Source organism: Eleginops maclovinus, chromosome 7, assembly GCF_036324505.1.
Source record: "Eleginops maclovinus isolate JMC-PN-2008 ecotype Puerto Natales chromosome 7, JC_Emac_rtc_rv5, whole genome shotgun sequence".
NCBI classification, from domain to species: domain Eukaryota; kingdom Metazoa; phylum Chordata; class Actinopteri; order Perciformes; family Eleginopidae; genus Eleginops; species Eleginops maclovinus.
The window spans coordinates 8079133-8367490 of NC_086355.1; the positions used below are offsets into that span (position 1 = coordinate 8079133).

Genomic DNA, 288358 nt, shown 5'->3' on the forward strand with positions numbered 1-288358 from the left:
ACCCGTACAACAAAAGCCTGCGTCTGCGCTCCAGTGAGTCTAGATCCCTTGGTCTCCATTACTCCTTACCACTGTCTTATATACAGTATGTACTAAGTTAGTAAACTTACACAACATTCTGTTGATCCTACAATTGTGGTATTGTCTGTGTTTGTGCCCACAGAGGCTGACTCCCTGTGGAGCCACATCAGTAATGATGAATTGTGTGGAGACTGGAGAGGCCGGTTTCTAGGAGTGCTGAGGACTGTACTGTAACTTCATCCACAACGATCGGGTCAATCCCAACAAACCATTCGATGCTCCACTTACTGTTTGTTTGTAAAATACTGAATAAGTCAACTACTAAATGTATGGCTGCATCACGCTATTATCTAGAAAAAGTGGGGTGTTAAGGTGTACTTTGATCATTTAAATTAGGTAACCAATTAAAACAGATGTTTCCGAAAAAATATTGTGACCAGACACTAAGGTGTTCTTGGCAAGTCCTGTCCCCTGTGAGAAATTAATTGCTGTGAAGTTGTCATGCCAAATATCAAAATGTTATTTTGAAACCAGATCTACACTGTCTTACAAAATCAGAACTGTGCCAAGAAAAGCAGAAAGTAATCAGTAACATCACACAATCCATGAAAGACACTGATTTTCACTTTGATACCGTTTGATGTCGTTTGATTTTGTTTGTTTGCTTTTTAGTACATGTACCCACGTGTGAGCCTGTGTGATGGTTCGGGCCTGCATGCACATACACAGCACACGAGTTAGAATTTCTGGAATCTGACAAAATGGAGTGTGACTGCAGAGCAGGGAAAGGTTATGTTTGGAAAAACAAACTATATGACAACAGCGTTCTCTTTTGATACTGTGATTGGCAATCATCAAATGCAGCCAAACAAAGAGGAATAAAAAGAGAAAAACAAAGGAAAGGCAAAATTGAAGTTGTCAGTTTGTACCTGAGTTGTCCCAAACTATCCCATTCTGCAGCCAGTGGGGGTTTCTGTCAGTCGGCATCAGACTTTACATTTCTCTGACTCTGTCACCGCCATTCCATTTCTCTGTCTGGGCTTTTATACATCTCTGGGTCTGGAGCTTGAAAGGACCAGGTTGGACACGGAGAAAGGAGGGGGCAGATGACAAATACATATATTAAAATCATTGACAATTTCGAGAAGAAGGGGGGGTGGGCAGGTGCGGGCTGAGTGAAATTAAAGGCATTCTTTGATCTCAGTAGAGTAAGAGACTACGTATGGATGCTTATTGAGCTGAGGAAGGAGCACGTTGTTCTTTTGTGTGAATGCACAATGTTTCAGCACACAAGGATAGAGTCTGAGAGCCATTCTTGTTCAGCTTGATCTATCTGTAGCATTTGATGCCAGCTTCTATTTGTTTGTTTGCTTGGAAGACTTTACTGGTTGGATAAAAAAAATCACCAGAAATACAAAAGAAGATGTTCGGGCATTTTCGTTCAGAGTTGGAGAAAAATTGTTAAAGTGCAGACAGACAGAATTAGTTTCAAGAACATGGAGTTTTCCTTGTTCTTCTCTTTACAATGCTGCTTTTTCTGTCATTGTTAGTACATTACTTTGGATTTCGTAATTTAAATGGCAGTGGGAATGCTTTGCTTCCTCATAATGTCATCTCCATTTTCTGCTCCATGCTCGCAAACACCATATGCATGCACAATTTGACATAATGGCAGAGTTAAAAACATGAAATTATAAGGTAATGTCTCACCGAGGGCTATAATCACATTAAACAATGCTTTCCCAGTGATCTGTAAGATTGCTCGCTGCAGTGAAATTTAATAGTTGGAGCATAGCACCCCCTGCAGGTAGGCATTATTTCTTGTTAATAATACCCTCAATGTTCGGACTGAAGTGGAGGCTCTTACCCTTTCACTGCAATTACAGGCCTTTCTACTTTGATTGGTGGGTAATTGAATTGGTTTGAGCCCGTATGATTTCCTTCCGAATTTGCCACTCATATTCCTATCTTGGCTCCAGATCAGACAAAGCCTGTCTCCCAGTAATTAAAGACGCCAAAGCCAGGTGTAGAACTGGGTAACTAGGGAAGCATAGTCAGATGAATGGGACTGATTAGGTGTTTAGTGAAAATGAGATTTTCTGGCTCAAAGACAAAGTGCAGCCTCTCACTTGGTGCTCGGTGATCGGTGGGGTGGCAATTGACTGCTGTTGATGAGGTACATGAGGTAAAGGCCTGAAAAATGACTTTCTGCATTCATCACATTTACAAAGGAGCCACAGTGTCATAGTCTAAATCTGAGCGATACAATCCAAGCATGAAACAGGCTTTATAACAGAACTTATATGGAAATATAGAAGATGTTTGTTGTAATTAGGCAGAAAACAGCGTGTCCCAGATCAGATGTGGAGATTATGAAGCGCAGAGGAAACAATAAAATAACAGATTTAAAATGTTTGTGGGATGGTGAGACTGAAGTTGAATATGAGTTTGAGCAGAGGCTGTTTCATCTCACCCTAATGCTTTAATGGGAATAACATACCATCCTTCTAGACAGTTAAACCAATACTTTTTTGAACATATGGTGTACAAGTTCAAGGACAAAGAGCCAGATATTTTTTGGGGTTTTGCTTTTGTTATATAGGTAGGATAGATAGACAGGACTCACAGGAGGGTGTTATAACAAGTGGGACTTTTTTCTGCATATTCAATATCAAGTGTATGAGGTCAAACAACTTTTCGTGGGTGCTGAGTGAACAACAGCTGTGGCCAGGTCAAGGTCAGCATACTTTAAGCGATGGACGTTCGCCAAATGACTGAGTGGAAAATTTGAGTTTTTTTCTCCCATCATTGAGACCGAAATGGATTTTAATCAACACATTATGCCAGTTGTTAATTGCTTTTGCCGCCTGCTGCTAAAATAATTTGCTACTTTTTTATTGTAATAGTAGCCATCTGTTTCAAAACACAGGGACAGAATCAGGCCTAAACCCGGGGTGGATGTTGACATAAGATACAGGCGGCTAATTTGCACTGCCACCACTTTTATTATGAGGCTAAGAATGTGTGGAAAAGGAGGGAAAGACTCACAACAAGGATCTAAAATGGAGACCAGGACTCCGATAGAATATTTATCTGTAGAAAAACACATAAAAAAGGGGCCTCCAAATTCACACTTCATTATTTAACTAAACTAAAACCATAAATGACTAGTCACTTCGGTATAACTGTACGAGCCAGATAATCCTGTGTTGCTTTTGAAATAGGTGTCATTTTGGCCTTGAAGAACAATGGCTTCCTTATGAGGCTCACCCTCTTTCAACCCCTGTCCGTGTCCCTTAATTGCTCTTAGCTGCAGACAGAAAGTGTCAATAGTGTCTCGAATGGACAATAGCCATGAGGAGCACAGTGAGAGAAAGCTTTCACCCTGCTTCACCTCATATTTACTGTAATCAGTCTTACTGTTAAGGCAACCATCAATGCTTGCAACTCCTCTACCCTTCTATTTGGTCTGGTCGCAGGTTTTCCACAATTTTATGATTTAAAGGCAAGTTGTATTAGAGTGGAGGGGTGGGGTAGAGTTTGCTTTATAAGTCTTTCTCTACCGCCGTGCTTTCATACCAAGACAAAGTAACATCAAGATGGATAGTAGCTTCAGCTGGGATGGTAAAATAATTAAGCATATATGACTATAGTTTTCGCTTTCAGGAAAGTTATTGCAATTGGTCAGCTAAAAGTTAACCATATCATGAGAAATTAACCACTTACATCTCTGCCATTCGAAACAGCAAGCACTTTCACATTCGAGAGCATCACACCTCACTTCTAATTAATAATCACATAACGTGGTCAAAATGTCTCTGTGTGACGTCTCTCAAAGGGATAGATTCAGACTTTCTGGGAGGGGATGACAAGTGGGCTCTCAATTACGACTACTTTTCAAAACTTCTTCCTCCAGAACTAGCTTTTAATCAGCTGCGTTGAGAGCCATTAACAAATGTGCTGGGTTTGTACATTATGTGAAGTGTGTGTGTCTTTGCGAAAGAGCTTCTGATCAGTGTCTCATGCATACAGCATTTGTATCCAGGTGTGTGTATGAGTGTGGTGCTCTGGTACTGCACTATAGGTACAGAAAGTGCTTTATATGTCTATGTGATGCTGCGGGTGCCGCCGTGATTTGAAGGCGACATCTCAACAGGAGGGGACCAGGCCATCAGAGCCATCATGTACTTTAATTACAGGTAATCTCGACTCACAGACACTCTTCTACTCCCTTCGCTCTTAAGAACTTCCTCCTCAATTACCAAAGTGCCTCAATTAGGCCCTAAATAAGCAGTGAACACGCACACGGGGGAGAGGGCAAATTACAATAGGGAGGGTAAAAACAACAGGTCCTGTAGGAGCTAGTGTGATGCAGAGGCTATTTCAAGACAAAAAAAGTGTTCTACCACGCAGGGTGAAAATGAAAGAAAGAAAAAAAGCCCTTTGATCAGCTAGTTCTGAGCTAAGTGGAGCTTAAGAGGCGATAGTTGAGGAGAAAAAAAGGAGGAGAAAAGAGAATTAAAGACAGTTGATTGGCAAGAGGGCTGATGTCACACTGTTTCCCTACAGGACCTTGTGTCAGGGGGGGCCACTCAGTCATCGAGGGACCGGAATGTGTGAGTAAGTCATGATTTCTATAGAGCAAGTTGGCATCCCACAGGCTGCCGATTCTCTACACTCTCTCTGCTTTCCCTCACATTCATTATCCAGCCAAACCCCATACACACTCCATCAACTGTGAAACTTAGTGGGCTTTTGAATGGACAAATGAAGACCCTGTCTCTTTTAATGGGCTAATTTTGTGTCTAACAAGGGTCCTTGTTAAGGAAAAATGCTTTAGGTGCAGCCGCCAGTTGAGTGCATTAGTCAACTAGCTCAGATCCAGCCCGGAGGGATTGTGTGATGAATTAACAACAAAGAAATACATCATCAAGGAACACAGGAGATAAGTGAGAGGCTAATACACACACACACCTCTGTTTATGTGTTTGTTTGTGTGCGTGGTGGCGAGTACTCACATTGCTTCTCCACTGGATCCACTACATTTCATTCTGAGGGCGGCAGATTCACGCTGACCTTGGCGCCTGCTTTCAAACTGAGCTCATCTAGGTTTGCAGAAAGCAGCTCAGCAGATGACAGGACTGTCATCAGGTCATCGCTGGGAAGTAGAGGAAGTACTGGGCGAAGGATGAGCAATGACTTTGCAGTAGGAACAGGCTGTCAATACATTGCAGTCAGAAGGAAAAGCCAAGCAGCACAGCCTCAGATTTGATCCAATTCTCCTTTGGTTATATTTTTAGCATAAATGAAGTTGGGACAATACAAAAAAAACATGTTTAACAGCTCTCAGGGCAGCTCAGCATGTATCCAGGAGAGGGCAGTGTTATCCAGCGAAGGTATGAGGACTGCACTCAGTGTTTGATCTGAGCAGATGTGTGCGAGGAGAATCATTAAACAGCATCTGTCCACTCAATTACCCCCTTCGTTAGTCTAATCCCAGGTTTTTTTTTTTGTTTACTCATAGAGGGGTAATTAAATTCCCCATAAATTGAATCAGTGTAAAACAAGTCATGGTGAAGGGGGAAACGTGAGTTGGTAAAAGATTTACCGGTGACCAAAAGAGCAGTTTTTAATAAAACGCAGGATGCACAGAATGATGTATTATCTATATTCCGCATGTGTAGGGAGTTTAAAATCTGGGCAACGATTTTTGTTTTGTACTTCTGCCGGAATTTCCTCAGGATAATTGTTTAACCATATATTTCAATAATTGGGATATAGAAAGTTTTGTCTCATATTAAACAGCACCAGTTTGAATTAAACACCAACAGTTTGTATAATGAAGTGTGGATGGTGAAGGAAATCTGACAACTATTTAGCTCATAAATGCCTGTATTGGCCTTTATTAGAATATTTGTATATTAGATTTATAATAATTTACAAAATATTTAATGTTTTGACCTTCACAAATACATAGAAGATAGATTTGACTTTTAATTACATTCACAGTCATATATCTAAAAGTTGCTTTAATGTGTGTGGTCTACGAACAAGTATAAAGTGACTGTAAGAAAAGTGATATTTATAAGAGTAATACTGAAGACCAGAGGAGACAATATCAGAAACATGGACTAAAACAGAAAGACAGAGACAAAGCATTGACATTGAAAGGACAACACATTATTGTAGCTGCACCAACGTGATTACCGGTTTTAAGAGTTTACATGAAACAGCAGAACAGTTGAAAACGTTTAGAGCAGCAGCTTCTTGGTTTGTTTCATGAATGCAACATGTCCCTTCATGTCTCAGTCTGCCATAACACCATGTGTCCCTGCATAGAAAAACCCAGCCATCATAATGAGTGGAACTCACAGAGGAAAAGGAATACCTAACGTGGAGGTATAAAATCTTCACTGCATGTCAAAAAGGCTGCTCAACGACAGTATCTGCACGCACAGACTACCATACTTCCTGGAGAGTTCTGAACCTGGATAAAAAGACATTAGAAAAAGTGTTGTTATTAGGGGAGAGCATGAGGAGATGAAACGACTTGAGTCAGCCAGCAAGCTTCCAGGCTCATCTGAAAAAAGCCCCAGGATGCGCTGCGCCTCGTTCTCTAAATGTCGATGAGGTCGTCGCCGCTCTCGTCGCTCTCCACAGTCAGCTGACGCGTCCACCACTTCTTCACCTCTGACCCTGAAGAGGCCTCATCGTTGACAGGATTCATCTTACACACTATGGACTTGACACTTGTGCGACCTGACACAACAAACACAAATGAAAGAGATTCAAATCCTGAATTTTCATGAAAACCTGATGTTTTTTCTTCATTTTCAAAGGTTCATTGTCAGAATTAGAATACTTAATTTAACCCGGGGTCAATTGGGTTTTGTGACAGTTGCTCCACTTATTAATTAAATATATGAAAGTAAAATTAAAAATGAATTAAAAAAAAGAACACAGGAAGTTAGAGTGAGAATGAAAATGAAATACAAACATAAAACAAAACAAAATATATTTATGTAAACACAAGAAGTTAAAGTAAAATCAAGAGGGCCCCAGCCTCTTGCCATTATTGTATCTAAGAGTTTGTTTTTAAGGGACCATAAATCCCCTTTCTTTGATATAAAGTCACATAAAGCTTAGTTCCAGTTCCAAGTCCCTTTAACCAAACATTCTCTATTGAACTGAGATGCTTGCAATAGACAGTATGAAGATCCATACACACCTGCAGGCAATCGCCACTGTCCCAACTTCCTCTGAGGTCTCCCCAGGTCTGAAGAGTCCTGCCTGTATCCTCCTCTGTCTGACAACGTGGGGCTGAGCAGCTGCTGGAGACCACTCATCTAAACAAAGCAGAGATATCCTTTGTTACACCACTGCAAGCGCACACCTGCAGGTTATATGATGCGCTTGCTGTACATCAAGCTGTGAGCATGTGTGAGTGTGTATATGGGGCTGATATGCATGTGGGGCTTTACCTCAGGCTGCGAGGGGTTGTCCGGGTTGTTAGTATTGTGGTCTTCACTCGGCAAGGTGGTCTCTATGCTGGGGGGGTTGAGGAAGCGGCTCAGCTCCTGCTGCTGGCTCTCTCTCAGGCTGTGGATGATGCTACACGACTGCTGCTGCTTCTGCAAGGGCACACAGACAGATGTGGTCAGTGTGTGATGCTGTACTGTGTACTGCACATGTGTTTTCTGGGGAAATTCCCCTGGGAACGAGTTCATATTTGTGTGATTTCTGTGGAGAGACTAACCGCCCGGATGCGTTTCAGGCATTTCTTGAGCCACATGCGTATGGTCTGCTTGGCAACCTCTTCTTCAATGGTGTACTCCAACTGTTCCCTGGCCAACAGCTCCTCCAGCTGGAGAGACTTTCTAATGTCCACTGAGCGATAAGACAACATGCTGTACACACAAACAACACACCCCACACACACAGACATACAGCCAAAAGAGGGACATATTTAGTGGAATTATTTAAGCTTTTCTAAAATCAAAGATTATCAGCGCCTTAAAGCGTAAAGGCTTACACATGTAAAGCTGTGGAAATCAACAGTGAACAGAAGCAGCACAGATCCATCAAGAATACTTCTAAAGCCTAAAATGATGGGATTTTAGATGACTAACTCTACACTTTAACAGCCTTAATTGTTTGTCTTTTGAAGCAGGTTTTTAAAAAAATTTGAGGCAAAAGTTTTTCCCTGAACATAATTTTAATTTGGATAGAAATGGCAAATATCTCTGATGCCAACTTCACTTACAGATTTGGAATATTTTAAATGGAGGAAATAGGTATAAATGAACATAAAAAAGATTTACTGTAACTGTCATTAAAAACATTCTGTCAATGAGGGTGAGTGTTTTCTTTTTTTGGCAAACAGAATTGACTAACAGGTAGAGTTGAGGTAGAGTGAAAGCACTTTAAAGCATATGCTGCTTTAGTGTGTATTTTACTCAAAGAATCCCAAAGGTGCTCAATGAACATGAATGAATCAATAAGCAACATGTTTTTTGAAGTAGTAAATCAATTGACTTCTCTGGAACCAGACTTCTTTAAGTAATGAATGGATTTGACTCCTGCTTCATATTACAAAGAATACAATGTTAAGAAACTTTAAAATTCCGCATAGGTTTCACTATGTACAAGAGTGCCTGGTTTTGTCGTTACATTGGGTTAGCTTAGTGTGTTGGCCTTAAACACTTTCACACTGTGTCTACGTGAGGTGGTTGCGGTGTTGCATTGTCACCTGAGCACATCATGGAAGGTCACATCCCCTCCACTGTGCAGGCGCTCCATCTCATAGCACATGTGTTTAAACAACAGCTTGTCTTTGTCCAGGTCCACTTCCAGCCGGCCTCGGAGCAGTCGAAGCAGGAACTTTACCCTGGACGTGGGGATCAAACCCTGGGGAAACATTCATAGAAATAATGGGGTAATTCAAGGTGGTGGTCTGGTTCAAGTCGATAATGCGGCACATTTTTATTTACCAAAATGATATTACATTACATTTCTAAATAGCTTTTTGATTTATGTTAAACTTAGTTTTCAATCAGTTCCTGTTTTATTGTGTCTTTGAGGTTTAATTATTTTCATGCGTTGGATAGGGGATGTCAGACCATAGTTACAGCTTGTGACTCAGATACATATTGCCCTGTATGTTATAAGTGTACATGTAGCCAGAAATAATTAATAAGAAAAGCCTAGGGTTCTTCCGGATGACATTATGGATGAATGACAGGGGGCCTACATTTTTAATCCAGCACCCACTGTTATAATTACTTTTACTCCTATCACTCAATGCCACACTTCATTCCCTTCAGCCTTACTCATTAGCAATCATCCTGCATTTATTTTCTCTATATTATCCTTTGCTCAGAGCCATATGATCACCACCCCTTGCTCCTCTGCTGTGTCCCCATCTTTCCTATAGCTAATTTCTCACCTCCCGTTTGTCATCCACCATGTTCCAGATGATTTGGAAGTGCCTCAGGTCATTATAGCTCAGCAGCTGGTCCTCCTCAGTGGAGTAGAACAGAGAGAAGTTCTCCACGATGATGGCTGCAGCAAAAGTGAAAGAAATGGATGCTCACAAAAGCAAGTATTAAATATCGCATTTAATTTTAAACTGCATAACCTGCATTTGTATAACAATGAATGAAAAATATTCTGTTGCGCTTTAAAGCTTAAATGTCAAAATATCTTTATGATGCCTTGAGTCAGAGTCTATTTATCCAGTATTTTAAAAGCAAAAGGATAATTCATTTGACGAGCTTTGTTCCCACTCCATTCTCCAGTCCAGTGTTATTCTTACAACAATCACTCTAGCTCTTCTTGCTTTTATCATCCTTTGCTTCTTTTGTGTGTTTGACCTTAAGGAATTTTTGTGTAAAGAGAGAGATCTTTGTTAAAGGTCAGTGGTGGTGTTTTCTTATTGTAATACGTGTCTGAGGGTTATGTGTCACCATCTGAGTCTTTCAATTGAAGATTTCCCCCCATACAAAAGAATGATATACAGACAGGGTCCACAAAACCAAATGATAGACTCTGTAGATTACATTCAAAAAGATGGTTCCTATCTGATTCTTCTAACGCCTTCCTTTGTAACTCCATTCCTGTTTTCTGCCATGTCATTCTGCCTCTTTCCCTATTCCTATGGTGGCCTCTGACTTTAGAAGGATATAAAAATTTGGATCATTGCAGGAATAATAAGCAGCAAAATGCTACATTATATTGTCTGGAGAAACTTTTTATTGTGTCTTTGGAGAGATGACAAAACCCCACAACTGTGTTTTATGAGCTGCAATCTTGCGCAATAAAAAGCAATATGAAATAGATCCCTCGCTGGTTGTTTGCTTGCACAAGCTCGTCATCCTTTTGAATTGCCTTTAGGCAAACACATAGTTTTGTTCCCAAGCTGAATGCAAGGCCCTAGAATATGGGGGTGTGAATAGATTTGATATTAATACAAGTATATCTAAATACTGACCTACGAGTAGGTTGAGCATTATGTAGGCTATAATGACGTAGAAAGAGCAGAAGTAGATAAGCGCTCCAGCGTAGTTTCCACAGTCAGTCTCCCAGTAGCGATGTTTATCCGGGGTGCAGAATGGGGCCTGCACCTGGGGACAGGAAAATAAAACATAAATAATAAATCATAGCAAATGCTCCCTGAAATGTCACAGGAAATGGTTTGGTTCACCCAACAGAAACATAAGAGTGATATCGCGCCATGCAGACAGCCATGTCAGCAGTTTTGGGTTATTACTTTGCTAAAGAGTGGTTATGAGGAGAACTGCTGACAGTGTGGTCTGTGGAGTATCTCACATTAAATGTTCAACTGGGAGTACCTAGAGCAACTTTTTGCTCTGAGCACTATACAAAAACACATTAGCCTCAATTGTATTGGGGTAGCTGCGGAAAATTGAGGTGAAGAGACCCTTGCATCACAAAATATAATGTCAACAATGTTATTTTCATTATTGGGAATTAACGGTTTGCTCCTTTGTGAGTGAGGTTGTGTGCTAGACCTGCAGCTTATCTTACCATACAGTCGTGCATGATTTTGTTCCAATCTTCCCCTGTGACAATACGGAAGAGCACGGTGATAGCCTTCCCGGCTGTGGAGAAGTTGGCATGCCTGCAATGAGAGAAGACAGACAGAATCAGATAACTCTATAAGGATTAGTTTTATGTCATCTATTGCATACAGCAAGCAGTGCTCTGCAGGGGGAACAAGCAGAATGACTTAAGGTCTGGTCGATAAACAGAAGATCTGTCTTTACCGGTTGATGTTCTCTCCATATTTGACGGTGCCAAAGAGCACAACGCCGGCAAATGCGTAGCAGAGGAGGAGCAGGAACATGCCCACGATGATGAAGAAGCTCTTGTACATGCTGACTACCACCGTCAACAGCAGCATCTTCAGAGTCACCTTTATTCATCACACACAAGCACACACACACAAATGTAAAAAACACAACATTTTTGGGCAAAACAAACAGAATTGCATTTGCTTGAATACTTACATGCTTCCCACATATTGTAAAGAATCTGAAGACGATCACACATGTGCCCATCATGTAGGTGTATGCATTCTAGAGGGGGAAATTATTAGTTATTTGTGTGATATTTGCTGAAATACTCAAAATTGACTCATTTAGAATGGTTCAATGTTCCGTTTATGTGACAGCAATTTGTCTAACCAGTAAGGAAAAAGTGCAGGACTATCCAGATGACACCTAAGGATGTGACCAGCAGGTCATAGCGATTCCTTCTGCTCTGCCAGTAACCCGCTGGAGACATGGCTATCAGCTTCATGGTCACCTGGGCAACAATTACAACATAAAGTCATCAAACAGACGTCCATACCCAGAGGAGGCAAATAAAGTAAAACATTAATACTGATGTTTGAGTAGAGAAAAGAGCTCACCTCCAGTACAAAAATAAAGGTGAAGACTACTGACATGGTGGCAAGAGGAAATGTTACGTCACCTTTAACATCCCACTGTAAAAAAAGAAGCAGATTAGACATGTCGATATGTCAGTTCACATTATATTTGTTTGGCAGCTTGAAACTATACTTGTCAAGAAAAATAAATCATAGTTATAGGAAATAAGTGACTGAATAATAAACACACATACATACATTGACATGATGCTTTACCTTGACTGAGAGAAGCACTGACTGTGCCAGCACCAGCACAGCAATACCTCGTTTAAAGAAGGGGTGTTGAGTAATGTCATACATCTTGGCCCGAAAACCCCCGTTTTCTGTCAAGCAGATAAAAGACCAGAACATTTTTAGCATTAACATTCAGTCAGCATCAGGCTCTTTGACAGTGTCAGTGATCAAATATGTATATCTAAAGAAAACAGTCTTAAAACAAAATCAGCTGATGCTTTATTCTGTGGTGCTACCCCTCACTGTCCTGCAGATGGCACTAATGGACTGCTTGTGTGTTCCTCTTACATGCCATTGTGTTGCAGGGTTCACCTACATTTATGTATGTAGATGGTTTGTGTCAAGAAAAAGGTAAAATACCTGACACTAACAGTGAAAATGTACCTTTATTCTTTTAGAGGTTAATGAAACATCACTGGCCTTATTTCAGATCGTAAAACAAAAGTGTAGCTTCAACAGGAGATGGGCGCATTAGGAAACTGAAACTTATTTTAAAAAGGAATGAGAGGAACTAATGTGATTGGCTATTTCCGAAGGCCGACCTTACTTTACCTAATGATATTGTGTTCTATTTACCTCATGAGGATATGACTGCTCTACAGCTTTCTAAAATTGCTTTTCCGCTTTCAAATACACTTGCCTAATTTAATGCGTACTTCATGTGTCAGCATTATAGCTTTGAATTTGGAAAATCTAGTAGTTTTACGTTTGTCACAACAAATATTTGTTAGAACTGTCCCTTGTGTCCGCTTCAAAGCAGAGATTTGAATATCTAACGGACATGAAGTACACATTTAAGAATGTGACATCCAGTGGCAACCTCCATGATTGAATATGACTGCAGAGCATACAGACCATTTCTGCAAGTACTTTGATTAGAACCGTGTGAGTAAAGGCCGCCTTTAGTGCTGTAATGATCTGCCAGTAGTGAGTGAGTGGAGCCAGAGCCGAGGGCCTCTGGATGTGGATCAAAGTCAACTGGATACTGCTGGTGTCAGCAGCACTGCTACTAGAACTAAAGCCATTGATTTTCTGTTAGTTCTCAGACTCAACTGTACTAACAAGCCATTTCCCACACTGCCTCCAGGGCACTGCAACTATTCTTATGACTCTATTCACAGGAGGAAAAACAATACTGTAACTGGTCATTATTCCTGTGTTCAAATTTATTGAGAGCCACATAGAGTCTGTCTGTCTAAGTCTGTGGCAAATATGAGTTATAGTGTTTGTAGCTCCTGAACTGTAACTTCAAGTGTCTTCAACTTTCATGCTCGTCTGTACATGTATATTTAGTGTGGATAAAATTGGTAGTTTGTTCTGACATTTAAAATGGTGATACATTCAGTAAAAAACCTCCCTGACGAGGGCTGTGAAATGTATGATTCAATGTCTGAGATATCCATGTTATCAGTCTTCCTGTTCCTTTTTTTTTTTACTGCTGCTAGTCATCATTTGGGTGCCGTGATTAATCCTCCAAGGCATCAATCGTCGATGAAAAACAAGGACTATTAAATATGGATTAATCAAGAAAGTGCTGCTAAACAATGCACAGGCACACCCCACGATCAATCAGGGGCGGGGCAAAGATGTGACTTTCATACTTTGGCTTACATTATACTCTGTCACTGATTTGTTTTACAGAATTTAAACCACTTGGTGTTTATCTTTGTGTGTGAGCACCTGGGCGGGGGGGCAGGTGGAGAGGTTGGGCAATTTTCAGTCGGCTCTTCAGATCCTCCCATCTCCTTTGGTCCACTGTTAGGAGAGCAGTGCCCTGGTGGTGGGGGACACACATTTTGAATACCTGTAACAGGTGTTTTTGCTTAGCTCTAAAACTAATAAAAACGGAACTGCAGCATCGACGTTTCCCTTTCCTGTCTGGTTCTTTAGTCTTTTCACCGCAAGATAAAGAAATAAAACACCTGCAAAGTAATCTTAAAACGTAGGAAGCTGAATCTTTCCACCCGCCTCTCACCTTATTCTCGTTGAAGTTTGCAATGACGACACCCACAAACAGAGTGAGTCCAATCATGCATCCCAGAAACACAAAGACATGGATGTAGATGCCATGGATCTGCAGAAACATAGGTATTATAACAGTCACACACTAATAAAGTCGAAGTCAGAGGTAAAAATAGCTCTTTGATGGCGGTGATATAAAAAAGGTAAAGTAACAAGAAGTTCAGTACCGGTCCGACGCGGTGAATTATGACATCTCGGACCTCCACCCAGCCTTTGAGGGACAGCACTTCAAACAAAGCCAACATGGCATTTCCCACATTGTCAAAGTTAAAGTTACGAGGGTTGGCCCTGGGGAAGGACAGAAAGGGTACATCAAACATTGGCTGAAGAAAAACAACCATAAATCCTGCAGCAATAAAAAAAAGGAAGCAATAAGTCATACCAGACTCTTGGTACCCAGAAACCGGGCTTCTTCTCTCCAGGCCTAAGCTTCAAGTTGAGGTTCTTGGAAACACTGACATTTATCCGGAATATACCGTGGCAATCGTCCTATAATCAACAGCACAGTTTACCGAAAAACAAACAAACAAAGTAAAAGAGGTGGCTGTTAGTGAACAACAAACCATCTGATGATATAACTACAAAACTGGCTTTAATAAGAACACCTCATCTTAAATAATTGAAAAGTAATAACATTTTAAAGGTTATATGTTTCTCTATTGATATATAATTTAATGGATCAAATACCATTTCTCATGAAGAACCTTAGTGAGTACAATGATGTAATTATTAGAACAATAGCCAAAATATAAAAAAATAACATGTAAAAACTGGTTTGAGCATTTTACTGTCAAACATCTTTAAGTAGTTTTCTATATATATCTATTATGGCACATGCTAAAAGAAGTATAAAAGGAACCACTGGATTATTGATTTGACTAAGAAATCCCTTGTATTTACTTGTGTAAAATGAGAGCGGGGTTTAGTGAGGAGATTATTTTTATTGCCATACCCGAACATGGATATGGGGGTCGTTGCACTTAGCAAGCTTTCCAGCGAACAGTTGAACTCCAAAGCTTGCGAACACCAGCATCAGTGTGAGGAGCAGAATGGAAACCTGCAGGAGAATCGATCAAGAGTTTAAGGCAGACAGTTCGACATCATTCAAGCCTGGGAGATTAGAGGGCAGGATAAAGATGTCAGACAGCAACATGTAGAGACTTCTGATGTGAAAATCCAAGTCAGACCCAGGGAGAATCGGTAACTACTGGAAGCTTCTGATAATATAATCACATCGCCGGTAGGCAAAGCAAAAGGTAAGCATCACCCAGAAATGGCCGTGAATGTGATAACAACAAGAGCAGAATCCAATAAAGTGGAATAAGATGCTAGTGTTCAAATTCTGGTTCTATTTTTACATGTACTACAAATCATAAATCCTTTGCTGCCAAACATTTTCCAAAATATATCTATATTTTTACACATACCAAAGCTTTTAAGTTTAAGTTTAATAAAATACTTAACTGAATTACAAAAAAAGTAACTATCTGCTTGATCAGGGATTCCCAAAGTGTGGTGCCGCCAGGGGGTGCGCGAGATGAAACATGTAATGGTGGTCTGGTGTAAAAATATTACACAGTGTTGTTTTTTAAGTGGGATTTTTCCATAGGCTACAATAAAAAACAGGAACAATAAACATTTCCTTTGTAATCCCTTTTATTTTAAATCAAAAAACTATAATTTATTAGTTTTCACTGTAGGCTAGGATATATGCGCGCCAACTCGTTTCATTCATTCTTTCAAATATGATTAACTGGCTGAAATCAGGGGAACTGTCAAGTGGAACGTCTCATGACAAAGTTATTTATATGGCGATAAAACAGAGCTTTGTTGCGTTTTCTTTTTTGTTGCGTTTTTTTGGGGGGTGCGTCAACCCGGTTGGGACGTAGAAGGGGGTGCGCCGCAAAAAAAAGTTTGGGAACCGCTGTGCTAGATAATGGAAACACAGGCAGGTTTAAAAACAGAAACAGTTTTTCTTCATTAAGGGTCAGAAGTTAGCTAAAGGTTGACAAGATTTTTTTATTAACATCAATCTTTTTTTCTGCTTCTAAGATTGAAATATTGTAATGCAAAGTTCACCTCTGATTTAAAAGCTTGTTGATTTTTAAAAATATGTGCACTTTTTCGCCACACACAAGCAGAAAGCGTACATTGCTAACCACTAACCAGTAGAATCTCCTTGAATCCTTTGAGGACCTCCCGTACCACCTTCCTCATCTGGGGTACCAGCTTGAAGATCCTGAGCGGACGCAGGCTGCGCAGCATCATCAGCAGCTGAGCCCCAGACTCAGGAGGGACGTCAGTCGGCAGCCAGCACAGAAAGATCAGACTCACCTACAGAGGATACACACAGCAAGGGCAGACATGAGGGTGAGTGGAAACATATCGTGCAGTGTGTTCATGTCACAAGCTCATCAGTTGATATACATCAGTGATGGTTCTAGACAAAATGTACCTGGGGTCGGGGGAGGTTGTGCTGGGGCCAGTCATTTTATGAGTTGGGCATATTTGAGGAGGACATTTGAGACCAAGGCGGTGTTCAAGATTTCTATCAATTTAAGCAAAACACATGTGCTAAAGACATAGTGCAGTCTTTGCTGTAACACCCAAATGGTATTATCATAGACTCTTTTTTCAGAGGGCAGCTACACTGTCCCTTCCCCCCGCCTACAGATCCAGTCATGATTTATGTCAAAACTTTAGACTGTCCCATTCCCTTATCAGAGCCAACCATGACACATGTTCTCCTGCGACCCCACTGAATAATAAACTCAAACTATCTTTTGGATAAACCACATGAAAATTAGAGACATTTCAGAAATCCAAGAAAATGTTGAGACAGTGAGACCACAAAACTGTGGTTATTTACATAATAATAGTTCTCTGCTATTTAAATAGTAGAAACGATTTGTGATTGAGAGCTTTTCTGAGGGTTTGGATTGGGCGAGTCTTCTCACAAGATAGATGAAGATGTCCATGACCCCTCCGAAGTCTCTGATGACGGCTGTGGGGGTGAAGAACAGACCGTCGGCCATGATCTTCAGGTTAAGCTCGATGCTCATGAAGATCACAAACACGTACTCCCCGATCTGAAACAGAGGGCATGGATGTATTAACAATCTGTCCAATTATGAATCTGCTCACTTGCTCCTGCAGCCATTGATCCATCTGCTATTATTACCTGCAGTGAAGGGGCATGCATGACCCTGGTGAAGGGTGATTCAAACATCATGGAGATGCAGGAGCAGATGGTGACAACAATCATTACCCAGTCCAAATAGGTGACGAGGCCCAGGAGATCGCTGCAGGGACACACACATTAACATTTAGAGAAATAGTATTCACTGTAAATAGGTCAAGAAAGCTATTTGATTTGCAAACCAGCAAATACTGAGGAATAATTCAGAAAGACGAGAGGCTGGCAGACAAAGACAAGACAGAGTGAGGATATGTGAGGAGAGGATCAGAAAGTGAGTGTGTGTGTGTGTGTGTGTGTGTGTGTGTGTGTGTGTGTGTGTGTGTGTGTGTGTGTGTGTGTGTGTGTGTGTGTGTGTGTGTGTGTGTGTGTGTGTGTGTGTGAGCAGCCCATCTCTCCTACAAAAAGATGTCAGTGAAAATCCCCCGGCATCAACAGTATCTGATACAAAGGACTGCCTCTCACTTTCAGAACCTGCGCTCGGTTGGATTACGATCAGGTTGCATAATGGGTAAAAATCTATTTCACAGCGCTTTACTTCACAAATTTCATTCCTTACCAACAGTTTTTGGCAAGCACAACAGGCAGGTAATAAGGTGTAGAATTAATAAGTATTCCACTGTTGTAGAATGAACAGATCAATAAAGAGTGAAGGAATCAATAAGTCATCACACTTACTACAGCTGGTGGTATTTGGTGTTCTTCACTGCTCCTGTTATGGGGTCTGTTTTGGATCTAGATATGAATTCATACAAATGAAATAAAATGTCAACATTTTGACAGAAACAAGACATTGGCAATTTTTGCCAGTATACTGCACATTAAACAAAACAACAATTGGTACAACAGAGAGTTTACAGATGTTTTACTGATTGGAAATACTGAAAAAGTCCAATTTGCTACCAGTTTTGGGACACGAAACGTTATCAATATAACCTTTTAAAAAAACGTATTTGGTCCATATAAAGATACAATTCTGATCTTACGCATTGAAGCGAGCTCGGACAATCATCCTGCAAAAGTTCCTGAAGCGGTGCTCCCGCCCCACGATGAAGAGAGGCTTATCAAAGTAAGGATGATTTTCCCTCAATTCCTCCTCCTGGACTTTTCTACAGAGATGAGATAAACACCAGTTATGTAGGTTTCAACGATTAAACCAAGAGTGAATGCACAACATACTTTCCTTTTATCAGAACCTTCCCTTAGAGGTTGACAGTGTTCAATGTGTGTGAGAATACCTTTTCATCTCTGCTTGTTCTTTCTTTTCTTGGATCATCTTGATCTCACTGTCTTCTCTCTGTGCGTTGCGATAGCGTACTGTACTAGAATGCTGGAGAAATAAAAGAGACAACGCAGAGATTTTTGTTTTATTTAGGATGAATATTTGTAGATTCAAGAAACAGAAAAAGAAATGATGAAGAAACGCTATTCTGAGAACATACTGTACAAGCACACAGTACAATGTGTAAGGATGTATGTGTGTGTGTGTGTGTGTGTGTGTGTGTGTGTGTGTGTGTGTGTGTGTGTGTGTGTGCGCGCTCACATCCTGGGTGAGTGTCTCCAACGACTTCCCTCGGCTGATCCTCTGACTAGTGGAACCATGTCTCAGAGATCTGCAGATACAAAGAGCATACAGGTGTAACAAAGGACTGGGCAGGAGTGTAAGATTGCAGTTGTATGCATTTCTGTGTGTGTGCATGTGTGTGTATGTGTATGTGTGTTCAGACCTGCGCTCCTGCCGTATGTGATGCTGGACGCTGAGTATGGAGCGTTCTTTAGCTGGCTGGCCTTCAAAGGATCCACTTAGCATACGCTGTGTGGTACAAGCACTGTGAAACACAAACATGATTTTACTCTCCTCATGATCAATAAAGTGAAGATTAAAATAAATTCAGTTTGTGAGGTCACCAGCTGGCAACCAAAACACAGCTGGATCTGCTCCATCCTCCCTCCTCAGGAGCCATCTTCAACCTTCGTCATTCCGGGCCCATGTGAGCGGCCATCCAGACTGTTATTTTGAAACAGTTTCCAATGATTATATTAGTCACTGTGTTTGTCTCTGTGTGTCCATGAGCTCTCCAGTCATGTACCAGAACAAATCTAATGACACTGTGGGCACTGGCAGCGCTTGTACTTTAATCATTTACGAAGACTCTGAGAGATTACGTGTGTATTGGCAGTAAGTATGCATGAGTGCCTGCGTATGTTGGGCTGCGTGTGTGTTTGCCTATATTGGTGCAGCTCTGAGCCTAACTGTGTGTTTGTGTGGAAGATGGCAGGCCAGACAGAACGTGTTATGACTACTGATATGGTGTCTATCTTTCAGACTGACTGGATAAAGGAGGGGGAGAGAGTGAGCCAGATTGGACACGGTGCCGGCAAGCTAATCTACACTTAGTGCCAGCTCTGCCATGCTGAACAGCAAATTATCCATTTACCTCATCAGGACAGTAAATGAGTCTGAAGAGGGTCTGTGTGTCTCTTCTTATACAGTGGGGCAAAAAAGTATTTAGTCAGCCACCAATTGTGCAAGTTCTCCCATTTAAAAAGATGAGAGAGGCCTGTAATTTTTATCATAGGTATACCTCAACTATGAGAGACAAAATGAGAAAAAAAAATCCAGGAAATCACATTGTAGGATTTTTAATGAATTAATTGGTAAATTCCTCGGTAAAATAAGTATTTGGTCACCTACAAACAAGCAAGATTTCTGGCTCTCACAGACCTGTAACTTCTTCTTTAAGAGGCTCCTCTGTCCTCCACTCGTTACCTGTATTAATGGCACCTTTTTGAACTCGTTATCAGTATAAAAGACACCTGTCCACAACCTCAAACAGTCATACTCCAAACTCCACTATGGCCAAGACCAAAGAGCTGTCAAAGGAGACCAGAGACAAAATTGTAGACCTGCACCAGGCTGGGAAAACTGAATCTGCAATAGGTAAGCAGCTTGGTGTGAAGAAATCAACTGTGGGAGCAATTATTAGAAAATGGAAGACATACAAGACCACTGCTAATCTCCCTCGATCTGGGGCTCCACGCAAGATCTCACCCCGTGGGGTCAAAATGATCACAAGAACGGTGAGCAAAAATCCCAGAACCACACGGGGGACCTAGTGAATGACCTGCAGAGAGCTGGGACCAAAGTAACAGAGGCTACCATCAGTAACACACTACGCCGCCAGGGACTTAAATCCTGCAGTTCCAGACGTGTCCCCCTGCTTAAGCCAGTACATGTCCAGGCCCGTCTGAAGTTTGCTAGAGGGCATTTGGATGATCCAGAAGAGGATTGGGAGAATGTCATATGGTCAGATGAAACCAAAATAGAACTTTTTGGTAAAAACTCAACTCGTCGTGTTTGGAGGAGAAAGAATGCAGAGTTGCATCCAAAGAACACCATACCTACTATGAAGCATGGGGGTGGAAACATCATGCTTTGGGGCTGTTTTTCTGCAAAGGGACCAGGACGACTGATCCGTGTAAAGGAAAGAATGAATGGGGCCATGTATACTGAGATTTTGAGTGAAAACCTCCTTCCATCAGCAAGGGCACTGAAGATGAAGCGTGGCTGGGTCTTTCAGCATGACAATGATCCCAAACACACCGCCACGGCAACGAAGGAGTGGCTTTGTAAGAAGCATTTCAAGGTCCTGGAGTGGCCTAGCCAGTCTCCAGATCTCAACCCCATAGAACATTTTTGGAGGGAGTTGAAAGTCCGTGTTGCCCAGCGACAGCCCCAAAACATCACTGCTTTAGAGGAGATCTGCATGGAGGAATGGGCCAAAATACCAGCAACAGTGTGTGAAAACCTTGTGAAGACTTACAGAAAACGTTTGACCTCTGTCATTGCCAACAAAGGGTATATAACAAAGTATTGAGATGAACTTTTGTTATTGACCAAATACTTATTTTCCACAATAATTTGAAAATAAATTCATTAAAAATCAGACAATGTGATTTCCTGGATTTTATTTTCTCATTCTGTCTCTCATAGTTGAGGTCTACCTATGATAAAAATGACCTCTCTCATCTTTTTAAATGGGAGAACTTGCACAATTGGTGGCTGCCTAAATACTTTTTTGCCCCACTGTATGTGTGTGTGTGTGTGTGTGTGTGTGTGTGTGTGTGTGTGTGTGTGTGTGTGTGTGTGTGTGTGTGTGTGTGTGTGTGTGTGAGAAACAGAGGGTGGAATTAACAAAGCCTGAGTGCTGTTACAACATTCTATAGCTACATAAAATAAAATGCATGCATTTAATTTGTTTCACCCTCAATAGGATTAGGAACTATTATATGATAGGGATGATGCATACACATCTAGCTGGGGTTTTCAAGGAAGGTGTCAATCCTAAATCTGACCACATTGAAAGGTGGAGCAGGAAAATGTATTAAAATGCTGCCCTGAATACGCTTTGGAAAAAAACCCATTAAATGCAGCTAATTTCTAAGCTGTTTGACCTGCAAATCACTATAACAATGCTTGCTGGGGGGTATAAACGTGTCTTACCGTAGGATTTTATTTATTGTATTTTCTTTTTCCAGCAGGTTACGAGCTCGGATACTAAATATTGACCTGCGAAGCTGAAAGAGCACATAGTGAAAGTCCATCAGTTGATAGTTTGTTACTGTAGTGTACCATCTAAAAACACCACATACACAAAACGGTTTCAAGTTTCTTAAAAGTTATTGTTGTGTTTGTGTGTGTAGGTTAGAGAACAAGCATGTTGAAGTACCTTTTGGTCGATATACTTGTTGTCTTCAATGGCTGAGCGTTTGGAGTGGTCACAAGAGGAGGATGATGCAGAGGGGAGACGCCGGAACAAACAACTGTTGTCCTGCTGTTGACGATCAATGAACTGCTTCATAAAACTCTCCCTAAGGTACACAAAAAACAGCACACACACAGACACTATGAATAGTAAGGCATAGTTTCCTACTGAGGAGCTCCATATGTTAAAACATTGCAGAATGATCCCAATTGTATAATAAAACCAAACTATAATGGTGCACAATGATATAAAATATTGGAGAAGAAGCTTTCTGAAGAAGGTCGGCAGAAAGGCTACAGAGGGGATTTCTACATGTAGGGAAGTTAGGTCCCAGCGTTGCTCTAATCAGCAAATACATGATACAATTGGTAACGGGGTTGCCTATGTTGGACACAGTTCTGATCTCCAGCTAAACCATGGCAGAAAATAGGGTGCAAAAATACTTAATAATACTATAATTGGTTATTAATTTTTAGGTGCAAATCTGAAATATTTGATATGGTTCTTCCCAAACATCATGTCAGTATGTTAAATATTGCTGGAAAATGGTGGCCACATTTAAAATGTTAAACATTTAAAGTCTTGTTTGTTACAGTCTCGCAACACAATATTGTTTTTCCCTTAAATTTGTATTGCTTTTGGGTATGTTCGATAGTTCGGTTTAATTTAATAACCAAGTTTTTATTATCTTTAGGCCAAAACTTGAATTTTGTTGGGGCTTGTACAATGGTTAGTACACGGGTGCCAAACTTTTTCTTTCTTGTTTTTGTTTGTCAGGATTTTTACAGAGCAGTAATCCAACTTTTTTTTTTAAACTGGTGCTCATACTGCTGTGTCATATTTCAACTTAACTCATCCCAAAAATATGTCCTGTAACATTGACTTCTCTGGCTGTGACCGTGTACCTTATCCTGGGCACGGTGAAATCAGACGGGAGCTTGGAGATCTTCACCATCTGAGGTCTGTTGGGGAACTTCTCAAAGATCCTGAGGCGTAGAGGGAGCTTCTCTTTGGTGTCAGCATTGGCTTCACTTTGCTTGAGCTGAAGAAGGGGGTGAGAGAGTCAGTACAGGCACATAACAGAACAGCAAGACAAGATACTGTTGAAAGGGAAAGTCAGCCACTTGATGGGAATGAAGAAGAGATTACAACAGGATACAAAAGGAAATAAGGACACTCACTGTAGTTTGGGTTTGGGAAGTTAGGGATTTTGGAGAACTGCATGAGGTAACCATTGGTATTTATGGAGAAATATACTTGAGTCTAAGCCTGGTAATGCATGAGAGAACTGTGAAATGCAGATTTGATTCGAGGATGTAGGAGTGTAGCTTTATGTTTCTGCCTGATGGTGGCAGCAACACACTTAGCTACAACACACACACCAAATACAGTAAAGACAACCACATTTAGGGTGAGATCCCACTTACTTTTAGAAAAGAATGGAGAAGGCGACAAAAGAAAAAGGAAAGATTACTTTGGAGTGGTTATTGGAGAAAATGTAGTGACAGTTGGAATAATGTGCATGGGTGCAGGCCTATCACTGCGGCACAGGCTGGCGATATAAAAAGATGACAAAAGAAATTAAACCAATTATTTCCTTTTAATTACATATGGGGGAGGCTGATTGAAATCCCCTGCAGGTATTCTCTGTCTGGGTGCCAAGAGATAACCCCTGATGCAAAACAGATTAGGCTTGGAAATAAAATGCATTTGGGGCAACGGTGAGTGGCATCTTATCATTCAGAGCAGGAGACCGCTGTGAAACATATTGACTGGGCTCGGTGGTAAATATTTCTCTGTCAGTCATGTCGTTTGTCTGCCTGTCTACCAATGCAAGCGTCCCTCCACGCTGTTCTTGTGTATTGGTATTTCTGTCGGCGCTTCTCTGACTGTGAGCAGCGGAATGACTGGAACAGCCCCTTGTATCTGCGGGATAACAGCCGGTGGGAAGGAGAGACCTGACAAAGAAGGGAATGGAAATCTGTCTATCCATTTTCTAGCAGACTAAAATGTGGGAGCTGCTTTTTCATCCTGGGTGGATGAGAAGTGAGTGGCATACTGTGAAGATGGAATTATGTACCAGCATTTGCTTGCCTAGCTTTTCTGTCTATATTATGTCTCCGAAGATAGACAGGAAAGAAAAAGGCAGAAGCAAAGACAGACTGAGCATGAGGCTAAAAAAAAGTAAAAGGTAAATGCAACCGGAAATAAGTACGAGACCAAACTTAAAGGATGATTACATATAGACACTTGAATCGTGGATTTAATGGGACTTAAAGCAGTGAACAACATGCCATCTTATATCTGCTTCAGCAGTGTGGGATTGAATATAGGGAGCTTCTTTCCAGTGCTGCAGTTCTCTGGCTGAAATTTGCAGAAAATGCTGCAGTCATCTCAAAATAGTACCTGCACATTATGAATTCCCAGCAAGCAGAACACACACAAACAAGAATGCACACATACACATACAGCGCAGAATTGATATGGACCATACTATTCCCAAAGGTCCTAATCAATAGGGCCAACTCAGCGAAATGTTCAGTTTAGCCAAGTCTGTACACCCTTATCTGCAGCAGTATCCCATTACAGCAAAACTTTTCATGTATTGTCTTTTGTTGCTCTATGTGTTCATCTCCAACTCTCAGAATATGTTGTTCTTCCCAACCACAGTAAGCATCTTTCCACATCTCTTTATGTAAGTCTGCCCCAGTCTCAGAAGGTTTCAACTTCTGATTGTGTTCAAAACAGTCTTCCCTCACTGATCTGCCATCCATTCTATGTTCCCAAAAGAGGAGAAAGAGGATCTGCGGGGAGAGGAATAAACTAAACATTTAAAAAAGTATTGCTATTCAAATATAAACAGAGGTGTGTCGCACACTGTAAGTCAATGTATTTGTTTATTTGTATACTGCATCTGGGGACCAACCAACTACCATGCAGTCAATTTAATTCCAGTTTACCCTGGGAAACAAATTTTAATCCACTGTTCCGTGGACAATTTAGAATATGTTTTGAGGTGGGATGTTATGGCACTTTATACCAAAAATATTTAGGATGCTAATTCCATAAGTGTTTGTCTGCTACAATACCCAAAGTTTAGTTTCCTTTAGTATTGACGCAGTGTAAACCTGTAAAATATTTACTTGAGAAAATGCACTGATAAGCTACAATAGATCACCATTAACTGCTCATGCTAACACATTGGGCCTCTGTCTGGTCAATACATAGGATCAATAGCGCACACATGGACATGCAAGAGCTCAGGAACAGAGCACTTTCCAGAAAAATCTATTCTCTATTGACTTTTGGTTTGAGGTGTTGCTGTATCATAGAAGACAACTAGCTTTCTCCTTTATTTGCGCACACGACAATATTTTACATTATGTAAATGCACATCTATTTAATTAAATGCCCCCAGCATATTTCTATTTGTCACTGTAATGAAAGTGGCTGTAATCAATATGTTTGTAGGAGCAAAGGATCACTAATTATTGAATATGTGAAAGGTATTACTTGTGATAATGAACCCACTAAGAGAGTGTATTGGACTTTCAAGAGCCGGGGGACACAAGGCTCCAATGAATGCTAAAGTTGCTCTGTATTTGATAGACAAGGGAACTTTGCTAAAGAGGTTGCCATCATCAATGTGTGGCAAAAAAAAAAGGTGCCACATTTTAGTGTTTCGGGATAAGGTCTTTTCCTGAGTGTGGGTCTGCCAGTGTGTGTGTTTGTGTATTTGAGAGAAAATGCCGGTGTTTCTCTATATGTCACAGTGAATGGTTGATAAATCAAAACTACTGCTTGGCTTGCCACAGATGAGATTTAGTGTATATTGGTGTAACAACAGAGCCAAGACTAATGTGTTTTGCCTTGAGACCCATTCAGGTGACCTGCCTCTGCTTCCCCCTTCCATTCAAGCCAATTTCAGGCTCGGCTAAGCTAGAGAGCTTTCCATCTGGGATTCCCACAGCTTTCCTGAACCAACGGTGAGCGAGTGAGAAAAGCTAATGGTGACCATTAGCATTAGACCAAATCCAGTCATGGCAATAGTTCAGTGGGAGCATGGGGAGAAGATAAAACAGTCAGCATCAAAATGGCCTCAGACAAGCGGCTGGAGAGTCTAATACGATGGGGAGTGAAAACTAGCAGGGAGGAAACACGTGTCAAACACCCTGCATGGTGGCACTACCCACTTAAGCTCTAAGTATCTATACCTCCATGTAATACGTTTGATAACATACAACATACTCTCTTTGTATTTGACAGCTTTGGTAGCAACTACACTGAGCTGAACTTACCCATATGGAGGTTGTACCCTTTTCTGTTTGATTGTCAATCTTAACTACTTTTTCTTTTTCAATATGCCATTAAACTTAGCAAGCGGAAAACATGATCCAATTGTAAATGGCAGCAAAAGATTGAATTATAACCCTTTACAACTGATCCACCAACTGCATTGAATACATACATCCTGACATGTCAGTACAAAACATTACAGGCAAGAAACGTATCTCTCTTTATAAGCATTTTGTTAATCTGACTATTTAAAAAAGAAAAACACAAGCCACAGTTGTAACTACTTGTTTTCCCGCTGTGTAATTCATCTGAAGCCTCCGCCCGGTCCTGTGAAAGTGCCTCGGAGAAATGCAAGCATAGAGCACAAGTGTATTCGAGGCTAGCCAATGGAACAATAGAAAACTGATGAACAACCGCCCACAAAACTGCTGCCCACACACCAACACTCTCCAAGTGCCTGTGGGAGGATGTACATACAGTCATCTGCATTTTACCATTCAGACATCAGAGCCTGCCATTCAGCTACAACACCAGACAACAGCTGTGTATGTGTGAGAAAGTGTGTATGTGTGATCATAGACTACACATTTTAGAATTAACACAATACAGGCTTACTCTCTGAGTAATCGCTCATTCAGCATTGTAGATCGAGAAACACAGTGAGTATTAATCTGTGTATTTGTCTGTGTTCCCTTGACAGTATTGGTATTTGTAATCTATACAAATACCAAAATGTATAAACAGTACACGTAAAAATCTCAAAGCATGTGTGCTTTCTGTCATGTATACTAACCTATTTACACCCCACATTCCCTTACAGTCTTGGTTGGGTTACCCCGGCCTTGGGCCAGTCCAGTTGTGATACCCAGGGGTGGAAGCACTGAGAGAGAGTTAGCAGGGTCACCCTCTCTTCTCATTAGCTGGGTAATGAGCCATGTTATGGAGCTGCTGTAAAGCCACACAGCCTGTAAATGTTTAATAGCTACCACAAACCAACACCCAAAACAACTGTGGATCCCATTAAAAAATAAATTCCTGGCTGGTATAACATTTGTTTGACGTCATTTCACATCTTCAATGTTCTCTGATATATTCTTCTAAAACACTGCGATTATGAATTGGTATCCAGTAGTTTTTGTCCATCTGCTTTGTAAATATGCCAGATCTGTCTGGATATTTATTATAATACAAAGCAAGTCAACAAGATTTAACTTTGCCTGCTTGTACTAAGTTGAACACAAATAGAGAACAACGTCTTAGAAGAGAATTAAGTCCACTTCAAAACATGTACTACCATTTCAGCCTGCCTTACATTTCTTTGTTTTTCCATTTTTGTTCACATAATTGCTATATTCAATGGGCAAATTGACCTAAAGCATATAGTTATTTTTCCCAGCAAAATGAATGTGAGATTGTGTGTGTGTGTGTGTGTGTGTGTGTGTGTGTGTGTGTGTGTGTGTGTGTGTGTGTGTGTGTGTGTGTGTGTGTGTGTGTGTGTGTGTGTGTGTGTGTGTGTTCTTGCTAGGTTAGGCACATGGCAGAGACATGGCACAGGGTCTGGAGTGTCTCGAATAGGAAACTGAAATGACATTCAAAAGATAAGAACACATTGTATTGGGATTCTCAAGGGGTACGCTTTTCTGTTCTCTGCTCCCTCTGTCTTCCTCGCCTTTCTTCTCCTCCACTTAATCCCCAAATAAGTCCTTGGTCCATTAAATCACACAAATGGAGGACAGGCTTTTAGTTTAACTCATAAATAATGAAATCCTTGGTGGGCTGCCATAGAACAATCCCTCCATAACGCATTTGATCAAACTAAATTCTCTGTAACAAAATGGATGTATATTCAAAGCTGAGTGCCTTCTGCAGTACTCGCAGAGCAGACAGAATGCATAAACAAGCCATCCCACATGCGCACACATGCCCACATCGATATTCAGAAGAATCAGGTGTGATTTGGAGGGGAAAAGCCCTGATTGTGTAACTGTTGCCACGGTGACACTGTATGTTCCTGTCACAGCAGTGGAACAGTGACTACTCATCCTAAACCTCATTTGTACCCAAAGCAAACATCCATCTTCCCTCTCCTTCTGTTCTGCTTTCTCTCCCTCCCCCTCCCCATGTGTTAATCTCTTCCTCCACCCTTATCGCTCACTCCATCTCCCTCCTCCCGTTTGATCTCTCACAGTCAATGCCAGATCATAGGATACTCTGTCCCACTGACAAATATGGAATGAGAGGATAGACGCATCGTAGCAGACAACCACACACTGTCTCTGCCATGCTCCTCTCCATGCTAGCTTTGACAGGCCTGACACACGGGGGGGCAGCAAACTAATGCAGCATCACACCCTCCATCTGTGGCCTGGGGAACACCACACAGTATTTCTCTAAGGATGTTCATCTGGTAGTGAGCCCTTGCTCACAATAATGCCTGTTAAACTGATAATATATTATGAATCTGAGAGGGTAGTCATCCATCATGCCAAAACTGATGCGCACATAGACCTCCATGGCACCCAACTACAAACAGTTGTCTTCTCCGGTCATAAATCTTTGAGCAACAACAAATCATTATTCAAGTGTTGCATGTGTGGTCTTTGCACTAGGTGGCAGTGTGGTAAAATGGTAAGACCTATGAAATACACCCAGCTACTTTATCAGTTCTGCAGCTTTTAACTGAGCCTCACACGGTCACATAATCTGGGGATCTAATATTTACAGCAACAATTATCCTTGAGTGTGTGCAGAGGAAATCCTTTCCCAAGGCCATATGGGTCTAAAATAACAAGGCCAGAGGCTACTGGGACGCACATGAATGGTCCAACGGATCTATGGCAACACCTTGACACATTTTAATGGGGTATGACCAGGGCCAGGAAATGATATGTATTTGTATGAGCATGTCCTCTTATCCTTTGATTTCATCTTTCCTTCCATAAAAGCCGCCAATAATAGAGCAGAAATTGGTGCTGTACTTAAAATAATTTATTGGGGATTTCAGACAGAAAAACAATGTCTTTTGTTTTACTGCTCAACATTCGACCAATGCTGATATCTGCAATAATCATCCAAGCTCTTAAAAATATTCGGAACAAATCTGCTCAAATCATCAGTGTTTTAATCAGGATTTAAAATCAATTCTGTCAGAACATAAAACTCACAAAGTCATTGCCTGAGTAAAATGCAGTACGTGACTCCAGGTATTTGTACCCAGGGTTCCTGCTCAAGATGTAGGTCATTTTGTTGTTGCTATTTTTTGTGTATTCTAATTCCATTCTAATTATATAAGTAGGTAAGTCAGTAAACAAAAATCAACTGAGCCAGTACAACTGTCCAATGAAGGCTGAGCACTGTCACAAATAGATCCTCTCCATTTTTCCTCACAGAGTCTAGTAGACTTAAAACATACACATATCAAAGGACAGTGAGTGAGAGGTCTCAGATCTCAATGTGCAAAGGATTCAAATGTCAGTTTGTCTTCAAACAGTTTGTCAACAGACTGTAGATGAAGGCAACGATCTTCGCTTTTTTCTGCCTAGCTATCTATTTTCTTATTTTGAGCATTTTCCCCAATGTGTTCCTCATGACTCATCCACCTGGCCCGAGGACCTGCTTGATTGCCAGGCATAACCACTTTAACACAAACAAAAATGCAAAAATGATTGTGTATGCAGAATAACACACACATAGATTTATCACCGCTGACAATTCATGCCCATAAAAAACCCAGGGATACACACAACCACATTATCATGATCATCACTGCCCTTAGGGGTAAACACCTCTTTCTATTTGGTTGATGTCTAGCGGCACAGGTTAAACGTCTTCCCCTCTCCCTGCCTTCCCCCTTGGTCTTATAGACATTGCTCTGTAGGCAGAAATGATTTGTGAGATGGAAATGGACCATCAGTCTCTTCCATCACAAAGCCCATCAAACTGTGACATGGCAGGTGAAGGAGGAGCAAAAATGGGCAGCAACAACGTTCATTAGTCAAGCTTGTTTTCCAAAATCACGTGCCGCTACGCTATTGGTCCCTTTTATGCTGGTAGACCAAGGGTAATTATAGGTGGCCAAAGCAAAGGAGAAGAAATAAATGTAGCAATGAACATAGCATTGTAATGAACCGCTTTACTTAAAAGGGTTTCATGACCAGTTTCTTAACACTCATGTGTGATGTGTGTGTTTGCATTGAGGAGGGCGGGGTCTTTACTTCCTGTCTTCACTTCTGATTTCCTCTGCTGTCTACCTTTCTCGTGTCGCAGGCTTCCTTTCATTAAAAAGCCTAGCAAACCTAATTTCACGCAATAAATGCATTATCCTAATCAACATTGATGAGTCGACCATGCACTGGTGCACACATGCATATATCTGTGAGTGTGTGTGTGTGTGTGTCTGTATGTGTGTGTTAGTGATTTTGCCATCAAGGAATTCCTATCTCTGCTTGCTCCCGGCTCATGAGTATGTTGGAATAAACTGGTTCTACACCACTGCATGCTACCACTTGCTAATTATTAATGACCACTCTTTACGTGTACAGTATGTATCCATGTAAGTGTGTATGCACATGCAGCTGTGTGTTTATGAGTGTGTGTGTGTGTGTGTGTATGTGTGTGTGTGTGTGTGTGTGTGTGTGTGTGTGTGTGTGTGTGTGTGTGTGTGTGTGTGTGTGTTTGGAAAGTCCTATTCTTGGGCTGTAGGCCTACATATTACTGCATGGGTTCAGAGCTGTTTCACTTGCCAACACACACTTGCCAGATATTAAAGCACAGCGAGCTAGCACTGATCTGCTTGATCGCAGTGTGGATACCCAGTAGCCTCAGTGCTTTTCCTGACGTTTCAAGCTTTGACTCTTAGATGAAAAAAACAAATCAAGACGAATGGCACGTCGAGGCTGACAGATGCGAGTCATTCCCCCGAAAAGTGGGGCCGCAATCATACATACAAACGATGACGGATGATGTTAGTTATATGCCTATTGTTGATGTCATTATCAAATAAGCAGACCTAGACAAACAGTACACACACACACACACACACACACACACACACACACACACACACACACACACACACACACACACACACACACACACACACACACACACACACACACACACACACACACACACACACACACACACACACACACACACACACACACACACACACGTTTGAGTGTGGGTTGGAGTTAATATGTTCGCCTTAACGTTACCAATTTTATGAAGTTTAAACTTTCATTTCCTGGCTTGAGTACAGCCTGAAACGACATATATAAATGATATGTCTGTCTCAGTTGCTACACTCTAACAGAGTTGTTAACAACATAGGCTCTATTTTCAGCTCTGACTCATAAGGCTATTCTGTTATAACAGCAGCCAAACAGACTTGTTGGCCTTTAAAATGTGTAGTTCTTTAAAAGTCAGGGATTTTTCTTTCAGTATCAATCCCTTGACACTTTTGTGATATACTCACAGGATTGTTTTGAACAGGATCCTGGTGTGGAGGGCAGCAGTCAAACTTTGGGCTAAATTACTGTTAAAGGGGACTATTATGCTCGTTTTCAGGTTCATATTTGTATGTTGTTCTCTTACTGCAACATTTTCACATTAGTAAAAGTTGTCATACTGCCTGTGCTGCAGCAGAGCCCAGTCTGCTCGGATTAGTTAGCTGGCCGGCTCTGTTGTGATCTGTCTACCGCTTAGAAATGTCCTGCTACTTAGTCACCTACAATGTGTTGGAGTCGCGAGCAAATAAAAGCGCGAGTCTTACATAGTGATGTCATTATGTCTCTGTGGGAGAGAAACTTTAGGATTTAAGCCTTCGGAGACCATTTACATGCACAAAAACCTATACAAACACACTACAGTAAAGGGAACCCCCAAAAAAGCATAAAAGGGCTCCTTTAATTAAAACAGGGAATGGTGTAAAAGTGAAAGCTAGTGCACCCTAGAGTCAAAGATCAGGAGAACGCCTAAGTTACTACTGTGAGTACATACATTAATCATCAGCTCGCACTCTCAGGTCAAACATGCAAAATCTACTGTCTGTGCTACTACTGTAGGCTGATGATGATTACTTTATATAAAGTGAGAAGGGACTTTGTAACAAAAGTAAAAACGGATGTCAGAAAGAACATGACATTGGCAGTGACTTACCGACATATATTGGATTCACTAGCATCATGCAAGTAATTGTGCTGTGCAGGTGGGCCTTGTCACTCAAAGCTTGGCTGCACAGTTTAATTTTATTGTGACACCCGCACACCAAACACACACATAAAAACACTGCTGGCACACCTGCAACCTCACACGTCTCCTACGCTGGAAGTGTTTCATGGGTAGAAGCAAAATACAATAGTGTATAAGGGGAGCTGACATGTTTGACTAGTTTTCCTACTGATATGTCTGACGCAGATGGAGCATGACGGAGAGAAGGATGTAAAGCATGATAAATTGTCACCAACTACCTACAGTAACATTTGCTCCACAGCAGCTACAATATAAACGTTCAGTATGAAGATGAATGTAACTGAGATAAGCTCCCTTTGCAAACCAATGCCAACAATGTTATCATAACTAGTGTAACTCTGTACATAATTTCTTGAACCGTAGCGTAGACTGCATAGCACTCCCCACTTTCTACTAAAAACGTACACACATCATCCCTAATTTCACTTCAAATAATGCCAGGAGAGAATGCTATGATAAGCATGAACTCGCTCTGTGAATAGGTTATTCGGCTTCAATTTGTTGTTTCATTCCTCCCAATTAAATGGAACACCGCAACTGTCTGTGTTCGACCAACTGTGAAGAAGAAAGAATTAAAAGTGTCTCGAGGGGGGGGACACCCATTTATGCGTTTGTGTGTCAAATTCACAAGGTAATGGTATAAGAAACACAATAGGACATACTATGTTCTGTATATGCTAATTTCTTTTCTTTTTTAAAGAGCTTGCCATGTTCACATTAAGGACAAATACCAAACATCCCGTTTAACGGAGTCATTCATCAAACAGCAGACAAAACTGATTCATCACATACGGAGTAATTTGTTTCTCATCCCTCACAGCCCACGTGTATATTTCATTATAAAAACGTAGTCCATGTCATTGGGCTTTTGCCAAATGTTTGCAGAAGCTTTCTCTTGTGGGAGGGCGATCACAATCTCTGGTCTATTTATAGTCAGTCTCCGTATCCGTGATTGAAGCACCTGTAAAATAGGCAATTTTACAGTCACTGCTCCTAATCACTCAGCTGTGGGTGGGAAATAACCTGCCCAGGCAGGCTGAGACCTGCCAGCCAGCTGTGAGTGCACGTCGGAGATCTGAGCGTGTGTGTGTGTGTGTGTGTGTGTGTGTGTAAGAACCATCCTGTGAGTGACCTTACCGATCGATAAATTAACAAAAGTAAAAGTATTGTATAGTTGACCAAGGACTTTAAAAATGGATCTGTCTATGTAACTATTAGAACAACTAAACAAGTTCCTTTTAAAAGTTAATCTGCAATTGCAATTGCTTTGTGTATTTCAGTGTGCAAAGAGCAAGCTTTTTCACTCAACAGGGGTTTACTTTATTGTAGTTAATTGTCCATTTAATCAAACCCTCTAGTGAAAAAAAAAATGACAGCACACCTTGTAAACTCTGTCATTCTTCCCAGGGTGGTCAAAGAAAGTGCTCTGCTTTAAAAAGAAAAGCAGTAGCAAACAACAAGGGGAAAAGGCAGGCAGCAGACCAAGCAGTTTGCACAAGATATGATGAGAGAAAATGTCCTTAGAATGTCTTTCATATGTCCTTCACTGTTATTCTTACTGGTAATAAGTCTACAAAAAAACAGGGTCAACTTTTTTAGTAAGCAAATAAAGAAAAATGGTGCGTCATTTAAATAAATCACTTAAATGCACCAACAGAAAGGACCAAAGTGGAATATTAATATTTTGTTCAACCAGACAGGGCAGCTGAGCCTGGCTATGCCTTTTCATTATTTTGGCTTTGCTCAAGAGATGATTGACAGTCATCTTCCTTCTCATGCATAAAGAAATAACTAACTGTCCAAGACTCCACTGAAAGCCTTCACACCGCTTGTGAATAATCATTTCTGACTTTCAATCCAGAAAAAAATGAGACACTTCTAGAAACCTTGTTTAATCCATCCAAGACTTTCCACCAAAGTGAGTTTCTGAGGTGAAAATTAGTCCTTGTAGGAGGAGAATCAGGTTTTATGTTATATCAGCGACACCTCATTTAAATAGGTGATAATAGTTAGCAAGGCTTGTGGGCTGGGTGAGCTGCTGAGTCACAGTATCGTCTGTGTGCCAACTCAGGGACAGAGGCTTATTATTTAGAAGCTACTTTACTTTATTTGGAATCTCAATACTGTTACGCAAGAACATGAACTGTAACTGGACCCAGATTCTTGGCACTGATAGATCTGAGCATAATCTTGTTTTTCTACGGACCTAATTCACATATTGCTTCTTACCTGTTTGAGCTTCTTCAAGTCTTCATCCAACTCCAGATTGTCCAAGATGACAGCCACAAAAAGACTCAGCAGAATCTAAAATGCAACAAGAGGAAATGAATGAGAACGTATGCCGAGTTTGAACACATTACACTATGTCAATGTCATTATCCCTGTTACCATGAATCTAGACTTTTTCAAAAATACAAAGCTAAGTTATTGCATGTTTTGCTTGCTCTGTTTTGGAAGACATCCCGCCTGTCTGGGGGAAGTGTGAGTCTTCCAGAGACATTCTGCATGCTCCCTATACAAGAAGGCCAAACACTGAAATGTCGGCACTTCTTCCGCCTCCAAGTCTGATTAACTGTGATTAGATGTACCACTTGAGGGAACACTGAAGGGGTGATGGCACTAATTGAAAGCATTAAGAAAACAATTAATGTATGCTTTTGCCAATTATTTTCAACAACTGGCTTCTATCGACTATAGAAATGGACCAACCAAAATGCTGAAAAACTAATTCAACAATCTCTTCAACTTGTTTGTCTTGTACATTTTAATACGCAAAATAAGTTTCTCACCAGGGTAGCAAACAGATGGTAGAGGATGAAGTAAATGGCCACTACCGGAGCCCACATATGACCTACAGCCACCAGAGTCTGGTCCATGACATCCACCCAGCCCTCTTGGGTTAGGATCTGGAACATGGACATGAATGCCTACAGTGGGTAGAGCACAGGAATAGCAACAAGTAAGAGAGGCAAAAGGAAAGAGGGCAACTAAGTAACAAGGAGAAACAATGAAACAATGAAGAAAGAGGAAGACATAGAGTCAGAGATGAAACTACAGAGAAACAGACAGATCTAACATTTGAAACACGCTTTTCACAGGAGAGCAAATATCACACAACTGATGCACATATCCCCCTTCTGACCATCCTTCTCTAGCTGGTGATTGTGATATTTTGAAATACAAGCCAGAAAATCAACAGAAGACAGCATCTTTTTTTTACTGTCTTGCTGCTTTCTCATCTACTTGGTAGAGGTCAGATTAAAGTGTAGGGAACAGCTAGCTGCAACACTGTGGCCCCTGGAGTCAAATGACATGGCTGCGCCTCCTCCTTAGCATCTCTCCTCCACACAGCGGCCGCAGCCACACCTCCCCCCCCCCCCCCCCTCGCCCGCTCCCTGCCACCCCGCCCCTTGCACCTGCTCCCACATCCCTGTCACTGCAGATAAAGATAAACCCAGCAACAGGTCTGCCCGTTGGAGAGACAGCCAAACATCATTAACTATGATGGGATGTGTGTCTGTGTGCATACTGTACATGTTGGTGTGTGAAGCACAAGCAATAACAAAAACGAGAGAAAGAAAATGAGAGCGAGGAGGGTAACATGGCATACAAGTGGCATCTGTTTACGAGCAACCCCTCATCTCCCGCTGTGCTGGGGATCAGCGGAATGTTGGAGAGGAGAAAAAAAAATCTGTAAGTTCGAAAGATGTGGCTAATGAGAGAGAAAGAAGCTCATGAGCACTTAGAAATCAAAGGATGTACCACATCTGTCGACCAACCATGCATCTCATCATCAACATCTGCAGCCCTCGACATCGCTTGTCTGAGGTGCCCCTCTAGACCTGCCCATAGGAATTTCTTAATGTGTTTGCAGTGCATTCCATTTTCTACCCGTGTGTCCTGATTTGATCTTCATTTCCGGTTTCCAAAAAGCAGATGGCACTTACTTTAATACAGCTGATATTGCTGGCTAAATAAAATAAGACCTTACAATCTCTAAATGCAGCATGTGTGGATATAAAAGGCAATACATTGGTATCTGATAACAATCATTTCCAGGAAGCCCCATTAGACAAAGAAAGTGGATTAAAAAGTGCCAGCATTGTTGTAGTCGTACATGCTCTGAAAACAGACAAGGTAATTATAGAAAAGAGTAAAGTCCATTGTGCATAACAATAGGTTGGAACAGTAATTATTTAGACTCCTGATGACAGATTTCCAGATATCTTTTCAGCAAATCAACCATTTGTAATAATATTGTGTGTATACTTTGATATACTTTAAATAGATCACCTGCACTAGTTTTTCTATCTACCCTAGTGAGTGCGAGTTGTGTCTTACCCTGGGGAAAGTGGTGAAACGGTCCAGCTCCTCCACAAAGCAAAACATCTGCAGGCTGATGGCCGACATGACGATGAGGAGGCTGGCTGTGAATACCACCAGGCTGCCCAGTTTTTTACCTGGACCAAATATCTTATACACAAAGTCCTCTAGGGCCGGGGAAATCTTAATCAAACGCACCACACGGAGCACCTGCGTGGAGGAAAAACATACATGTACACTGTTGAATTGTGTATTTTAAAGAAAGTTTAGAAAAAAGCATCAGAATTATAAAACAAAAACACAGTGGCACATTGATAACATATTGATTTTTAAAACACAAAGCATTGATCTTGACCCAGTGATGAAGGAGCAGTGATAGTGTGATCTGTCAACAGGCTTAATCCCTAAATTGGCTGCGGTGACAACAACGAGCCCCAAAAGGTAATGCATATTGGTCAGGCTTTGATCAGACATCCACCGAGTAGCTATCGATCGAGCTCAGAACTGATGCCTCTGGCCAGAGATTTGTCTTTAGAATGCAGCTCAAAGCCAAATAAATGGCTTTCTCCCGTTCCCGAGATACACAAGAAATAAGGAGACAAATGGAGGATAATAGTTTAAAAGGGAACCTTTAGAAAACAAATACAGTTATAATATTCACAGTGAAATAAGTTGGGATGGAAATAAAGTTGACCTTATTGTCCGGACAGACAATGATGACCACTATCCATTTACAACTGATGCTGGCATTATATAACAAGGTGGGATCACAGAGGATATAAGGCCATAACATTATAACTGGTTACTTGCTTATCTTTTTTTTTCTTCACAGCCTTCCTAACACGGTTTTGGAATAATCATCGGTTTAATATTTATCTGAAATGGGTTCGTTCAGTGTCCCCCAGTTAAAGTTGTTGGTGGTGGTAAGGTTTAGACAGTTCTTTAAATGTAGTTTTGTTAGATTGAGATGAGTCTGGAGATTTGGAAAAATATTAAACAAAGTCTAATATGCAAATATGTAACCAATATGATGCTTTGAAGGCAGAAGAAAAAGAATATTATGTTGGAAAATACAACATGTACTGTATGTATAAACAACGCCCACTTCCAGTCTTCTAACCAAATACAGATAGTTTTGTTAGTTCATATAAATACAGATAAGGAAGTCTCTAGTAATCTAGCATCTAGTTGCATATCTCTAATCGAATAAATAAATGTAACTGAGGAAAACACATTTCAGCAATACTAAAATGAACAATGAATACTCTTGAGTGAAATGACTTTGATGTGCAAAACTAATTACATTTACAAGGGATTATCCCACCTACAGTGCAGGCTCAGGGCCAGATCTGGAGATAGAAACAAAATAAGTAACAGAATATTATTTCACGGCTTCATTTAAAACCTTGTTTTTGCACAAAGAGCATTGTGTGTCTGCTACCAATGATTAACTATAAATGAAACTCAGTGAATAGCTCTCCAGCTGTGTTGCTGTGTGCGCTTCTGGCTCAAACCTCTTGCAAGACAAAGCTTAACGGAAAATTGAATTGCCTATTGTGTCTCATTGTTCACCGACACAGATAGTCCATCCAGAATGTAAAACATGTTGGCCAAATACCAACAACTAGAACCGGATCAGTGCATCCCTACTAGAAATGAGAACACTCGTTTGCATTTCTGCCTTTCTAAATAAATTCTGAACTGTTAAATTGTGCTGCTACTGAACTCATTGCAATTCCAACAGAAACAAAGTGTTGGGTTCCCATTGGTTCATTAAAAATGATTCTGCCAAAGTGGACTGTATGTGTGTGTGTGTGTATGTATGAGCTTTAGAGCATGTGACATTTGGTCAAGAATAGAAGACGACTGGTACGGCTAACCTTTAGCCTAATCATTTGTGAGCAAATGTCACCTGTTAAAACCTGGACCTACTTGGAAAGAATCACTATGAGAGTTAGAGAGAAATGTTCTCCAAAGAGAGGGGAGACAAGAAGCTATTCCAGTTGCTCTTTAAAAACTTCTCATTAGCCCAATGCAAACAACTGCTATGAGAGAGGACTCATTTTTTGCTACATATAAAGGATTGAATGACATTTCACTCCAAAAAGCTCATAATATCTGTGCATGACTTAAAGTAGTTGTTATTACTCTGAGCTTGTCCCTTGTGTTTGTTTGTACTTGAAAGCCTGTTGTGTTAATACTTCATAAAGATAAATAGCCATAATTATATCTATTACCAAAAATGAACTGGAAAACTTGTTTTTCCTTTTCCAACATTAAAATAAGTCTTAGAGCAGTGCAGTGGAGCTGAGCACTTTTAAGTGCAACTGTTAGATCTGCAGCACATCAAGATTTAATAAGTAAAATATTTAGAGTGTATGTAATGTAAACCACAGCACAGATCTGAAGTGTAATTTACAGAAAATAATTATATATTATTAATAATTAAATATTGGTTATAAAAGTGTTTTTCTTCCTCAATGATATGCATAGCTTATGAATGGAATACTGTTCTCTAACCAATGCTTGGATCGTAGAATAATGGAAAAACTTAAATGGACCATAATTGAGAAACACATAAAACTTTAAAGTCTGCATTACCATGAAAAAATAAGTAAGTCTAATTTAGGGGGGAAATAAAACAAGGTGTATTTTCCCCTGAAATGGATGGCCAAGCTAAAGCAAGTTGTTGCAGGTTAATTTTCCTCTTGTACTGACATTACTGCCTGGAAGAAAATGTAATTTAACACAAAAAACAGTAAGGCTTGTTTTGGTGCAGTAATATCCAGAACATAATTTACTCAAAGAACAATGTCAACACCAATTTTTTATGGAATACAGATTTACCTGTATACCAAAGTATACCAGATATACAGTGGATATTTGTTAGCTTGAGTGTATGCGTTGTGTAGAAGACAGCTGTTGAGTGAGTCAGACAGGACTGGGGCAGTTTGTGTGGTAAAGGCTTATTAAAGACCTACCAAGAAGCTCTTTCCCATCAGATCCTCCAAAGAGCTTTTCATCGACTGCATTACGCAACAGCAAGGTCACAGGGTTACTTGTGAGTTAAACGCTCTGGATAGATGATAATGCTACGTGGGTCATCATATGAAGAGTTGATGTTTCTGCTTTGATATTTGGAAAAACTGACAACTATTTACACTTTGGAGGATGTTACATTACACACAAATGTATAGGCAAACACAAAATGTATAGAAAGAATCCTGCCAAGCTTCACTTCTAGATTTTTTGAGAGGGCAAAGGCATCACACTTTATTTATTCTACCTACAGAATGATAAGGACTTTCCCATTTTATTAAAACACATATAATAATTTAGGTTTTCTCTTTTCAGACCTAGTTTAATGCTTTGACTCTTTTTACTTAATACATCCAATGGGCTCTAACAATGTCATCACTGGAAATGCTACACTTGCTCAGAAATCACTTAACTGAATCTCTGTGAGACACTTGTGGTGACAGTGCATTTAAAGCATTTTAAATGAAAAGAGGAATGATTCTAACACTGCAGAGGAATATGATCGATTTGTACTTATTAATGCATAGTCACAGGAAAGAGATGTCACTAAATGATTCACAGCTTCTGTTCTTCACTGAGATTTTATCTCGAGTGGTGATGATTCAGCTTCATATTTAGGATATATTGGGGTTTTATGAATATTTATACAGGCTGTGTGTGTGTGTGTGTGTGTGTGTGTGTGTGTGTGTGTGTGTGTGTGTGTGTGTGTGTGTGTGCGTGCGTGCGTGCGTGCGTGCGTGCGTGCGTGTGTGCGTGTGCGTGCGTGCGTGCGTGTTACATACCTGAAAGTAGGTGAACTGAGAGTGGTAGAGGTCAGGGTAGATGTGCAGTGTGGTGCCCACCACCAACAGAGATTCAAACTTGTGCAGGGAGGAGCTGATGTAGCCGGTGAAGCCCAGGCACCAGATTTTCAGAAGAGCTTCCAGGTCAAACAACACAGTAAAGGCAACCTGGGATGAAGGAAATAGCAATCAGGGTGAGCATTTACTCCCTTGCCACCAGATTGTAGGTTACATACTCCTTTATTGCAGAGTATAATACTCAGTGATGAACGCTGCTTGATTAGGATCTGAGTTTTCTAAATGTCAGAGACGAGCTGTGCATTTATTTATTCAGGTGCTACAAGGCATGGTCTAAATGGTGTTACTTACGTAGAAGGACTATATTTGGGTACATTTTCAATTGCTGCGCCTTTATACCGTTATACCGTCTTGCCAGCTATAGTTCCTTGTTACTTTGCAGATTCATATTTCAGAAACTATTTATAACATGTCTCGTTACAGATCAATATTTTAAAGAAGCTTAGCCTCCACCAGCTACATCACCAAAATGCAGTTTAAATGTTAATGATTTCAGAACTTTAGGGTTCTAGCTTTAGCCCCTACCAAGTAGGATTTTGTGTTTTTGTACATCATCAGGATTTCTTTGGTTATTTTTATCGATTTTTACCATTCTTTTTTTTTTAAACTGTCTTTTGTGAGTCTTCTACTTTTTGTGCAGTTCATAATCCTTGGAGGACTTCTTTTAGTAAGCCACCACTGTCTTCAGCAGGGGGAAATACAGTATGGAGATGATAAACTTGGCACCTCAGAAATAAAACTGGAATATCTCCATTGCACTCTAAACTCAGTGCCTCCATTTCCTATTTTCCCTTCATAGTCTCCACACAGATAGGAACAAATCTGCAGATCGATGGCTGTATGATATGGATGGAGAGAATGAGAGAACGTAATATTGAGACGGTTTTTTTCCTCCCTTTTCTTATCTCCTTCATTCAGCTGTGTGAGAGAGAGGAATGTTCCTCACTGTCATGTCGGTAGTTTACGACCTGCATACTGATGAGATCAAACTAACCTGTGTGACACACATACATAAATGGCAGATATCCGGAAAAAAGTATTTTGTGTGATGCATCATGTAAGGGGGGGGTGGGGGGGGGGTGGTGGTCATCAGCCACTCAGATTAGGAAGGATTAAATTCCTATTAATTACAGACCATGATATAACCATGAAGGGCGATTCAAAAAAGGACCTCTACTATAGAGAAAAAACACACCGTGTCATTTAAGGGACAAAAGATGATCTCACACCGTTTATTTACCGTTCTAATAAAACAAATAGAAAACGAAGCTCTAAATAAAAGCCCTGGTCAAAGGGTGTTATTGTGTCACAAAAAGGGGTTTCAAGGGGACTTTGAAGAACAAAAAACAGGAAATGAAAAATATAAAACATCTCACCTCTGCCAGGTAAAACTCATCATAGTGCCTGCGGTAGTTCTCGCCTTTATAATAGTTGCTAGCAGCAACAATGACGTCCACAGCGACCATGCTCAAGATGAACATGTGGAACACAGAGGACCGCATCAGTTGCTGTGGAAACAGAGCAGTGTTCAATTGCAATCAATGAAAATTGCACATGCACAGGAGCAAACAGGAAAGAATAAATGCGTAAAAAATCAACGGCCATTTTCATTTGTTTCCCATTCAACTTGATCAATCTGGTTTGGATATTAGCCAACAATACGATGATAATCAAGTAGAGCATTGAATGAGATAAATAATTATTCAAATATATTTATAACTTCAGGGAGCACGTGATATAAGATAAATGAAGGAGGTTCAAATATGTATGGATAGACAGAATGTATGTGGGTGGATTTATTTTATGAGGTTCTGACTATATCCTAAACTTAAATTAAGAGGTGGAAACATACTTGTAGATAAGGGACAGAAACTAAACTGCAGGAAATTCAAAGCAATCAGGAGCCTTTCATTGGTTGCTGGGAGAAACATCCAGACAGCAGAATCAGTGTATATTCAGAGAGCCGGAAGCAAGAAAGGAAAGGGGCAATAAATGTATGTTATTTCCTGTGGGAGCAGCAGATGCATTGAACGCCTACAGCACCATCACATAATAGAAACAATCATGACTTTAAAGAATGCGAGGGAAACTACCCTGCAAAAATTCTGACAAAACATGCACCCCTCATTTAGACAAACCCTGTTACTGTGCGTTCATTTGGAGACAATATGACAGATGTGATCACAGCCTTGAGCTGCACGTATGTGGCATAATGAACAGATTGTGAGTGGGTAGAATAGCGCACCCTAAAAAAAGATTTGCATGTGAGACTGGTTTTGGGAAGGATTGAAAAAGTGAAAAAATGCGAGGAAGACTTTAAGACAGATGAAGAGTGTTTCTCAGCATTGCTTGAAAGATCAAATTCACCCCAGGAAAATGGGACCACTGCCATCCACCCTCCTACACACAAACAAACTTACAGCAGAAATGATTTCAACTCTAGAAAGCCTGATATGCAATTGGTGTATTAAAAAAAAGTGATTGTATTGAAATTACTAGATCAATTACGTAAGTTTTTATGATTTATTGCTGTTTTAAAACTGCACTTGGTGGCTTGTGTCATATTTGTTAAAACTGTCACAATATAACAGTAGAGCATGAGACTTCATCATGCAGAGGTTTACATGTCAAAAATAATCGAGCTAAATCCAACTAGCTGGAAAAAAACCTTCTCATTTGAAAACTGAAAAGTGCATCCTGATTTCTTTCTGAAATAAGTGAGGTAAAGAAAAAGGCAATACAGTTGCAGAATCCTGATTTATATTTGATTAGCATGGCCCAGTTTAAGAGTTTGATCCGAGTTCACAAGCAGATTGACACTGCGTTAGAGACTCGTTAGAGACTGTGATTGGATGTTCTCATTTAGGCGTGCTTGAATTTTGCGAATGCAATAAATATCACTTTACTTTCGACTTACTGAAAATATAAGTCGCTCTTTAAGAGAATGCAGCTGAGAAAAAACCCCTGCATGAGCTTCAAAAGTTAGGCAACTCTGCAGCATGTTACAACAATACTAAATACCCGGCACGATTGTATATAGTCGTTTTTGGACTGAACTATTGTTTTGTCAGCCCTTTTAATGTCTTGTCTTGTTGTCTCATTATCTTAGTTCCAGTCACTTGTATTTAATGTGGATTATTGGCATCTTAAACTCTGCCTGTACACACGCAGTGGTAGGGCTCCCTGACTTAGATTGGACGTGACAAAGCAGTTTGACATTTCCAGCAACCAGACTCTCTCCCCCATGGGTGTTTTGGCTGAACAGAGTTGTGTGATAGTGTGTGTGTATGTGTGTGTGAGGCAGGGAGTGAGAGTGAGAGAGAGAGAGAGAGAGAGAGAGGCAAACTGACAGAGAACAGAAAGTACATGTTTGTGCGTATGAAACGGTGGATTTTCTCAAGGTCCTGACATTGCCCATATTCTCTGTCAGTTCTCGGGAATCGCACTGCTAAGAAAAGCCGGAGTGCTAGTTGGAGAGCAGAGTGCATCGCTACCCTCTGACAGATGGAGATACAGGCTGCCTATCCAGCTCTGCCACAGAATCACATTTTAATCTTTCTCTCACATTCCCTTTTTTTCCCAAATTGGTCTAACATGGGCCACCCTATCACTCTAAAGGCAAAAGGGCCTGTTTTGCCCAATTCAGTTGATGGTACTGGCACTCAATATATGGCCTCTAGATGACAGAATCAATTTACCAGCATCAATGTGGGACAAGATGGCTGTCCCCTGCCGTTTGATGTTTCTTCGCTTGTGTGTCTCTGAGATTTTTTCACACGTGTTTGATGGATGCTATTTATTTGTGTGGCCCCTGGCTGGGTCTTTGAAACACCAGGTGCTCACTGTGCAGAGGCAGAAGCATACACACAAAAACACACACAGAGACTCGTTGAAGGCAAGTTTTGCAAATAGAAGCCCCACTTAGGTTGCGGCTTTGGCATTTAGCCAGAAAACACTCACATCTTTCATCAGGTAGCAAAGCAATGCTTAATTTCTAATGCAAGACACAGTACATTCGGCAAAATATAGCATGTACTTAGCTGTAATTTTCTTGACTGCAACATTATGTACATGAAAGAAACTAAGTATGCAAATAGTGTTGTACATAAAAACACATTTCAAGCGGCATGTAAATTAGAATTTGGAGGAGTCTTTGCATGCTGGGTATGCTTTCATCCAGTGAAAAACATAATTAAAATGAAAAAAAAACCCACATTTTTTTCCTTTTCATCAAGCCTTCTGGCCTTTTTATCACCCAATTTATGCCCAGTCAATTTAAACAGTGCTGTCTCTCTAAAGGCTGTCTGATCAGTGTCATATAAACTGCAATCTCCCACAAGAGGTGAGACAACTTTCAACAGCGCTCTTAAGAGCTGTTCCAACATGATTCCTGTCAATAAGCCTGACAATCATCAGGGGGGCGATGGATAAATCCATCATACCTGAAGCATTTCCAGTGGCTGCAACTGTAACACGACCAAGACAGAGACATACTGACAGACCTAATGGCTGCTTCCTTGTGCTCCTTCTGTTCACTCCGACTGCCAAGGAGGACAAATGCTCTTTCTGCTGGTACATGAGACGAGTGTAGCACATGTGCACATAGTTGGCAGGATAGAGCGGCGTTCACACAGGAATTGTCACCAACAGACTGAGCCATGTTCTGGCACCAACTCCTGCTACAGTTTTTCCTCTCCTGTTTACAGAGATTAAGAAGAAACTGAGTGGGATTACAGACTGCTTCACTTGAATTATCTCTTCAGTCTCTCCGCTGAAGGACTTGTTTACAATGAACAAAACAAGTTATGATAATCAGAGTTCTATCAAGGGTCTTGGAAAGATGTAGAACAGGTATTTTAATTCAGAAGACTTGGGTCCTACTAGTGAACAGCACAGAACAGTGACACAGTTATTTAAATCTAAAACACTGAAGGAGTGAGTGTGTACAATTTTTGCTGGGTTTGGGATGTGGCCAGGTGGGAGTCCTTTTGCTTATAGCGATCCTGACAAGAGCAGGCTGACCCATGTCTCTGGCTAGAAATCAGGTCTTAATAAAACATGATGGTGTGCATGTCTGCACCCTGCAACTTGCTGTGCTTTTCCACCTCTGTGTCCATTGCCAGTCTTGATAATCCTTATAGAGTTATGGTATATTTCATTTCAAAATGTATCGGTATGTATCTTGCTGAATGCATTCTAGTCAAAAAAATTATCCGATTCAGTCGCCATGTTCTGACTCAGATTGTTAATCTCACAGGACTGGTCACGTCTTGTTCCCTCACCTCTTGCAGATCTTGTTTTTTATCCAATATACACATATTCTATATTGCTGTGCCCCAAAGCCTTTTTTCAATATACCATCCAAAGCAATATTCTCACTGAGATTACTCTCCTCGTCCCCTTATTTTTTTCTCTCCAGCCATTTTCTCTTTTCTATGTGCCCTCCCTATCATTCCATACAGAAACATACTGACCTTAACCTTGACACGCTGAGAGAATGTATGTGCTAAAAATGATACAAGTGGTGTCATTGAAAAGTTTCAGAGTGCAAAGATCCATGCCAGGTGGACAAGGATGGTTTTCTAGAGATCAATAACCTCTGTCTTTGAAAGTCAAAAAAGATCTTGTTTCTTCATACCTCAGTATTCCCTGGCGTGTTACTGGGCTATCTATTTTCCCCTTATTGTATTTAGGTCTTTGGACACAGAGCTAAGACAGGGGGAAGTGAGTAGCATTAGCTGGGCATAGGCAAAGAGGAAATGCTTAATTAATCCCGTGATCCGCCTGAATTACTTGAAGATGGTAGTATTTTTCTTACTTTCATACCCTTCCTCAGCGATTAATGGAAAGCAGTATTAATTATTCAACTACAGAAATATCTTAGCTCCTTTCTATAAAGGGGTTATTCTACATTGCATTTCAGAACCACTTGCAGGTACACCTGCATACAGTGTCGCTCTAGATTTTTGCTCCTAAATCTGCATTGTAATTATTGTATGGTGGAGCACTAGAGGCTAATTAGTAAACCAGGTCTGCAGGGAAAGGAACATGATGCTTCATTAACCTACACTGGTCTATACTGCAAGCACAAGAGCAAATGTGACAGACTCAGGAAAACTCTAAAGAGTCTTAGAAATAATGTCAGTTGCATATAAAGAGAATGTGGTAAATAGAGCATTACACAAGGTACACAAGAAGCGTTCTGCCAAGAGAACCTCTGTGTAGGCCAAATGGCGCTATTCCAACCTATATGGATCCATAAAGGACATTGGGAATATTGAAGTAGCACCTATTTCCTATGCGAAGATATACCGGTGTTATGTTGACCTGAGCTGATGTTCAGACCTAGAAGCATTATACTGATTTGTGCTAAGCTCTTGTGCGAGTGCTCCGATAATATTCTTGATTTCGAAACAGTATGATGCCTACTGCTCAGTTCCAACAGATTTGGATAGTGCAATGTTGTCTCTATTGTCAAGGACAATAGGGAGATTGGTTAAATGCTATTCAATGTAAAACAGACATTCCAAATCCACATTTTAGCCCTTACAAAAGATTGCATTAGCACCCATTGCCACCATTACAGCAACAATAACAATTAAAGAGCATCAGCTACAGCATATACAGTTTGTCAGAAGAAAAAGTACAAGGGGAGTTGTAACACCAACACTCACAACAAACATGGCTTACAATGACAACTAAGACTTTGCTAAGGTTATCACTTTCATAAAAACATTGGAAAAACAACCGTCTGAGCGGGAGAGGAACGCTCCCTGTTTTGAGGGCTATTTTGGTTTGAAACCCCTCAGGAGGGGAAGCTGCCATTTCCTCTCTGTCTCCAAGTAGAGCAGGTGGTTAATCAATTACGTGTTATCTCCAACTGCTGAAGCCCGTCGGACCCAGACAGACCAGACTGACACCCACACACATGCCCAAACGGACGGACATCAACAGGCAGGTCGACAGGTCTGACAGTGAGAAAAACAGAGGTGTGACCGTATACGTACAGGTGGTTTAGAGGACAGTGGACAGGTATGGGTGAAGCAGCAGCGTACAGACAAATAGGAAGACGCAAGCAGGCCACCTGTCTGTAGATAGCGCCCGCCTGCCCTGGAACATTTTAATCATTTGACGGCCAATTACTCTGGAGCCAGGCAGAGCAGAACAGAAACTCACACTTCAGTTCCCAGGCTCTCGCAGAAGCCCTGCAGGCTGGATCTGCACTGCCTGTCTTCACTCTACCCGTCTACCCAGCTAGCAATCCTCCCTTCTGATATGGGTGAAAAAGCAATGAAATAAGGTGCTTGGTGAGGATTTGGAGGAAAAGCACCAGGGATATCCATCATTTATTAAAAAATTATACACATGTAATATAACGTGCCATTCCGCTCCCTCAATTAAAACATCAAAGACCAGAAATAAAAATAAGATTGTAGTACCTTCAACTTCCATTTTTAAAAAAAATGTAATTTGTTTTAAACTTGTCTTCCTTGTTGTGTATGTGTGACCAAACTTTTTTGCATACAAACGGCCTCAGTGTTGGGTTTGAACAGCTGTGATAGCTCATCATCATCAGACAATCAGAAAATCTAAACATTTTCAGAGAGGTTTTGATGGCTCGACATGCTTCAAAATGCTGTCAGTGTATGAGTGTCACTGAAAGTACTTTTGAAATGAAGCACTGCATGATGCATGTCAAAGTCACACACAGTTCTATTCAACTTTTACACTTACGATTATTATTTGCCTCACACTTGACACTTTGAATGCTCAATGAGGCAGTCATTTAAATAACACAAGTATTTTAAGTGACACTTTCAAAAAAATAAAGTTTTTATTAATCCAAATATTCCTAATAATGTAAAAATATAGCAGTTATTGTGAGGAACTTAATCCTTAACAGAGTCTAGTTCTTTTGCTCAACTTAAATGAACAGTATGAATTTCAATCAAATTCAGTGTCGAAACATATGAATACATTCATCAAAACTTTTGCTGGAAAATCTGGTACTCTCTGTCCATCCATCCATCTGTTTTTTCATTCGGTTCCAAGTACTCACATTTCTATCAGATTTCTCAGATATATAGCTATGGTCAGAAAGGGTTGGGTTCAAACACTAGCTGCAGTTGTAGAGTAGCACTGCATAGAGGAGAAGAGGTAAGTACAGTACATTATGCCATCCCTAAAGGCATAATGCTTGTCCTTTAGATGATACCATAATATATTATATTCATTTATATCATCACTATTAATGTTGACTTCTGTTGAGGACAACAAAGAAATGTCACTAATAATCTACAGTATTGATTTATCAAGCATGAACAAAATCTGAAAAATATTAGGAAGAAATAATCCTTAAAGATTTGTTGGTTTTTGGAACTTTCCATTATAAGTAGAGCATTGCTTTGAATTTCTTCATGTAGGTAGCGTTAACAGGATGTCTGGGTGCTCGACTGCAAATGACAAATACAGTCTCTGCAAGACCAATGCTAAATGAAAGTCGAATAAAAAGACCTACTGCTTCCCTCTAACACAGAGCAATCCATAAACCACTCAGCCTCATTCCTCTCTGTTTCTTCCATTCACATATGAAATATACTCCACTGAAAATGATATGAAGAAGGTATGATAAGATCATTATCCCCCTCTATGGTTTTCTCTTCCTACGATGCTTTTTATACGTCAGGCTTTCTTTGACAGGAGACATTTATCACAATTTCTGGGTTACTGCACAGGGCTGAAACACTACATGCGATGGAGGTGCGAGTTGTTCTGCACCATGACCCACTGAAACACTGCAAGTTGGAGCATCAGCGTGAGTCCCACAAAGTTTTCCTCTTGAGGTATTGTTAAGACTTAAAATACCTTTGTTTTTAATACAATTCTAGTTTCTGCACCAGTGAGAAGTGTGGTTTCAAATATATTCCCTTAGTTCAAAGCACCAAAACACTGCACAATGTTCTTGTCTAGCAGAGTTTTCTCTAGAAAATGAACACAGTCGTTTCTCCTACTTCACTGTTGCAAGAACAAGAGAATTATGTCATTTAGATTACAACGTATTCCACTACGAATGTTCTATTGAGCGTACATGGAAAGTAATACACGCTAAATGCTTTCCTATTGCTAAGTTAGGTTCAAGTGTTTGCCAGAAAGCCCTGCATTGACCTTCTAAGTTAGGGAAACCAACTTTGCCAAAGAAGTATTGTCATAGCATTGTAAGCGGAGTATTTTGACACCGTGCTATTGTGGGTCTGAACATGGCTTAATAACCTGCTCTGCCAATCAGTTAACCCCTTCAAATTGTCAGAAGTGGTCTTCCTGTTGGGGCGGGATGACAGTAATAGCTATTTTGGTTTGAGTGAAAAAGACAGATGAAGCAGCCTTTGGGCGTTCCTCGTAACGGAGCACAGGGCTCAGAGGGAAGTCAGTCGTGTTTATCCCTGTGGGTTATCTAAATCTTTCCTCCTACTGATGATGAGGCTCTGGGGTGCATGCTGCTTTAATGGGAATACTGCTCATTTCACTTTCTTAATCTCCCATTTCATCTCTTCTTCTTTACCAAAGTTCTCTATTTGTATTTGTCCTCTCTTCCTTCCTCTCTGTGCCTCCTTCAAGCCTAGATCTGGAACAGTATTTCCACAGTGAGGGTTTGTTGACAGCTAACCTCCCTCTTTTAGCCTTGATGCTATTGGCAGTATCTCACAGCGAGTGCCAAGGCTTTTACACCGTACTGCTATCAACAGTGGCCCAGCTGCAAGCAGTACCCGCAGCTTTCAGCTTATCTTTAAAGCCCAACCATTCGGATCACACCGACCACAAGGCAACGGTGGCGTCCATCATGTAGACGTCATTTAAAACCCATCTATCACTACAGCAACATCATTAGTGAAGCTCTACACATCAAACATGAGCCTCCCCTCATTGAAAATCCCATCATGTAGTCGACTGACACGGCCATTGAAGACACTGACAAATGGGAAAACAATGGAGTGATAATGCGTAGGACTTATTATATGGATGAGGTTGACTGATTCTCTATAAATATAAAGCAGTTCAACATCGACAAAGACATTAAAACAAAAATAAAATGGTATTTAAAAACAGAAGTATATACATATGCACCGCTAAGCTTTGATAGTTCAGGTAAGGTTAAAAGATGTATATTCAAGTGGGACTTTTCATGTTAAATTAATGAAGAATTTAGGTGTGAGAGAGCGAAAGAGTTTACACAAGCAGCATATTAATTATGTGGTGTGTTTACCTGGAGGCAGGCAGGCGCTCGGCCATGTGGTTTGTTGACGTCCACAGCTACAAGCTGCCACCCCCCAGCAGCGTCTTCATGGAACATCTGTGGCACAAGGACAGCACATGAGGGGCAGAACACACACACACACACACACACACACACACACACACACACAAACCCTGCACACAATTCGAAATATTGGACAAAACTCATCTACCCTTTGGCTACATTTTCATAAAACATCTGAGGCCACAAAAGAAGCTGAAGGCATCATACGCACTGATTTTACCCACACAAAAACAGCATGATAGATACTAAACACAGTTTGTAGGCCTAAGGACCTAACACCAGAATTATAAACAAACCAATTCCGCAGCAGAGACTTTCACACTCATGCAACAGCTGTTCCATGAATCAATCATTCTTTTTAAACATGAACTTAGAAATAGCACCAGCTTGCCTGGTAGTAGGTGTTGTTGGTGTACCACAGTGTTTTTGACATGATGATGAGCTGAATGCTAACGTTTGCACAAAGTCAGTAGGATGTATTATGTATTTCTCTGGGGACTATGAATGTACAAAAACACATGGCATTTCATCCAAAATCATTTGAGATTCTGGACTAAAACTGGAGGACTGACCAACCACCAGCCATTCGTCGGGCCAACATTTAGATAACAAATCAAAGAGATCATAGAACAAAAAAAGAACTAAATCGTCTTTCTTCTCTTCAATATCAATTTGTGACTTTCTCCCACTTTGTTTCTGTTTTTTAATATATAGTACCTGTCATATCGGCTTCACATTTGTGCCCGATCTATAGCTTCTATTATATTTCCATTAATATTAGATGACAAAGGGAAGAATTACATCTTACGCCATAAACAAACAGGGTTGATATCATTCAACACTTGAAGTGAAGAATAATTCAATTCAACTTCCTGATAAGCTCTTAATTACAACTCCACTCGCAAAAATATGGAACAAAAAGCTTGAATCTATGAAACAAAAGTGGATTTATCCATTGTCCTTTTATCAACACAGTTTGGATTTACCCACCTTTATTAAAAGCCTCGATAATCTGGAGTATATAGCAAAGTCGAGGAATTGGGAGAGTGTCATGTGTTGTGCCTTTCAGGGCCACCATATACCAGCCTTCCTCTCCAGGCAGGGTATGTGATGAAGGGAGCATATTGTTTCAGCCTTTGTTATTGACAGTAAAGTGTTACACCACAGCTAATTAGTTTTTCCGCCTCTAAGATAAAGATTAGGGCATGACAACGTGATAACAATTAATTTTGATAATGGAAAGAAAGGCTAATTGTTTTCAAGGTCATAGCATTCTGTACATGCCAGTGGCACAACCATGTTACCCTCCATGACAGAAAAACTGAAGTTTTACTTTGACTTTCCAGGTTTACTTTTTAAAATAAACAATACTCAATATGCAAGGGAATGTAAAGGGGAATTAAAAACAAACAAAAAAACATGTCAACTTATTATCATTAAGAATGCCAATTGAAGATGCAAGAATTTGTCAAATAAAATCAATCAACATCACTAAAGATATGCTTCACTTTAATCAAATGATCTGCGAAAAAAAGTGCATCAACTCAACACATGATTTATGTGTGTTTGAATTGGCTGCTGCTATAAACAACACCATATGCTGTATTCTCCATTTTCTTCGATTAGTCTACTGTAAGCGTGGATAGGCAACTCTCTTTTCACCTACGACTGCATACCTGTACATGGTTCTAATACCATCATCAAGTTTGCAGATGACACTACGGTGATTGGCCTCATCAGCAACAACGATGAGTCGGCCTACAGGGATGAGGTCCAGCGCCTGGCTGAGTGGTGCGCCAACAGCAACCTGGCTCTCAACACAAAGAAGACCAAGGAGCTCATTGTGGACTTCAGGAGAACCAAAGGTGGCACACACACCCCCATCCATATCAACGGGACGGAGGTTGAGCGTGTCGCCAGCTTTGAGTTCCTGGGTGTCCACATCTCCGAGGACCTCTCTTGGACACTCAACACCTCAACTCTAGTCAAGAAGGCTCACCAGCGCCTCTTCTTCCTGAGGAGACTGAAGAAGGCTCATCTGTCCCCTCAGATCCTGGAGAACTTCTACCGCTGCACCATCGAGAGCATCCTCACCAACTGCATCTCTGTGTGGTATGGCAGTTGCTCTTCTGCGGACCGAAAATCGCTTCAGAGGGTGGTGAATACTGCCCAGCGCATCACTGCTTCTTCACTTCCCACCATTGAGACTGTACAGCACAAGAGGTGTCTGCGGAGGGCACGCAGTGTTGTCAAGGACATCTCTCACCCCAACCACAGACTGTTTGCCCTCCTCCCCTCTGGGAGGCGCTACAGGGCCCTCCGATCCCGGACCAGCAGGTTCAGGAACAGCTTCTTCCCTTCGGCTGTCATCCTGCTGAACTCCGCACCACGGTGATGGCCCCCCTGGTTACCCCACCCTGGCCTGTACGGCCATGCACCTTCCCCCAGCCACTGAACTTTTTGCACTAATTACAAATGTTACTGTACATACTTTATATTTATTCCGTTTATACACTGTACCTACCTCAGCACCTCATTACCTACCTCATTCTGCAATTTCTACCTCTACCATCACTTGAATTCAACTGCACTTTACATACATTATGCCATTTGCACTACCTTGCTGCTGTTTACTCATACATACCTTAAACTCATCTCTGTTTACTTTTTACCATTCTACTGCACATACCTTATTCGAGCTGTTCATATCCTTTATTATTTATATTTCACTACCTTCATATGTATATACATTCTCTGCACTTTTACTGCTTTACTTGCACTTCTGGTTGGATACTAAACTGCATTTCGTTGTCCTAGTACTTGTACTCTGTGCAATGACAATAAAGTTGAATCTAATCTAATCTAATCTAAAAATGTTCGGCAAGTAAAAAAAAAAACGCATTTTATAAGTACCAGAGACACAACCATTACTATTCCCGAAAACACATTTAAAGACAGATGTGCCATTGCCAATGCTAATCAGTAACATTAGTGAAGGCAGTGTAGTCTGAACAAGGTGAGAAATCTTTGAGATAAGCCCTACAAAAACTGTCAAACTGTTTTATTGTCATTGCTTTCCCCTCACCCAAATCACTTCTTTGTGACACTGAATGTATTTTCAGTCTATAAAGTCTGACAGTATTCCTTATTATCTCCCTCTAGTGTATATCTGTCTACAGCCTTATCTCATGACAATTTATAAGCAGGAATAAAAAAGAACACAAAGCACCTAATACTAATGTAATTAGCTTTTAAACATTTATATTGCACAAAATTAAGCCTTTAAAAAAATTGATTATCAAAAATAATAAACTCTTTACAGTATAAGATCAACACCTTCATTAGAAAGCAACAGGAAACGATGGAGAGATGCAACAAAGATCCCTAGACAGATTAAGGAGGTTGCAGATCATGGTCAGCATCTTACAAGTATGCAGACAAACTAATCTAAAGCCTTTTAGAGAAAATAAACCTGCAATGCTTCAGAGGTGGATCACATAATGCTACATAAGGCTGTGCAAAATAGGGATAAGCTCATGTGTCATTGTGCCCTGTTACACACTAGCATGTTCTGGGTTATTTCAGGTGGACCAACCCAGAATACCTCCAAAGAGATCTTACTTGAAAGCGTCCTGATCTGATGTTATTACTACCTGAATGTGTTTAGTTAAACACTGAGGGGAATCTATTTTTTCTAAGGTCTTTGAAGAGTTCCAACCTCCTTTACATGCCCCACAGGGTGACCCCACACATCCCGACACATAATGTAATTGCAGCCACTTCCATCGTCAATCAAATGAATTCAGTTGCTGCCCAGAGCTCATGACCTTTAGAGCATTGACTGATTGGTAAATCAAGAGCGTACCCTTCAGGCTCAGCTTGCTCTTTACCATAACAGTCTGGGGCTGTTGGTAATATACTAATCTGCCCGTAAGTCTTTTCACTTTATTTACTTACTTGTGAATAAAACCCTGTGATACCTGAACTTCTTCAACCAAGTATAAACGTTTAACCACGGAAGGATTTCAACCATTTACTGTACAAGAGGAATTTCATGGCCTAATAATTAGAGGAACTGACTATCATCTCATTCCCTGCTGTTTCAAACTCAGCTGTTTGTAACGGTTTGATTAAAAAAAACAAACAGCAGAAAGACGCGATCCTGCATTCACCAAAGCAGACATTCTCCACCACTTCCAGCAAAGCAGACATCTGCAGCACCCTAACGCTACCCATTTTGATAAAAGTGAAGGCTTTTATTGATGACTATGCACTCTTAAAAAAGCCATTCCTGTCAAAATGTGTGTGTGTTCATCCCTGTGATTCTTCTGAATTCATGCAACTTTGATGAGCTGAACTCTGATGAATGGACACATTTTTTGCACTCTGTCTTTTCCAAGATGACCCGCTTTAAAGAAAGCTTATGTTAAATAAATGGTCCGATCAAAGCACCACATACGCTTTGTCCCTGTGTGTGTGTGTGTGTGTGTGTGTGTGTGTGTGTGTGTGTGTGTGTGTGTGTGTGTGTGTGTGTGTGTGTGTGTGTGTGTGTGTGTGTGTGTGTGTGTGTTTGTGTGTACCTGTGTTGTAGCAGTCGAGGTTGTACTGCTCCTTGACCCCCACATCTGCTGAAATTGCACTCTTATCTCAGCAAATGTCTCTATGATGACTGCAATGAACACATTCTGAAAAGGAGGAATACAGAGAGAGAGTGAATCATAGCAGTGAGAGAGACAGAGTGTTGTGACATAAAAACAAATGACAAAGTCTGTTTCCTCACTTCCTTTCACTATCTGGGACCTGATATTCATTCTCTCATTAGCCAGAGAACATTCTACTAACAAGGGGAACTCATTATAGCAGTGGGTGTAAGATTATGTTATGTCAATTAGCTAAAACCATTTGCTGTTTAACTTTCCCCTGTTGCCAGTTCATGGGAGCTGAACGCATCATGAAAAGTGCATTAGAGAGAGAATAGTTCAAACCTTGACAAGCCATGCCAGGAAGAAAATGAGCGTTATAAAGTAGAAGTAGGAGCGCCAGCGTGGGAAACTGTCAATGGCTCTGTACATGAGGAACACCCAGCCCTCCTGTGATGCAGCCTCATACACAGTGAAGATACTCGTACCTAAACAAAGACAGACAGAGCAGTCAGAGAGATGTACAGAAATATTGTAATTGAAACAAGTGTCAGTGTCAGTTTTTTTGCTTATAGCGATGATGTCTTTGATCTTCACAACAATTATTATGGCAACCCTCAAACTAAGCCTTACAAAAAGACAATACTTTCAGTTTATACTTTTATCAGGGAAGAACTGTTACAAAAAAAGTACAGTAAAGAAGCCCCTTGGACAAAGCTTGAGAAAAGGCTTTTTCTTCACACCCCTTTAGTAGAAACTCAAATATGAAGATAGCCTGATATTGACGTTTTGACATAGCTTCAGACTACAGGCATCAATTAAGTTTCTGAATCTGGACTAACTACAGAAATGTAGGCTATGCTATGCATTCTTCTTTTGAAAACTATAGTAATTGTAATATTTGTTTTACTTCCAGTCATTAAGCTTCCCCTTTAACGGTTTGTAGGCCCACTGTGTTGGCCAGCCTCATTCTGTGAAACCCTCTGCAGTGAAGTAACCAGCTGCTGATAGCAGCTGTCAAGGGTAACTGACAGACAGCTGGCGCATCATTAACAGTGTACAAAATTACCTAATTCAACTATTAAGCAGCTCATGCCATTGTTTTAAACATATAATTTCAACGGTTCTGAATAACGGCCTCTGAGACTCTGGGACTCAGGGATACTCATAAAGTATAGTTAGGGTATTTATAGGAATGACTGTATTATCCCTGTGTGGATGTAAATACATATATTACATCTGACTGCTTAATAAACCATTCCAATAAATGATCTTAAATCGTTCGGAATTAATAATAAAATGTAGCTCTTTTCTTCCTGAAATGCACTCAAGCTTCAAACTTAAAGCTACATTTTAAAGCTTGTATGATGGTTTTGAAATGCATTTAATGTGTCTTGAACTGCCTCGCATTGAAATGTGCCATATAAATAAAATTGCCCTGCTTCGCCTTACATTGACATTTATAAAGTGTGTTGATAAATACATTTAGGCTATAAATTGACGTCTATAATGTCTAAGTTAGGGACTATTTACTGTGAAGCTCTCACTCTCCTTCACGGCTATCTAAAGATTAGGGGGTATGCACTGTGCACTGATGCTGGATTTGAGCTCCATTCAGTTGATAAGAATGCAGGACACTGCTGAAAGCTAAAGATTTACTCCAGAGAGTTTCGTGTATGCGTTTGAAAGCATTACATGTGTGGGTGTATAGCCTATACCTAGTTCATTGAAGCCACTATAACCCAGTTCCTGTCGGCTGAGGCCCAGCTTCTCCAGGTCTTTGCATTCGAAGCCATGAGGACACTGGTAGCCCTCTCCATCGGGGGAACAATGGGTGTCTGGGATGGCCAAGCTGTTCCATGTCACATTACTGACCAAAAGAGGGGAAAAAAATGTTCAAAAGATGAAATGAAAACACAGATGTAATGCAGTGGTTCTCAACCATCATTGAGGGACGCCCCCCCCCCAAACCGGAATACTCAGTAATGCTTCCCACCAATGCAAACACGTTGATTGTTCATAAGCTGTCGGCATGCTTTAGCCCCACATATAGCAGTGGATGCTCTTTGAGAGAGAGAGAGAGAGAGAGAGAGAGAGAGAGAGAGAGAGAGAGAGACAGAGAGAGACAGAGAGAGACAGAGAGAGACAGAGATAGAGTGTGCTGTAAACTGGCATGAACAGCTGTTTTTATCATCTACTTAAGCTTATTTTGAGTGATTGTTGTTAATGCTCCGATTAAAAAATGTAAATATACCAAGCGTTGTTAGTGATGACACTTTTGATTTGTTTCAACTGGTAGTACAGAAGTGCTATCCAATGTGCTGCAGGCACTGTACATTTCTGATGTATTCAATGATTTCTTCTCTCCCCCTGACCTGCTGTAAATCCTGTGGAGACACACTTTGACTCTAACAAATACACTTATTAAAATCTATTCTAGGGCCGATTATATCACGGGTACAGGCAATATAATGTAAAAACCATTCCCTAATGTGAAATATGTTAGTTTTAGTATGTCATTTTTTTGTTTTTCCCACCACCACCATCTGGTGACTTGCAGAAATAATCTCATAGAGAATCACTGCTGTAATGTGTGAATACTAATAGAGATTGTGACAGCAAAATGTTACTTATAAAGTATCATTCATGAGGTGTGACAGTATTATCAGATTTTAGGATGATGATATTACACTCTATTAAAAAAAATCTGGGATTTTATGGTAAAGGTTAAACATTTATGGCTGGTTACAAGAAATGTATGCGTAATGTGCAAGAGAAACACATATACCACACACACAAACACAGATACATTTTGCCTGTGCAAACAAACGCACACTGCCCTTCTCCCTCCTTCCCTGTCTCCCTGTCTTCTAGCCTCAGGTGTTATTCCAGGAGCTGCATGATTTCTCTAATGAAAATTAATGTCTTCAAATTGGCTGCCCAGACATTCATCCAAATTGTTTATTAAGGGGTAACGGATCAGAAGGGATAATTTATTGCACATCACAAAGGGCAATCCGAGGGATAGTAATAAATCAGATAAAGCTTGTTATGCTGGGCTGTATAATATAACTGTATCTTATCAAATAAATCACTTTTCTTGATGACAAAGAGGAGATAAATGAGGCATCAAATGAGAGACCAAATGTCCAGTCATAACGTGATATTAATAATTTGGTGAGTCAAATGAAAAACAAAGCTTATTTGTTATAAGGCATTATTTATAATTGGTTTTTCTGAATCTGTTATTTGATCAAACTAAATTGCATGGGCAATGCTTTGCATAATTAAAGTTTGGGTTGATGTCGACAACCTCTGCCCACCTTGGCTTAAAACACCTCTGGCTCTACTGCCTCAGTAGGTTTAGCATATGAAGCAATATATATCATTCCCATCATCCTTTTCCTAAATTCTCCATCCAGTTTAAAAAGAAATAAGCAGAAATAAACATGTTTTTTATGTCACATTACTTTTCATAAAATGCTTATACTTTCTAAAGTGTCACTACATTAAATGGCTCAAAATATCTAATCAAGACCTTTCTTTTTAGAATAATCCTTAAGCACAAAAACTACAATGTAGCTTTAAAGAAATCTAATCAACACAACCGTATGGTCCAGTAACACTTATTCATACTGCAAATAACTTGGTGTATTATCTGTTCCATGCAGTTCATTCATTCAGAGGAAGAGATCATACTTATTAACAAATAGAAAACCCTTGTCAACCAACACCAATATCAGAAAAATGTCTCTGCTATTTTTCCCCAATTTCCATTATAAAAACCCTTTATGTGAAAAGCTAGTGAGCTTTGACTTTGTGCCAGGGGCATATGGCAGAGAGAGATTAGGCACATCAGTCCTTGTGTGACATATTTCTAAAATAGCCCATTAGAACATGTGTATGTGAGGGGTTTAAGGAAAGCAGGACAGCAGCAAACAAATGGTATACGCAGTTGCCAGGCCACTTATGGAATGTTAAATAGCTATACATGTAACAATGCCGTGTGTGTATATGTGATGTCCCTTAGGCACACTTTGGGTAAGGAGAAATAGATGGGTAACTATTGAGCAGAAATGGGCTGAATAAGGAACAAAGGCTGGATATTGACAATGTAGGAAATTGTAATTATCTAAATGAGTTTAAGCTCTACCTCCAGCTGGAGGCATTAACCATGATGGTGGCTTTTCATATATTTTGTCTCCAAAGGGAGGCCTGTTTTCCTTATCATATCATCATTTTCAACTGAATGGTTAAAGTCAAATCCTTCACAGATGTGTTTAAATACTACTGACTTTGTGGAATGGTTATTTTGTCACACCTCCCCAGTCCCACATCTAACTTGGTGCGGTTTCTACAGAAACATGGCCTTGTGCAGGGGTAGGGTCCAATTATGACACAGTTGCATTCCTGTTCATGTCTGGTCTACAAAAGACACCTAACATATTCAGCATAAAGTCTTGTGTGTTTTTAGGAAAATTAACACTTAACAGGAATTGCTGTCCACTGCATGATAAACAATGCAACTGTTTGAAGTGCAAAAGAGCTGATAGGCCAATACAAGCAAATGACTGTACACTTTGTATTTAGGCTGACTCAAACATACAGTTGTGTGATAGGACAGGAAAAGCGAAGTCATGGAGAAAAAGAGCCTGTAGGTATGTATGAAATATTTCATTTTATATGGAATCAGTCAACTGGGTAAAAGGCACTAAATATAAAGTTTTTCCTACAAAAGTTTCAGATCATTTAGAGTCTATAATGTGCAGACCATGTTTCACATAGTAAAACAAGCTACCACCTCTGCAAACCAATTTCAGCAACTCACAAGTGACATAAACTTGCAAAAAGCCTGCGGTGGGAAATCCTTAACACTGATGAGTGAGCCTAAAGTATATTTAGTGGCTTTTCAGTAGCTGTAGTCATAGGCCATTTATGGTATGATCAAATATGCTTGCCTGTGAATATTTTTAAGGATATTTTGTAGCGTGATTACCAGAAGCATACTCGTTAATGTATTTCAGAAAGTTATGGTACCTTAACAATGGTGTTGTGCTTGGATATTTTGCAGTTATAACGGCCCTAGTCGATAAACTGTTATAAGAAAGACAATCAATGTATAGTATGTAGCTTTTAACTTCTTAAAACTATTGTATTAACTATTATTGGAGCTGGCAGCCTCCATCTATTTCGTATTTAAAGGTGTTCAATAAAAATCTAAAGGATGACAGTAAGGTATAATTACTCAGCTGAAACAATTAATAACAAAGGAATCAAAAGTTTAACTTCTTTATAGTTGGCTCTTACCCTTCTCCTGTTCCATTAATGACACAATGGAAGTTGAATGTTCCAAACATTTGAACACCCAGAATTCCATAGAGCAGGAGAAAGAACAGCAGGAAGATGGAGACACTCCAGATCTGTTCCCCAGATCGCCTGCAAAGCAAAAGAATGGAGGATGTAATATTTTCACATGTACAATTATCCATTAATTATAACGACTATAGAGAAAATAAATGTTTATGTTTTTTTTTACTTGAGTATGTTGGTGATGCGGGAGCGAGGAAGCTCGAAGCGAAAGTAGATCCTGAAGGCCCGGATCATAATGAGCGCTCTGGGGATCCTCAACATTCCCCATGGAGACATCTGATCCACAAGGTCTGCTATTTCAAACACCTTAAACAAATAGAAACACATTTTTAAGAAGACAATACCAGCTACAACAATTAAATTCCTGATGTCAAACCATTCAAACACTTGGAAGAAAAAAAGGAAAACATACAGAATAACCTCTAATTGCAAATGTTGCAATATACCTGCAGGACCAGGGAGACCCAGATGAAAAACACCATGAATCCATCAAACATACACCAGCGATCCTTCACATAGGAGTTATCCCCCTGTGCAGAAAGTAACAGATAACAAAGAGACATTAACACAAAGCCAACAACGAGAGAACCACTGCAAGAGAAGAACAAAAGCAAGGAATAAGAGCATTTACTATCACTATCAAAGGGCCTAGTATTCAAGAAAGCTGATGTATTCTAACAATTAACAACATTCTGTGATGTTTTAAGACTTTAACAATGCTAGCCTTCATGGTTTTGAAAATTCTTCTTCTAAAAATCTAAGAGAAAGCCTTTGTTGTGGTAGAAATCACATACATTTATATCAACGTAAGTGGAATTAAATGTGCCCATTTTGACAAACTGACCACTTTATTCTAACAACCTTTGTTTCAACAGAACACAAAAAAATTATGAAGTGTAAACAAACTGAAATGTCATAGGAACAACCAAATTGGACATACTTAATCACCACTTACAGAAGGAGAGGGAGAGAGAGAGAGAGAGGGAGAGAGGGAGAGAGAGATTCTGTACGCTTTTAAGGCTCACAAAGAAAGGCTGCAAATAGGACGGTGTTTTCTGCGACACTCTACAGATGCTACCCTGTTTGATTACAGACTAACAAGAACAAAAGCATCCAATTACCCTACCACCATGTGGATCATTTGTTTTGTGCAACAACTAGCTGTAACAAAACCTCCAAGTTTCAATCAATAAGGTTACAAACATCCACACAGTGAGAAATTCAAATCTGTGATGAAGTAAACATCCTTCACACAAGTTAAATTATACTTGACATAAAGTGGTCAGAAAATCACTTCCCCATTTAATGACAAAGATGTTTTTTTATTTTCTTTCAAGAACTAAAAGGAACTATAAAAGAAGAAAATGAAACGTTCCAGTTTTCATGCTGTTTTGCTGCACTGCTGATTCTAATTCTGTGTCCTCCAGTGCCTCCCTGCTTGTTATCCTTGATTTGCCAATTAAGCTGTCCACACTTTTTTATGGCAGTAATTATGGGCCTTTCATCTGCCAGCTGTCTGTTCCTTGATGCTTGTATAAAACATCTACCTCAAATTTGAATTGTGTTGATTTATCAGAATTTACAGCTCAAAACAACAACTAATACGGTTTAATATAAAGTGTCTCTTAAATCTGATGCACCAACATGGGCTCTATCAGGTCCCAAATTGTAGAGTGGTATCATACCTTCATCAGCTTACTACATTTTGCAAAAAATGGCTGATCAGTTATGTCTAAATTGAAAATGAGCTCTTAGTGTCCCCAAATTGTCTTCTGGTGACTTGCACAAATACTACGACAGTGATATATGACTTAGTTTAGCGTGTCATGCCAGTTCCCTTATCTCATTTTGGCAGTAACACTTTAGCTCATCAGTTTAATGTCCCATAACTTTTACATAAAGTTTCAGTCCTAATCCATACCTTTTCTTTATTATCTTTTTAACACGCAGATACAAGGACAGAATGTACGAAACATCTTTCCTCTAGATTGATGTTCTTTGTTTAGTTTTTAGCTAATTATTTCTAATTCAGAATGAAAGAAAGTTTATCTTGTTGATTTTATGTTGGAAATGTGCTTCCTGTGAACATGTGACTCTGACAGTAGCTACCTTGATGATTCCTCTGATGTGCATCTTGGCAATCATCTCTGAAGTGTAGAGGAACATGAGCAGAGTGTCCAGCGTGAAGGTCACATACTGCAGCGGAGGGTAATGTTCGAACGTCTTTGGGGTGTTCATACACACAGAGATGACGCTGATGATGGCACAGGCCCGCAGCAGTGAGTGCACCCACTGTGGAAAGAGAAAAACAATGCTTTATTTTTTTGTTATATTCCCTTCCTGTCCAGCCATTAGGATAAGCTTGCAATACATTGTAAGGGAAGTAAATCAACAAGTTTGTGTGCGGCGAAACAGAGAGACGCTGGAGAGCAGGAACTTCATGGCAAAACACTGTTGGATTTATTCGGAGTTGTGGCTGGAGAACTGACAGGACATTTGCGGTAGACACGAGTTGCCACAGTGGTTGCCAAACCAATTCTGAAGGTCTAAGGGATAATAAGAGGTTTTAACTAGTTCCAAATGGGTAAGAAACATTCTCAGAGCAGCAGACTAAACCTGACATCCCGGTCACATATAAGGCGTCTAACGAAGCATGTGGGCTCAGCCCCAAACAATAGAACCATATCTAAGAACAGACGTGAGAGTGTACCCACGGTGGGAACAAGGCCGCGGAAGCTCGGGCTGCCCCTCCTTAATGAAGATAACAGCACCTGCAAGGCCATTAGCATATGCCAGAGGAGGACAGAGAGGAAGGACACAACTGGCTAACTTGAAAACAAGCAGTACACAAGCAGCTGTGAGGAGACCAATGTAAGAAGAGGTCACAGGCCTGAGCGAAAGGTTACAAGCTTACACAAAATATTCCCTAACAGTGTGAAATGTAATATCTGGCATGACAATACAGAAATACCATTGTGTTGTGCTGACCCTAGCCCACATGGGAGTACACTCACTGGTTTGTTGATCCAGAAGATATCAGCGCTGTCTGCCAGGGTCTCGTCCGGCCCAAAGTCGGTCATGGGCTGGCACTCGACCCGTGAGCTCTGTTTCCTCTTTAGCATGCTGGGGCTTGCTGTGCTATACAGAGAGTGGATCTGACAGAGAGGGAGGTGAACCAAGCAGTGAGAAAAGCTCAATAAAGAAACAAAGTGAACACTCTGGCTGCATCCAAGTCTGGGCAGTGGCAATACCACTTTTTTAGCTCAATCGTGTGGATTATCATGTTAATCAATACAATTGTAATGTGTACTTAAAGCAGCTCAGAGGCACTTGGTTGGTCATGTATGGCAACCTTAACAGTAACCGACTTAAAAAAAACAGTGCACTTTCTAAAATACTAACTAAACAATATTTAAATGTAATTTATGAATCAATAGTGGCTTCTGGACGTAATTACATGTAACTTCAAGCTTCACTATACTGATTCACTATATTCAGCAAAATAAACTACCCCGACTTGAATTGCCAGAACAGACGTTTGTACTTTTAAAGTAAACATGTGTTGCATTTAGGGCTGCAACAACGAATCGATAAAATCGATAACTAAAATAGTTGGCAACGAATTCCGTGATCGAGTTGTTGGGTCTATGTTGTTACTCTCTGGTTGCGGAGCTGGCTACGTTGGGAAAATGGCGGAGGCGGAGAGAAGCACGGTCCGACCAGAGCCTATACAGCTCTGGGTCCGACTAAAATCATCCAAAGCGAGGGAGCACTTGACCTTAAACAACACTGGTTGTTTGCTCAATATTGCATGACAAGCAAAGTATAATGTGCAGCGAAGCGGTCATTGAAAAAAAAAAAACACCCGATCAAGATCCCTCCGCTTTGCGTCAGTCTCTGTAATAATACTGTCTGTGGGTTTTTTTGTCAACAATACTAAACAAACTAACGACTAACTTGACTTATTTTAACTTATTAAACTATGCCAATTTATTGATTAAGCTATTTCAAAGTGGGTTGGGTTAAGACACTGCGTGCTGTATTTATTAATAATAATAATCATCATAATAATACATGTGTTTTATAAGCGCTTTTACAGGTGCTCAAAATCAATTTACAAAGGTACATAAAAAGAAAGACAACAAATAAATAAAGTAAAATGCACATTAAAATCGCGCAATGTAACAACAAAGCCAGTTTGATAAGGTGAGTTTTTATGAGTTTCTTCTAGGACAAAATGAATAGTTTTTAGCTAATCTGAACATCGCCTACATTTGGGTTAGCTTGTTTGTTGATATTGTCAATTTGGAAATACAGTTTTCTGAACAAAATAATGGAAACGTGTTTTTTCATCTGATTAATCGTAGAAATAATCGACAGATGAATCGATTATCAAAATAATCGTTTGTTGCAGCCCTAGTTGCATTGTTGAATGGCCACCGTGATACACAACGTAGCACACATGGAACACAGGACGAGTGTATTCACATTGGAACATCTCCAGTGACTTACCATTTGGAAAGATCCTACATGATCTTCATCCTATTAAACACCAAGGCGGCAGTAGATTATGCTGCGCAACCTACCGTACAATGTGAGAGTGTTGCTGTTACCTTTGCCCATTCATGTTTGTGTGTGTCAGTGTGCATGTGTATGCAGAAAAAGAAAGGTGTACAGGCCGTTTCAACAAAAGAAAACAAGAAGAAATGAAACTCTGAATGGAGACAAAGCGCACATACCAAAGGGAAAAGTAAAGCTGAAATTGCTCCAGCACTGCACATAACATGCGATCAGGCATACCCTGTAAATGACACACAACAGTTAGTCAACATCATGGCTCATATGGTGAACAGTACACTACCCACATCTACAGTACGCTCATAGAGACAGGAATGCCCACCACATCTGACATCAAGGCATATAATGCGACACACTCTGTGAGTGAGTGACTGAGTGACTGAGTGACTGAGGTGTTGTGGAAAAAGAAGATGGGGTGGAGGAGGACCAGGCGACTCACTGTGAGGCTCCTCATTGGTGCGTTCATCCCCAGGTCACAGAGGGGTGGAGAGACCAACCAGAGAGAGAGACTAGAGATGCAAAAGGGAGAATGTCCTAAAGGCCTGGGGGTCCTGTGGCAGCAGTCAGTGAATGGTAGCAGTCATAGGAGTAGTAAAGAGGGGTGAGAGAACATGTTCACAAGCGCTCCAACATGTAGCGACAGCACACATCTATGCAGGATAAAAACACATTTTCTCTCTAACTTTCAATGTTATGTAGCCATGCTGATAGTTTTGGTTAGGTTTGTCTCTTTGTTGATACTGTATATCTTTATCAGATTTATCTGGCAGCACCCAAATACAATATCAGAGGGATTCTCAAGACATTTGATTATATCTCTTTCTGGAAACAATACCCTTTCACTCTTCAAACACTGCCAAAAGTTTTCTTTGGCCGAGGAGTTTGACAAAAACGGTTTCTTATCCAGAGTAACAGACACAAATGCTCAATGCCAATCCCCTTCAACCAATGTAGAACTCTGCATGGCTACATATAAACATGAGAAAGTGTGTGTGTTGATATTAAGATCGACCAACACTTCAACAAAACAGCACAGAAGTATAATTAATTGCTTATAATGTGGGACAGTGAACATATATCTCATCAAAAAACACATGCAAGTTGTAGATGGCATAAAAAACAGAATCAGAAAAAGAACATACATCAATTTCCAAGTACCATGGTGAATAAATCACTGCATCATGAGGACCAAGGTTTTTGATTAACTTTTACCATCTACAGAAAAAGAAAAAACTGTACACATGCAACAAATGAATTACCTAAATAAAGTACATTTGAACTGATCGAAATGTATCCTTTTTTCTCTTAAAGAGAAACTTAAAAAACATATCTTTAAAAAAGTGATAAAACCAAATTGTAAAACTGAATTGTGCAAAACCTTTGTTCCCCTTTAAAAAAGTCAAACAAGCATACAACTGGAGTCTAAGATCAGTAAAACTTGGATGGGAAAGCAGAAAGAACAATAAAACTGTATAACTCTTGTTTCCTTTTCTGCCGTTACCAAGAAAAGAAACTGTCTATATAAACCCCATGTAGTTAGAAGCAATTTTCCTGAGTAATTGCTACACTTAACATATGCAGATGGAGACGTGAAGAAGAGTGAAAACTAAATTACAGGGTCTAAGTGCTATTATGTGGGAGTATAGGTGGCAAAGACTGCAATTACTTTCCCATTTGGAGTGAAGACATGTTCCTCACGGGCAGGATGAGACCACTGAGCACATTAATTGTAACTGTAAGTATTTGTGGGATTCTCAAAGTTTCTTCACAGAAGTTTTATTCTTGAAGAGTCCACTCTGGCAGTATCATGTTAGTTGCAACTGACAAGAAAAAGTGTAGTTGATGTGGGCAGCAAATCTTAACAGTTCTGTGTTGCTCTAATATACCATAGAGAGGAGTTTAAGGATTTATACAAACTAGTCTCTATCAAATAAGAACACTTTGTTCAAATTTATGTAAAGGACCAATACATTCCCATGGTAGTAGTGCAGTTATTGGACACATTACCGTCTCTTTTAATTAACACATTTGATTATATTAAAAGTGAAATTAATGAATATGTAACATAAACAATGGTTCAAATGATTAAGTTTAAGTGTAATGCGAAAGCCTCTGCTCTCATTGACAAACGCAGATAGTTATAACTCAACTCCAGCATTTTCCTGTTACCTTTTCTGATTGCCTTGTTTCCAGCAGCAGTATGACAAAAAAGCTCTCATTCTGTAAACCCGCATTGTGCTGCCTACCCAGGTCAGCAACAAATGGAAGACAGACAAAATAAGCAACCAAACAGTGAAACAAAGTTGAGCATTAAGTAGCTAAAGAGCCGAAATGGCAGTTATTTCTTTCAGGCATGGTGGAGAGTGAGAAACCTAAAAGGAGGTTTTTTTTTTTCTGAATATATTTCTGAATATATTATTAATATCCAGAAACAAAACTCTAAATGAATGCTTAGGTAGCTCTGTGTCTGCTTGATGCATAAAATAGGAAATGGTTTGCAACTTTATATGGTGATGATATGCATTTCAATAGGGCACACTGCTGGGCAAGCAGCATACAGTGGGTTTATCAGAACATTTTCACTAAAAACACATGCCTGGTGTATCTTAAAGTCGGACGCTGATGAAAGCAGTGAGAGGGAGCCCAAACAGTAAAGTTGTGGGAGCTACTGTACAACCAAAACAAATAGCTGAAATATGATGATAGAGCGGGGGAGGGGGGAGAGGGGGACTGCAGATTTAGGTAAATATGTTCCGTAACATTGCTAATCGACTACTTCTCTATTAGATTTTGTATATTGACCCATTGTGAATATCAAAATCATCATTAATTATTAAAGCATATAGCCCATACATTGGTTTTGAGGTATAAAGTCAAACTGTCAGCCCTGACTACTAATAAGAAACAACATTAATAGATCCAGGTTGTGGCCGAACAAGAATTAGCATTAGGAGGTTCCAATTATTCACAATCTGTTTGTAGCATATGCAAGTTGTCAGTAGGGCTAAATGTCAGCAAATGTCATGAATATCTCCTAAGTGAAGATAGTGGGCATAATCTTTAAGAAAAATCAAAATCAATTTAGGGCATCATGATAAAAGCTCCAGCTGTGGCTAACCCCCGCCTCGTAGTATTCACTAGGTCAATGTTTACCAACACTGTAAACTGCTCACCCTATTTAAGAACACAGGACAAGCTGCTGTGGCATACACATGTCCTGCAAAATGGCTGTCAAATCACTGGTCATCAATCAAGGAACCCATACTGAGATTGAAAACTGAATGAATGACATCGAAAGAGAGCCAAGGTTACTATGGAAACGGATGAGAGCTAAGGTGCTACATTGGGTAAAAAATAAGCTAAACACAGTGCGTATACAAACATTTGGGCACGCGTAGGTCCTACACGAAGCGTATATGCGATGTAGCAACGAGGCCACGTGATAGTGTGGCAAATACAAGAGCATTTTGGATCAAGGCCTACTCCGAAAGGATGAGGATGTGTCCACTTCCTGGAACAAGCTAGCGCAGCAGCAAGGAGCATCAGTAGCATCCCCTAAAGCACACCAGCTGTGCGTCCGGTTACACACACACGAGTGTAGCAGCGGCTTAAGAAAAACATACTGAATCACTTACGAGCGGAGCACTGTCTTTATCTACCGTATCTCGTCCTGTCCATGACATCAGCAGTTTTTCCGGGTGTGTGTGTGTTCGGATCGAATGGGAGAGTGCGGGAGCGCGCGCAGGTTCCAATCACATCAACAGCTCCAGCGCATACAGCGGAGGCGCGCAGCCGTCTCCATGGTAACACTTTGAACGTCCTCAAATTGCTCCATCTCAATGGTGTCCCATAGACTTTTTTTGTTGATTGTTCTTACTTGTTTGAGTTCTGTAATAACTCATATTGGCAGACTTAGACCTCCATTATAACAAAAACAGTAAGAAAGACACACATATTATTGTATCTCTTAAAGTTGCATATTTAAATGTAAACTGTAACTGTTTCTGAGCCAACTATTCAGACAGGAGACTTCCCATTACAGAATGATGACATTAACAAAACATAAAGATAACTATTATTCTATCAAAAGACAGAGGATGACATATTATGAACACATCGTAAAGCTAATTTGGTGTTTGGCATATTGTGCTGTATATACTGTATACTGTTGACCTAACTTGACTTACACTCGTTTTTAAATCTGAGGTAGAACAAAGCATGGGTTTTGTTATGCATGCCTTTGATTGAAGTCCTTATGAATTATTAAGTACAGTGTTGTCAGGTCAACTCAGAACAGTGTGAGTTCCAGGGGGATGAAAGGGGCAAATTGAAAGTTTCACTTCAGCCTTTTGAGTAGTTGACACAGCTGTTCATAGGCTTTTTCTTCCTTCAGCCTTGGCTTGTTTCAAGCAGTTTAAATGCTGCCAAAGTACAAAATGTGCACAGTGTGTTGTCTGGGAAAAGCATTATATCAAGATCATCGGTTACCTACAAATATATTTAATAACTGTGATCCTGGTCCTAGGAGGTTATATTATATTGATAATTGCACACAAAAAAAATGACATGTGAACCTCATTTAGTCAAAAATGTTCCCAACATGTTATACACTACTGAAAAATGCTAATAATTCAATCAGACACAAATGGCTCAAGGACTGAGAATTTGTAGCAAATGCTTGCACAGGTTTTATGGAACGAGAATTTTGCTGGGGGAAGTAATCCTACCTTAACAAACATATACATGAATAACATATCTTAGCATTTATGAGGGATATGGGATAAGATCGTTGATCTTTGGATCAGGGGAGCACAAGTTTAATCGCCACTGCAGTCATCTTGTCGTTGTGTCCTTGGGCAAGACACTTCCCCCCAAGTTGCTCCTGTGGGGATTGACCACAGTATTGAGTGTATGTAAGTCACTTTGGATAAAAGCGTCTGACAAATAACATGTACTAGCAGGTGATTTCAATCAGTTAATAAGCCCTTGGAACTTAGATGCAGACATTGTTGATGTTAAATAATTGTTAATATTTAAACAATCATAATTGTACATTTGTGTTACAGTATGATGTCAAAATGTCTTCTGCAAAAAGGTCTAAACAGGTCACTTCCTTTCTCTGCTTCACCATTACTTATTGTGAATGGGCCAGAGCATACACAGTTATTTCTTTGTAAAAGTCTGCAATAAGATAAAATATCTTGGTTGAATGGATCTGCTACTTGGCTTTTTCTGTAAATACAATAAGAGATTCCAGAGCTGCAGAAGATCAGCAATAAGTGACAATAATAAAGTTCCATTTTAGTTTCATTGAAGTCATTTCAGGAATGGGCATTCCTCAGAAACATTGTGATCCTTGCATTGGATAGCAGTTTTTAGTCTGTCAATATGGATTATATTGAATCGTGTGTGTCTTTCTTAAAAAAATTGAATTGTATTAAATGTTGCAGGTTGTTCCTTTGACTCCGCTGCAATTTAAAAATATTTCTTGATCAAAACTGTATTTGAGACTTACAGAAATTGAATATTTGCACTCAACTTTGCTTGCAATGGCATTAGTTCTTTTAGATCTAATTTAAATGCATGTTGGTAAGTCTGCAAAATAATTTTGAGCCTACTTGACTGTCTGTTTTGAGATGGTGTGGAAAAATACAGACATTATTTATAGCATGAACAATAGCTTTTCCATTCAAGTGTCCACGTAAGCTATGACTAGGCTTTGTGTAACAGTAATCAAGCATGAATTAAACAAGGATCCTTGACCCAGGGCATATAAAAGAGATTCCACCATAATTATGTTGTAATTCACACCTCTGCTTTTTTTTTGTGCGTCTTTATGTCAAATTATCTTCCGGCAAAGGCCTGTAACGTAAAAAAATAAAGATGGACACAAAAAACTCCACCACTACAGAGAGATCATCTGGAAAAGGAAGGGTGAAAATGGAACAAAACATTTTAAAAAAACCAGTCTGCTTCTAATTACATCTCAAACTGGTGACTTAACTTTTTATTTTGGCAGTTTTCCCCTCTCCAGCTCCTGCCCAGGCCTGTGTCTGAGAGTCAAGACTAATCAAAGGCACTTGTATGGAGAGAACTGTTGGCCTCTGAAGGGATTGAGCCAGTTCAGGCCAGCCTGCTGCTCTGACTCTCCTTCTCTCCTTTTCTTTTCCCTCTCACTCTCTCTTCCTGTCCTGTCTGTTTAAGGAGTGAACGATTGGGAAATTCCTTCAAGCTACTTTACTTCAGGTTTCTCTGGGATTTAAACATGCACACTGAGGCTTTGGTACAGTCCATTTTGATGCCATTGTTTCTGATTCTGCTCACTACGGTGGAGGACACTTTGTTACAATCGGTGAGGTGAGTTTCTACACAGCTTTAGTTTTTTCTTGTTTATTGTGGGTTAGTTTAAAGTGCAAGAAAGGAGAGGGAGGTGCAGAGTTTTCCTGAAAAAGACAGCAGTTGGAGAGTACAATGTGGGGCCGTTTAGGAGACACTATACATGAAGTCTGCAGTCTTCTGGGCAGGTTTTTAATGCTGTTTTACCTGCCAAAAATTCCAATGCAATTTGTATGATTCAATTTTTTTCCATGACCGTTTGAGTGGCACTTTTTTAAAGCGCATACAAATTCAATAATTTTCACTTGGACACTCAAGCTGCCATAAAAATGTTATGACAGCTTTCGTGGTCATGGGTTTAGAGCAAGAAGCTTCAGTTAGGCTGGACCTACAGTTAATAATTTGTATGGATATGTTTAACTTAGTAATTTGAAGTTACAAAGAATCAAAACAGGGATGGTGGTTCCAAAAAAAGTAAGTTAAGTCATTTTTGGTGATATATTGCATAATATCATTTACTTTTTTACTTTTAAATAAAATAAGGGATGTTGCCCCCGATGCCATGAAACCAATTTATTTCTTAGACCTTTTACATTTTATTGGAGATAAATTGTGAAATGTCAATGGTAAGAATGCATCCTGTAAGTCTATCACTGGAATTGGCTAACATGTGGAAAAAGGATTTCTGTTTACCTTGGCCACTGTAGAGCCTGAGTCAGCAGATCTGTACATGTTCCCATATGATTCAAATTTAACCCAGCTGCAGAGGGGGTGTACTCTGCAAGCAGGTGCATCATCTCTGTGCAGAGATAATATTGTGTTTATATGTCATAGTGTAGTCTACAGTTTATAGCATGAATTAGACAGCAGCAAGAGACAACAGCTCCTGAGAATCCAGGTGATAATAGTGTCTTTCTCAGTGTTAATTATGCACCTCCAAATAATACCACCTTATTTGTTTACCAAGTGTGTCTGCGTCTAAAAGAGTAGATGGGAAACACTTAATAATAAAGGTTGTGTTTTGTAACTGCAAATCTAAGAAGTCAGGCGAAGCCACAGCCGGAAATGTTATTTCCATGTACATCCAATGGAGTGTTATCAACATCCAATAGCAAAATGCTTCCAAGAGAGGCGGGATAACATTGGGACAATTAATAACATTTGTTCTCCACACTGGCTTTGTCCCCTATTGGACCCTGAAGGAACCAAACAAGTCCCCAGGAAAGGCAGCATTCTTGCTTTCCTACAGGGAGTCACTATTTTCCATGTGAATGGTACAGGACATATACAAATGCAGACTAAATATGAATGAACATTGGAACCCAATCGGACAGGCAGGAATCAAATTGGGACAGGACATGACAAGGAGTGGTTTCAAACACAGTCCAGGTCAAGTTTCACTACTGGAAGTCATCCCAAGGTCATGTTGTCATGGGAAAAGAAAACGATCCATCTTGATCAGCAGGTATATTCAGAAATAACCAGAGTTTGCTCAAGCCTAAAACAACCCTGGCTGAGGCTGCTCTGAAATGGAACTTGTATAACCTCCCCATGGCACATAGAACACACACATTCTTTATTTGATTTCCATGGGAGTGTCAGGGACATTTGATCTGTTGATTGTTTGAAAAGTGTCTACTGTTCAGCCAGGATTAGAAAAAGAATGTCAGACAGCGTCCAAATGAAACAAATCTCACAGCGAGATCCCATGGAGTAAAAACAAAGCCCAGAAACAGCTGCTGAAGAGTGCTAGATGAAATGTGAAGCTGTTTCTGTCCCATTTGATTTATTGATTTATTAGCTTATCCTTAACATATTCAGTTTCCAAGGCTTTTGGGTCCGTTTCAATAAATACACTGTAGAACCATTTTGAAATATAAAGGTAGACACTGCTGCCATGTGTGAGCAAAGGTATTTTCCTCACGATGTCGTACTCTGTATTTAACACAGACACAGGTGCAGCAAACTTGACCTTTGACCTGAATTTTTCAAAGCTGCATATCAACTGACCTTTCTTTAACCCAGCCAGGTGGGTGGTGTGTGCAAGCTGTCCACAGAGTCGTCCCTGCGCCGCTGCCGGACACCTGATGGCAAGATCTGCAGTGGGAGGGGCAAGTGTGACTGCGGCATTTGCGTCTGCGAGGCCACAGATCCAGGGAAATTCTACGGTCCACGCTGCGATTGCCACGACTGGGTCTGTTCTACATATAATGGGAAAACTTGCAACGGTGCGTACAAAATATTAAGACATAAGGCAACTCGATGGTTTGGTGATATGGCATGGAGTCAAATACATTATTTTATTGGTATATTGTTTGATCAAAGTTTATAGGCACATGGTTCCACATATTTTCTAATTGGGTAGGGTTATCAGTGGTGTGTTGGTAAGTGATGCAGCAGAACTCCTTACTCTTGGCTTTCATCAGAGAAGCTTGACAAATGGACTCTCCAGCTGATGTTCAGCGTCTGTTGCAGCCAGGTGCTAAGAAGGAAAGAGGGCTTGAGGGTTAAATTAAAAAACCTATTAGGTTTGTATTGGGTTTCATCATTCCTTTCTTTTTATGATATCGAATGAAGACGAATGTATTTTACAGACTTGGAGTGGATTCACACTTTTACCTGCGTTTCTTTCTTTGTTGCCAAATCAGAGGGCTGCAGTATTGTGTCTCTGAGAGCCTGCATCACCTTGGCAGCACTTCAAAGGGCTTCATTGGTAATAGACAGCTGGTTTGTTCAAGTATGTTACCGAAGCATTAGCTTTTGTTGGGAGGCACAGCTTTGAACTTAGCCTGTTGCCTGCAATTTTAAAAGTTCTGAGAAACAATACTTGAGAGTACATCCACACTCGAGGACAAGTTGAGATACTCTCCACTTTGCACACAATCATTTTCCAAGATGAGCACAGTTTTTGCAGGCTCACATGTGAAAATGCTATTTCTATGGAAAGGATTGGAAACGTATTCATAGATAAGCTAATATGTTACCAAAAGGGAAAAGTAAAACAAATGCAGACTAATATTTCTCTGAAATACCTTCATAAAGAATACAATGAATAGTTTTTTATTGAACCCAGTTTGGGTTGACTTCACTTCATGGTCATTTTAGAGGCAGTGATAATGTTTTTTCTCTTAATAAAATAGTGACGAAAAATGTGTAAAAACTTTTTAAAGAGTTTAATTCAACTGTGATTTCCATTTTGTCTCGATGGAATATATGTGGCAAGAAAAAACAAGGAAACACATCAAAATGTAACCCAATACAATTCAACAGAACAATGAATTACAGATTATAAAATGACCATACATTTAAATCAAGTCCTAACAACTGAACATGAACATCATAACTTTCACAAAGCTAACATTTAATGCAGGACTGTTGTATCAGACTTCATTAGTGTTAGCTTGTTTGACCGTATAAACTGACAGCTGAAAAAGAACATAAAATATATATATATATATATATATGTATAATTATATACTGTATATAAAGAGAGAGATATCTTTATGTATGAGACATTTTGGAAGTTGTGAGTAAGTCCCATGTTGATAGAAAAGGAACGTTCATATCTTTTTGTTCGGTGTCCTTTGTAGCCCAGGATATGAGTATCAGGGTTGAATTGAGATACATGTATGTGTGGACTTAGAATAGGTATAATGGTGTGTGTGTGTGTGTGTGTGTGTGTGTGTGTGTGTGTGTGTGTGTGTGTGTGTGTGTGTGTGTGTGTGTGTGTGTGTGTGTGTGTGTGTGTGTGTGTGTGTGTGTGTGTGTGTGTGTGTGTGTGTGTGTGTGTGTGTGAGAACGTGCAGGGGAGAGTGATTTATTTGGGTAGACAAGTCGGCTGCTTTGGGGAGCTCATTATGTTTCAGCAGTCTGGAGCGAGAAGGCCCTGCTTCAGCCCGATAATGGGGTTTCACTCACTGCTACACGGATTGCAAATGGAATCTAGATGCAGCACAAGAGGGATTGATTTTCACACCCAGATACAAATTTGCACAATGAGGCACATACTTATAAAACCATTTTCCCATGTGCATATAGGGCCCAGTAAATCTAGTCTAAGCATATTGAGAAGAATACACACATCCCCACCTCCCTGCGGCTGCTCAACAGCCCATGCAGCAGGCATGGTCCGTGTCTGAGATCTGCAGCCAATTTCTCTCCCTGCGGCAACCTTATCTCTGCCTCTCCAAACTGCCTAGTGATAAGATCCAATAGATGTTCCTCCTTAGGGATAAACAGTTTTTCCCTTTCCAAAAACATTAGCTTTCCTGGCATTGAGATGTTGTTTTACCTTGGACGGCATTTGTCGGGCTAATTCAGACCCTCTCAGTCAGAGTCACAAGTCAGGCTGGATGAAGAAGAGGGGAATGATATATTTTCTTAAATTTAGGTCTGGTGGCAAAATCTTTTAAAAGCACGATTTAAATATGTTGTTTGAAAGCAGTAGAAGGCTTCAAAGCGAATATTACTGTCAACTTAGAACAAGAATGCCTTTGGTCTGAAACAACATGCTGTTTCTTTTTGTGGAGAGTTTTTATGTTCTTTTTGTTGTATTGGTTTCTTTCAAAGACATATAAGTCAAGTGAACTGGAAGATCTAGATTTATATACTATGCTTGTATACAGAAGAGTATGGCAATTTGCCTAGGGCGTTGTTGCGCAATGCATGCTGGAATAGATGCATTATTAGCACAAAGCCTTACTGAAAAGAGCGAACAAGGCTGTCCTTTTTATTTTATTCTGAGGAAAAAAGAACATGTGTTCCCTTTTTCACATGCATTAGACTATTATTTTCATAAAAATAATAGATAGAGGCATGCTCCTCAGTAAAGACCTTTCCTTTTGACCTATTGTGTGATCCCATACATTATCTATGGCCAGTACCACGGTACACTTTTTTATCCATGGCCAGGAAAAAATAGACTGACAATGGGTAGTTATAGGCATTAGTAATCCTACAAGGAACATTGGAGCTTTAGTGTTAGAGAAGTTGTTGCTGAATTTATTGTGGGATTTACACAAAACAGTGATGCTGTCACTCACATGTTTTTCCTCCCACTGATGCATCCCATATTGTAGCAGAGCAACGGGATGGTGACCTAACATCTGTTCACCAACTGTGCAAATTGGTCCTGTTATTTCACTCTGCTGTTTGTTTTTGACTGTGTTGAATCACCCTGTTCTCTCCCTGGTCCCTTTTTTTATCGAGCTGCAGTACATGAGAACAACACCCTTGTGAGTGTATTCTATACATTATGTAATTTCCATAATAACTCCCTTGTTTTCATAGATAACAGTCATAGTGGTAATGTTTCCATTCTCTCTTTCACAGCCTTCCCTCTTTTTCCCCCCCTCATTGATGAGCCACGTGAAATCTCTCTCCCTCACTCCTTCTCTCTTTGTGTCTGTGCTGAACCAAGCAAAGAGTTTTCCTCTGGTGTGTGCTTCTCTGCGATTGATGGTCTTTTTCCATTGTGAGAGACACAGAGGGTGGCGCAGGGCGCTGCAGGCTAGCATTGTCCCAGTGAAAAAACACTGTACTGTATAATCAACTTGTTAGTAATTATTGATACAATATTGAGTAGCATTAGACCATTATATCAAGACTAAAGCTGTTAGTGAGCAATCATCTTTGAGTTTAATCTTCATTGGAACATAATTACTTGTTTATTTGAACTGTTTTTTATCAAAGACACAGAGAGAGAGTTGATTCACTTCTTACTGTAACTGCCAACAAATGTTTGCTCAAACACAGGGTCAAAACTCCTCTCTATGGTACTTCCAAACCCCGCGTTAACTGACGTGGATTGAGGCAGAAAGCCAAGTATGTCTGCAATCCGGAACAATCTGTAACTTTATGATTCTGGCAGACTTTATCACATGCGTGTCCTACTCGCCCTATCTTAAACGAGCAGTTGAAACGGGGAGGCATGAGTGCGAAAACCTTTTTCACCCTGCTTGATGGTGGTTTTGAAGTTTTGTAAGAACACAATTTGGACTCTCTACCTCACTAGGTTTTCAGAGCCTCTGCTCTTTTCCTGGATTAGCCCCCCAGCCTCTGAGACCCCTGCCAGAGCCAAAGAAGATCCCACCCAAGGGGTTTTTATGTCAGCGGCACATAAGAAGTCAGTTTGTCCACGCTGTTCCAAATCAAACTCCTCCAGATGCACTTTCAATCAGTGTTACATAAGCGTAAGATGTTGCTTCCAATATGGGTGCATTAGAGACAGATGATATAAAGTAATCATGGGAGAACAACTCACTAATGGCAGTCTGTCCAAAATGACTAAAAGCTTTACTCATTCCTGTTGATTTCCTAAATAGAGAGAAAAACACAGAGAAATGCAGTCCTTGAGCAATTACAGTCGATTAAATTGTTCATATCTGTATTTTTGCTTGTACATATTTTGATGTGCTTTCACTTAGATATTCTGGGCTTTGCTGGGCAGTGTGCCTGTGTGGTGAGTCACCTAATGATTGCAGTGTGGGCTGCAAGGAGAAAGAGCCACTTAAGTCTATCCAAGTGTACTAGTAAAAGGCCCTTTTGATTGGGCCCTATTACAGATTTGAAATACTTCTTGCTGTAGGAGGAACATAACACACATTGTTATTATAATAACAAATATATATATATTTAGAGGTATTAAAGAGGTATATAAAAGTCAATAAAATGTACAAATGATTGTCGAGGTGAATTGAAAAAAGGAAAAAAGGGCAACGCTCATAGAGGATGAGTTATTACCTGAGACAAGTGTCTCCTAGATCTTTTCCACAGAATACGAGCAGACAGGCTGCTGTGTCACGCTCCGCAACCCACAGGGAGGGGAAAGCAAGGAAGGATAATTACTTACTGAAATGAGCATCATGTTATGGAGAACATGACCTAAACCAAGTAAGCGGGGAAATGTCTTTTTGAGACGAAAAATCAAGTGCGTGTAATAAATGAGACAGTCTCAAGGAGTTTTAGATGTGCAATATATAATGTATATCTTGCATTATTGCATTACCTATAGTCGAAACTGTACTGAAATCTCAGAATAGCCCCTAGGTTTCCTCAAATGTAAGCGATAGAAGTGTTTGCTGCTCACGGAGAGCAAATTAGTTTTGGTAAACTAGTCCCTTGTTTATCTCCCTGTCTATATTATGGTTAATTTATCATCAGACAATGACAAGTTGAATTCTAAACCTGAAATTAGCTTGCTGAACGAGTCACCATCCTCTTCTCATTAGCAGCTAATCAGGGTAGCGCTTCATCACTTGTTATAAATGCCACTGATGCTGGCACTGATGCACCAGCTCTTTTCTGACCCCCAGAGAATGTATTTGGGCTTTGACCGGTCCCTGATTGACTAGGCGTGTGTGTAGGAAAGCCCCTGACACACCTAAGCCACAAAGAACTACTGCAGAGGAAGCACTAGGAAAGATGTATTGTTGACAGACAGGCACCTTCCCACACACATACACTTTCGCCTATAGCAGACAAAAAGGGTCCATCTTATATGTCAGAGTGATTGTCAAGTGGAGATTGATGGGGGCTAGTGGGTGGCAGCAACTTTTCAAATATTTTGATGGATTACGTTGGAGAGACTCTAATCGTACTGTTTTACAGCTATCATGTGACAGTTGACATCTGCAATAAATCCAAAAAGAAAAGCTTTTTTGGGGTCTGTCCCCTTGACCAATAATAATAAAAAAGGAATGTCCATATTTTCATGTGTCAGTGCTGTGTGTATTGTCCACAATAAATTGTATCAAGGCAATGACTCAAGCATGACTAAATACTAGAACAAAATGTGTAAAGTGTTTTAAAGATGCAGAGTTTTGTTAATTTGCATGATAACGATTAGATCTCTTTAAAATCAGTTTTTTTCCTCAAAATTGTATATAGTGCAGTTTTCTTTGAAGGGCACTTTTCATATTCTTCTTCCCTTGAACATGCAAATGTTCCTGGAGATGTATCAATAATGAGAAGAGACAGGGGACTTGCCTGTTGTTAATGACTGATGGATAGCCCTTGAAAAGGACACCACGGATACATGATGAACGAGTCGGGAGCATGATTGAGTGTGACATACAAGGCCCCTTGCTGCTAAATGCATTAGGAGCAACATTCATAATAACCCCTGTTTTCATATTGCTCACTACGGCCATCAGAATGATGAGAAATGGTGTGACGCCAAACTGCCTGAGTAGTTCCTCTGACACTGAACAAGGCAACGCTCTTACTTAATGATTGAAGGGGTAGGGAGAACATCTTCCTGAAATGTTTTAACATCTCTGTGAGATATGATCTGTAAATATACATGTATATTTTATATTCCATAAAACCCTTGGGATAATCCATTAATTCCAATGCTGTTACTCTCCTGGTAGTGCAATGCCAACACATAAATTTAATAACACTTGTGTTTCCTGTTTGTAGAGCAATGTGAAGCACCGGGCAGTGGCATGCTTTTAGGCACTGACTGACAGCATGTGGTTTGTGTTGTTTCCTTTAGACCGCGGCTACTGTGACTGTGGGATGTGTGAGTGTGATGAAGGCTGGTTTGGAGATGTGTGCCAGTTCCAGGAGGACTGTAACCTACCCAGCAAGAAGAGCAAAGAGCTTTGCAAAAACACACAAGGGGTGGTGTGCTCCAACAGAGGTACCACAAACACTCAAACAATTGTGTGTGCACACAAGCACAGGCGGACTTGCAGATTGACTGTACACCCACACACATACATACACAATTGCAAACAAATTACATCGATGCATGACAAAAACCTGCTTCAATCACACAACCAGCATTGCATATCAGTAGACACATACACACAAAATACCCACACACAACAACAACTTGAAATAGCATTTTTACTATTTGCTTTAGGCAACATTCTCTACTTACACAACCTTTGCATCTGTATATGTATTTCTTTCTTTTCCTTTTATTGATTTTACTCATTCATTTGTTCTCTCTTAATAGCTTATCATCAAACCAAACATAATAATTAAAAGGAATTATTAATGACAATAAAGGCATTAGTTACAATTTATATTTATTCCGGTTTAAGATTGATTATTATGATTTCTTTGCTCTCACACATATCAGATTAACAGTCTCTTTTTCGATAACACAACTACATCAACCCATTTATACCTGAATGGTCCTCATAAGGAAGATTGATATGTTGAGTAACAGTACTGTGTGTGAGTATTGATTAAACAATTAGTTTTTAATCTCCCAAGCCAGATCTTATTTGAGTCACACAGTCCAAGTGTGGGGGTTTATGATATAGCATAGCATATGAAAAGCCCCTGCACACACACACACACACCCACAGCAGTGACACCAGTCTACATTCGTTGACACATGATGCCCAGACGGTGCCTCCAAAGCACATCTGTAAAGCCGCTGGGTTATTGTTGTGCAGGGCATCCTAACATACACACATCCTCCCATCCCTAACAAACCACACACAACATATTGGACGTTTTCCAACAGATAAGTTTAAACCTTGTCTAAAGCTGTTGCATCTTTAATAGGAACTTGCCACTGTGGGAGCTGCATGTGTAACAATAAGGACAGCAAGGGTCTGGTGACGGGACATTATTGTGAGTGTGATGACAGCGAGTGTCTGGACGAGGACAACGGAGAGGTGTGTGGAGGTATGGCCCATAGCCGCTGTCTCAACCCCCCCACACTCATCCACCAAGAGTTTAACATACTTTTTCAAGGACTGTCTATCATTGTCACTCTATTTGACATGAGAAAATACATTCCCCTCATGCTTCCATGAAGGTTAATGTGAAGTTTGAACTGTTGTCTCTAGCTGACTGCATTGCTAAACTCATCCCTGTTCCCTGCAGGTTGTTCCAGTGCCTGATCTCAATGTTGATTAAACATTTCCTTTTTAAAGCTAAATAATCGATCTAGCGTATCAGGCCTAGGTCAGAAAAACAGAAAGCTTCATTTTTTTCTAAAGCTAGTCTTAAATAGAGGCAAAACAAATTGTGTTAATCTTTATTTGTATAACATATGAAGTGATATACATTTTTTAATTAATAATTATAATTTTATTAAAGTACAGAGCTTTGAAATAGTACACAGCCATCCTAAAATCCCATACACTGTTTATTTAAATGTGTGTTTAACTGACGGCTAATCTATAACACTGATAAAGGTGAACTCATCAGCTGTTGCATGTGCATTCTGATCTGCTTCCAGGCCATGGCCAGTGTTACTGTGGAAACTGTTACTGTGCTGCTGGTTGGCATGGAGACAAATGTGAATTCCAGTGTGACATCAGCCCATGGGAAAGCAAGCGGAGATGCACGTCTCCAGATGGGAAAATCTGCAGCAACAGAGGTCTGTTTACCTGTCTCAAACCAGTTTACAGTGCACAGTACTTACATTATTTTTAAGGTTTTTGATTTAATCCTTTTCAAAAAACTCCATCTACAATGTATAATATCCAAAATATACAAATATGGAAAACAGTCATTATGCTGATAAATAATATCATTGATTCACAAAGAAAAAAAAACAGAGGAAGGGTGGCAAGGAATTTCTGCCATTTGTTAATTGCATCAAAACCCATTTCAGTCCACATCACAATAGTGACAATTATGTTGCCAGGAAACAGGAAACAAACATCATAAAAGGCATCAGGTGATTTCCTGTCTGTTATCTCAGATCATTAGGAGGAGGAGACACTATCCTGCTGTAGTGCAATACTGGAAAATAAATTAATGGAGTTGATGCTCAATAAAGATTCAAATAAACCTTTGATCAGTTTCCCACATGTTTGACAAGAGAACCCAAGGAGCCTTCTGCTAGCTGACTTTGACATATGAAAAAGACTCACTTTGACTTCCACCTTTTGAACTAAGAATGAAGACAGCGATAGAGACACGGGGGGGGGGGGGGGGGGAGAAGAAGACTGCACAGGGAAAAGATTGGATGAGAAATCCTCATGTAAATTTCACTGAAAGTCAACAGAGCTTGGCGGACATGGCGTCAGAGAAAAAGCCTCACTAACGTAGCTCGAGTGATCCTGTGAGATTTCACAATTTAAAAATTAATTTCTGTAGACTTGATGAGGGCTGGCTAAGCGGTTGGGCTAAATGATAGCCTACATGGACAGAGCCTCATGGTTTATGGTTAAGTGCACGGTTGACACAGCATGGACAACCAACCACTGTGTTAATGGAGTAGTAGACCATTGTACTCCTCTTAAGTACAGCAAAGGGCATTCAAAGGTGTTACAATTAAAGAGTTACCAGAAATGAAAAGAATATATAGGATGGCAATTAAAAAGAAGTCCATCTCAGTTCAAATTACCCTAAACACATATTTCCTGCCTCTCTATTAGCTTCTCTCCCATGACAATCAGTTTCATGAATTCACAAAGATATGACTGATAGAAACAAAAAAAAAGTGGCATATCCAAGAGTATACAACTTGATATAATAACCTTGTATAATCATATAATATGACCTTGTCCAGGCTAACAGTATTTCAAATTGATGAAGAGAAATATTATGTTTCACATTTCTCGCACTGATGTTCTTCATTCTATTACATTTTCTTAAGATAGACTTTACTCATGTACTTGTCAAAATGCTGCTATGCTCCAACATGTACTGGCAACTCACGTCAAACTTTGTCAGCTATGTGACTCTTGCTCAAAATATAAAATCCTGTTTCCCTCCAGTCCCAGCTAGGTGAAATACAATGTCACCCTATCTCACCAATCTGCGCCTTTCAGACTGACTATACCATCTACTGCTACTACTGATTATAATGGGAAATATTATTAATTCCCATTCCAACATGGCGTTTTACCACTTTGTTCAGAATTAATCCTCCTTTAACGCATTGTGAAGATAATTCCTAGTGATTATAGGAGATGGATCAGGGAAGGTGATTACATAAGGGGGTTGATTTCATTACCCACTATAGACGTAGAGATGTGAAGCTATTTTTATGAGAATGTGAAATATGTTCCTTCTGTATTAACTTTAATGCGGCCTTTATTTCCAACTCACCTAATATATTACTCTGTTTAATTCCAACACACTGAAAAACCCCTCCGTCTGTAAGGGTCACCTAGCCTCCGCAGTTGAGCTCTTAATAAACCTACTGGCGTGCCGTCAAAATTCTAAAAGCCACAAAATGCTGGAGGCAACATTCATGCATCTATATATAATTTTTTTACCAAAACAAAAGACTTGAGATAAAATTGCTACATGAGGCGCACAGAGAGGAATAATTCCCCTTCTGTGTGGTGAGAGAGGTTGTCTTTCAGAGAAACTGCTTCTTTTCATCAAAATATATAATATGTTATAGGTTCTTATAGAATTTTTTTCAACTCCTCTTGTAAAGCCAGGCTGTGACATTTGTGGCAGACATTAAAGTGCATGACTCTGTAAATCCAGGGCTCCAGGGTTATGAGGGTGGAGAGGAGACCGAACCCATAGGGCCAAGGGCCAGACAAGCGCCAGCCACAGCCCACATGCTTGCCAGCTGGCCTGGCTCCCCCGGGGTTTCCCCTGCTCTGTCACTGCTGATAAGAGAAAAAGGGATTTCCACTGGCTGCAGCCCAGGCCCAGATGTAAAACGAAAAATAAGAAAGAGACAGACAGACAGACAGACAGACAGACAGACAGACAGACAGACAGACAGACAGACAGACAGACAGACAGACAGACAGACATATAAAGCATGACAAAGTAAGACAGAAGGAAAACTTGGATTTATTATGTTTCCTTTAACCTCAAGTTGAAAAATAGATCCCCCATGCCGAACCAAATCTCAGTGAGAAGCGTGCATCTCAGCGAGTAATGTTAGATAGTTGTATTTAGCAGTATTTTCTTTTGTTTATTTCCAGGGATGACAGATGTATCTCAACTGTCAGACTGGAAAAATTATAATATAATAAGAATTATAACACTATATGTATGTGTGTGCGATTTGTTCTAGGGACCTGTGTGTGTGGGGAGTGTAACTGTCACGATGTAGATCCCTCTGGCGACTGGGGAGATATCCATGGAGACACCTGTGAGTGCGATGAGAGGAACTGTCATGCAACCTACGACCGATACACGGATGACTTCTGCTCAGGTCAGCCTGATGTTTTTAGATTCACACTCCTGTATGCAATACATACAGAAATCCTGAATGTTCTTTAAAAACAGTGAAGAGAAGTGGTTCAGGATATGTGAAAGAAATAGGCTTATTTGCTTTCTTGCCAATAGTAAGAAAAGAAGATTGATACTGATCTTGATGTTCTTATCTTACTCTCAGCAAGAAAGTAAAAATAAGCGTGTTTTGCCCAGATGTAAATATGTATCTGTTTACACCAACCCTAAAGCCGGCTGGTTAGCTTAGCTTAGCTTAGCATAAAGACAACAAACGGACAGAAACAGCTCTTTCAAAGGTAATACATCTCCCCAGTCCAGTTTATAATGCCTTGTAAAACAACAAATCTACACTTTTACTTGGGGCTTGTAGAAGTTAAACAAATGACACGTCTTATTGATGAGTTTAAGAGTTGCTGGTAGAAAGATTTTGATAACTTGTGTTGACTCCAATTAGTTTCCTGTTGCTTTCAGTCTTTATGCTAAGATACAGTTAGGAGAAGCTGGCTCCTGTTACATATTTATATTTTTAGCCACTGTATATGTGGGAGTTGTATAATACATTCATCTGATCCTCAGCATTATTGGCATATTTCCCAAAATGTTAAAGATAATGTATGACTTCTGGTACATAATTATGTTAATGTCTACCAAACAGATCTTCACGTTTTAAAAAAAACAGCAGTTACTTGCATACCAAAAACAGCCTTCCATCTGCTTTTATTTTTATGAAACTTGCTGTATAATTTAACTACAGTATAAACTAGGGAGGGTGGGGACTGACCTTTTTTACTGTTTCTCTAAAGAATTAATGAACAAAATATGACGGATGCTACCGCTGTCCCTTCTAAAAATGTATGTACCAGAAAATGCTTGCAGCATATTGGCATATACAAAGTTAAAAGTTATTTGGTGCATACTGTACCTTCAATTATAGATTCACTGTTTGAGAAAATGCACAATTCACAACTTATTGCATTAAATCTCATATTTTCATCTCTATCGACAAAACCAGACTAGGTAAAATCAACGTTGATTTTTAGTTCTGACTCAGGATACTAAATTCTCCCCCTTGAGCGTGTCCAGCCCTTTGATATTTTTTACAGCCTCCCTTGTTCCCCTTTTTTTTACCCTCTCTTACACACTAACTCCCCTCATGCTCTCTTTAATGCTCCATAACCTATCCATCTCTCAACCTTGCTCAGTGTGCTCTCTTCACTTCTCCACCCATTCAATACGCTCATTATCTTCCTTGTACAAAGACCCCAGTTTGTTTTCACCTCTCTGCTTCCTCCACCTCTTTCTCTTTCTGCCAGCAGGTCATGGACAGTGTAATTGTGGCAGGTGTGACTGCAAAGAGGGATGGGCTGGGAAGAAATGCGAGCATCCTCTGTCCTGCTCCCTGTCTCTGGAGAGCAGCATGAAGAAGTGTCGAGGAACGTCCAATTTGTCCTGCTTCGGACGAGGTACCTGGTCCTCCAATCCGCTCCTGTTGCCATGGTTACTGATGTATTCTGTCCTCACCGCTTGGTGTTAAATAGGCCATTTCCTGTGTTACACGTCTCTTAATCCGTCCTTAAGAGGTCTGCAAAGCCACTGGGATGCCCTGCATCAAATTTGATTGCATTTTTAAACAAGCCCTGATATAAAAAAGCAACTCAACATACTGTGTACATACATTAATGAGTATTCAGGACATGCTCCCTTGAGCCTGTTGGTTGGTGATAATAAGCCAGTAGTAGGGGGAATAGATACAATAAGAAAAGTAGAGTATATTTAAGGCCTAGAAAAACGATATGCTTTGTTTATGCCGTTTGTTTGTCACTCATGCAGTTTCTGCCTGTTGCGTGTACACAACTGCTGATAGTAAGTTAAACACAGTCATTACTCCACAATTGCTTGTTACTGTTTCATGGTGGATTAAATTAATCAGTATATACTCACAGTTTTTTTTTAACAGTGTTGCTGTGCTGCTGAGTGCTTTTGGATAAAGAGAATGTTCACAAATATAACAAAAAAAGTTTCTTTCTTAATTATGTAGAGGAGAAAAACACCCAGAGTCCTATAATAAAGTGAGGGCAAACCTTTTTTTAAATAGACAGATGGACACGTGCAGTAAGATCTTTAACTGCCAACATTGCTACAGTACATATATTGGTGCTTAACATAGTGATTATGATTATACTAAAATATATATCCCAAATATTCATTGCCAAAAAGGTACAATAATTGATTCACCTTTGGCAAATCTGTGCTTATTAATCTTTGAAGGCAGCTGACAAACAGTAAATGCCCCATGGTCACAATTACAATATGTTGTATAAACTGAAATATCATAAAACAAATTGAGTGAAGTAAAACTCACATTCTGAGCCAAGTCATCCAGAAAGTATGCCATTCATCAGCAGGTTTGAAAATAATTTTGGATATCGCTCTGAGCATATTGTTGTTGTGCGGAGTAAAGACAAATGACAGCCTAGCAAGTGATGTTTTCATACAAACAGCACTCAGAAGGTGTACAATTCATGTAAAAAAACACAGTGAATCATCTGTAGTAAAGCACAAGACAGTTCGTCCATTTTGACAACAAAAAGCAATGGCGGTATAGCCTTGGCAGATTGTTACTTTGCCTGCATCCGGAGGTATCAATAAACAAAGGTTACATAATCATTGTTCTAAGACTGGATGACAAGCTGCATTGTTCCAAAGTAAGCTATGGCTTTTTGATGATAACATAAATCATATATGCAGTGCAGTCTTCTGAGGCATCCCTGCTTTTTATACTGATGCAGCAACCTTAATCAACAGCCTCACAGTGGAATATGGGGCATTGTTCATCACTTCTCCATTCAGTAGCTCTGTAATCCTCTGGGTAATATCTACAGTTTCTGTAGTCATTTTAATTCAAAATGAGAAGGGAAAAAGAAAAGGCTAAGTAAAGCCTGCTGTATTCTGTCGGTGATTCAAAATCGTAATGTAGTTGGCAGTGGACATAAGGAGGGCGACTCTCTTAGTCTTAGGGCTCTGCAGATTTATCAGGGGTTAATGTGAAGCATTGATTTCCTGTTTCATTGGACTGTGGGGAAAGTCAGTGGGGAATCCATGTCCTTTCAGTCGTGCTGTGTTTCAAATGAAAAGATATACTGACAGTAACTTAGGGTACAGTATGTTAATAAGGTGGCCATTTGGAACACATAGGGAAAGGTTGCTACCATGGAGACAAATACCTTGAAATCAGCATGAGCAAACAACAATCTGGCAGCGATATGGTAAACAAACTTTCACCTGAATACTGTCACTACGATGTGAAGCCTCAATACCAGCTAAGTGCACTCAAAAAATGAAAAGCAGCAATTTGGCGCCCTTCCTTTGAATACATCAGCTATTCATTAAATATTGTGTGTGTTTTATAGCAGACCTTTTTTGACAGAAGGTTTGGACTGCCTTAAACCAACTCTGCAACACAGGGTCTAGCAGGCAAGGTGGCCCCCGCTGGCAATGAAACTCCAAGAGTACATTGAACTGAGAGAGTTAATTAAGCCGTACCTTTAAATCTCCAATTACTACAACAAAATGGAACTTTAAATGACCCTGTGCAACAGAACAACTAATGGGATCCATAAATTCTTCCCTTCTCAAAATTGCTTTTGGTTATAGCCATCCCAATCTATTCAGTGACATTTTAAATGGTACCTTAACACCACACTGCAAAGTGTTAAATCCACACTTTACTATGCAGATACTTTAAAGAATATATTCTGATCAGGATTTCCAATAAAGTGAAATTATATACTGCAGAACACCAATGTATGTCTATTATAATATAATATTATGCATTGAGCATAAGTCCAAGTCGCCTGTTCCTGCCTGAAAGTACTATTAACAGTTTATGTTCCGATAGACAGAGGAGCAAACTGTTAGGGCGGTGATAAGGAGGAAGGGTGACTGTGCATGCATGCAATCCTTAGTGCTTAGGGTGGTGTGTGTGTGTGCGTTGTGGTTTTATTTGTTTAACTTTCTCTTCCACTGGATGCCAATTTGTTTTACTGTTTGGAAGATCACAATGGTTGAAAAAAAAAGTTATTACCACGTTTATTGCAAAGCTGTGATGGATAGCAAAGGATCTGCAAGGAAAGAAAAGGGAAGGTATCTGAGAAACACAACGATGTGAGACAGAAAGCAGGGTTGGAGGGTAAGACAGAGAGAGAGGGAGAGAAACTGAAGGAGACAGATGTAGAAAATCACTTAGCCATGGATGAATGCAGCTGGTAGAGATGGCCGTTTGAGTGGAAAAGCCTTGAAATTTGAAACAGCAACTTCAGAGCTTTTCTCCCTGAGAGGTGGAGGCAAGACGCTTGTGCATAGCACATTTTTTATACTGCGGTATTTCCTCAAGGAAACACCTGCTTTCAACATCTTTCTGCTGATCTCGGGATTCCTTTCTCTGCTTACTGGAGTGTGGAATTTAGAAGACATAAAGTATGTGCCTGTTAATATTTAAAAGCACGTACCGGCACCTTATACTACTATACTCATTTGAGGGGTATTCCAATTTGTTCTTGCACTACCTTGAACTTAAAATGGATAGATTAAACATGTCAAAACATCTGAACTTTGAGTTTCTCACGTGGGCTTAAGGCGCAGAAAAATAGCAGTAAGTGTCTTTCGCTTGCATAATCAAACTTATGTCTGAGTGATACAAAGCAACTTGGGGCAAGCCTTCTCTTCAAGGATAAAATACTTGAGATTTGAATGGATTGGTCAAAGAGGGCTTATAAAGTAGATGTTTGTTCTCCTCAACCCACCCCTTCCTTAGTCAGTTCATTTAGGTCTAACACTGCAGCCTGCTTTTTTGTTGAGTGCAATAGCTTTGTTTTTGTCCAGCTGCAGAAATGAAGAATATTGCACTTTTGACTGTGTGTTACTTTCACAGCTTTATGGTGAGAGAAGCCTCACAGCTGTGGTTGTAATGTGCAGATCAGCCGGCGCAGCACATTTTCGGGATTCATTTTGCCATTAAAAAAGGCATATATTTCCACTGGGTTCAGACCATTTTAGAAAGTGGGGATAATGTGAAACTCAGACTGGCTGGCTGACACAGAGATACATCTCCAAAATCCCATAAATCTGTAATTTATGTCTAAAAGTGCAGCTTTCCATTTGATTTGATTCTTTTGCACAAATGAAGCACACCATAACACTTTTTTAGTTGGGGCTTCAATTGCTTTTAGCATCTGTTTTTTATCTGCCTGTCTTTAATGAAAAGGTGCAATGTGTTAGATATTGTTTTGTCAAAGACGTCTATGTGTTTTGTTTGCATTGCACCTCTTTTGAAATATTCAGTTTCTAACCTTTTGTACTTTTGAACATTGAACCTCAAGCTATCCTACAGAGAATTTAGGTCTATGCTCAAAAGAGTATGTGAGGCATATTTAATGAAGTATCCTGAGCTCCATGAATGTTCAACGAGACAAACTTCGCGAGGCATATCAATGTAAATGGAAATAAGTTTTCACTTCATGCATAGTCATATAAACCTGGATGCCGCATTTAATAGGGAATGTGGGCTGAGAGGAGCTGACTTGATTGACCATTATTCAAGCCTACGACTACTTGATTAAATATTCATCTACTTAACAGTGTATTTACCTGCTTCAACGCCTTTTCAGTCTGTGCTGCACTGCAACATAAGTAAGCTTGCACATCTGCTCTCTAAAATGGAAAAACAGAACTGATGTTTGTATGCCTTGTTTCATGAGTATAGAGCCAAAACATCCCAGGCTTGTCTCTACTGATGTGACTGCCATTAAGGTGTTGCTCACCTCAGACAGCATGACAAATTAAACATTAACACAGAACAACTCACACACACCGGCGTAGACGAGTACAGATATAATCGATAAGGCAGGGGTGTTATGACATCACCGGTTGCTAGGGTAACTAAGTCCCCAGAGCAGATGGTGGTATGTTAAATGTGGAGCAGGAAGAGAGGTTGTGCGTGTGTGGTCATAAAAAGTGACAGTGATGTGACATGAAGCACACATTTAGATGACGCTGTCAGTCGAGTGGCTGTCTTGCAAATTCAGGTTTGCCATTTCCTATTCATGTTATTTATTGGACCTAATTCCATTCAATGAGTCATCAAAAGATAAAGGAAGGCACATTCACATTATGGATATGTTTGAGGTGTTATTGAGTGCCACTAAACACAAAATGTGCCCAGCAGGGCTACAAATAGGGAAACACTTAGAGTGAATAATGATTGTGCAGATAGGACCCAGCTCAATAAAAACAGGAAAAACCGAAACAGAGGCGCACTGTATGATGTGTTCTCTCTAATAGTCTGCCTTCACAGAGCTGGGAAATTCCTTTTGTGCAATTATTTTTCACAAAGGGCAGCTTACCTGTTTTGTAGGATGTCATCTAATAGCAGTATTTGGATAGGAACATTCAAATTTAAAAACAGTCAACGGTGTTTTAGGTGTGTGTGTTTGAGTTACTGTTACAGCATGTCAGTCAGAAGACCGTTGCATAGTTTATGGTAATGCCTGCACTGTTATCCTGAAGCTTTATTTAAGATGGCACTCTTTATTTTAAGTTAAACTTGAACTCTAATGCATCAAATGATTGGGGGAGACCTATCCTTTCTTTCCGATTGATGTGTCAAGTCACCATCGTGCATAACCTTTCTGTGAGCATATCGTATTGACATCAATTCACATCAGTGTAGCAGATGGGACAGTCTTATCATCAAAGTTGAAAGCAAAGATTTTTCTTGTAATTTGTCTTGAGTTCCACTTATTCAGAAAGAAAAAGCTAAAAGTCTGGATATGTGACAAAATGTGTCATTAAAAGTGTGGCAATTGACAGAACATGTACTCCAACTATGAATTTAGAAGGCATTTCTTCCATTACGCCTTTAAATATACTGTATGTGTGTTGGGCCTACAGTACACCCATCATTCACATAACTCTGAGCAGCCTGATAAAATGATCAATGAGCAGGTATGCTGCACACATCCAATGATATTTCTGAATAGATTATGTTTTTCTAATGATCTTCACCATTAGCAGAGCGTACTCACCCACTATGTTCCCCTGTGGCCTTCTTCACTGGCAGCTCGCTGATTGAAGTGGGTTAGCAGCATCTTGAGGTGTGTGAGTGTTTATTAAAGTGAGAAATTTACATATAAGATTTCCCTGTGTGGCTGCAGGGGATGCTGTAGGCAGATTTAGTTTCAAATGACTCCTCTACACTGTGTATGTAAATGACTCTACTGAATACCGGTTGAATAAAAAAGTTAGAACTCAGGAGGATATGTCACACTTTAGGAAAAGATAGATCATTCTGACAAGATATAACTCTGAAACACTGCTCAGATGTGAGAAAATCTGTCTGTTTTTATAGGTCAATGCCAGTGTGGACAGTGTACCTGCTATCCACCCGGAGACAGTCGTGTTCATGGCAAGAACTGTGAGTGTGACGACCGTCAGTGTGAGAACATCAGTGGGGAGGTCTGTGGAGGTAAGAGCGCCCTCACAGACAGACACAGACACACACAGACACACACACACACACACACACACACACACAACACAGACACACACACACACACACACACACACACACACACACACACACACACACACACACACACACACACACACACACACACACACACACACACACACACACACACACACACACACACACACACACACACACACACACACACACACAGTAATCTAATCTAATGTGTCCACTAAGGGCTGTTCAAGTTGTGCGAGCAACAGAGGGAATTCACGGAACAATAAACAGATGGCAAGTCTGGGTTTCAAAATTACTGTTCAAGCTGTGTCGAGCAGTCAAGTGTTCAGCAAGTAAAAGTGCTGTTCATTTTTTCGGCATAAACAATGAGCCTCATGCAAAAACCCCTTGTACAAACAGATTTTTTTGGTGGCATGTACCAATCATTTCAGAAAACAGTAACACATTTTCTGATTCATTTTTTGATGGGTACAAATAAAATAATCAGACCTGTCGAATGAGTCATGCACAGATCTTTCTCTACAGATGGAGATTTTTTGGGTGATTTAATGTTATTGGCATATTTTTTGCAAGGAATCTGATACAGTTCAGAAGTAATTAGGAAAACTCCGTACTGCCAACAACTGCCTCTACCTTTATTCATGTTACTCTCAGGGGGATATACTCTATTGCACCAGGTAAGAGTAACTGTATGATATCTATTGTGTATTTATGTCACTGTCATGTTACCTTGAACCCTTCTTACCGCTACTTAGCATTTAAGTTGGTGTTTATCTATTCTCTCTCTGTTCCTTTAAAGTGCTACTCATCATGTCTTGAAAGCTGTTTATTTTTCGGGGCCAAATAAGGCAAACACTGTTTTAGTTCAATTTTCGACACTGAATGAATGAATTTAGGGCAAGTTAATGCTGTTAAGAGTGTCAAAAGTGGAACGCTTATACAAGCTAGCTTCACAGAAAACAAGCTGAAGAGGTTCAGGTTAAAGATGTTGCTATACTGCAAATTTGTGTACAAACAAAACAATTATCGTTCTCATTACCAAGGAGCAGATCAGTGAAAACCACTGAATCCCTGAATTTAAGATTCTGTCTCCCATAATTGCTGAGTGAAGATTGCTAAAAAGTCTATTTTTAATGTTTAATTAGCTGCTATGGCGATGAGTTTTCTTTGTAGTTGCAATGGCTTAGCTTTATTAATTGGTATGGCTCTGTCTACGGCCTCTGGTGGCCTTCCTCTCCATAGAAATTGCTGCTGAGGCTCATGGGAACCATAGTATTTAAAGCCATTCTAGCTTTAGGCTTACACTGTGACAGAAAAGTAGGTTTTCTTTTAAACTGAGTTCTTTCTCTTTAACATACTATCCTATATTAACCCGGAGCCTTTCGTGTTTCTTTGTTGAGGAACATTAGTTATTAAATCAAACACATTTTAAATAGAGAAATATTTCCAAATCTACTGATACACTTGACAGGATAACACACGTACACTCATCTCCTAATTAATGCAGAGAAAAAAAACAACACCCAATTTGTACAGCATGTGCGCACATTCACTTCACAACCACTTTGAGATGATGCCAGGATCCGCTGAATTTGAAGATCAATACAGTGCGATCCTATCTACTCTCTTTGATATCATCAGACACAACCCACTAAACCCTTGAGCTAAGTTTGAGAGAAATTGCTCCAAGCCTTTGAAGCTTCTGTTTGAGGTCTTGGGGAAGTGTGTGCACTTAATTTGAGCCATTTAGGCAGAGCCACTGTAATGGATAAATTTCACTAAAACATTAGAGGCTGAATTGAAATTGATATTTCCCTTTGCAGCTGTGGCTGATGCTGTCAAACTGAGAAAGAGAGAATAGAGAGAATCAGATTGTGATGCTCCTAAGGAAAAGCAGAAAACTTTTGGGAAAAGTTATATACTTTGACAAAATGAGTTTTTCATTCAGCCAAAAAGGCACTCTATTTGATTGTCCTTATTTGTTTCACTATTGTTCATCTCTTCAACTTGGGCATATAAGACACAAAGGTTTTGGATACACACATTTTGAAGTATCTGCTTATAGTGCTGTTAAAACTGTACAACAAAAAGACACATGCACAGCTTTCCAATGATCAGAAAACTGATTTTTTTCCAAACCTGTTTCACAACAAATGGGAGCTTTTCCAGACAGGTGTATGAGGTCTAGTGAACTTTACTCTGATAAATGTTGATCAAATTATTTGTGTTAAACTGACCCAAGATCAGCATGTTTAAATACCTCCCTCTGAGTTTCGGTCAGCTGGGCCATCTTGTAACAATGGTGCATTGCAGCATATGAGGGTAAATGTCTCCTTTAAAGGGGGATGCAGCATTTATGCGAATGGATCACTTGGGCTCAATGTGGGCTGAGCTCTCCAGAAACAATTCTTCATCAGCCGTCTAGGGATATCCTGTCTGAACACCTACGCAGTTACACACAGACACATTCACACAGACATGCTGTCAGTCTGACAATTAAATATGTATACTCAGAGCCTGGGGAAGTTACTGGGTGTTTTGAGAGGCTTAGAGGAACTCTAAACCAGGTACCAGGAGTCAGGAGTTGGGATCAAAATGAAAATAACTTTAAAATCGAGGAAACAGTGCTGCCAGTGCCCTTTATGTCTGGGCTTTACTGCAGACAAGAGAGAGAAGAGAAGTGAGAAATGACACAGGCTCTTTGCATATAAATCAATCATTCAGTGTTAAGCTTGTCAGTCAGCTCAGCACTAACATGGCTCTCAAGGGTTTTCTTCAAACACAAAGAACGAGAGGCGTGAGGAGCCCAATTATCCACTCTATACTCTGCAAGTGAGGCATAAATGCTCATTCTTCAGGCCTCTCTGGTCACCCTTTGGGTATTGGATATTGGATGCATGTTAGAAAAGCTGACACTTCCTGAGTTCTAAGCCAATACCTCATTGGAAATCTCCAGACAGTTGTTGACTGCAAAGCTGGTCATGTAGGGATTGAAAATGCTGCTCATTGATCATTTTTGCATCCAATAATGTGGGTTTAATTACATTGAACAAATGATTTTTCGATGACGTGAGATTTAAATATGTTTTGTTTTTTTCACGCACTGCAGTGTTTGTCAACTCCACACCAAATATCATCATTTCTGACATAAGTAGGACTCAGATGTTGAGTGGATGGTATTTAAAAGTCTGAAACCAATCATTATGTCTCCTCTCATATGACATGAGTGTAGCATTACTGTTCAGCCAGAATGATGCCTGGCGGTTTTCAAAGCTCAATTCTGCTTGAATTATTCCTGCTATAACATGTAAAAGCATGTTTGTTGTGGTCTTTCATTCCACAAAATTAATCTTATCTTATAATTAACTTTACTTAAAAGTGCTATAGAATGGAAAACTGTATTTACATTGGCATAGTTGAATAAGGAGAGTTCGGTACATTGACCTGCCATACCGTGAACCTCAAACACCATTGTTTCCTCCTTCACGTGCAAATCATGAATATGCATATCACAGCGGTAAAACGGGCGAATTACAACAATCCCTGTGTGTTACGTCACACACAGTAGTCCAGCCCCAACATTTGCATACACCAGCTGCTGGAAACACTAACGCTTACCACTCCGTAACGTTGCTCTCCAATCCCCGACCAACTGGCTGTTCTTCAAATTCATCGGTTTCCTCCTCCGATAAAGGCTCAAACATGTAAGGTTGGATGCAAATAGCCTCCATGGTTCATCTCTCACAGTTTCGCGAACTTCACTTACTTCTTTGGGCTCTGAGGCAGCCATGGACAGCTCCTTGTGAACCAGCCAATCAGAGCAGAGCTTGTCATAATTATTTAAATGAGCCCCCAAATAAGGCAATTCAGCTTGTTTCATTCTAGGACCAAATCATAGGGTTGTAAATGGGTCTGTAAAACCGCATCTGGACATTTTTTGGATCAACCAAAGTTATATATCTTCTTTGTAGACATCAGTGAACAATTTAACATACCAGACAGATGCTTTCTATGGCACCTTTAACATGATCCATTTCACAGGATAAGTACTTAAAGCAACATGATAAATGTAATGAAACCAAAATATTTATTATGAAACTGATCATCGTAGACATACTGTAACATATAACTTTCATTTCCCTGTTAACAACCTGGGATTAACAACACATCCAGTCTGCAGTTCATGCATGGCTTCCATTATTGATATGAATGAACTGCAATTTCCTATGTACTGATCAATGACCAGGCTATGTCTACTAACGATAATGCGATCCAATTATATTTCCAAACATTATAAGTTAAGGAAGATTGCCTGAATACTTCATCGAGTAATCAACAAGCAACAAGGATTGTGGCATTGTTACGACCAGGATTCAAGTCTTTCGTCAGACAGAAAAAAAGCTTCTCAAAGAGTTTAAAATTGGAGATGCCTTCAGTTTGGATTTGGTTTTCAAATATGAGTATGAAGTCCTAAACTCTGTGACACATGGGTATTATTAGCTTCTTATCAAGACATGTTTTGTCCAAAATTGAGCCCTTGAAGTCTGATTGTGTGATAACAATTTAAAGAAATCTGACAACTGAATCCTGAACCTTTGGATTTTTTAAGGTATTCTTAAAAACGGTATATGTTTTCTTTGTTGTAGTACTACTGACTGCATAGTTTTTTATATGTACGTTTAAAAATGCATACTTTCTATCTCTTTTGCAAACAGGGTCAAAAAGGATATAATGACTCTATAAGATACACATTTTGCAGTGCAGCAACACACCATATGGCCTGCTCTGATCCTTTCCCCGTCTTTACAGTATATTCTCATTTTAAATGAATAACTTTCCATCCTTTCTTATGTGATTTTGAACTACAGACACTCTATGCACACAGTACAGATCTTTGCTGGGTTATGTACCAGATTGGCCACCGCCTCCTCTTCCCCATCTCTAAATGCTATAGCACAATGCATGCTCAGTGAGAGGCAGGTGCACGTTAAGTGAATGAGGGCTAGGTTGCTGTTCCTCCAAAGCAATTAACCGCTCTCCCAGGCTGGCTGATTGAGGCAGCCATGCATGGCCAGCCATAGCTGCCACTCCACTCCGACTGAGACAGAAGCTAGTGAACTTTCATTTATAAGCTCCGCAACAACACCACCTCCACACACCGTCACTACACCATCCCCCTCTGATTGATTAAAAACAATAGAAATGGAGAAGAAAAAACGATAGGGATGCCAGGCGAGGGGGTGATAGCGATTGAGAGATCATCAGCAAAGACAGCAAATATTGACGTATTATCTATAGCCGTAGAATGATCTACTGCTGATGTTGAGCTATATTCTGTGGGAGCTCAATATACTGGAGATTGCACAAACTATGGCAATGTATACTGTTTCCAGAGAACCTCTTATATCTGTAGATGAAGAAACAGTACAACCAGCAGCTTATTAACTCAAGTTGAAATGCAAGAAGCACAGGGAACATCTAGCCTGCCCAAAAAAGTACACCATCGCGTCTAAAGCTTGTTATATCCTGTTTCTTTAATTATTTACAAATGAGACCCAGTACATCACTCACTGCTGGTGACAAAAAGTCATTTTTGTGAAGATACAGTATGCTAATTGGCATAGTATACATATCAAGCTGCCTTCGCATGACCAGCGGTAAACCGTTTATGTGCCAGCCCTGCCGCTGTTGTTCTATGGAGAGATTGTTGGATGAAGATTATATTTCCCCCCTTAATTGCTGCTGAGCTTTTGACGCACAACCAATCAGATAACAGACGTTTGAAGAGGGGCAGGCTAGCAAGAGAGGGAGCTATTTAAACAAAACTTAATCACCTGCAGATCATCACATCTAACTCTAAGTCAGAACCAAGCGTGTTTCTCAAAAATGTCAAACTATTCCTTTCAAAAACCTTGATATGTCTTTTCTGTGTAAAGCTGCATTTATCAGGATTGAATTGATAATAATTGAATGACTTAAAAAGCTTACGATCTGTTCGGTCATTGCTCAGTTAAATATTTAAGTATGATTTTTTAATTTATACATTTATTGATAAGTGTATGAGGGTCTTGGGCTGATGCGACTTCAATAAGCATTAAAGCTCATTTTGAACATTTGTGATTGAATCAATACAGCCCGATGAAAAACAATTTCAAACAGCACAGTATGGATTAACAATGATGAAAATGATGGGAAATGCTCTGCTCATTACCCCCTCTTCATCCTGGCATCTGGAACCAGATGTGAACAAAAGGGAATCAATCAATGATGCAACTGCCTCTCTACGATTTGATCTGAATTGAAGTAAGCACGTTGCCAGGGATCCAAGGGCCCTGTTGGGTATGAAGGAGGGTATAAGTGATTGAGTGTGTGAGTCTGTGTGAGCTTGTCAAAACCACAACCATGCTGTCAGATATAAGGCACCTAAGCACCCAACTGCCTTTTGAAACCAATTAAACGTCCCTGGTTTCCTGTGTATGTGTGTGCATGTTGGTGTGTTTTTCTCTGCCATTGCCTTTCTTTGTTTTTCATATCCTCAGATTTATTAAGGACAGGACAAGACCAGTGATGACAGTTGCTTTCATGTCCCCGGGGAAAATACAATAAGCCTGCTGCGTCTCTCTCATCTTCCTGTGGCTCTGTCTGCTTGTACTGCCTATTACTGTCAAGGTTCAATGTCTGCACTGTCATCTTTCTGTGTTTATCTGCATTTGTTTATTGCCTTCTTCCTGCTCTTCAGTGGCATTTCTCTCGACTTTTCAGGCTATCTATTTTTCCTCCTGTGTGTGCTATTTTCTCATGGCCATACTCCATATTCTGTCTTCTTTAAAATAAAGGCCCTTCTGCCCTCCACCGCCAGGTCACGGTTACTGTTCGTGCGGACGCTGCATCTGCGAGGAGGGCTGGTTCGGGAAGCTGTGCCAGTTCCCAAGGTCTTGTGACCTGAGCGAGGATCAGAGCAAGGAGCTTTGTGAGACTTCAGACAACCTCATGTGCAGTGGAAAAGGTGAGCCAGATGTTTTTTCAATACTGCTAAGTAAACATTCTGATAAAAGTCCCTTTTTCAATGTGGCGGAACTAGTATTTACTAGGTATTGGGTGAAAATAGCAATACCAGACTAAGAAAATATTAAATTACAAGTGCTGCATTGAAAATATATATTCAGAAGTATCAGCTAAATGTCAAAGGCATACATATGTTTAATGCAGACAAATTATTACACTATTTCTAATCGTTGCAATGCATTACATACACAAAATGTAAAGTGCAGAATAAATACCAAATAGAAAGTGGAGTGTATAACGTTTCCCTATGGTAAAGGTTCATAATAGTATTACGTTTTAAGTACCTCAAGTGTACTGATGTACAGTACATGAGCCGATCTACTTAGTTACTTCATACTACTGCTTTTTTGGGTGAAGTACTTGCCAGAAAATACATGATTAGCATCTCAGAGAATCCAGATCGTGTATATTTGAGGATACATCCATCAAAGCTACTTCTCTTTAATTCCTCAACCTATTTTCCATAATATTGAAACAAAATGTAAAACTATAATCCAGATGTCTTCTGTGAATTATTACACTGAAACTGCTCAAAATATGTTTAACATCTGTTCTCCGAGAGAGACATCATCTTCCACTGAGAAAGGAATGCTCCTGTAAGCTGAGGAAATGTAATATAAGTATATCAAGAGGCAAATCTAGTTGAAAGAGAGCAGCAGTATAGAAAACAACTGTAAGGCACTGTTTTTATGAAATCTGTGGGGTATTTTGTGTGACTTTATTAAGTTATCTCTTCAGAGGTTCTTTATATGAGTTGTCTTCTCCCTTAGGACCATAGAAAAGGAGCCTTACATTCACTAGTTTGATTCAGCTCTTTTACAGTCTGACTCTGGAATACAGTTTTCACTTTCTTTCTGGACGTTTGCTGTACATATTCACAAAAGTATGATCAATTAAATCAAAACCTCTGTATCTACTGTATCTACAGCACAATTATACACCTCATCTTTCTCTTCCTGGCAGTCATACTTTGTTCAATCAAATGTTACACTACTAAGTAATTAAACAGATAGCAATGCTTTACAATGGATTATACAAGATTAACATCACATTTCAACTCTGGACCCTTAATCATGCTCCGTCACAGGTTAATACCTTACTCCTTAGTGATTAACAATCTGGAACACATTTACTTTGTGCCTCATTTTATGTTGTAATCTTTCACCATGGACAGGATTAAGTGGGGCAAAAACATGTTGATAACACATTTTCAGCTTTAGAAGATTTAAAATCTGATATTCACACATTTTTTAAAATCAGTGTACATACTACATTTAAGTATTTTAAGGCAGAGAAGATGATCACTTCGTGGATAAGTGTATTAATGAATAATAATTGATGTAATTGGACTTTCAAGTGTAAATGAATGCTGTAAATATCCCGCTGCTGGACAGAACAGATTTCTGTTCAGTCCTGTATTTCAGAGCATCCTATCATGCCATAAGCCAAAATAAATGCACACATTATTTAATCGTTTCAGTTAAAGGACTGTTCCAACTGTATAACTGTTGACGTGAAACTCACTTGACAAACAAATTACGGGACTGTAAACATTGGACATTTACAGTTGATAGCTTAACTCAATAGTATTAAGACATTGTAAGAATTAATTGATGGAGAATTATTGCAACTTATGAAACATGCATGGCAGTGTAATCCATCATTTATAATGAGGATCCGACCAGTGTCTACAACTTGTGTATCATTAGGCAGTAAATGAACACAATAACCAGAATCCCTTCTGTGGGCAGACAGGTGATGCTAACGAGATGGACATTCATATCGTACGCTTCGTCATTCAGACACCAACAACTCCCAGGACTCTATCCTGCGTCCATCTCACTTGTCACTTCTCTCGGCTTACTTTCTGTCTGCTACCACTCCATCGAGTTCTGTAACCGGTGTGTTGATATGAAAATTGGAGATGAAACATAGTGGCTGGTGAGCTTTGGGAAACAAAATAGACAGTTTAAATAAGACAAAATCAACTCGTGGGTAGTTGATTACAAGTGCGTGCTCATTAACGAATGCTGCCTAAATGTGTTGGATTTGTGGTGTGTGTGTGCTTGTGGTGTGTGTGTGTGTGTGTGTGGTGGAGTGTCGTTGTGTGGTGTGGGCTGTTGTGGTTTGCAGGTTACCTCACTGTGGCCAATGATCAAGCGCCCCGAAGATGATGGGTGTCTGGGAGTACTGCAGTGTGACGACAGAGAGTGTGACAAACAACGCCATCGCACGGTGAAGACACAACACACATCACACAGTCACACAGACCACCCACATCACTCAACCCAAAACACAGACACTAACATCCACACTCACCACAACACACACACAAACACATCAACTCTAGCAGAACCTCACGAGACAACACACACAACACAACCACAACACTTGCAGATCCGTTAAGACACAACCTTGTAAATCAACTTACCAACCAATTTTTGTTACATCTTGTATTGAAAAAGTTTTCAACATTTGTAATAGAATTTCTTAGATTAGTTATGATCCCAAATTATTTTCTCCCATGATTGCAGTTTTTTGGATCTGCAAAAATCCTACCATTGACTTTAGATGAACGGCTGTTTTGTATTGAGACAAAATAATATGAATTAACCACACACGACACACAACACAACAGCACACCCCACACCCACATCACAACACGACACACTCACACACACACACACAACATTCTCCCACACACACGACAACAAACATTCACACACACAAATTTCTCTCCATTTCCATAGGACTGTTTTCCACGAAATGGAATTCACACCTACATGTTTGTAATATTTTTGCCCTGGGGCCTGTACAACTGGACATTTTCGAAGTGTTTTCCAAGTCAGCTAATGTCTTCAAATGAAGCATAAATGCTTTGATGAGACAACCAGCTGAAAAAAAAGTGGAAATAGGAGAATAAAGACTATGTATGGACTGAGTATCAATTACATAAATGACTGTATTTAAAAGCATATGGTGACAGATACAGGATTTCTGATTTGTTTCTGATTTCAGAGCATGTATCATGCCATTAAGCCAAAATAAATGCACACATTATTTTATTTTCAGTTTCATGGGATTGTTAATTGTATATTACTTGGTTTGGGACTGTGAATCTACCTTGACAAACAATATTGACGGATTGTAACATTGACATATTACAGTTGATAGGCTTAATAAACTAGTTATTTAATAAAATGTACAGATTAATTGATGATGGAGATTAGTTGCAACTCTATGAAACTGCCTGGCAGTAGTAATCCATGCATTTATAATGAGGATCTGAACAGTGTCACTACATTGTATGTATCATTAGGCAGTAAATGACACCACATAGCAGAATCCCTTCTGTGGAGCAGAGCAGGGTGTGGTAACGAAGATGAGCATGTTCATTCTCTACGCTTCGCTTCATTCAGACACCAGAACAATCTCCCCTCAGCTCCTTCCCTCGTCTCATCTCACATTAGTTCACTTTCTCTCCGGCTTCTCTTTCTGTCTGCCTACACCTCTCATCATGAGTTCCTGTAACCCGGTGTGTGTTGAGAGAAATTGGAGATAGAAAACATAGTGGCTGGGTGTGAGCTTTGGGAACAAAGTAGACAGTAGTAAATAAAACAATAAAATGGTGGGTAGGTTGATTTACAACTGCTGCTGCTCATTAACGGATGCTGCTAAAGTGTTGGATTTTGTGTGTGTGTGTGTGTGTGTGTGTGTGTGTGTGTGTGTGTGTGTGTGTGTGTGTGTGTTGCAGGTTCCTGTCACTGTGGCCAATGTATCTGCCGCCCCCAAGACTGGTGGGTGTCTGGAGAGTACTGCGAGTGTGACGACAGAGAGTGTGACAAACATGACGGCCTCATCTGCACAGGTGAAGACACACACACGCACACACGCACACACACACACACACACACACAATCCAACACTTTAGCAGCATCCGTTAATGAGCAGCAGCAGTTGTAAATCAACCTACCCACCATTTTATTGTTACATCTTGTATTGAAATATCTTTCACACTTTTTAAATAGCATATTTTCTTAGATTAAGTTACTGATTCCCCGAAATATTTTCTCCCATTATGGCAGTTTGTTTGGATCTGCAACTGTCCTACCATTTACATTTAGATGAACGGCTGTGGTTGTATTGAGAGAACAAAATAATATGAATTAACACACACACACACACACACACACACAAAGTTTCTCTCCATGTATCCATAGGAGCTGTCTTCTCCCCACTGTAAATGGAAATCTCAGTACATGTTTGTAATTATTTTTGCCCTGGGGCCTGTACAAATCTGGACAGCTTTTCCGAAGTGTTTCTCCAAATGTCAGCCTAATGTCATTCAAATGAGCATAAAGTGCTTCTGGATGCAGACAAACAGCTAAAAAAAAATGTGGAAAACTAGGATGAAATAAAGACTATGTATGGCACTGCAGATAAATGTTCCTTATTACCATATAACTGACATGAGTATGTGTGAAAATTAGCATATGGATGAGCACTATTATAATATTAAAGGTGTTTACATGGAGATTCTTCAATAAGCAGGTAGCAGCTAGTGATGTCGTCATTTTTCCATGTTATTAAAACTGAAATGATTCTTCCAAATTCCTCCGCATCTGGAGATTTCATGGACCCTTCAGAGCTGTAGATTGTCATTACGCATACAACCCATGAGTGATGTGGAAAATTCAGCGTGTTAGGAATGCTTGCTCGTTAATTTCATGGAGTGGATATGACAATTTCAGCCTGTTTTTTCTTAAATAAAAGAGACACAAGGGGTCGTTTGTCTGTCTGCAACACCATACAACACACATACTGTATGTATTCTTAGCCTGATATTTCTTATTTCTCCCTGCCATAGAGCTCCTTTGTTGTCCAAACTTTGTAGACACATACTGTACATGAGCCACACTGCTGCAATGGATGACATGTTTCTTCATTTCCATTGACATGCACGCACGCACTGCACTGCACGCACGCGCACGCGCACGCGCACACACACACACACACACACACACACACACACACACACACACACACACACACACACACACACACACACACACACACACACACACACACACACACACACACACACACACACACACACACACACACACACACACACACACACACACACACACGTATTTATAGTCCCACAAAGAATGTCCTGGTGGATTAAACTGTCATGGTTGAAGTAATTCAATGTTTTACCGATTTTAAAATAGCAATTATAGCAACTGCATTCAGAATATACAAATATTAAATGAGTTTAAACCAGAAAATGTACCAGAACACCTGCCAAAATAATAAAGGGGAGGAAAAAAAGTAAAAGGACAATATTTACTGTACTGACATTCTACTTAAATTGGTTAATTGTACTTAGTTACATTTTAAAATTGGACATAGATGACCCACTTAATGTGTATTAATCCACAGATGCACCATTTACTTCAGTGTGAGTAAGGGCTGTGACGCTTGTGGTTGAATAAGAAGTTTGAAAAGTTTTGAAAGATGAACGAAGGTCTTTTCACAGGATTTACTGACAATGAGAATAATATATAGAGTAAGACAATCCTTATCCCTTAATGAAAAGGAGTCTGGATTCAGCTCAACAACAGCTCAGCCAACTTTATTGTTCTTTTTCTCACCGAATACCCATCTCTGCTGCCTTCTGTTTTATCACCTAACTTTTTTAGTCCATCGCCCATTCTCCCCCCATCAGACCCCTCCCTTCTCTCCCACAGTGATTTTTGCAGTGTATAAATCTTTTCAGCTGTGAGACAGGAGGCCAGCAGGAGTCCTCCTCTGACTTCCTCTGTCTGACAGCTCAGGGAGTTTGTGGAAAGCTTGGGGCAATGGGATTATAACACATTCATAGTATGGTGTTATGACATTCTGAGTAACTGTATTACCAAATGAAAGAGAAGACCAGTAAGTCAGTGCATCTTAAAACATATCAAAGGATCACAATCTATCCCTCCTTTGGTTGTGAAGATGATGCCTCATAAGCTACTTAGTTAAGGTTGGGGAACGGTTATGGGACTTTTATGTGAAAGTCAGTTGTTATACAGTCAATAATCCACCCCGAACTGCCTTTATGCATCAGTAAGAATCTTCCTTGGATATGAATATACAATAAACATTGGTTGCTGCCTCCTTTTTCTAGAGGGTCGTCTAAATGTATTCTTTAACCTCCACAGTTTAACAAAGGAAAGTTGTCGCATATTGGATTCGGAGATTTATATATATACAGTATATGTGGTGAATATTTACATATACAAGCCTTTCCCTCTTAATTAAACTAGAGTTTCTCCTCTGCTGTGTGGGCAAAAGAAATGAAAAACGACTAGCTGTCCTGAGCGGTGTAGTCAGCCTCCATCCCCAGCAGAGCGTTGCACCCAGGGAAGCAGGGTGTGAAAAGAGGAACCTTGTTAAAGGTCAGGCATGATGGCACAGCTCTTAATTCACAGCTTTTCTTCTCACATTTTCTCACAGGGAATGGATTGTGCAATTGCGGCAACTGTGAGTGCTGGGACGGCTGGATGGGGAACGCTTGTGAGATCTGGGTAGGAGCAGAATACTGAGGAGGAGAGGATACTGCTGTTAGGAGACAGGAGGCCTGGCTGCCCGGAGCGACCAGGAGCACCGCCCATGGTCGGCCAGAAAAAACCACGGGAGGAGGAAGAGGAAAAAATCTAAACATGGATGTAATTCCGCATATCATTAACATACAGAGTTTGATTGTACTGGTTACAAAGGATCCTTATAAAACGGAGTATTGTAGGTGCTAAAGAAACATATTGCCATGTAATCTGTAATATGATTCCAAAATTGTTTTTTTTAAATGTAGGAATGCAGCTACAGTACATGACAAATATTATTATTAAAGTGACATTTTTGCAATATGATAAATACAATTGGTGCTAATGTAAATCACTACAGAGGGGTGTGTTGGAAAATTTGGACTGCAAGTTCACTCGAAAGATCGTACCAGGAGTTACTGTTTGAGGTTTTTATTTCTTTTTAATAATAAAACATTAATGTGCCGCATGACACAACATTTTGCATGGAAAACAATGCGAAGACCTTAATCATACATGGTTACAAATTTGTTATAACATGACATAACTCCAATGGGCATACTTGCAATGGTATATATATTTTTTTGAAAATAAATCATTTAAATAGTGCCTTTTTTTCTCCGCCGGGAAATCAAACCAAACAACCCGCCATGACAACCACACTGTACTGAAGGTACGCGATGGACACATCTCACTCAACACACACTAGTGACAAGGTTAAATTCTAAGTGGAGGAAACAAAGAGAGGGCATACATAGTTCAGTTGTGGCATGCTGGATGTCCATGTCACCTCAAAGAATAGCATCAGGGGATGAGAGCTGCATTGACACAAGAGCTCAGTCACTGCTTGAAAAGAGGACCAATAAGAAGTCACAAAGAAAATTTAATGTAAATTCTACTTTGGCCTTTTTCATGCTTAAACTAGCCAACCCTTCTATTTTCTTTGCCCCCTCAAAAATGACTGGTGCAATAATATACTGCACACTATATTGCATTAAGTATGTTACTGACATTACAGTACACCTTTATATAAATATTTTATTCAATATGTTGTATATGTTGTATACAACAAACACAAACTGTATAGTGTAGACAAACTCGTTGCATATATGTATGTAAAATTAGCGGTACATACCAACAGTTCTTGATAGACATAGCCTACTACATGCAGTTCATCGATGCCATCCTCTCCCCATGCAACAGATGGGACAACACACAAAATAAGAGGTTTCAAAACAGAGGCAAACGAAATTTGTTAGAAGATTCTTGTTACACATCAGAAGAAAGGGGGGACAAAGCAAACGTGAGCGGTATCAGGACACGACATCACGCACAACCCGTATACAAGAGAAAAATAAGGACTAACCAAAAAACGGTGGGCTACAGAGATCCAAACAGAGATGTACATTTACACACCGGTCATTTACAAAAATAAAGTCAGCCTCGGAGGAGCCAGTTATCTGGAGGGCAAGGCTGGGGCAGCAGCCAGCCCAGCATGTAGAGTTTGTAAGAGTCGAGGATGATGGGCTGTAATGAGGACACAACATCATCCCCAAACACAACTACAGTGGTTTTCAGCTCGTGTGTATAGTACGTCATATTTGTTATCAACAGCTTTGTACAGACAAATATTGAATCCTCACTAATGTGCTTTGATGTGCTGTAATAAGAAATGATCCTGTGTAATCCCAATAAACTCCGAAAATTATATTCACCAAATCCATTTTTGTAATATAATGAGTTTTAGCAGCACGCAGCAGCAACAATCTACTTAATATTGTAAGTCTTGTCAAACAAAACCATGAAGAAAAATCATTAAAGCAAGACAAATGTTATAAATTGATCAGATAGCGCTTTGATAAACTGCTAACAGTCATGAAGAAAGATGCAAAACACAAACTGGGTTACCCTCAGAACAGCTGTGAGTGTGTGCTGTAGCCTCCAACATGCCCATTCAACTCTCACACTGACCCTTAGTACTCCTCAGCTTACGTAGAGGGAAAAATGACACCCATACCTTAATCCTTATAGAAAATACATGCATGTGATTAATTCAAGGTATACGTATTTCTCTAAAATGACATCAGTCAAAGACCCCTGGGGGTCTGAGTGGAGTTGGTTTGTTCGGAACAAATGCTATCACAGTGAAAGCTTCAATGAATTGAATCAGATTTTCTCTTGTAAAGAATCAGTTCGTCTTGGGATGAAAAAAGACTTTGGTCATTTCAGGGTGATTACATGTGAGTGTGGTTTGTCGATGGATAATGCTACGTGTCCTTTACATGGATGTATCGGGTGTGTGAGGCACCTTTGGCCCAGTGGGGACTGGGAACCTGTTTTTGCATGCCGGGAATCAAGGTCCAAACAGGCACGTGATAGGCCAAGATGATACTGGACTCTGCATGCTGAGCTAGGAGACAAATCCTCTCGTAATAATAATAATTATAATAACAATATCTAGTCATTTAAAAAGTTATGATTTATAATAGTCATTTTCCCTAAGTTTTATACAGTGAAAATGTTACAATATAAGCCATCTCTTGAATAGCTGCTGCTAGAAGAGAGAACACAATATTAACCTTGCCCATGCTTTAGTTTGAACCAAATAGGGATGCAGCCAGGATAAATGTCGCCTACTGGTTTTCAGCCATGTTGTTTTCTGGCTTTAGGTAGACGCTGCCATAAGATGGCTGCCAGTGCTGCAGTTATAGACCATCTGGGTCAAAGCCCCAAGCCTTGCCTCTTAGTCCAAAGAAGTCAGTGAGTGAGGGACGGAGGCCTACAAGGCCTAGAGATATTCCTAGAGCCCACGCTCTGAAATAAGATTAAAGAAAAATAGACTTCAGGTTTCTACTTACCAGAGAAGGCGGACTGAACCGCTGGTGGGACTAAGATAGTGATATGTATACACCATTCCTTACAGCGCTCTCCCACCCACACACATCTGTTTATAAATGCGTGTGTGTGTTTGTATGTGTGTTGGGAGCTCCTCGCATTGATTGCAGTGGTGGTAATTAGCACTTCATCAACTATGATTACAGGAGCTATATGCCAGCCTCCAGCATGTTTTTATCAGCTTAAAAAGCAACATCTTTTTCCCAACAAACTTTGTGTCTGTCTGTATGTATGTGTGCATGTCATAGGCAAGACAAACATTTGGATTGTGTCTTTATATATGGATGTTTTTATGCCACATCTGTGTGAATGTGTTTCTTAGAAAATCACACAACTCCCTAGCAAAATGTTTTTATCTTTTCTAGGTTACTTGACAATGAGAAAAGTGTGTGACTAGAGATAGAAAGAGAGGGAGAGGGGAACATACTGGTAAAAAATAGAGGACGACAGTCCAAATATTTACTGTATCTATACAGTCTCTATCCCAGAACATAGCTGGTGAACTGTGGTATAGAAAATAGATCTGAAGGTACACAGACTCTGCTGCAACAGGGCATGATAGAGAGGGGGGAGAGTTTCTTGTATGAACTGTCAGCAAGCAAAGTACCACTAGCGTGGTTGTGAAACACGCATTATTCACATGAATTCTCACAGTTTCAGAGGAATCTAAAAGGCATTCCATATTCAGAGGTCCTCTGCCCTCCTGTGCTGGAGAAACTCAGTCGCCTCAGAATCCATGCGCCCGTGTTGAGACGGCCGGAGAAAGGGGGGCGAGACGGAGAAGAAGGGAAGAGGGAACAAGAGAAGAAAGGAAGGAAGGTTTGCCACGATCTGATCCACAGAAGAAAGAGGGTTTGGAGTCTAGTCGGGAAAAGCCCTGCCTCCGTCAAGTCCCCTCCCCCCCCCCTCCACACACACACTGAATCAGGTTTGGCTATGTGGGGGGCTTGTCGGGCTTGCTTACAGGTTTACCTCCGTTCATCACTGCCGGCTCACTTGTGCTTTTACTTGGAGGTACTGCTGTCTTGGGCACTGTCTCTCCAACATCATGCAACGATGGCTCTCTGTACATGGCAACTGGAGGAGCAGAGGAGAAGGAAAGAGGAAAGAGACAAGATGTTAACACCAACTTCATTGTACCTGTCTAAAACTGTTTTTGGAGCATCTATTCCCTAACTATACAAGCTCTTGTGTACTTTTTGAAAGGTTGCTAAACAGACAGAAATTCCTTAAAACCTGAAAATAAAAGGTGCTGAAACATTTTTTGCCTTTGGGCTTTATTTCACCATCCTGACCTGCTTCTGTCTCCATCAGGGATGATTCTGAATCTAAGCACATGCTTTTCCAACAAAAATAAAACAAGTGTCTCATTATCCTGCACTACACTACAGCTGTCTTGACAGGACACTTCAATTTTATTCCATGTTAAAATGATGGGAAGCAATCAGGCTGATAGCTGACAAGAGTGATGGTGGCATCTGCTGGACCATCAACATGTCATACTGAGCGGCCCGGCCTCCTACAATGCATCCTGACAGCAGCAAAACAGTGGATCAGCACAATGCCAAAATATGTCAAACATACAGTATATATTTCACATTGTTGAACAAGATTTATAGTCTAGGGCATCCATCATGTTATGTGACAAAGGTATTCACGCTCGCTCTTTTCAGTTTTGGTTGTTCTTCACTCAAATACATCCAGACATATTAATGTCTCCAGCTAAAGGTTATGTTTCCTACTGAAAAAGCAGACTGTTTTTTACAGTATCAAGGTATTTTCGCAATGTGAAAGCCGATAAACCCCTTTGGGTACTAATAAGCCAGAATGAGGAAGAAGTGTGGCCTACTGAGTTTACATAAAGTATTTAAACACAAAACTGAAAGCTGTGAAACAATGTTTTGATCTGGTTTTCATCACATTTTTTGTTAAGGTTTTTGTTATCTTACTTTCACCTGCTTTTTGAAAGGTCACCCAAATCATGAAATATGCAAATGACGGCACATGGTAACTGCCTGAACCGTCAGCTACGCTTTTGTTTTCCTTAAATATATCAAATCAATCTCTGAGAGTTCTGTTCAGGAAGGTGTGCACCCACAGCTTAGATGTGACCCTTTAACTATTACATTTGGTGATAATGTGTATTTCTTTCCTAATGTCAACACAACTCATTAAGAGGTTGAAACTAATAATGTGTTTGCTCATCCCTTAATTTGCCCATGGTTTATTGGTTCCTAATGAAGATCATTAAAGGATATTTTTTGTGTATTTAAAGGCTCAGTAATTTCACATCACAGCTGGGCACTTCAGTTTTAGCAAATGATACACAAACATGAGGAAATAGCCTATTTATATAGAGACTATTTTCTCTGGATTAGTACAAATTTGGTGAGCATTTACAGCTGCAGAGTGGTTTACTGTTTGTAGGATTGATCTACAGTGCATATGGATTTATTATACACAATTTGCATCAACTCGGTGTGTAGACAACCAAAAAAGGACTTTAGAGGTTATGTATGACTATTTCATCAGAAACATTTTCCAACTAATCCTAACAATGCAGTTTTAATGTTGCTATCCTGTCTCATTCACAGTACATACCTTCTAATGGCTTGGGCAGGAAGTGAGCAGCTGGTTTTGTTTTTTTCACTCGGTTCCCCTTCATGGCTTGGCCGTCTTTATTGAGCCCTAGGAACCAAGCTCTCCCCGACTCCTGTTGTCTATACAACATGGACGAGTAGATCACATAGTAGTTCTCAAACACCGACTCTTTGAACTTGCACTCCGCTGTAAAGAGTTCCTGCAGAGACGGACACAAGCACCAGATCGATTATACAAACAGGCTCTGTCTCACCCAAGCAATACATGGGGGATTTCATTTGAATATAACATGTGGAAGGCATTCCTGTGGACTCACATTAATAATTCAAGGTTCACATTACACAAGAATAAAACAGATTCATAATTCATAGTTAACCTTCATGGAGGTCACCAGGACAAATGCCACCTTTATGCATGCTCACATGTATGAGATAATGTTATGGCAGGCACAGAAACTGCTTCGGCCAGGGGAAACGGACTTCATACCCCCACCTGTCATGAAAAGGATTAGCGCTGCAGAGTGTATCTCGCCATAATCATGTCTCTGGCCGAGCCTAATGACCGGCTCTGGTGAAATGCAACTCCCATTCTCTTCTTGTCCTTAACCTTGATATCAGATGTGGAGCACTCATTTAGACAATTAACTCGTGTTCCAGTTGGAAAATATATATCGTTAGGCATCGACCTCAGCACCTCAGCACTGGAAATATCAGCTCTATTTCCCCCCCACACGTATACCTGAACACTTCTTGTCCCAAAATGTTTAATTGGTAAAACCCAAATGAGATCCTTCTTTCTAAAAACAATGTCTTCTGCAAATCTACCTATGATCGATTTCTGAACTTTGTACAAATAATGATAGAACTAATCAAGTGAATCCCCCGGTACACCTCAATCTGGCAATTACAAATGATCACTGAGGCTTCACATCTCTCTCGGGCGCTTCCCATTCATCTCCAAACCAGAAGGGTAATAAAAAGTGTTTCCACATTGTCCACCCTGCCAGGCTAAAAATAAAGGCATTCATTGAGGTGTATTAATCAAAGCCTACTCATCACAATGGAGAGTTCACCACATCTGTTGTGAGCAGTTCACACTGAGCTGGCTCATAGAACTACTGACAGTACGAGTAAAAATCCTCTGATGCATCATGCACGGTGGTTGTCAAGGTTTGAAGCCTCAATGAAGAATATGTCGGGACAAAAAACAAGGAATACTTTAATATATTCAGCGAAAAGAATCATCGTGCAGTATGGATCGTTTGAGATGCTTTTGTTGTATATCTGGTGTCATCTTCCAACCTAAGTTCCTCTTTTAAAGTAGAATATACGTATACAACCACATCGTACAGGGTCCCTGACAAAGAAGATCTAAAATAAGAAACCTTAAGGAAGCTATATCTTTATGTACCTTTCTTATTCAGCCCTGTTTTAATCCTATTGGTTGAGGTGAAAGAGATGTTGCTAAAAATATGGTTGCAGTCTGTGTGTCAGGGTCTTAAACTGATATTTCTAAACTGACATGACTATACAGCCACACTAGTGCCTATGTGAGGCTTAACAAGCACAGCGTAGTCACTGAGATGTATCCTCCTGGCACCATGAATTGGGCTCTTGTATTAAATCTCATGGCAGTCAATTAAAATGTTAAGAAACCAACATCTAAACCGAAGAATTGGACAGGCTGAACAACATCGCCATCCCTTGAGAATTAAATAGTCTAAATCTCCTGTACTGTAGCTTAACAAGATGTTATTAATGTGCCAAATACTCAGTGTTGAGCACAGGACACACCATGCCATGATTATGGTGTAATTAGCCCTTTGGTGAATGATTCTAGTCAGAGCTTATCCTCCAGACAGTATTTAGCTGAAAGCAGAGCTGAGCAGGAAGGAGCGGAGAGACACTTGGGATGAACCGTAATGAAGTCGAGAAGCCCCCGACTGTATTTAAAGTGCCCTCTCTCTCCTTGATTGAAGACTCAAGGGCATTTTTCAGTAGAAGCCACAAATGCCTGATGCATAACAACAGCTAGGTATTCACTCACATTCCAATGACAGCGAGAAACAGTGAAAACAGGCACTGAGAGGTCAGAGTGGAGATCTGTTGTGTGTGAGGTGTGTGTTGGGTAAATCCCACATCCTAGTTTTGGTGTGTCTCGCCAGCGATTACATTAATTCAACCTATTCTAGTGGCAAATGTAAAGGATTAGGATCAGAACTATTAATGCTGCTTCTGTCGCAGACTACAACAGCTGAGCGGAGCAATCCGATGATAGGGAGACACGCAGCAGACCGAGGCAATGAAAGCAGAGCCTTAAATGATAAAACCCCTGAGCACGAGTATGTCCGGCATGCTTAATATCAGATAAATAAACATTCCCTCTGGAGTATGCACAGGTTCTGTCCCCATCGTTATTCATTTTATCGCACACATTAAGATTTATTGTGTCTCAACGACGGGCAGCAGTTTATCTGAAGGCTACTTATTATGGCTAAGGTGTCAGAAAAGGGAGGTCTGTGTCCTGTCTGGATAGGGGACAGAATATCTTATTTGCACTGCACACAGCACATACATCTTTATACTAGAAAATGTGAGAAACAATTGGGGTGATTTCAAGCAAACAAAACAGAACAAATGTCGTAATTACACTGATTTATTGGTCAAACCTAATAACCTTTTTTCTCTGAAAGGATGTTCAAACATGCTCGTTTCATGCTGAAGCAAACTCTGTAGCTGAGCCGATTAGAAGGCAAACAGTTTTACCTTCATGGTTCCCTGAGTTGCTTCAATGAGGTCATTAATTATACTTTTTCCTCGCAAGGTGAGCGGCACCACAGGTTGGTTGGATGTTGTAATTAGACACAACATTTCTATGCCGGTCCAGGAACGGCCCAGGAACGGCCCAGCGCTGATTACTTACACGGCACATTCAAAATAGCTTTGAGTCAAACTAATCATACAAGCTGGTGGCGAGGCCGTAATTGTGGCTAATCAAACGCCTTCGCACAGACGCACAAAAAATGGCTCTTTGTTTACAGAGGCAGAGCAAGTGGAGGTGGTTTGTTTGTGGAAGCTTGCTCGTTGTCAGTCATCATAATCAGTTAGATTTGAAGATCGGAGCAGTGAAGGCAGCTGAATTCAGACACATTGTTTGTTGATTGCATTTTAAGTGTGTCAAATGTCAATGTCAAGCTGAATGCTGTTCTTTCTTTATCTTGTGTCTAAAAAAGGCCTATTCTTTCCTTCTGTCATTGTTTTCATTTGTGTCTAAAAGGCTTCACTCGTGACAAAACTCGTTGGATGCGTAAATAAGCAATTAGTAAAAGTTTGGCAAAAGTTGATGGTATGTAAATATCAACTGGGCATCGCTGTTGTGTACCTAAATACCAATAAAAACGTAGTTAATCATTCTACCCAACGTCATAATAGTATTTTGGGAAAGATATGGATGAAATCATAGCAAAAGGAGAGTGAGGCTTGGACACAGAGCACACTTTCACACCAGAGGCAAATCGAATCATTTTCGAGGCACCAAACGGTTGATTTTCTTTCCCCTCCATCTCCCCGCCTGGCGCTCCACATCAGTGGCTCTCTGCTCAGGAAGCGAAGGCCATAATTGACCTTGGCCACAGACGGCGTGAGGGCCAAAACTGCTCAGCCCCACATAATCAGCCCCAGTCAACAAGGCAGAAAGACAGAGACAAAAAGGAGAAGATGAACAATCAACCACAAAAAAAAGATTAACTAACAGGGACAGAGCGTGTGGTTGAGAAGAAGGGGCAGATCCTGGGAGGAATAGAGTTTCCACAGAAATAAGAGGCACATGGATGAAGACAGATGGAGGGAGTGGGAGTTTGAAATGAAAAGAGTGAATAGGCTGCTTTTAAAGACAAGCGAGCAAAGGAAGTCAATATGAAACAAACATCATTTTGGAAAAATCACAGAACAAATTGTGATTTCAGAGCGTAACCTAAAAGTAGGTGAGAGGATCACATCTGGGGAGGGGGACGCACATTCCCATGCAGAGTGACAGCTCACTACCCTACTGTGGAAACCAAGAAATTGTTTATTAATGCTGCAAGCATAAAACCTATTAATCCATGGAAAAAGGTCAACCTCCAGAAAGCTGAGCTGCATTCACAATGCTAAGCCGCTCTCATATGTATCAGAGTCACGTCGGCAGTGTGTGCAGACAATGGGGGCTTCAGCAGAGCTGTCTGATTATCGGCCCAGAGGAGGAAGGGCAGACAGCGAGCAGATGAGGAGTCACGGGAAAACAGCTGGATGGATGTGTACACAGACAGCGTACAGTTTGGGGTTTTCCTTTTTTATATATTTTCATTTTCTACCTTGAATGATCTGAATGTCTATGACATTATTTGTATATGCTATATACATTCTTCTTGAATACAAATTGGTACATAAATAATTTAAAGGTCTTTGAACAGTTGCAACTGGTAGCTTAATTTTGTATAAGCTAACAAAATCAAAGGCTGTATTAATTATTGAAATATGATTGCATGCTTTTTATGACCAGGATTTGGATGAATATTTTGAGTAGATAAAACTCTATCAATAGTTGATAGAACAAAAAGAAGGACCACCATCAATCCATGGTCAAGGAGAGTCTCTGGCTGAGCTTTTAAGTCACATAGAAGAACAAAAATGTCCAGATTAATTGCTGCTGTTGCATGACGATGATGCTTGATTGGCCCTTGGTGTGGTACATTAGAACTGATAATAATGATTATTATAGTGTATTATAGCAAGTATTTATAGCAAATCATGTTCTTTTTATTATTGCATGATCTTGCAATGTATTAAAGTGTTGAACCACATTCCATTAAATGTATTTTTGCATGCTACTTTAAAGAATAATGAAATAATAAGTCTCAGATAACAAAAAGCTTCATCTCTGCAGCCATAAGCCAACACACTTCACTCTCAAGTCAAATTGACCATGCGAAATACAGCTTTATTTTTATTCCTATCAGACTATTTGTATACAGTGGCCTTAAGATGCTGTTCGTAGCAATAGTTCCCCTTTAACCCAAGGGTGCAAAAATATACCTTTGAGGTATTTGGACACCAGAAGCACTTAGTGCTCAATAAAGTTTCCCAGGAGGTAGAGACTCTTTAACACTGACGCAGTACAGCTCCCCTGGCGCACGCACACACACACACACACACACACACACACACACACACACACACACACACACACACACACACACACACACACACACACACACACACACACACACACACACACACACACACACACACACACACACACACACACACACACACACACACACACACACACACACACACACACACACACACACACACACACACACACACACTAGCAATGCTACACAAAAGTGCTTCTATTTCCAGCGGGAGATGAACCTGTGGCATTCAAAGTCTAGTAAAGTGTTGTCATGATTTTGGCTTTAATAATGCAAATAAAAGTTATAAATAATAAACTCTAAAGTAATTAAATGAGTGTTCAAAGACAACTAAATGTTTTTAAGCCAACATGAATATCATATTGAATAAGTACATAATGAAAAATGCATTTCAAGTAACTTAGTTCAGGACATTTAAGCTAAAGCCTTATGCCAGGTGTACATGTTATCTGTATAGTAGTAATATATCTTAAAATAAGTAAAACAGTATCTGATCTGAAGTTTTTTTTTTTAAATGGAAAGTTTTTGCTTTTGATTCCTTGAAATGATGTGTGTCTGAATCATGTTTTTTGTGTGTTTCTGTTGGGGATATACTCAGTTGTGATGGGGTCCGCTGAATAAATATAGAAAGTAAAGTTTGCAAGAGAAAACATGTGTTGCTCAAACAAAATCAAATCAAATCAAATATGGGTGAGTACCCATATCTAAATCAATGGGATCTCAAGTACTTCTGTGTTTCGTTTGTGTGTGTGTGTGTGTGTGTGTGTGTGTGTGTGTGTGTGTGTGTGTGTGCATGTGTGTCCACTATGCTGTTGTTGACTCGTGAATTGGTGTCGGATTGGTGTCATGGCATCCAGATTTTTTCTAGATTGGCTCGTCATCTCTTGTCAGGAAAGCCAGCAATCTGCCCTGTCTTACAAGCTGACAAGCATATACTGCATGTCACACACACCCACACACACACACACACACATTTATCTATTGATGTGCACACAGCCCCACCAATCCAAGTACACACACACACAGAAATAAATAGATACTCATGGTACAGCAGAGTTAAAGTGTGCTTACAGACCGAAAAATGCGAGGTGTCTCTGTGGAGCTGTTCCTCCCCTCTCTTTGTTCTGTGTCTACGGTTTGTGTTGTTAACAACCTCAGGAACAGTGTCCCACTTTTTTTTTTAAAGAGGAAGGCGAATTTCTTGTCCTTGAATATTCACTTCGCGCTGACTCTTTGTTTCTTTCTGGCTACTTTGCACTTAATCATCTAAATCATCTCAGCTCTTAACACCTGTGAGCAATTTATCTCCTGTTTAAATGACTCACACACTTCAATGAGTGTTGGCACTGGATTTTTTAAAGACTCAACTACTACAATCATAACTGTATACAGCACAAAGGAAAACAAATATAAAACAGGAAGGTATCATCCTAAAATGTACTGTCTGTTGCAGTTTATAGTCAACACCCTCCCCCCTGCATGACACCGAGTTAAGCATTTGCTATTGGATTTTTATAACATGCACTCCCACGCACTTTTTCCAGAATGAGTATTTTTACACATAAATAAAGTCAAACAAAGTGCAGCTGTCAGCAGAGGCGTGTCAGAGGTCGTCATGGGTGGTAATATTATACAGTAAATAATAGGATATTATTGGCAGTGGTTGAAGTGTATAGTCAGAGCATAAGCAAACATATCTTTTACTTCTTGCATTATAAACAGTTAACCAGGTTACAGAAAGCCAGATGTTGGAACTACAGCAGTGAACCTGATAACCTGAACAGCTGGATCTGAAAAGCTGTTGCTGTGATTTCTTCAAAGTGCCAGGTTCTTTGGATAATAGGAATGAGGGCTTTGGTTACAGAGGCTTATATTACTTTGCCTTCACTCTTTTGTTTGGAGATTTGACTGCAGAGGGGCCATTTCACAGTGTCCTTCCCTCCTGAAACCCTGTTGACAGGCAGCCTGAGCACTCAGCCAGAGGGTGCATGAGCAGAAGACAGCAGAGGTTTCCCCGACAGTCGGTCTCTCTCCGAGGATAAAATGTCAGTCAGCCAGAAAAGGAACCACAAACCCAGCCAGCCTGCACATACAGTATATTGAATAGTAAAACTCCATAACAATCATTTCTAATATTAAGATGAGGAACTTTTCCGCATTTCTTCAGAGGTACAGTCTTTTACCAATATGTTGAAATGTAATGTTCTATAAAACGTCAACTGTGGCGTTAATCAATCAATAAATAACATTTGACTTATAAAGCCAAATATCACCAATAACACATGTGTCTCAGAGGGCTTTACAGTGTCATACGACATCTTCTGTCCTTCGACCCTCAACATTGACAAGGACAAATGTCCAAGAAACCCAACAGTTTGAAAAAAGGAAAACCTCAAACAAACCTTTTCTGCAACTCTATCAAAGGAGAGAATCCATTCCAGCTTGGTGTCACAGTCTGTGCCTATGAATGTTAGTCATTGGTTTGTATTTGTCTGGGACAAATGCACAGAGGTGTGGATTCATTTACTTGTCATATGTTACTAAAAACAGGAAAATGTGTGCGATTAGGTTTTACCCGCTGTGTCTTTTTTCTTTTCCAGAGAGCCATGCAAGAGTAGGCTTCCTTTTCCTGAGTGCATGTTATTGTTTTTTTCTACTACATAGGGATTTCTAGTAGAGTGTGTGTGGGTGTTTCACACAAAGAATTCTGACCTTTGCAGTGAAGCTGTGGTGTAAGTGTAAGTACCATAACCACGAGAGCATGCAGTACAAACATGAGCATGTGAGGGTCAGAGTTATTTTCACATAAAGAAGAAACAGTACAGGTTAATTTCATCTTGCACTACTCGCAACATTTCCACCTTACACGTGTAGCCGTTTTATATTTACAAAGGGAAGTTTTTCCAGTTTTTATTTAAGTTTGCATTTATAGGTTTGGTTGATGTATTCCCTGTGCACACATGCACACCGACACCTGTTTGTCAGATGCAGTACTCATGCAGCAGCTTGTGAAAAGCCACAATGGAGAGAGGCTTAATTAGATTTAGGAGAAGAAATTATGAAACGAGAGAAAAGAGCTTTATCTGTATTGATTTGGAAAACTCCAATGGTGAAGCTTGATAAAACGGCTTTCAATTCACAGAAGGTAATAGAGAAGGTTGAAAGATTCTTATGGAGTGAAAGAGAGGACTGTGGCTGTAAACACACACACACACACACACACACACACACACACACACACACACACACACACACACACACACACACACACACACACACACACACACACACACACACACACACACACACACACACACACACACACACACACACACACACACACACACACACACACACACACACACATTTCACAAGTGTTTTTAGACAAAGTTACTGAAAATGATATGGCGACCTACGCTGCTCGACACCGAGTCATAAAAACGAGGTAGCACACAAGAAGCACTTTCATAAAAAAATACCTGTATTTTTTCTATTAAAAAAAAGAACTCTCTCTTGGATATTAAAGTCTGGACCAGGGTGAAAGAATGACTTGCTTTCAAAACAGCCATGTTGCTATATTGAATGGCTAAAAACAAATTGTGGTGGTGATTTCTTATCGAGGCAATCGCTAAAAAGTTCTTGAGAATTTATATTTGATATTATTATAATTACTTCAGACGAGAACTAAAATTGGTTAAATGTTTGTTTTGATAGCATACAGTATGAAAACCTGTCTCCAGGCTTTTAAAGGATGGCGCTATTGAAGTTACTTTTGAACTTCGGTCAAACTCCACACAAGAAAATAACGTAAATTCCACAATGATGAGGAGGTTAATCCTGATTGGTTAGTACAGTGTACACGCCTTAACAGGGATAACGGGACTATAGAGTTTCTAAATAGATGGGCAATGGGTGATCTCGTCACTGTTTGGATATCGAGATCCTGGGGGCTACTTGTTGCTTCAGGGGCTCTCATCCCTCTGCTGCTCAATTACACATTACACTGCTCTTGAGGCAACAAGCACAAGAGTGTGTGCCATTTATTTTTGTATGGTGCTTGACATTTACACACTGGGAAAGCAATTAGGCCAGAACTATGGTCATTAATACAGTGAACGGGCCAGACATGCCGGCTCTGATAGTTACTGCAATATACACTCATAGGGAAATGACAATGATGCCATCTTTACTTCTAATCCTCTGAGGGTCTCACTGAGGAACAAAGATGAAAATCCGAATTCCCTGTTCGATCCGCCTACACTTCTTCTTTTTTGGCAGCCTGAGTTCAATCGGTAAAAAAGTTTCAATGTTTGAACAAGAATATTTAATGCTGGTTCAAAGGAAAACAAAAGGAAACAGGCTATAGCACTGAAAGAAAAGAGACATTAGCAAAGGGCCAAAGTGTCCGGTATGAGTGCTACAGATCCCAATTTAAGGTAATGAGGCAGATGGAAGTGATCATGGGAGAATGACTCACGGTCGTCACACCATTTTAATAAGAGAAAAATGTTCATAGAAATACAGAATTTCTAAAGGGAATTCCTTGGTTAGGAAACGTGTTTCTTCGACAATCATATAACCACAACAAACAAAACAACATGACATAAAACAACTAGTATTGGTTGCTAGGTGACAGTGGCCCTGGGGTGCATCCCAAACCATGATGGTGATCACGACTTGTGACTTTTGTTGGAGATTCTACCTACGAAAATCACGACCGTTCCTAAAAAAAAAGTACTGCAGTGATATCTGGATGGCAAACATAATCATTTCTCCACTTCTTATATCAGAAAGTATAGCACATTTATAATTTCAAAAGGCTTTTTAGCACAAAATAGGTAGAGGATCAGGAAGCATGTGCATATATTAAAGTCTATTGGTAGGCAACCACAGAAAATCCTTTATGAATAGATTAAAGAATACCGCAAGATTTAGCTCTTACAAAGATCATACAAATAGATCAGATCAATAACATCCCCACTGTCTTATCATCCAATAGCCACAGCTAACACAACTACAGTAGTACTGTGCATTTGATGTATGGTTTTCCTCTTTTAATAAATCCCTGTGTGTGACATAGCTTTTGGTTTTGTTGGATGCTGTGTTTTTGTGTTGCTCAGAATGATGAATGCTTTTAGCAGAAGGGGCTACTGACGAATGAGGGCAACATGCAGAGACTGTCTGCATGCTACACTGATTATATTGACCACAGCAGGGCTTTACCTGCCAAACACACCGCTGAGTTCCCTCTCTCTGATTCTCCATACCCCTCGAAGCAGTATTTGTATTCTTTCCAGTCTCCTGCTTTCCCATTAACTGTCAGCAGCACACAATTTATAGTCATCTCCGCAGCACCCATATCAAGCCAGCTAACCACGGTTTTGTGTGTTTTTGGCCACTCCATTCTAATAGAGATGTAAGGATTATCCCGGATGGATGAGGGAGATTCAGCCTAGGAGCTGTAGCTGACAAATCGATTGTTGGCTTATGGCCACAATGGTAGAAAGTCAGCCCACTCGGGGAGGAGATATACGGCTAGAACATGCTTCTATGAAGATACAGATCAACAACAATGAAAAACTTCAGAGATGTAGAAAGAGAGATTTGTGAGAAGCTCAGGCTTGCACAAGCTCTCCGAGCAGGCTGCAACTATAGAGTGAAACACAGGCTGGTAAAGGAATGGACATTGCGTAGCATTTATGTAGGAACATCACAAAAGCTAATCAAAAAATTATGAAAGCTCTAAGAACAGGTCTCGTCACTTTATTGGGGATTTACTTTCCTTATTTAAAAATATAGGTTCTTCTGCACATGTACTTTCTGGTTACATATATGATCCTGTCCTACAGCCTGCACATTATAGTTATTTGTATGTTGTTAGACACACAAGGTTTCTGGTTTGAATTTGGGGATTACCATGAGTCATTTCAGTCATAGATACTGACGGTATTTTCTCATTTGTAGCACAGAGTCAGATTTGAAGGAAAAAGCTCAGCTCAGTATAGGGATTGCTAAAGGAATCTGAGCATGAAGGAACTGGGGGAACTAATCCCCCCTTAATAAACAAATACATGAAAATGTAATAAAATCAACAACTAGAACATAAAGACGATGCTGCCGCTTGCATCAGCGAATGCATCGGTATGAGAGAATCAGCAGAGTTACGCTTTGTTACAAAGCATGATTGAATGTTATTAGTCTGGAAGCTCATAGAGTGAATGAAGCAGCTGATGATAATCCTTTGAAGGAAGAAATACTTCAGTGCTCACTGTGAACTAACCCTATGCTCTTTTTATTTACAAGAAGATTTAAGAGCCTCCCGTTTACTGTAACAGTCCACAACATGTTGACTTTCTGCACTTTACAGCTTTTCTTGATCCATTCTGTTTCCCCTAAAGTTCCCCAAAGCACCTTCACTTTGCTTCATACTGTATATCATAAATACATGTCTGTAAACCAGTGATTTGGGAATCAGCTGCACTTTTGTTAAATAAACAGGGGTATAGTGAGTGATTGAGGATCAGGGGGAGGGAGACACTAAAATACATTAAGCTGTTAACCTGGGGGAGAAAATAGGACATATCAGCTTTGTTCAGTATTTATGATGTATTGTTCAGAGAGGCTTAATCCCCACAGGTGAAGCAAAACACACTAAGGGGAGACTCCCTGTTTTATGCTGTGTGACTCGCCTCCAGAGGACACCTTGAACTGACATGATATAACGATATTCAGTGTTTTTTAGAGCCTGTTGGGTTTTTTTTAACAAGCAAAGACAGTCCATCCATTACATAGAAATGAATAACCACAGCGATAGTACATGACTGAACGACTTCTCTATTCCTAGCTCCCGTTCGCCGGATCAACAGTTCACCACTTCAGCTTTGACGTCTACCTCCGACCTTGTTGTTCATTAATGCATGAAGCTGCTCTCCCTGCAGCCCTTATGACCACCAGCCTTCCCGACACTAACTCTGCATTAAAGGCAAGAGAGAGCAGTGCTCGGTATATAATGAGGCTCCCCCTACCTCAACTCTGAGCCTGACACTCCTCCAGAGGCGAAATCATCTGAGTAATTACGATAGGAACCAGGGATCTGTGGGAACGGGGAAATAATAAAGTGGGCACCCTTCTCTGCTTCTGCGGTTAGACCACAGCATTTATAAAGTCATAAACAGGAACTTTTAAAAAGGCATGATGTGTGTCTAATTGCATTTAGTTCAATTCTAATCCATAAATGATAACAAAGTATGCCTTTTTTGTGTGAAATTTAAACTTAAGTGATACTTCTGTAAGGCGGGATTTCCGCTTACAGGGATTTTCCCTTCTAGGTTAACAGTGACCAATGTTCAAATGATGATTGCATTTGTTGTGTACCAGTTGTTGCAAATAATTTTACTCAAATAAGAATACGAGTTAGACTAAAGCACATGTAATTCACACCTAAATGCATTAAAAGAACCTGAGAGGCTCCTGACGCCCCACCGTCACCATGTATATCCTTCCGTAAAAAATCTGTGAAACTGTGAAAGAGATTCCTCTCATGGCACATTTGCAATCAACACCATTTAAACATGTTCACACAAAGCCATCTGTTGGGCATCACTGCTGCCTGTAGCCTACCCCCCCCCCCCCACACACACACACACACACACACACACACACACACACTCATACAAACTTGTAAACACACATGAAGGAGTGTCACAATTCTGTTGATGAATTAATATGAATGCTTTTTTTAAATATCTTAATCTTCTTTGATCTAATACTAAAAGTTAATTGTAATGTAAAAACTATAGTAAATGTCATCTGTGGAAGGGTCCCCTAATGGGAAGAATATTTGACAGCAGCAAAGGAAACAGCCAAAGAATAAGAATTTATGAGGAGGGGCAGCTTTGTGAAACCCAAATCCAAGGGACTCCTAGCTTTTGAAAGGACTCTCTTCGTTTCACATCACCAAGTTCTGAATAAGCCGCTTCTTTCCTTTCTTCCATACACTTGCACTTACATTTTATACTGATATAAACCGCCCTCATATCGAGCTCCTTGGAGCTTTCATACATTCTGAATGGAGCAGTACAGGAAAGAGATGCCCTCCATCTTCTGTGTTCATACCGCTGATGATACAGTCTCTAACAAGGGAATCTAAAGCCTCGGCACTGCTGCAGATTGGTCCTCTCAAGGATTTCATTTCTCCAAAAGGACCACTCAAGTGATGTGGCAAGTCAATTTGACAATCATGAAAGGTAGCGCTAACAAGTGCAGACTCCTGATAAAGAAAGGCTGCAGTGAGAGACTCGGTGAAGAAAGGGACTGGGGAACCAGCTCTAAAGAAAAAACCAGCCGACCATGAAATGCCAAACCTTTCCACTGGAGAGATGGTAGGAGCCTGTCAGCAGGACAGGAAAACAACAACAGAATCAACACAGGGGAGTTGCATTTTTTGGCAACATCATTTCATCATATGTAACAAAACTTTACAATCCAAAACTTCCTTGTTTGCCTTTCAGGGGATTTGAAACCACAGTCCCTGCAGAGTAACTAAGGGTTTTGTGTTTATTCTCATTTTAATGTCAGTTTTTGAATTCTATTACAGCTTTCTAAAGACTTCCACAAGTCCTGTCTCCCCGTATCTTCTACAACAAGCTAAGAAAAAAATCCTCTCCCTTTATTTCACATCAGAAGAAAGGCCTGATCCAGGGAGGAGTCTTGACGAGAAATTAGCGGGGAGTTCATTGGCTCAGATACAAAAGAAGCAGATTAAAAAAGGGTTGAGAAGATTGAACTCCCCTTTATTCCGTGGTGTGTCCTTTGTGCCAGGCTGCACAGTCACTTTGATGCTATCTCTGTCATTGGAGCCACATGCTGCGCCTCGGGTGCCTCGCACAAAAGAATATGATGCACTACCAGGCCTTCAATGGGCTTTCCATCTATGTGGCACACTCCCTTTAATTCACCTCATCTGTTAATAAAAAATGAGTGCCACCCATTATCAAAGCCCATCATCGCAGTAAAAGCCTTAGTAATGTATTATTGTGACAGAATAACACGTGAACCGGTGAATTCTATTTAAAGAAACAGAGGCTCACCTCATAAAGGGTCTTGATCTGGTTTGTGGGCATTCATTTTTAAACCACGTACGTTTTTTTAAACTAGTTCTGTTTTGTTAAACACACCTGTTGTTTGAATAGCGATGAGAACATTATTTTTTTTATTGGCTATGTATGATTTTAAAATGTAATACAGAGTTGGTGAAGCAAAGTAAATATAGTTTAAGCCTCCACTGATAGAAAAAGACAGATTACACACCCGTCTAAGAGGAAGATGGCCAATCGGTACTAATTCCTGCAATTCTCTCCAACTGATGAATGGCCAACCAATTTTCCAAGCGCTATCATCATCTCTTTTTGAGACCTATTCTTCTTTTTATTCTCTTTCTTTGGATCCTGCCCCAGCATAAGCCAAAAATGATTATTTGGAAAATCTCTATCAAAAATGTCATCCGGCTTCCTTCTTACTTGCTTGAATACACCTTGTGTGGAACTGTGCTAGTAAAACATTTAACATTAGTTGTTGCAGGGACCTGGAGTGGGTGATAGAACAAAAACATGACATATAGCCAATTCCAACATCGATGGTCCCCTTTGCCAAGCAACTTGAATAAAAAATAACCTGGTTTCAGGGAAATGAGGCCATAATAAGACATTTTTACACAAAAAAAGGCATTTTTTCACAGTATTTCCCTACAAACCCCAACTCCAAAACTTGCTGCATTAATATAACATTCAAATTAGTGACTGAAGACGTAAGTGCACTACAACCAAATACCTTTAATGGATGGAAAAGGTTGAGTGCCAGAGCCCTGCTTGCTAAAGAACAGAGTGATAATGAGAGGAATGGTTGTATCTCGTTCACAGAGGAGAATAAAAGAGGCAGGAAGAAGGGGGAGGAAGAGATGAAGGAGGATGAAGACCATCTTACAAGGCTGCCATTACCGGAGTAAATGACACGCTAAGGAGCAGAAAGAGACCTTTGGGTGGGTGGCTGGATAGTCAAGTCTGATCATAGCCTCCATTAGCAAAATAATAAGCTGCAAATAGAGCCGGGGAAGTGAGGAGCAGGGCAAACTGTACTAAAGGAACACTTTGACCTGACCTGCTCAACAAGAAATCCACTTCACAGAACTTCTCCTTGGATTAGACATATCCAACAGGCATAACAACTGCATGATTAAGGTCTCTGAATTAACATGGTCACACTAACAAACACCGCTCCAAAAATAAGCCTTAAGATAGCTTGAATGCCAATTAGCCGCAGCGTTTGTCAACTATAGCGACAGTGATTTTTCGCAGCAACAACTGTCAGTTTATTAGAGAGAAACCCAACTATCCATTATTTACTTTTACGATTAAAAAATATCTCACAACTATTGAATTTTGCAAATAGAGTACCATGGAAAATGGCCATTCTAAATCAATCTGAATTATGTGGTACAGTATCTATATATAAACAATGTTATTCCATTTTCTTGTGTTCGGATATTATTTAACGTTTTTTATTTGCCTAAATATTATCTATGAAGAAAATTATTTAAAAAACACATCTACATTCCCCTTATGCATGACACTACTACGATTATTTGGAAGATATAAATGTCCTGGTATGTTGCGACAATCAAACGTGTTTAAAAGTGTGCATTAAAAACATTTTGTGCGCATATCGGGAAAATAATAGCTTGTTTGTGTGTTATGCAGAATGGTGGATCCATACATTCATTAATTCATAATCCCTACGGTGCATCTCCTTAACTATATCCATAGGATTCTAGGTCAATCCTCCTTAAATTAATTCATTTTCCAGGCTTAAGTCAAGCTGTGATTAAGTATTAGAGAATTCCAATGGAATTCCTGAGCATACAGTTAGAGAGGTAGCCCCTCCAAAACCTCCAGGGTAATAAAGGAAGAAATGGATGGTAAATCCCTGCTCTGCGCACTGAGGATTAGGAACATGAGGACAGCAGCAGAAGAAGAGACAGTGATTCTGATGGATACACCTGTCTGAGAAAGGGGCAGCACTCCCTATGTTCTTGCAGCTGATTGATTTGAATGACCGGGAGAGGACATGCGAAGGAGTGAGACTAAAAGCCTCTGGGAGGGTCTTATCACCCGCTTGGCTGTCTAACGCACAGAAGAACTAGCTTATTTTGAACAGTCAATAACAGCGGTCGACCACATAGTGAAACAGAATGGCGGCCTATTAAATGTCCCAACTCTGGTCAAAACAGCTCGGAATTTAATTCATTTGAGAGTTTTAACATAATGCTGAAGATATTTGTCATAGCATTTATTTACCAATCGCATACATCCGATTAGTTCTAATAAATGATAACAAAAAATAAATAAGCAGGGAATTAGACCCTATGAACTAGGTGTTCCTCCTGAATTAAATAAGGAATGAAACACTAGAGGCATTCAGCCTGATGAATTTAGCCGGATGAAAAGAAATCTGTACGGATGAGTTTCTGCTTAATGGGATCCCTAACCTTCAATTAAATGTAATTATCCAAGTGCAAATGTGGTAAATATCTAAGAAATGTTCAGAGTTCCTAAGTGAAAAAAGATGTCTCGCCTGCAGTTCAAATGAATCTAGATCTTTATTTGAATCCCCTGTTTTCGCTTTTAAACACAAAAAGATGTCTTACAAGGCCAATACACAACATAATGCTGTGTTGTGTGTACTGAAGGTTATCTTAAGAGAATCAAAAATAGAAAATAATAGAATAGAAGAGGAAAGAATTGAGCACTTACTGATGTGTACAGATGGCCCTCCCCGTTCATGGCGATGTATAAACCTGTCTTCACGGACTGAATGGCGACAACTCGGAGGCCCACAGGAATAAGGTTGAACAAAGCTGAAAAACACACGTGAACAGGCAAACACGCAAATACGTAAAAACATCTCCAAACGTTAGCATAAAAAGACCTAACCATTAATCTAGCATTAAAGACAATGAAACATTATTGTGTAATTCATCATCTGAGAGCAAGCTGCTTGTCATTAATGCTCTTCAAGGCTTAGATGATACAAATGCTAGCTAAGGTAATCTATTACTGTAAATCGAATTGCAGCTTGGCTTGTGAACGTGACTAGCCTAGCATAGCCGCGGCCAGCCGGAGCTAGCAGAGGAGTAGCTGTAATTGTGGTCACCACTGGTGCGTGTCAGACCTAATAGGCCTTTTGTTGTATTAGCAGACTCCTTGGGCCTGGTAGGTAATGGATATTGTTTGTCGTGGGGACAAAAAAAAGGACTGGCCTTTTCTGTGACATTAAGTGTGTGCTTATAGGAAGCTGTGCTGACCCTGTAAGTAATTGATATTGGCAAATTTGGAGGCTTTGGCAAGGCTGAGAGAACTACTGCGTGACCGTTGGTTTTTGTTGGCCTTTTGCCAATTTAAAAAAATGTCAAACTCAATGTGGAGCAGTCAGTGCCAATGCTTGATTTGATCTTGTAGTTTAATGATATGATTTGTCTCTCATATGTGTTACCCTCTCTTTCAATAAGTCCGAATCAGATGTGACATGTGCCACATCTCCTCATGCTGACAGGAGTAAGTGACACAATGTGGAGTGTCAGGCTAACGTTAGCACCAAGCACTGGAATCAAATTAACCACGTAGCCTGGAGCGCTGGAGGAGCTGTGCCAGAACAAGCTAATAATACCCCTTTCTGCCTGTTAAGCCTACTGTTTCCTGGTCCACTTTCCCTCTCAAGAAAGGAGGAGGGTAAATCTGTGTGATACTATAGCTGCCACTTAAGGAGACACTTTGCCTCCGAAGGCTGAGAAATGAGGGGAGGTAATGGTCTGAAAGTTAAGGAAGCATGACTGGAAGGTCGCTGGTTCATTTCTTGCACCTAAAAGGATAAATCTAGGAAGTTAGCAATGTCACTTTCTGAAAAAAAGCCTTTGTGCTCAAGGATCCCATACAAATTCAAAGTAACTTTTCTAAAGTGCCTCAGTTAGAAATTCTATAAAACTTTCTTGACGGCTGCAATGTTTTTATGTACTGTAGAAGCCAAGCAGACACTCAGAAGGTACTCACAGGAATTACTGCTGTCATCTTTGGTCCCATCAAGAGAGCCATCGGGGTTCATTTGCAAGTAGTAGCCCTGCCTGCAATATAACCTGGTCACTATACCCTTGAGCTGGGGATCTAAAGGAGACAAAAAGGGAGAAAAGAGACACACGTCAGCAATTATGACGATGAAAAGCAAAAACCAACCAAATAACATTCCATTTTTGTATGTAACAATATCATCATTGTTTTCCGAGAAAAAAAACACCATGAAATACAGTGCAGAACTATTTCACAGTACTTAGTGACCCCTGTGTATGCTCAGAGGCAAATCTGACTGCAAACTTTCTGGGAACAAAAGCCCTGCCCTGCCCAGAGATAGGCCTTCCAATTATAGGCAGCAGAATTAATCTGCAGTCGCCGATTCCCATAATGAACCTAACAGCACCCTCGCTGGGTCCACAGTATTTAAGATGAGAAAGCTTCTGTGCTATGTCCCTTCCATCTGACCCAACAGGGGAATTAGACAAAAAGCTACTGTAAAAACATCACTGCTGCAGTTTAATTCCCAGTGCCACTGCAGCTCAGCCAGACATGCTGCAACGTGGTTGGCATTTTGTGGGTTTGTACTAACACAGTATTAAAAACAATGTTAAAATAAAAAGTTTTTAATAATTGGGATGTCTGTAAAAAAGTATAGCTTGGGCTCAAAGTGCTGCAACAATATTCTTTTCCTCTGGGTGTGTGTGCATGTGTATGTTGCGCATGTTTGAATGTTCACCATCAACCCTAGTGTTATTGTAGAGACAGCATCACACCAGATTTCCTTCCAAGAAAACCCTTGGGAGGTAAACAATCAACTTCACCTGAGCCTAAACCAAGTAACTGTGTGTGTGTGTGGTGTGTGTGTGTGTGTGCGTGTGTGGGTGGGTGGTAGAGAGAGAGAGAGAGAGAGAGAGAGAGAGAGAGAGAGAGAGAGAGAGAGAGAGAGAGAGAGAGAGAGAGAGAGAGAGTGAAATAAGAAATAAGCGAGCATGGCCACAGAGGAGAACTCAAGAGGTCTTGCTGAGGGCAGAGAAAGGTTGTTTCTTTCTGTCGGTGTACCGCTCAGGGCATTCTCTTCTGAAATGGCTCTGCTGGGTGATGGCATTATGTAGCTCTAAGACCTTTGCCTGCTGCCTGAAAAGGGAAGAAAATGCTTTTCTGCCGGTATTTCCGAGAAATACCGCTGTAATGGCATTCAACAGCGCTGCTTTGTTGCCTCACGAGAACAATGAAAAGGTGGCTGAAGATGAATGTGACTGTCAGAGTTAGTCTGAGCCGCATTGAGCAGGATGACAGGAGGAGGACAGTATCATCCTGGTCCATAATAGTTCTCAAATGTATAGCAAGAAAAATGTCAATGTAAGGACATCATGCTTTCTGTGTGTTTAATTCATGTTGAACTTTGAGCCCAATGCAAAACCTTCAAATGTCTAGTTTTGTCCAACGGCCCAAACTAATTAAATTCTATCAAGACATGTGATTGATAAATTACTTAAAAAACTCCTGCTTCACTGTCATGTTGATATTTAGCAAATGTGTGGATTTGTTAAAATCCAGAAACAAAAATGTAAAGGGAATAGAAAAACTGGATTCTTTTGTAAAATCTAAACTACATGTGGGTTCATGTTGGGAAAAATCCTTCATCTGTTAAACTGCGCAATCATTTTCATAATTTTCTTTATGAGGAGTTATCTGCAAATAAGTTCAGTTCTGTGCTTGATTTGTCAGGCACTATGTTGAATTTAAGAGATATACCAAGCAACTGAGAGTAGGTTAAAAAAAACAAATACAAATGCACAACCACTGCTGTATCATTCACAAACCCAGCCACTGCTTCATAAAAATGACAAGACTTTAAGCCACTAACTATGTAAAGAGAGAGGCATCATAACAGTGGAAAGGTCTAAAATCCTTGTTTCATCATGCTTAGGCGATCAGATACCATATAGTATATAACCTCAAGTTAAAACCCCAATTCTAACAAGGAAACACTGTCACACACGAAAACACACCCATGGCAGGCGACTTTCTCATGGATTTTCGAAGACTGTAGAATTATGTTGAGTAGACACAGACAATTGGCTAACCTGCCATCGATTAATGGCTTTGATCAGCAGCTTTTAAACAATGTGTGACGGTGAGATTGATCCTGAACAAAGATCCGTGGGGGGCAATCTGTTATAATTAAAGCTGCAAAACTGGTTGCTGGCGCTGTGTGTGTGTGTGTGTGTGTGTCGGTGTCGGTGTCGGTGTGTCGGTGTGTGTGTGTGTGTGTGTGTGTGTATATATGGTGGTTTGCTCACCCCATGAAACACAACCAACAAACCATGATTTATAGCATGTCGTTGGAGCCAAGACACACACACACACACACACACACACACACACACACACACACACACACACACACACACACACACACACACACACACACACACACACACACACACACACACACACACACACACACACACACACACACACACACACACACACACACACACACACACACACACACATTTATTACACTTGAAGAAAATACTATTTAAAATGACATTACACAGAATTTATGAGATATTTTTTCAGTAACACAAGGGCAGTTGTTGACCATCAGTAATATAATCTAACTCAGAGCGGTGTCTGAATGAATGCATCTTGAATTGAATTATGACTTCAAATGCTCAGCACATCATTTGTGACTAACGGTTTCATGTCAGATGCTTGAAAATACATTAAAGTGACATAATGGCTTTGCTATTCTTATAAAGCTGGCGAATCATTGATGAAACTCATGTTGAATGTCAAACTCACTCATGGGGAATTGATCAAATGTTTCTGATGGATTTGAGGTAATTTATTTTCTTGCAAACCAGAATCTATTGAAGGCTTCCCATTACTTACGTCAGAGAGCCTGCCCTGATATATTGTGCATCGTGTATAAACTATTGTGTAACTGAATTGCCTTATAAAGTATGACACAGGAAAAAAAATAAACGTACACAAAGATAACAAGAAAAGTATTTCTGCAATGACACAGCATTTTCACTTTGGTCAGGCAGGCTTGATGTAAATGTAGGCTCTGTTAAGAAGAACTGCTTTGAAAATGTCTCAGTGGAATTCCCTAAGTCGAGAATGTCCTTGACTCAGTCGCCTTCTTTCTTCTGTTGCTCATTGTCTTTTTTCCTGCATTGCTTCCCCTCGTTTGTCCGTCTGCCTGCCTGTGTAACCCAGTGGTGACACAACAACGCTGCAAATCACCTACGGAGCATCCAGCCTCTAGTGCAGTTTGACTTTTTACCTGTTTCACTTGTAGTAGTTTTTACAAAAGAAGCACTGTATGTTTCTAGATGCTATTTATTAGTTTCTAGGGAAACAGAGTGGTTTGGTAGCAGCAGGGGGTCTCTTGGTAAACAACAAGCATCAACACCATAAGATCTCAAATTGGGTTGTTCTGCAGCAGAATTCCTCTCTGCATAACTGACACAGAAATGTCTTTTTTTTTATTTGTATAAACGGCCTCGCTACAACCCCTACCCTGACTTATTTTCTGTCATTCCTCTGTCTAAGTGTGTGTGCAAAGACACACGTTAGGCTCAGTGCAAACACACACTCACAGTCACAGCTGCAGTTGTAGACTGCTGTCAGCCCTGCCCTGCCTGACCCACTTTGGATGTTTCTGGAATAGGAGAAGGGCTTTTCCAGCGTGCAAAGGAAAAACCCATTCATGTTGCTTCTGTTGCCATGGAAAGGTAGAAGCAAGGGGAAGCTACAACTCCTTTCTAATCCTCTCATCAACACCAACTCTGACATCTCAACAATAAGTCATCCAATACAGTCAGAAGCTGACGCACTGCTGTGTACAATAAACACACTCCTGAATAAACAGCCGCGATGCAGGAAGGTATTTATCTCAAATGGGTCTCTAGATCATGTAAACTAATCTAATGATCCGATCTATGCAACATGATCTGATGATCTATGGATCTAATCTAGGGAGATAATTCGAGCCAGAGCAGTGAGATTATGGGCAAACCCCAGCTGCATGAGCCCACAGCTCATTTACCGGGTTTGAGTGTAATAGGATTTACAACTCAGATCTAATCCCTTAAAAATCTGTGATCACTGGCTCTGCATCTGCTATCAAAATTCATGGAGGATTCAAAATTAAAACTGATATGAAGGAGAAAACACAAAGCGCTCCAAGCGTATTCCCTCAAGTGCTCGACGAGGACAGGAAACCACATCTGTGCGTTCTAATGAATGCCACAGAAAACACTTCATTTTTAAAAGTTGTGTTGTTGATCTTGATCTGAAGAGAATGTTGCAATAAAAGCAATTAAGATTAGGATGATTACTATAGATTTCTGATGGTTTTGACACATTTTCTTTGGATTTGACTAAAATGCCATGGCTTGAAAACACAATTTGTGTCGCTGGCAATCAATACAGCCTATAACAATTGCTAATCTAGAGTCTCAAGAGATCAATACCCAAAGCCAAAGGGAATACTGGTGTAAAAGCACATTTCAGACACCTCCACTCCTTCATCTAGACAAATCTCAGTGAAAATCTGAATGCTACTTTGATATATAATCATGGTCTTGAAGTTCTTTTCTCTGCAGGCTTAGCTGTCAAAGGGAAGTCAAATGCCTCTTTCATCTGGGATATAAAGACAACTGTGTTTGTCTGCCTATGTGATCAATAATCTTATATGATGTGTGGTACATTAGACTGGAATTCGCTCACAAAAAGAAAACTCTTTCCTGGGGGCGATATTAAATCAAGCACACCCAAAAAGCCATTAGTCTTCCTAAGCTGTGTGCTCTTGTGATTCTATGGTGAATTAAAGAAAAGAAAGGGAAGAAGGGAGAGAAGAAACGTGTGCAAAGAGGTGTGGAGGGGTGAGGAGAGAAACAGTGGTAAGTGCAGTATTTTCAAAGCAGCCCCCTGACTGAAAAGCTTGATATCACTCGGTAAAAATTCTCCTAATTATAATTTGAGGGTAAAAATTAATGGACTATATTCCCATTAGGCCTCTAACAACAAATAACTCAAAATTAAAGCATGAAAAAACAGAGAGGACGCCCCGTTTTATGACTGGAGCTTCAAAAATGTGGGAAAAAAAATACTCACTTGAGAACGGCTTTCTCTATTATTTTACTTTCCTATTGTTGGGATTATTCCTCATTTGCAGACGGCAGAGTCGTGTTTCTTAAAGCCTAACGACACAGTTGACCAACACTTGTGCCGGCAGTGTTACTGTGGATTAACATCACTATTTTGAGGCTCAGGGAGGCCTTAAATGGCACTATAAAATGGCCGTTGCAGGTGTGAAGTGCAAGTCCACAATGAAATGCTTTAATATGTATACACAACACAAAAAAGAAGACATCTTACAAAGCCCATTGTGGTTTTTTTTTAATCTATTGCCCTGGCCAGACATTAATTCCCTGATCAAATGACAGCATGGTCTGTCAACACCTCAGCTGTGGGGGCTGCTGAACCCTGCTGATAATCGAATGAAGATATATATATACCAAAAAGCAATTCCAATGTGACAGAGGAGGACAGACAATATGGGACATAAATCAGATCCACACAAAGATCTTAACACATGCACACGCAGAATCAGAACCTGCCATTCTGATGCAACCTGACCCATGTCCAGATGTGCTACAGTATGGATTATGTTGTACTAAATCCATTTTAATATGTGTAATCACTAAGGTAAGGGGCCATTATTGTTCCTATTTAACATGAACACAGTAAGTTTACAGGAGAGGCTCAGCCATCAAAAAGATGAAAGACTAAACTCTTCTTTTAGGTGCATTTTTAAAAACAAATGTTATTTTTAATGAAAGATAGCCATTCAATTGTGCAAAATGGTGTTTAATCCATTGGAGTCACAGTAAGTGTAGTGCAACAGGTTGGATACCTGATGATTCAAGAGGAGCATACAGTCGCCTTCCATTATTTACTAACAAGGAACACTAATTGGAGTCATTTCTTTCCTAAATGAATTACCCTAATTCATTTTTGTGAGAAAAACAACCTTCACAGTTGGTAGCCTACTGATTCCAGCAGAGAAGTAATTGTTGGGAGTGTATTAAAACAATCCCAGGTTGCCACATTAGAGCAAATTTGTTCATGACATTTCCATAAGTGGAACGGATATCAGCTGGAGCAATAAGAGGCCAATGGCACACGGATTCGTAAAATTATGCGGGAGGAGATTATGTTTGAAAGGCGTAACCTCCATTCCGCCTGAGATATTGACCTTTTTGCTTGCATATAAATGAGTTTCATTTCTGGGGTTTTTATGATGTGATTACGTAAAAAGCAGTTTAGAAAATCCTGCATGTGCTTCATAACGATCAGGCCCCTTTTTAGAATCGCGGAGTTGACAGCTCGGTAAACCTGTCTAAACCATTTGGTACAACTCGTCAGGAGCCCGTGTGCTACCTGGGAATAAATGCAGCAGAGGCAGGTTGCTTTCAGTAGCCCAACACACAGAAAAGCATCCCCACTCCTCATTTCAACTTTTTACGCACGGAGGTGCAATTTGGCAAGTTTAATTAGCAATAAATGAGAAGCATTCATTTCATTATCACCTTGTGTACTTTAACTACAGGAAGCAATATTATGATAGTCAAAGGCCTAATTAAAACTATCAACCAGTGGTTGAAAGCACATGTTTACACTGAATGCACAACACTGTGCCAACAAAGCAGGCACTCTGCACACTAAAGTTCCCAGACCTTGTCTCCGTAGTCTTCGTTTCCTGAGGCCGAAGATGCGCACTTTAGAGAAGATGTCGACCAGGTTCCCATTGCAGAGCCCCTTGTTCTTGTTGGGGCTCTTCTTCCTCCGTCGATTGGTCGAGGGCCGGTCTAAATGCTGCTCCCGTGCCTGTCGCTTCTGTCTGATCAGGCCACTGGCGATAGCAGCAGCCATGGCTCAAAATGTCACAGCTGCTCAGGTCCAGTCTGAACAGGGAGCTCAGACTACACAAACAGCCGCCTCTCGGAGCTCGCTGCACGGGTCACAGTCCCATGGTGGAGGCTAAGTGGTCCGTTCCGTGAAGTAAAATGTCAAATATATATATATTTTTTTGAGGAGCTGGTCGTCTTGTTTCGTCCAAATACTACATTGTAATTGTTATATTAAAACAGATGTCATCGTCACTCGAAAAATTCTTGGACATGATGGAAAAAAAATGAGATCAGTTCATGCGTAATTCCATACATGCATCAATAAACATAGTCTTGACGAAGAGCTACGCCAAACTCACGCGGACCGAGATTTCAGAGGATCATTCATACCTGCACAGTGATGTTTTTGTTCATTGTCTGTGACATGTTCAGAAGCATCGCCTCCTTAAATGTCCACTACCGGCTGCAGCGTCCTCATTGCACAGCACCCACTCTTTCCTCTTTTACCCCTCCGTTTTTTCCTCCTTCTTGCAGACGAGGTTGCTCTATCAGAAGTCGCTTTTTGGGTTGCCGGTAGGGACGCCTGTGCATGTGCGCCGACAGCAAACACAGACGCCTCCTGCGAAGAGCACCACCCGAGTGCAGGCAAAGCAGCACCGGGCGATACGAACTTCAAGTTTGCGAGAGGCAATCCGCGACAGCAACCCTGCGGTGACTGATCATCAGCCACACACTTAGGGATGAAAATAAATACGCAACCGTAGTAAAAAGTGATGCAGCAGCATAAATCAATGCAAACTTGTATTCCAGCTACCTTCCGGTCTGCAGGATTCTCAAAACATATTGTCTTTACAGTATTCCATACTCACAACAGGGTGCGATAGGAACTGAGGAGAAGAAAAAAACATCCCCAAAGCTGATCTAAATCCAGTGGAGATGACGTCTGCATTGTGTGACAAGCTGCATACAGATGTATAAACTTAACCCCCCAGGCGATCAGCAGACAGTTCGATGCACCATGGGTTTTCCTTCAGAGTCCAAGGCGGGAGATTGCATGTATGGCGATCAGTGCGTAAAGGGAACAGGGAGAGTAACGCCAGTGCGATTTCCCACGCTCAACGATAAAAGCCGATAGGAAGCAGTAGTCACTCGCCTGAGTCTATATACCCCCCGATCAACAAATCCTTCCCATCAACAAGTCCTAACCACTCGTTAGTACACGCCTGAGTGTAGCGGACGCCCTCCCCCACCAAGCCCCTGCTTGAAGGGGAATGAGCAGCAGGGTTTTGATGCTGACGTTAGATGGTGAGATGTTATCCTTGAATGCTTCAGTTTGGGCTCTTCAGTATACAGTATCTACTTTAAACTAAGGCAGATACAATACTCTTTTCTAAATAACTGGAATTTCTTTCAAAATGACAGCATACTATCTACTGGCACAGTGGCATAAGTAAAATGTTATTTCACCTCACAATGTTCGTGAAATCTTAATATTTTTTAAAAATTAAGTAGATTCACTTTGGGATCTACCTCATAACGGTGAATGATACTCACTGCACACGTGGTACAGAAGCATATTTTTATATTGTTTTAACAGCAAGTCTTTAAGGCTGTGAGCTATACGTTTGCAATGTGTTTTCAGCACAACGGACAGAGCCACTATTTTCAGCACTGCACAATGATGGAGGAAAACGTTTCCTTAAATCGGTCAATGTAATCTTTACTTGTACGACAACCAGAGACTGCAGGATATCTCATGTGTACCACAAGCAGCTGGATATCTACTGAATGCTCTCTTCCACATTATTTATCTATTAAAATAATGAATTAGACATGTTGCATCCCCGCAATAAAAGCCAATGAATGACAAAATATGTGATCCTTTTTCGTGTTTTGGGATGAATATCATCCAAGTCTCAATCACCGGCACGGAAATTAAAACTCAAGAGAGCCATCTGCTGTTTGTGGATGTAATTAAACATTTAGGCTCATAGGGGAGTGGAGCGATTTATTGCACTGCCCTTTCCGTTCCTTCTGCAGCACCTGTTGATGTCCAGCTTTAAGGACGTAAGAATATAGAACGGATAAACTGGCTGGCAGATGCACAACCACAGAGGGGTCATTATACTCATTTATTTTATAATGCGGCAACAACGTAAAAAAAACAGAACTAAATTGACGCGTTCCCACGTGGCAACACGAGTGCCTATATAATGAAAACCCAGATTACCTTTAAATGCCTTATTCAATTCAATATAAGGGCTATTTATGACCCAGCCTGTTTATTATCAACCTTGTGTCAACTAGTGGTCAGGTGCATCACCCCCCTTCTCACTCCACTCCCTCGAGCTCGGGCTATGGAAGCACACATGACTCTAAGTCCCGCGTGTGCACAGACGCCTCCGGTCCCGCGCTGCTGCAGAGACACTGCAGTTAACGCTCCAACCAGCAGCGGACACTGTCAGCTCAACAATGGTCCCTCACCTACAGGACCCTGCAGAAAAGCACCGTCACAGCAACGCCTCTCCATTGGATAGGGTTTCTATTTCACTCACATTGATAATCAATCTTCTTCGGTTATTGCTATACAGAGGGGGTGCACTGGAATGTAGAGTTGCAGCTCAAAGGGAAAAAGAGATTAGGGAATAATGCAGGTTTATCAGGATAAGCAAGCAACAGGATCATACAAGACTGTGTCTGCCTATTGTTTTCTACAAACAGTTAATTGATAATAATATAAGAGCCTGCCCAGCTTTTCTGTCCAATCAAAAGTATTTTTTTAATTAACGTTACGAAAAACTATTAGAGCAAATGAGTTTAAAACAATCCCGATCCTAGTCTGAACATACTGTGTATATGGCACTGTGGCAAAGACCAAAACAAAAAACACATTTGGCTGGATCCAGGGAGAGTAGAGGAGATAAGAAGCTTTGCACCCTGTTTTGGCTTTTGCCTTTTTTAGTCACACAGCATGGGCTTGAATGCATGATGGTTAAGACAAGCTTTCTACACATAGCAGCAGCATGCACATGCAAAAGCCTTACCACAGCAAATGTAAATATAGGAGCCAGATAATATAGTATAAACCACGAGAATGTTTTAATATCAAACATACAAACTCAGGGTGTGAAAAAGCACATCAAAACCCTGTGAAATATTCTTCATGAAGCAAAACAAGGACCCACATACCTACATTTTTTTTCCTCCTACATGTGAACGAATGAGACTCCATTGCAGACCCATTCCAAAGCCCTGTAAACCAAAACCCTTTCCTGTGACTTCTAATGCCCCATTTATACTGCCCCACCAAGGAGCTAACATGGTTAGGGGGAACTGACAGTTGCCCTGAGCTGTTCATCGACACTTCATTCATTCCTTTAAGTTAGAGTAAAACATCTGGACATTTCGTCTGAAACTAGATGCAAATGAAAGAGGACTAAATGTTGCCTTAGGATCTTATTTGGAAGACATTAGCCTGTCACAAAGAAGAAAAAGGAAGTAATGTGCATACCAGCTTATGCTTCTCTATTATCAAGCAGATAACAGATACCATTATGCCCTTCACAGTAAGTCTTTATGGTAAACATGGAGACCCAAAGATTGAGCAAAGACGATGTGAAGCAGACTTTTGAAGCCCCATCCTCGTCAGGACAGAACATTTTAATCAAATCTCCTCCAAGGAAATTGCATTACTGTTAGTTAGATGTCCTGCTGCAGAGGCAAAGCAAATGTCACCCAATGGAACCGGGATAAACAACCCATTTGATAATTGCCATTACTTTGCCTTAGGGCCATGTTCTTTTATCACCCAGTCTGATAGGAAAAACAGTGAGTGGGACTCAGCACTTCTGAGAGCTGATGAAATAAAAGGGGCTTAACTTGCTGGAATCAAATTACTTTGCATTATCAAAGACAGGGGGCTAATTTAATCTAAGATGAGTAATGCTTTTGCTTGGATTTATGATTTCTTTTCTTCCGTGTTTTTCCTCCTCCTCCTGATGCTTCAGCTGGTTAATCATTCAATATTATGAGTCCATCTACCGAAGCTATAAAAGCTTAGAGAGCCAGCTTACAGGCTCTTGAGTGTCCAACAGGGCATGCGTATGTTTCTCATTTGTTACGATGAGTCTAATAGTTTGAGCTAATCAGCGCGCTAAGATGGACGAGTGCACTTCAAAAGCTTGTGAGGTGGAATGAAAATGGAGAGATTTACTTAAATGGTCACAAATTAAGAGGGCATGATGAGGCCCTGGAGGAAGGAGATGGCCAGACAGTTCAGGGGATCATTAAACATCAAACCCCTGAAGAGCAATATGTCTGAATCTGTACATTAAAAAGTGACTGTGTCAAAAACGATTCATTATTATAATCTAATAAACTTAAATGTATCCTTAGAGAAAAGATTTGAAATACAGAGAAAAAAAAGGAACTATATATTCAATACAAAATAACCATAAACGCTAATAGTGGAACCAAAAACTCGAGATGAGATCAAATACTTTTTAGAAGGTTCCATATGTGGCTAGCTGAATATGGGAAAACATGTGTGCACAAAGCTTCATTTCATGGAATAGGGGAACCAAAAACATGGAGTAGCTTTAATGAAGGGAAAGCAGTCTATATGGAGTAGTACTATATGGTATGACATTAAATGAGTTTAACAAGCTTAAAGCTACCTAAAGAAGGAGCTGTCTGCAGTATTTTGGACTTAAAAAGTGGAAAAGCTCCAAATCCAGGGCTTTCCATGACTGACTAATGCTCCTCAGTTGAGGCTGTTTCCTTTAGACTGTTTCCTGCTGCAGTCTTTAACACGCAGGTAAAGGAATACATTAATGCATTCATTAATGAATAAATGAGATAGCTGAATTGATTAACTGAGAAGCAATTCTTTAGTGTTGCTTTACTGCCAACAAAGCCACTCCTGATGCAGTGTCAATGAATAATATATTTGAGAAGGATAGAAAACAACCCTGGAGAGATTTAGCTCCCAACGAGTGGCGGAGCGGGTGCACTAAGGCTCTGCTCATAGATCTTCATAGCGCTGGTTCATCGTATCATGCAGAGCATCATCACATCTTTGAAATGTACATCACATTATCTCCACCAGGTGTACTAAATATGCCACCAGAGAATATGTATAGCCGCATTACGATGCGTCTCTCTGTTGTGCAGGTGAGGGAGTGCTGCACCATCTCTCTAGGGAGGAGATTAGAGGGAGCCTGAGGTGTGGAGCCCACTGACGGAGAATTTAATGAAACACAGTGGCGTCAAACCGTGAGCTGCACTCACAAATAGTTTACTCCGGGATTGAAAAAAACGTACTGTAGTTAACACTTTTGTTGCTGAACTACAAATAAAACTAAAAGCAAAGCTATACCTGGCCTGTGTTCCTGCAGGTGACAATCACATGGGAAAAGTAGTGTGATTTTGACGTCCTTTTATGCAATTTGGGGTGTTCAAAGTTCCCCCTAGAGGGAATTTCTCTCCCACCCACCCTCCTCTACCTGAAATGCCTCCATTGGACCCCCTTGTACATCCATAACAAAGTGACATCACTATCGAACACTTCTATTGGCTAGCGCTACAACATATGGTACAGGATAGGGTAAGAGGTGGGACCTCTCTAAGAAGTTGCAGAGCAGGCCAGCTAACCAATCAGAGCAGACTGTGTCCTGGTTTCAGACAGAGGGTGAAAAGAAGAGGTAGACACAGTAGAGGCACAGAATACATATACGAAGCTGAAAATAAGCATAAAATGTCCTCTTTTATTTGTTTGTCTCGAGATTAAATTGTGAGTTTTCATGGTGATAAGGCCAATGGAGCAACATAATTAGGTCGTCTTGGTAAGTATCACTGTAAAAAGAAAGATCCTTCAGGTAAAAATAATATATATTTGTGGCTGTAGGCTTTATTGCCATTCACTCAGGCTTCAACACATTTAAATAAAACCTGATAGCAGCAATAGGAGGGAAGCAACTGGGTGAGTGCCAGTGATTAAACACAGCCCTGTAGCCCCTCACAATCAATTAATGACCGTGAAAAAAGCCCAAATCGCAAGCAACCTAGTTGTATGGTGCATAATTTAGGATAAAGCACACTGAAGGTTTTTTAAGGACACTTAAGTGTGACAACTATAAAGAGAGTGATGCAGAGGCAGAATAAGAGTGTCACAGTTCTCTAAGGAATCAATATGCTGGTCACACACATCTCCTCTCCTCTCTCGCTCTCGCTCTCTTTCTATCTGTCTCTCTCTCACACACACACAGACACACAGACACACATACACACACACTGCTACATCCTTTGATCCTATTTTAAGTCTGCAGCAGTGAAGGAATGTGCTTTGTCAGCAGCACTGCAGAGCGAGGTTCCTTGGAGAAGCCCTGGGCAGTTTGGGAGAATATCAATTAGTTCAAACTCCTCTGGCAAGGCCTGCATCCCGAGCTGAAGGCTGACACCAAATGTGTGTGTGTGTGTGTGTGTGTGTGTGTGTGTGTGTGTGTGTGTGTGTGTGTGTGTGTGTGTGTGTGTGTGTGTGTGTGTGTGTGTGTGTGTGTGTGTGTGTGTGTGTGTGTGTGTGTGTTGACATTATTGTTTATTACAAGGTGGGCAAATGTGGGTGCATGGGTGTGTAGGTAAGCAAAAACAATGTGTGTGCCCACTTGAAAATGCATAGGGTGTGTGGGTTAGCACATCAATATTAAAACCATCCTGATGTAGGTGAAGGACCCGGGTGTATTTTGGAGCTGGAAGGCTTAATGGAATGGTAATGAGGATGATGGTCGGGTCAGGCCATTTCAGAGATGTGATATTGGGGAAACCAGGTCAGTGAAAACCACTTTGAATGTTGTGTCTGCAATATAAGTTAGAAAACAATGATACAACCCAGGTTACATTCAAAATGAAGACTATTTTTAGACAATGGTCTTGTTGAAGGTCAGCAGTTCCAGTTAAAAAAAACAACAGAGTAGCCTCTATCCTTGGTCCCCAAACCTGTCTGCTTTACCGACACTACACCACAAACCTACACAGACGTATCCCTTTAAACCCCTTATTGTTTAAAGTTAACCCAATCTTTAAATCAAACCTTAGGTAAAAAGGAAAAAAGGAAATCTTACAAAATGGGAAACTACTTCTTTAAGCTCTGAACTCTACAGCTACTTCTTAATAATGTCTGATAAAACACAAGTATTCTCAAGATCGGGCTCCTTTCATACTGGATGTTTGGATACTTTTGTTGTTTGTTTCTGAGTCCTGAAACAAAAACAACAGTGATATGATAATGAGGGTGATTTCAGTGCATGTAATACAATATGTGTTAGTTCAAGATTAACTACAACAACTACAAAGACACAAAAAGCAACCACACAGCTGAGAGACAATCATGATGAGCAAAGAGCGACTTAAAGCTGCAATGTTTGATTTTTTCCATCTCTTTTTAGTATTCTTTATATTTATCACAGTACATTAAGGAGTATATTTGATTCATGTTTAAAAATAATGAACTGCATGAACTACTATTGTTGGAAAAATGTACTCCATGATCATGCTTTCCACATGACTTACTGTATAAACACAATGCCTGTCCTCTTGTTAATAAGACCATAACAATAAAAAATGATATCTCCATAAAATATTATGTCTAGTAAGTGTGTTTCATTTCGCTCCCGTTTTAATGATTCCTTATAGGGGTCTATTAAGATGGACTCATATGATATGCTCCATAGATCTCACAGGAGACAGTGTGTGAGAGGGACCTCAGCCACTTCTGATTGAGAACCGTAATAAAGTTATCTCAATGAGACAATGAAAGACTAATGGTGTCTATAAGTGCAGCCCCAGCTAATGACGATTAGCGCCATAACTTTGGCCACTGTGAACCTTCTTGGCCCTCAGAATGAAGTGAGAAAAACAGATGAAACCCTGCCACAACAGAGGTAACGTGTGTGTGTGTGGTGAGTGACTGTGAGCTACAGTAATGGAGGTGACGGGGACAAGGAGTGCAGTGATTAGTCTGAAGTGACGGGGTTAATACTCCTGTATGACAGTGGTCATTAACCGGCAGACATTACCACACACTCAGACAGCCATTAACGCCGTCACAGATCAAATGTTACCAAAGCTCTGAATACATCAAACACTTCACACACTGTATCCGAGGGTCCACTCTTACGTGTTATTGGATGGGCACCACAGTGGCATCATAGTCTGTGAATTTGACCCCTGATATGAATAGTCCGAAATACAAATAAAAAAAACTGTGATTATTTAAGAGTCAATTTCTTTTATTAGTTTACATTTAAAAATCTGTTAGAATTTCTTTTTTTTAAACTTTTTAATTTCAGGTATTATCTTATTTACCAGTCAGGTGAATTTGTATTTAAATAGAATGCTGTTCTGATTAGTCACCTGGTCCTACTATTTCAGGATTACGCTTTAATCCATGCCTTGCAAAGTTTATTCAAAATCATCAATCACCTATATTTCGGCCTTGGGTGTGTATTTTCTGAAAAAAAGGGAATAATAACATGGCTTTTTGACTTTGAAGTTAAGAAAATCCATGTGGTGAATAAAAAGTTTAATGTGTCAGCTGCAAACCAACATTGCAGACACCTTTTTCTTAATATTTGTAAAGCAATATCCATTAAATATGTTTAGGGTACATTACAAAAAATACAATTAATGCAATAAACTATGATGTATATTCATACGGAACACATTAAAAGATCGCAGGCATCTTACAGCACTCCCGGGTACCCTGCTATAACGTTGTGGTCATGTAAAAATTTGAATAAGTTCAATTATATTATAACTACTAGAATAATCCTTATGAGCAGCTGGCTTGAAGGTAAAATGGAATATAATGTGTTTTCTTAAGTTCATTCTTACAGATAATTAGCACTTGCCAGCTCCGTCACATTAACTCCCTTTCCCTCTTTGGAATTTAGAGACATTTTGACAGGCAATAATAAAAAGCTGCAAAAAAGACATGACTTGCCAACTCAAAACATTTTGGCTCCACAAGTTCACGATAATCACTATTCACATAAATGTAGAGCCAATAACACCACCCACAGTATAGCTACTTATAACATTTACAAAAAGCAGAAGCTCAATGATATGTTGAACACAGTATAGATATTCATTCAAATATGTTTATATGTAATATACTCAGGTCTTTCTAGCTGTAAATATAATGAAGAAACGCACTTGGTTATCAATGATCTAGTTTTCTAATCGGTTTTGGTGCAGCATACTTTACACAGGCCGATCCATATAATCTGTTTTACCAACCTTGCTGCATTTTTAAATACAAAATGTATAATGCAGCCCCTGTTTGGTGTTTTTTCTCCTTTATATAGGCATCCTTTCATGCTTATATTGCTTTAACTTATTGCTTTACCACCTTTCAGCCACTAGAGAGCAGTACAGAGCTCAGCAGGACACTGCTGCAGGATCACACTGTTAATGAAGGAGACACAAAGTGGTCTGCACAGAGAATATTTCTGTAGCTCTATTTTAAAGTTTCCTTTTGACAATAATCTTTAAAATCTCCCACTAAAGTGTAACCCTGCCAACTTCTATGACAAGGGAGAAGCACAAGGTTTGAAAAGATCGAGTTAATTTAGCAAAAAGGGAAGATTTCTGGGAAAGTAACAGTCACATTTCAGTTCATTGTCCAGGTTGTAAGCACATATCTAAATAGTGTATCTTCCACTGCTTTAAGATAACATGCTTTCAAAGCACTCAAGCATTTTAACTGGAACCCTTTACAAGAAAAACAAGCAACTCTTGTTTAAAGACACAGGTTACATCCCTGAGTCTGTGTCTCTGATATTGACATGCCCTTGTGTCCAACTCTCAATCAGTATCAAGTCAGCAATCCATCTATCAATCAATGAATTAACTCTTAGAGGTTGTGACAACATGATGAGAGTAGTGGTGAACTCTGTGTGGAGATTTGACCTATCTAGAGGAAGTGCGGCTGCAACTAATATTAGAGTCAGTAGTGATAAGCCATAATGTGATTGTGGCTTTCCCTGTGCTGTGAAACACTGATTGATCCATTTTGTCAACTGGTATTTAACAAAACATGTACACAATGGTTTACACTGATCACATGCACTGTAAACTACTCTAATATGAAATAGATGGAGAGATAGAGGAGTAGAATACAAATGATGTCAGAAATGAAAAGTAGGATTAAAAGGAAAGAGGCATTTGTTTCCATTTCCATATGTCATGCAATGTAGGCACATATAGATCAGAGCCTTAGGACACACAGTTTCCAATAGCGGTCAGTGGTGCAGTGCCATAGGATCCCGCTGTCACTGTTACTGTGAAGTGAAGCGGCCAGATGAACACAGATACCATTTTGTTTGTGTGATAAAGCAGACATTACCCTTTACCGATCAATCGCTGACCCTAACACTGCACCAGGTCAACACAAAATCAGACAGAATTACACTTGTTTAGATCATTTCACTTTTAAGGACACTTGTTTACACCTCATAGAGTTCATTTTTTAAAATTATTTGGCTATTTTCTACAAGTTAAAATCAGGATAATTAAATAATAAGGATGGATATGTAGGGTTTATAAAAATGTAGCACCTTTAAACTGTTTTTATACTCCGTGTCAAACTGCGAGTTGAGGAAAAGATAAAAAACCCCACTGTCAAATAGAGTGTTTCATTTGCATGTCTGCTGTTAGGGCCTAATGAGAAATGACACATTTGTAATTACAGTGGACTATAATTAGCTGGTGTGTAAGTGAGATGCCAGAACCCAGGACTTTATGACTGGGCGAAACAATGCTTAAACAGAAAAGGAAAATTGCTTAAACTTCATGCGAAAAAGAGTTAAGATGTTTTTCTTCAACATGAAACAGAACGTTGGACAGGGACAAAAATTGGCAGGACAAAGCCTGCAATGTAGACAACGATGCGTTCGCTGTACCATTGAAACTCACTCACCTCCTCCATCACGCCTACTGACAGAGGAGGTGGATGAGGACGAAGAACAGGAACGTGTTTTTATCCTGAGCTTCGGGATACATAAGATCGAGGTTTTGGCAGAAGAGAGGACAGCAGATGATGATGATCCTGATGGTGATAAAGATCTACACGTGTCTGACCTCGTCTGATGGCTAGCTACATCGGCCTAAAGTTATAGAACACCACACATTTGTTTTTGGGTATCAAACTTCATTATACAACTTTGGGTAGAAGTAAAGCAGATTCTAATTATAACAAATGTTCTCTGTGAGGAAAATGAAAATAAATTAATCCTGAAGCATAAGGCAATATTCTTCAACAGTGAGGGAGCGTTACTTGGTATATTTACTCAAGGACTGTACAATTTTGAGTATTTCCATTTCGCTACTTATTTAGCTTGTGATATTTTCTAACTTTGCTGTACTGCACTTTTGCTCGAGTTAAATCTTGGTTTAGGACTTTTACACAGTAATTGGTACTGATAGGGAAGTCCCATTTGTACTGTATTGCGTCTTTAACAAAATATGGACAATAGATGGACATAGACGTGGAATGAAGGTGCAGCAGTAGTTTTAGGAGCTTCTATGAATGTTTAATACATGTACCACCATAACAACATAACAAACCTGGATTTCAGGACACAGGGTTTTGTATAAAGATTATCCAGAAACTATAGAATCCCACTTTATTATTTTGTGTATTTAGGCATGATTAAATCTTCATTATTCAAATTTTAAAAAGCATGTTTTTCTGGCTAAACCACCGCTCAAGAAAACCCCACACAGTGATCACAGTAAAGTGTTGTTAGGGTGAAGCACAGCAAAGCATGCAGCAGGTGACTGAGACAAAGTGTTGTGCAGTTCCCGGAGGATGCATGTTTTTCTGTTAAACCATTGTTTCAGTGTTTTTCCGGCCAATAGAGGATTTGACCTTTGGACACGGCTCTAAAAATAGACGCATTCCCAAACAAAGGGGAGCTGGCGGGATAAGAAAGAAGCCTGTGATGTTCAGGTACACACGAATGTCTGCACCCACACAAGCTGTTACGCACATGCAGGCACATTAACACACGCATTGCCCCCTCCATCAGACCCCCGGACACCCGGTCAATTTCTGCTCAGGGAAATGTGCTCTTATCGATGTGCTTGAATTGGATTGGTTTAACTCATTTGTCTTAAAGAGATGTCAGAGTTTTATCACTCGACAGGCTAATAGCAAACATATAGTTACTTTGTGCATTATCAATCGCAACCATTAGCATACATGCATCAATATAACAGCCTGCTGTCCTCACTGCACTTTATAGCGGCAATAAGCCAGATAAATTTGCCTACAAACTAGCCATAAAGCTGCATTAATCAATATTTGTTTCAATAAACAATTAAAAAAAACTACTCCATGCAATATTACTCAAACTACATTGCTTACCGTGACAAAAACGCAGAATGATAACCTAATTCAGCATTAGATATTACACTTACAATTGACATGAGGCCTAAAACACGAGTAAAAACAGATGCAAATGTTGCTACATGGATGAGTGAATAGGCTACTTGTTCGTGCATACAGTACATCACCTTTAAATGCTAATAATACGTCAATGTATTGTTTAACACTTGATCATTTTCCGTCCAAAGTGACAAGCAGACTGTGAATGATCATCAAACTCCATGGAAGTCTGTCCGATAGATTGAGATACTTCTTTTGAAAACTTGAAGCTACTGTAGAAAGAAAACAAAACACCAGCTTTTGTCCTTGATAATCGATAAATATGTTCAGAATTCATGGGAAATACTTGACGTGTTGTGACACTAACAGCACACACATGAGCGTGAATAAACTGCAGCAGGAAAGTCCAGACCTGTCCTATGAACCTAACCAACAGCAGTGCTATTCTACTTTATGCATCAAATATCTGATTTGATTCAAATGTTGTTAACGAAGATGCTGGGGACAGAGAACAGGTTTCCTTTCAATTACAGAAACAGGAGAACCCTCTTTCCTGAATTCATCAGCTCAACACATCTGTTGAACCCCCCCCCCATATACGGTAAGTGAAGTCTCTCCCTCTGACACTGTGTTTTGGTCTTTTACTTTAATCGTATGCGCACTGAAACACACATTTTGCAAGATACAACGCTCCTTAAGTAAACTAAAACAGACTCCGCATTGCGAGCACACTGTTGCTAAGTAACACACAGGAAGCTCCCTAAAGTACACTCCAGTAAGTTATGTGGCCGGTCACATGCCTACACATGGCGCACAGGTAAACACACTGAGTCAAGTTTGCACGACTCACAGTGTACCCACACGAGTGGGATAGCCAGTTAACATCTTTAGGTACTTTAACTGAGGCTGATTGTTTACTGACAACATTTACATACAGGCATACTTCGTCATATAATACACAGACACCATACATTTTGATGACATCTAGTCTGCTAGAAAAAAGCAACAGAGGCGGCAACAGGAGAACAATGTGAAAGAGTGTGAGTGAAAAATGATGGAGTATGAGAATGATTGAGGAAAAATAGTGAGAAGGAGGGAGAGAGAGAGGATGGCGCTGTGCCGCAGCAGCAGAATAGCCAGGCCATGTAATTTATGGGAGCCCATACTCATAAAACATGAATCTTGTCCATGAAGTGCTGAATCATTTGGTGTGCAGAACACATATTGGTCCGCCTCCTGCTCCCACACATATGCATGTGTGTACACAAGCCAATATGCACAGCAGGGACACACACACAGTGTCCACCCACATCCAGACCTCCCATACACACCACAACATGATCCTTCTCTACATGAATCGCCTTCTAACTGAACTTGTACTACATCTTTTATTGACAAATCTAACATCGACCACAGTCAGACAACACAAACTACCAGCTCCAAAATCTGGCTTTTCCAATTCCTTCCACCACCACGACTCACACAGCACCCACCTACTCACTCCTCCCACTGCACTCGATGTAGAGTATTCCCAATAAAACTATTTTATTATGAGCACTCTCCCTACGGGTTGGAATGAGTAAGGGGCTGAGTTCAGCTCTTCAGCACGGCAGACACTCAATACGAGCCCTAGCTTTGACTTCATCAGGATAAGTCAACCTAGCAGCATTAGCAGATTAAACACAGTGCTGTTTACCCATGTTAAACAGGTCAGGGAAACAACGTGTTGGAAGAGCCACACAAACCCATGTTGGGGAATCTATGTGTAAATACAATGACTCTGGGACCATTGATAACTGTTTATTTGCATTGGATCTCAACATACTGTATGCCATATTGAATAGCAATTACCACAGCGATAACAATATGCAGTATAAGGCCTGTTATGTTCTTTTATTTCCGGAGTTGAAAGTAAATGATTGGAGGGATCCCAAATTGGAATTAAATTATTTGTTCTACACAGTCAAAGTCTGCTGCCAATTAGAGAACGAGTACAAACTCATAAACTCAATATTTATTTGGCAGGAGCAGAGGGGGAGTCGTTTCACTCCGGAGCTGTCCAAATGTTTCATTTTCAGCTTATCCATGGAGAGCATTGTTTTTATGAGCAGTGTGAACAGAAAGCGGCACAGCTACTTAGAAACAAAGCCAAACAGCTAGTGCAGCGGGTTCCTGAGCATCCACAGCAGAGATAAAATGTTTCTACGAGCTCTAAAAAAAAAAACATGCTTACTTTGTGTGTAGCACTCGTGTGTCACTCATCATCTCCAGACTTTTTTATATAATTCATACAGGACAGTACCAGTGAGCAGTGCTGGCAAAGGTTCACTGCTCTGGCCTTTACTGTCCAACACACAGGCTGGTACAGTAACAGAGCGATTAGAGTGTGTTCACATGCAGAGGGCACACATTGATCTTTGCTGCATAGTAATACGCAGCGGACACTTTGTTGAATATTCATCGCCCTCCGTGCTCCAAGGTGATGAGTCTGGAGGTGGACAGGGGGAAAAACCTGTCATTGAGAGCGCACTATAGGGCACCATGGAGGACTGTGCATCCCGTAGTTTGTCCGCTAAAACCACCCACCCTCACCCCCACACCCCCCCCCCACCCCTTTTTTTTTGCTCCTTCATTTTAAAAGCGCTGCGAGGCAAAAAGTAGCATTCCAATATATGTTGATCTAAGAGGGGTCACTCATCCACAAAGCAGGAAAATACACCTTTACGAGGTCAGAGTGAAGATGAGAATGTTTTATGTGTGAGAGGTGCTCATGTAAAGTGGATGAAAACGAGAGGGGGGTGGATTTACATAAGGGGTAAAATATTCTATATGATAACATGTGGTAATAGGCTTGTGTTCAGCTTTTTGATGCATTACCACTCTCAGTTCAGGTTGCCCTGGATAATTAGTGGGTCTCTCTTCTTCCAGTCACTGACACTGACTCGTATATTTTAAATAAACACCTCTGTTTTCTTTAATTCAGCACATGCTGCAATATTGCCACCCCGCCCTGTCATCACTTATTCTCCTTTTAGAGTGATAAAAACGCCCGCCATTGTTTTCTGTGTGCGTCTGCTGTGCAGGCATTGTGAGAGTATGACAGCAACACTTTGACGTGTGTTATCTCATAACCAGCAGGTAATTCATCATGTATACAGCCTCCATGGAGAACCAGTGCATTGTGTTAAAAGCCTCTAGAAGGCCTACAGTACACAGTGGTGTAAATCACCGAGACAGAATCGGGGCTTTGAGAGCTAGCCTTGGCTTTCAAAATGTTGCTATCCGTTTTAAAATATCCTCGCGTCATATATAATAAACTTCCTCAATTAAAAAACAGCCTACTTTGAGAGGAAGCTAGATAATCAATCTAATGATTCATACTGAACTCAAATCGACTGATGACTTTTTGGGTTTACAATAAAGTTCAAGTTGAAGAAGTAGAACAAATGGAGATGCTGACACTCTTGGATCTGTGTTTATCTAGGATTTTACATGTTGGGAACACATGTAAAACAGCGATAACAGCACCCTTACACTACAATCAATAGATTCAAACATCCCCTTCCTAACACAAACAAACAAACATGTTCGCTGATAAGCAAATTGGGAGCAGATCTTTAATTACATTAAGGAGTATAGCCACTCAAACACACACATGGGACATTTAACTAATAGCTTATCATGTCAATAACTATGTAAAACAGAGATGTTAGTAAGTGATTAAGTAATAGCAACCAATTCTTAATCAATCTAATTAAACCAATAACTCCTGCCACAGGTATAAGTGAAGTTTTCTTGTGTTCCACCTACCACTTTAATATTAGTGAAGCTCTGGCATATAGAAAAGAGCAATAACCTCAACATCAATAGATTATTTTTTGGACTTAAAGATGACGTATTTTGTGAGAAAGAACTTTCAGTTTTTAGCCTTTGCAGACCATTTACATGCACAAAAACCTATATGACACACTACAGGAAAGGGAAAACTCTATAAAGGATAACAGGGCCGCTTTAATCTAATCAGTCAACCCTTGAAATGCAAAACAAACAAAAAAATCAGAGCAAAGAAAATGAGTTTATAGGGGCAAATGGTGCTGGTGGAGGGCACTTAGCCAAGACCGCACCTGTGATATATGATCATCCTACAGTATATCCAACTCCATACGTCGTCCACCTGAGAACAGCTTTATTGACAAACACCCCATCAGCACCTGGAGTTGCTGAAAACAGAGAACTTTCTAAATACGATACTTTGCCAAACACATCAGGGCTCCTTACAACGCTTATTGCGCCTAAGAGGACTAAATGAAGCATTGTTAAAGACACACAGAACCACATGTTCTGTGCTAAGCTGCAGCGCAGTTGTACATACTCGTGAATTGTTAACGCCACCTTGAATTCAATAGGAAAGTCTTTAATCAAAGACTTTGTGCTATGCTGTAATTAAGTGAATAAAGAGCCTCTCCAGCTTCTCCAAGAGCCGCACTTAACCTGAAGGCAAGCTCCCAAGAGGCTTGCATACCTCCCACTCATGATGTACTCTCCCAGGGTGCTCTCTGTCTCTATCCCTTAATCAGTATCCTTCTCTTTATCGCTATCCAAGTGATGATACACACTAGCTATGATATATTGATTATAATTGTAGACAAATAGCAAAAGGTACACAAATCCAGCTGAAGCACTCTAGTTTACGTAACAGGAGAGCTAAATGTATTAGCATGTTAAGTATTACAATATGTGACCATTCTCATCACGGTGTCCCTCTGTCTTACTGCACGTTTTATACTGCATGTTTTTTTCACAGCTTTATTTAACAGTTTAGCATTAAACTGATGATTTTTTGAGAAGTGAAGGAGTATCAAAAGAAGAGAATGCTTCTTTAACTTTAAAGTTACGTCTACTGTAGACCATAGATTTCTCTGAATTTGGAGCCTTTGTAGGAATAAAGCCAACACAGAGTAGCATGTGATAGCGGTGATAACTGGCCTTCAAGCCGTCTCTTTGGTTGGGCACAGACTGAGGGGCGTAATGAAGCATGGAGCTGCTGATTTCAAATGGTAATCAAGACAGGTTTGGTTAATGACAACTAAACAAAGCAACATCTCTCTATGTCTCCTTCTTCACTGTCAGATACTTTGAGGGAATGTATCTGAGGATACAGGAGGCTTTTGATGGGAATATAACATGACAAAGCCACAGACTCGAACTCGTAAACCCTAAAATGTATAAATAATGCACTGAAAGAAATGTTTAGCCTTTTACGATCTTGCAATCTTCACATGAAGGACAAAGTAAAAGTCTGCCATGGATCCAAGGAACATTTAGGTATGAACTGGAAAAACCTAGCATTAAAAATTAAGATTGCATATTAGCACAATTTGCTGAGTGAAGTTCAGCACCACGGACAGCACCAACGCTGTACACCGCTATGTGCTTTTTTCAGAGCGCTTTCTTTAGCAAACACAAAATAGTAAATGGATTGCTCTTTTTATGCAAAGCAGGGCAAAGATCTTCACAATGCCTCTCATCAACACACATGCACACATTTACTCCTATACATTACATGCAATGTAATCTGAATAAAAGACTCATGTTGCACCGCTGCAAAAGGGCTTGGTTCCACTTTGTCTTCTTCAGAAGTAATACAACTACAGACAATTACAAATACACAGATGTATAAGCACAGCATTTCAGCTAGGAATGTATGCGTCTCATCCTATATGTCAAGAACATTAAAAATGTAAAGCTAAAGTGGCCAGAAAACACTATGTCATGTCATATTTACATGTTTATAGTTAGCTTCAGAGTTCAGAGTAAGTTTTGCTACTGCTGTCGGAGTTTGTACTAATGTATAATAAGCTAACTTTTAGTTTGTGACGTAATGAAAGCAATCTAAATATGCCACAGTTTGACGGCCCTTAATAAGAGGATAACAATTTCATGTTACAGGACGGCCAGGAGGGCCAGGAGGGCCAGGAGGGCCAGGAGGGCCAGGAGGGCCAGGAGGGCCAGGAGGCAACAGGTGGTTGTGTTACAATAAAGTGGTCAATTTTTAAACCACCAAAGTGAATCTGAAACAGCTCTTTTTATTACCTAAAAGTAGAAGAACCAGTAAGCAAAGCGATTAGTCTTCACGATAACTAGTCTGTATGCAAACGTGTACCAAGCTATCCGATTGGGCAGAGAGACTTTTGTACTGATTGATGAGTTCAGGAGATCAGTCAGCCGTAGCAGCAGTGCCCTTTATCAGTCACTCTGACTACACATCGATTAAGCTGTGACACCCATAGGACACTCAGCTCTCACCATGGGGGTTGGGAAAGAAGGGAGGGGTGAATACTGCTGTGACATCAATGGTAAAGGAGTGGAACCAAGAAAAGATGTGAGAACTGGATAGCCTTAATAATAAGAATGAGTTAATCTGTTTTATTAAATACAGATAAGATGAATAAAAAAGTGAAATGTGGCAGTGTTTACAAGGTGCTTCAACATGCAGGCACACACACTCAGACTGTGAAATTACAGGCATAGTACAAAAGACAGAAGGGGTAAAGTGAAGCGGGGAGCTTTGAAGGATCTGGTTTTGACCCATATATTGACAATACTCTCCAGATCAACCTGCTTATAGCTTCATCCAACTGTTTTCCTATTATGCTGTAAGTGGGTTTTGCCATTGCGCACACAAATGCCACTCAGTGCTTTATAACATCTACAGATACTCAACCCTGATATGCATAAACCTCATCTCTCAATCACACACTCCAAACTAACACAGCTACACACTCTGCTACATAATAAACTGTGTGTGTGGACCACAAGCTCAGAGGAAAGAGGAAATAGAAATCCAAATTACAAAATGCTTTAATACAATTATCAAGCAATGTTTGTGTACACCCTAATAAGTCTCCAAGAGTGACAACACATTTGGGTGCCCCATGAATTTGTGAGCTTTACTAGTAACAAGTTAAGTAAAAAACCCGGCAAAGTACATGTTCTCTAGAAACTGTTTGAAAAGTTTCAGGGTGCTTGTTGACGTCAACATACAACGAAAGGGAAGATATGAATCTAAAACCCCAATAAATAGAAGTGACTTTGTGTGGACCTTCAGTGTAGTACAAATCCGTTGTGGTCTGACACCTCCTGTCTCTCTGAAGCACTGCCTTGTGTTGACTCTAAACAACAGATGGGCATGAATATGTCAGGCGCTTCTTAAATGTTTAACGATGTGCTACTGTAACACACACACACAATCACACACACACACGCACACACACACAAACACAGGTTAAAAGAGAATAACTGACACACCTCAAGCAAAGGCCAGAAGCCGCCCCTTCACCTGTTCTCACATGCACAGATGAAATGTTTCCTTACTGTGTTAGACTGAGGTCAGAAAGGATGCTCAGGTTACTGGAATTTATCATAAGACCTTTGTTATGTCCATGCAATGTGCTAATGTAAAAATATAAACAGTGTCAATGGAAAACAGGATGTTCTCAATCTGTTAATACACATTACAGGTGTTCAAGGGTAACACACTGCCCACCAAACTGAACCCAGATTCACATCCGTTAACATCAGGATGATTGCTTTTATTGAGAACAAAGTCCCAGCTCCATGCTAATAAATATATGTCAGATAACAAAAATAAAAAGCTAGCTCAAAGTTCATTCATGCACAAAAAGTCAGCACTTACGGTGAGCTACCTGATTTTTAAATATGTGTGTGTAAGCTGTACGAGTGTTTGTGTGTGCTATCTTTCTAGTTCCTCCCGACAGCCTTAATCTGATAAAAGAGTAAACTTTTGACTACAAGAAATGAACTATTATATTACAAAAAAAAGGAAGGCGGATATTTACACATATTACTCCTCTGTATTTGAAGAGGATCCCATTTAGGCTAACACTGCATTTATCCTGATATAATTCAAGGAGTGTTTAGCAGTGTTTTGAGTCCTTGGCAGGCATAAATCACAGTTACTGTTTTTTGGATTGGACATGTGTGTGTTTTTCAAACAGATGAACACATAATTAATAAATATATGTAAAAAAGCACCCAACACATGGGTTCAGTATCCAATTTCTCAGTTTTCAATGTGTTGGTTAAGACGAAGCATTTATGGTCGTCAATTCTTTTAAAAAACAAAGCTTTGGCAAGTCTGCATTGGCTAGGTGTCAGTTGCGGACACTAACACGCCTCCAGGTCCAGCGGACAGCTAAGATCAGTTGTATTAAACTCGGATAGCCGTCCGCAGTTTGGTGGCACCTTTACTTCCACTGGGCATGTCAAAAGTAAAAGGATCACCATAAGGATCAAAGTCTACTTGTCAAACCAGTGGCAGCTTCAATATTTCCTTCCCTCCTCTCAGACTCAGCACTTACAGAACATTAAAAATATATCACTGCTACAGGATCTTCTGACAACACCATCTGTTCTCTGTTGGTCATGATGACAGCGAAAAAAGGTTAATGGTTATTTTACGTTTTTTGCATGACAGAGGGACCTCTTCCCGAACACACAGTGAACCTAGCCACTGGTAATGCAGCATCAGTGAATCATCTGCTGCGGACTCGGAGTCTGTCGGAGACATTCAGGGGCGCCGCTTTCTGTCAGCGAATGAGATATTTAGACGAGGTGATTTCAACTGTTGTGTGTAACCCTGGGAAGGCTTCTCACCTCCTGGAACATGATGAAAGCTGACTCACAGGGTGGGAAATAGGCATCTGATAGTCATCTGTGAATTATCAATTACATGCAGGGCAATTTGGGATGTTGAGTTATGCATCTAGAAGATCCCTCAAAATCAGACAGCTTTTGTACATGTCTATGTTTAAATCAACTGAGGATGCAAAAAATAAATGAATGCTGCTTATATTAAAGAGGCCCTATTTTAGTTTTAGGGTTTCTCATTCCAGTATTGTTTTAAATAGGTATGTGTGCATGTTAATGGTTTGCAAAGGCTAAAATCCCAAAGTTTCTCTCTCCCACACACACTCCCCCCCCCCCCCCCTGTCTGAAACGCCTTCACTGGACTGCTTTGTTTGCTTCCCTAACATAATGACATCCCACTGTAACACTTATGCTTCTATTGGCTAGCTCTCCAACACATTGTACATGATAGGATTAAGGGTTGTGACATCTCTAAGTGGTTGACCAATCAAAACAGAGCCGGCCAGCTAACCAATCAGAGCAGACTGGGGTCTGGTTTCAGACAGAGGGTGAAAAGAGGTGCTGCAGCACAGGCAGTATGACAAAAATAAAGAGCTTTTCGAACATTAAAGCATGGAGACATGTCACAGGAGAGGCACAAACTAAAAATATGAACCTGAAAACGAGCATAAGATGAGTTAATACTTCATGTTTGGTAAATATTGTATACATATCTGCACATATCATGCCTGCTTGCATAATGTACAGTATTTTAGTTTGCAGGTGTGAGGGATTTCCATTCACAGACGTGTAGCAGAAGTGAACATGCAGAATCCGAGGGCTAATGAGTTAACACTGAAAGAAGAGTGAACAATCCAGTGTACTTGACATTTACAGCTACAAAAGATACAGTGGAAACATATCAAACACATAAAAGCGAGGCTAAGGAGTGAAGGTGGTAAAGAGGAGTAAAGGGGAGACAATCTGTGAGAGAATTACTGGAAGTTAAATCGCAAAAAATGGAGGCCAGCAACAAAAAGCACGAGACGAGGGAGAAATGTATTAAGCTATGAAAAGCAACGAGAGTTCATAGAAGAGAGACAATGGTCTGTGGGGAGACTTCTTAACAGGAGCTTGCCCTCTGAAAGTGGAACCAGTGCTGTTCCCTGTTGCTACCATTATCTGCCATCTAAAGAAGGCTTATTGTGTTTTAGCACACCTGCCTTCTGGGACACAGGAAAAGGGCCCCAAAAATGTATCGTATTAAAGCAGAGGAACGGTGTGAAACAGTTTCTTGAAGCGCTAGTCTGAGCGTTTCCCTTTGTTCACATATCAAGAGGAAATCCTGCTACTCAATGATCAAAATGTGAGCCACAAATCCTCAACATCAACATCAACAGCACTGACTCTAGTTATAACTAGGACATTGCAATATGGAGCACACACTTTACCATAAACTCTGTGTGAACACTGCCCATGTACTGGCTCCAGGGGAGGGTCAACATTTGTTTATATAATCTTTTATTAATTTTAATTGAGATAGTGGAAATGTTTAAGTGACTATTCAAGGTACTTACACTGATATAAAAACTGATTAGACCTCTACTGAGGTTGAAGCTGATTGGAAGAATGCTTGGGAAAGTCTGTTGTCACAAACCCTACGAACCAATAAGAATGGGAGAGTGAGGAAGAGCTGTCAATCAGGAGGTCTAATCAGGCTACATGGGAAATCAATTGTGAGGGTTGACCATGTTAAAATTGAAACTGATGACTTCCTCGTGGTGGTGAGAAACATTGACAAAACTCCACCACCTGATGGTATCAACATCAAATCGACAGGATGCTTGTTATTGAAAGTTCATCGTTTATTTCCAAAGAGGAAGTCAGATTTCTACTTGTTTGGTTTATTTGGCCATAATCTGCCGGGTTTAAGGGTGTGTCTATTGCTCAGTAGTGCTGGATGGATTTCAAAGACGTACTGTTTAAATAAAGCTGGCTGCTTTACAGTACTACAAGATAAGTAACTTTTGTACATGCCAAATATGTTGGTTGGATTATGTAAGCCAAACAGCAATTATGCATAGACTAGTCTATTTAAATGTTTAAAAATATACAACATATGCTACATTATTAAAGGTTGATCAAATGTGCTGCCTCCATCCAAGCCCGTTCCCAAAGTGTAGCTTTTCCCCCCTCAGATCCAGGCAGGAACAGGCTTGTCCGCCCCAATGCAGTTTCCTTGTACAGTCGACATGAATAAGGCATGTGGGGTGTACGACAAGGCCTATCCTCTGTGTCCAGTCAGTTATCATTAGGGAGAGTGACACACACTAACTGCACTATGTCATAATTAGACAACACTCACTTCACTTGGAATCTGGAGGAATAACGCCTATGACAACTTTTAACCGCGGGGTAAAACACAAGCGATGGTCTGCTGCACGGCTCCCTGCTGCTGCAACAGCAAAAGGACTTTGGTAGTGTTTTTATAAAAACATAAAGTTGTTTCCCAAACTTATTTTCAATCATGTCGGTTTTAAGAGTGCAGAAACAGGAGGAAAGGCAGTTAAGGACACGACGACTAGTCAAAACATTGTTTGTAGAGCGAAATTTGTTGAGCAAATATCAGACAAAAGGTTTTACCAACAGTCCAAAACTCAAATATAGCGACAGAAGAGAGAAAGAGCTAAATCCTTAAATTTCTAAAGCAAACATGCAAACGTATCTGAAGAATCAAGACATTTCCCTACATTTTGGTTTTCAAATTCATGCTTCCATGTACAGTACAGCTGTTCTGGGTTATACCGGACAACAGCAGCTTACTTTGGCTCAGGTTGTCAGCTTCCTCGATCGCTAGCTGTGACAGAGGCCGGGAATGCGGCTGCCAACCCCTGATAATAACAGGTCTAAACAGATTTCGCAAGGACATGAACATGTAAAATTGCATACATACATTGCATGCACACACTTTACTAGGGTGACCGACCTGAACCGTTTACATTAAAATATGATATTATCCAGTAAAATGTGTCACACCCCAGATAAGAAAACATTTTTTTCGTTCTCCCAAGGACAAACTCTTTGACCGACAGTCATTTTATTAATGAGGTTAGACTAGATAATAGAAACACCTCTCTGCCTGACAAAAAAACAGCAGCTATGATGAAAATAAGTCTCTAAAAAACAAAAACTGAACAAACAAATTGCCAACTGAGAAGGGTTTTATTGCATTTGCAAAGTGCATTCTTGCCCTTAACCTAACATTGACATAATAGAGGAAAGTGAGAAATAGAAGGAGTCAAATCGAACATGTAAGTGTCCCTGTATAGTCTCAAACCAGAGAGGTCACAGTTTTATTTTTCTACGTCATTTTTCCGTGCAAAATCACCATCATCACAATCAACAGGCACGTCTTTTTTTAGACTGAAACTCCACCTGTACTATAAACAGCACACTATAATCATATCATGTTTCTTGCTGATAGAACGCACAGGCACAGGAATTATTATATTAGCCCAGGTCTGAGTGTATTTCTACCAGGAGAGCCTTAGATTAACTATGACTCAAATACCGTCTTGGATTATCAGCACAAAGAATGCAAACTGTCTCTTTCTCCCCCTGCTTCTCCATCCTCTCTTCTCCTCTTTGATAGAATATACAGGCCGAGTACACAGTGTTTTCCACTGAATAAACCACATGTGTCATCACAAAAGATCCAGTGTGTGATCAGCGGAGGGAGGTGAGAGGCACGGGAGAAACGTGGAAAGGTTAAGTGTACACAAAGATATTGACGTGTGACTCAGAGAGAAGAAAGAGGAGTGGAAATCTGTCGGATGGGTAGTGGAGGCATGACTAAACCGAGAGATATGTTAAAGACTGAAAGGAGTAAAGAGGCATGTAGGTAGAGAAGGCTAGAGGTTGAGACGAAAGAGGGTTAAAGCGAGAGACAGGGAGAGAGAGAAAGGGAGGTTCAGTCTTGTGTCTAGCTGCAATAATCAGCAGCACAGTGTCCCTCTGGGTGATTTAAGCCCCTGCAGAACAGGACTCTGGGTGTCAACAACACACTGATCCCCCGCTTCCTGGTGACACACACACACACACACACACACACACACACACACACACACACACACACACACACACACACACACACACACACACACACACACACACACACACACACACACACACACACACACACACACACACACACACACACACACACACACACACACACACACACACACACACACACACACACACACACACACACACACACACACACACACACACACACACACACACACACACACACACACACACACACACACACACACACACACACACACACACACACACACACACACACACACACACACACACGAGCAGTCACTCAGTCGCTCACTTTGCAACATACACTCCCACACAGGGTAGTGCAGGGCAGTGTAGGGCTGGCATCAATACAGTATTATCAGACCCATCAGGTGACAGGGCTATTCTTAGAGTTTCCATATGCACCAAAAAAGGGGGGTTGGGGGGATAGAGAGGGAAAAGAGAAAAGGGATGAGTGTGCATGCGTGTGGACGGGCGGGCATGCGTGTGTGTGTGAGAGAGAGAAAGCTTTGCACTAACAAGTGGCTATTAAGGAAAGAAGATGTAGTATGCGATATAACAGATAAAGGGGATTTGAATTAGCTTATTCAAAGAGATAATGGATTCTGAATAGATTTCACCTGTCCATACTACCTGTTCATACTAAGATTTATCCTACGCAAATGCAGTGTAAAAGATGAAGGAACAAAAATCACTTTTTTTGTGGGAAAAACAGACTGCAAAATGTAGCCCAATCTAACATGAGGCATCAGCAGTCTGAGCACACAAAATCATATAAGACGATTCACAGTCAGTATGGAAAGGAGGAGTTATTACAACCAAATACTAGGAATCTATATCTGTTTATGTATCTTTGTAAATGTGTATCTTTGTATGTACCTGTCTAGCTATGTATCAATGTCCCTATGAATCCGTGTTTCTGTCTATCATGAGTCTTGATTTTGATCTGTTCTGCTTCCAATGCCTGACCCTTAAAAGGACTTGAAGCTCCCTGCATCTTTATTTGATCTTTGGAGCAATATATTTTCCTGAAAATGTAAAGAACAAACTAAAGATTTCTAGGGAAGATTAATGCTTCTGATTGGTTTGGTTGGCAAGAAGCTTGGCAGTACAAAAAAAAGAAGCTCATGCCTGCAGAAAAAACACACACACAGGGACAGAGATAGAGAGGGGGGAGATTAATGTAATATGCTCCATTAGACAGTGGTGTAGTAGTTTTGCTGTGGGGAGAATCTGCACTGAAACAGATTCATCAGAGCTACAATGCTCTGGTCTGGATGGATGCCATTTGTATCTGAAGGCAGAACCTCCCCACTACTATAACTCTCAGAGCATGCACTCACATAAATACTGAAATGAAACGTGCCCTCTCAGACAAACTGTATGGCTACTACACTTTGATGTAGGACACCGGTGGACAAGTGGTCAGCCAAGTTACATAAAGTACATACAGTGGGGCAAAAAAGTATTTAGTCAGCCACCAATTGTGCAAGTTCTCCCATTTAAAAAGATGAGAGAGGCCTGTAATTTTTATCATAGGTATACCTCAACTATGAGAGACAGAATGGGGGGAAAAAATCCAGAAAATCACATTGTAGGATTTTTAAAGAATTTATTTCAAATGATTGTGGAAAATAAGTATTTGGTCAATAACAAAAGTTCATCTCAATACTTTGTTATATACCCTTTGTTGGCAATGACAGAGGTCAAACGTTTTCTGTAAGTCTGTAAGGTTTCCACACACTGTTGCTGGTATTTTGGCCCATTCCTCCATGCAGATCTCCTCTAAAGCAGTGATGTTTTGGGGCTGTCGCTGGGCAACACAGACTTTCAACTCCCTCCAAAGATTTTCTATGGGGTTGAGATCTGGAGACTGGCTAGGCCACTCCAGGACCTTGAAATGCTTCTTACGAAGCCACTCCTTCGTTGCCCTGGCGGTGTGTTTGGGATCATTGTCATGCTGAAAGACCCAGCCACGCTTCATCTTCAGTGCCCTTGCTGATGGAAGGAGGTTTTCACTCAAAATCTCATGATACATGGCCCCATTCATTCTTTCTTTACACGGATCAGTCGTCCTGGTCACTTTGCAGAAAAGCAGCCCCAAAGCATGATGTTTCCACCCCCATGCTTCACAGTAGGTATGGTGTTCTTTGGATGCAACTCTGCATTCTTTCTCCTCCAAACACGACGAGTTGAGTTTTTACCAAAAAGTTCTATTTTGGTTTCATCTGACCATATGACATTCTCCCAATCCTCTTCTGGATCATCCAAATGCCCTCTAGCAAACTTCAGACGGGCCTGGACATGTACTGGCTTAAGCAGGGGGACACGTCTGGAACTGCAGGATTTAAGTCCCTGGCGGCGTAGTGTGTTACTGATGGTAGCCTCTGTTACTTTGGTCCCAGCTCTCTGCAGGTCATTCACTAGGTCCCCCCGTGTGGTTCTGGGATTTTTTCTCACCGTTCTTGTGATCATTTTGACCCCACGGGGTGAGATCTTGCGTGGAGCCCCAGATCGAGGGAGATTAGCAGTGGTCTTGTATGTCTTCAATTTTCTAATAATTGCTCCCACAGTTGATTTCTTCACACCAAGCTGCTTACCTATTGCAGATTCAGTTTTCCCAGCCTGGTGCAGGTCTACAGTTTTGTCTCTGGTCTCCTTTGACAGCTCTTTGGTCTTGGCCATAGTGGAGTTTGGAGTATGACTGTTTGAGGTTGTGGACAGGTGTCTTTTGTACTGATAACGAGTTCAAAAAGGTGCCATTAATACAGGTAACGAGTGGAGGACAGAGGAGCCTCTTAAAGAAGAAGTTACAGGTCTGTGAGAGCCAGAAATCTTGCTTGTTTGTAGGTGACCAAATACTTATTTTACCGAGGAATTTACCAATTAATTCATTAAAAATCCTACAATGTGATTTCCTGGATTTTTTTTTCTCATTCTGTCTCTCATAGTTGAAGTGTACCTATGATAAAAATTACAGGCCTCTCTCATCTTTTTAAATGGGAGAACTTGCACAATTGGTGGCTGACTAAATACTTTTTTGCCCCACTGTACAAGTATACACACAAGTTGTCTCACACAGGATATGCTCATAAAAAAAAACTGTAATGGAAAACACTGTGCCTTTTTTTGCATGTCTTTGAAACATTCACAAGCAGTGGTAGCAAAAATAAATGTTCCTCTCTGCTGGGAGAGTGCTCCACCTCTGCTCGCACTTGCTGTTCTGCTGGTCTCCCCTGTGATATTGTGTTACTGCTAGCCGACTCAAAGATTATAAACAAGTTTTTCCAGGGAAGGAACATGTCCAGGCATGTTATGGGGACATGAAGCAGTTGAATTTAAGATTGAGTCTGATTCTGATATTACTAGAGATAGAGGTTGTACACATAAGGGCCTTTCAGATTGTAATGACCCATTGAAACCGGTTCAGTTCTGTTGTTATTTCAGAATTATAGCTTGTTTAAGCAAGCTTTTATAATACAGTGAAGCGAGAAAGCTACTAATTTACTAGCAAATATTTAACGCTTTTCCATTAAAAATCTATTAACAATGTGCTGGGGGAGGAGACTCTATCTGCCACGATGTCTATTAAGAGACTTTTATGGCTGCTAGTAATCAGGAAATGAAAACCACAAGCACATGCAAAGCATTATTTTACACCCTTTTGCTTTTCTGTATACTTCTGTATTTTACCATGTTCCTAACACATGTTTTCTTTTGCAGCATGACTCCTATGCAATGACCGGTATACATTTACCCATTGTGAGTTTACTGCGACTCCTCCATCTCAATCTATCTTTTATTTTATCTTCATCATCTGACAAACATTTCTCTCAGCAATGTAAACACCTCTATGTACACCCCCAGCACTTCTTTCCATCAGTACTAAGGAAATTCTCATATGTTAGATCTAGATGATGTTGAGACATGTCTTGGCTTTCTACTTGGACTAATGGGGGCCTCAGTAGATCTTTTAGTTGCCAACAGTCAGTGGTGATCAATCAGATGTCTGAACCAAACACCCCCTTCTCCCACCGTGATGGATGAGGGAGAGACGAAGTTGATTTGAGTTCAACACAAACAGGTCGTGAAAAATCTATTAGCTGTAATTAATACAGTGTTTTGTCCAAATATAAATGTGAACAAGCCACAATAAGAAATGTGGTGTGCATATTGTAATAGTGTTAATCATTTCATTATATCTTTGAAAGTTGAAAAGTCTCAGACTGCACATCCAAAATGTTCCCCTCACTGGCTCCTCAAGCCCATTGACTCTTATTCAAATTAACATAAAGTTGTGTTGTGTATTGAAAAAGGTTCATGCACTGAGCCCAGTATATAAACGTGTATCAGTTCATACGTGTGTAAACAGGTGCACATGCTCTGATAAAAGTCATTGTTTTTGTGTTGCAGCTCTCCTGCTGTTTACATCATTTTATGCTGCTGTAATCACTGTAACCACTCAGTGAGCAAACACCCAGAGTGTTCACTGGCTTTATCAACACAATAAGGGAATATATTAGTAATAGAAATCAAATTTTATGCATGATGCTCAAGCTCGATGCATGGGGCATACTAACTCTCTCATTTTCTGTTGAGTTTTAAAGGAACACAAGAAGTGCTCAAAGCTCACTATCAATTTATTTCACAGTCCTGCAAAAAGACATCCTGGTTCATTATCTAAAGTTACGCAACTGTAAATCCCAGCTGGTTTTAATTCCAACTATTTCATTACTTTACAGATTAAACATAATTGAGTGAAACAGAAACCCAGCAGGACCAGGACTTAAACACCACATGGTCTTCACAGCTTAAGTGTGCTTTCCATTGACCATTAACAATTGAAAACCATATATTTCTGAAAGCTTTACTGTCCTTTTCAATGTCTTTTAATTAGTTCCCATATCAAATGCAGTGTGATTGCATAACCTGCCCCACATGGTGAAAGAGGACTTCATTAATAATTTGACAATAACAGGAAGAATTTAGTCATTTGCAAGAAAGCACATGGCTTGTAACCTTTTGAGCATGCCACTCACCATCAAGAAATCCGGCTCTGCAAGATGTGGCGGAGAGGGGTTAATGAGCCACTTTGCAGCTTTTGACCTATATATTTCTCACATTCACACACATATTAAGTATTATCACTACGTTTTTTTTTTTACTGGAACACCATAAACACATCATTCACATAGCTTTTAGTTCATAGACGGCCCATCAGTTCCTTACTATTACTTAAAAGCCTGCTATATAATGCGTCTATATGCACAACAGGCATCAAAAGTGCTTCCTGCTCCATGTTCTAAAGAGGGAGCGGGGTTAAAACCATTATGAATTTAACAGGACAGAGTGCAAGCAACAGCTGTTGTACTGTATTCCACTGTACCAGGCCAGCTCAGCCCTACAAACACACACAACCATGCACATTCAGTACATACACACTCTTTAACAAACATCCAGGGAGTGAAAGCTGGTTTTATTTTTGATGTGTAGTTTGAATGTAGAGAAACAGTTATTTTTAAGTGCTTACTGTTCCTTATGGAATACCAGTATAGCATTGAACAAATTATCAGGCAACAACACAGAGCTCCATTCAGACTTAAAGGCAACAGATGTAGGAAGAGAGGGCAAGGAATATGCAGATGAATCAAGTATAATAATATAGCTTTCATTTGTGAGTCAAATGAAGATGAACACACACATATACTGTATTCGCACAGTATAACCCAGACTCAATTACACCTGCTATTATTTCCGCAGCACAAACAAGTCTAGACATGACTGTAGCTTGGAAACGGAGGTACTCCAATTAGATGTAAAAAGCAGGGTAATGGGTTTGAGTGGATGCAGGCACAAACATGTGCAAGTGTGTGTGAGTAATTTGTTGTGGGAGAGGTCTTTTGTTCCTGTGCAGGTCACCCTTGGTGCGTATGGACTCAACAAGGCATCAAAGTGTTGAATGAATCCCAGGTGAGTACAGGTGGTTCACAGCAGAAATACACAGGTGGTTTAAAAAAAATGACTCCCTGATCACAGTACAACCCACACACACACACACAAACGTGCATTCACAACTACTGTAATGCAAGCACATATTTCACAGGTGTCAGTGAAACCCCCTTAACAGTTTGACTCAGCATTTCTTCTGTACAGTCACACACACAAAATGTGCAAGCAACACACCTGCTCTACCTGTAGCTAGCATTTTGCTGTGACAGCAGTAGTGCATTCATTCATTGAGATAACCACACAGGGGCCAGGACTTGGCTGCTTAAAAACAAGAAGAATAGTGTTCTGAGAAGGACAGAACGTTTTTCTGAAAAGAAGTCATCATATCATCAAAGCACGACCTCCGTCTGTGTGTGAGAGCAGGTGGGACTTTCGAGGCAGGGCATGCTGTTCAGTTATCAACTACAAAAGGTCATGTCTCCGCAGGCTGACTCCAAACAAAAAGCTTTTAACAAATGCAACATCGCTGATAGCAAAAGACAAGCGAGACCCGAGAATGGCTGCTTTATGTGGGACAGGGAGTGCGGCGAGAAACAAGGCCACGGCTGCTAAAACGCTCCATAGGTTGCACTTTCGCAAAAGCGTCACACTGGAGGTTTTCACAAGCATGTTTTCCCATATAAATACACTCCCAAATCGCATGCATTGCAGCAATAAATAACTCATTTGTCAGCCATGATAATTATATTATGAATATTTTACTCTATTGTTATTTTTAACATTACACACTTCTGAATAATTGATGCTTTTCCAACCTTAACTAGGGCCTTCGCACTTAAAGCCATTTAAGTCAAAACAACCTCTTAAGCGGAGATTAAAGTGGCAAGTCATCGGTTGGCCTTCAGCACAAGTTCAGATGAAGTTTAGAGTGTTGTTATCACTTCATCCTGGGAATCCTTTTTCAGTAAAAAGGCTGAAAAGAGATTTGAATTGCTCTGTATTAACTGCATCTTCCCTGGACAGTACAGTATATGCGACTTCATTGTGAGCTGATGATGCTGTTTTATAATCTATGGAGTCACTGCCATCCTCCTGTGCTAACGGGAGTTAAATGTGTGCTAACCTCCAGAGCTCTGCCAACGAGCTCGATAATGCTGCTTTTAGAGAGAGCTTCCTTTTCCCAAGCAGTTTGTCAAACACCCTTATGTGTTGTACTGTTCATTATATAAAAAAGAGCAGCACATCTGGGTAAAGTGTCTATTCACCCCACATCCAAACTGGTATGAACTGGTTTCTTCCCTTTCTTCCATTGCCAATTGTGAGATGGCTTGGAGAGGAAAAGTTGCCGTCATCAGATTTTTAACACTAAGGTACATTTTATCTGCGATGGTAGTCAGATAGGAAGGACTCATTATCCCAAGAGATGAATTAGGCTGGCTGCAATTCTCCCTTTCATGGAAATGAAGGGCTTGAATGAATTCTTCTTAAATGTCACACACGTAGATTTACCATTGCATACAGTGAAATGTAGTCCCAGCTAAAAACCTATCCTAGAAAAAGGGATTGGTGGGCAACTATTTTACAGCAGTAGTGGTAGTGCCCAGGAAGCGAACTGCCATCTTTCAAGTAACAGGCGACTCTTTATATTTGGTCAGTTTTGGGACTTGATTCGAATCCCTACAGACTGAGCTATTGCTGCCCCCCCATGACCCCACCTTTCGGAAAAAGCCTGCAGAAATAAAGCCCAGAACAATGGCCCTATATAGCCTAACCCTGCGCCATACATCACGTTTGACCATAGGGCAATAAGAATGAGTCTGGACATATGGCCCTTTATCTACTGTGTGATATATTGAACCATAAACGGGCCATGATCCCTTTTCTCCCCATGGCATAATGTAGATAAACCCCTGCACAAAGCATATCGTAGGTCATGATCATATTTACTTGGCCTATACATTGAAGTGTGTCATAGAATTAAACAATTAGACCGATTCAATTAGTCAACTCAATAACATGACAATACAGCAGCATATTGATGACACACCTCTGACTATGAACTACTAGCTTCATAACTATATGGTTTCTATCTCACAGCTAATACATTCTTTCACACACTCGCATTAAAGGCCTTGTTAACTGAAAACATGCATACCTGGCACCTCATTGCATTTATGGCTTCTTTGTTTATGTGCTAGTTTTATTACAATAGCATTAACCCTCAGGTGTCCTGTCTGCCACTTTCTCTTTTATTAATACATACTATAATAGTGTTCAGTGGTCCGTTCCTCAATCTATTTTTATCCCGACACTTCTAATACGATCAGCTCAAAACACATATTAATATAGAGAGTCTGAGGAGGCAGTTTTCTGAAGAGCTCAGCAGCAAGGAGTGGCATGGTGCAGGGTGTGTGTGACACAAAGACCTTGGTGCTTCGTTGAGTGTCCTTGTCAGTAACTCTTACCTTTCCTCACCATCACCATGGCTGCCAACATCTCACATCAATGGGATAATCAAATAAGGACCGGCACGAATCAGTAAATCTGACAAGTGGATTTAGCCATGACCCTTGTGGATAGGTGTGCCACGAACGTAGCAACACTAGTATGTACGGACTAAGGTCGCTTAAAATGAGCTGTAAAGCACCTTTCACATTGTATACGCTGAAAGGGATGTTTTATAATGAGACACTTATAACTATGACCGTTAGCAAAAACATTTCAGATGACTAATTTCAAATCACTGAGAAATAAGCTATTGTGGTCATTGAAATAAGCATTGCTCAGAAGGAAAAAGCTACAAAAAGAGAATAATCCAGCAACATTAAGCTCACAAAATGACACGAAATTGGATGAATGATGATGGGGTAGAACTTGTTGTGTCAACTGTTGAACGGGCGCACAGTGTATCTGACGTCCCTCGTGTTCCTTAGTCATTTTAAGACCATTCAAGCTGCTAGACAGTTTAAATGAATAATTAGACTAACAGTTTTATCACTGTGCAACAACTCTCTCCAGCGCCAACACAATAAAGCAAACATTATTTGACTTGTGTTGAACTTTTCTCCTTTCTCAACAGTCTATCTCTCTGGAACAAAATGTGATGACGTTCCTCCTTTTTTTCTGGGGCTGGGTCTCAGCTTCCCTGTCAATACTCATTCTGTTATAAAGTCTCCGATCTGGCAAATTTTGCTCTTGCTTGCATTGATCCGTAATTGTCGCACATCCCTAATCCAACTCTAGTCTCACTGCTCCAAAAGACTGCTGATTTGGTTCTCGAGAAACTCCGGCCACCCCTCTGCTGTCGCAACCTTCTTTGTCACAGTAAACAGAATCTAGAGTTACTGTGGAGATATAAGGAGACCTTTTCTTGCTGCCGTGGTGAGTTAGAGGGCACCGGGAGGACATTTGGCCCCCATCAACCAGACTTTGGCATGCAAAACACCAGTCCTGCTCATTCTAAAAAGGATCAGATTTTACTGACAGGTCATTTTGGAGCAGGTTTAGGGGAGCCAATGTTGCCCTTGCAGGGAAAAGTGATACAGCAAAGGAAAAAGAAATAAAGTGCACCACAAACAGATAAGAGCAGGACAAGGAGACCACCACGGAGACAAGGAGGATAACACCGATGGCTTATAAAGGCAAAGAATCATCTCAAGGCAGCATTTAAATACTCAATGCCCCAGTTATCTTCAAAAATACATCGTACCAGAGCCCACAAACACGAACAGGTTAAATTTACTCTGTGTTTTTATCTCATAAAAAACAGACAATATGTTGCCATTACATGCCATAAACCAAGCATGTAGACAGAGAACTGCCCTGTTTCATAGCACAGGGAGACAAGGGAACCATAAGGATGCTAAATGCCCTCGGGGAGACAGATGGAGCAGTCAGATCAATCAATCAGAGGAGTTGGTTAGGGAAATCAAGATGGCAAAAAAACATGCAAAAAGCACATTAAAGCCACACAACCAAGAATAGAAAACTCAATACAATTAAATTAAATCCATGGTGCCAAAGCCACATCTTTCGGGTGCACTAATTATATTCCTTTTACACATGAAACTGAAGCATGACATGTCACAACTGAACCCTCATACAACCTGGGTTTGACCCATTCATGAGACAGCTATCACAGGTTAACCCCTCAGCATCACTGTTAAGAGATTCAATTGTGCTACCGGAGATCCATACAGTCGAAGTCCAATCAACGAAAAACTAAGATTCAACCGTCAGTGGCATGATCTAAAAAGGACAGTTGACCGAATGTATGCAAATCTGCATTTCATGGCTTGAGAATGGCCCGGCATAGCATCTACTGTTTTGAATCAGCATTGACACTAGCATGGATAAGATTGGGAGTTATCTTTGTCATTTTTATAGAAAAGAATGGCCTATGTTGGGATGTAGTTGCACTTTAATGACACATGACCATAATGTGTGGCACGATCAGGCAATAATATATTGAATACAGACATTTGTCAACTCCAAAAAAACCTTCCTGTGTCGTCATTAATTTGCCTGCAGAGCCATTCATATGCTATGACATTTCACAAGTGATTGCTCCTCTTTGTAGAGTATCCATCACTGCTGTATGCTAGAGATTTAGGAGGACCCTCTACTTTATTGTAAGAGGGTTTGAACAGCACACAGGTGCCATTTGCATACAACCGTATCAATAGCAGGGTTTAAACGCAGCTCTCGCTTTTTACAAACAAGCAAGACAATGAGCTCTGGGAGCGGTGAAGATACTCTGAAAATTGTGACTCTATGCTTCATTGATTGTTAACAAAGACCCCTCTTTCTGTCAATCTGACACGTGACTCACAGCAGCAGCAGGAGAGTCACTTTTCACCTTCCCTCTCTCATTAGCCCTTCTGTCTCCACTGGGAAACCATGACACCTATTCGTTACCCCTCGACCTCTCTGGTTCTAAATTTAACTTTCCTAACATAAACAGAAAGGAGAATCCACTCAAAGCTACTAGCTTACAGAAGATGCAATTATTCTTCCATCTCGATTTACTGTCAGTGGATTATATATTATTCCATGAATGAAATATTCAATATGAGGTAACTTTATCTTACAAATCAGTACATGTAGTAGAATATTATAGTGTTCCAGTCTGTGAGAGCTTGAATGGTTTCTTCCCTATTGATCTTCTTTGAAATAGTAAGGAGGATATATCACAAAGATGAATAGCATGGGGAGGTCAGATAATTAGGTCAGCGCTGTAATCCTATATTCTGTTTCTCAAAATGCATTGGAGATTCTGAAACAAACCACACAGTTTCAATTACAGGATACGAGTAAAAGACTAAGAGGGATAGGTTGTATCGACTTGTATCTGTTTCGATGTTAAACCATAACAATTCCTGCAGCAGATAAACACATTCTTAATGGAATTGGTGAATCGGTAACTACGGTATATTGCCAACCACTACTGTGGGAAGAACAGATCCTCGAGGAAAGTACTTTTTTTTAAACTTAAGGGTGTTTGAAGGTATGCTGAGCTCAGCTGAAGTCATGAATGTCTCCTTGTTTATAGATTCCTATAGGCTGGTATAACTTAACTACAGGTTTTCTTTCACATAGTAATAAAAAGTGTAGCTTTAACCATCAAAGAAATGAGATCAACCCACTTCCTGTTGAAATATGCAGAGCTATGGAAGTATGTGTATTGCACCCTGTTGTGCCTCTCAGGTCATGCTTCACCTCGTGAGCAAATTCACTCAGTCCCACTTCCTCCTGAACCTCAGCTGCTTCAACAAACTGTGCACATTTGGTTGGTGGAGCTTGATGTGGTAATTCACTGCTTAAACTGGGGTAGATCGAACTGGGAGAAAATATTGTTTGGAAGCTCACTTTGCATCAAGCCCTGAATATTCTCCTTGCATAAAGAGAGTCGAAGTGAGAACAATAAAAAGTATTGTGAATTTGTGCCCCAGATGGTTTTATAATCCATTTTTCATTAAGATTTTTTATTATTTATTCACACGTTTTGAATATTTTAGCAATACTAGAAATACATTCCCTAAAATAACCAGCCCTGTGAGATTCCAGAGGTCTTTTTTAGACTAATAAGTACACTAAGTACTTAACCCTCAGTGTAGGAGAAGGGGCATTTACCTCTCTTTTAGTGATTTAATCCTGTATACATTTGGGGTAAACTATGCTTTATTATCTAGACATTTAGATCCACATGAGTTATGATGACTCTGGGAACCAGCGTGGGTTAACGTGGAAATTTGTTAAACATGATTGAAGCTAGCAGTGGTTTTTATCTACACTACATATCCTCCCCCACCCACCCCCTCCTGCATTTACGGTCACTGCTGTAAATCCATATTGTTCCAGGAAGCTGATCTTTTAAATATATTCAGCTGATAAGTCTCAGATTGGTCACACTGGTCATAAATCATAAATTTGTCGTGAAACACAATCTAAAAAATACTGTGTTAATCAGTTCCTTTGGTGGAGCCGGGGGGGAATAGAAGGAGTGCAGAAGAAAATGAGCAACACATTTCTGTAAGTTAAGGTCTGAGAGTTTATCAGAGAGTATAATTGCTGAGCAAAAAGGGTTTTCACTTCTCCACAGCATCAGTCCTTGGTTTATGACTGAGCGAGGCCTTGTGAAACACCTTGACCAGACCTCTCCTTTTCTCTCTTTCACCGTGCTGTACATACAGCGTTATGACACACTCCCACATTCATTCTGCAAGAGCGTCCTCATACAGGGAGGTTGCTACAGGCTCGGGGAACATTATTAAAGCATCATGAGGACCATGTTAATGACACGGCAGCTACAAAATGTCAAGGGGAGGACCCTGAAGATGGACTAGGAAAAAAGGGACGGAGCAAATGTGCAAAAATGTCTCAACTGAAGTTCATGAACAAAGAACAGATAGGCCGCCCAAGAAGAACGACAAAATCAACAGAGATTTGTTACCGTGTGGAAGGCACTGACAAACTCTGTTGGTACTGTGTGATGGTGCCGTCAGATCAGAAAATGCTCATTTAAAAAGGACTTGTTGACACAAGACAACTACTCTCCTGTTAGAGTGCTAATAAAGAATAATATGGTGTTAATTCAAAGGTATCGCTTAATTTTTGCTCAGGTTTATTTGTGGAAAACTAGTACAGAGAATCTCTCTAAATGTAGCATCTTCAGTCATTGAGGTATCTCTAGAATAGTAGAATAAATGTTAGATTATGTTTTCCCCATAACCTCCTTTGTGGCTTGGGAAAATCAAATCTTAACTCTAAAAAAAAGGATCTTGCAAGGTTGAGAAATGTCCTTGCAAAACCGTTCAACACTATTTGAATGCATGACCTGAGTAAATCCAGCAGAATGAACAAATCCCCTTTACATATCTCCAACTATTATTAGCATAACCCTCTCTTATATGCAATAAGGAAAGCGGGGGAACACTACAAATGCAATAATGACGCCAACATACACCATCTTTTCTTTCTAACCCACTTCGAATTTGTTCTACTTCTGTCAGGTTCAACACATGCATTTCTAAAAGTCAGAAGGCAGAGTAAATATTGTCCTTTTTGAACAAACAAGTTATCAGAAGAAGAGTAACAATGCCAATGTATATTAATAGAAAAATGTTGGCCAGTCTGGGTGAAATAATCATCACTTCCCACATGTCTACAAGCAGGAATGAATCAGTCTTTAAAAATCACATTTGGTCTCTCTTCAGTGTACTTTTATTTGTTAATACATGTCGTGTTGAGCTGTTGCGTAAGTATTCAACCAATAAAACCTCAAACGAACTCTCAGAAGAGATGATTCTATTGAGAGCATCACAAAAGACAGCCTTCAATGGTGACTCTGTTGCTATAAGTCGGCCAAAGTGACTACTTTATTTCCATTATCCGAGAGCAAGCACTTTGGGTCAGATGTTGAAGCCTGACTGCAGATTAACTCAATGTGAGTTTGGTAGGTTTTTAAGAGCTCTGGACGTCTCCTTGTTAACGTTGTTACAGTCATCTGTGTATAAACATGGGGCGACAAAGCTAGTAGACCAAATGTAGAGAAGAGAAGAGAAGAGAAGAGAAGAGAAGAGTTTGGTGTCACTGTAGATCCACAGCCATGCATCACTCTTCTTGCCTTCCTTGCTTGGCCTCGAAATAGGTTCATATTTTATGCAGGACAAATAATACGGAATAAACTCCAGAAGCATTGCATACATAATGAAATAACCTCCTCCTCTTTGGCATGCTGCTGCATAAAAAATAATTGGAAGAGTGGAACACATACGCACACACACTCACAGACATGCAAACATACACTCCCTGATAGACACACACACGCACGCACAACACACACACACACACACACACACACACACACACACACACTACAAAGTGTGACCTTCAGGTTTGATCATCTGCAATGCAGGGATTAGTTGTATTGGTGTGGAAGCAAACTGCATTGATAAGACTTTCCCCCTGCTCATATGGACTTCACAGCATCTGTACATCTTTAAAAAAAACTCTCAGACTACTCATGTCAATCATACTCACACTGTGAATAAATAAAGCACTCTGATACTAGCAAATTAAATATGATGTGTCTCGTGTCTACAGTCATACAGCTGGGCAATTTCAAAAGGGCAACAAGTGTAATTATTGTGTAATGATACCAGGAGTTTAATCCAATAGCGCTCTGCTGGGACTCACCGTAGTCGACTTCAGCCTTTAGTACCTTGCGTACACGCCGCTCAACAATCTTAGCAAAAGATATTGTCTCCATATCTGCCTGCCAAAGCTTGTACTGGATCAAGTATGATTAAACTCATTCCATTTTGATGATAGCTTAAATTACATTTAGAATAAACATATCCTTTGCCCTGCTGCTCGGGTTTTCACACCCCTCATAATGTCCCACAGAGCTTGACACAACCTTTAAACCTAAACGCACAAGTATGGGCATTATCTGACACATACGTCACCGGTCACCTACTTGTGGAGACCCCGCCATCTTCTCCCACCAGAACCTTCCACCGTAGATAAGCATATCCCACAGATAGCCCCGACACTTCCTCAGCTGGGACATAACCTACTAGAAGTGCGGTCATGTCATGGCTAAATGGTGTTTGGTGAAATGATAGTTATTCACTGCCTGTATGCAGCATGGGGCCATAACAATATGTTCTCATGCAATAAAAATTCTAGAAGAATGAGAATGTTATTTTTGTTTGCGACATAAATTGAGACTTTGCATTTAGTCCCCAAACAAAAAGGTCTCTTAAAAAGAGTTTTGCAACATTTTCGACTTGTTTTAGCCTCTACCGGGTCCCCTGGAGCTGTATCTGTCTGATATCCGACAAGCTGTACCTGAGTGCTTCACCGGCTCTAGCCTAGTGTGTATAACTGAAAACAACCGGCCTTTCTGCGCAGAGAGCCGAGCACTCACCACCACAAACAGGTTACTTAGTCACTGCCCACCCCATCAGCTCCCTTTCTGCTTCTCCCCCCTCTGTCTGAATAAAGGACAACAATAACAGGGGGGCCCAGCCTATGACTGTGGGATATGAAAATCAAGCCAGCGATGTGCAAGGGGTGAAAAGAAATATGAAAATAACAATTTCCAAATGGTCATTATTAAATGTTGGTTAAGTTATGCAAGTACCCAGCAATAACAAGGAAAGCAACAGTGTCGTACATGCTGTTAGGATGAATGAAACGGAGGCTCTTTTTTTTTTTTTACAGCAAAATGGTTTGTAAGTGCTGCTCCCAAACAATGTATACAAAAATGCATACAGAGAGCGAGAGAGAGCAGAGAGAGAAGGGGAGAGAGAGAGAGAGAGAGACGGAGAAAGACAGAGGCAGCAGCAGCACAATACTGCCTGCTGCACTGCAGCAAAAAATCTACACAGCATACCGTAGCCACCACACAACCTCCAGCACTGCACAGAGCAGACCCCTGTAAGGAGGGATAGGAGTGATAGAGTGATAGACAGAGTGAGTTAGACAATGTGTGTGTGCGAGTGCGTAAAAGTGGAACATGTTTTTGTTTTTTAGCATGCGCTTTCTCTAGGATATTCAACAAATGAAAACAAAAAATGACACCAAACAAAAACCAGGAGGACTTTGTATGCGTCTGGAACATATCCATGAACAAAGCTACTCACAGAAATTTGGAAGAACATCCCCCCCAAGTCCAAAACGATACAACAAACAATGGATGATGCCCTAAATAATATCAAAATTGTGCTCATTCAAAAGGCAATAATATTCTCTGAACACCTCAAAGCCAGTGAGCCAACTGTTAAATAGCGTTGTGTCGACAAAATATTGAAAAGAACTATCCACCGGCTGCTCATTAGCCACAGCTCCTCTAAGTGGGCATTCAGACTGAAAACATCCTTACATTGAAAGAATGCAACGGAGGAGTCATGTTGTTGCAGGTACCATCCAACACTATGCAGGAAGTTCAGTTTTAGTAATACATCCATGAGTTTAATGGTTTATCAGACAAAAAAAAACACTGCACTGAGGTTTAAAATATTGTGAGGGAAGAATTGTACTTCTCTAGGCAAGTTATCACAGCGACAATCATTTATTTTATCATTAAAACAATCTTAAGGTAAACGGAAGAAATTACAAAATCATTACAAGACATGACGCACCTTTATGTATCTTTTTGGCCAGCACCTTGTTGGATTAATTCAGATTTCGTTCCAGCAAAAAGACGAGCCAGGTTTAATTTTTTTGGAGGAGGTCCCGGCATTTTTTGCCAGCATCCTCCACCTCCTGCAGGGACAGCCTGCAGCCTGGACAATGGTTCACAAGCTTGGTTATTTTAAAATCCCAAAAGTCAAAAGAAGTGTCCCATTGGACGAAAGCCGAAAGTCTGTTCATCCAAAAAACAACAGGTAATGTTCCCAACATTTTGCTTACCTTCCTTCTCTTCTTTGTCTTAGTTTGGTTGGTACCGGATGTCTTGGTTGGTTGGACTGGTTGAGCTTATGGGGTGAGATTGGTTAGGGTGAGAGTATTAATAGGTAGGACAATAAAAAGCAGAGAAGCGCAGTAATGCCTCGCCATCATTCTGCGAATTGATTATAACTGTTGAATGCAGGAAGTGGGTATTTTTTGGAGACATTTTGGACAATGACTTTCAGACAAATGGGCTTTCCAATATAGGACAATTTTCAGACTATTCAGGTGCCGGACTAATTGTCATTCCAAATGATGGCATTACAGCGACCCTGCTGCGTCAACGATCTGGTCTCATAGGGATGCGTTTGCTTTTAAGTCATACTGAACGTTGGCCACATAGCCTCAACTGAGACTCCTGAAATCTAGGCCATATTATAGCCATAGAAAAGTAGATCAATCACAGGACATCAATCACAAGAACTCACCATGAACTTAGAAGCAATTAGGCACAGAACACACAATTCTGAGTGGCAAATGATCAGGTTACGAAGAGTGGCTAGAAAAAGAGATACGGAAAGAGTGAGTGACCACAACCTGGTTATTGAAATAAACCTGACAATCTAGACGGGAACAGTCAGTTCTACATTAATATGAGATGGAGACGGAGCTACACTGCCGCATGTAAAAAATAAGAAATGCTCTAGCAAAATAATTACCAAAAACCCAACTCACTCCCACACAAAGCAAAATGCAATACTTAAAAAGGACCATAAGTTACCTAGAAAAAAAGGTCAGAGCAGGTTGAGGGAGACCAGTAGAACAACTACATACTAAGCTCCTCTTTTTATTCTCTTTTCTACTCTTTTCTTGCTTAGCTTGAACTATTACCTTACATCCAACAAGTTCATGTCTAAACCTTTAATTGTCATCTTACTGAAATTACCGTTGACCTTGTCGTCACACTCTGGTAATACTGTATTGGCATAATGACCATAATATGCTGTAGAGAGAGATGGAGATACTGTAGATGGAGAAAAAGATAGAAAGAGAGAGAGTGAGCCTCCTCCTCCTCAGTGTATCCCGTCAGTAGGGAGCACAGTCAGATGAGAAAATGGACAACAGTAATAAATGAGCTACAGGCCAACAGAGAGTCATGAAATTATATCAGCAATCAATCATAATCAAATCAGTAAAATGTACTTCCAGCACAGGAAAGAGGCAGACCCGGTTGACCTCGCTCTGCGTTTCCCTCCGCCCGTCCTGACATCGCCCTAAAACAGTACAGCAGCAAGGCATCACTTTAGCAGTGTGCCTCTGGCTGTATGATCTGTAGTAACACATACTGTGGCTCAATATCACATACACACAAACATGCACACACACACACACACACACACTCACACACCGGTATGTTTAGTCTGGTGTGTGTATGATAAAGGTTAAAATTGCCACATCCCTGTCATCAGAGCCACGGGGAACCTGTCCCAACCTTCTTGCCATAGAGAACAGAAACAAGCAAATGTGGCTGCATCATATTCCACATCTAGATGATGGCCTCAATCGCGACTTCTCTACTATTTGTCTACTTGAACATCATATTTGAACCTATTGGCATATAGATTATAAAAAAACTGCACCTGAATCCGGTGTCTTTATCAAAATGACTGTATTGGAAAGCTAAGACTCCTATGGATGTTGTTCTGTTGCTCCTGTTGTATTTTTGAAATATTCCATTTCTATAATCCGCTTCACCGGTTTGTCAGATTAATTTTCTACAGTACGCGTTTGTTTCCTATTGGATTTATTTATTTTACTTTGTGTGTCTATTAGTCCCTTTCGAGCATGAAGTTGCAGCCTGCTCTCATCCTGTGTACCTGCTTTGCATCAGGTTCTCAGAGAGGAGTAAGGCCGTTTAAGAATCCATCCTCAAAAGGAATAATTCAGAACCAGATTTACATACTTTTTGTCACTTGCTTGAGTATTATCTCTGATTTAAGCAGGTTACAACAGCTCTAAAAGATCATCCACTCATCAAAAGATTAAAATACACTTTAAATCCAAATAAAGTTTGGTATCATTACAATTGAGACTTTCCTCCCTTCTTTATTTTACAAAAACCGTCACCTTTATCTTAAGTATAATTCAGAGGCAGAGAATACAAAACCTTGAATTTTGCCAACGATGTATGTTCGTTGGGTTAGGGTTAGGGTCAGGGTATGGACTGGAAATGCTTGCTACTAATCTCATGCACATGTTTGCATGGACACACATTTGCAGTCTACAGCAAAGTAGATTCAAATGTTTATTTTAGAAAAAGGTACATCTTTAAAGCTAATGTAATATAAACTGTTGGCAGGATTTGTTATGACACTATAGTCAATAAAATCTCAAAAGACTAAATGTCAATGCTAATTTCACTTTCACAAATGCTAGGGGTATTTCTAGGGATGCACAGATTAAAATGGTCTAACATGATATTATTCTTATACCTAAACTGTGATTCTGAATACCAATCCAGATTAACAGGTCTCTTAACCAGATTCTAAATGGGTGCATCATTGGGTAGGATAACATGATGTCAGGGATGGCAAAAGTATGAAACAGATAGCAGAAACACCTTTTAAAATCAGGTTTAAAAGACATTTAATACATTCTACAGTGGTTACATCCCATTCTTAATCCACTTATCAAAGATTAAAAACTATGATAAAATCTTAATTTATTTTATTTTATTTTTTAATTAATTGTTATTATTCACATTGTAAAGATTTAAGCCAGCATTTAATCTTCATCATTTACATGTATTCTGAATAAAATACCTCAGTAAGCTGGAGACAGTCTTGACACCCTCCAAATAAATTGCTGATTGCTATCTACATTACCATGGGCTATATTACAACACTGTGGTCATCTCTGCAGCAGGTCCATTAGAGCTACAGTGTGAATGTACTGGAACTGTGCCAATGGATTTGGTGAGCTGCCGGTCATAGGACACTAAACTGAAATAGCTAAAAGGTACCCTCGAGTTGTGTTGAATCGTTTGTTTTCAACACAAGCATAAATCAATGTGAAAACTTTACAGTAATGCACATATCTCTGCAAGTAATACAGTTTGTAAAACCACAACATTAGGTTGGATCCAGCTCCAGGTTAAATCAGGAAAGGAGAAGAAACACTAAGGACAAATGTGTGAGTATTTAGTGAGGAAGAAATTAATGTGAAAGACAGTGGGGTGAAGGAACACAGAGCAGGACAGTGAATCCTGTTAGATGAGATGCTAATCAGAGTTTAAACTACACAACATCTCAAAACAGACTAGTGTGATGTCAATCATAGGTTTCTCGGGGGGGGGGTTTAAAGTTTATTTTGTCAGATTTTTGGAGCTTGTGAGGATTCTGGCATCTGCAACACTGATGAATCAACTATGTAGGCACTGTCTGTAGCAAGCGGAGCAATCAGGTTAAATGCAGTGAACAGTTTCTTCCTGTATCAAAAAGATTGACAAATGGTGAATTGGCAAGATCATGAAATCAGGATGGATGATTTAAAGAAAATCTAGGTATTTTTCATCAACAAACCATACCAATAAAGCACAGCTATTTGGTGATCACTAAAGTCATACCTTTGCAGCGTCTCATGATGACTTGAATGACTGAAATTATACCTCTTTGTGGACCCTTAGGTGGGAGCTAAATACTCCCTTTAACATCTCCACTATAATCATGTCAGCCTTCAATCTAAAGAGGAGATGTCAGTGGGTGTAGCAGTTCATTTGTCACCACAAACCAGGTGGTTAATGGTGTCGCCATTGAATGAAGAAAAAAGGGCTACAACCAGAGCGCACAAAGCGGACGTGGAGAAAAGCGGTGCTGGTGTCATTACCAATCAAAATGTGACATTCAGTCGAATAGTTTAAAAAGATTCTTTGAGGATTTATCAAAACTGACTCTAAAAGGCTATGTCTAAGTATAGAAGACTAAAACAGAAGTGATAAAATCCCATAGTTCATGCCAAAGGGAGTTTTTTTCCCACACCCTCCCCCCTGCCTCCATTGGACATAGTGACATTATGTATAACTCTCACTTCTATTGGCTAGCGCTCCAACATATTGTACGTGACAGGCTAACGAGCAGGACTAAGCAGTTGACTAATCACAACAAAGCCGGCCAGCTAACCAATCAGAGCAGACTGGGCTCTGGTTTCAGACGGAGGTTGAAAAGAGGTGCTGCAGCACAGGCAGTATGAGAAAAAAACAAACGTTCTTTGAACATTAAAGCATGTAAACATGTCAAAATAGAGGCACAAAATACAAATAACAGGGCCCCTTTAAGTTCTTAGGAATATATTCTAAGTATTATGTTCAAATAGTTATAGTGGCAATGACTACGCAGAAGTCAGTAACTGTTATAACCAATTCTTGAACGATTTTCTGAAGAACCACATTATGTTGGATGAGTCACTGGTCACAAACACAGAGGACAGCTATCCACCTGCTGTGCTGATTTTCTAAGGTTTGGCTTCTAACAGCGAATAAATAAACTGCAACAAACAATCTGAAAAGGGATATCATGACAAAAAAGGGCATTTTGTTTGTTCTTTGTGTTACTGAAAAACAAATAGACTTTTTTATTATTGCTGTACATCCTGTTTTAAAAGAAATACCCTTTGAACAAACTTTTTCTAATGGACACAAAGTCCCAACTTAAAACTTAAGAGTGAGAGCCCATTTCTTTATGAAAGCCTAAAGGAGCAAAAGTCTTGACGTAACATCAAGGCCTCTGTTCCACGAGCTCCTTTAACTCCATGCAATCATCCATTTGGCTTTTATTTCATATAACTTCTAAAAAAATAATTGTGATCTAGGGTTTAACCGTAAGACAAACCATCAAGAATTAGTTTAAGAATTGAATTACAGCTTGGAAAATTGTTCCAATTACAATTTACCAACATGGCAGTGCAGGTATTTACGACATCTTAACTATTGGTTTCATCCACAACAATAAAATTCACCAATCATCTTAGCTGTGATATCCCCCGTCTAAAACGTCTGATCTGCTCATGTTCATACCATTATTTGAAAATGTTGACTACATTACGGTGAACTCTGGGAGAAACGCTCTCACTGGACCTCCATAATAATCCTCTCATCTTTCACAAGGTAGGCATCAGTTACACACCTGAGTATGCATTTGTGGTAGCTACTAATGATGAACTTCAAAAAGGCGCATCAGTGTTAGCTCTTCTGTACAACTGTGTACAACTGTTCAAACTTCAGGCACGGTAAATCAATAATCTCATAGTATAACTGCATTATTCTGTCTTGCTCTTCATCTCTCTCTCATCACTTTGTCACTTTATTGTGAATCAGTGCAGCGCATCAGTCCTGCTCAGGAGCTCAGCAGCTCGAGACAAAATCCCAGCAGCTCCACAGCAGCTATCATGTCATTCCTCTGGGATCCTGGAAGTGGTGAGCATTAAGATGTGTCATGTGTAAGAGAGATTCTGCTTAGAGTTGTGTTACATCCTCACTCCTAACACAACGCCACAACTTCCCTCACACAAAACAGGGATATATCAAAAAGCTCCCAAGCGCAGAGGGCAGATGAAGAGCCAAATTACAAGATGAAACCAATTGGGGAAAAGCACAGGATATTCTTTCCTGCTGTGATGACTATTTTGGGATGTACCTCAATTTCCAAATGTTCATGAGAAATAACAGAGCTTTGAAAATGAAAGCCAGTTCATGACTCCTTCATGTTATAAGGACATTTAAAAAAAATGTGCACCTTTGTTTCCAATTTGTGTTTCGCATATCCATTAAAAATCCTATTTCCTCTCTGTGTGCAAGTAACAGGGAAATACAAATGTCTATTATTTCATTGTTTTTTTGAATGTCTGCTACATGGATCATAAACCAAAGAAGTGGTAGATTTGTTGCCACTGTCAAGCAGCTTTAGACTCATTGCATAATATTATAAAGGTGGCGATTAAGACCTTTAATAAGATTGTTTCTTTAGAACTAGCTAGCAAGGGACTGCTACCTTTTGTTTAATTGGCTAGCTAGCTGCCACTGACAGCTGTCACTCAGCATCTAGGAAGCTTGAAAGAGATTATAATGCTGGACAGCCCAGACCTAACCGACTACTCTATGCAGGGTATACTAGCTATTGCCTAACATCGAAAAAAAAAAAAAAAGCTTCCACTTTCACTTTATATAAGGCAAGTCCAGAGCCGCAGCAGAGGTGCAGCACAGCTTGTCTCCGCTTTCGCTTAAATGCAAAGGAACATCATAAAGCAGAAAAGGGAAGCAGCCGATTGATTAAGTGCATATTCCTGGTATAATACTGCAACCCCATACTTTTCCTGATCATCTTAATATAAGATAAAGTAATTGCAGTTATGCTAACTATCCAGAGTCGTAAAATCCTGTATGAGAAAATCACAAACTGCTGTGAAGTGTTTTGCCGTCTGATAAACCCTCAAATTGACGGATCTGTTACTCAAACTGGACGTCCTGGATTGTATTTCTCACCAGTTCCGCAGGGCCTGAACACTCGCTCAAATAGTACTGACCTTGTTTCAATTTTATTTTTGGTGCCTTTACATTAGATATTGAGCTCAGTGAGACGTTTAAGGACTATGGTCAAAATATCCATTATGGTCTAACTAGCAATTTCCCTGACCTTAAATGACTCAAAATGATTGAGGACAAGAACGTTCATAAAACTGTCAATTGAGAAACAATTTATTAAATCAGAAGTTATTCCTTCAAATCTGACAGTACTATGTCAGTACCCATCCACAAATGGCCTCTTTCCTCCCTCTGTGTCAAACATAACTCAAAACAGTCTCACAAACAAAACTGACAGAAACTGTAGAAAGGAATACGTGTCGATGATTCTTGAGCATCTGTCACCAGAGGTTTCTCAGTGTGAGTTATCTTATGTTTGGTATGCTGCATGTAGAAAGTCTAATAAAAATATCATCATCGCTCTACACTCAATTCTACGAGTGATTCATTTCAAGGATATTGGTTTTGCTTTGACAAGGTCGCAACAAATAGGCAACAACTGGTATTCAATGTGCTTCATTACCTACTTGTAACACTCGGCACAAAGCAGAAATGCCGTGTTTTTAACTTCAAATGTTATACACATTTTTGTGAAATCAAAAAGTTTTCTAACAAAGAAAGACTAAAAAGATGGATAATCTTTTAAAACGGGGACCAGGGTAATCATGGTTTACTCAAAGCGGTAATATTATTATGTCGTCAAGTGCAAGAAACAATAAAGGCTGTTTGCACCATTAGCTGCAAACACAAATTAACCCTCTGTGCCTTCCTTCCATTAGGAAAGACCTACAGTTTCACTATATTATAATCTGATATCCAAGCCAATATTGACCTAATGAGCTGACTGGAAAAGTTTCATGTTTGTCAAGTAGGCTTTGAAGACCAGACAGATAACGTTGCATATTGGGTGTCTAATATATGTATATTACTTGGTTTTTTTTTGTATACCCCTTTTTACTCCCCCTATTTTTTTCTAGGCTCTTTTTATGTTATATGTTCTTGTTTATATTTGCACTGTGGGACTGCCAGAAACGGTATTTCAATGTTCTGTATGTATAACACATGTGGAATCTTTGAGAATAGAGTGGACTTTGACTTTGACTTTGACTTTAGTATCTGCCCTGCCAAAACAGACTCCTGTGTAGTTTGTGTGAGCTGTTTTACGCACTGATGTTAATACAGATGTTTTAAATCGATAAACAGAAAACAGACAAACACAATGAACTGTCTTTATATTCACTAACTTATAAGTTGACATGGTGAACTGGCTAGCAAACAGTTGATCCCATACAGCAGATAGAAAACCAAATTGATTTGGAGTCATGTGTTTGGCAACTTGACAAATGTAGGTCGTCATTTAACTCTGGTTTGGACTCTACCAACTCCTGAGGGGAATATCTGGCTGCTAAACGCTCTACAATGAACACCAGCTAGCTGCTAACTCTGCCTGTCAGTTGTTTGGTGCTGAGCAAGTAGCATACTGTTGGGTTTCTTTCCAACTGGAAACAGCTGCCTGCTGCGACTATGAGGCAAATGAGAGCTGTTAGACCTAACCAATAATGTCAACACATGGCTGTAAAACCAAAACAGTTAGCCAAAAACGCACAGAAACTCTTTGTAGAGCTGATAATGGGTGATAATTATCGGTGGGTTCGTTCCTTTCAACAACACTAATCACAATCAGAAGATTATTTGATCGACTGTAAATCTAATAATGTTGATGTTGGCTGCCCAAATCCACCGAAGCAACCGTTCAAAACTGAAAATATAAAAGATCATAATGGTACGATTTTAGGACATGACTCGTATGACATGCATAACAAAATACATGTCAATAAACACTGCATCGCATTATCCATATACCAATATTCCTCTCTCTAATTACAATGTTAAACATCAGAGTATGAGACAAAGATCCCAGGACCAATGAGCCAGCTGATCCATTCCACAGTTTCTCGCCTTTAACGGAAGTCCCATCAGGCCTAGCCATGAGGGAACAGAGAGCAGCTCTGTGCACGGCCTGTGAAACCGTCCTCCACCTGCAGGCCCAGCGGCCAGTCACACTCACAGACACCCAGCCAAGACTGCATGTCCCATCATTCCTCTCACCCCTCGACACAAGAGCATCTGGGAACTATCCACAGCATCCTGGGAGATGCTCCATGTGAATTCCATTTTTTTTTTTCTCTACAGACATTAATCCTGCCTCTCTAGAGCCACATTTTTTCTACTTGCCCTCTTTTCCCTTCTCTGTCTATACATACACTATATACATTCTCCCTTGTGTCTGAACTGTTTTGTATGTAAACCTGATTGTCTCTCAGAGGGAGGCAGAACATCAGCCAGGAACTTGAATCTCATCATCCCTGCAGCCGGTCATATATCTCAAGAGCAGGACGGAGACAGCCCAAATTAATTAACTGTGGAAACTGATGAGGCCGCTGCTATTACCAGGGCCAAAAAAAATGAGAGCCAGACAATGTTTCTTGTTGACCCGTTACATACAGACTACAGATACACGCAACTTTATCTCTCTTTCCAAATGACCACAGGAATTACAGCAGCCAAGACAAGAAAAAGTATCATAAAATAATTGTGTTTCAGATTAATCACACTTGTATTCTCCGTTTTCTGTTTTCAAGCTATCCAATTCAAGACTGCTGAACTCACAGTTCTGCTTTTAGAAGCAAATGTTTCATCAATGGGAGCATGAATAAGTCCTTTTTTTAGAATGACCTTCTATAAATGATCCTTTGCTAACCTGTTATTTTAAATGTGATATCCCAGCGCCCTCGAAACGCTTGTGTCTTGTTCGACGACCTACAACAGATCAGCCGTTTACAAACTTGCAGCATTGTTTCTGTATGAAACCTAGCAACGTGGCATGGTGGTTGGAGGAGGATATATTTAGCCAACCCTGCTGTTATTCTAATTGTAGGAGTTCTTGTTTGAATCTTACCCATCCCATTTAATTACACTGCTGTTTCTTTGTTTCCAGAAATTATTAAACTAGCGTGGGTATGTGGCACAAATGAACCGTGCATCTTTAACTGAAGAACTTAAACGGGCATAATTTTGGAAAGAGGCTGAATTTAAGATATAGTGCCCTTGCTCTGAGGACTAAGTGGAGGAAAGACAGCAGCAGCATAATCAGAGTTATTAAAATCCATATGAAATTTCAGATTAGACTATGGAAATCTCTGCTCAGCCACAATGCCTACATATGTTACACTAAATAATTCATAATTTAAAACTTGATACACTACAAAACAGCTTTTATACACCTGAACAAACATCTTATGAAGGGGTGAATAAATATGCTGATGCAGTCATGAAAGGTATTACCAGCCTAGACATGAACCTGACACAACACTTTAAACAGCCTTTAAAGAATATTGTTGCTATCGCTTTGACAAGTGCCTATTGCTTATTTATGTCTCCACTTTGGCACTGTTTTTAGGATTTTATGAGACACAATAAATTTACCAGAGATTTGTCTCAGAATGGTTTATGTAGCACACACCAGAACATTTACATTTCTAGGGCTCTCCAGTGCAAGGTTAAAGCCTTCAAATAGTCAGTATGTTTCGCCCTGCCAGAAACTCAAACTAATTATTTTGGGTCACTGCTTCATGAGTGTGAGGTCAGCTAGAGCTTAAGGTTAAAGCTCCAGTATACTCATGAAACAAACAACAGCGACGGCATTACAGTGCTGTGGCTTCGGTTCAGACTCTCGGCTCTGTCACACACAATAAAGTTGAGTTTCACTTGATATGCTATGAACCATCCTCACGTGGATGCCTGGGTGTTCTGTGACCTGTACTGTCACTCTACTGTCAATGAGCCACTGCTGTGCTACTGAGAAAGCCACCTAATGACTTCATACATTCACTGCAATTCTGCTCTTTCTGCAACCTAGCTATATGTCCTTTACATTCAACGCTTCACAAAAATGCAAAGCCAAAGAAATGTCTGTGAGCACCCGTCAATTGTGTGGCTTTATTACTCACGGCAGCTCATGATATAACTCTTCCCCTCACATTTTCTACCAAATGCCCTCATTAGAGCCCTGTCCGTCACCGCTGCTTTTTGACCCAATTAATGACATTCCCAAAGTTTCAAGATGACGTCTGTGGTCATTTGCACAAGTAGTAATGCTACACACTGTCTGCAGGGTGAAACTTACTGCATCTCCATCCCTTCCACTCAGCAAGTTCATTGCTTAATTATCTTAATGAAGTATGTTCACTTACAGACATGCTGGGACATGAGAGTGAACATTAAGGGTGGGCCAGCAATGCCAGTTGTACAAGACCACTAACCCTAAGGACAATTTACCAAAAGATAAAACAGGAATATTGCTGTAAAGCAGGGACGTGGAGGAAAGGTTATAAAAGTCATAGTTAAACTTAGAGGCTAAAAATGGAGGTGCAGTCTTTAGATGATGGAAAATTGTGATATGTTAGGAAAGTAAGTGGTTCTGGACCGAGCTTGTTCATTTGAATCAGAAAGCAAATGGGTGGACCTGGGCTTGTTGAGTAAAATTGACAGCTTCTGGACAGTGAATGACTCAAAACAGACGCTTTAAGCAAAGTAATGTAAATACCATGCACCAATATTTAAAAATTGCATTCAAGGCAGGTGGCTTTCATATAAAACCATGTGGTTAATGAAAAGAAAACTCAATATATCAACCTTATGTGCATCAAAACCCCTTAATCAATTACCGCTTACTTTGAAACACTAGAGTTAATATATATATACACTTCCCCAACTTCTGTATATTAGCAAGATAAAGGGGCAAATGGATTTCATAATGAGAGGGAATTGAAAGGGATGCAGACAGACCGTAAAGAAGATAAAGGATAGAAATGAAAGGGCAAACAACTAAACAAAGAAATATCAAGATGTGAAATATAATATACTTCGAAGGCATATCTTCCACAAAGAGGAGAAACATGTGCGGCTCACAAACTGAAAAACCCTATATTGTTTTTCTTTGGTTTAATCTCCTTCTGTTGAAGTCATGATTCATCACTTAAAATGTGATAATGTTGGAGGAAACGTCTCTGACATGATCTCACTCCATGGCTTCACATTCAATCTGTAACATACAATGAAGGTGGCTCCGCTCAAGCTAAGTCTTCGGCTCTTTAGGAACACATAATCACAGGCAGCTAAAAAAAAAACCCTCTCCCCCTGATTATGACCCCATACTAGCAATAACACAGTAGATGCACAACACTACCAGATCTCATTCCCTCATTGCTCTCCTGCTGGAACAGAAGGCGCTTAAAGAATCCACACTACTTCAAACTTCTTTGGATACACTGCTGGTGAAGGCTACAGAAAGAAAGCCTAAGTTTACTTTAAGTTTTTTTGTGTGTGCAAAGAGAAACGTTATGTGTGGTAAAAATGTACAAGTTTCTATGTTGACCATGAATGGCAGTCTTATTGATACAGCCAGTTGGCTTAGTCTCTCTCTGTGTTCTCTGAGTAATGCTGTGTTACTAAAAATACAGGCCTAGTGGGCACACTACTGGTAACCCGGCCTCTGCTGACACTGGGTAACATTTTAACAAAGCTACCAGCTCATAAGGTTGTTGGTTCACCTCTGAAGCTAAAACCAATCTGTTTATTTGTTTGACCGTGAACATTCAATTACTTTTTTGTCATAAGTTACATTACCTACTGCACCCCGCTGACACACTCTGCGTCTTGGCCTACCCAGTTCACTGCTGGCTCTACCTGCTGCTTCAGCACAAACACTGACAATTGTGCCCACACCATCAATTTATAATGACTCCAAAGTGAGCCACCACAAAGTAGATGAAGGCAACTCTTACTTTGAATGTTTAGGACTTCCAATCTGAGAAACAGCAGACAGAAATCTCAGCTTTGATCGATTGTCTGCATGGTGAGGGGCAGCAGTAAGAGAAGTTAGTGTATTTCTGCAGCTCTCAGTCAGATATCACTGCAGATACTACTGTTGCTGTAGCTCATAGCATGATATTGTAGCGAACATGGAATCATCTTTCAATGCATTTAAAACATTTTCGAACATATACAAGCCACGCTTTGAAAAACTCACGGTTGTTGTGAAAACACTTACCGCTGTTTGTTAGATTGTTGAGATATTTATCCGGTCATTATAAGGGTTACAATAACATGATTCTGTTAAAACAAGTCGACGCTGCCCAAAACAGTCAACAAACAATCATGGCGGAAATGACATGGATTATGTCACTTCTACGAGGAATATGCGTGAAAGCGTAAACAAATCAAAGTAGGCCAATATCAACCTATGGACATTGTTAACGTTCGTATAAATATAAATATATATTTGTATAAAGTATTAAAATGCAGTGTTGCTTTAACGAGGCCAAGAAGTAGGCTATGCAACTTGTTTTGCTAACAGGTAAATGCACAACTTAAAAAGTGCCCTCTTCTGCAGATTTCTGTCCCCGGTGTTAGAAAAGTTTTAATGTAATTAAGAAATGTCCACACATTCGTGGCAAGTGTTTCCATTGTTGTTTTCAAAGTATTGTGTCTCTAATGTAAAGGCACAAACTATTTGCTTTGATTTATTGTAACTATTTATCAAAGGGAAACAGAATGTTATGAAAATGGTATTTGTATTTGATAGTAAACCGTGTTTTTGTGTTTCTCCTGCAGTGTCAGCCCGGTGCAATAGTCCCGCGACAGTATTATGATGATCTACTATACTGCAGCTGCAGTGTCGAGGAACTGCTGCTGCTGAGCACATCATTTTCAAACCCACAACATGAGGTAACAAGTAGCCCGCACTACATGCTGTCCACCTGGGGCTTTTATTCCATACCTACAACAGCCTGTTGAAATTAAAATCAATTGCCCACTGGAGATCTACAATGTAACGTTTAATTACATACTAACTAAAACTGTATTTGTGATGCATCGCTTTTCTACCAAAAATGATTTGAATCAAAACCATTTCGACTGCTCGAGTGCAGGGTTTGCATTAGTGCAGTGGAGCCTAGTTCCTTTCAACATGCCTTACTCGCATCTCAGCTGCTGGCTTCTTTAACACAAAATCAACTCAAGCGCTTGTATAAAATCACATTTCCGCATGATGAATATTGACCTGCAACAACCAAGGGAGAGACATGAAAGAACTGTCTGTCTCCTCTGACTGGCATGCTGAAACACAGCGAGTAGCCCATTTAATCGAGAAGTGGTGTTGCAGAGGGGGGGAATGCTGCTGCAGTAAATCCGAGGATGGAATAATCTGGTTAGGGGGAATCACGTTGGACAGAATAACTGTGCGTGGATTTGATCCATTGAAACAGCACCTAGTGTGTGCGTGCGTGCGCGCGCGTGTGTGTGAGCGCTATTTAAAAAGTTAGGAGATCATGGTGCGGTGGCGATGCATGGGGGGGTTTTGTGTGTTTGTGCGCTGCGCGTCCCCAAACCTGGGCTCGCCGATAGTAGCTGCACAGAATAAGTTGTTCCCCCTCCCAGCGCCTCTGCATGATCCACTCGCTGCATACATATGATTGCAGATCTATCACTAATACAACAAACAAAATAAGGCAGATCCATACACACTGTCTCACGCACGCACAACGCCGGTTCAGAGCGAAACAGAGGAGTAGGCATAATGGTGATGAGCTTACCACTTGGATTCTTGTTTTTCTTAAGACTCTTGCCACAAAGACACTGCAGCATATGCGTTCCTTTGCTGAAAATGTTCCAAAGAAACCACATTGATTTGGGCGAAGAGCAATCCAGTGGCTTAAACACCCAGATATAGATGAGATCCTTGCGGTTGCATAATAACACAATTGGATCAGTTTTCCAGGACAAGGCTACCAATTGTACCATAAAGAAAAAATAGGCTATATCCAAGTCCTATGCGCTTTCATTCACGTGGCAAAATATTCAGTATCTGTGAGACTTCGTAATAATGGTGTGTTTTCTTCTTCTGGCGTATAAAGGATGCCTCCTCAACTAGTCGATAATAGAAAATATACTCTATAAATTGCATGTGTCGCACCGGGAGGAGACGGGCCGCCAGTAAACAAACACAACTAACGTGAAAACAGTAAAACACGGTGGATTTCCGAGGACAAAACCATTGCCTATTAGTTCATCACTCTGAGGAGAGGAGGGTGGATCTGCACAGCATCAAAAGCCAAGGGAGGATGCATCCTATGCACAGACTGCTGCAATGATAGCCCCAACAAAACACCACATTGCAGGATCAAGTCCAAATCGTGTCTCCTGTAAACCAGCTGGTTTGGCGAGGTCAGATAACGCCAACCTCAGTTCTCATTTATTGTAGTCCCACACTGCAACGGTTCTGTAAAAAGCCAGGCTTGGGTTCTTGGTGTGTGTCCGTGATTCCTGGAGTGTGCGTTTCTTCCTTTTTGGGGGGGTCTCTTCCTCAAGCTGTCTCAGCACCACGCCACTGACATCTCCAAAAAAGTACGGTGCGCCTATACAAACATTTGCATGAATTTCCTTCAGCGTCGGACCTCTGTTAGAAATAGACCGGTAGGAGGGGTTACATTGAAAGATTGGCTTTCCATTACGTAAACACGTGGTTTTTGCGCCGTCATTTCAGTGATGCTCTTGGATTTTTTTAGGATCCGACTCACTGAGACTATAGTCCCAAATCGTTTCAGTTTGAATTCTTGGAAATGACAGTGTCCATGGAGGGTATTTTATAAATAAGTGTTTCTCCTGCACATTAAGAGTCCGCTTTCACAGCCCTCATTTCTTTACCGGTTTACTTGACGGGCTCTCATCTCAGTTGCTTAAGTTATTGCAGCTTTTGCCGTTCTCTGATGGATGTTTAGCGAGAAATTATCCAGAAAAGCTCCAAAGACACAGGTGTTAAGTCTCGCCTGCTATAGTGTGTGTGTGTGTGTGTGTGTGTGTGTGTGGGGGGGGGGCTCTTCTTGTGTCAAGTCATCTAAGCCTTACTGAAGCAGGACTGCAGAGTACAGAGTAACCTATAGGGCACTGCAACAGATCACTATTACTTCGGCTTGCAATATTGCATCCAATATTAGCTGTAGGAAAAAAAGTTATTACAGAAGATCACTAATTAAATGTTTTAACTATAGTAATACTTTCTATGCATACCACATGATGAGGGCATGATACTTTAGTATATTATAATCACTTATGATGCAGCATAGATGCATGAAAATGCATATACTTTACTTACCACCAACAATAATGTGATGATAGACAATTCATTATTATAGATACATCAATATGTACTTCAACACATACTATACTATATACTATACTATAAAAATATATAATAATGACATGGTACACATTTCATAGCAAAATGGTTATAATTTCTATGAAATAACAATCAGATGTTTACACTTCCTATAGCACTGTTGTTGTTCCCTCATCTCTGAGGACAAGGAGCAGGCTAGAGTTGCTCGTGACAACTGTTTCCACTGTATGACTACATTTCCCTAAGGGTTTAAAGGTTTTCCATCACAGATTAAGGGAGAAGAAAACATTGTTCTCCCCTGATTATGCCCGCCCTCCCCGGTCAGCTGTTGTGGAGAGAGAAAGTGTTTGTCTTTGGTGGAAACAATGAACTTTTGCCTCTAGACACACACACAGATTTTAAATTTAATTGTGTTTTTGCAGTTTTGCTGTTTCCCCTCTTGCATTTTGTACTTATTTCCCATCTAGGATTTAATCATTTCTCAGCATGAATCCCTCCCTTCAAGCCCAAATAGCAGGAGTCATTTTTGTCGGCCAGTGTTTGGAAGTGGACCCATTAGTTGCTTGGGTTGACCCCAGTCACAGGTGTTACTGTTTGCCAGGATAAGGAATACAAATGACCAGCATTATTGCCCTAGCAAAAAAGTGACCTATTTAGGTTTTTTTCCTTCTCTACTGTCATTTTCAATGTATAAGCCAGGGATGAATATTGATTTCCTGCTTATATGTTGATTTGCTGAAAATATAAGCATACGGTAAAAGGCTCATATGTACTTGCAAGTAAACAATGTTGCACTATCATTGATCTTTCCATTTTCCAAATGACCTGAACACCATAGTATTTATCAATCTGACATGTAATACTTTTACATTATGTGGCTCTGAAAATCCTCTATTTTTCATAATCATGTCCCTTTTATGGACAGCTTATTACTGTTGAACTCTGATTTGAAGAATTATAATCAAAGGCTTATTTTATCCGACGTAATGTCGAGTGAGCAGAAACCGAGGTTTGTGCAAACAATATTAACCACAGCGCAGGAAGCTTGATGAGAAACTGGAGGGGTTCATTAGTGGGGTTGTGTTGTGTGTTCATATCAGAATTACAGCAGTAATCCACTTTAATGACCTAGTTTTTCAGCGCACAGGTCTTGTCAGTTGCATGTGATAGCTGGTTCCTCTGGGGTGTGGGCCACTTTGATACTAAATGTTTCCTGATTGACTTTCTTTAGCATTATGTATTTGCTGTGTCATTCTTCAAAGGCCAACTTTAAAGAATACGTTATTGATTTTAAGAGTCAATTTTTCAATTACTGATGGAGTTTTTACAGGTTGTCTACCAGCTCAAACACTAAGTGTACATACACCAGATCAGGTGCACACACACAAATATCCAGTATACTGCGACATGATGCATTTTTAAAAGAAATCTACATGTATTTGCTGTAGACTTACATCTGCATGTGTCCCGTGAGGTCAATTGGATTCATTGGGGGATCAGCACTAGTCGGAGTAGTGCAGTGCAGGCTCTCCGACTATCTCCCTCGGCAGTGGCCTCTCGTGTCATCCTCACTATCGATCTGTCTACTGTAATGTAAAGTATCATAGCACCCTGGAGGATATCGTCTGACAATTTTGTCAGCGATCATTAGAATACTTCTTTTTGATTGCCCAGGCTGCAGCCAACAGGAAGTGGCTCCCTTGTGACTTTTTAACAGCCTCTTTTCTCCTGATGGGGAAAAACAACTTGATTTAAGATGCAGCTATGAATGGACTCGTTCCAGTTTTTCTCATGGTCTCTGTGGTTTTACTGTACACATTTAAAAAGGCTCACACATGTGGGAGTGTGAAGATTGCATGAGTGTTAACATTTGGAAATATATGGAGAGATTCATATCATATCATCTAATGTGAAAAAGATATATGCATATTTAGAGAGGTATTTGATAACACCAGGTAGTTTAATTATTTATGTACTTAGTAACAGTCTACACATGCATAGTATACAGTATTTGTAATTTGGCTGGTGTGACTGAACTAAGTTAAGCTGGTAGTAGGCATAATGAAATTAGCTGAAATTGGAGTATTGAATCATTATAAGCAACTTTAAATAATAATATACATGCATCAATGGTTAATACCAAAATAAGCTCTTTTAAAAGGCCTATCATTTTGCTTTCAATTTAAGCAAGGGTTCTTCTCAAAATGCAATGAATAATTAAAGGTTTCATGAATAAATAGGCCTAAAAGTGTCCACTAGAGACTTGTAAAGCACCATGTCATCTTGGTTAATGATGAAAGGATTGTGATTTAAAAAAAAAAAACACTTGAAAAAATGTACTAGTATTTTGGACTATGCTGAAGATCTCTTTGATAATTCATTTAATTTTGCTATGGATATATAGCAGTGTTGTTAATTAGGGAGTATGACAAACTGTGCAAGGCAATGTACTGCTTTGTAGATTCATTATAGTATCATGTAAAAGAAGTGTTGTCATTCTGTCTATGATGCGAAAAAACCCATTAAGTTTCATAATCATCTTGATTTAGTCAAATTTAGAAATGTGTGCAACTTTGCCCAAGCCATGTTTCGACTTTAAGGGATTCTAAACCACATGTTCAGCAGAAGTGTTAACGCCATCCGCTCCTCTTCGCCCAGCACACCCGCAGCCAAGACATCTACCAATCACAGAAGAAGCATGAGCTTGGTTTGGCATTGCTTAGGGCAAGTGTTCACTAAGAAATGAACAGCTGCTGTGAACTAATTTATGACCAAACACTTTATTCAAACTCAACACACATACACAGCCAGTAAACAGTCTAAAAATAAATACATACTCAAAATGACCTCTATTTATCCGGAAATTCTTATTGTTGGAATTGAAGTTTGCTTCCTTTCAGCATGTTCAGGGACAGGTTGAAGGACAGACTCACCTCCTGTGCTCCACTAGGCTCAGACTGCAAGTGTACAATGTATGTAGCAACTTGTATAGCACAAATCTACACAGTTTTATCGGAATGGGCAGATGTGTACACAACACATTAACATTTTGCCTTCTGAATATTTGATTTGTTTAACACATATTATCTATCATTATTCACTGTCAGTTACAGCTCTCTGGTACTTGGCCAAAACGTAACATCATATGCAATGTTCAGACTTTAAAACCTCTCCAGTGCCTCCACATTGTGACTAATAGGGCAAAAGACCAATAAGACAAATTGAGGAATCCCACACACATAATAACCAACTCCTCTTTAAAATCCATTGTAACCAACAGTACTCATTTTTGCAGAGAGATAAGGGCAGTGACACCGGCCCTTTAAAAATTCAGGCACTCTCCACTGTAACGCACGCACAAATCCAGTGAATATATAAAGTAGGATATGCAATTTATTTCTATCCACCGGGATATAAAGCAACGTGTCATGGCCTTGTTATCGTGATCCAACGACTGTGTGTACATCTGTCTACCATGTGAATGTCATGGGTTGCAATTCAACAAAGTAGGACAGCTTAAAATGGTCTGCATGTCAAAAAAATAACTTAACATCCACTAAAACCAAGAGGCAACCTCCAGTAAAGCCAATTTGGAAGTGCCTAAAACTGAATAAGCCTTGAATCCACTTCAGACTGGCTCCATAGCGAGCAAATATCCATAAAACCCTTTGTTAATTTCAGTTAAAATGACAAATCCCAACAAATACACCCTGTTATAAACATTTTATAAAAGTGTTTTTGTTACTGTAAGGGCTTCATTTCCTATATAAATCCCAAGTTTGCATTATAATAAGCCTTAAAGTTGTATATAGTTAGGGCCAACCAGGATCATAAGAATCAGGATCAAATGATAGTATTATAAGTTTCAGTTTCATGTTAATTGAGAGATTTATTTTGTTTTTAACAGATTTTCAAGCAAGTTACAAGGAAGAGGGACCTTGCCAGTAACCAGGATGCTGAAATGATCGAGGAGGTGAAGTTGCCAAGGGTGACAGGAGAACATTTATAGTTGTGAAGAAATCGGAGGTTACATTTACACTGAACATAAATCTGCTTTTGTGTTAGCTCAGTGCAGTCAATTAGTCCAGCATGTTACTACTCGGCCTCACTCCCATTAATTTACCATCCTCAAAACTCTTTCCACTGTTACGCAACAGCACTTTTTTTAACTTGTAAAGACTGCTTCTTTCATTATTTATACCCTTTCATAGCACATATCTATCTGGGATATAGCCCTGTATGGGGCTGAGTATTAAAATGGGGCAAACTTCCTTCAGAATTCAGAAGGAACTGCAACATATGTGCTCCAAAAGGTCTTCAGAAAAGCCACTTTTAGAGGAATAAAGCCTATTTCCGATTCATGGCATCGACTCTTTTTTAGCTCAGTAATGGAGCAGCAGGGCTGAGTGCCTTCGAGTCGTTACCTATTCTACCATCCATTAACAGAAAATTGTGTTGACTTTAAAACGCTTACTATAAATTAAGTGTGAAGGGTTTTCAGAAAATGTTAGAGATAAAGATTTGTGACCAGGGGAACTGTATGATTCTGGTTAAGGTTTTTACACAAACAGGGAGCAGGTCATGGAACAAAAAGGGTCTGATAGCACTCCCATGCAATAGTCAAACATGAAATGTCACCAAGTGTTTTCTGCATTTTCTGATACCATTAAAAAATGATGTCCAGCGTGCCCTATCATACTAGATAATGGCAGAACAGGGCCAACTCTGAAAGAAGTAAGTGGTGCACCCTGAGATTTCTCTAATGTCTGTCTCTATTTTTAAAAAGGTCAAGACAGGGTTTGTTATGCTTCGACAACACCAATCTGATAGATGATCACCGTGTAGAAGAGAGCTTTAAAAGATAAAGGAGAGAGCTTCTGTTGGCAAAAGTTCCCAGACCCATTCATAGCGCATCCCGTTAATAAAGTGATACATTTTGACCAACTCACAGGGTAACACATGGAAAAACTTCAGGCTTAATTTTTCCAAAAAAAACATGTTCTTCTTAGTTATAAAACCCCTTGATCTCCTGTGTCTCTTCAGTAACCCTAACAATGAGGCTTAGAGCCAGTGTGATACAGTCACCTCAACAGTATCTTATCCTGGGACCTGTTACCGTAGTCACTTTCCATCACACAGATTTAAAAAAAGAACAGGTACCAACTCTCCTGCTGATCTCACTGACGTTCTGGCCACAGGCATAGACTTAAAAAATATGACCTATGAAGGAAATTCTGTTCAATGTCCTTAGAAAATACACCATGGTTGTTGGAATGGCATGAAAGTATGTCACAAAAAGACCAAATGGCCATACCTTACATTAGCAACTGCTTTTATTTTCCACATACACACATTTGTCCGTCTAGGCTTTAGGATTAAACCAACTTCATCTTAAAACATTACTCACATATAAATACAAACGCAAGATATGTTTTTGTTATTTGTACTGTATAAGGACTTCCTGTACCGCTCCCATCCCAAAGAGACTGTCTTATTCCCACAATGGTGCAATGGAAGATCCACTAGTGCATCATTGAGACTTACCTGGAACTAGAAGCATCCCCAGTCATTCAGGACATGAAAACAAGCTTTGTCATCTTGAATGCATCATTATCTCCCGTCTTAATTGAAGCTACGCACAGAGGCTACGTTTTTTTGTTACCATGTTACCACATTTAATGACTGTGGATATAATTCTGTTTTTTCATTAATAAACAAACTTTAATCGGGGATTAATACAAAAATACTACTCTGGGTGCACCTGTTTCTACAGACCAAATGCATAGAGGTAATCTGAAGCACAGTAGAGACTATGTTTTTCCCAAAGCTGTGAATAGTATTATAAATGGTTGTACATTGCCTCTTGCCCAGTGTGTGCTCGGATAGACTCCAGCCCTCAGCAAGCTTAAGCATGTAGAGTTAATGGATGGAATTATATGCTAGTGTTTGCCAGAATGCATGTGGGATGCTAGGAAAAAGTATATGTTCTTATAAGACAAACATTTATCCTTAGGGATATATCCACATCTGATGTATGGTGGAAACAGAGATATACCAATCCTTTCTCAACCAGAAAGTTGATGGTGGCAACCTCATGCTGCAGGGAATGTGATTATAAAGGGTCAAATTCAGTCTGCTGTCACAGGAACACATTAAGTGAGGAGTCTAGTCTTGAATTGGTGGCATAAACTTGCCTATTCACACACGGAAAACACATGTTACTTGACAAAGCTTGAACAGTTTCACAATAGGCTAATGAAATCCTCTAAACATAGACTGTAACTGCTGCCAGAGCTTAGTTAATATTGACTTGAAAGGGTGTAGATGCTTATGCAGTCACCTTGTGTTTTATATTTGTGATACATCTGGGGTCAACTCATAGAGATTTAAATTCACGTGTAATATGAAAGATGCATTTCTATTTGTCACAAACTTATTCCAATCACAACATATCCACTGTGAGTCAATGTGGAAAAGAAAGTAAACATTTAAAGTAGTAAACAAACACGACAGAAGTTACATAGAAACATGCAAAATCACTCCATCAATTATAGTGGCAGTTCCCCCACTTGAGGCTACATACATTAACAAGGCATTTTTGTCTTTTTGAAATATGATAGAAAAAGAAAGTAAGGAAAGCACCTGGAGTCTCAGTCCCTATTTGAATTCCCTTGTATCTCTCATCTGTCCCATCAACACGTCCCTTCTAATACAACAAAGTAACAAATTGAACTTGAAGCATTTTACTGTCTATAATTCATTCATGAGGGCTCTTCCTATGCACTGAGATGTGACCGCGGTGGGTACAATTAATTGGCTTGTGAGGGCATCCGTCAGACATGAAGAAGCTCTTCGCCATGGCAGCTTTACAACAACTCATATTCTTTGATATACTCGTTAAAGAATAGGTGTTCAATCATTTGCCAGCATATTTCTTTGTGTTTTGTTATTTTGCTGCACAGGTGAAGAATATAAGTACTTACTGTATATAAATATAGAGCTCATTAAGCCAGTACACAGAATCCTGTTTACATTAGATTCAGTGTTCAGTGTGGTACATGAAAAGGGTGACATTATGATCTATTACAGTTTGATCTATTACAGTTTCATGAGAGCTTTAGTTGTCTGGCATAGCATTTGAATTATTAACAGTTGTTATCTCTGTTGCACAAAGAAGTCTTCACAGCCAGTAGGGGGCAATGTTGTAATAGATTTGTTCATTCATGAAGTCATATCCCTACAATGGGATTCATTCAAAATTATTTGGTGATATGCTCAATTGGGATGTACTAATTTAATGGTATCATGTTATCAAACTATGCTGGTGTTTGCCATCAGATCTCCTGTGGGTGTCTTTTTCTATTATTCCTTGTGTGTTTTTTTATGTTTCCCAGTAACTGTTACCAAGGCTCTTGTTGCCTAAATGCAGCAAGATGCAATATACAGTTGCGTATCCCCCTCACCTCATTAACTCCTTCCTGTCATGTAATAATGTATTACTTCTACATTTGATATATTTATTTCATGATAAATGTGATCAGCAGTTGAACTCCAATAGAAAGTATGACCAGTGCTACAACATTGGTGTCACAATTTTTTGTATTTCCATTGCAGTCATGAGCAGTCTAAAATAGCATGAACGCATTTTGAAAATTCAGCTTGTATGCCAGATTATGTTCAGCTTTGAACTACAGCTCGTTTTACAGTCGCTCTCTGCACAGCCTCCTCACTAATTAGCCTATCTCTATGCCTGTACGCGTTTCTCTGTGTGAAACTTGCTAAACAAGCATCGTTTGAAACCATTCATCTCCGCTCTCTCCAGCTGCTGTCATGGCAACCATGTATGACTGGCAGAAAACAGACTGCAGTTTCTGAGCTCCAGTCGAACCTGGACGCTTCAGAGCATGAACACACTCCTATGGGCAGATGAAGAGTTGTGATATTGAGACAGCAGGGCAGCCATGACTGTGAGGTGAGTAACACAGGCCTGAGGGTTAGGTAGCTCACTGCTCACTTTTATGTGACTAACTCTGGATCATAATACTAATCAAAACTATAAATCTGTGTATGTGTGTTTTGTTTTTGGAGTTTGGGAGCGTGTAGTATTGCTCTTTTCTTTATGTTTTTTTCTTGACAGGCACACAATGAAGTATCTGGCTTACCAACCCCTAAGCACTAGAAACAAACATCTGCAGCAGAAATGGGACAAGACTTCATATGAAATACACAGGGGAAAGGTTAGGATAAATATTTGTTTTTTGAAGTGACTAATTACTTTGCTATGACTTTAAATCCCATATTTTGAATGTTTCTCCTCAAGCTTCTATTCCAATCTAAAACAACCCATTTAACCAACTCTTCTTTGGAATAATTCAGTGCTTTAAACAAAGTGTTTATACAAAATGTAATTGCTTTTTTCTCCCAAGGTGATGTCAGCCAAACCAACAATAAACCCAACTCCACCAGAGACCTATGGTCACCTCGTCGACAAACTGAAGACCAAAAAGGTTGCTGTTTTTACACATGTTTTAAAGTCAACTCACATGATGTCCATAGGCTCAAAACAAATGTTTATGTTTTTAAATCATCCAAGATAGAAACTATAAGACATTAATAGCCCAGTAAATATTCTGATGGTTTAACCTCAATTTAGAAAAGAAAAGTGTTTTTTAACCTGAATACTGTTTCTTTTTCCAATACCTCTAAGCTTAAAGAAGAAAGGACAATGAAGATGAAAAACAATATGCTTACGGAAAGAATATCACACATCATGAAGACAACTGGAAGAGTTCACAACAGGAATTATTATGAGCGAAAAAGGTAAGTTAAGATTGGGGAAAAGCTAGCAGTGTAAACATATGTAATGCTTTCAGGCAACAAGTCGTATTGCCAAGAAATAAGGTGGCCTCTGAAACCAAACCCCGGTTGTAAAGCATGTGTTTATTCTACATTGTAGCCTTGGCAAGGAGAAGCGACAGCTGGAGTTGCTCCGCATTACCAATGAGAATCAAATGATACTGCTCCATCTGAGTCAATGCAAGTCCCACTATAATGTGAGGAGCTGGCATGACGACTGGCTCAAAACTCTCAAGGTGATGGATAGCATAGCACGTTACCCACGGGGAAGAACAAATCAAAAGGTTAGATCAAACTAACGTTCATTCATCAAACACAGTCTGTCACTTCTGCACTTCACCTCTTAAACTTTATCATATGATCATTTTGTATAGCATTATAATTGTATTTTATGTGCCAATACCAGGGACAAGAAAAGTGCAGTAATTGTAATAAAGAACAAAAGATCAGCACGGGTGCATCGACAAACAGCCCTTCAAGCAACAAAGCCAAAGGGAAAGCAGAATCTGAGAAAAAAAGAAAAGAAACCATGAAGAAAAAAGGTACAGGAACAGAGATACAGCAGGACATAGCGACTCACCCTGAACCAAATCCATCAAAGAAATCCATCAAAGCAGATACAGCTGAGAATCCTGGTTCCTCTGACAACATTCAAGTTACAACAGTTAAATTCCCTCACACTGCTAAAATTCTCTCTGTCAATGGATCTGAAATACTCAGCACTCTTCAAACACCTAAAACACTTGAGAAGGAGACTTCAAGTCCTGCAGAGGAATAAAATGCCATCTTATACAAACTCATGCTTGGTATATTAATTATTAATTATTTCTGCTTGAAACAGATGTGTATATGATATTTATGTCATCCTATCTTATCTCACATCTAATTGTCAATTATTATTTTTGAATCTACGTATGACTACTGCTCTTTTTTTTTACTGCTGAGTATTGCCCAATGCATGTGAATGTATTGGGCAATACTGTTGTGTTAACAGTATTGCCCAATATAGTGTTAACCTACGATGAGAAAGTCTTATCTACAGAGAAACACGACCTAGAAACTGTATGGTATTCTTAAATTGAGCATTAATTCTGCTTGGTAAATGTTGTATGCCACATACATTTGTTGACATATGTGTGTATGATTGACTGAGATGTATTCTGTACTACTTACCTGTTCCACACCATAAGGGGGTGCTATTGATTTTATATGAGATGAATATGATTGGTGACGTCACACCCCCTATATATATGAATGTTCTGCGCGTGATTTTTTCTCTTGGCCCGCTCCCAATATGATGAAGGCTGGAAGAGCAGTTCCTTTGTTTGCTATATAATAAATATGCCCTAAAGGCTGAAGGAAGAATTCGTCGTCTACCTTTCTAGTGTTGCACTATTGGACTCCTGCTGTGTGTTGGCAATACTCCTGCTAACAACATTCATGAACATCTGTTGTGAATATAATATTCCCAAACATAACATTTTGTAATGTGTTTCTTTAATAAAAACAAATACAATATTAAATAGATAAACAGTATATATTTGTTATATTTATGCTGTTATTTTGACACGTAAACATAGCTGTGTATCTTAAGAGTGAAAGACTAGAGTTCATGTGGAACTGTCTATCCAGTATGAGTTTTCACACGGCACCATTTTGCGGGACACTCGTTGCAGAAAGAAGCCGCGGATTTGATTATTTGATTTTACGCAGCTAGCAAGCTAGTACGTACTGTTTTGTTCTTTTTTATACACTGCGTTCTTCTCTCTTAGAATGACACATTTTTGAAAGTCAGAGCAATAAAAAAAGAAAATCAAAATGAATCTCGACAGACTCCGAAAGCGAGTTCGGCAGTACATTGATCAGGTAACAATTACCATGTATTTCTGAGTTTCTGTGTTGCTAGCTAAATGCTAGCTTGAGAGCAAACCCGGCGTCACTGGTAACGAACATTCAAAGCTGGACTGCCTGGCTAACTTTAGCTATTACCTGGCTAATCACAACACTGTACAGTTGAGTAACTCTTGCCTTTTGTATGTGTGTGTTTGTTTACAGCAACAGTATCAAAGTGCTCTGTTTTGGGCCGACAAGATAGCGTCCCTGTCTCACGGTAAGTGCTGTTAGTGATAATGTGACTGGAAAGCATAGTAGATTCAACCTAGCGATCTGTCTGCTAAAGTTACAGTGCTACTAAGACTAGGTTTATAGAGACATTCCCGCTTTGCTGTCATTGTAACGAGCAGTAAATACATGTTATATTAATGGTGGATAAAACAGTAGCTTGTCAACGGCTGTGATGTTTTGGTGTAGCCTGTCAGTGAGGAAGCAGAGGTGGAAGAAGTACTCATAACTTGTATTTAAGTACAAGTAGAATTACCAGAGTGCAGGAATACTCTGTTACAAGTAAAAGTCCAGTATTGCAAATGTATCTCAAGTAAATGGGCACTAGTAATAGCGTCTAAGTATACCGAAAGTTAAAATAGTCGTTATGCTGATTGACCCATTTTCTAATAACATATATTTTATGTTTTGATTATATTTTTTGATGCATCAATGTGTTTATCACAGCGGGTAAACGTCGAGCTAGTTTTAATGAGTTTGCAAAAATGCAGGGTAGCTTGTGGATTTACTCCAGGTGTAACCAAAGTCTTATTTAAGTTTTGAATATATTACATATCATTAATCCCAGTCTGCAAAGTAACTAACGGTAAAAACATAAATGTAGTATGGTAAAAGTACACAATTTACCTCTGAATTGCAAAGTATTAGTATCTCAAAATGTTACTTAAGTAGTGTACTTGTGTAAATGTACACCACTGTTATAACACTAACGCTTAATAGACACATCATTAATGTTTTGCTTTCATAGTAACGAGCAGTAAATACACTTTATGTTAATGTTGGGGAATACTGTAGCTTGCCCATAGCTGTGAGGTTTAAGTGTAGCCTGTCAGTGGTGACTGTTATCGGAAATGTAATACCCTGCCTCTTTGTACCTCATCCAGAGGATCCCCAGGATATCTACTGGCTAGCTCAGTGCCTTTACTTGACCTCACAGTACCACAGAGCCTCCCATGCCCTCCGATCACGAAAACTTGACAAGGTAATGCGGGTTATGTGTGTGTACTGGGAAGTGAGTGATACGTTTCATGTTAATGACACAAATCAACATATGGAGGATTGTACCCAGGTCAGTCTGAAACAACATTTGTCTTCTCTCACACAGTTGTACGGAGCTTGTCAGTATCTTGCTGCTAGATGCCATGTAAGTTCCTGGAAAATAGATGTTTCAGATCTCCGCCTTCCTTCTATATTGCATTATATAATGCAGAGAGACCTGCTAGATATTTTTCCTTGCTTTATATTAATATCTTAGTGTTTTATTCTAGTATGCTGCCAAAGAGTTCCAGCAGGCCTTGGATATCCTGGACGCAGAGGAGCTAGCTAGTAAGAGGCTGCTGGACAGGAGTGGGAAAGAGGACATTGGGACACCGGAGTCAGCCAAGGATTGGGACATGTCCCCGGCTTCTGTGAGTCTCGTCTGTCACTGAAAGGAAAATGAATTGAGTGCAGTCCAATTAGATTATACATTCTGGTCTTGGCTTTGTCTGTCCGTATCGCATGATCGAATCATAATCTTTTCATCGCCTCTCGTCTTGTTCTAATATGAAGCTGTCATCCTTATTAATGCTATGGAGTTGATGGAGCTTTAGAACTATATAAAGTTGTGAGTTATTATATATACATTTACTAAAGACTCTTTCTATTATCCATATTTTTCCTCTGTAATATTTCAGATCAGCAGCTCCATCTCCCTCCTGCGGGGTAAAATCTATGATGCCATGGACAACCGACCACTGGCCACCTCTAGCTACAAAGAGGCCTTGAAACTGGATGTGTACTGCTTTGAAGCCTTTGACCTTTTAACGTCCCACCACATGTTGACCGCGCAGGAAGGTGAGGCTGATCTGTGGCCGGGATGTGCCAAGACATATTCAATTTCTACCTATATGTGCCATTTGTTCTTACATTGTAAGAACTTTAAAAAAGTCAGTCTATGAAAAATGTGTTATTATTTTTCCAACAGAGAAAGACTTCCTCGACTCACTTCCTCTGAGTCAACAGTGCACGGAGGAAGAGGAGGAGCTGTTACACTTCCTATTTGAGAATAAGTTAAAGAAGGTAGTTTTTTGCATGTGATTTTATATAGCATGTGATGGTTCATTAATTAAAGCAAAGAGCAGATATATATTTTTATTTTTTAAACTAACCTTAAGAAAAGACGGCACACATTAATATTAATTGTAATGCATGTGACCGTTATTCTTTTGTCCAAACCCCATTCATTTATCTCATATCTCCCTTTTTCTTGACCATGCTTTACTTCCTTTTCCAGCTCCTCACGTATAGACCCTGCACACACACGCATAATTATGATCTCGTTCTTCCCATTGCAGTATAACAAGCCCAGTGATTTGGTGGTGCCAGAGATGGTCAATGGTCTTCAGGACAACTTGGATGTAGTGGTGTCTCTTGCTGAGAGGCATTATTATAACTGTGATTTCAAGTTGTGCTACAAACTCACATCAACGTAAGTGTCCTCTGTTTGTTGCTGATCTTTGCATGTTGACTGCAAATAATGCAGTGACTCATAGTCGGTTGCTGTGAAAATGTAGGGCCTACCAATCGCTTATACCAACATCAAATATAATAACGTCACACAATGGGGATAATTCAGCAGCAATGTGCAGCCTTATTCAATGAGCAGCTTTGTAAAGAGTCATAGTGTTGAAACAGTCAAACCAAAGCGGTCTATAAACGATGCCCTTTGAGCGCAGAAAAACATTGTGGAATAAAATAAGGTTAACAATCACTTCATGTAGCTCTGTTTTTGTGTTTCAGGGTGATGGTTAAAGACCCCTTCCATGCCAACTGTTTACCAGTCCACATTGGAACTCTTGTGGAGCTTGGAAAATCGAATGGTAAATATATATCTCTCATTGATTTAGTTTTTGCACCAGCTGTCAGTAGAGGAGTTAATTAAGCTTTTTTTGGGTGTTTTTTTTCCTGCAGAGTTGTTTTACCTCTCACACAAACTTGTAGACTTGTATCCCAACAACCCAGTAAGTGTTGCAGCCACATCACCACACATCTATTTACCCTTTGATTTAATCTCCAATGTTGGATAACCAAATCAAAACCTTCATCAGGTATCCTGGTTTGCTGTTGGGTGCTACTATCTCATGGTCGGCCATAAAAACGAACACGCCCGCCGGTACCTCAGGTATGCAATAAAACACTTAAAAGGAAGTAAATCCTGTTTTAGTCTGCATAGTCAAGTGCAGATTTACATATTGGTTATCGTATGTCTCCTGTAGTAAAGCCACTACGCTGGAGAGGACGTACGGTCCTGCATGGATTGCCTACGGCCATTCCTTTGCAGTGGAGAGTGAGCATGACCAAGCCATGGCGGCCTACTTCACTGCTGCACAGCTGATGAAAGGGTAAGCACATTACGCTTTTATAAATAAGTTTCTTTTTTAGTTTTACTAGGGACTATGTGGGAAACACCTGTCTAGTCAGCCTATATCACATACAGTAAATGAACGTCATGAGAGTGAAGCATATGATGTCATTTGCAAAGTTTTGAGAAGCTGAGTTATTTTTGTCTGATAAAGATCATGCAGACTATTAAGTCAACCTCATCTTGCCACAAATGATATTCTGATTCATTTTTTTCAAACGTCCAACAGTGCAGCCCAGAGCTCAGCAGCAACTCATCTGATCTAAATGTGCTATTAGTCACACATAGCTTTAACAAAAGGTTGCTTCTTCTCAAATGACTTTCACAACAAAACAAAAGTAGGGATGCATCTTATCTTGTTTAATTCCTCCTGCGCTCTCTCTCAGGTGTCACTTACCCATGCTTTACATCGGCCTGGAGTACGGTCTAACCAACAACTCCAAGCTGGCAGAGCGCTTCTTCAGCCAGGCTCTCAGTATCGCTCCGGAGGACCCATTCGTCATACACGAGGTGGCTGTGGTTGCCTTTCAGAATGGAGAGTGAGTCATGCAGCCACAAACACACAATAACGTGTAAGCCTTCAGTTTGACAAAGGTAGCATTATTGGCAACAATGGCAGACCCTTATTGGCTCAGATTATTTAGATCACAAAGGACTTGTGTAACATTGTTCATATAACCTCAGTGGTAATTCACCTTGCATATGATTTTAGCTTGATTTGTCTTGGTTTAGAAATGTGCTTGAAAACGATTTCCATTCACCTGTATTAAATTAGGATGGCAGCAAATATGTTAACGATGGATCCTGTAAATGTTTTTGCTTTTAGGTACTGACACTTTATATCTAGGTTATACACACATTGAAACAAGTCATAATGCACCAGATTTTATTTATACACACACTGATGCCTGTTTTAATTATAAAACAAATCAGATGTGCTATAAGACTGTTTTTCACGTCCGTTTCAGCTGGAAGACAGCAGAGAGGTTGTTTCTCGATGCAATGGAGAAGATCAAAGCCATAGGGAATGAGGTAACTGCTCATACAATTAGAAAATATAAATGACAAGGGCTCGAAAACATTGGTAATTCTACGTAAGAGAAAAATAATACATGCCTTTTTTTTAAATCTAAGGTCACTGTGGACAAATGGGAGCCTCTGTTAAACAACTTGGGTCATGTGTGTCGGAAATTGAAGTAAGTATGGAGCCCCTTTTTAATCTGCAATGTATTTTTCACTAAAGACAACTGCAGGGTGCTTTACACTTTGACGTTTTCATTTCTCTAAATGTAGAACTAGTATGGAGGATCATTTTATCTCGACTGGATGCTCAAAGAAGATTGCAGTGCACATTTTTTCATTCCCTGCCTTATCTTATTGTCCTTTACCTTCCTCCTACAAACTATTTTCAGATACGTTCTATCACAATCATTCAGTGTAGGTAGGACCCTCATTTAAAATTCATGAAAAGACCCTTTACTAAATTATGCATAGGCACCACTCGATGGATAAAAGAGGCTTGCAGAATGTGGGCCACACAAGTGGTTGTTTTGAAAGGTTCGGATAGGTTTTTATAAAGGAGGGTTTCATCCTCACAAAGGGAATGCCTTCTATAGATTGTTGGCGTTTTTACATTTCCATTCCATTTTTAAATCAGATTTAGGGGACCAAGAGTTGTCATACATTTTTTTTCAAAATGACAATAAGTTGAAATGTAAAATGGTAAACTTTTTCAAATTGGGAGCTATCAATATAAAGAAAATCACCCTTCCTTCATTGCCTGCAAATGCTTTTTTGAATAGCCGATGCTTCTACATTTCTTGTCCGTAGATGGCATACAGAACCTGTTAATCATCGTACGGTATATCAGCGGTCTCCGTTGATATTACATCACTAAATGTTGTCATGGAAACGTAATGATTGAGTTTAGACATACTATTTGTTTGAATGTATTTTTTGAAATGTAAGCCAACATTACGATGATCTGTTGAATCCATTGATTCCGACTGTGCATATTGCTTCAATTTTTTGTGCAGAAAATACGACCAGGCGCTTGAGTACCACCGTCAGGCGCTGGTGTTAATCCCTCAGCACGCCTCCACCTACTCTGCCATAGGATACGTGCACAGCCTTATGGGAGACTTCGAGAGCGCTATCGACTACTTTCATACGGTAAAGTGTCTCTTTCTTCAGTCTTTAAGGGTTTTGTTTCTCACTTAAAACCTTCAGCAATGTGTATTTACAACACTGCCTACACAAAGGATGGTTGACAGTTGAGGTTTGATCTAAGAATGCAAGGAGTTACCATAGAAACAAGAACTTATAAAGGAGGCATAGTGGAGTGTCGTTAAAGGTCAATGTTTTGAAAAGCGAGCTTTCTTTTGTAAACGCAAACAAATATAAGATCAGGTTTAATATCAATTAGATAAACATTGCAGATCAAATAAATCCAGAATTGAGACAAATTCTGTGTAAGTTGTTTTTATTATGTCTGTGGGTTGTCCGTCCATCCCATTCTCATTGAGTCGTTATCTAAAGAATATCTGGAGGATTTTCTTCAAATAAATGCAACATGGTTGGTGGAGGAATATCCCTGGGAGAAATGTGACTGTAGTTATAAGATACACAGATATCTTTTTGTACCGAATGCCTAAAATAGTTTTGGTTTCTTTCTGTGCAGGCACTTGGACTGAAAAGAGACGACACTTTCTCTGTGACGATGCTCGGCCACTGTATTGAGATGTACATTGGGGACACAGATGCTTATTTAGGTAGGATAAAGTTTAATTTCAGTATCTTATTCCATGGCTTTTTAAAGGCAATATTTTAGTTTTTGGCAAATATTCAAATAAAAACCTGCAGAAATGTTATGTCTGTAAAATGATGTGTTTTACATTTGTTTCCATGAAGGCACAGATATCAATGATAAGGTGCGAAGCAACTTGAACACTCCAGTGCTGATGAAGATGCTAAATACGTCCGAGTCTGGTGAAAACCTCGCTACTCCAAGATCAGAAGGACCCAGCATCATGTCCTTGGAAACACCACTATCAAATCAGGATAAGATGATGCTGGAGACACCGCTGCGACTCTCTTTAACCCTTGAATGCGACATGTATGAGAGCGACATGATGTTAGAAACATTGTCAGACACCAGCACGTGATCTCATGCTGCCAGGAGGCTGTTTTAACTACAGGTTGTTATAGGTACACATATTCAACCCCAAGGACAACTATGAAATTAATACTTTGGCGCCTGTTCTCCACTGAAGGTTTCTTGTGGATTCCCCCTCTTGTGCTTTAATATGGTGATAAAAACAGATAGAACATCCCTATGTGAACATAATGGGAATGAGTAAAAGTAGCTGAATTGTGAAACAGCACCTGCTGTAGATCATAATACATTTGCTAAAATGCACTTTAAAGGGGGAACAACATGTGCCTTGGTTACAGGGTTGAGTGAAGACTGAAGACACTGGGAACATTTGGCCTTCTGACACTTGATTGAAAAGAGCAAACGCAGCCGCACTCCTCACATCCAATCTGAAAGACTAAATTCACTTATTACTGCCTATGGCAGGACCCTCAATATTGCTTAACCTGTGGATTTTCAAGTTTAATAAAGAGCCAGCGTGAAAAAGATTATCCGTTATTCTTAAAATAAACCATGTGTTTATCTTAATAGATGTGTATCTTTGTTTTGTGTGAAATAGAAGAAGTGGGTGATGTGTATGACTTACAGAAAGCTATGTTATAGCAATCATTTTGGTAAATTAATAATTGTCTACCTATCGTCATATTGACAAAATCTTCATTATGGTCAGAATCGGAAGTACTTTATTTATCCCAAACTGGGAAATGTTTGCGTTGCAGCAGCGAAATACAAAGAGAAGCAAAACAAATACAAATAATTAGAAGTCAAAATAAAAATGAATAAAACAATTTTAAAATGATAGCGTGGGTAACATCTTTAGTGTCTAAACGAGAGTTGCCTCCGCTAACAAGCATATTCTACTACTAAAGGTTTAAATTGTTGATGTTAAGAAACAAGATAATGATTTTTAGCACTCATACATTTCATCATGTAGATGCCAAGGTCCTTATCATGATACCTACCTACATATAACATGTATTAGTTATAGAGTTAAACCAAAGAACAATTGCAAATCAACTGGATTATTAACAAATGTTAAGCAGTGAATCCTTGTCAGATATGAGTTTTATGGAAGAAAAGTTATAAAATGTAAAACAGAGTTCCCCCCTGTAATGCCTACCACTGCAGAGAAACGCATGCACAGAGATAGATGTAGACATCCTCCCTTCATGCTCAGGTTTAGAGGAGGGGTTAGGGTCCCTCACAGCTCCTCTTCATCCCTCCCCTGATATTAACAGGTTAGATACAATGCTTTCCGTTTACCTCCCGGACTTTTTCCAATGGAGAGCTTCTGTAACTTCAGGAGAGATGGGCTGTACTCCCTCTAAGTCGGATGTCATTTACACCCAAGACCAGGTCTGCCGGGACCTGGACACCTGCTCCACGTTTGTCCCCAGCCTGAAGAGCTGCGTGTCCACACCAGAGAGTGCTCGGCTGTGTTTGGAAACCAGCAATGGCAGGCAAACTTTCCTCAGTGGTAAGTTTATAAAACCAATTCCCTTCCCCTTGAACATGTGACAAACATGGCCACCAGGATTTAATGGGGTTTAGGCTACTGAAAAATGTAAACGTCACATATTTCCATTTGTAACGATATTTTGTAAAACGTTCTTTGCTTTCCCTCAGTACCCTGTCGAAGTGTCCAAGGGCGGTCTGTCAGCCTCTCCTCCACCACTGAATGCCTGGTCTCTTCGGGCAGCGTCCCCCCGGGCAGCTCGCTCTGTGCGGATCCGTTCAGCGTGAAACCCCGCAGCCAGTCTCCGAAACTGTACGGTGCCTGCTCCAACCAACATTTACATTGACTCTGGGACATAATGAGTTTTTTTTAAAGACCACAGTGTAGTCCTAAATGTGTGATGTATAAACCTAAAAACATGTATACAGTGATGCAACAGTAACGTACAAAAAAACTGATATCTGGTAGCTATGTTAGTCATTTGAGCTTTTCTAAAATAAATGATTTTTGTATTTAAAAAAGTTTGTATGAGCATAACGTGGTGTCCATGTTTTTGCTTTGGTTGAAATGAACACATATCTCTTCAAAGTACAAATATTTCCATAGGTTATGAACTTTGTAGACAGTGGTGGAAAGAAACAGATGATATGCTTTTACTTCCAGGCTTACTTTATATTAGTATTCCCATATTTTGCAACCTCTATATTGACTTTTTTACGATTCAAAAGGAAACAATGAACTCCTTTATATTTGAATGGTTTTAATTGTTATTGTCTTTATTGAGATTGAAATTTAAGAATAATGTAGCCAATATCAAACTATTATCACACGTAATGATAAGACTTAAAAGCTAACATGTTATACAATAAACGACCCCACCAACCAGGTTTAAAGAAGTGATACTTGCAATAGCTCGTGGTTATAATCCCTCAATATGATAAACATTACTCAGAAATAGTGTATTAGTTCTTATTCAAGCATAGTTCTTATTCAAGCAGACCTATAAATGTATACAAATATTACCCAGTCAACTAAATGCAACTATTGCTCATTTTTGTTTCCCATCCTGGGTGTACGCTATATGTGGTCATCCTAGCAGATATATGGCCACAGTTTCGAACAAAAAAGCTATCTGTCTAAATCTCGCTGCACTCGCGATATAACTACATTCTCGCGAGATTACATCGACTTAACACCGGCAAGAGGGAGATGGAGAGAAATGAGGTCTGAAAAGGACCAAATGACCGTGGGCAAGGAGAAAAGCATCGTGGAGATACAGTTTAGAGACATCCCGAGAGAGCAGGAAAACATTCCTGGAAACCTGAAGCAGAAAGAAGAGAAGAAAGAGGTTTTTACCAAGGTGGGTAGTCGATCGTTTGGGATGTGTCGCATTGTTTACGCTGTGTGGAAAACAGAAATGGAGGGAGGTGGGATCATTTCAGCACCGCGGACAGCGACAGGAGGAGGAAGGTCTATACTCCAAACCTATTTGTTTTAGGACACATGGTGTCTCTTGAAATTTGGTATTACCATTAGAATTAAAAATAAACTTCAGATGGTTAGAATAACACATTGTCTGCTGAGCATGAGTTTGTAATGACTAGCCCATTGATAGGTCAGAGCGTTATTAAAGGATGGTACCCATACCTAAATTTAGGGACTCAAAACATACAGTCTAAAATAATGTTTTATAATAAAGCAGCAGTATGTCTGTGTCCAGTTTTTTAAATGCTGCAACCTACAGGTCGTGATTCGAAGGCTTCCACCAAACCTGTCAAAGGACCAGCTAGAGGAACAGCTCAGTCCGCTCCCATCCTACGACTATTTTGAGTTCTTTCCAGCCGATCAAAGGTAATCATGAGCAAACTTGTGCCTACGCTACCAAATATTGTTGCCATTTCCCTGGACATGATCATTTGAATGACTTCTCCTTCTTTGTCTTTCTCTTTTTCAACAGCCTCTATCCCCACTTGTTCTCCAGAGCATATATTAACTTTAAAATCCCGGAAGATATCCTTCTCTTCAGGGACAGATTTGATGGCTACGTCTTCATTGACAACAAGGGTATTTAGCTTTGTTTGAACTCAGTAACACTTTGGTGGCCATTAAGGGCAGGACATTAAATCCAAACAAAGATGTGTTTGTTTTACAGCAATATCCTAAATGTTATTGATCGTGAGAGGACCTTAGAGCTTTTGTTGCCATAGTTACTATTTGATTACTGGTCTGTTAAATGATGAACTGCCTTTTATTTCAATATTTACCCAGGACAAGAGTACCCTGCAGTGGTGGAGTTTGCCCCCTTTCAGAAAATCTCAAAGAAGAAGCTAAAAAAGAAAGATGCCAAAACCGGGAGCATTGAAGAAGGTAGAAAAATACAAAGCTTGAGCCATCATTAAAATATGCCCATATACAGTGCATTAGACATTATATGCAGCCTTTGATTGTAATATTACTATGGATTTAAGACATACTAAAAAACAATTCTTGAATCTTTGAATATAATATTCTCACTGTTGATCTTACACTCCCTCAGACCCAGAATATAAGCGGTTCTTGGAAAATTACTCCTGTGATGAGGAGAAGTCTATGGCCAACCCTGAGACTTTGCTGGGAGAGATAGAGGCCAAGACCAGAGAGCTCATAGGTACAGTACCACATTTATCAAAATTCTGGTATATATAAGTCAAAAGAAATACTGAGCCTCAGTAAACTTGTCTTCATTTTTACCCCTTTTATTGATTTTAGCCAAACGGACAACCCCACTGTTGGAGTACATAAAAAATAAGAAAATTGAGAAACAGGTAAAAAAAACCATTTAAATTGTAAGTGATGACCTACAAATTGCTTTGTTCTTCTCTAAAATGACACGTGTTCCAACAGAGAATAAGAGAGGAAAAGAGAGAGGAGCGGAGGAGAAGAGAGCTCGAAAAGAAACGGCAAAGGGAGGAGGAGAAGAGAAAGCGACGGGAGGAGGAGAGACGCAAGCGCAAAGAGGCAGAGAAACAGAGGAAACTGTCTGATAAAGACATTAAAATCAAGGTAATGCTTCATCATGCTCATTTTGAGACTTGTTTGTCCTTGTTGTTTGGAGCGTATTGGTTTAGTTATGAAATTGTCCTGTATTATCTGCATATTCAGCTTCTAAAGAAGAGTGACAGGGACGATGACGTTGATTCAGACCGGATGAAGGACAAAAGTGACATTGGGGAGACAGACAGATGCAAATGGGAGAAAGCCGGAGGACAAATGAAGTCAAAGGAACCCAAAGAAAAGTGAGGATTGTTTGGGCATAGTCTGAGATTCCCAGTATAAAAAATGTGTTACCGCTTAATATTCTGGCATATTTCATTTGTTTTGTTGTTGTTGCTAAAACCTTGATTACAACCTCTCTTCTATAGGTCAAATTGTTTTAAATACATAATTGTATCTTTATTTTAAGATAGAAAATCCTCATACACAGCTGTGTTTTGTGACAATTATATAAAGTTATGTTTATGCAATCCCCACTCTGAACACTAGAGGTCAACCTGAGAGTGACAAGGAGCAGAGAGAGCAGCATGGCCGCAGACAGAGAGAAAAGGACCATCGAGGGAAAGATGAAGAGAGGAAACGACAGAGACACCACTATGAGTTTGACAAGTTTATGCGCCGTAAAGATGAGACAAAATGGGGGAAGGGCTACTGCCAAGACAGAGCCAAGAAAGAGGGGCACCATCATGGCTATTCTTACTGCCCTGATGGTGGAGACAAACTGGGAAAGGAGGACAGGGAGGACCTGGGTAACAGGAAGGAACGCCTCCGAAACAAGGTGAGCGAGAAGGTGAGCATGAGAATGGGGGGATGGTAACCACTACTTGTTTTGTGTCATGATGTAAACATGCAACTATGTTTCAAATGTTTGTTGAAATGTGTATTTTGTTTACTTACAGTTAATAATCATCGGCTCAGAAAAATCATGTTTCTTAACTTTCAGTGTATTTGTGTCATATAAAGGTGTCTTTACGGCCTGACATATAGGTGATCCGGATAGAGCACTTATCATAACTAAACCACATTACACTCAGCTTTCTACACTAATCGTATTTCTCAAATGTCATGTAAACAGGAAAGGGCTTTGGTTTGAAAAGTGCAGGGTTTGATTCGTGCCTTCAGTGTTTCTGTGTGGAGTTCTTCCTTTGTTTATACTAGTTTCCTCCAGGTGCTGCAGATTCCCACCACAGAACAAAAACATGCAAATAAGGTGAATGTGAGATCCTAAATTGCTCATAAGGATAATGGCATGTTTGTGTGTGTGTATCCGTGTTTGGCTTATCAAATACAACTATTTATTAGTGTTGATCTTTCAGTGATGGAGGGATACATTTATGATTGTTACATACATGAACAATAAACCATACAGATCAGACCATTAGAATTAAACAAAGGCTTAATTAAGAGTTTATGAATCAGTTCATCTTTATACTACCTCTATGTTCACTTACTTACTTAGGACCATAATGCAGGAGACTTCAGGCTAAAGGATAGAGTCAGTTAGGCAAACAGAACACACACACACACACACACACACACACACACACACACACACACACACACACACACACACACACACACACACACACACACACACACACACACACACACAGGAAATAAAATCAGACATTAAAAGGTGAGAATACTTTCAAAATAAAACCGGAATCAGATTAGCCTAGAGCTAGGTAGGTAAAGATAAATGACTGTATATTCAAAATGTGTGCTGCTTGTCTCTCCCATGTCTCTGCTCTCTTGTCTCTCTGCAGGACCGTCCCGCCATGCAGCTCTATCAGCCGGGCGCGCGCAACAGGAAGCGCATGAGCTCGGCTGGCAAAGGCTACGACTGCATCGCCGTGGGACACTCGCCTGAGTCCGGGACGGAGCACTGTTACGAGGCTGTCACTATGGCAACAGGGATGGAGAAAAGTAAAGATGAACAGTGAGCAGGATGGATGTTGAAAACAAAGTCTAAGATGATGCGGACAGGTTTGACAGGTCATCAATGATCTTTTAAAAGTCCTGAACTGAATTGTGGGAGAAACGCACTTCAAAAACAGACAGTCTTTTAATAATGAACCAGAGCTTCTAATGTTGGTTAAAGTTTCTGTTTTGCTTGAGCACGAACATTGTTAATACACACTACGTATTTTATCTCAGTGTTTAGTCTGTCTATGAATAAAGCATGTGATAAAATACTGCGAACAAAAAATAACAGTTACCTTTATGATAGCACAACAACCATTGTCATACAGTAATACCACTATGTTGAAACATTGTGATAAGAGGCAGCTCACCTGTGATATCCACCATCAATTTCCTGCTGAAGACATTACCTCATCCTCTGCAACTGATCGTGTTACTGAGCCTTTGTAGGCTTATCCGAACCTGGATGTTTTTAATACACTTTTTTTTAAAGATTAAATATAACGTAAGTAAATCTTGCAAATAATGGCTGTAGAAAATTCCACAGATGAAATCCTGTGTTTATTTTTTTTGTGTAAATTGAGCGAATGAGAGGGAAGAAGAGTTATTATTCATGAGAAAAGGACACTGTTTTCCCGCCTTTTCCTAGTTTTTATGTGTCTTAATACATTTGGGCTGTCATATTATACGGTGTTATCGAAAAGGACATTGTTGTTTTCTGAGCTCTAAGCTTTGTACATGACCACCCATGAGCCAAGAAGAACATAATCTCAAAATGTCTATGAAGCATTGGGAATTTAATTATGAACAATTATGACACAGATAAATAAAACAATACATTTTCTATGCGGTGTGCATGGTTTTGTATTCATTCTGTCAAGTAAATGTACATTGAAAAGCCACAAATATTGATAAAGTCATATGTCTGTTTACCAAGCCTGATGTTATTTCTGCATATGACCTAACCGTTGTCTATCATAGCTATTCCTTTTTTTCTCTCTTAGTTGTGAAAAAATAAAGCTCTTTAAGTTCCTTTGTAAGAGATTTCATAAGTGTTTCAGTTTTTATGGGCGTTCTCTGACAGTTTGGGTGACTCAATTATACTTAGCATTGTGTGAAAATATGACTACACAGCAGTAACTGTAGTGGGTGTGTACTTTATTCATACTGAAAGAAAAATGATCCAAATCGATAACAAATGTCAACCTTTTTTCCACTGCACGTATTGATTAACTCTTTTTAGGAAATGCTCTGTATTGCATTAATCAGTACAATCTCTCTGACAGCGTCAGTGACACTGTCACCCAGACAAAGCAGAACTATCATAATCAACAGGAAGCCACTTTCATAAAAACAAAACCAGTGAGCCGTGTGAAAAGCAGCTTGAGACATTGTATCATTACTTGGATTAGAATATTCCAAATGTGTGAGTATGGGTAGTATTCAAAAGTCTTTATTCTTGGATATACAATTAAATCTTAAACCACATATAGGGATTTTTTTTATTCAGCATGTTACAGACACAACTTTTTTTGACTGCAGTGATTTAACTGACAATGACTAATATTGAAAGTAGGTGCTTCATTCCCTTTAACGAATCAGAAAACCCCCAAAATGTCATTCCTAGATATGATTTAATTTCTCGGTTCAGCTTTTCAAATAAGCCCTTTTTACTGTTCAGCTATCCTACATGTATAGAAATAGTCAATTCATGAATCACGTTGTAAGGACACCTGATGTGTGTGTTCTCCATGCTGTTAGCATGTGGGGAGTTTTAGACCTTCCATTTTCACGACTGAATCTATTGCGTGGCTGTTGAAGCCGTTGGCAGGATGAAAAGATTGTCACATGATCCATTTCCTCTCTTTCTACCACTATACAACGACAAATCTTGTTTCGTCAGGAGTCACAATATCTGTACCTCCATCTACAACCGACATTGATAATCTACCTTTTGGTTCTTCTGCTTCAGTTTTCATAGGTAAGTGTTTATTTCTTATAAGGACTTTAAGGATTTATAAGAAGAACTTTATATTTACTTTTGTACATTTTAAATGTTGACTTGAAATTGGCCTTAACTGCTCCATATGAGTTTTTTTACTATTACTACAACACATCATTTGTACATGTGTCGAGCTAAATGTGCCATCATTTTATTTCGTTTTTTAACACAAACACAAAAAACACACAAAAAGGAAACAATAGGTCAAAGGTGAATAATTTGATTAAATAAATATAAATATATATTTGCATTTTATGATTATTGCAATACAATGTATTTTTTCTGCTGTGATTCCAAGAGGTGAAACCATTGTCATAATTCTACTCTTTGTTGTAGTATTAGGGACTTTCCATTGAATTAGACATGTTTATGGAAACCACCAGCATTACAACACATGTAAAACACATGGGAATGAAAAGTGTTTTTTGTTCCCTAAAAAGATGAAGTGGGAAACTTTCACACAGCAAAAAGATAGAACACAGTTTGTCTCACCTACCATTTTAAGCCTTTTATAATGTTAAAGTTTAGACATTTATGTTCATATTGCTTATGTGACGGTTCGTGATCTTCACCACAATTGAAATAGGTCTTTTCCTGTGTGAAAACTCAATTGCACTATTTGAATGCAAACAAAACACAGAGCTTCTGAAGATTGAAACATAATGTTCACACCTTAAAGATCAATCACTAGTGCACCTGCAAAAACAAGAATTTGCAATTCAGTGATCCCTCACTAAAGCTCCAGTCTACAGTCATTTTTGTGAGATGCCTGCATTCAAATAAAAACATTAACATTACGATGTATATGAAACGGCTTTATTTCCAACAGCTCCACAAGTTTGTAAAAGGTCGACTCTGGTGATGAGAAGCCATTCCCATCCAGTCATGACGGGCAATCACAGCTTCAAGCTAGACAACGCCACTCTGTACCTGTTTCTGAGTGTGAACACCAGCATTACCATCTCTGTCATCTACATGATCGTCACTGTCATTAACCTGGTAGGAAATGGCCTTTCCATGTGGCTCCTCATCTTCCGTACCTACCCAAAGACCCCCTCCATCATCTTCATGATTAATCTCACCCTCACCGACATGGCCGTTGGCGCTGCCCTGCCCTTTCAGATCACCTACCAACTCCAAGGATACGACTGGACTCTGGGATCCATGATGTGCAGGTATTTTTTTCATAATTTGAAGAGCAATGTTAAAGTGAGAGTGAGCAACTCCCCTTCAGCAGCCGTCGTCAAGTAGTGGCATCTGTAAATACACTGGAACTTCACTTTTCAATGTCGTTTTTTTCAGGATTTGTATTGTTTTCACAAATACTCAGTGTTTATTGACAGTCCACCAGTTGGAATAGGTTTTGGGAATGTGATTGATATCTTGCCCATAGTTGGATGAGAAGTTCAATACCACTGATGTTTCTTCAAAATGAATCTACATCCGATAGCTGATTAGCTTAGCACAACAAACTGGCACTTTACAAAAGTAACTAAAACTGCAGGCAATCATCTCTAAAGCTAACTGATTAACCCTTCGTATCATCTTTGTTTAATCTGATACAGAAACTGAACACTAAAGGTTATGTGGACCAGTTAAAGGCCAGACTATTTCTTTAGGCCCGTGGTCAAGAAATAAGCTATAGTCCTACACTAATCCTCCCCTAAAAACACAAATGGACCTTTTCCACACTTCACATAAGGATTAATCAAAGACATGCCATGTTCAATTTTTAGCTTTAAAGGTCCTCTCGGGTGGTTTTTTGTTATCTCTGAACAGAGCCAGGTTATCTTTTTTGCCTGTTTCCAGATTTAACGCTAAGCTATATTGTTCAGCTGTGTGCTAAAGTTTTATGGTCCATATAAAGGAAAACCGAGAGCTTTATACTAACTTTTAAACTTTACATTTTGCTTGATGAAAGGATTAACTAAAACACTTTTCTTGTGTGTATCCTACAGTGTCATGACCCTTGTCTTCTACACCAACATGTACTGTTCCATCCTGACCATGATGGCCATCGGAATTGTACGCTACCTGGGCATCATCCTGCCCATGCGGTATAGAGATAAAGTAGGAACTGGGAAAAAAAAGATCATCGCTATCATCAGCTGCATGCTCATGTGGGGTTTGGTCCTCAGTGTTCTGCACCCGCTGATGAAAACAGATCTGACCTTTTACATTCCTGAACTCAAGATTACCACATGCTTTGACATACTGAAGAGAGAAATGCTCCCGTCAAAGGCTGCCTGGGCTACTTTTCTCTTCAGCATGGTGTTCTTCCTTTTTCTCCTCCCTTTCTGTGTCACAACATTTTGCTATGTGAGAGTGATACTCAAACTGGCCAAAGATTCCAAGACAGCTCAGAAAAAGAGAGCCATACATCTGATCTCCGTTGTTCTCCTGGTCTTTACCTTCTGCTTTGCTCCCAACAACATCCTCCTGTTTGCTCACGCTGTGCTGAAACTTTTCTATGGCCAGTCTCTCTACATGGCCTACAAACTGTCTCTTTGTTTGAGCTGCCTGAATAGCTGCCTGGACCCTTTCATTTATTACTTTGCTTGTAAGGAATTCCGACAAAAGCTGCGAAAGCTAATGAATCTGTCAAGTCAGAGTAGTGCAGATTCAATGAAGACGAAGCATAAGGAGTGTTCTTATTCGGCACATTACAATTGTGATAGTTTAGAAAGAGAAGACAGCAAGGTATCTTATCCACAGCGTAGATCAACAAAATGAGAGGAAGAGATAAGGGTGTAACTTCCGTGATTAGGGAAGTGAGCGCAAGACAGAAACCATAAAAATGAGGCGGTTGCCGAGAGTTATTCGAGCTATTACATGAACAGGATGCAGCTGATTCATTTTACCTATTGTATGAGTTTTTTCTTTTAAATATTAAAGATGAATTGTAGATATTGTATATTTTTTTAACCAAATATATATAGCATGTCAATAAAATGTGAATAAACTCATTGTAACATACTATACTATACCCCTGGTGTCATTCTCTCTGCCACCCCTTGATTCTACTTGCTTTGGCTGTTCAAATGAGATGTCAACCATCATAATTGTATAGTTCCAGAGATATCACTGTGGAAAAAAACGGCCAATTTGGACCGAAAATAGTATAGAAAGGGGCTTATGACCCAACGCAAGAGAAAGGTTCATTTGAGCCGTGCTTTAAAGCTGTGTGAATGGAGGATCCGCTCACGTTATGAAACGTCACCACGCATGCGCGCTGACGTTGCTGGTCGTAGCAAGCAGCTATAACTGTCAGTCTCCAGACAGCACAAGGTAAGAGATATGTTGCATTATGTACTGTCATGTTTCTCTCAGAAATGCAAACCTCCTTTTGAGATTAGTTTTTTAATTCAACAGATTCACTTTGTTGGTGGTGAACTTACTCACCAAACGCCACAGTGAGAAAACAAGTGAGAAAACAAGTGAGAAAGCGTATTAGCTGCAAGCTAACAAAACGTTAACACAACAAGGACAGCGAAGTTTTTAACTGTGCATGTCGAATGTTAACACATCTAACGTTAGGAGTTTATATAAAGTTACTTGTTTAATGTTAAGTATCTGCTTTTAAGTAGTGATTATGTATGTACACTTTTAAAGTCACGTGAAACACTTTGGCATGAGGCAGAGTTGTTTGGGAAACTTCTAACTTTATCTGCTGTGTCTGTGCTGCAGTAGTTTAATGAATAGACTATGCATTAAATAATCCTGTGTAGTTGTAGTTACAGTTCTTTTCAGCAGCTCTGCCCGTTGAAGTACTTCATTTTGTGCAGTATGCACTAAAGACACACAACTAAAATGACCATTACGTATCGCAGTGCACAAAGGAATGTGCTTGATTTCCTTAAAACCAAAATAATGTAATTTAAAATGATTAAAAGCAGCAAACTTTCACGTCTGAGATCCTTTGACCAGTGAATGTTTTGTATGTGTCTTAAAGAATTACTTCAGTACTGTCATGTTGATTGACAGACTAATAAGCCAATGATTCTTTCAGCAATATATGAACTGGCCCTCTGACAGTGCATTACAAAGCAGCTGCAGTCATCTGACTCCTTCTTTGCTGAGTCTATCAGATAAACTAGGCCACCTCTGTAATGTTTAACTCTGTTCATCACTTTAGGGGCAGTGAGACAAGAAGGTCATCATGGTGCTGAACCCTGTCATTTCCAAGCTTTCTGGTAAACTGGTTGTGCTAGCCAGTGCTTCTCCTAGGAGACTTGAGATTCTCAGCAATGCGGTATGTTGCATCCTGGTTAAACTCATAGGAATTATATTTATATATATCACAACACCTGCACATGTTCTTTGTGAACACATTGAAAAATATTGAGTAGAGCTGGAACAAAGTTTCCCTTTTTTAGTCTGTCATAAATAAATCCTTCTTGGGTTGTCAAGCCATTTTGAAAATAAATGCAACATATTGAATGAAAGTAACAGATTTGTATCTACAAACAAGTAACAAATCCAACACATATAGGTGTTTTGTAAGACTCTCTTTATACAATCTGTATATCAGGCAAGCTCTTGTGCAATCGTACAATAAGGTTGAGAAACACCGGGCTGAACAAAAATGATTGATAATGTGTATTTTATTCATAACTAGACTGATGGATTGACTAACATTAGCTTATCGCATATACAGTTTATACATTGATGTAGCCTAAAGAAAATATGTTTAGGGTAAATGAATTGCCTTTTAAAAGGTAACACTGCGATCACTGATCATTTTTACAACCGTTTAATATTTTACCCTTTTATATATCCTATAAGGCCATTATGTGTTTAGTTTATAACTTAACAGGTTAAAGTGAATATTAATAACATTTCTAAAAAATAAGGTATTACAGAAAGGCTTATATTTACCTGTATTCCTTGGCAGAGAAAAAGCACAGATAAATATGACTACACACCCCTCATTGTTCTACTGCTCAAAAGTCAGTTATTTTAATCTAAAATGATGATTCAAATATTAATATATATCTTATTCAATTATATTGTTTCTTTTCTTCTCTCCTACACTTCAGGGCTTACGCTTTCAGGTGGTACCATCCTGGTTCAAAGAGACTCTTGACAAGGGGCTTTTCAAAGCACCTCATGAGTATGCTGTGGAGACAGCCAGGCAGAAAGCCCTGGAGGTGGCCCGCAGGATGCCTTTTGTGAGATAAGCTCCTTTTTGCATGACAGTATATGTATTATCATTACATTTTGATTACTTAGTGTGGATTACTTTGCTCTAGAAACACCTGAAGACTCCGGATATCGTTATTGGAGCAGACACTATTGTGGTAAGAGGAATAAAGCGTAATGTTATTTTTGTTTCTTTCTCTGTGCTATACATGTTGTATGTGTTTGCTGGACAGCAGCACAGCATTGGTGCCAGTTTTTTCTGTATCCATTCATAATTTCCCGTATAAGTGTTCAAACATCGTGTTATAAGCCTATATTTGAAGTGTGTTGACTGGTTTAATATATGATTTATATATATTGTTGTCCTGCTCATTTTACTTAAGGCTAACATAGTTAGGCTGTGGGCATATTCATGATTTTCATGGGATGTAACATTCATTACACAATATCATTTGAATAGTCCACAACTAAAATTAGCTGAAATTAGCATGGTTTTATTGTTGAATTTATTCAATTAAAACAGTACTTAATTATGAAAATAATATTACCTGGGCCACGACAGTAAATAGCAGATTTTATATGAAAAAATTCACATTCTAGACACAACTTATGATCGTGTTAGAATTCGGCCATGGTTTAGCACATTGACCAAACACGATCCAAAATTTTACCAGCTCTTTTACATTATGTATTTACTTTTGTTTTAATTTCTGCAGACTGTAGATGGCGTGATTCTGGAGAAACCTGTGGACAAAGATGATGCTTACAGAATGCTTTCGAGGTGAGTCATTTCCATAGCTATGCTTAGTTAACACGGGAATCGGCTGGTATTGTTTACAATTCCTCTTTTCTGTATTCTCCCTGTCAGCTTGAGTGGTAAAGAGCACAGTGTCTTCACCGGTGTGGCAATCATCCTCTGCCATGAGAAAGAAAGTAAGTACAGTTGAATAAGAAAAATTTGGTGACACAAAAAGGTTGAAACATTCATTTCAAATAGTTTTAAAATGTCTATTTCTTTAGTGTCTTTGTCTTTGAGAACACATATACTGTATGATTCAACACTGGGATTTTAAATATATATGCAAGGGCTTCACTGGTCAAATGATTCCAGTTGTAGACACATCAGTTAAAAACCTGCCTGCTCCCCAGATGAAGAAGTGGACTACCAGCTGATTGACTTCTACGAAGAAACAAAAGTGAAGTTTGCGGATCTTTCGGAAAATATGCTGTGGGAGTATATCAATAGCGGTGAACCCATGTGAGTATGACCATTTGAACTTTGACATGTGTAATAGCTGTTGATTTCTTTTGGTGTGGTTACTTAACCAATCATTTGTTCAGTGGAGGTCGTTTGAGTGGGTTCTTCATGAACCTGTTGCTTTTTGGACTTTGATGCTTGACTTTTTTTTGTCAGATATGTTTGCCTTTCCACCTTTCACACAGACAATGTGTCAGCACAAAGTAAAATCTGTACTTGGGTCAGTGATGTAATATTTGATTAGTTCTGCATTTAAAGAAGAAATGTGTTCATGTTGCTTTATAATGAGTATGTGTGTGTTCAGGGACAAGGCAGGAGGCTATGGTATTCAGGCTCTCGGTGGAATGCTGGTAGAGTACGTCCATGGAGACTTCCTCAATGTTGTGGGTTTCCCCCTCAACCACTTTTGCAAGCAGTTGGACCTTATTTACAACTGCTCTACTTCCTCCTCTGACCAACAAACTGCAACTGTCTGGTTGAACCACAACGACACTCACACTACCTCTAAACTCTCATTAGATGAGAGTTCCAGGACATTGGTCAACAGCCTGTCGAAACATAAAGGGGAAAAAGGCTCTGGGAATAAAAAAATACCACCGATGACCAGCAGAGAGCAGATGAATGAGCTCAATGTGACGGAGCCTGAGGACAGTGAACCAAAAAAAGAAGACTTTCAGCGAATCAGGCATTTAATGGATGGATTTAAAGCCTCAAAGGTACTTAGGAATAAACCTGGGATTCATATGTTGTGTTGCTTATGTCTCATGGTCTTCACAGTCTACAAGTATCAGACAATGTTGAATTCACAATCCCTTAAAAAAAAAAGTCACACTTCTGTATTTATTCCTCCTTTTCCAAAAATCCAGGCGCTGTTTACCGCATCCAAGATGTGTGTGTTTGACGTGCTCCACAGTAGGCCGGGGCTGGGTGCAGCACAGGTTGCCCAGGAGATCAAAGCCTCCGTGAAGGGCACTGAATGCCTGCTGGAGGCCTGTGTATCTCTGGGTCTGCTGAAGAGCAAAGAGAGAAGTTAGTCAGCATTCATCTGTGTTTATAATTACGTGATGGTTACTTCAAGAGACTTTAGTAGTGAACTTCAATCTCACATGTTTTATGGTGTCTCCACTCCAGTGTACGAGAACACAGATCTGTCCACATGCTTTTTGCTGTCGGATGCTCCTTTTTCGCTGCGGGATCACATCCTGCATTGTAACAACACAGTGTGGCCTATTTTCTCCCACCTTGAGAGTGGCGTACAGGAGGGAGCCAGCCAACGTGAAAAGGCTTTGGGCCAGACATCCAAGGATCAGGTGATTATCTCTATGTTCCGATGGGTAAAATGTGGGGAGAGACACACTTGATGCTATTTTTGTTGTTCCTCTATGTCATTTGTTTCTATTTAAAGGATACTCTCAACAGCAGCCAAGACACCAAACTGAGATTCATGAATGCCATGCACAGCATTGCTAAAGTTACAGGGAAAGTTGTAGCAACAGCCTTTGACCTCTCAAGTTTTAAAACTGCCTGCGATCTTGGAGGTAAGGAGAGACAGTTAAGGTTTAAAATGGTGTCTTTGAGTGGTCAACCTTTCCTTTACTAATCTTCTTTGTGTTTTCCAGGATGCACTGGGGCCATGGCCTACGAGTTCACTAAAGCCCATGCTGGATTGTCTGTGACAGTTTTTGACATGCCAACAATTGTTCAGCTGAGGGAACATTTCAAACCTCTGCACACGGACAACAGGGTATCATTTGTAGCAGGTCAGTGTGCGTATCATCATTCAAATACACTCAAACTGACGAATGCAGCTTATTCTGTGGGTCTCAAATATCAAAGTAATATCTCCCTCTCTCTGTGGTCTTAACTTACGGCTCCTCTCTGTCTTAACAGGAGACTTCTTTAAAGATGATTTGCCAAAAGCAGACTTGTACATCCTGGCAAGAGTTCTCCACGACTGCTCCGATGAGAATGTGCATATTCTGCTGAGTAAAATCACAGATGCATGCACACCAGGTACTCCATATTTTGACTTGTTTGACTGATAACATAACTGCAATATATTTTTACTTTATTCATGATTGGTATAACATTCTAAGTGATGAGATATTTCCGGTAAAACTTAGCAGTTAGCAGGGTTTTTTTACAGTAAGATAAGACCCACATTCTGATAAGATCATATCAACGTTCGGCTGCAGTTCACTTTGATTTCAATAACCCACAGCCTCTGTGTAACTGCTGCCGTCCCCTGTTATTGTCGGTGTTGATCTGATTTAAAATCTGTTGTTGTGTCATATAGCAAAAAGGCAGGCTGTATCAAAGCCAAGCCAAAATACCAACAATCTGCACTTTTCTTTCGGTCTTTAGGCTTTTCCTTAAGCAAATGAATGCAAAGGGGGGTAGGGGATAACAAAACAACCACCTACTTTTTATGAAGTTGTACATCTACTTACACATCTTGCACTTGCTCCAGGCTGCGGGCTCCTGCTGAGTGAGATCTTCCTGGATGAAGACAGAAGTGGCCCTAGTTGTGGGCTGCTCCAGGCCCTCAGCATGAGCGAGGGGAAACAGAGGAGCGCAACCGAATACAGTCTGCTTTTGAAGAGCCATGGCTTCATAACGGCACATGTCAGACATACAGAAAACCTCCTGGATGCTATGCTCTGCATCAAAGTGTGACGTACCAAATATCAGTTAATGTTTAAGGTATTGGACCAGAACAGAGATATGTTTGATAAATCATTCTATAATTGTCTTGTGTTTTAAGGTCTTGACCAATGTGTTTTGTTGGACCTGAGGATGTACAGTGCTCATAGTTGACACCAGTCTGTCATGATTGCGCAGACTGAGGGGATAGAGATCCAGTACTCAGACTTGGGAACTGGGATTTATTATAGGTGTCTTCATTTTTTATTTTTGACCATCCTTTTTTAATCTAAACATTAAGTAAAAATCTTTCTGTGATCTGTATGCAGTTTCCTCATTCCAAAAAGACTCACACTGTGGTCCACTGGATGACGGCTGTGGCTGGAGAGTTCATCCTGCCTCTTAAAAACTCTGAAGTGTCATATTATGATGATGCAATACGGAGGCAATGGGAGAAAAATGAGTAACGGAAGAAATAACAAATATCTAACACATGACTTCATGTTTACATCAACTTTATAGGAGGCAGATTTCCAGTGATTAGAGAGCCAAGCCTTCTTCAATGGAGTCATGTCAGACCATTCTCTGAAGTACATGTGCAGCATTCATCTTGGTCTTGTATGCACTATTTAAACACAGCATACATTATTGCCACATTTGGTCTGTTTGATCATAATTGCCCTTTTTTGTCAAAGAATGATCAAACTCCAAGCACCTATTCTCTGACGCTAATCTCTCCCAAATTAAAGCTGCAGAGAAAATACTTTGCTTGTCACTTCTTAACTTACAGTAGACGCAGCAAAGTGATATTTGATACTTTTGAAAGTAACCCAAATATTTATTTTGCAGTTATAAGAAATGGACAGTGCTGGAAATAACTGCTGTGTCAGTAAATCTCCTCAAGATGGCAGCTCAGACCTGCAGATCTCTTCTGAATACTTGGAGAAACAAAGAGTTCCCTGTTTAATTCTTTCCAGTGAATGTGTGTATGGAGATGGTTTCCTCATTAAGTGACAGTAAGCTTTTACTTCACGTTCATTTCAACTTCATGTTTCCAAGCTAGGGAATTAATGTGTGCATTTTACTAGGGTAAGAAATGTCCTAAACGCATAGAAACATATTCCAGCATCCCTTAATTCCTCACAGATATACTGCATGAATTTTTAGAGCATCCAAACAGCTGATGGGAGTGTGGGAATATCTGTGGCCAGAATAAATATCTCTTATTCTTTTTGACTCTGAAAGTGTATCGGGACTACTTTTTGTTTTGGATCCCTCTCTTGAGCATTTTCTTAGAAGGGTAATAAGGGTGGTCATGTTATTCATGGCTATTTTCTTGTCAGTCTGGGCTCATGCTCTTTGTGACATCTAATTGATTTCCCTTACTCAGACTTTCTTCTTTTGATGAGGAGAGACAGAGGGAGGGTGGACTTAAGTTCAAATAGGACAGTGTAAATCACATAAGGTATATTTTATTCTCTACACACATTGAATACATCATACATATTGCAATCCCTTCCACAATGATTGTGAAAGTCTGTATTGATTCAATAAATCTAGTACTTCATACACATTGCATAACTGATCAGATCTTTTTAGGACACCAGGTTGTTGTGTATCAGGAGAACGTCAGGCTGGTGAAACACAGATGAGCATCACAAATCAAACAACCGATTCTCTTGTTCCCTTAAAACATGATGAAGCATTTCCATGAAAGGATCTGCATATCCGTTCACTTCCAGTGTCCCATCTGCACCCGCTCACCCTCAAACGCCTTGGTTTTTGTGTACGAGTATCAACTCCAAAGCCTTTGCAGGGCTCTTCTAATGAAAACCATTCAAGTCAATCAAGTTTACCAGAGACCAAAGGCCAGTGTAATTTGGGAAAATTGCTGTAACTCCAAAGTAATCTTCTGTAATGTGATCTTGCCTATTGAACACTGGCTGTACTGTACGTGTCGGATAAGAGCTCAGTCATTTTCTTCAAATGCAGTCTTGACAAGCAGCATAGATATCCACCTGCAAGTAATCATCATTCTAGTGTTAAGTGCTTTGATATTAAAATGACTGATTTAAGACCATTTGCTGCTAGTAGATAGCGATTTGAAAACACTTCCATATGTTGATAGCGGGGATAAGCTGGGTTTGAGAACTGAGTGGACTGCATGTTTGGTTTACTGGTAACAGTCAGTGAGAACACATCATGGAAAAGTCACAAGTTCAGTTATCCAGTTTAGAAAGAAGGCTATACATTAAATAAGAATGATGTAATTAAAGCTTGAAAAATAATGGGTGCACAGTTTCATGGGGTTTAATATATGGCTTGCCTTGTGATTTAAACTTGTACTCCAGGGAGGCTTCATGTAACTTCAAGTGTAACCACTTGGGGGCAACATTGGCTAAAGAAAACTCCACCAGAGGCTGATGTTATCAAGTTATATTGGTTGTTGACAGGAAAAACTGAGGTGTTTGAAATGTTGCAAATATCCATATCAAACTTTTATCTAAAATATATACAGTATCTTTGTTTATACCGAAAGCATCTCTGTGACTTTGGGAAGGATACACAGAATTCAAATGGTCGCAAGCAGAATAACAAACACTAACTCTAATCACTCAGTTTTTTTGATTTGCTTCTCAAAACTGAACTCATGCTTGGGCACCTGTTTCAAAGTACAGGCTTGTTTTTTCAAAGTCCTCCTCTGTCAACAAACAGAATAAGCGCGATGATGGCTGGCTCTTCAACCCACATCTGATTTCAGCAAATGTGAAATTGTTCAAAGTGAGTCGTGCTTCATTGATTTGTTTCAAGGCAGAGGAAAAATAACCTCGGGGCTTCTACAAGTTAGAAATAACAATGGAGTCCTTCTCTGCCGTTTGTACTTTTCTGGCCTGACATCAGTAGCTGATTTGGGATTTTCACTGTTGATTTAACTGCTGGTCGAGACTATGTTAAAGTAGTACTTATTTGTATAGATGTTGGAGTATCAGATCAGTTATTTAAAGTTGGTGTCCTCTTACATTACAGTAATTCAGAAATGTTTTAATGTATGTTTGCTTTTTTAGGTGCCCGACTTAAACGTTTCGATTTTAAGGGGTTTATATTATCCCAATAGATATTCATTCTTCCTTGGAGTTAGGAGAGAAATTGACAGCCTACCACCTGTTCCATATTCAGGAGTAAGAAGGTGAGTAGCTTCCTGTAGCTTAGCATAAGGCCTGTAAACAAGGGGAAGCAGCAAGCATAAATACAAAACATAAAGTTGTGGTGTTGAAAGGAGTCAGGCCTTCGTGTTGGAAGTATTTCTTTGGGATTATCAACCACTAGCAGTGACTCTCTGGACTATCTGCTAGTTACATGGACCTCATGGTGACCGAAGGAGGTACAGTATACAAACCTTTTTACGTTTCTGTTTGTGTAAGGGCTACTAAAACCAGATATTACATTGGAGAGTCTTAATTTTGCACTTAATAAAGAGCCATAGTTGTTTCCATTTTTTAGCCAAGCTACACTAATTGCTTCCTGACCTTAGTTTGGGGATGAGTGGTATCCAGTGGTGAAAGAAGTACACAGATGTTGTTACAAGATAGGTCCTGCAATCAAAATGTTACTCAAGTAAAAGCACAAAAGTATAGCATCCAAATTTACTTAAAGCAACAAAAGTAAGAGTTCTCATTATGAAGATTGACCCATTTCAGAATAATATGTAATGTGTTTTGCTTGTAATTAACTTTGTATGCTGCATGTTGCTTGTGAAACGTACTCCAGGTGTAACTATTTAAGAACTCATTATATGTCACATCATTATTACAAAACTGCAAAGTAACTAAAGATATACCAAATAAATGCAGTGGAAGTAAAAGTACACCATTTACCTCCTAATTTTAATTGGGTAAAAGTACAAAATAGCAAAAGTAAAGTACAAATCCCTCAAGAGTGTACTTAAGTACTTGAATACATCTACTTAGTTACTTACACTGGTGGTATCAATATGTGGGCATTTTTTTGTTGCAAGGAAGCAGATAAGGGTATTTCCCAATGTGTTTAAATATTCCTTAAAAGAATAAAAGAACTAAAACATATTACTCTGTAATCCATCATATCAAACCTTTACTCATGAACATATGGACACAGCGTAATACCGAATAAATCACCATTTAGCTCACAATCAGAACCCACTTGGCCCCTGCTAAAAGCTAACAAGAATCTCATTAACATATGGAAATGTTTGTTGCGGTCAAATACAAGATACTGTCTCCCCTTCCTGTCTCCATGTGATGTGTGAGGTGTCACTCAGTGATACAGTACGGGAGGAGACTCTCTGTGTAGAAATGGTTGGTGACAGGGCTTTCATCCGACCCACTGAGTGCTCTTTGTTGTTATTTTGGGAGCTCTCATGGGTGCAATCTGAGAGAGCAGCAGAGAGACGGGTCTCATCTTTGCACGAACACACACACACACACACACACACACACACACACACACACACACACACACACACACAACTGTAAAAAATAATGACATGCTCACTGTCATGTCAATCAAATTGGCTGCTTTTCGGGAGGTGTACACATGGAAAATCCATTAATTGTCAGTAATGAAGACATAATAACAATATTTCAAAACAGAGTAATATTTTGTTCCACTTGAACTAATATAAGTTTTTATATGAAAGCACATTTCTTACTTGAAAAGAATTAAAAAGATGAAAAGTAAGTCAAAATAAAAATTAGTAAGTGAAATTAAGATTTTTGTTATATGTTTGACTCACTTTCTGATCATGTTCACTTAACATTGCATTGGTTTGATTTTCGTTGTTAGTTTATCGTCTTAAAATTAAAGCATGTTGTTTTGTTGTCAGAGCTGAGATATTTAATAAACATCTATTGTGGCATAAACTGGACTGAGGCCTTAGCTCACAGCTCACATATCCTTAATGGTATAATTACTTTGTATTACTTTATTATCTGCTTAGGTTTTGAGATATTTTATAAGCATGGTTCCTGGCTGGACTCTTACTGATGTTGTTGTTGGAAGTTTCCTCCGCCTCTCTTAAGGTTGCGTGTCATTTCATTACTTGGGTGTTAGCCATTAACCACAACTTTAATACTTTACGCATAAACAAAATTTCATCCACCCCCATTGGGGTAGGGCAGTGCCAGGATATTTAAAAAATTTGGTGAATGAGACCAAAACTATTATTTTTGTTATTAAGGTAATCTAACCCTTTAAAGAATTTAAAATGGAAGAAAAACAACCAGCAGAATCCTACCACAGTTATGTGTTTGAAATTTAGACTGCATGAATGGAAATGAAAGTCTCCAGTAAACAGCTTAAGTCTATTTGATTTCACATTCAAACAGTGACAATGATCATAACCTCTGACAGTGTAAGATGCAAAACAAATGTTTAGCCTATCAATGGTTTGCGCCGATGAGATATTTATGGGGTTGACAAAACTGTCTTTGCGTCTGTCTTGATGTCTGTTATCACGAGTTGAAGGTGCTTCCGCAGCGGCCTCTGACACGAATCACAGGCGGCTGCTGTTTAAAACAAGTGAGGAGATATCTCACTGTGCGATGATGACCCTTGCTCCTAACCCCCTCCAGCATCAGTTCATCCTGCAAACAATAACAATCAATTCCCTCCACATCTGACAGAGCTGGAGAACAACTTATAAATGATATGCATCTCCTGCTGGTCCCATGGCAACCGCCTTGACTTTATTGTTGCGTTTCTTTGATCCAGCCAAGCTTTGATTCATTTCTCTTTCACCCTTTTAGCTAAACATATCATGTGAATTTGAAGCTTTGTTCCTGACAGTCCCCGTCTTACCTCGCTCTCTCCACAGGCTCCTGACGCCTCCCAGAGGAGCCGCGGAGGAGGAGAGGAATTCCACTGGATTCAAAGACTTCTCCGGGTTGCTTTTGACTCTTCCGCCTGCCTTGCCTTCCCCCGCTCCTCATTTTGACCTGTTCCCCGTGATCCCCTGCCAAACCATCTTCCTGGCCCTGAGGGACTGTGGCTGTATGTGCACAAGCGTACACATGGAGGGGTTTCAGCGTCTATTCCAGAGAAGCTCCACTGGTACGTTCCTCCGCATGTCCAGGCCTTTGATTCAGTGAATAAGCAGTCTGAACTTTGGTCTGATTCATTGGGTGTTTTTCATAAAGTTTCTTGACGTGGCTGTGGATACGTTGCCAGGTTTCTTACACACGATGGGTACTCTCATGAATTTCATTAAGAAATGGTATTGCAGGCACTTAGACATTGTGTAACGACTCATCTTCAAAAGAATGGGACATTATATCTAAAGGACTTTCACCAAATGAGAACGTAATGAAAAGTGAAAAGTGTGTGTTTTCTCAGTGCCATCTGGTTTCAATCATGGCAATATCCTAAACATGACCAGTTCTTTGAATCAGCTACCCTCAGCTTGCCTCCCAGATGTTAGGCACTCATTATTCCAGTCAGGCCTCTCTGACAGTTACAAAAAGTCCAACATTTTCACTAGTAAAGCACAAATAGGAGTCAGCCTACAGGCATTCATCTTATTATCACTTTACATTCGCTGTTTTCACCATTTTCATGTTAAAACGTAGTTAAAATTGACCTCATATTTATCATAGTCTGACTTTTCAAGTTTACTCGTTGTTCTGTTGTTGCAATGAATAGCCGCTCAACAACCACATTTCTTCTTAGCTTTGATGTTTTAAAACGGCAGGCAATAGGAAATGTAAGGTGCTCTCTTTAAAGGACAAGTGATAACCTCAATTACAAAAGTAAGAGTAAGTAATAAAGCGCATCAACTCTACCAGCCTGTATTTATTCTTCAATCCACCGGACTAGTCTGTGTTTGGGTTTGTCAGTTATTTTTCATAGTCAGTATTAAGTGTTAAACAAAGTGACATGAACTCTGACCTGCTTAAAGATCTTTTTACAAACCAATATATCATTTTAAATTAATTGTCTGGCATAATAACCCTTAACAAAATTAAACTACTTTATGGTATTTAACTGCTCACCTCTGTCTCAAGCCACATGTACTATAAAATCAGAGCAAATCAGCACCACATTTCCCATAAACTTCACCTCTTACTGCTGCAAAGAGGGCATTGGCTCTTGATAGAAGCCCTAAGGGATACTCTAGCAATTACAACACAGGTCTTGCATACAGCCTTACTATATATAGCTGTACTTTAAAGCTAATAAAACACATCCTTTGATCAACCTACACATTTAAGTCCAGGGACGATCGATGAGGAGTCCTGAGAGAGAGATGGATGACTTTTTCTTAAAGGGCACACTGTCAGCCCTGCACTTATTTGCTTACTGGCTTTATATGGGCATTTTGTGTGATTATGGGAGGCTTTGCATGCATGTTTTCTACAGAGGAATTTAATACACACCTTGTGAAAGGCCCAGCACATCTGCACCGGTGTTTTCACTTATGCTCGCTAATTAGACCTCTGCCCAGGGTGGAGGGGAGGCGGAGCTGTGATGTAAAATCACATGCACCAATCAGAAAGGGAAAGGTTTAGGTTGTGCCTCCCAAACAGGTGCGTCAAAGCTCACAGGAATCTGTACATCCCCACACAGTTAGGAAGTCGAATCAGGCGCAGTTTATGCAGACAGAAAGAGCTTCATTTCTCTATTGATTTTTATTTTAAAAGCATGCATGTCAGCTAAGACATGTGATAGATTTAAAGCAATGAAACAGAATCTCTTTTGGAATGTGCTGCTCTTGTTGTGCTATGGGAAGCTTGCACATGACACTGAAATGATAGGGAACATATTTCTATCCTTATACTTTTAAGGGACTAACGGCATTTAAAAATACATTGAGTATTTTCTTTAGCAAGTTCTTATACTGCAGCACAAAATAGTATAATGAAAAAGACTAAATAGATAAGCTTTATCCACTTTTGTGTCACCACTTTTTATTTTTTTACCTAATTTTCATAAAATAAACTAAGTAAATTGATGATCCTGATGGGGACCATTAACTAAATATATCTTTCTGAGATAAACAAATAAATCTAGTAAAATGTAGCTACAGGTCTGATAATGTTTTTTGTTGTTTTCTTTATTAACCATAACTACCTATTCAACAAGAAAATTGTGTTTCAAGTCAGCTTTGATGCAAATATTTTGATCAATACACAAAAGTAGCACACTTGTTATTGGATTATTCAATGAATATCTTTAAAACTGAGAAAAACAAGACTATGACCTTGAATAAATTGCATATTAAAACTCTTGTCCCTTAATGACAACCATATGTACATTGCAACAAGTTACAGCAGTAATTTGACCATCGCTTTTCCACGTATTATAAGATAGAAAAGAAAGGCTTAAATTAATACAAGCTGATGGTACAGTGATGACTTCATTCAGCTATGTGTAGTATTGCATTATGAGTTTCACAAAACCACAGCCCTTTGGTTCAATAAACTGAAATTCTGTCATATTGGCTAACAGAACTGTTGTCATAACCCATCAATTTGGCTTATTTACAGTGAGTTTAGCTGAAAAATGTGTAGACGAGATAAATTATGAGGAAAAAACCCTGGACAGAATCTGACCTCAGTCGAGCAAACATGAGTTTTACTTTATGTACTGTGGGAAACAATGTGTCTGAAGTTGGACCCTGTAATGATTGGAATATTGTAAGAGTCATTATGATGAAGTCTTTAACCGCGGTCAATAATTTTGTCACACCTGACTCTAACAACCATGAACTGCTATTAGTCAAATTGGAGTGTCAATACTGACTTTACCCTCGGCACAGTTGTTGTAATATGAGCTTTAACCAATGGAGGGCAGTATGACTATGAAGACAAGCATCTTCACAAAGGCTAAAACCCAAATAAGATCTTTTCAACACCCTGGAAGCTGGTGTTTGGGTATATAGTGCATGATATGTAAACTTCATGGTGAATGTTAGCGTCTCCTGCCATTCAGAGGTGACACTAAGAGGTTTAGATTACTGTGATTATAATTGGTAGATGTAAATATTAGATTGTCAAGTCAAAAAAGGCTGAAACATTTTGTGATTTATCATCTTAGTATGTGGCAGTAATGTTTTGTAATGAATACTTCTGGTATTTTTTGTTGGTATTTAACGTACGTCTACCAGCTCAAAAGTACTTTCCCCTTTTAACGCCTAGTTCTCAGATGTGATCAAAACTGGACCAACGGTTTCAAAGATACCTTTAAATGTTTACATGTCAATGAATCATCAATGTTCAATAACATACTTTTATACATTTAAACATGTTTGTCTACTCGTATATTAAATATTTCAGTGTTGCTCATTTGGATTTTATTTTTCCCTGTCTGCACATTTTTTTGTTACCTTTAACAAATATTCTGCATCTGGAAATAAACACCTACCAATGTTTTCTTGCTAATCAATGTTTTATCTGATCTTTCATTCAACATTTTCTTTTCTGTTGTTGTTTCAAGTAGTCTTTGAAGAGCAGCGGTGGAGCCTGGGGATGGTTGGGGGTGAGCTGAGCCCCGGACGGCAGACTGCACCTGAGAGCGAGCCTCAGACCTGGGGGTAAGACCCACAACATGACCTCTGCGCCAGAGCAACAATACAAAGAAACAAAGACAAAGATTATTACACCACAAACTTGTATGTGCACCGTTGTGGTGGAGTAACTGTGTTTCATGTAGTCACTGATTTACTATGTGTCTTGATTGTGTTAATTCTTACTGTCAGCTCCATTTCCCTTTGCGCACTGATTTTTATATCCTCATAAATGCTCTGTTTAATCATTGCATATCAGTTTCAGGTCCAACACATTTTCTCAATCTTCTTACTAGATTATTAAAATAATATTTCTCCTGTTACACACACACTCACATACAGTCATACTGTACCTCTCCTGCATTCCTCCGAAGAGAGCTACAGCAAACAGCTGCCTGATTAATAAGTTAGGTCCTCTAAATATGGCTCAGAGTCATGTATCTTTAAAAACGACTTAATAATGGTAATCAAGATTATCAACAGCGTACCAATTATATCTTTAAACTTTCCTCCCTTAATTATGTATAGTTCTCCTTCACCCAGGATGAAAAGGGCTGCTTTCTCAGTCTCAGGTGGATTGTTCATCTTAAGTGTTTATGATGGTGTATTTGTATCACAGCTAAGCTACGTTCCCTTAAAGTGGCAGTGAGCTAAAAGGGGCCTGTGCCTCTTCCGTGTGTGTGAATCAACCACAATGGAGGAGTTCCTATGTTTTATTTATTGATATGTTTTAGTGGGGGAAGACCTAGCATTCATTATCATAAAGGCCTCTAGACATCAAGTCACACACAAAAGACCCCGCCAGCTCGCAGCCTCTCACACGCACAGATCAACACTTGCACACGATAAGCAGGCCGCTTTGCTGTAGCGACTCCTCGCCAGCAACCATTGGTAGCTTCAGTGACAGAAGCTGACAGTGTCAAAGTGTCTTTGTCTCTCGCACATAAACTGTCCCTGAAGCTGTCGTTGTGAGAGAGATGTAAAACACAGCCGTTTTTTATTCCTTCATGGGGGGGAAGTTGTTTTCATTCCCCCCTTCTGGTTAAAAAAAAAAAAATGTCATATCTTTTCTGTCAAGGCCCTGGGGCGTATGGTGGTGCTCATGTTAGAGGAGTAGTATAAGCATCCTCAAACCCAGCGGAGTCTGACCATATTGTACCTGCGCTCGTATTCATCTCGCTTATTTTGTCAAAAGCTCAAAGCTGTGAATTTCAGACAGCCGTGTTGTCATCTGATCTATGTGAGTGTGAATCTTTAGTCTGTGTGTGTGTGTGTATGCGTAGAGGAAGACAGCCTGTAGGAACAGATGTGGGAAAAGTCTGTAAAAACTCAATATGAACCCTGCAGAGGCCTTCCTCTCTCTCTGTTCAATTATTTAGAGTCAAAGAAAAGAGGCAAGAGTAAAATATTTCCACAGAAGCCACTGTGTTTGGCAGGGATGAATAACATATTTATCCAGTCTCATCTTTGCCAAATAGCCGGAAATGGAAACAAATACCTTCAATTGGATTCTTGGCTCTGGTGTTTTCCTTGAGCTGCTGCTATGTGTACTCATGCAGTCATATTGAAAAATTCCTCAGGACCAGAAATTATGGAAGTGCTGACAAGTAGAATTTTTCATGGTATCCAGATCTAGTACACTTGGCAGTTTCAGGCAAATCCTATCCTCTCATGTGATGGGTGGGGGGGGGGGGGGAGAGAGAGAGAAAAATTGTTCACCTATTTAATTTGATTACAGATTAGAAGAGGAAAAGAGTCACATTTCCTCCCTGGCACGTCTCTACTTGGAGCACTCTGAACCTGATTTTATAAAGAGATGTCACAGCCAAGCGCCACAGTAATGCCTGTAATTACTCTGAACTCAAATAAATAAATAAATTAGCTTTTCTTTGTGTGAGTCTGACAGGTTTTCCAACATCCTTCACTGGAAAAAAGATTGCAGTGTGTGTGCATAGGTGTGTACTTTTCAGTGCTAGCGTGTTTGCGTGTGTGTCTTTGTGTGGGTGTGTTTACATATAGTGAGGCACTTGTAAAGGAGAAATTCAGAGAGGATGAAATTTTGACAGCTACAGTATAGCTTGTTTTCCCCTCTCTTCTTTTTTTGACTGTGATAATCTCTTCTCAGCCGTGTGCGCTGAAGGCAAACCTCCATTTGAGACTGATAAGGTTCGAGGTGCAGCTTTGTAAATAATAAGGTTAGAATTTCTACACAGTTGCTAGTGCTGCGACTGATCTCGCTCCTATTAGTGACAATTGGCTGTGACCTCACCTGCTCACCCATGCTGTCATCACTGAGGGTGTATCTGCAGCAGCAGTAGCAGGCGATTAGATCATCCACTCTGGTCATAGAAGGAGACATCCAGACAAATGTTGCTCTGCTGAACCTAAGGAGGTCTGATGCATGTTGTCATGACAGTTGGCTCCTTGACTTTTGATATTGTTCAACTGCAAAAAATGGTTTAATATTTCCCGTTTCAGGGGAAAACCCCTAAAAGCTCACAAAGCAACCAGACTATTTGCACATGCAGACATACTAACACCTGGAGTGGCAGAATATGTTATAATTTGAACAGTGTATCTATTACTTTCAGCTGTTTTAGCTAAATATTTTGTCTGTTTAATCCAACACCTTTCACCTAGCTTAAACAGTTTGTAATATATTTTACTTTAGCTGTTGTCTGAAACTGTTTATCCACTACTTTTAGCTGATTACCTTAAACTATTGAGCTTACGATCTGTGTATTCATTCATTGTAGCTCAGTTTTTGAACTGTTTCTTAATAATACTTTACATTACATGTTGTTTATCTGACTCTTTTATTCAGTGATTTACATATGGAGCAATTTGGGATTAGGTGTATTTCCCAAGTGGGTGGGATTGACCCGTCTGATTGGTAAAACAGCGCATTAAGCCCGTAGGCTACTTCTGCACCAAATACTTCTACCTGGTGATTGCTTTAATCTCCACCCTTTGTATCTTTGCAACTGTGGTGTTCAGGTGTTACAGCACACTCAATAAGAGGACATTTTTGTTAATTGTTATTTAAATGTATGTGCCTCCAAATCAATTGATCTACTCCACAATCCTCACATATACCCCTTGGTTCTTCCAAAGTACCTTATGTCAGTACTGTAAAGACTCGGGATGGTTTCCGATAAATTACAGTATTGCCTTAAGCAGAATCACAATCAGAAAGACATCTCTCAGACATTTCTCCCTCACCTTCCCATCGCCATCTGTCTTCTCTGAGTGACAGTCATGCTGACATTCAAGGCCTTTCAAACCTCTCTCCATCCGTCACCGCTTTTTTCTGGACAGTGAGTGTCAATCAGCAGCTCTTCTGGCAAAATTTGGCAACCAACGTCTTCATGCTCACAAAGCCTCTATATCCCATGAGTCCCACTGCCTGCCACAGCAAGTGTCAAGCAGTCTCACCTCTCCGGCAAAGCAGATGTTCAGGATGCTCTTTACCATCATGCAGAGGCCCTTTCTCCTAGACGAAGCCCTACCATATGAATTATAGATGGTGAAACGATCTTCAGACATGTTCATTAAAGACAACGCTTTAAAAAAACCAACCCATGAGTATTTATTTCAAGCATATCTCAATACAACTCCCCCACCCCTCCCCGTGTCCTGTTTTCCCAGTCAACGTGTGAGGGTAAAGACAGAGACAGTGCCTCAGCAACCTTGACTGAAGACAAGCAGGAGACACATGCGTGACTGCATCGCCTTCGCCTGTGATGGCTGTTAGCTAGCTTTCCTCCAGAAGCCGCCTGCCTGCCTGCCTGCCTGCCTGCCTGCCTGCCTGCTGATGTACTATTACTCGCTCTGGAAGAGATGCTTGTGTGGAGGATGACACATTATTATCCTTTAATCTCGGTCTCAGCTTGTTGAGCATCAAATTGAAATATCCTGAACAGATGTAAAAACACATGTGAGCCTGGGCGCGCAAGCTGTGCTGCGCTTTGTTTCATCTATCCGTGATGTGAGCCTTAAGGAGAAGCTTTTTAAAATTTCATCACTATTCAAAAGGATAATTAATACGTACCCCCAGGCTTTGATTATGCGATACCCAGAGTGTAGTGCTGGTGTTGCCATAATGAGCCACTCATCAGTGCTCTGCCTGTGCCTCCAACAAACATACAGTTTGCATAAGGTACTTAAGATTCTGCTAAGGCACCATCATGCATGTGTGTGCTCATATGTGTAAACACCTGAGTATATTTCTATGTGGCTGCCTCTGTGTGCATGTGAAGTGTGAGTCCCCTTCTAATTTGCAGCACTGTGCTATAGGTTAGATCAAACTGGTTGTTGCAGTTTGTTAACAAGAGGACCCCTGTCAGATTGTCAGCATATCACTGGGGCCTTTCTATACAGCCCACACACCCCTCCCTCTCATACAGAAACATAGACACACACACTCTAGTTCCTTTCTAGCCTAAAAGCTGGCGAGGAGACGGTGGTTATCAGCGAGTGGGTGCTGAGGTGGTGCAGCAGCGAGATGGACAGGCAGGTGGAGACTGACAGGGCATGGAATAGGAAGGGGAATATTGGAGTTCACACATAATGAGAGCTGTCAATTTGAATGCCTCAAGGCTAAGCAGTGAGCAGGCTGTGGTTGACGACCAGCCATTTCTTCTCAGGAAAAAAAAAAGTCAGGGTAAGCTCTCACCCCTTGACCCTGACCAGTCTCTAAACAACACATTTTCTAGCAAGTACTCATGGATGTACAGATGTAACCACTGCTTTCTGAATGGTAAAACACTCCTCCGCTGAGAATGCAAGGCCTGCTACCTGTTTTTAAGTACGACTTGCTTGTTTTATGTATGTATGGGTGTAGTCAAACTCCACCAAGCTGCACCTGGCTTGTATGTTGGCGTGACAGATAAAAGGACATCACTGTCACAGGGGCAGGATTTCCACCGACTTTCAATTCCCCATACAACATACAGCTTCCGCTTAAAGATACTCCGGGTTCCTGGTCCAAAGTAGTAGGGTAAGTGGGGAATAGAGGATGTCATCAGAGATTTGCACAGGGCCTCAGATAGCCTGTGATGGTGCTTCACCCTGCTAGGGATTTAGCATGTTCACCTGACGTTGAAGTGACACGCGAGAGGGGCACTGGGACCCGCTGACAGCAGACGGACCTGCGCAACTTCTCTGTCCTTAAATCCAATTCCATGCTTGACACCAGGCAGAATTAGCTGTGGACAGGTGAGTGATAAGTTCCCTGGGTGCTTTCGCCAAATAGATCCAAGCCATCTTACCGAGTATTGCAGCCGGGGGTTTGAGATGGTAAGTTGTTTCGACAAAAGCAAATTGAGCTATAGAGCATATGGTAATCACAATCAGTGTTAAGGATCCCTTTGATAAAGCAAGACAGGCATCTGTGTCTATTTAAAGAGATGATCTTATCAATTACTAATCAATAGTCCTCCTGCAGCTTAAAGTGGATAAAATATACATTTTCCCCTGTAGAGTATGGTGCTGAGAAAATCATTAGGTTTGGCTGTGCTGCTTGCTTTCAGGGTTACTGCTTTATTGACTTGTGTAAATGATCATTCACTAGGGAGGAGGTTGGATTTTGAAAGGATAAATAATGAAAGAGGAAACAATCAGATAGGAAACAGGATAATTAAACTAACACATTGGAAACCTGATTATCATGGTCTTAGTGTTTCCCTTCTTCTTCTCTGTCCTCTGTTTTTTTCCCTTACCTTCCCATCACCCTCTCTCTCCTCCACTTCTAATCTTTGAGTGACAATCATGGTGATACTCAAGGCCTCCCAATCCCCTCTCCCTCTCTCCCTGCTTCCCCTGGTCTCTCTGGTCAATGGGTGTCAATCAGAGCTTGGCCCTCACGCAGATTGGCAACAAGTATCCTCGTGCTCAGGAAACAATTATTACCGGGCTGTGGTGAAAATGGATTCCCGCGATGACTCTCCACACTGTGCTGCTCTTCACCGGGCCGACGGGGTCCTGCCATGGGAAGCAATTATCGCTAGATGCCAGCTGACAGCCCGGTTCTTTTGCCAGCGTGATCAGCCCTCATCCTCAGGCTTTCTCTAGGCAAATAGCATCCTCAACACTCAAATCAAACCTCTTAGCAACCATTGGCTCCTATCAGAGAAATAGATAGTTCCCTTTGTTCCCCTGGCACAACGCAGGGGGAATACCGCATATACAGAGGAGGACAATAAAGAGGTTTTTTAATTTTGCAAGCACACACCTCAAACTGGTCAATCTTCCTAGTGTCCAACCCTCAGAGAGGCCTTTGCAAGGGTGGTGTGGTAGAGTGACTTGAGAAGAATGAAGACTAAGGGGAGGACATATGAGAGACAGAGAGACTGAGTGCCTGTTTTGAGCTCATGGAGTCATGTTTCTAAAAACCATCCCCCTTAATATATGATTTAATGTTGAATTTTGTATTTTTTTATAAATATAAACTTTCGGAACCTGTGTCATTTGTGTCACGCAAGATCATTGGGATATTAGAAAGACAAATACGGATTACTAAAAAGTTTAAAACTGAAAGATATATAATTAATGTATAAGTTAAGGTAAAAATACCGCTATATGAAAACTCTTGGTATGGCCACAAACGACAATAAATTGTTATTAGTGTAAGAATTAGAAGAAGAAAAGAAAGTTAACATACATAGATTTTCGGTCTGAGTTTGCTTTGGAATTGAAGACAGGGAATTTTCTGGGTAATGGGTAAAGATTGATGTGATCGCTTAGGAGAATGAGTGTAAGATGAATGAGCCTAAATTTCCGAAAACGGTACAATTAATCGTTATAAAAGTCAAACAGTCATCTGCCACTTTGCTTATTAATTGAATAAACACATCAAGGCAAAGTTCAGTGAATCCTTTAATCACTTTAATTAATGCACATTGTTCTATTTTCCTCTCCCTCTCTTGCTCTAGCTCACTCTTTCCCTCTCCCTGTGAACCTATATTTGTGAAATAATAAATTAATTAGAATACACACTGCCACCAACTAATTATCATGCAAATAAATCAGCAACAAAGCATAGTGGGACTGCTAATCTGTGCCAGATCGTGGGTGAAATTCCCCAACGTGCTCAGAGATGTCCACCGTGCAATTAGAAGGAAGAGTGACTCGGGATGGGGTAGGAGAGGAGAAGAAAGCGCAGCACTAAAGGACGGGGACGGCTGTCACTTATTCACTGTCAAATTAATTCTGTCTTCTCTCCCTTGTGCATTTGTCTCTGGTAAAGTGGCTGCAGTGTCTCGCTGTTATTTTGTCTTTGTCTCCCTGTGCGTCTTACTCTATGTCTGAGGAAATGCTGTGCAACCTCGAAAAGATTCGCTAGTGCCTCGTAAAGGATACCCTCTTCTTTGCCATGTTCATTCAGAGGTGTTGGATAGCGAGAGCAAAACAGTGACCATTATACTATTTTTAGGGTCTTACAAATAGAGAAAAACAGTGTCACTCTCTTAAACCTTTGCTACTCTCGCTATATGAAAAACAAACAAGCCCAGCTCGTCTAGAAACCTCTTTTTCTAGAGGGCTTTACATAAACATATGTTGCTATTTTCCATTTCCTAGGAGAGTCTCAATTTATGCCCAATTTGGACCATTCTGTTCCTCTCAGTTGAGTGGGGCCTTTATGTATGAACCCCTAAAGTAAGGGTACGGAGGTCATGATGGTGGATGGGTTTGTAGCAGGCGACTGCATTTTGCATAATTACTATGGCCCTGATTATTGACCTATAACCACGTGTTTTATATGCTTTTCGTTATCAATGTACAGTTAAATGTGCCACCAGAACTTGCTTCAGTCACATGCCTACCCTTTTCTTTGCCATGCTGCTCCTCTATGGCTCATTTGCAAACTCTTCTACACACACTTTCTGGAAAGCAGTAGTCCTGCAGATGCTGATGGTCACATCGCACTTATTGGCTCTCCAGAGTCTGCTGGTCTGGGCTCCGTTTATGCTTGCAAGGATTGATGAGGTTGGAGTCTAGACGACAAATATCAACTCAGCATACCTTTGACACACATATTAAATCCATTCCACATGAGTTGGCTGACTGGACTTATGTTTAAATGTATCCACTATAATCCCATTACTAAACATTTTAAACTGCACCAAGAGATCCAAAGAGGGATTTGTAGTGGATAGCTTGTGTAGTAGCAGCGCTGCAGTGCAGGATCCTTTGTTCTCTGTTTATGGAGCCCTTCATGGATTACACAGGCAAAGACACCCACACCAAATACATCACCTGCTGTGTCAAACCGATTGCCTTCAACTTTAAGACATTAACCTACTTTATGAAACTTCTCACAGGTAATTACTTCCATAGACAACCCCCACACAAAGACAGTGATAATCCTATAAAATAAGCTGCAAAGAGGACCTTGTTTAAAAATTCAGATCCCATCTTGATTCATCCCTGGTGAATTCAAAGCACACATCAAGGGTGCCCTGCTCAGGGAATTGAAATCAAAGAAAATAACCAATCAGATGCACAATCCCCCCCCCCCCATTAGTGGCCATGTTGGGTAAATATGCCACAAAATAAGAAAACAAACAAGAGCAAAAGAGCCTTATTATCAGCAGCCCCGTTATCATAAAGGTCTAATTTGCCTAAATCATGTCCTTATTAGGCCCAAAAGTCTCTCTGTCCCCTGTGGGTAATGAGAAGCCAGGCTGGGATTCTTCTCCTAGCTCTGACATGTCTTTTATTACTCTTACACTAAATGGAAGCAATGATGAACATTTCAGTCGTGTGATTACTTGCTGTGCACCCTTGATGTCAGAGGCGAAAGTGGTGTGCCCTCTTTTAATATTTGATTGTTTTTTCTGTGTAATTTTGTCCAATTCATCATTTGAGTCTTTCATTTGCCCACTCTGTGACATTTGTCGAATGTGGATGTCCTAATTATTGGACTCTGATATTGTGCTAGCCTTTGATATACAATTTCGTCATGTCCTCATTTTGGCCGCAGCGAGTGCAAAAAAACTTTCCCCTCGCTCCATTCCAACTTTTGAAAATTTAGCAGAGAGCGTATTTGCTGTTTCCTGCAAATGACATCGCTCAATAATTCTCATTTAATTCACTTAATTATTTTAAGGTCCTAGTTTCTAATTGTTTGTTTTTAACGTGTTTGGATTAGTGCAACTTTTATAAACAGCTGGAACTCTTGGAATTAATCCTTGAAAACCCCATGAGCTATGCGAGCTTGGCTGGGCAGGACTGGCTATAAGCAGCAGGCTCCCAGTGGCATCAGAAAGGACAGCAGAGTCTGATGAACATTTATCACAACAACAATTAATGTTTTCCCGAGTTTTGAGCCTGGGATGTGAGCTGTCCATAAAATAATAAGCTGCTTGTCAAGCACCCCGTGTTCAACCTATCAGTGGCTATTTCTACAAGCAAAACATCAGTCTTGTTATAAATGCGAGAAACAGAACAAATTAGTATGTAAACATCTACAAAATGCTAAAGAAATAATTTTGCCATGTTGGAAGGGAAGAGGGATACAAATCTTCAAATTATTCACTCCCTGTGTCTGTCTCGATCTGTTTTAGTATTTCCAAAAAGCAAAACAAAAAAACCCATCAATTATAAGTAAAAATTGTGAGGGAATCACATTCATTATTTTCATTACACATACCCACCAAATTGCATCAAGCTTATGAAATATTTCTTCTTCCTGTTCAAAGGCTTGTTAGAGCTTGTATTCAATTACAGCTCTAGCTGTAACATGCTGTCAGGTCTCTTTAGCCAATCATTAGTCAGGGACTATTCCTCGCTGCACAGTCGGCCCGGCAGAGCGAACGAACGACAGGCCTAATTGTTGTTCGGTGGCTTAAGGTCGGATAATGAACCAGGGGGCTGACGGAGACTGTTGGTGCGAGGGTGGCAGAGATTTGGGGAGGGGGGTGGCAGTTGTGGAGGCTGAGGGCTGCTCTCAACACACAGAATTTGCAAAACTTTCCTCAGATCAAAGTGGAGAGGAAGCAGGGCATTTTAGGAATTTTTCCATTCCACATTAGGTCTGTCTGAGATGAAGCTTCGAGATTTTAAAAAGACGGGAAACCGAGCAAAAGTGTGTGTGTGTGTGTGTGTGGATTGGTAATAGTAAATCTCTTTGCTGTATGGTGGAGTCAAAAAGAGACCATTATTAAGATGGTATGTTCTGTTAGCGCAACCAGCAAATCATTAGATAGACAAAATGGTTTGTGTTTGGCAAACTTTTCAGCAGATTTTATTATTATTATTTCCCATATTTTGTTTGCTCGTTACATTACTGTATGACTTAAAGAACTCTATGCCGGCTTGCACTCTCTCTCTGTCATTCTGTTCCTCGTTCTCATACATTTCTACAACACTGCTCTCTGACAGGAGCACTTTATCCTGTATGACAGGGCAATGACGTGAGAATGGACTGCAGTAACATGCGACTATTCTTTGAGCCCTTTTTTGGCAAGGAAACAAAGGAAAGCTTAGGTAAGCCTAGACAGTCACAATGCTGTTGATTCGCTTTAGGCTTCACAGGACGGGTTGCATGTTGTGAGAACCTGCCATAGCTTTTTAAAGCTGATGAGGCAGAACTACTGTACAGTTCCTCCAGCATCAACCCACTTAGGGAAGTCGAGAAAATGTATAGGTTTTTTATTTAAAGTATTGACTATGAATATGATTTTGGGAAGAAGACGACAGCCACCCTATCAACAACTAATGCTTAGGGGTCAGTCTTATTTTTGAGATGAAGTAATGAAGCTAACGTTAGCTTGCTTGCATATCATCCATTTAAGTTAAAGAGTCAAAAGAGATGAGTAAAGTTGATTCATACACTGTTTAATAATGATGATAAGATTTTCAATAATACTTGACAATGGAGCACAACATACCTCAAAACTATCAGTCTTAGACTCCGAGTTTAAGTCATCATTAATCCAACTCAACGTTCAAAGTTGTGTTGTCAATTTCAGCAGTGGCTAAACTAGTACTTTAAATACCTGTGAGTAATTCGGGCTGACTAGTAATGTCTCATGTTTACCACCTAATCAGACAACTGCCAGCCTGTCAGAAACAACTGTTATCCTCTACTATGTTTAACACATTGTTGATCACTCTTAGACCTAGAATGGGGAAACACTAAGCCTGGCTATAGAGGTATTCTTCGCCAACCACATGTTGATTAGTCCAGAAATAGACTTTGGCCGGGTGATCGATGGAGGTCATGATAATGCACAGGAACATCAATGTTCTTTAAATCAATGTAAAACACTTATGTTAACTGCTCCTCGCAACATGATGTCATGCCGGGTGAAAGAAGTGAAACAACATGGTGATTCAGTCAGTTTTTTGTAGTTTACCCTTGGGCAGTCTGTGGGTGGTTTTTTTTAATGGTTATTATTCATTCCCAGGGAACACAATCACACCAACTTTGCCATTAATAGCCAAACCAAACAACTGAAAATGTTAAATCTTAGTTTAAGTCTGTAAACTGCTCCTGTTAGTTTTCAGTAAAACGATCACAGTGCTTCTACATAAATATGTATCCAAATGTGCATCTTCCTGAGGTGTTTAGTTTTCCCCCATTCACTGAGAGAGCAGCCCAAATAGCAGGCCTCCTTGTGAGTTTGACTATGTCACTGCATTTCATCAGAATACCCCAGACTCACCATCCGTCTGAACCAGTTCAAATAGCTCAACTCAATCTCTCAGCAGCCGGCACAGAGGCACGAGGCTTAATAAGCACATGCTAAATGTGATAAGCTTCTTTGTAGCTGCGTTTTGCCTGTTATTTTTTTCCACCATTCTTTTCTTCCACCCTGGTGATTTGCTCACTCCGGGCGATGTGTGCCTTTTGTTCAGCATGGAATTAAACACACCACGGAGCAGTGCAAATAGATTTCTGTCTCAATTGGTCCCTCGGTGTCACAGTGGAAAGATACTTGGACAGAGGACAGGGTGAAAAGAATTTCTGTGTTAAAAAATATTCAAGTGCTAAATCACAGAGTGTTCTCTGAGGAGGCTGGGTTTAGTGTTTTTAAGAGGCCCCTGTTGGAAACTGTGACTGCAGGCTGAATCCAAAGTGCAGCGTAGCTCAGCACCACTCATGAAAATTCATCCACAAATACCTGTGCAGGGGTCAAACCGAAGTTTGGGAAACGTTGCCAAAACATCTCGCACACATGAAACTCATTTTTCTCATAGGCAAGTCATTGGTGCCATTTGGTTTCAGTTTCATTTTTAAGAGTTGACATACCTTGAAAAACGTATGTCCCGTCTTTTTTTATATCAATGTATGTGCATGTGTCTCATGTATGTGAGGGCTCACATCTCACTTGTACATTTCTAAGCGTATGAAGACAATGAACCACTTATTAGTTCAGCACTCTGGCGTCTCAGTCCCTCTTACTCTGTGACCAGCTGGCAGATTGCACAGCCAAAGAGATGAAAAGTAACTCTCTGCAATTCGCCGGAGTGGTACTGATGGAACCTTTTAAGAGCAGAATTGCTTCAGTGAGTGAAAACATGGCCAACACTCATGGCTGATGTCATATCCCAGCTGTTACCTCAATCAGGACAGGTCCCACCACGACTAAGTGAGTCTCAGTGCGACGCATTCCACGTAACACGCAGTTGCTCGATAAAGCACAGAAAGCTTTTTGAAGCTCTGTGTCTCCGCTGGTACTCTTGTGACCCCAATGCCAACTACCAGGTCTCCAAAGGCCTGCTGGTTAAAAAGAGCCAGGCTCAATCAGCACATGCTTAGACTGGTGATGACTCCCCTTCCCTTGTTGCTGTTAGTTTATCAGTGTTCCCTTGTATCACCCTCGATTTTCCGTCCTCCATAACAAACGGCACTCCCATGCAGCTGTTGAGAGGTTGTCCCTGATGTCATCTTAATAGTGCCCTACCCCCTCTGTTTAGCATCCATCTTTCAGCATGAGTACCTAAGCATTTTTGTTTGATGACATCTTCTTTGTGTTTTTCACAGTTCAGGCCGTTGATTGACCACCTTCTTTTTTACCAGCTCTACTATGTGGAATGTTGATTTTGCAGTGAATTGTGTTATAATGGCATGAGGGACTGGGAGTCCGAGCCGCAGCAGTGAGTCTGCTGTCTTCTAGTGTCAACAGCCATTTTAGCTTGCTTCTCACCGAGAAGGGCACCACATGGCCAGTGCACACATGGAAAGGACAAACAGTTATTTGATTTTGACAACCAGTGCCAGTGAGACCTCAGCCTGACTGCCAGTGTGTGTGTTTTTATAAGTGTGTGTGTTTATGAGAGTCTATGAATGTTATTGTCTGAGCTTTCCAGAGAGTGTACCAGAGCAGAATGGCCAAACACTTGGTATACTCTCCTTCTTTCTTGCCCAGGGCAAGGTAAGACATGTTAGCATTCATAGACACAAAACACTAGAGGCCAACTAGCTGAAAACAGGAAGCAGAAGTGGACAAATGACATGCACAGCACAGTAAGCCTCATTTGGGGTCAGGGCAGGGGGGATATGGACGAGTAAAGGAGAGTTACATTTGTTGGTGCATTGCGGGGCCCGGAGTGTGTTGTTTTACTGTTAAATGAGTGGCATTGTTGTTTTTTGTGTTATCAAGTATTCAGTGCTAACACTCGAAGTGTCACGTCAGAGATACAGGTAAGAGAAAAAAAGAAGAAAACTGAGACAAAGACGGAGCGAGAGAACTCCTGTCAGTGCTGACTTGATTAGGTATCACAATCTTACAAAGCAGAGTTTACTTATTTACACTAATACTCTTCGACAGTTCCTGCAAATTCCTCCAATGTTGCCAAATGCAACTGTGAAAAAATATCCGAACCCCAAAACAAGAGGAGACTCTATTATTATTTTAATTATGCTCTTTTTTGTTTCATTTCCCCCAGCTGAAAGTCAGTCGAGGAGCCTGTGAGTGAGAGAACAAGCGTGTGTGTCGAGTGTTGGGAAGCACCCCAGTGATTCTTCAGCAGGTACAAAAGCTGGCATGTAGGAAATAGCTCTTATTAAAGTCAATACATATACATATTCCTGATGCATAATTTATGGCTACTTCTGTAGCATTAGAGCAAGCACTGGAGAATAGCTTCTCACACTACTACGGTTTTGGATTTTTCAAAGCATTTAGAAAAGGTGCACAAAATATGCCAAAATCAGGGCGGGGATAAAAATGTAGCATGTTTTAGAAAAGCATTAATACTCTTTAACTGAGGTCATTGTCACTATTTCAGTTATGAGATGTGTGTATTTACTGCATCTGTTATTTCTTTATTTAAGATTTTCACTAACTAGGTATTTGACTGTAATCTTTTAACGTTAAATAAAAAAAACTGCACCGAGTAGAATACTGTTTCCATTTTGGTATAAAGTGAGAACCGTCTCGTTCCCATCTCACGTGTCCACTGTGTCAGACAACAGGTTAATGGGGCAAAACAACTCAATTAAATAAGTCAACAGTTTGTGGTTCCCATCATTAGCGCTGTAGCCAAGCAGACCAGAATATTGCACATTCCAGACTAAAGCAGGCCATCTGGTCCCTGAGTGCACAAAACATCTCTTTCACATTAAGTGTTTATTGTTTTCTTAGATTGATGCCGTTAATATCAGCCTTTCAGAATGACAGATTAGCATCACCTCCTAATCAGCGCTATTAGGAGATAAATATCAGTAATTTAATCACTACCGCAATTTCTTTTACAATAATAAGATTTACAAATGCAAGTGATTAAGTGATTAGCTTACATCTCTGAAGATTACAATCCCCTGGACTTTGGTGCATCTGGTTATCTGAAGATTACACGGTTTCACTTCAGTCGGCTGCCTTCATGTTTTTGTGAATGAGGTTTGTGCTTGACCAAAGCGTAAAGCAGCTTCTAAATGACCTCCAAATTCCTTCAAGTGATTTTTTTTTTTTCTTAAGTGCACCATTTTCTCAGTGGACAAGCAGAACAAGTAATGCACACAAAGGAGATGAATGCCTTACATGTTTTCCAATTGAAAAATTACATACACTTGATAAAATAAAGCCAGGCCGTGGGATGACATATCCAAACAGTTATCAAGGATTTCTTTGTTGCTAGGCGAACACTCGCCCTTGGGCTACTCCTGGTCTCAAAATGCTAAAGCTCTACCTTTTTTATTTTCTAAGTAATTTGTCGGTTAGTGTTAATTTCCTAAATGCAACATAAAAGGAGCACCATGCGGTGAGAAAAAAAATTAAAGGGGAAAATCATAAAAACAGCAGAGAATCAGGCAAATTGCTTCCATGTGTCTGTGGCTGCCAGAGCTAAAGGAAGCGGAGCGCTGCCTAAATGCCCCTGACCCGCCGAGACTGGGCCAATTCAGTTTGAAAGGCCCCGCTCTCTAATGAAGGCCTAATTTTTATTGCCACTCCATTGACTTCAAAGCAGTTCAGGTTGCCAAACATAATTTCACTGGAGGTATTTTCAGGTGCACTGCAAATAGTTCATAAATAATTTCCCCATTAGTCCAGGCGATGCAGTTTTTGGGTGACTGTTTCGTCTGTTATGTCCCTACAATGCCTCCCCTGCCTCCCCCCAGCCCCGACACCACCACTCACAACAGCACACCAGGCAACAGCCCTGCATCCTTCCTCTATCCCTGCACCCCCGGCAGCCCCTAACCTTAGTCCTCTAGGAGCTTAAGGAGTCAAATACCGCTTAGTGGCTCTGTTAGTTTTCTGTTGAAGCAATGAGACAGGCTGGCCATGGCTGGGCGCTGTCAATCCTTTAGTAAGGAGCCCCACAGCCGGGGAGACACGGCTCCACCATTACAGGATTAGTGAATTAAAATAAATCCAACCCAAAGAGGCCCAATCACCATTGGTTTATTGGTTGTGACCATGCTGTCACTTTAAATGGCTACCTGCTATTGTGCAGGGACTGGCGTATGATATGCAACATTGCCACAACTTGCCAGGCTGATCGGGAAGTGTCCAACACTTAGTTTTAATAAGTCCATCAAAGGTTGTGATTTTGTGTCAATTTACCGACTTTGGCCCTGCAACCCTTATCAGAATGGTTGAGAAAATAATTATGGATTTCACTGTATTGTTAGCATTGAGGCCAGTTTTGAGTGGCATGGGGTCTTCAAAGTAACTGCCTGTGTACAAGCTTGTCTCTAGCATGGATAGCAGCAATGGGCACTTAGGGTAGTACCTTTAACCATAGAAACCTAAAATCAGATAATACTAGACTCTTAATAACAGTCTTTAAAAGATTGAGTCACTTTTAAACGTAAAATGTTTTAGAGCTATTTTTTTATTTCCTTAAACAGAAAACACCACAGGGACATTCACATTTTAGTATTTGTATCTAATCATACTTCTTGGGGATCCCTGAACTCCCTGTTTGACATCCAGGGAAAAGGAGAATTTCCTTTGGCATCGATATAGTATCCCATTACTTCAGTGTGATCATTAAAATGACTAATCATTAGCCTTTTAAGGTGTGCAAAGGCACCTATCCAAAATGTGATGTTTGCTGTCACATCAGCATTTTAATGGATAGTGAAAGCCTCCCAGGATTCTGCAATCACAAGCTTAATTCAAAACAAACTAATAATAAAAAGAATCAATGCCATCAAAGCACATATGTTTCCCATTTCCAGACATTCTCAGAGAAGCAGTGGAATCTTGTGGGGCCGTGCCTTGACTTAGCAAGCCGTTAAACTCGTTTTTCCCTTTGTCCAAGGCTCTGTAAAGAACTTCATAAAAACGATGAACCTTTTGATCGGTAATAACACACAGAAAGCTGCACGGGCCAAGATGAGTTGGACGACCGGGCACCAAACGTAAATCTCACAGACAGAAATACTAAGCTGAGTGCCCATTAACCACCCCCTCCCCCACACAAACTCACATTTCTCCTCCTTTTTTACATTTAGATCATATTATTGTTCTATAATTACGTTTCCCTCCCTGCAGCAGAGCAGATTCTTTGAAGAGGGAAAAATGGAACACTTCTTTATTTTTAAGCAGGCAGGTATTTTTCAATAAGCTGGGGTGTTGTCTTTGTACACATAACATGTTTAACGTGAAAACAGGCCATAAATCACGACAGTGATAACTGATTACTCTCAACTCCTTCCCTCTCCCTCTCTCCCCTCTTTCTCTCTCTCACTTCCTATCCATATGTTTGCGCTCTGTTGCTCAATTTATCCATATGAAATACTCCGCCCTCCACCCAGCATTTCTGAATCGGTGTACTTTGTTGTTGTGGTGGTGAAATGTGACAGTACAGGCATACTGTATGTCTGTGCCCACTGATAGTATGACATTTAATGGGGGCAGTAAGATGAGTGCAGGACAACCACTGCTGTTCACTTTTGAAACCCAATACCTAGCAGCATTAGAGAAAACTCTAGTTTTAAATCAAGGTTAAAATCATGGCCGAAACATAACCAATCATGGTCCTCTTAACCACAAAGTACTAAACATAGAGCATTTTATTCCTCTTTTATGTTTGATGTATTCTTTTCAAATGGAAAGTGCTCTTAGTTGGTCGGAATTTTAACATTTAATGGCATAACTCCTGTTCAGTGACTGCTGATTAAGTTAAATACTCTATCCAACTCTGGGATAGTCAATTACTGCCCACATTTCTTGATAAATAAACAGATAAAATAAAATAAAATCATCTTAGAATGGGTTTCTATTTAGTTCCAGAGCTTTGTGGCCCAATCGTATTTATATAAATACTGTCTCATTAGCATTATATTTAATACATATGCAAAAATGAGGCCTTGTTGTTTTTTTACCTCGTCATAAAAAGTTCGCAATTTTTGATTCAGCATTGTTTAATAGCTTGTATAGTCATCTTCTTTGCTGCCTTGTTGGCACATTGCTGTGGTTTTCAATGCATTACTACCACCTGTGGATAAGTGTAAAGGTTTAAAACCATTGGCAGGAATATTGCTAATGTGTATAGCGGACAACTGTTATAGAAAAATATCATGTTTTTTTTTTTAATGAAGGTGTATATTTGTGACCTACTTTTAAAGATTTATGCCTTCAGTAGGACTGAATGGACTCGTGGCTCAGAGCCACAGACAGGGTAGAGCAGTCGTAAAGTATTGCAAGACGGATTAATGCATTGTTGGCTTTGGTCTTTTCATGAAATAAAAAACCCATAAAAAATAGAATAACTCCAGTCTTACCCTTTTAACACTCATGGTATGTTTTGAAAATGGTGGCTTGACTTTTAATGAAGTATGCTTTTTGAAGTGAATGGCCTTAAACCTGTAAAATCACACCATCATATAAGCAGTAAAAACAAATTCAAAAGGTTTACCGTATGCCTTTTGAAGCTATTCAGCATAATCTTGTTATTGAGGAGAAAGTCAAGCATAATAGCCATTTAATAGGCATTCATGAAAGAATCCGGATAAATGGGCATATAAAATAGACTGTTGTTCTTCCTGCTTCTCACATTGCTGCTGTGTTTATCTCTGTCAGTCTGCTGTTTGGGATCTGATCAATAACACAAGACTGATGTGTCTCATGATTCATGACTACAGCCACTCTAATTCCCTTACACACACAAACCTTCATTAATGAGTTGTTATTGGAAGAAAGAGAGCCCTTGGTATCTGTTAAACACACACGGGTCCTCTTAATGAGCTCTCTTTCTCTCAACACACACAGTCGTCTCTCTGTCAGCTCTTGGGCACAGTCCGGCCCCAAGCTTCAAACTGAACAACACTCCTGAAACACGGTGGAGAGGTGCCATTGTTCCGCTGTTTCTGGTGAAAATGTTCCTAACCATCACCATAACACTTGTCTCAAGTGCAGTGCCAATAGTCCTTGAGGAAAAATAAAAAGCACCTGCTTTGGCTGCAGGGACATTATTCCCCTCTACTGTTGGGATTGAATGGGTTTTTGAGTCAGTTTGATTTTTTTTTTTACGAATGGAGATGTGTCGAGACTGGCTCTATGTGCTCTAGCAGGCCCTAATCCGGGCCCCAAGAGGCCCCTTGCCGTGTCCTTCATCCAATTCTGTCGACTCCCAACAGGAAATGAGGGCTTCAGGGGGCACTGGTAGGGAGACGGGAGGCTGAGTCACGTAGAGGGGCACAGACACACTGCACACCCAGAGCAGATGTTAAAAAAAAGAATCCAGCGATAATATTTAATGGATCACTGGCAGAAAACAAGGCAGTTGCCAAGAAGTGCGTTTTCTTTGTCTTTCTTACAATTTCTTCCAATCTTTCACATAAATCATTTTGTCTAAACCCAATTTACAGCTTAAAATTTGCACCCAGGAATTACTCGATCACCAAAAAAACAGTTTCAGTTCAAAGGACGCTTTAAAAGTTCCGGGGGCTTTTGTCTACTTGAGAGGCAACCATTAGACGTTCCGGACATAATTAATCAGAGAGCGCAGCACGGCGCTGATCTGCATCAAACACTCCCCATTTCCAGATATCTCCTCCAGATTTTCAACTAACACTTTTTAAATCATAAATAATCACACACAAAAGACACTCAATTAGATTAGTCTCCAAAGTCCAGGCATTATGGGGCAAAAAGACATTCCTCTGGTCCTTTGCTAACTATCAAGCTAAAGCGTAATTGCTCTCTGGTGACTTCATACCAGTTGCAAGCTCGGGGTTTAACTTGCCTTATTAGGGGATTTTCAGAGCGGCGTGAATTGAGTGTTTTGAGTTTAGACTGACTATGAAAGAGAAGATTGGAATCATCCATAGACAATGTACGAAGATTAGATTGGCCCTTGTTTTGAATATAGTGCGTCATGTTGTGAAGTTATCAGCCCCAACATAATGATGTCTGGAGATGGTGCCCGCAGTTTTCCATTAGTTAGTTAGGTTTCCGGAGGGGGGGAGGCTCTAGTGAATAACAGCGAGTCTTCAGATGCCTACTGAGAGATTTTATGATGTTGTAGCTTCATTTGATATGTTATTCAAGTGGCATGTTTAATCCATGTCACTGACCTGTACATTGGTTCCTTTTGCTACTTCTTAGCATGATATTCAAGTAATTCCCCAGTTCAACACCCCTGCAAGTCCCATTACTGCCTGCCAGAATAACCAGAACCCTAACTCCTTCTCCTGCTCTGTAACGATTACAATTAAGATTAGAGCATAAAAAGCAAGTCAGGTGACAAAAAACATCATAATTTAACTGCTGTTTGTTTCCTGGATCCAGGAGAAGAGCCAATATCATTTTTATTTTACGACCTTGATTACTGCATAAGCTTTTCCATGTGTTTATTATTGTAACCATGACCACAATGGTCTTCCAACAAAGTAAATACTTCAACCCAAAACACAAAGTTTCCCTTACCTCAACGAAATACTTGTTTCTACCAAAACCATCATTTTTCCCTCAGCCTAACCAAGTCATTCTGATGCCTTAACCAAACCAAACTTCACCGAAGCATTGATTTGTTTTTCAGCAGTGATAGACCACATGCAAATAATTTTTTGTTGTTGTGTCTTTTTAAAAGGCTTTGACAAACAACATCTTTTGTTGTTTAATTTGGAGTTTTTTCATTTTAAATTCTTGTTGATGCCATTTAAAAAGCTACTCCCTGGGAGAGCACGAATACGTCACCAGATCCAATCAGCGATAATGGCAGTGATTGGAGTGGGTTTGGAAGGGGTGTGGGATTGTTATTGGCTGGTAAAGGAATCAAGGAATCATTGCACTGAAAGGAATTCCTCTACCCAAACCCCAGATTTTTTGTTTCTTCCTCTGCCAACTGAGATTACTGCATAAGGGTTTTCTCCCTGCCTCGTCCCCCCAGTCAAAGAAATTGCATTGACCTCTTCTATCTATTGCTTCCATATGCGAGCAGTTATCTCTCTTGCAAATGGAAATGAGACCCAAAATTGCAACAAATGGGGCCATGCCACTGAATGCAGATGTTCTCTGCTCCTCGCCCAGAGTACACATGCCCGATCAAATTAACTTTAACCCCTCCGCCGACAGAACAGACGTCTCTTTTACAAACCCTCCACTCCAGCAATTTGTTTTGAGTCGAGGCCCGAGGAACAACTGTATGTCCACACGTGGTAAATAAGAAGTGATGGTATCAAACACCTGGACCAGGCAGAGTTCAATGTTACCCCTGCTAGAGGGTCTTTAAGTCCTCCCCTTCCCGTGCATGGGCCCAGTTTGGCCTCCTGGTCAGCTCCCTCTCTTTGGGTTTCTCCATTGCTGCTGGCTTTGAGGGGAATCTGCTGTTTGACGGAGAACACCTGCTTGTGGGGTGATTCTAGGGGGTCGAAGCTGAGAAGCTACAGTGATGAAGGGATGAAAGAACAGCAAGAGAGAGGAGTAGAGGGGGAAGATTGTAAGAGGCTAACAGGTGCTTCCTCTCTGAGATTCTGGGAAAGGCAAAGCTCTGGTAATGTATGTAAATGGGAGCAGGCTCTTCAGGCCTGTATCCCCTCATCGAGTCTCTCTCTCTCTCTCTCTCTCTCTCTCTCTCTCTCTCTCTCTCTCTCTCTCTCTCTCTCTCTCTCTCTCTCCACTCCCCCTCCTTCTGAATAATAAGAAAGCCGTATGAAAGTGGCCTCACAGATAATTTACCAAATTGGTTAAATGTTGCTGAGAGCCTGGAGTGTTAATATGCTTCCATTCAGAGCAGGCAGAGGTCAGAGGAGTCACTGGTTAGCAGGAACCAGACAGAAACAACAGCGCTCTGAAGATCCCATCCCACACAATGCCCTTTAGGGTTGTTCTGTAATGACCAGCATGTCTGAGCACATTTAGCACTTCATAAATCCACATTGAATATCAACTGTTTCTTGTTTACTCACACACAGACCTCTGGCCTTGACGCTATTGTTGAAGACTTTATTCTTCATCTTTGTCTCATTTTGTGTGTGTTTTTCGCCTTCATGCATGTACATGTATATCTATAGTGAAGCAATTTTTATTTTCCTTCCTCCCTGCCACCATCTGCTCTCCTTTAGGGACCCTGATTATGGCTAATGAGTGTTTCCAAGCCCAGTCCCTCATCTATCTCCACAGACCCAAAACACTGAACATGTCCCTGCTATTTCTCCACCCGTGGCCCTTTCACTTCCACACATCCATCTCCCTTCATCTCTCTCACAACACACAGCAGCAGCAGCATCACCGCGGCTAAATCCATCCCATCTTTTATAAGGCTGTCAGCTTAATGCACACAAATATTACATACGTGTAGAAGGCATGCGGTATTGGAACATACAGGTGCTAACTTATTTGGCCGGGTCTGTTCTTGGTCCGGCCTAATGAGGAGCAGGTGAGTGGCTGTTGCTTTAATCAAGTGGAGAGTGGGCCGGGAACAGATTTGCAGCTTGTTGAAAGGCCAGTCCTACACATGGGCTTCATTATGGGGTTAGGGGGAAATCAGTCAGGAACAATTGTTTTCCCACTCAGGCTGCTAAACTAAAATAGTGTTCCCTCTTTGAGTCTCATACACACCTACACAGAAAGGCACATGCTCGGAAAGATGATCGATTCACATTTCTCAGAAGACAAATAATATCCAGAAGCTTTCTGTCTCATGTGTAATTACCAAGCACAGGCTTGAATCACTTTGACATTAGTGAGGACAGAGTGTTTAAAAACTTTGCCAGAAAACAAAGTGCAAAGGGAAGTTATTCATTTAGGTACATTGTCATTACCATATGTCTGATTGAAGCCCCTATTTTTACTACCAAATATAATTTGAAAACAAATATAGGTATTGCATTATATTATAGAAGGCAATGATATAACAGCTGCACAAACATGTTATCAATGTATTATCCTGCAAACTGATTTATTGCACAAGGAAGGAGCTTCAAGGAAGTAGAGGACTGTCATCAGTTCATGCACATATATGCAAGTGCTGCAAAGTGTTACAAGTAGGTGATTAAATTGTAGTCCAAGCTACTATAAATCTGTGATAATCTGCACCAACAAACTCAAAAATATATCATTTAACTAGCTAGTTAAATAATCTTTTAAAAGTTATTAAAAACAAATTATTGGAAGGACTTAATTTGTGAAAAGTGCTGAATTTTCCATTAAAAACAATGCAATCACAATTACTGATAGAAAATGTTTTCTGGTGTGTATTCCATAGCCATAAACACTTAATAGTACAGCACATAGTACGGTTTTTCGCTGCACAACAATATTATTCAATGCAGATGTTTCCTTTGCATAGTTTGTTTGTGTTTTCGTCGCAGTCTGCATGAGTGGATGAGGGTTACACCCGTCTGTGGGACAGCTAAATACTATCACAGGACTCGCCAACAAAGTCATCAAATTTCATATCTGACTGGAGCTAGCTTTGAGTAATCCGTTTAAAAGGAAATGTACTGCACAAAATATATTCAAACCGACTACATGACAAATTCTGCAAGCAGGATTTGTCTCACTATGAATCAAGCTTTGAGTGACTAAAGTGGGATAAACAAAAGGAAACAAAGTATGTTGGTGGGCCACAAAGAGCTGTTTGTGATTTATGGACCACTGGGGAGGTATAAAAGCACATTCACACAAATTATTCCAACAATTCAGACAAATGAGCAAATAACTTCATGTTAGTCTTGACGGGGATATATGACTTTTTCTGGAGAGTTCCAGCATGGAGCCCCCCTCATTTCCAGTTTAAATTGAGTGATCCTTAAGAATTATGACGTTAAGGGACTACCATGAAACTGAGGAGGCTTATGTTTAAAAAGTTAACATCTGCATTTGATGAATAGCTTCAACTATGCTCTAAATATGTCAGGTAAATAGTGACTTTATTATTAGACAAATCAGCATTTGATTCCCGAATTTGTTTGTAGATTTATTAAATGTGTTCCCTGCTTACGTAGCCCCTGAAATCTGCACAAAATGCAATATTTCAGTGAAATCTAAGATTGAATAAATAAGTCTCTGTGTTCAGTATTTTATATTTATTTAGGTTCACCTTATTTGTTATGTTGCCTTGACAGAGACAGTGGCTGAATATGTAATACTTTAGTTTTGTTTATCTTTTTCTAAAGTAAATATCCACAAAATCCACAGAGACAAAAGCCCTCCTCCTTCTGTTCTACTTGTCGGTTCCTCGAAGATTTTTCATCATCCCAACTCCCCCAGCCTTAGCAAGGCCACAGAGCTCTTACTCAAAGCTTTTACTCATGCAAACCAAATCGCTTTTCTGCTTACCTTAACAAACTCACTTGGCATTCAGTGTTTTTAAGTATTTGTATTCTCAAGAGGGATGTGTAAAGCAGGGCTGGCTTTTTGAGTCCAAACAGTAATGACTACTCGGTACTTAAAAATCATATGCTTTATCCTGTAGTTGAACTTTCTTTGGTGAAAATGTAGAGGAAGTGTTTGAGAGACAGGGTGTGTTTGAAACTTTGCATGCCCATGTGTGCAAAACTCAACAATCTCTGCATCCAAAAGTTGAAAAATGTAACTCCACCTAGCTCTGCAATCTGCAGGACTTTTAGTCAACTTCGGAAGGTCATCTCCAAGTAAACGCAACGCCTGGTTTTGCATAAAACTCAACGGCAGATCTATGACAAAGCTGCTTAATGTGTCACTCCACTGACAGGCTCCCATCAGTCCTCATTAAGTCCAGCCATGTCAGGGGTGTCAGCTGGAGTCTCTCACCACACCAACACCGCTGCCATATGAAAGCAGGTGACAGGAGGAGTTACTGTCAACTTGCACCAACCCCTCTGTCAGCCGTTGTGACTGAAAAAATACTGTGCAAAGATCCAATAACAAGGAGTGTTGTGGCCGGTCATTGGCAAAAAGCCGGGAACAATTAGGAGTGTATTTTTTTCTCGCAAAGGTCTCTGCTTGGAGTCAGAAGGCTGTTAAGTCATTTCAGAGACACCCTGCACCTGTACTGCGGCTTTGTGAAGCGAGGGGCAGGCGTGGGAGTGTGAAAAGAAGTTCTCTTTAACCTCTGAACCCTGACCTTCACACTGTTTCAAAGTGTAAAATGGGTGGCAGAGGAAGACATGGTTTTACGTTTGATGAAGAAAACACGGGAGAATGTGAAAACCAAGGAAAAGCAGCAGTTAAGTTTATGCTTGTTAGCTGTGCTGGGAGAAACCTGATAGCTGTGTGACAATTCCAGATTTCCGTGTCAAAAGGTGCGATTTTATTTGGATTTTTATGGTTGTTTTAAAATGCATGAGGGAGAGTTGAAACGGTAGACATGCTTTCCATAGCACTGAATCGCTTTTACACTCAAGGCTTTTTTATTTTTTGCGTAGTCATCTTGGGTCAAATATCATTTAGTATAGGAATAGCAGAAATACAGAGCTGCACTCAGAATGTGCCTCTCTGTTACCAGTAGGTGCAGCTGTAGTTCAAGCAAGCAAAATAGTGGAAGAGACAGGGGGAGTGGGGATGATGTATGGTCTGAGTTTAGTTGGAGTTAATTGAGGGATGATATCAACAGACCATGAACATTTTTGGAGAGCTGTTTCAGAGCTAAACCTTCTGTACCATAAGGAGCTGGACCACTTGGCAACAGACATGTTAAGGTGGACACTGGGAAACAATTTCCCTGGTCTCCCATTGAGCCTGATCAGTTTTCCAAGTAATAAGGGAGAACAGACGCTGTTAATCAGAGTGAGCGTTTTTTTTCGCTTGAAGAGGAAAACTGAACAATTCTGAGTCACAGACATTACCGGTTTGCCTTCGCTACTGTATCTGACATGAGGTGTGAGCATTATTTAACTTCAGGATTTACTATTTCATGGAAAGGGTTCATAAATTCTTAGTACATGTGTCAGGTGATTTTTCTAAAGACCTTTAACATCCCTAGAGAGGGAAGTTCCACTAGAAGGGTCTGCAAGTCGTCCGAGCATGTCCACTTCCTGTGGTTACAACCACGTTTCCTGTTTGGCTGGTGGCCGTCTTGGTACGGTCCTGTATGATGTGTAACGGATTGAGCAGCAAAGTGTCTGTACAGGCTCCTACGTGTGTGTGTGTGTGTGTGTGTGTGTGTGTGTGTGTGTGTGTGTGTGTGTGTGTGTGTGTGTGTGTGTGTGTGTGTGTGTGTGTGTGTGTGTGTGTGTGTGTGTGTGTGTGTATGTGTATGTGTATGTGTATGTGTATGTGTATGTGTATGTGTGTGTGTGTGTGTGTGTGTGTGTGTGTGTGTGTGTGTGTGTGCCTGCCATGCAGACCATAAAGCTGTCTAAACTTAAGCAGTGATTAATACACCCATCACTTTCTAAATGCTGCCTGCCTGTTCTGCAGCCTCGGCCTCCACAGAGCAGACCAATGTTTGCCTTTCCCAAAGCGCCCTCCCTTTACGACAGCGCGGGGTCAGAGGGAGAAAAGAAGCATTCTTTAATTTGGTGATTAGTCTGTGGACTCTTTGGGGTGAAAGAAAAAGGATTGGCCTCATTAGCTTTAATTGTCTAATTGCCTTTCATCTAAATAGCGCGTAATTTTCACTTCATGGATTATACAAATACCGTAAAAGCACCTCTCTGTTATTTGTGTATCTTGCAACTCACCTCATGAGTAGAAAAAGCAAATCCTGCTGTCAGTGCCTGCTGAAGTGAGAGACAAGTGTGTTTAAATAGTGAGAGGAGTGGAAGGATTGGAAAGGTGGTACAGTGACAAATAATAGTAGTTTCATAATCCTATTTCAATCTATTCTTAAAGGTCAACTTCCGTGTTAACTCAGAGAAACTCTCCTGGGTAACAGTCCTGTAAGTTTATGTTATGGCCAGTTTTAATTATTCAACTTTCTGAGGATAAATTGGTTTGTTTGACAGCTTAGCGTAATGGATTGCTTTAAATACTTCAATACTAATTGGACGCTATTGCTTTTGAGAATCAGACGCATTACGTTAGAGTTGTGTGTGGGTTCAGAAAGCTTTGTTGTTGAGTGTTTATATCAAAAGAGCACAATTCTTGATCATTTCTTTCAGAAGTTGCAGAGTAAACGTCAACCCCCGTGATAGACATTGATTAGCAAGTTACAGGAGTTACTCTTGAAAAATATGAACCAGCATCTGCTGTCATTTAGCTCCAAAGCTAAAGTAATGTTCGAAATAAGGGTCCTATTGTTTCAAAACTCAATTTTGGTGGTTCATTTGTCACTGTTAACCACTGCAAACAGCTTACAGTGCAGTTCTAGATTGAGAAGCCTGTCAGCTTAAGCAACAGTAATGGAAATGGAGCTTAGGGGGGCAACTGTTATGATCACCATTTTTTAAAGCTAAATTATTAACTTGGGCCTCCTCAAATAGAGTAGGATAAAAAAGAAAAGAGTGTCCCCTGAACGAGCTAAGGTGTGAGTGCAGAAGGCTGTTGTTTGGAGGGGGGTTTCTTATGCATTAACACAGACATAAACAGATCAGCTTGTCTCCTATACACCGCCTCACTCTGAGTCCCACTTTCTTGTGTGTCAAATCCACAGTAGGCATCATCCCTCTGAAGCAGAACAGGCGCTGTAAGTGAGCAGTCTTTCCTTCATTCACACCCCCCGTTCTCTCCCCCCCCCCCAAACAGAAAACACACTTATCTATGCCGAGGCCACCTGCCACTGCAGGCCTGTCCTTTGTGTGGATGTCTGTATAAGCCTGGGATTCTGTTACCCTGCTCCCCAGGGAGAGCACACTGCTGTAGGCAGCCAAGCTACTGATGGACTGGATGCTTGAACATGATGACATACAGGCTAGTCAGTGAGGGGTACATCCCATATTATATGCACTAAAGCAGGGGTCTTCAACGTTTTTCAGGCCAGGGACCCCAAAACTGATGGAGAGTTGGAGCAGGGACCCCCTACTATTAATATGGCATACAATTGTGTTTTATATTAAACGGGGCCTAGTGCAGTGTGTAAACATAGATACTGTTATTGTACATTCAATACTAAGCTATTCAAATAATACACAGGTTAATATATTCATGTTTTTATTTTAAACAAGTGCAAGGTACAGTGTGGCCGTACCACTGCCATTTATGAACATATATCTTGCACACAACACAGGGCTATTAAAATAAATCACAATAAAAGTTTGAACTTTAAACAAGTGCAAGGTGCAGAGTGGCTGTGCCACTGTCATTTATAAACAAACACTGAGCTATGAGATTTTAACACTAAACATGCATGTAGATGGGACAATGAATCCTCAAACCATCTGTGGATGGCACACGTACTCTCACATCAGTGAGATGTCTGACCCTGATGAGCAGCACACAGCTGATCCAGCCTTGGACGGATGGAGGTTGTCAGGCAGAGGGTCATATCAGCCTCAGGCTGCAGCCTTGACCTGTATTTGTTTTTCAAGTAAGTCAGTGAGGAAAATCCACTTTCGCAAAGATAGGTTGTGGCAAAGGGCAAAAGGCTCATCATGGCTTTTCCTGCCAATTGCGGAAAGTCTTTCTGGCAAGAGATCCAGAACTGGGTGAGTGGTTTTGTGTCATATATGTGTCTGAACGTACTGTCAGTGGATAGTTCGATTAGCTGATCCTCCTCCGTCACTGTCAGGTGTGTGCCGTCTGCTGCGTTGTCTGTGAATGGAAACAGTATCCATGTCTTGTCCCTGCGCCAGGAGTCAGCCTCAGAAAAGTAGTGCCCAAATTGTCCCTCGAGCGCCTCCAAATGCGCAAGAATTGCGCGTGTAATGGGGGGCGAGAGCACAGCAGAATCTCCCAGCTCATCCACTGATGGAAACATGGAAAATATTTCCTCCCCGATGCGCTCCCTCCACCTTTTGATTTTTTTTAGAAAGCCTTCCATTTTGTCATACAGTTGAATGGCATGGGTATTGCGGCCTTGCATTGAACTGTTCAGTTTGTTCAGCTCAGCGAAAACATCAGCAAGATAGGCAAGTTTGGTGACCCAAACATTGTCACTGAAAAGTGCAGCCAGCTCTGTGCGCTTTTGGAGAAGTAAAAACTCCCGAATAGACTTGCGCAATTCCAGCACACGTGACAACACTGTTCCACGTGAAAGCCACCGAACCTCGGAATGGTAGAGTAGCGCAGTGTGTTCTTCTCCCTCAGCAGCACAGAGATTCGAGAAGAGACGTGTTTGCAATGCGCTCTTCTTGACTAGGTTGACTACTTTCACTACCGAGTCCATGACATCTGCCAATTCAGCGCTCATATCTTTGGCAACAAGTGACTCCCTGTGTAGCATGCAGTGCGTCCAAATCACTTGCGGAGACACATCCCTTACAAGCGCGATTAGTCCACTTTTTAAACCAGCCATGGCTCTTGCACCGTCAGTGCACAGCGCAATACATTTTGTCCACGGAATGTCATTCTCTCTGAAAAAAACATCGATCACTTTGAAGATTTCAGAACTAGTTGTGCGTTGAGGGAGGCACTTACAAAACAAAAATTCCTCCTGCATTTCCTTATCATCGACAAAGCGCACAAACGCCAGAAGCTGGGCGTCCTTCGACACATCTGTTGACTCGTCTAATTGTAACGCAAATGCATCTGCCAACCTCAGCTTCTCTATCAGTTGCATCCTCACATCAGATGCCATCTCGTCTATACGGCGAGCTATGGTTGTGTCCGACACTGGAATGGTTTTCAGTTTATTAATGTCAATATCATTTCCATACATGGTTTTACACATATCGGTTGCTGAAGGCAATATTAAATCCTCTGCAAGTGTGTATGGCTGTTTCTTCTGGGCAATCCGAAGAGCAATTTGATAAGAGCATTTCAAAGCTAGCTCCCCAACTTTGGCTGATTTTCTGATCAATGTCTGTTGACCTTGGAGGGATTTGAGGCTAGCTTGGAAGTATTCAACAGGTTTGTCTTTTAAGTGGCTGTGTGTTGTCTCCAAGTGACGCTGCAGCTTTGATGGCTTCATAGATTCATTTGAAAGAACAGTAGAGCAAATGACACACATTGGAAACTCAATGCCATCTGTCTCCTTAAAGGTAAACCCGAACTTCAGATAATGATCTGAATATTTTCGTGTCTTCTCCCTTTTGCGCTTACCCTTATTAGCTGCAACATCTGCAGGCGCAGCAGGTTCTGCCTCGTCACTTGCATGTTCACTGGTGGATGGTATCTCGCTTGTGCTTGTTGATTTTTTCGCTCGAGTTACAAAACGATCCATTTTATATGTATGGTCTTCTCAATAATGTTGCTGCGTGCATCCCTGTGTCTGGGTCTTCAGTAAACTGGGGCCTGAATAGGCTCTCGTCCAATCACGGGGAACCTGACAGAGCCAGCGCATAGACATAATATTATGTCTATGAGCCAGCGTGTGTCACACGGCCTCGTGATTGACACATCTGCCTCCATTTTTCCGTTCGCTATAATATTTTGGATTTGTGTTGTGCATTTAAAGACATTGCAATTTGTGGGAAAAAACGGTTTGTAAAAAAAATATATATATATAAAAAATTGTCTAATCAACCAAAGATTTCGCGACCCCCCTGCAGTACCTCCGCGGACCCCCTGGGGGTCGCGACCCCCCTGTTGAAGACCTCTGCACTAAAGGATAATAAAGTAAATGCTATACTTCTTAGTAACTGTTTAAAACAAACTGTTAAAAACTAAAAATGAATTAAATGAACATGTATACATTTTCCAGTCCGTATTGTTAAATATTTTTACATCTATGTATAGATCTATGTATGTGTCTATAAATAGTAAGCAACTTTTTTAAATACAGTATAATTATTCTTAATGTTTGTGATTGGTTCTAATACGGGCGGCGGTGGCAAAGTGGCAAAGGGACTTGGCCTGGGAACTGGAAGGTCACCAGTTCAAGTCCCTGAAAGACCAAGTGCTACCGTGGGGTCCCTGAGCAAGGCACCGTTCCCTACACTGCTCCCCGGGCGCCGTACATATGGCAGCCCACTGCTCCTAACACTAGAATGGGTCAAATGCAGAATGTAAAATTTCCCCTCTGTGGGACGATTAATAGGTCAATTTCTGGCTAAATCAGGCAAAATCGATCAACCATGCCCCTTCAGCTCAGTTTTAGCGAGGTGTACCTGATACGCTCTTGACTAAGTGTATAAAACCTTTCCAGCCAAACTTTCACAAAGGTATCTGTTGCTTGGTATCTGCCAGTTGCAGAAACACCTTTATAAAGAGGTGTCTGTTAGCGGAACATGATTTTTACAAGTGACAAACAATATACCAGCACAGCAGCGGGCCAATTATATGAATTGATTCTGAAAGTAATCCTACTCCTATGTGTCTCTGAAACATTGCTGATTTGCTTCCTATAAGTCTACGACAACTGTCAGCTGGTGATGTCACTGGCATTTTGTCAGTGAATGCGTAGCAGAACAGCCCAGGTTTGAGCCGATTAACCGAATAGTGGCTCTGACTTTATTGACGGAGGTAACACACTCTATATTCGAAGGGACACTCGAGAAAGGTTGTTGACTGGATTGATAGAACAGAGTTGGAAACAAAGTAAACTTGACAGAAAGCAGAGAAATTGGATCTTCACTGCCAATATTGTGACTAAATCCACTGACCTTGAAAGAGATGTTTTTTGTAAGTAGGCCTTAAAATCAGCCGACGACTAACGCCATGTTGACGCCCCGTTGTACACACTGCTGTACTCAAAACTGAGTTCAACGCAGTGGAAATACCAAGTGTGCTTTGAAGGGTCGTGCTAGACAAGCTGAGAGGATAATAGTCATAAACAATAATGAATTATACGGCACATGGCAGGACCTCATTAGTGGTTTGTGTTACTGGGTAGTTCTGTGATGTTGTGGTTCATTTGGTTTACACAGTTGTTGGAGTGCAGATTGATAAAGGACGCTGATGCTCCTTTCAGAGAGTCGACGTTCACATACTGTAGCTCCAAAGATGGAGACAAACATAATCTTGGGGCTTCACCTTCTAGGCCGGCTGTCAAATGTGATTGTAGCGAAGTCTTTTGGGGCTATTTTACCTAAATTAAATATAATTATGTAATCATTGTGGATATCCAGCAGGATGATATACATAAGAAGTGTAATGACTTGTGCATGTCTCTATTAAGGAGCTTTCAATCTCAGAGGGCTGAATGGGAAATGCAGCCCATCTGCTGAACAAGGCAACAGGGATAGAGATGATTGCATCACAGGATCATCCATTAGTGCTGTCATCTGGAATTCACCATGGGACCACAGTGCAGTGAGCCGCTCTGCTCGGACCAGTTCATTTAGCAGCACACGGCGATTACAGCAGTAACAGTCTATCAGCGGGTCAGATGTGCGGGAGGATGGCACTCCTCTCTGAGCAGCATGGCAGTCACAGTATGATTGAAGCATCTGTTACATTATTATTGGAGAGGCACTGGTTCTACTTTCCCCCCAGTACTCATTCTGATACATGGAGTCATGCAGAGTACCTATCTTATACTCAGGCACATTTTAGATAAAGCCAGTGAAGGGGCTCTAGGACGACCACATTGGTCAACCACCTCTTTGGTCAAAACTGAAATAATAATAATAACAACCATTGAATTTGCAGACATTTTATTGTGGTTTCTGGAAAATGAAGCCTATTGACTTGGTGATCATTTAACTTTCTGCTAGAGCCGTATTTGTTAAATTATTTGGGTCATGATTAAATACCAAACAGCAACCTGCGGTGCTGAAAGAAAAGGCCAACCTCGGAGTACCAAAAAGTGCAGTTTCTTGAATGGACAATTGAATTTGGCTCCAAAAGCAAATTCATTCCCATAAAATCCCATACTAAAATGGCCTACTTTTCAGTATATATACAGTGGGGCAAAAAAGTATTTAGTCAGCCACCAATTGTGCAAGTTCTCCCATTTAAAAAGATGAGAGAGGCCTGTAATTGTTATCATAGGTACACTTCAACTATGAGAGACAGAATGAGAAAAAAAAATCCAGAAATCACATTGTAGGATTTTTAATGAATTTATTTCAAATTATTGTGGAAAATAAGTATTTGGTCAATAACAAAAGTTCATCTCAATACTTTGTTATATACCCTTTGTTGGCAATGACAGAGATCAAACGTTTTCTGTAAGTCTTCACCAGGTTTTCACACACTGTTGCTGGTATTTTGGCCCATTCCTCCATGCAGATCTCCTCTAAAGCACTGATGTTTTGGGGCTGTCGCTGGGCAACACAGACTTTCAACAGGACCTTGAAATGCTTCTTACGAAGCCACTCCTTCGTTGCCCTGGCGGTGTGTTTGGGATCATTGTCATGCTGAAAGACCCAGCCACGCTTCATCTTCAGTGCCCTTGCTGATGGAAGGAGGTTTTCACTCAAAATCTCACGATACATGGCCCCATTCATTCTTTCCTTTACACGGATCAGTCGTCCTGGTCCCTTTGCAGAAAAACAGCCCCAAAGCATGACGTTTCCACCCCCATGCTTCACAGTAGGTATGGTGTTCTTTGGATGCAACTCTGCATTCTTTCTCCTCCAAACACGACGAGTTGAGTTTTTACCAAAAAGTTCTATTTTGGTTTCATCTGACCATATGACATTCTCCCAATCCTCTTCTGGATCATCCAAATGCCCTCTAGCAAACTTCAGACGGGCCTGGACATGTACTGGCTTAAGCAGGGGGACACGTCTGGAACTGCAGGATTTAAGTCCCTGGCGGCGTAGTGTGTTACTGATGGTAGCCTCTGTTACTTTGGTCCCAGCTCTCTGCAGGTCATTCACTAGGTCCCCCCGTGTGGTTCTGGGATTTTTGCTCATCGTTCTTGTGATCATTTTGACCCCACGGGGTGAGATCTTGCGTGGAGCCCCAGATCGAGGGAGATTAGCAGTGGTCTTGTATGTCTTCCATTTTCTAATAATTGCTCCCACAGGTGATTTCTTCACACCAAGCTGCTTACCTATTGCAGATTCAGTTTTCCCAGCCTGGTGCAGGTCTACAATTTTGTCTCTGGTCTCCTTTGACAGCTCTTTGGTCTTGGCCATAGTGGAGTTTGGAGTATGACTGTTTGAGGTTGTGGACAGGTGTCTTTTGTACTGATAACGAGTTCAAAAAGGTGCCATTAATACAGGTAACGAGTGGAGGACAGAGGAGCCTCTTAAAGAAGAAGTTACAGGTCTGTGAGAGCCAGAAATCTTGTAGGTGACCAAATACTTATTTTACAGAGGAATTTACCAATTAATTCATTAAAAATCCTACAATGTGATTTCCTGGATTGTTTCCCCCATTTTGTCTCTCATAGTTGAAGTGTACCTATGATGAAAATTACAGGCATCTCTCATCTTTTTAAATGGGAGAACTTGCACAATTGGTGGCTACTTTTTTGCCCCACTGTACATGTTTACAGCCTGGTACAAAAACAGGGTGCAACAAAATTATAATTTGACATTGCATAGTGTGCAATACTGCATTATTGGTCTTTTTCTAACAGACAGGGAATATGATATTATTTATGTGACTTATACATGATGTACATTTGTTTATACAACTATGATATTAAAGGAAATAAAAGGCCTATTGCTTACTACAGTGTTTTTCAGCTTAAATGAGTTGTAATGATTATAACTATGGTTTACTAATTTGTATTTATTCACCAATGAAAGGCCATTATTTCTATACAGTATGACATAAAAAAGCAGTGTCTCTAACAAAAGCACAGCTAATGGCATGAAATGTGCATGTGTTAGAGTCTTTGCTGTATGTTCGTTGTCACTTCATACATGCCGTTTATAAATTCTAACATTTCATGGATTCTGTGTGGCAAAAATAAGCTCCATAAGTTCCATTTACTACATTTCTTCTCAATAAATTGTATTCTTTTGTCAGCTCTTGTGCATTAAGCGGCTTGGCCCGCTAACGAGGTTCTAGTGGCTGTTGACTTGAATAACAACATGTTAGTTACTGAGTGGAGAGAAGAACAAAGAACTTCTCCTCGTTACTGCTGGTGCCTGATTGTACTCCGGCTTTTTTGAAGACAGCTCTTAATATCATCTCATAATCTGCCATCCTCTCCTCCAGATGCCCCCGCCGCTTTCATGTCTGACTGTCGTTCAAAGACTAATCATTAATGTGATTTATTTCTCGCTGTGTATTATTTTGTTCCTCTAATTTGTTTGGGTTTTTCAGCATGGGTGTAAATCAGAATCAAAGGGATTGCCACTGCTTTTCTCTGTCACCTCTGTTAATGGCCTGTCTACTGGAGGTTTGCGCTGAGAAGAAGCAGACCTGCTGTCTACCTAAATCACCTTTCCATCCTCTCCCCTCATCAAAAACACAAAGAGCCCATTGGCTGCTAGCACAAACACCTTCTCTGAGTGACCCCTAGCTATAAATCAGCAGCTCTGTGCAGTCGCAGGGCCAAAAAGTGAAAATTGGCTACGGTAGAAAACAAAATACAATCATTAATCACCATTACGTTTGTGAAAGTTTTGATACCAAAAATATTATAAGTTGACACGTTAACCAGCAATATAGTTTGACACTTTTTAAGATATAAATGGGAACAAAATCACATGCATCCGGGAGATGAAGCTGAGTGAACAATAGAGCGGGGATGATTGTCATCTGTCCATCATGTGAGGAAGGCGAGCAGCTTTTCAGATGGCGTGATGTGTAATGTGATTGGACAGTGCTGTGACAGTGAGCTGTGACCTTCAGCTGCCTGCAAATTCCAACCCCACCTTCCAGGGTTCTTGGAGGGATGCCAGTGCTACTGATCAATGGGGGCATTGGCACTCATCACGTCAAATCCACTCCTTGTCCATTTCCCGTCTCTTTTGTCATCGGGCTTGCGCTTTCCTTCCGCTAGTCAATCACTCTGAGCTATGAACCTAGATATTCAAGCGTCGGAGGAAGAAGTGGTGTTCACCCTCATTTTTCTGCTCACATGTAGTCTAGGCTGCTGTTTTTCATCATCTCAAAGCACTCCACAAACTCTACACGCAACTATGCAAGTACTACACACACACACAGAAAAAACAACACTTGGAGAGATTATTCGTGAAGGCACATAGCCACGGCAGCTCTAAATGAGAATTTCACCAAACAAACACAATCAGGCCCCTATTACATTTCTCTTTCATGATGCTGAAAGGAAATGCAAACGAGATTAGATAACACAAAGGCCACAAGGCTCATTTCTCTCCGGTGTCTGGAGATGGCTAAATGCTCTAATTCCCCTCTCCGCTCAGCTCCTCAGGCCAAGTCCCCCTTTTGTTGAACCCAAACCAACTGCATTAATGTAATGTAAAATTGCCTCTCGCAGGAACGCTTCTTTTTTTCTTCTTTTTTCTAGCACTTTTTTTCCCCATCCTAAACCTCTTGTTTCTGTTAGACTCTTAAATTAACTGAGCACAAACCACTCTCGCTTTAAGTGGGCATGGCATTGTTTTGAACCGTGCAATTATGGAGAGATTTGTCTGTCTGCCAGGGGTTTTGATTCATGGTGCAGCCTTGGCAGTTAGAACAATCGGAGGAGTCTGAACGGGATCTAATGGATAAGTTTGGACTGAGAACCGGCAGCGAGAGAAAAGAGTGCTCAACTGAGGGCCTTAACGCCACAGCTGCTTGCCGGCTCACAACAGCAGCGATAAATGGCAGCTCCATAACTTCCCTTTGATTGGAGCAATCAGCCTGAAAAAGTTTCCCATATGTCGTAGTAGCTGAGCTGAGACGGTGGGGGGTGGAGGGGAAGCAACAAAAAAAAAAGTAGTAGTAGAAAACAGAAGTGGGCTAATTTAGAAAAAGGCTGATAAAACAGCAAGAAGAAAGAAGAGTGAGAGTCTGAATCTGAGAAAGATAAGTGCCAGGGTTACAGCCAGGACACAGGCCACAGGGAGGTTAGTATGTCTGGCTACAATTAGCCAGTCAGAGAAGAGATTGAGATGATGCTTCGGGGAGCTGTTGGTCCTCGGTCATTAGTGATTATTCATTCAGAAATGACTGATTCTGAAGGCAAAGTGCGTCTGGTAGTTTACTAACACATGTTTCCTTCCTTCACTCGCAGCCATTCAGCAAGCTCCCGATCTGAAAATACTTCAAGGAGTGTTTTGATGGACATGTTTATGTGGGTTTGATTTCCTTAATTTTCAGCTGGCAATACTGATGGCCTTAAATGAAGTGTGACATCAGTGACATCGAGTACACTCATATCAAATTGAACTTTGTAGCACAATTTGCCACAATTCTTCCTCGGTTTGCCAAACAGCATTCTGAGGAAAGCATGGCAGCACTCTGCGTTAATGTGGGTTTGCTTAGGAAATCTTATTAACTCTGAGCACTTTATGAGATGTGGTTACGATTGTTTAATTAAATAAGCATTAGGGGGTATTTTCAAACTCATAAAGAAGTTATTCCATTTCCTCTGCTTTCAACAATCCCTGAAAATGGTGTGATAATTAAAACACTGTAAGTGTTTCATAACACGGAGCACATTTAGCGCCTGACATTCATTTTTGCACAAACACAGGGTTTATTAAGAATACAACTGGCCACAACAAAATCTTTCAACAGTCAACAGTCATTTTATTTAGCTGTTTTCTGACCTTGCTGACATACATTTGTACTCAAACAGAAAGAAGAGCTGAAATAAACTAAATATAAAGCCACATAAGCAACAAAATACCCACATCACAAGGCTTTTATGAATCTATATGTATGTATATTATGACACCATAAAAAACACCAAATACTGAACTGTTAGTATAAATCCACATCTGTTCCTGCAGAGTTTTGTCAGCCCCTCAGTGAGCTAATACTTTGTAATTTGTTTGTTATTGCACCTGATGTGTAACTTGGTGAGCAAACACAACATCTGCAACTTGGTATTTTGTGCAAAGAACCTTCAAAGCCTCAATCATTCTGCATCCTGGGATTAGGTTCTTACACTCACACTCAGGCACACAGATGTACTCAAGAGTCTCTGCAAAAAGCATGTAGAGTTGAATTTGAGTGCTAGAGCTGATGAATATAACCATAAAAGTAATAATTGAGAATGATCGTGTGGTTTGCTAGCATTGTGTGTTCGCTCATAGCTCGCCCCAGCTCCACTCAACATCTGATGACCCGACCTGCAGAGCTGGAGCTCCAGATGTGGAGCCCTGCAAGGTCTCCCACACCTGATTTATATCCTGCTCTTACAGCAGTGCACATGTGAGCACACACACATACAGTACAGACACAAACACGTATGCACACATGAAACTGTATACACATACACAAGTGTAGAGAACACAGACTCCCACACCCCCACATTAGCACAACTCACAAGCGCTCACAAATAAAAACAAGAAATCAATGTAACCTGTAATTTTTACAGGGCTGATTTGAGTGTGTGTGACAGGCCAAATCCAATAGCTGCAGCAGGGCTGACAGGCCTGACATGAGTCTTGCCTTGCCGGCCCCTCAATTATGCATGGCCCAATGTTTCCCGGGATCTTAATTGAATCACACTGTCTCAAACTTGTTATTTCTAATTTGTTGCATTTGATTTCTGACATCAGCGCTGCTGTGTCATGAATTATGCAAACAGGAGGACCTTTAATTGTGAGTGTTATTAAAACAAAACTAATTGCAGATGATTAAAATGTGACTAGGAAGCAGGATGTCGGGGGCTTCACCCTGACATGGTTTCGCTACTACTGCCAAATAATGATTAGGTCTCACGGCTGTCTGAGCTGTTGTTGTTTTGTGGTTGTGACTGTAACCTTGGGTGGAACATGTCGCATGGTTTAATGGAGGGACATGATGTAGACTGTTGGTGGACGGCATGCCGCACACAGGGCTCCCTGGTGATATAATGCAGCATGATGACACACATGCACTGATTTAACAACACACATGCACATAATATATCCACACCATGGGATAAAGAAGAATTGGTATAATTCCGAATTCCAGCCAAATCACACAACTTCCCTCACTTTTATTGATTGTGCGTCATGCATTTGGAATAGTTCTTCTACCAGAAATTGTTTGACTGTCTCCTAAATACATAGAAAATTGCTTTTGATATTGCCGCCTTAGATGCTGACAATATACAGAAATTGGCGTAAGATGAGATCTCCTTGGAATTCATTCTGTTTAAATGTATTGTCAGACAGAAGTAATAAGGCATTTTGATTAGATACATGGAGAAAGCCACATAAAAGTAAAATAAGTCAATAAAATGTATGTCTGTAACATTCCTTAAAGATTACCAAATAATGAGGACTTTAATTTAAAATGGTGTGTTATACATTCTCTTCTAGGTTGAGTAATAACCTTTTTGTTCCCTACTATAATATGCTCTTGCTCTTTCAACCTCTATTTTTGCAACTATGAGCAGTTGAGCCGAGCAAAATAAGACACCAAGTGAAATAATTGCGCAATTATTCCAATAAAGTCAAAAGCATGCATATGTAAGGTTGTAAGTGGCGAAATGAACCCTCCTGCTCGACTCTATAAGAGATGTAACAGTTGAAATGTGCCTGCAGGGCAACAGCTCAGCACCTGACTGTAAGGTAGGGATCCTCACGGCTGTGTTCCATACGGGACGTCGGAGATGTCTGGAAGTCATTTCCACATGAGAGGAGGCGGGAGGGAGGGCACACTTTAGTTTCATGAATGCTCAATCAATTCAATAGGACAGCTTAACTTTCTCTTTGCCTCTCAGAGCACATTTATAGGCCCACAGGCGTTCACAAGCTGCAGTCAAAGGCTGACTGTGCTTCATACAAAAGCAGGATAATTTTACCTTTAGGGGGCAACAGCTGAAATCTGTAGTGAAAGAGGGGAAATAAAGACAACAAGCTAGTCATAAGGTGTTTTTGGCTGGAACAAATGTGATTATACATCCTTTTGTTGGGTGTGATACCTGACGACAAAAGGTTTTTATCTCAGGTTGTTTTACCCATGGGGATGTAGAAATTTCAACTTCAGTCTGTTACTACAATGTTGTACCCATTCATGGTCCCCAGAGGATAAAGCCTGACTTTGTTGACCTACAGAGTATTCCTTTTGGGCCACCATGAGGTTAATATTTCAGATTTTGTATTAAATATCTTTACAGTAATGGTTTGATATCTACAAAATGTGATACAGACATTCATGTTCCCCACAGGATGAATTCATTTTAATCACCAAATATACTCAAGACTTAATCCAATGAAGTCCCTTTTTGTTCATATCACCAAATGTTAAGATGCTAACATGCTTAACTTGTTGGTAACACTACCTGCAACACCAGCATGTTAACACTGTCATTGTAGGCATGCTATCAAGCGGACATTAGCATCAAGCTTCAAAGCAACACTCTTTTACAGCTTCACTGAGTCACTAGTATGGCTAAAGACTCTTATTGTTGTTATTGTAAAAGATGAGGGTAAACATTCCGGATATGTTTTTGGACCATATTGTCATAATCCTTCAGATTTGGCTTAAAATGTCTTTCCTTTTCTACTATAAAACAACTATTCAGCTCTGATAGCTTCCATTAGAAAAGGACTGTGTATATTACAGAAGGGATGACACAGTATCGGCCTCAAACTAATGCCACTGAGCACTGAACATTTGGTAAAATGCTCCACTCCTAGCTAACACAATCATCTATAACCAGCCCAGGTCCAGGAGATGAGGCAGGGAATATATACATTCCCTTGAACTCCCAAACCCTACCTGTCAGATGCTTGTGTCTCAGCGTGGGCCTAAAAAGCTTTATTCCTATTATGTATGCATGCTAAGCAGTGGGTGACGTGACCTGCCAATTCCAAAAGTCTATCTTTGCATAAAAGTCCACGTCAATAAGGTGCCTCGGTGGTTGGCTTTCTGTCTATATGATAAAGTAGCTAAGTATATTTTGCCTGTGCCTCCAGGATGGCTGCAGAACCTTGTCTGTGGAGATGACAATTAGAGTCACTTTCCACCCAGGTTAGGCCAGACAGGCCCTGTCAACCACCAGGAGAGGGGAATGGGGGGAGACAGAGAGTAATATGTGTACCACTCTGATTCTGCCTCACCTCGTGATCCTTGCACTGACCACCACGGCGAGGGCAGGAGGCTGAAGTGGGGATGAGGAGGGACAAAAGAGGGAAATCGCGGCACCTCAGCAGTTACTTTCTTTAAATGGTTATGAGCTGTCAGTGAGTCATTCTTATATTTTTCAGTTACTATGTTTTCTCATATCAGTTTTCATGGACTCTCAATGTTCTCAGACCAATAAAAGTGCCAAAGGAATTATCTGTGAGATTGAAAAGATGCATAATATACAATCTAAAGGGAGATTATCCGGTGCAGTGTGTATGAGACACACTAAACACACACTGAGTACATTTAAATATGCAATGGGTAAAATAGCTTTTCTATGTTTTATTGCCATGCAGTCCAGCCAAGCAGCCATTACAGCTGATGTGCAAGAGACTCAGCAATGATCTCAGATCAGCTTTGAATCTGACTCACACTCAGCCCCAAAGTCTTCTTAACAAATCTAAAGTAGAGCAGGCTGTCAAACGTTTTGGCACAGCAGTAAATCTGTCAGGTTGGAGTGTGAGAGATGTGCTGCATGCCTCTCTGTTGCAACTTCCCCCTGAAAAGATTAATAATTTACATGGGATTACTCTAAAATTCCACCATTTGCCACAAACCTGTGTAACACGGATTTGTTGAACTGTCATAATAGCACATCACTCAGAGTAAACAATCATCGCCTCACCAAGAGCTGGTGGTAAATGTCTCTCTGAGAAGGTAAGATGGAGGAGGTGGGGAGGTATTCATTCCTTTCTCGTGGTTTACCCATCGAGTGGCTCTCTGCTAGCTGGGAGAGAGAGAGGGAAAGAAAGAGAAAGCTGTAATTGCTGTCAGTCTCTCCTGAGCACAGCCTTAAAGGCAGCTGCTGTTTCACAGCTGAGGAGGGAAAGGGGTTTGGGCTGTGTGGCTTCCCCTGTAGGCCTCTGGAGGATTTGGTGAGTTCTCTCCCCCTTCTTGTTTACCTCTCATTGTCAACAGCGGCACACAGTTATTAGGTGCAGGGGAATCAGAGGGCTAAGAGCCTATCACACTCAGAAACAGAGACACAGGTAATTGAAAAGATTATCCTCAACATGCCAGCTATGATTTTGAGGGTTTTCAAGTGGTGAAAGTTTCCCCTCCGAAATATTTCACACAAATATCAAAACAAAAGGCTTTCACCAAAAACATCAATGCAAAGATTTTGACATGTCTGTGTTTACTCCAGATGTCTTGTCAAGCACTTTATATATTCATCCAAGCACCTCTGCGTTTCCATAGATCAGCTGCTAACCTGACAGACTGTATCGTCACTTTGTTTGCATACAAGGTGCTAGCTGCCCCAATCCCCCAACTCCACCCTGCTACGAACAATCATGTCAACTGTGGAGACCTTCCATAAAGGTATGCCAGTTTTTGAAAAATAATAGAAGTATATACACATGACATACTTCTACATTTCTCAACTATCAATACGTTCCTAAAGGTTGTTAATTACAAAAGAGCACATTCACAATCTCCCCGACAGATCCTGGCTGACTTAATCCCTCGTTATTGGCAAACATTAGAATTCGCTTTAAGTGTTGCCCGCAGAGGTCAAATCCCCTCTTAGGGTGAAAAGCTGCAGGAAATTGCCTGCATTAGGGAGATGTATTGGTGTGAAAAGATCCCATGACATGCTGCTGAACAGGTCACCTCTCTGCTATTTGTTCCTGCCCGCATTCCCTTTCCCTCGCATTCTGTCTGCTTCAGAAAAGAGTAGTAATACAATTGTCTAATTAGTCTACCTACAGGAATGCAGTTTCTAATGATTGGGGACATTAAGCAAGTTTCATTATAGGACTTTGTGGGATCAGTAATTGTTTCAAGTATTTGATGGATGGATGTAACACAGCACTTCCAAAATCCTGTTCTATGCTGATTTAAGGTTTTAATTAGTCCTGTGCCTCGATGGATGTATTTATGTTATTCACACAAACACCCCGTATATCACCATCAATGTGTTACAGCAGGCTGAGCCGACTAGACTTGCTTGTCCAGTTTTGCTAATAATGTGCTGACTGTTGCTTTGTCATCTTGTTTGTCGCTCAAATAAGTGAAATTCAGCCAGAGTTGCTCAATGCATTTTAGGCTCAACACGCTGTCACACAGTGTTGTCACTATACCTTCGACTCTTCTGTTTACTTGTTTTTTTATTCTTCCTTTTGACTTCTCTTCTCAAACAGGCCTTTTCATCTTTTCCGGAGTTATTTCCAGAGTTGTAGTAGTTTCTGTTTTGTCACATTTAGCACTATGCATGATCCAAAACTTAGAATACAATTTATAATACATGTAGGCTGTACAGTAGGTGCTAAAGATGCCAGTATCTTACAGTACTCAATGTTTATCTTCACATTGAGGAGGCAGAGATCTCTTGCTTCAACAATTGTCCCACTTAACAATCTTTATAGCAATTTATTATAAATTAATTCTGTGTTGATGGCATGCATCTTAGCATGAAGCCCAAACTACTGACTACTTCCTAATACATTTTTTATAAATTTTAGGAACGAATATATACTTTTATTTAGAGATTGTGTGGCTTGGAAAATGAGCTGTAAAAAATGTGTTGTATCGAATCCAAAGTTGATGCTACACAGCTCTGGATAAGGGCCTTGTTCCGGTCAGCCTGCTGTTTGTATTTTGCTTTTCATGTTACTGAACCATAATGCTAAGCCCAACATTTACCCACAATCCACCTAACATCCTCCTGGGTTTAAGGATTCAGAATTTGCATGTCCTTTGTTTGAATTTCAAATACACTGAGGGTTTTTATAAATGTTCTAATACGAGTGCAACAAATTCTGCTGAATATTAGTGGCTCTGGAAGATGTTGCCAGACCAACACTGGTTCTGATGTCTTTAATAAAAATCATATTTAAATCAACTTTTCTAAACAGGTCAAATTGAAGACGTTTACTATGACTGCAAAAAAAACAACTCACTCCCTCAGATGTTTATCAACACATTTGAATTAGTTTTGAAAGTTAATGAGTTTTTAAGCAGCCTCTGGGACTCCCCGTCAATAAACTACAAACTCATTTTATTTTCTCTTTCAAATTCCCATAAAGAGTACTTCCCCTCCAATGCTGCACAGCTTTACTTTGAAAAGCCTTGACTTTGATAAGAAATGAATTCACGCTTTGGAGAGACTCAGTGATAGCAGGATGTGATGGGCTCCTCTATCTGATACATATTCTAATTGCTGAGTGCTGACCCCTACTCCTGCTGATGAGCAGCCGGAGAGATTTTGACCTTGTGGTGTGTGTGAATCGATGGGAAGTTGATAAAGCCAAGTTCATTGCTGCCTAACATAAAACAAAGCTGATTTGTTTACCTAGCTAAGCCCGCGCGTGTCAATCCCATTACGGAATGATTTATAGACCAGCACCCAATGAAATTGTTTAAAGCAGATTAGGTAGAGCCAACGATCACCACTAATATGACAAGCTGATATGCTGTGACAGGTAACCAAGCAAACAAGTTCCTGAAATTCAGATTGAATTAGAATCCTAATAATCCTTCAGGGAGAAGCAGATTTAATCAGGAGAGGAGAGGAGTAAGAGGGAGGAAGAGAAGGGAAGGAGGGAAGAGAAGAGGGCTGAATGAAGGATGCTGGTTCTGCAGCCACACAGGGGAACGTCACCTCTTTTGTGATTTACTTGTCATGAAGCATCACTCAGGCTGTGTGAAAAGGAGAGTGAGAAGAAAGAGAGAAGCAGAGAGGGTGAGCTGTCTCCATACTAATGTATGGTCAATCATTTGAACACTGCTTTGATAAAGGAGATCCTTTTCTAAAAAAAATACCCACATTTTAATTCTCTCTTTGTCTTTCTTTACACTCCTATATGTATGTGTGTGCCTGTGACTACATTTCCAAAATTAATTCAGTTAAAAATCATATTATACTATCGAATATCCCAAGAGGAAATATTTGTTTTTAGCGTGATACAATATGCATGTGGTGTATTGTGTTACATACGAATGTGGTGCCACAAATAGAAATATTAATGTAATTTAATGTGCAAAGACTCCTCTAAAGGATACAAGGAGCCGGTGTCCCTCTCAGAATGATAAAAGACTCCCTTAATGGTATGGATATTGTGTTCCAATAAAATCTAGTTTAAGGTCATAGTACAACTGGAACATCAAGTATTTAAAACTCGAAAAGTAATCAGAGGATGTAGTTTAAACCTCGCTAATATCTCTGAGAGTTTCTACATATTCATCATTTGTCTCTTAAGCCCCTTTTCTCCACACATGTCCTGTTTATTTGAAAATAATGAGAACAAAATGAAGAATAATACTCCTTTTCCTGGACACATTAAACTGATTGTATCTAAATTATGTTATTAATGTTTAACTAACGTGCATTGTTTGGACATTTGAATATGCATGATAATCATTACATTTCCGGGACAGAAATTTCCCAGATCTCGCTTCACTACACACATATATTATGCATGTTTAATATATCTGGTTCTCACAAAACACAATTAAAAACTTTTGATAGATATTATTCTCTCAGCTGAATATTGGTCATCACAATGTAACCAAATTAATCTGCTACATTTGTGCATCTTGTGACTGTATCTGCGCATTTCTAATACATGAAAATGTGTTTTAAAAAAGTAAGATGAGGGAAGGAAAAATCAATTTATTCGGGGCTTAGTTACAATCTATGAAACATGGACACATTTGTAGCATTTCATTCATCACAACATCTTGACAAGACAGAAGCAGCCTCGCTCAATCTCCTCAGAATTATAAATGTATCTCCATGTGCATATCACAGACTAAAACTGTTATCAAAACTTTTTCTTATTTTCCTTCCTTGATTAAACTTCCTTCCATAAGTGTCAGCATTCTTTTTCCCTGTGATGAAGGGACGTGGAGCGGGGGAGAGGATGTGGGATGAGGGGAAGACAGAAAGTTTCAGATGGGGACCTAATTAGAGAGCGCACAGCCCGGTTCTCTCCCTACTCCTAATGAGGGGGTTTGTTATGGTGCGGCGAGCAGCGTGTGTCACGCCGAGGCCGAAGTGGAAGAGTGTAGAGCGCGGTGCGACCGACAAGCAGATCCCCAGCGCAGTGTGATTCTACACCTGCAAATCCCCAACACATTGAAACCAGGCCTCGTTTGATGTGCTATTCTTTTTATGTTGGAAAACGGGAGGGACCGAGGAGCAGGGACCTAGTTGAAAAGAGGCAGGGGGGCTTGGGAGGATTGCCGGGGTCTATTAGGCGTTTTAATAATGTTAATTAATGAATAATAGGGTTTGTAATGAGCTACCGGCTGCATTTTATTCATGTGATTATCTCACCCGCTCTCTAATTCTCTCTATGAGCACTGTCAGGGGAAAGGCAGCGATCAAGTGAAACACAAACACACACTTTTCCTTCACACACACAATGGTGCACATAGAGGCAAAAGCTGAAATTACCACAAAAAGTTGAAAAGAGATTTGAATTCAGATTGGACAAAGTCAGAGGGACCAGCACTGGTTTGGTCAGGCAGTGTTTGAAACCCCAGAGGAAACCAGCAGGCCTCCGCTGACCTCCAGACCTCCTCCACAGGAAATGAGAACATTATCAGACAGCAATTAGGCCAAAGGGGTGATTTACACACACACACACGAACACACCAGTGCACACATGTATGCAGAAACACACACATACACACATGATTTATAGATGTTAAACAGGTGGGTCTGTCTTTTTCCCGATGGTCTCTCCTTCCTGTGGTGTGAGAGTCGTCCAGAGTGAGAGAAGGAGAGCGTGTGGATTGACTCTCGCCCCGTCTTTCTCTCTCTCTCTCTCTGAGTCTTTAATCTTTTTTTCTCCTTGTGGATGTCATCTGCTTCAAGAGGCTGAAAAGGCTCAGAGCAACCACTAGTGGGCCCCAGGAAGTCGTCCTCACACCTCCCACCCTCTCGCCACCCGCTCCAACTGACTCCCCCTCCCTCTGTCGCTCTGTCTCAGCCACACACACTCTTGTGTTGTTGGGAGGTCCTATACTTATACTTGACTTTGAATACATAACACTGGGTGTGGATTGAGCCAGTGATTGACCTGTTTATTTGTTAAAGAAAAACTGGTGGAGAATGAGAACGTTTTGGGTTTTTTTTCAAAGATTTGTTCCTAAATTCTCTATGAATATGAGAAGATAAATAAAATGTGTTTACTTTTTAGAAGCCAGTTAACACTTCACTCAAATGTTCAACATCATAAAACGTTGACATTGACAGTCGACACGTGTCCAAAAAGATGCTACACACACAGACACACACAGACACACACCTGCAGCACCTGACACTTTGCCTGCTAGCCCAATTCCAAGCCATTTCCAGCCCATCTCCCTTCATTTTTTATTGATTTTAAAATCAATAGCAACTCCACCGGAGCTGTCTGCGTAACACGGTGTTACACAAAACCTGCTTTTTCGGAGGAAAGAACTTCAAGCTACAACTTCTGCTGAATCTCCCCTTGCACTTTAAGCTATATAATGATGGAAATAAATTAATGAGGTCAGTCTGGTGACATTATATGCAGTGACTAAGAAAAGAAATCAAGTGTGAACTAAAAGCAATCACAGAGCTCTTCCTTCAGAGAGAGAACTCGGAGATTCCCAAAGCTGGCTCCATCTGTTTGCTCGGTGGTTGTAATGAAGTTATCCGTGGGCGCTGGACGTCTATAAAACCCCCATCCAGGTCTGTAAAGATTCTCATTAAGCCCTTCCTCATTGTCAGCTGCAACACAAAGTCGGCCAACATTGTTCCTGTCCTTTCTTCCGCTGCTACTCTGTCCCTCTCTCCTCTTTCTGGGAGCCGGAGAACAAAAGGCAGCCCGGGTCCCAATCAGCGCCTGATGAAGGGGGATCCCACTCAGGTCTTAATCAGTGCTCTGTTTAATAGAGCAACACTTCCCAAATATTATTAACCTCATCTGTCTGCATTAGGCCCTAATGGCCTCGCTCTCTGTGTATTGTCTTTGCAGCAGCTGGTAATGTACATATATATTAATCCACTCTCTCTTCTCCTCCGCCGAGAGATTTCGCAGCGCTCTCAGAACAAACGGTGCCCTTCAGAGAGCGAGGCAGACACAGGTTAGGAAGCCACTAATTAAATGTCAGACTTGACAGATTAAAATTATGAAATTTAAAATCTGCAAGTGGCTCTTTGTCATTGTCAAATTAAGGGGTGCACTGTGTGATGAAGGGGAAGGGGACGGTGAGCTCTAATGGATTGAAAGGGAATGTGCTTTAGCAGCAAGCAGCTCTCAGTGAATAAAGATTTGCCGCTCCAGCCTTAGGTGGCATGGCTGCATGTTGAATTCTTCCATATTCTCTCAAGTCTGGAGGTTGAGAGGTCACCCCAATGCTGCCAAGCCCATCCTGACCACTTCATTTAGGGGTTTCATTCCTCTGGCAACACAAATACCTGGCCAGGAAGCTAGTGCTCGGGGAAAGCTATTCCACCTTTGGCTTGCTGTTTCTCTGCGTTAAGCACAATATAGGGAGACATCAGCAGTCGTTATCTCCTCCATGACGCGTCAAATCATTGAGTTTTGTTAGGAAATAGTCAGGTGGAACTGTATTTCTGAAAGTCATCTGGCTTTGGTTTTTATTATCTTATAACTAGCAATTGTCCTTCAGATTCACCAGATAAGGTACTTGTAAGCATGTTTTAACCACTCACTCACAGCCAAAGTGCATCTTACAAAGAGTCAACTGGCAAATCATGCTATTATCCCTGCAGTTACAATTCAGCATTAT

General features: G+C 40.2%; 8 protein-coding genes and 1 long non-coding RNA gene across 23 annotated transcripts; 7 read left to right on the plus strand and 2 right to left on the minus strand.

Moving 5' to 3' along the window:
- Positions 1-5895: 5895 nt before the first annotated feature.
- On the minus strand, positions 5896-69576 carry nalcn (sodium leak channel, non-selective). The gene is made up of 46 exons (XM_063887041.1): positions 69498-69576; positions 66302-66413; positions 66024-66085; positions 64299-64439; positions 63394-63576; positions 61731-61814; positions 61451-61590; positions 61222-61350; positions 57633-57784; positions 56260-56402; positions 55855-55959; positions 51221-51307; positions 42336-42467; positions 40882-41049; positions 37079-37270; positions 35527-35664; positions 34967-35041; positions 23095-23231; positions 22154-22295; positions 21928-22001; positions 19151-19252; positions 18967-19036; positions 18662-18753; positions 18410-18532; positions 18102-18158; positions 17409-17529; positions 17185-17316; positions 16394-16561; positions 15180-15284; positions 14610-14716; positions 14395-14515; positions 14181-14279; positions 13886-13979; positions 12188-12294; positions 11954-12028; positions 11730-11847; positions 11550-11620; positions 11307-11455; positions 11068-11161; positions 10511-10643; positions 9467-9582; positions 8771-8928; positions 7778-7928; positions 7503-7652; positions 7250-7367; positions 5896-6780 (listed from the first exon to the last, which is right to left on the minus strand). Exons 3-46 carry the CDS (start codon positions 66063-66065, stop codon positions 6638-6640), a joined length of 5238 nt encoding a protein of 1745 aa, XP_063743111.1. The 5' UTR covers positions 66066-66085; positions 66302-66413; positions 69498-69576; the 3' UTR covers positions 5896-6637.
- A 2395-nt stretch (positions 69577-71971) lies between these two features.
- itgbl1 (integrin, beta-like 1) lies at positions 71972-108243 on the plus strand. 2 transcript variants are annotated; one of them, XM_063887849.1, is made up of 11 exons: positions 71972-72219; positions 74224-74426; positions 80696-80842; positions 81724-81846; positions 82406-82546; positions 85163-85303; positions 86640-86786; positions 92729-92845; positions 99729-99875; positions 103689-103802; positions 106439-108243. In XM_063887849.1, the coding sequence occupies exons 1-11, from the start codon at positions 72128-72130 to the stop codon at positions 106525-106527; spliced, it is 1461 nt and encodes a 486-aa protein (XP_063743919.1). In that variant the 5' UTR covers positions 71972-72127; the 3' UTR covers positions 106528-108243. The 2 variants fall into 2 exon arrangements, with proteins under 2 accessions (XP_063743919.1, XP_063743920.1); XM_063887850.1 differs by having other exon boundaries at positions 71977-72214; positions 74228-74426.
- On the minus strand, positions 106941-194391 carry fgf14 (fibroblast growth factor 14). 4 transcript variants are annotated; one of them, XM_063887853.1, is made up of 6 exons: positions 193549-194391; positions 130315-130425; positions 129022-129125; positions 112021-112219; positions 110392-110496; positions 106941-109338 (listed from the first exon to the last, which is right to left on the minus strand). In XM_063887853.1, the coding sequence occupies exons 1-6, from the start codon at positions 193754-193756 to the stop codon at positions 109325-109327; spliced, it is 741 nt and encodes a 246-aa protein (XP_063743923.1). In that variant the 5' UTR covers positions 193757-194391; the 3' UTR covers positions 106941-109324. The 4 variants fall into 4 exon arrangements, with proteins under 4 accessions (XP_063743923.1, XP_063743921.1, XP_063743924.1 ...); XM_063887851.1 differs by having other exon boundaries at positions 106941-110496; XM_063887854.1 differs by lacking the exon at positions 193549-194391 and adding an exon at positions 177118-177329 and having other exon boundaries at positions 106941-110496.
- On the plus strand, positions 191914-199465 carry LOC134867346 (uncharacterized). Its single transcript, XR_010166136.1, has 3 exons — positions 191914-192179; positions 192569-192682; positions 199039-199465. It is a non-coding gene; the product is annotated as an uncharacterized LOC134867346 (long non-coding RNA).
- A 3383-nt stretch (positions 199466-202848) lies between these two features.
- Positions 202849-205523, plus strand: cfap97d2 (CFAP97 domain containing 2). Its single transcript, XM_063887180.1, has 6 exons — positions 202849-203103; positions 203269-203368; positions 203558-203638; positions 203839-203951; positions 204088-204271; positions 204394-205523. Exons 1-6 carry the CDS (start codon positions 203093-203095, stop codon positions 204763-204765), a joined length of 861 nt encoding a protein of 286 aa, XP_063743250.1. The 5' UTR covers positions 202849-203092; the 3' UTR covers positions 204766-205523.
- Positions 205524-205628: 105 nt separating this feature from the next.
- On the plus strand, positions 205629-213193 carry cdc16 (cell division cycle 16 homolog (S. cerevisiae)). The gene is made up of 18 exons (XM_063888696.1): positions 205629-205853; positions 206043-206097; positions 206993-207090; positions 207214-207252; positions 207377-207517; positions 207785-207944; positions 208075-208169; positions 208445-208578; positions 208890-208969; positions 209061-209110; positions 209198-209271; positions 209366-209491; positions 209898-210050; positions 210480-210543; positions 210646-210707; positions 211548-211683; positions 212192-212282; positions 212422-213193. The coding sequence occupies exons 1-18, from the start codon at positions 205806-205808 to the stop codon at positions 212673-212675; spliced, it is 1860 nt and encodes a 619-aa protein (XP_063744766.1). The 5' UTR covers positions 205629-205805; the 3' UTR covers positions 212676-213193.
- A 2112-nt stretch (positions 213194-215305) lies between these two features.
- upf3a (UPF3A regulator of nonsense mediated mRNA decay) lies at positions 215306-220009 on the plus strand. 8 transcript variants are annotated; one of them, XM_063887097.1, is made up of 11 exons: positions 215306-215481; positions 215842-215972; positions 216079-216185; positions 216390-216488; positions 216658-216768; positions 216870-216925; positions 217005-217163; positions 217263-217396; positions 217644-217944; positions 218323-218364; positions 218921-220009. In XM_063887097.1, exons 1-11 carry the CDS (start codon positions 215341-215343, stop codon positions 219095-219097), a joined length of 1458 nt encoding a protein of 485 aa, XP_063743167.1. In that variant the 5' UTR covers positions 215306-215340; the 3' UTR covers positions 219098-220009. The 8 variants fall into 8 exon arrangements, with proteins under 8 accessions (XP_063743167.1, XP_063743168.1, XP_063743169.1 ...); XM_063887098.1 differs by having other exon boundaries at positions 217644-217932; XM_063887099.1 differs by having other exon boundaries at positions 215866-215972.
- A 475-nt stretch (positions 220010-220484) lies between these two features.
- On the plus strand, positions 220485-224055 carry p2ry8 (P2Y receptor family member 8). 3 transcript variants are annotated; one of them, XM_063887558.1, is made up of 4 exons: positions 220485-220503; positions 220981-221058; positions 221909-222254; positions 223038-224055. In XM_063887558.1, the coding sequence occupies exons 3-4, from the start codon at positions 221941-221943 to the stop codon at positions 223810-223812; spliced, it is 1089 nt and encodes a 362-aa protein (XP_063743628.1). In that variant the 5' UTR covers positions 220485-220503; positions 220981-221058; positions 221909-221940; the 3' UTR covers positions 223813-224055. The 3 variants fall into 3 exon arrangements, with proteins under 3 accessions (XP_063743628.1, XP_063743626.1, XP_063743625.1); XM_063887556.1 differs by lacking the exon at positions 220485-220503 and having other exon boundaries at positions 220571-221058; positions 221909-222078; positions 222202-222254; XM_063887555.1 differs by lacking the exon at positions 220485-220503 and having other exon boundaries at positions 220767-221058.
- Positions 224056-224174: 119 nt separating this feature from the next.
- On the plus strand, positions 224175-231366 carry asmtl (acetylserotonin O-methyltransferase-like). Of its 2 annotated transcripts, none has more exons than XM_063887553.1 (14): positions 224175-224367; positions 225215-225331; positions 226119-226250; positions 226332-226379; positions 226938-227002; positions 227090-227154; positions 227371-227479; positions 227784-228195; positions 228346-228508; positions 228611-228789; positions 228885-229017; positions 229099-229239; positions 229370-229492; positions 229950-231366. In XM_063887553.1, the coding sequence occupies exons 2-14, from the start codon at positions 225239-225241 to the stop codon at positions 230153-230155; spliced, it is 1869 nt and encodes a 622-aa protein (XP_063743623.1). In that variant the 5' UTR covers positions 224175-224367; positions 225215-225238; the 3' UTR covers positions 230156-231366. The 2 variants fall into 2 exon arrangements, with proteins under 2 accessions (XP_063743623.1, XP_063743624.1); XM_063887554.1 differs by lacking the exon at positions 224175-224367 and adding an exon at positions 224401-224504.
- Positions 231367-288358: the final 56992 nt, after the last annotated feature.

Bases quoted from the DNA above. Each gene is read 5' to 3' on its own strand.
- cfap97d2 (XM_063887180.1), top strand. The intron at 203,369-203,557 runs GTTAGGATAAAT...TTTTCTCCCAAG, and splicing joins ATGAAATACACAGGGGAAAG to GTGATGTCAGCCAAACCAAC. The intron at 204,272-204,393 runs GTTAGATCAAAC...TGCCAATACCAG, and splicing joins GGGGAAGAACAAATCAAAAG to GGACAAGAAAAGTGCAGTAA.
- upf3a (XM_063887097.1), top strand. From the start codon at position 215,341: ATGAGGTCTGAAAAGGACCAAATGACCGTGGGCAAGGAGAAAAGCATC. The intron at 217,164-217,262 runs GTAATGCTTCAT...CTGCATATTCAG, and splicing joins ATAAAGACATTAAAATCAAG to CTTCTAAAGAAGAGTGACAG. The intron at 217,397-217,643 runs GTGAGGATTGTT...TCTGAACACTAG, and splicing joins TCAAAGGAACCCAAAGAAAA to AGGTCAACCTGAGAGTGACA.
- cdc16 (XM_063888696.1), top strand. From the start codon at position 205,806: ATGAATCTCGACAGACTCCGAAAGCGAGTTCGGCAGTACATTGATCAG. The intron at 208,970-209,060 runs GTAAATATATAT...TTTTTCCTGCAG, and splicing joins GGAGCTTGGAAAATCGAATG to AGTTGTTTTACCTCTCACAC. The intron at 209,111-209,197 runs GTAAGTGTTGCA...AACCTTCATCAG, and splicing joins ACTTGTATCCCAACAACCCA to GTATCCTGGTTTGCTGTTGG.
- p2ry8 (XM_063887555.1), top strand. From the start codon at position 220,926: ATGATCCATTTCCTCTCTTTCTACCACTATACAACGACAAATCTTGTT. The intron at 221,059-221,908 runs GTAAGTGTTTAT...TATTTCCAACAG, and splicing joins TTCTGCTTCAGTTTTCATAG to CTCCACAAGTTTGTAAAAGG. The intron at 222,255-223,037 runs GTATTTTTTTCA...TGTATCCTACAG, and splicing joins CTGGGATCCATGATGTGCAG to TGTCATGACCCTTGTCTTCT.
- nalcn (XM_063887041.1), bottom strand. From the start codon at position 66,065: ATGTGCAGTGCTGGAGCAATTTCAGCTTTACTTTTCCCTTTG. The intron at 11,456-11,549 runs GTAAGTATTCAA...TGATGAATAAAG, and splicing joins TTACAATATGTGGGAAGCAT to GTGACTCTGAAGATGCTGCT. The intron at 8,929-9,466 runs GTGAGAAATTAG...ATGTTTCCCCAG, and splicing joins TGGTGGATGACAAACGGGAG to GGTTTGATCCCCACGTCCAG.
- fgf14 (XM_063887851.1), bottom strand. From the start codon at position 193,756: ATGGTACAATTGGTAGCCTTGTCCTGGAAAACTGATCCAATTGTGTTA. The intron at 130,426-193,548 runs GTAAGCTCATCA...TGTCTCCTTTAG, and splicing joins GAAAAACAAGAATCCAAGTG to ATCCCCAGCTCAAGGGTATA. The intron at 112,220-129,021 runs GTAAGTGCTCAA...CCGTCTCTGCAG, and splicing joins AGGGCCATCTGTACACATCA to GAACTCTTTACAGCGGAGTG.
- asmtl (XM_063887553.1), top strand. From the start codon at position 225,239: ATGGTGCTGAACCCTGTCATTTCCAAGCTTTCTGGTAAACTGGTTGTG. The intron at 226,380-226,937 runs GTAAGAGGAATA...TAATTTCTGCAG, and splicing joins TTGGAGCAGACACTATTGTG to ACTGTAGATGGCGTGATTCT. The intron at 227,480-227,783 runs GTGAGTATGACC...GTGTGTGTTCAG, and splicing joins ATCAATAGCGGTGAACCCAT to GGACAAGGCAGGAGGCTATG.
- itgbl1 (XM_063887849.1), top strand. From the start codon at position 72,128: ATGCACACTGAGGCTTTGGTACAGTCCATTTTGATGCCATTGTTTCTG. The intron at 99,876-103,688 runs GTGAGCCAGATG...TGTGTGTTGCAG, and splicing joins CCTCATGTGCAGTGGAAAAG to GTTCCTGTCACTGTGGCCAA. The intron at 103,803-106,438 runs GTGAAGACACAC...ATTTTCTCACAG, and splicing joins TGACGGCCTCATCTGCACAG to GGAATGGATTGTGCAATTGC.